Here is a 288,358-nt window from a genome sequence, read left to right on the forward strand (position 1 = left end):
CCCTCCATCAAGTGCAGCCCCATTCACCCCATCCATCATGTGCAGCCCCATTCACCCCCTCCATCATGTGCAGCCCCATTCACCCCCTCCATCATGTGCAGCCCCACTCACCCCCCTCCATCATGTACAGCCCCATTTACCCCCTCCATCATGTACAGCCCCATTTACCCCCTCCATCATGTGCAGCCCCATTCACCCCCCTCCATCATGTACAGCCCCCGCACCCCCTCCATCATATGCAGCCCCATTCACCCTCCTCCATCATGTACAGCCCCCGCACCCCCCTCCATCATGTACAGCCCCATTCACCCCTGATCCTATCCACAACAACTAACAGTAGCCGTGAGGTGTTCCTACGGTGGTCCTAGACACCTCGTTCACAGCCGGAGAACTAAATAAACCTAAAGAAAGAAAGGGGAAATCTAAACTGCCCCAGAGCAGACCCCAAAGCATTAGACAGCCCCCAACATGTATTGATGGTGAAAACAGATGAAAACATGAAAACACAAACACAGACAGAAAGACAGGCTGAGCAAACGATGGGGCCCACACTAACTAGATAGGAAAGGAAAGAAAAGCCACTGTCTGCAATCACGCAAAAACCCTGCCAAAAATAATGTCCAACACATCTGATAGAAAAGGCCCTGAAGTCACTAGACTTCAAAATCACTATATCAGCACTCAGGTATATTCTGAAAACAGCGCAAAGAGATCAACTGATCAGAGGCAAAAATGGAGTTCAGCAAGTCCCAACCAGGGCTGGCTGAACACAAACACTAAGTAAACCAGACAAAATCTCATGGAACAATAGCAGAGCAAAAACTTAGCTTTAGTAGACAGGACTAAACTGGAGGCCAGAGCTCAGAGCAGAGAGGATCACCAGCAACCCAGCAGGGCGTCGGCGGCCTTATATCCACTCAGAGATTCCGGATGTCCATTCACACTCCACCTGTTCAGATGACAGGTTTTTCCCATCCAAATCAATTTCACTACCTCCTTTCACCAGCAGAGGGAGTTCATCGGACAAAGGTGAAGGAGAAAATGAGCTCATAACAGTACCTCCCCCTTGAAGAGGGGTCACCGAACCCTCATCCACGCCACCAGGGCGATCAGGATGGGGCCGATGAAAAGCATGAACCAATCTTTCGGCATGAATATCGGATGCAGAGACCCAAGAATTATCCTCCTGGCCATAACCCTTCCACTTAACCAAATACTGGAGTCTCCGTCTAGCCAGACGAGAATCCAGTATCTTCTCAACCTCATATTCCACATTACCTTCAACCAATACAAAGTCAGGAGGTGCCACCACAGGAACTACTGGCTCAACAAACCTCTTTAACAGAGACTTATGAAACACGTTATGGATCTTGAATGTAACAGGAAGAGCCAATCGAAAAGAGACCGGATTAAGAATCTCCAAAATCTTGTAAGGTCCAATAAATCTAGGTTTAAACTTTGGAGAAGCCACCTTCATAGAGATATTCTTTGATGACAACCAAACCATATCACCCACCTTAAACTGGGGACCAATGGTCCTATGCCGGTTGGAAAACCGCTGGGCCTTTTCCTGGGAGAGAGACAACTTATCCACCACTTGGTCCCAGATCTGGTGCATTCTCTCCACCACAGTGTCAACACCTGGGCAGGCAGAAGACTCCACCTGCCCTGAATAGAATCGAGGATGAAACCCAAAGTTACAAAAAAAAGGTGACATCAAAGGGGCAGAACTAGCTCTATTATTTAAAGCAAATTCGGCCAAGGGCAAAAATGAAACCCAATCATCCTGATCAGCAGAAATAAAACATCTCAAATAAGACTCCAAAGTCTGGTTTGTTATCTCCGTCTGCCCATTGGTCTGAGGGTGAAATGCAGAGGAGAAGGACAACTGCATTCCCAGCTTGGAACTAAAAGTCCTCCAAAATCTAGAAACAAACTGAACTCCTTTGTCAGACACAATATTCCTCAGGAATCCCATGCAAGCGAACCACCTGTTGCAAAAACAAGGGCACCAACTATGAGGAAGATGGCAACTTAGGGAGTGGTACAAGATGGACCATCTTAGAGAATCTATCACAAATCACCCAAATAACAGTCATTCTCTGAGAGACAGGCATATCAAAAATAAAATCCATTGAAATATGGGTCCATGGCCTCCTGGGCACCGGCAAAGGCATCAACAACCCACTAGAGCGAGAACAAGGTTTAGACTGGGAGCAAGTCCCACAGGACTGCACAAAATTTCTGACATCACGAGACAAGGCGGGCCACCAAAAAGACCGACTCACCAAATCTCTAGTACCAAAAATACCTGAATGACCAGCCAATGCGGAGCAATGAACTTCAGACATTACTCTCTTCCTCCACTGGTCAGGAACATACAATTTTCCAATGGAACAACGCTCAGGTTTGTCCTCCTGAAACTCTTCCAGAGCACGTCTCAAATCGGGCGAGATGGCAGAAAGAACTACCCCCTCACCTAAGATGGTAGCAGGCTTGGTCACAATAGGAGAATCAGCAAAGAAACTCCTAGAGAGGGCGTCTGCCTTGACATTCTTAGTGCCCGGAAGAAAAGAGACCACAAAATCAAAACCTGTAAAAAACAAGGCCCACCTAGCCTGTCTAGGATTCAAGCGTTTGGCCGACTCAAGGTAAATCAAATTCTTGTGGTCAGTAAGGACCACGACTTGATGTTTAGCTCCCTCCAACCAATGTCTCCACTCCTCAAATGCCCATTTCATGGCTAACAGTTCCTGATTCCCCACATCATAGTTGCGTTTGGATGGGGAGAACTCTAGGGAAAAGAAAGCACAGGGATTCATTTTAGATGTTACCGGATCTTTTTGGGACAAAACAGCTCCTGCACCAATCTCAGAAGCGTCCACCTCTACCTGAAACGGGAGTGAGACATCAGGTTGCCGCAAAACCGGAGCAGAAGTGAACCTACGCTTCAGCTCCTGAAAGGAAGAAACAGCCTCTGGAGACCAATTCAGCACATCAGCACCCTTCTTAGTCAAATCAGTCAATGGTTTGGCAATACCAGAAAAATTAGCTATAAATTTACGATAAAAATTAGCAAAACCCAAAACTTCTGGAGGGCCTTCAAAGAAGTGGGCTGATCCCAATCATAAATGGCCTGTTTCTTGGCCGGGTCCATTTCAATAGTTGACGGAGACACAATAAATCCCAAAAATGAAATCCACTGTACACCAAAAAGGCATTTCGATCCCTTAACATACAGGGAATTCTCCCTCAAAATCCGGAACACAGTCCGAACATGTTCCACATGAGAGTCCCAATCCCTGGAAAAGATCAAAACATCATCCAGATTGTGGATACATTTTTGATCATCTAAGTCCCGGAAAATATCATTCATGAAGCACTGGAAGACAGAAGGGGCATTAGTGAGCCCAAAAGGCATCACCAGGTACTCAAAATGTCCCTCCGGAGTATTAAACGCCATCTTCCATTCATCCCCATGCTTAATGCGAATAAGATTATACGCCCCCCTGAGGTCAAACTTGGTAAACCAGCAAGCACCTTTAACTCTGGAGAATAGATCAGAAATCAGGGGTAACGGATACTGATATTTAACAGTAATTTTGTTGAGGGCACGATAATCAATACAAGGTCTTAATGATCCATCCTTTTTGGCTACAAAAAGAAAACCGGCACCTAAGGGTGACGAGGATGGTCTAATATGACCCTTCTCCAACGCCTCCTTAATATAGGATCGCATAGCCTCGTGCTCGGGTACAGATAGATTGAAGAGCCGACCCTTGGGAAATTTACACCCCGGGCTCAGTTCAATTGCACAGTCATAACTCCTATGAGGAGGCAGAGACGTAGACTCATTCTCACTAAATACATCATAAAAGTCCGCCAAATAATCAGGAACATCATGCGACTGAGGAGAGGTGGAAGACACCGGAGCCTCACTAAAGGCACACCGACAACCCCAACTCACCACAGACACAGATTTCCAATCCAAAACTGGATTATGAATTTGTAACCAGGGAAACCCCAGAACAATAGTATCATGCAGATTATGCAACACCAAAAACATGCAATTTTCTTGATGGTCTGGGGCGACCCGAATTACCACCTGGGTCCAAAACTGAGGTTTATTTTTAGCCAAAGGAGTAGCATCAATCCCCCTCAAAGGGATAGGCGTCTGCAGAGGTGTCATCGGAAATCCACAACTTTTAGCAAAATCCAAGTCCATTAGGTTTAGGGCTGCTCCCGAATCCACCAATGCCTTGGCGGAAAATGTGGACAGGGAGCAGATCAGAGTAATAGCCAGAAGAAACTTAGGTTGAACACCACCAACAGAAAACGTGTGTGCAAAGCGTTTCTCTCGTTTAGGACAGACAGAAACAACATGCGAGGCATCTCCACAGAAAAAACACAACTTATTACGCCTTCTGAACTCCTGACGCTGCTCTCTAGACAAAACTCTATCACATTGCATAGGTTCAGACATTTGTTCAACAGGTGGCAACACCTCTCGTGCAGCTTTGCGTTCGCGCAAACGCCGATCAACCTGAATGGCTAATGACATAGAATCGTCAAGACCAGAGGGAACAGGAAATCCCACCATAGTATCTTTTACGGCTTCTGACAACCCCTTCCGAAAGAGAGCAGCCAAGGCATTATCATTCCAGGTAGTAAGTACTGCCCACTTTCGGAATTTTTGACATTACAATTCTGCAGAATCACGACCCTAGTTCAATGCCAGCAGGGTCTTTTCAGCCTGATCAATGGCATTAGGTTCATCATACAACAACCCCAAGGCTTGAAAGAATGCGTTCACATTAGTCAGAATAGGATCATCTGGTTTCAAAGAAAACGCCCAATCCTGGGGATCGCCACGCAGCAAAGAGATGACAATTTTAACCTGCTGCGTGGAGCTCCCTGACGAGTTAGGCTTCAAGGCAAAAAATAATTTACAATTTTTTTTGAAATTCAAAAATTTAGATCGATCCCCAAAAAATACATCAGGTGTAGGAATCTTTGGTTCAGCAGCATGTGAATGAGCAAGGTAGGCGGAAATTCCCCGCACTTCCGCAGCGAGCTGCTCCACACGATCAGACAATTGCTTTATCTCCATTGAGAGAAAAAAAAAATTCCCCCTACGGCCTCAGAGATATAGAGGAAAAAATATACACAATTTTTTTTTTTTTTTACAATTCTTTCCTGCTATTGAGTACCCTAGAATCTGCGGTCTGGCGGGTGATTCTGTTATGAATGAGTCACCGTAGGAGGCAAAAGCAGAAATACAAGCTAAGTCCAGAAAACCAGAGAAGTTGGCAACTATCAGATTGCAGACCCCTGAACCTATCAACACAACTAGCAGTAGCCGTGGGGGGTTCCTACGATGCCCTAGACCCCTCGATCACAGCCGGAGAAATACATAGGCCTAAAGAAAGAAAGGGGAAATCTAAACTGCCCCAGAGCAGACCCCAAAGCAATAGGCAGCCCCCAACATATAATGACGGTGAAGCAAGATGAAAATACTAACAGACAGAAAGATAGACTGAGCAAAGACGGGACCCCAAAACTACCTAGATAGGAAAGGAAAGGAAGGCTGCTGTCTGCAATCTGCCAAAACCCTATCAAAGACATAAGCCAACCAGCTGATATGAAAAAGACCCTGAAGCAGCTAGGCTTCAAAAACTGAATCAGCACTCAGGTATTTTCAGAAGACAGAGCTAAATGAATTCAGCACACCCCAGCAGGGAATGGCAGAAATCCAGAAAAACAAAGCAAAAACAAAGTCAATGCACAAAAGCAAAAGGCCGAGCAGAAAACTTAGCTTTGGAGGAGCAGGAATTCAGACTGGTCTCCAAGGATCCCACAGAGAAATCACCCGCAGGGCAGAAGGGCGTCGGCAGCATTATATCCAGTCCGTAACTCCACTCAGCCTGTCACAATCATCAGCCTCAGGTGTTTGACAATCAGGCTCACTACCTTTCTTTACCAGAAGAGGGAGTTCCTCGGGCCTCAGTAATGAAGGGGAAAATGAACTCACAACAACAGACCCTCTCCTCTCTTGGTATCACAGACTTGGCCCTATCTTGGATTGTGTCATACCTAACAGACCAGACATTCAGCGTCTCCCACTCGCACACCACCTCCTCACCGCGCCCCCTATCTGACGGAGTCCCACAAGGTTCAGTTCTAGGGCCCCTGCTCTTCTCCATTTACACCTTCGGCCTCGAACAGCTCATAGAATCTCATGGCTTTCAGTAACACCTCTATACTGATGACACATAGATCTACATCTCTGGACCAGATATCACCTCCCTACTAAACAGAATCCCTCAATGTCTGTCTGCTATTTCATCCATCTTCTCTGCTAGATTTCTAAAACTTATTATGGACAAAACAGAATTAATCATCTTTCCCCCATCTCACGTGACCCCCCAACGGACCTATCGATTAAAGTAAATGGCTGCCCACTCTCTCCAGTCCCACAAGCTCCCTGCCTCGGGGTTATCCTTGACACTGATCTCTCTTTCAAACCACATATCCAAGCCCTTTCCACTTCCTGCTGACTTCAACTCAAAAATATTTCACGGAACTGTACATTCCTCAACCAAGAAACTGCAAAATCCCTAGTCCATTCCCTCATCTCCCGCCTTGACTACTGCAACCTCCTGCTCTGTGGCCTCCCCTCTAACACTCTTGCACACCTCCAAGCTATTCTAAACTCTGCTGCCCGACTAATCCACCTGTCCCCCTCTATTCCCTGTCCTCTTCCCCCTGTCAATCCCTGCACTGGCTCCCCATTACCCAAAGACTCCAGTTCAAAACCCTAACCATGACATACAAAGCCATCCACAACCTGAGTCCTCCATACATCTGTGACCTCGTCTCCCGATACTTACCTGCAGAAAACCTCTGATCCTCACAAGATCTCCTCCTGTAATCCACTCTTCCCACAATCGCATACAAGATTTCTCCCGTGCATCCCCCCTACTCTGGAACTCTCTACCACAACATGTCAGACCCTCGCCTATCATGGAAACCTTCAAAAAGAACCTGAAGACCTACCTCTTCCGACAAGCCTACAACCTGCAGTAACCACCAATCCACCAAACCGCTGCACGACCAGCTCTACCCTCGCCTACTGTATCCTCACCCATCCCTTGTAGATTGTGAGCCCTCGCGGGCAGGGTCCTCTCTCATCCTGTACCAGTCGTGACTTGTATTAAGATTACTGTACTTGTATTTATTATGTATACCCCTCCTCACATGTAAAGCGCCATGGAATAAATGTCGCTATAATAAATAATAATAAAATGACCACCATCCCAATAATGGTAAACATGGTCACCATCCCCATTCTGGTATACATGGCTGCCATTCACATCCTGGTATACATGGTCGCCATTGCCATCCTGGTTTACATTATTATTATTCATTTATATAGCACAAGTGATTCCATGGTGCTGTACATCAGAATGGCCCTCATCATGCTGCACACATAAAAAAAAACAATTCTACTTACCTTCATTCCGCTCCATCGCAGCAGCATCCTGTTCTGATGCCATTGGCGTGGAGAGAAGTGAATATTCATTCTCTTTAATAGTGGGCGGCACATGTGATCATCCAGGCGCTGCAGGAGCCAGCAGCTGCGGCTAACAATGTGCTATTAATGAAACGGAATATTCACTGCTACACATGCCCATAATCTCTTCCACCTCTCCACGCCGGCGTCAGTGCATAGAGGTGGGAAGGACTATGGGCGTGGGGAGCAGTGGATATTCATTTTCTTTTATCAGCGGGCACAGTGTTAGCCACAGCAGCTGGCTCCTGCCTCCTGTGACCCGTTCCTCCACCGCTGCCGCTAACCCCCTACCCAACATCAACTGCCACAGGGGATATACAGTATATATAACGTACATCTGGTCTATAAGAATCACCCCCCACAATCCTCCAAAATTTTGGAGGAAAAGGTGAGTCTTATAGTCTGAAAAATACGGTAGTCTGTACCTTCAGAATGGTCAAGTACAGCCCTGCGTTTGGGAGGCAGGACACAGCCAGCAGCTCTCTAGAGTAGTCAGCTCTTAAAGGGGATCTCCAAGAATGTGATAAATATGGTACCTTTGGTATTCAAACTGTAGCCATCTAAATTAATGTGTCAGGACAGCTGCACACAGAAGGAACAGAGTTGGATGTATCTTAACTATCAGAGGAGCTGGTGTCAAATGAACACATACCTCTCTCAGCCAAAGAGCAGCACTGACATGAGACAGAATAAATGTTTAAATTGATTGACAACAAGGGAGGAGAGGATTTTTTCAACTTCAGTGCTCAGAAGACCAGTTAAATAATGCTAGTGGATAAAAAAATTGATTCCATCTCATGTTTGTGTTGCTTTTTGGCGAAGAGAGGTATGAGTGCTTATGATGACAGCTCCTCTGACAGTTGAGATACTGTATATCTCAAGCTTTGTTTTATTAATGTGCTGCCATCCTGACAAGTGACTAGGAAGGCTGCAGTTTGAATTTTATCACAGGTTATTGTGCTATTGTGCAAAAAAACTCCAGTGCATTTCAACTTTAATACAGCTGTTGTTCACAGCATAAGTGAAAATTAACCATTTTTTAAAACATGCCAATTACCAAACTGAAAGCAGTTGATACCTCTAATCTAAATGAAAATCACTGATAAATGGAAATTTTTGCTATAGAACAAATATCGCTAGTAGTTCCAAATAGCACAGTGTGTTATATCTAAGAGGTGCAGTGTCTTAAAAAAAATTCATACCCCCATGAATGTTTACACATTTTTCATGTCACATCCACAAACTTAGATTTATTTTATTGGGATGTTACGTGATATACCAACACAAATTGGCAAGTATCTGTATAGTGTAAAGGTAATGATACATGGCTTTTTAATTATTTTAAAAATCTAAATCTGAAAATTATGACGTGCATTTGTATTCAGCCCTCTGTAGGCCGCTACGCTAAATAAAATCCCGAGTGACCATTTTCCTCCAGAAGTCACATAATTAGTAAATTGAGTCCACCTGTGTGTAAAAAAAAAGGAGATTTTTGTGTACTCACCATAAAATCTCTTTCTCTTAGCCTTTAATTGGGGGACACAGAACCTTGGGTGTTATGCTGCTGTCCACTAGGAGGCGACACTATGCATAATCTGAAAAAGATTAACTTTGGCTCCTCCTCTGCAGTATACACCCCTGGACGGCGTCAGCCTTCTCCAGTTTTGTGCCAAAGCATAAGGAGGAACGTAACCAAATAACATAACCATGCCTGTGAGAAGGCTACTATGTACGAGCTCAAAGAACAATATGAGAACTCAACAGGAAACAACGGCCCGTAAGGGCAACAGGGTGGGAGCTGTGTCCCCCAATTAAAGGCTAAGAGAAAGAGATTTTACGGTGAGTACACAAAAATCTCCTTTACTCTGTCGCCTAATTGGGGGACACAGAACCTTGGGACGTCCCAAAGCAGTCCCTGGGTGGGAAGCAGTGGACGAATATTGTGCTGACAGTCCCCTAGACTTGGGGTACTGCCGCCTGCAGAACCAGTCTACCCAGGCTCGCATCCGCTGAGGACTGGGTATGAACACTGTAGTGTTTCGTAAACGTGTGTAGGCTAGTCCAAGTGGCCGCCTTGCACACTTGTTGTGCCGAAGCCTGATGCCGAATGGCCCAGGAGGCCCCTACTGCCCGTGTAGAGTGTGCCGTGATACCGGCCGGAAGAGGGGAACTGTTAAGTCGGTTTGGCCTCATGTATGGTGGACTTGATCCACCTGGCAAGGGTAGCCTTGGAAGCCGGCAACCCCTTGCGACTACCTTCCGGAAGAATAAAGAGGGAATCAGATTTCCGGAAAGGTGCAGTCCTGGACACGTAAATCCGCAATGCTCTGACGAGGTCAAGCGTATGCAGAGCCTTCTCCACTCTATGAACCGGAACCGGGCAAAGGGAAGGCAGTGAAATCTCTTCATTAAGGTGAAAGTTGGACACAACCTTCGGAAGGAAGGATGGTACCGTGCGGAGAACCACCTTGTCCTGGTGAAAGGCTAGGAAAGGCCGTCTGCAGGAAAGTGCTGACAATTCCGACACTCTGCGTAACGAGGTGATCGCCACTAGAAAAACCACTTTCTGAGACAGAATGGAGAGTGGAACTCCTCTAAGAGGTTCGAAGGGTGGAGTTTGCAATGCTGTCAGGACCAGATTGAGGTCCCACGTATCTAGCGGACGTTTGTAGGGAGGAACCAATCGGGAAACTCCCTGGATGAAAGTCCTTACTTGCGGTTTAATAGCAATGCGCTTTTGAAAAAGGACTGAAAGCGCCGACACCTGACTCTTAAGCGAACTTAAGGATAGCTTGGCATCTAGGCCCGATTGAAGAAAACCTAGTACCTTCGGGAGGGAATAAGGGAGTGGGACTTGTCCATGAGATTCGCACCAAGAAAAGAAAGCTCTCCAGGTACGATAATAGAGCTTGGCGGAGGCAGGCTTCCTTGCCCTGATCATAGTTGCAATGACTGCCGGTGAAAAACCTACCTGGGTTAGAATCCAGGTTTCAAGGGCCATGCCGTCAAATTGAGAGCCCCTGAATTCTGGTGGAAGAACGGACCTTGAGACAGAAGGTCGTGACGGTCGGGTAGACGCCAGGGGGCGTAAGTTGGACGATGCCGTAAGTTGGACGATGTCGGCGTACCAAGTACGTCTGGGCCAGTCTGGCGCGATGAGGATGGTCGGAATTCCCTCTTGCTTGATCTTCCTCACGACCCTGGCGATTAGGGGGAGGGGTGGAAAAATGTACAGGAGTCGGAACTGGGACCAGTCCTGGACCAGGGCATCCGCTCCGAGCGACCGCGGGTCGTGTGTCCTGGCCATGAAATTGGGAACCTTGGTATTGAGATGGGATGCCATTAGGTCCACATCCGGGGTTCCCCAGTGTTGACAGATATGGTAAAAAAATCTCGGGATGGAGAGACCACTCCCCCCGATTCCATTCCTTGCCTGCTGAGGAAGTCGGCTTCCCAGTTTTCTACACCTGGAATGTGTACCGCAGAAAGTACCGACCTTGTGTCTTCCGCCCAGCGGAGGATATGAGCCACTTCTCTCATCACCTGGGCGCTGCGGGTCCCGCCTTGGTGGTTCACGTATGCCACAGCCGTGGCATTGTCCGACTGTATCCGTATGTGCGAGGCTGCAAGCAAGTGATGAAATGCTCTCAGTGCCAAGAGAATGGCCCTGATTTCCAGAACATTGATAGGCAATGTCACTTCCCTCGGTGACCACTTGCCCTGTGCCCTGTGATGTAGGTGCACCGCCCCCCAGCCTGTCAGGCTTGCATCGGTAGTCAGGATCTTCCATTGTCCTGAGAGGAATGGCTTCCCTCGTGTAAGCGAGTTTGGTTTGAGCCACCAATGCAGGGACCTCCTGGTTGATGACGTCAACCTGAACTCCCTGTCGAGGGAGAGAGGGTTCCTGTCCCAAGATCTGAGTATGGCTAGTTGAAGGACCCTGAGGTGAAACTGGGCAAATGGCACTGCCTCTATTGCTGCTGCCATCCTGCCGAGGATTCTCATGGCAAACCGGAGAGATCGAGGAGGACTGCGAAGGAGTGTGCGAACTCCCAGACGGATGGCCAGTGTCTTGTCCTTGGGAAGGAGCACCAGGCCCCTGGCGGTGTCGAATACCATTCCCAGGAATGTTAGAGTCCGAGTTGGGATGGTCGACGATTTCTGTAGGTTGACTAGCCATCCCAGGCGACTCAGAGTGTCTAGAGTGATTGAGACACTGACCTCGCAGTCTTTGAAAGTGGGAGACTTGACGAGGAGGTCGTCCAGGTATGGGACGACTAGGATGCCTCTTGAGTGCAGGACGTCCATGGTGGCCGCCATGACTTTGGTGAACGTTCTTGGAGCCGTGGCGAGTCCGAACGGAAGGGCGACAAACTGGTAGTGGTTTTGGTTGACCGCGAACCTGAGAAACCTTTGGTGGGCGGGAGCAATTGGTATGTGGAGATACGCATCCTGTATGTCTATGGAGGTGAGGTATTCTCCCTGCTCCATGGATGCAATGATGGACCGGAGGGACTCCATGCGGAAATGACGGACCCGTACGTAATTGTTGAGCTGTTTTAGGTCCAGTATGGGTCGGACGCCGCCTCCTTTCTTGGGGACTACGAACAAATTTGAGTAGAATCCTCGGAATCTCTCGTTCGCGGGAACCGGCACCACAACTCCTGCTTGAAGGAGAGAGGAAACCGCTTGGTGGAAAACACGAGCCTTTTCTGGTGGTGTTGGAGGAACAGAAAGGAAGAACTGGTTCGGTGGAACGGAAGTGAACTCTATCTTGTATCCGGAAGACACTATTTCCCTGACCCACCTGTCTTCTGTAATAGGCAGCCAGACTTGCTGAAAGAGTAAAAGTTGGCCACCTACTGGTGGGGTGTCTTCCGGAGGTCTCGAGTCATGATGAAGTGAAGTTCTGAGGTTTTCCTCCCTTGGGTTTCGCATGGCCTGCTTTCGACTGCCAAGCCCTGTCCGGTCGCTGCTGCGTCCGTGGGTTGTCTCTGCGTGGAGAACCGTTGCGGTTTTGCACTGGGCGCGAAACGGACCAGCCCGAGGAATTCCGAAAGGATCGGAATCGCGCCTGGTTTCTTTGTTTAAACGTGCGTTTCGGTTTTAGTTGAGGGAGAGAGGTACTCTTACCCCCAGTGGCATTGGCTATCATGGTGTCCAACTTTTCGCCGAAAAGTCTTCCAGTAAAATACGGAAGTCTCGTGAGGGACTTCTTTGAGGCCGCATCCGCTTTCCATTCTCGCAGCCAGAGGATGCGTCGGATCGTGATGGCGTTTGATGCTATTCCCGCTACACCTCTGGCGGAATCCAGGGCTGCATGAATTATGTAGTCTGCTACCACTGCCATCTGGACCGCTTGGTCCGAGAGTTCAGGATTTGAAGCCTGAAGACCCTCCTGTAGTTTTTTGGCCCAAGCCAGGATGGCCTTGGCTGCCCAAACTGAAGCAAACGCAGGGCCCAGAGAGGCGCCTGCCGCTTCGAAAATAGAACGAGCCATGCGTTCTACTTGCCGGTCTGCTGCGTCCCTGAGGGTTGAGCTATCCGGCAGAGAGAGTAAAGTCTGCGCTGCTAGCCTAGAAACCGGAGGGTCCACTTCAGGTGGATCTGTCCATTGTTTGGTGTCTTTCTGTGGGAAGGGGTACTTCGCTTCCAAATATTTGCGATTAGCGAATTTTTTGTCAGGCTGCGCAAACTGTTTGGTAAGTATTTTCTCAAACTCATCGTGATTAGGGAAGACCTTAGGTGGTTTTTGAACACTTTCGAAGCAAATCCTCTGTTCTGGGACTTCCGGGGGCGACTCTGGAATTTTTAGCACCCGATGAATGGCAGAAATTATGTCCTCAACTAGCGCTGTATTGCTAGGGGGAGAAGGTACCACGGACCTGACCGTTTCATTATCTGAGTCGGAGTCACAGATACCCTCCGAATCCTGTGCCTCGCTAAGATGATCCCTGGAGGGCGACCTGGGGCGGGGGTCTTCTGTGGTGGGGGATCCCTGTGCTAAATTGCACTGTCTGTCTGTGGCAGGGGACTGCCCAGGAGACCTGGAATGACGCTGTCTCTCCCTAGAGGGGGACGACCTTGGGCTATAGTGCGACTCAGGTGATCGAGACCTGTGGGTCCGCTTACGTCTGTGAGAGTAGGAAGCAGCATGTTCCTGAGACAAGCTGTCCGTTTGCTGTGTACCGTCCATAGCCGGGGCCCGACTCTGCAGAGCTTGCAGTAATGTAGCAGTTAGGTTGTCTATAGACTGTGACATAGACTGAGACATCTGAGTTGCCCATTCCGGCGTGGCCTGTGACACTGAAGCGTCAGTAGGGACTCCCTGGGGTTCTGACCCAGAGTTCTGGATGCAGTCCCGGCAGTGCGGATACGTGCTGCCACTAGGGAGAGTGGCTTTGCAGGCTGTACAGAATGCATAGAAACATTCCTGCCTGGTTCTCTTCCTTGAGCCCGGCATAGTGCACAGAGGCTGGCTATAAGGGATCGTACAGGGGTGGCTACGCAGAGGGAACCCACAGAAAGCCTTATAGGAAGTATAGATTCACAGCTGAGTAATGAGAACCCAGCTGTGAGCTTACCCCACCGGTGTGCCCCTAGGTCCAGCGCCGACAGATCCCAGTTCTGTGCCCCCCGGAGACCGCTGTGATGCTCCTCTCCTGGATCTCGTCCAGAAAAAATGGCCACCGGGGCTCTGAGGAGAGGGAGGAGGGGGCGGAGAGCTGAAAAGGGCGCGCTGGGCTGTGTAAAAACACCCCCTTTCTGCCTCAATCCGCCCCTTCTATGACACTCCAGTGTGTCATTTTGGTCATCGGGGGGGGGCGGGCCGGGGGGCGGGGAAAAGGCGGCAGCTTCAGCTAGGCCGAAGCCGCGGCCTAAATTAGAAGCCTGATGCCCAGGAGGGCTCCAGAGCGGCGTGGTAGTCCGGGGGGGGGGCGGATTTGTACCAGACCCCCCAGAATGGTCGACTGGATAGCGGTGGGGGTAGCAGGGGTAGCGGTTTTTGTATGGGGGGCCCCTGAAGCGCTATGGAGCCGCTGCTGTTGCAGAGACAGGGACGCAGAAAAGCCCTGTCTCTGCTGTGCCATCCAGTCCGCACCCTCCCCCGGCCCCAACAGGATCCCTCAGCCAGCCTGGGGTCCCTGGAAGCTGCGAAATGCTGCCTGATCTCCGACCCTACCTGAGGCGTCTCAACCTAATACCCCCTGCAGGGGATTAGGGAGGGTGCGTCTGTCATCGTCAGGGGGTCTTCATCCTCGCCTCAACCTCAACCCAGACCCCTTAAAGGGGTTGGGGAAGGAGGGGGGTCTCGACCTCGAACCAGGACCCGAGGGACTGGGGAGGGAGCGACATGGGGAAAAACCACCTCGACCTCAACCGGGTACCCCTAATAGGGGACCGAGGAGGGAGCCATGCCGGGAGTCTCGCTGGAGACCCACTTTTCTTCATCTGTATTTCCGGTGAAAAAAAGGAAAAAAACGGAAGAAAAAAGGTGTGCCTCCTTGCGACACTAAGCAAAAACTGGAGAAGGCTGACGCCGTCCAGGGGTGTATACTGCAGAGGAGGAGCCAAAGTTAATCTTTTTCAGATTATGCATAGTGTCGCCTCCTAGTGGACAGCAGCATAACACCCAAGGTTCTGTGTCCCCCAATTAGGCGACAGAGTAAATATTCTTAGCATGAATACAGCTGTTTTGTGAAGGTCTCAGGGGTGTCTTTGAGAACATTAGGGACTAAACAGCATCATGAAAATCTAGGAACACACCAGACAGGTCGGGGATAAAGTTGTGGAGAACAGTAAAGCAGGGTTAGTTAGAAAAATAATCCAAGCTCTATGGAGCACTGCAATTAATCATCAAAAAAATGGAAGCAGTGTGGCACAACCTCTCGGTTTGGTTGAATGGAGAAGATGGGAGATGTTATTAATACCTGCTTGACACCATTTTCAAAAGAGTTTATGCTCCATTCCCTGGGGAAACTTGAGGCTACACCACAATGGAAGGTGTTTAGAGGTTCTAAAAGGGAGGACAAACTTTTTCCTGTTTTCCAGGTACAGATAGTGTACCTAAATACGTTTGTTCATTTGATCATGGAAAGTAGGCAAGACAGGAATGAAGGAGTTGGTATGTAGAGTGTAAAGCAAGTAAGATTATAATTTCTAATACTTGGAAAATGAATGCATCTAATTTTGATTCCTAGATAAGTTATGTAACACCCGTGTAATGTGGACCCACTGCGCTACCTCCGGGATTAACCTGGAGGTGCGTCACTAAGCAGCTATCTGGTATTCACTGGAGCCTCTGATGGTGCGGTCAGGGTTGTGTGGCAAGTAGCTGCCAGGTGCCACCACTCCAGGGCAGTGGTGGTACACTGATACTGGCGTTTTGGTCCTGGTGGCGGGTTCACCTCTTTCCATTGATTATCATATATATGATTGTCGCTCTGTCTATGTCTGTCTGTCTCTATGTCTGTCAGTCTACCTATATATCTATTATCTATCTCTGTCTATTATCTATTTCTATAGATCAGGCAGAAAAAAAAGAGACTTTCTTCTCCAATGATTAATGTAAAAATCCTTTATTGGTACAATTAATTCAAAGGGATATCATATTAAAACCATTTAAAAAGAGAAAAAAGGGAATGTGAATGTCAATAGTAAGTAAAATTTACAATAAAATACCATCCATATATAACCTGAAGACCTCTGAATCAAGCCACTACATTGGTTGTAAATATAAGCTGGAAAGGAACACACACATACAATATAATGAACATTAAAATAATGGATGATAATATGATGCATAGGGTAAATAGAAAAACATGTATATATAAAAACAAAAGAAAGTAATCAGGATGTGTGCAAATAATCCTCCAAGGATTGACAGTATGGGAGTCTCACAAAGGGAGAATAAAGCCAGCGCAAGCAAATGAGCAGACCAAGGTGCAAAATCAAATAACAACCACACATAACCATAATATGTTTAATGTACCTGTAAATAATGAAGAATAGTTACCATATGAATGTGCCTCAGAGACACCCAGGGGGCATTTGTCTCTCATATTGACACTGAGGCCAATTAGGTTATTATTACTTCTATAGCACACACTGCTGTCTAAAAACGAATACAAAAACACTAGAAAAAAGCAGCAAATATGCAATAATTTTTAGACCTACATTTTCATAGCATTTTTGACTGACTTCCTTGAAGTCAATGGGTGAAAAAACGCTGCAAAATGCTAGAATTGACATGCTGCAGATTTGAATCTGCACAAAATCTGCAAATAAGCAACATGTGCATGAGACTTCAGGATTCTCATTCACTTTACTGGCATTAGGATTCCCTTCAGGTTTTGTCAAAAATCCAAGCGGCAAAAACACGATGTGTGCACACAGCCTAAAGGTCCAGGAGCTCTGTCAGGCGCGCCTAGCTTCTGGACTTTTGATCATGTCCCTCTATGTATGCAGTTTATTCTCTGCTGGTATATTAAGTGTGAAATGTATTCACAGCAGGTGTATATTTATGCTTACAGCTTATAGGGATATTCAAGTTAATCATTAGAAATGCAATTTTAGATTTTATTTATTGATAATAATGGAAGGTCTCACGTGGCCCTGGCAATTATATTGCATCCCAAAAATTTGGTAGAGGAAAATTATGGGAGTGATCATTAGATTAATTACATGTTACAGCAAAATCAAAGAAATGAGCCGGAGCATTAATTGGTATATGTGCAATGAGTAAGAGCACGTTCACACTGTGGCCATTTCAAAGACAAAATCCAAGAAAAATCAAATTGAGCATACACAGTATCGTAAGTAAATAATTAATAAGTAGGCACTATAATTTTTTCAAAATTTATTTTTCTAAATGCAAGGTGCATACAGTGAAACATGGTGGTGGCAGTGTCTTTGTGAGGGGCTGCATGAGTGCTGTTGGTTTACAGGAGCTACATTTTATTGATGGCATAATAAATTCACAGATGTACTTTTTTATAGTGAAAGAGAAGATGCTGCCATCACTCTGTGCCCTTGATAGACGTGCAGTTTTCCAACATGATAATGATCCCAAACACACACCTGTTACATTTCTGAAGAACAGTGAAAATTATTCAGTGGCCAAGTATCTCCTGATCTGAACCCAAACGAACAATTCTGAAGAGACAAGTTGTCATCACTCTCCATCCAGCATTCAGGATCTATAAGAGCTTGTTCTTGTGTAAGGGGGTGACAGACATGGTCACGTGTCTTCTTTCCTGAAAGACAATATTTCCAAAATGGTTGTGATGCGATTTTGTTGTATTTTTATGTCTGTCATAATATGCGAAAAGGCACAGCACTGTATATGAACTAATTGATGCAGATATTCTAATGCAACTAATGTATAATGTACAGTAAATAGGGAAAGAAGAGAGTTAGGTTTAGGACAAAAGGTATAGTGTAGACCTGAAAGGTTAGATTAAAAAAAGGAAATATGAAGTGGTGAGCATATTAGTTAAGGAAGTGAAAAGTTTTGTTTTCCCAGGAACAGACTGCCGGGGGTAGACAAAGTGGGTTAGGATACAGTTAATGTGTTTGGGACCAGCCCTGCATGGGGAAGTTTCAGTTGAAAAGAGAGTATTTCCTGATTTAGGAAGTTGGAGTCTAAGACAGTGAGAGGTTCAAGTAGGAATTTCATGTGCAATCTGCAGTGGCCACTACCAGTACATATAGATTGGGCAGTATGAGGTCTCACCAAAAGTCCCTGTGAGGTTTGAGACCTGTGGCCTGGAGTAGTCTTGTGTCGGTGCAGCACTGGCATCATAAAACATACAAAAAAACCAAAATGTTATAAATGTGGTATCGCTGTAATCGTACTGACCTGAAGAATAAAGCTGTCATATCAATTTTACGACAGGCATAAAGGCATTAAAAAAACGATTCCTGAATTGCTGATTTTTGTTCATTCTCCACCCAAAAATCAGAATAGAAAGCGATCAAAAGCATTATATGCCAAAAATGGCACCACCTAAACATCAACTCGTTCCACAAAAAAAAAAAAAATCTCACATGACTGTTGGTAGAAATATGGAAACATTATAGCTCTATGGTGATGCAAAAACTATATTTTTGCAAAAAAAAAGCTTCTTTAAGTGTGTGATAGAATCCAAACATAAAAAAAATATAAATCTGGTATCACTGTAATCACACTGACCCGCAGGTTAAAGTCATCTAATCACTTATACCGCAAGAGGAACGGCATACAAATAAAACCCATTCTTTACCTGCTGTTGATTTGTTCAATGTCTCCCAAAGATCGCAGTAAGGCTCGGCTCACATTGCTCTGTGCTGAGCGCTTACACCAGGGTTTATGTATAAATCTCTGAAATATATAATTCAGACGGAACTCCCAGCGGAAGATTCCTTATAAAGAGGCAGATGGAGTCACTGTGAACGTTGGCTGACCTGTGATCCGGCAGTGTACATCTTTTCAGGCGAACACAAAAGCGCAGTCCGCCACAGTTTTGTGCATTACTAAAAAGTAGGGCACCACTGTACAGAAGCCAGAGTCCAGAGTAACTCTGCGGCCTCATTATAGTGAATAGACCTGTCGGGCGCGCCATCTGAGCTATGTCATTCTGAGATTAAGGGCTCATACTCACATGCGAGAAACTCAGACGAGTTTCGCACGTCAATACCCGGCACTGCCGCTGGCACTCGGATCGGAGCGTTCAGCTTCATGTATTTCTATGCAGCTGAACGCTCCGCTATTGAGTGCCGACAGCAGTGCCGGGTATTGACGGGCAAGTTTCTCGCGTGAGTATGAATCCTTGGATGGAAACTCCGATGTACTGTATTTTTCGGATTATAATATGCACCTAAAATTTTGAGGCGAAAAATAGGACTTTTTTTTAATAAAATGGTTGTGCTTCTTATAATCCATGCGTCTTATTGCTTACCGGGGGTGGTGGCTGCGGTGAAGCGGGGTCCCAGGGTCGCTGCTGGAGGAGGCAGCAGTGGGTGCTGGAGGAGGCAGGAGTGGGGTGATATTGAAGGCCACAGGCTGGGATAAGGGGTGTTCCGATGTGCGCATGCGCTGCCCCGGTGGCCATTTTTCCCCACACAGAAGGAAACCAGGGAACTGCGGGGGGCTCTGGCCTTTCACAAAATGTCGGCAGAGCCCCTCGCAGCACTGGAGACACCGCAGCAGCACCGCCGGACACCCCCTCATCTCAGCCTGTGGTCTGAAGTAACTTTACCAGTAAGGTATATCCGCATTATAAGACACACCCCCATTTTCCCCCTAAATTTTGGGGAAAAAGTGTGTCTTATAATCTGAAAAATACAGTAAGTGCTCAGCGTAGATAAATGTGATCCCAAATGTTATGTAAAATGTTCCTAATAAAAGGTTCAACTCAAGCCACAAAAAAAAGCAGGCGCTAAATTTATTTTGAGGGCGAGAAGCATTTTTCCAGAGCTAAATAGGGTCAGTTGAGGTGGGAATCTGCTCTTCTAGCATATAAGGGCTCTGTATATGGAATATAAACGATTCTAGGAAAATCTGTGCTCCTGGAGGCAAATAGCACTCCGACCCCTCCTAAATCTCGCCGTGTGGCTAAGCAGTACTGTACAATCACATATGGGGTATTTCTACCTTTAGCAGAAATTGTGTGACAAATTTTGGTGCCATTTTTACCTCTTTCCCTGTATGAAAATGTAGAAAAAGATTTCCAGTTTGTCAAGGAGCGCTTCCTGCTGATTCATTAATTACTCCGAGTATTTCAAGGAATATCCAGAAAAAGAAGGGGGGGCGCAGATCTAAGTGCAGAGTATTAATTATGTCAGATAGAAATAAATAATTCTTCTCACCTTTTTGGTGTCTTGTTGCTCAGCGTGTAACCCTGTGTTTGGGTACTGGAGTAATCGTCTGGATCTGCTGGCCTGCAGCTCAAAACAGGTGGAACGAACTACCTTGTAGGAGATTCGTCAGAGAATGCAGAGAAAGATTTCCAATTTGTCAAGGAGCGCTTCCGGCTGATTCATTAATTACTCCGAATATTTCAAGGAATATCCAGTTTATTATTAAACATAAAAACACAACGCGTTTCAGCTATACATAAACTTAGCCTTCATCAGGTAAAATCATATATATCTTTAAGAGACACATTTATATAAGGGAAGAAAAAAATATCTTTTTATCTTTTTTGCACGATGCAGCTAGACCTCTTCATGTTGGCTTGGCTTTTTCTGTGTGATGCATATATACGGTGCTGAGCAGTCCGCCTGCTAATACTGTGGGCGTCATTAATAGGCTGTTCGGACACTTTGCACCACACTTATCTGTGTGACTTATGTCCTTTGCGAGCCTTATTTGTGTTAACCTTTCAACTGTTTTTTTTTTCTTTTAATTTTTGGGAATTTTTTCCTTATGTGTGTTGTTCAGAGAAAGAAAAGGGAAAGAAAAAAGGAAAGAACAGAGAGAAAGAGGGGAAAGAAAGAACAGAGAAAAAGAGAAAGAACAGAGAGAGAAAGAAAAAGGGGACAGAAAAAAAGAACAGGGAGAGCGAAAGAAAAAGAGGGGAAAGAAAGAACAGAGAGAAAGAAAGAGGGGAAGGAAGAAGGAACAGAGAGAGAAAGAAATAGAGAAAAAAAGAAAGAACAGAGAAAGAAAGAACAGAGAGAGAGAAAGAAAGACGGGAAAGAAAGAACAGAGAGAAAGAGCAGAGAGAGATAAAAAGAAAGATTTGAGAGGGAAAGAAAGAACAGAGAGAGAAACAGAGAAAGAAAGAAACAGAGAAAGAAAGAACAGAAAGAAGCAGAGAGAGAAAGAAAGATTCTATAAAAATACTATAGCACCCCGGCTCCCATTGTAGTGCCCACCTGAGCCTCCCGATGCAGGACATATCATGATCCGCTCACGCACCCCATACACACGCGGCTCCGCTCTGTACACCTCGTTCACGCATATCTCTGCTCCGTACACCTTGTACACACACGGCTCTGCTCCGCACACCCCATACACACATGGCTCTGCTCCGTACACCTTGTACACACGCGGCTCCGCTATGTACACCTCGTACACATGCAGCTTTGCTCATACACCTCGTACACACGCGGCTCCACTCCGTACACATCGTACATACGCGGCTTCGCTCCGCACACCTCGTAACACGCGGCTCCGCTCCGTACACCTCATACACACGCGGATCCGTTCCGTACACCTCGTACACATGCGGCTCCGCACACTTCATACACACACGGCTCCGCTGCACACACCTTGTACACATGCTGCTCCGCTCCGCACACCTCGTACACACGGCTCCGCTCCGCACACATTGTACACACGGCTCCGCTCTGCACACGCGGCTCCGCTCCATACACTTCGTACACACGCGGCTCCACTCAATACACCTCGTACACACGCGGCTCCGCTCTGCACACCTCGTACACTTGGCTCTGCTCCGTACACCTCGTACACACGCGGCTCTGCTATGTACATCTCGTACATACACACACGACTCCGCTCCGTACACCTCATACACACACAGCTGCTACATCCACCCTGTAAACTCCTCCTGACCCCACACAAACTTCACCTTATCCAGCACCATGACAACCAGCACAGCAGAGTCCTGCAAACACAGGCCCCTGATCATGTGACCCCTGACTCCTCCCCTCCTGTAACCTCATCACAGGTCCTATGTGCACAGAACAGCCCAACAACATCTTGCTGGCTGTGAGGGGCTTCGGTGGGTCTCTCTGGGAGGACGATGATGGGGGTCGGTGCATGGCGGCTCAGTGCAGTGCGGGAAAAATAGACTCCTGGGCGGGACGCGGGTGGGTCAAAAACGGGACTGTCCCCCGAGAATCGGGACGGCTGGGAGGTATGCTACATGTAATCAGACACTATTTTTGAGACACCGTGCTAAGCTCACAAGGGAAGGTGCACCATATTATAATGCAGATTTTACTGTTATGGTTTGCAGGTGCCATGAACCACTGGGCGAGCCCCTGGGGTGCCAGAACAGCAGAACTCCTCATAAGTGGCCCCATTTTACAAACTACACCTCTCAATTAATTCACATAGGGGTGCAATGATCTTATTGACAGGTGTGTCACAGAATTTTATACCATTAGGCAGTGAAGGAAAAAGAAACATTTTTACCACCTTAATTTTGAGTTAGCCTCAGATTTTACATTTTCTTACAAAAAAGGATTTCCAATTTGTCAAGGAGATATGGGGTATTAGTTACTATTTTGGCCAAAGTACATTAGCTCACAACCCAACATGAAGAGGTCTAGCTGCATCCTGCAAAAATGATAAAAAGTGCAAAAAGATCAGGGTTTTGGTGAGTTAACCTTTCAAGTGTGTTTTTTTTTTTAATTTTTGGGAATTTTTTCCTTATGTGCGTTGTTTAGATTTAGTGTTAGGGACTCACAATATATGGGGACCCTTGACATTGGGTTGTGAGCTAATCTACTTTGGCCAAAATAGTAACTAATACTCCATATCTTTTTGCACTTTTTATCATATTTGCAGGATGCAGCTAGACCTCTTCATGTTGGCTTGATTTTTTCTGTGTGATGCATATATATAGTGCTGAACAGCCCGCCTGCCTATCCTATGGGCGTCATTAATAGGCTGTTCAGATACTTTGCACCACACCTATCTGTGTGACTTATGTCTTATGCAAGCCTTATTTGTGTGCATTTTTTCCACTAGGCAGCCAGACCATATTAGGTTACTGGCTGTGCTCATCAGTGGATTGCACCTGTGCTGCCCCAGCCTTTATCAATGGAGGTCTGCTGCATCCTGCTAGTGCATTAGTCAGGGTTTTGGTGAGTTAACCTTTCAAATGTGTTTTTTTTTTAATTTTGGGGAATTTTTTCCTTATGTGCGCTGTTTAGATTTAGTGTTAGGGACTCACAATATCTGGGGACCCTTGATGTTGGGTTGTCAGCTAATCTACTTTGGCCAAAATAGTAACTAATACCCCATATCTTTTTATCTTTTTGCACTTTTTATCATTTTTGCAGGATGCAGCTAGACCTCTTCATGTTGGCTTGGTTTTTCTGTGTGATGCATGTATACAGTGCTGAGCAGCCCGCCTGCTAATACTATGTGCATCATTAATAGGCTGTTCGGACACTTTGCACCACACTTATCTGTGTGACTTATGTCCTATACAAGCCTTATTTGTGTGCATTTTTTCCACTAGGCAGCCAGACCATATCCCCTTTTCTCGCTCTCTCAGAAGGAAGAACAGAGAGAGAACGTAAGAGGGGACAGAAAAAAAAGAACAGGGAGAGAAAGAAAGAACATAGAAAGAAACATTCTCTGTCTGTTCTTTCTCTGTCCCCTCTTACTTTCTCTCTCTGTTCTTTCTTTTTCTCAGTTCTTTCTTTCCCCTCTTTATTTCTCTCTCTCTGTTCTTTCTTCTTTCCCCTTTTCTTTCTCTCTCAGAAGAACAGAGAGAAAGTAAAAGGGGACAGAAGAACAGAGAGAAAGAAAGAACGAAGAAAGAACATTCTCTCTCTTTATTTTTCTGTTCTTTCTTTCCCCTCTTTCTTCTCTGTTCTTTTTTTCTCAGTTCTATCTTTCTTTCCCCTCTTTCTTTCTCTCTCTGTTCTTCCTTGCACTTTCTCTCTCTCTCTCCTTTCTGTTTTCTTTTTTCTCTCTCTCTGTTCTTTCTTTCTTTCCCTCAGTACCAGTCAGTGTGCCCATAATGCCAGCCATTGTGCCCTCAGTACCACTCAGTGTGATCAGCAGTGCTAAATAGGTGCAGTTGGGCATGGATATGGGTGTGACTTGTTGTGAAATGGGTGTGGTCGGCGGCATGACCTAACATTTTCGCAGCCTTTATCCCTTTTTCCCTTCATCAAAAGTTGGGAGGTATGCATGCAGGGAATTGGCGCAATCAGGAGAAATTGCACAAGAAACTGAGATGTCCACTTTTTCCTAGTTAGCCCTTTGAAAAATTAAAAACTTGGGGATAAAACAAAATTATTCTTTCTTCACCGCTCAATGGTATATATTTCAGAGGCGCATATGGGGTATCGGTGTACTTAGGAGAAATTGCACAACTAATTTTGGGGTCCATTTTCTCCTGCTATCTTTGTGAAAATAAAAAAAAGGACTTTTTTGTGGCAAAAATATTTATTTGTATTTCCACAGTTCAACGTTGTAAAATTCTGCTGAGCATCTAAAGTTTCAAGGTGCTCACTACATGTCTAAATAAATTCCTAGAGGGCTCTAATTTCCAAAATGGGGTCACTTATTTCCACTGTTTAGACACATCAAGGGCTCTCCAAACAGGGCATGGCACCTGCAGACCATTACAACAATGTTTGCATTAAAAAATGTCACTCCTTCCTTTCCGAGCCCTGCTGTGCGATAAAAAAGTAGTTTTCCTCACAAATGGGGTATCAGCATCCTCAGAAGAAATTGCATAACACATTTTGGGATCCATTTCTCCTTTTACCCTTGTAAAAATAAAAAATTGGGGGCTAACAAAATATTTTTGTGGGAAAAATTAAATTTATTTTCCCAGCTCTACATTATAGATTTCTCTAAGCAGTTCAAAGTGCTCACCACACATCTAGATAAATTCCTTGTGGGGTCTAGTTTTACAAAATGGGGTCAGTTGTTCGGGGTTTGTACTCTTTAGGCATATCAGGGACCCTGCGATCAAAAATTAAAAAGTAGCTTCTTACCTTCCGAGCCCTGCCATGATTCCAAACAGTAATTTTCACCCACATATGGGGTATCAGCGTACGCAGGAAAAATTGCACAACAAATTTTGGGGTCCATTTTTTCCTATTACTTTTTTGAAAATAAAAAATTTGGGGTTAAAATGAAATTCTTGCGGAAAAAAGTAAAATGTTCACGTTGCTTTAATTCCTGTGAAGCACCTGAAGGGTTCATAAAGTTGTTGAATGTGGTTTTGAGGACTTTAAGCAGTGCAGTTTTTAGAATAGTGTCACTTTTGGGCATTTTTTGTCATATAGGCCCCTCAAAGGCACTTCAAATGTGATGTGGTCCCTAAAGAAAATGGTTTTGTACATTTTGTTAGAAAAATCAGAAATTGCTAGTCAACTTTTAACCCTTATGACTTCTTAAGAAAAAAATGTGTTTAAAAGTGATGCAAATGTAAAGCAGACATGTGGGAAATGTTATTTATTAACTATTTTGTATGACATAACTCTCTGTTTTAAGGGCATAAGAATTACATTTTTAAAACTGCAACATTTTCAAAACGTTTGCCAAAGTTCTGATATTTTCACTAATAAATGCAAGTCATAATGAAAAATTTTACCACTTTCATGAAGTACAATATGTTATGAGAAAACACCCTCAGAATCAGTGGGATACATTGAAGCGTTCCAGAGTTATTACCACATAAACTGACATTGGTCAGAATAGGAAAATTTGGTCAAGTCACAAAGGTGAAAACAAGCTCGGGGGGTGAAGGGGTTAAAAAATGTTCTATGAAATTCTTCTTGTATACAGTGAGATTTTGATTAAAATATTACTTTTTAAAGGGGTGTACTCATTTATATCGTGCACTATATACATATGTGTATAGATACATACACAGCTCTGATAAACCCATGGCGTGAAGGGGTTAACACGTATCATCACATCTATAAGATTACCCTTGTGACTCTTTTCTCAAAGTTAAAGGGGTTGTCCACTACTAGGACAACCCCTTATTGATCAAAATGTTTATCCCCCATAAAATAAAGCCTGTACTCGCCTCCCGTGCCAGCGCCATTCCACGGTCCTGGGGCTCTAAGGCAGTTGTTGTGACATGTGACGATGGTGCCCAATCAGCTGTGGCATCACTGTCTGCACCTTTAGACAAGCTGAACATGAAGAGGAAGGTTGGGCTGCAGCCCGGGACTGCAGGTGCAGACAAAGCGGGAACAGCGACAGAGGTGAGTATTAGCTTTATTATCTTACAGGGGCCAAGCGTAGGGTACGAGAAGTCTTCCAAGTAATGGACAACCTCTTTAACATTTTCATGACCTATGATGTATAGGGACTTCATAGGTCGTGTCCCTGCACTGCATGCGGTCTCCGACACTGAGCTTGCATGTTTTCCTGCACGACAGGTGATCCGATCATGTGCAGGATCCATTGTATACCCCCTCTCTGCCTATAGTGTACACCCCCCTCTCTGCCTCCATTGTACACCATCACCCTGCCTACAGTGTACAGCCCTCACCCTGCCTCCATTGTACACCACCCACCCTGCTTCCACTGTACACCCCCACTCTGCCTACAGTGTACACCCCCTCCCTGCCCCCACTGTACACTCCCCAACCTTCCTACAGTGTACAAACTTCACCTTGCCTCTATTGTACACCCCCACTCTGTCTCTATTGTACAACTCCCTCCCTGCCTCAGTGTACACCCCCTTTTCCTCCATTGTACACCTCACCTGGGAGAAAAAGCTAGTGCTTACCAATGGACACAGATCAGAGGGGTGCCCATCAGGTTAGATATGATAAAGGATTTGGATCCTCACATCCTATCAATGATGGTGCAAAAAAATCTGGGGGACAAAGGTCCTCCAGAACCTGTTGAAGTGGTTGTTCGTGGAGCGGGTAACGTGCTGATAGTCCTGAAACCCGGGCAAGAGAACTGGGAACACGTTCCAACTGATACATTTTTTCCTTTAGGCCGGGGTCACACTAACCGACGCAAAATACGGTCAGTATTTTACATGCGTAATACGGATGAATGACCCCTAAACAGTGCTCCGTATGTCATCCGTAATCAAGGTGTGGTCACGTATTTTGCGCATGTCAGCATCCGTATGTAATCCGTATGGCGAGATTTTCTCGCAGGCTTGCAAAATGGACATATAATGGAGCCCTATGACAGGGTTTCTAACAGAAACCAAAGAATAGATATAGACACATAGAATACATGTGTATATATATATATATATATATATATATTCTATGTGTCTATATCTATTCTTTCGTTTCTTTATTAAACCTGTCAGTTTGATTTTACTGTATAGCGCACTGAATTGCCGGCTTTGCTAAAAGACACCGGGTGCGTATTTCTCGCAAGTCACATGTGTGGTCCGTGTGTAATCCGTATTTTTTGCTCACCCATAGACTTGCATTGGCGTATTACGGGCGTAGTATGCTGACAATCGCAGCATGCTGCGATTGGCACGGACCGTAGAATACGGATGAGAAATATACGGCTGGTGCGAGGGACCCCATAGAGAATCATTGGTCCGTGTCTAATGCGTGCTTTTAGCGCCTCTCACTCTCCCGTATTCCTCGCCAGTGTGACCCCGGCCTTAGATCAAAATCTGCAAATGGCGCATCGCTGCAGCCACCGTGTGCATGGTCCTTTCAAATTCCGTCATTACCCAAGAGATCGTCAGAACAAAAACCGAAAGGCCAACCATGGAGAATGGGTCTTATTGAAAACCAAACAGAATCTATGGATTTACTTGGCTCCGCTGATGAACCCTAGCCATTTTTGTATGACAAAGACTACTACTGCTACCAGTACATTAGAAACTTGTCTGGTGGCGGCACCGACCCCTTGACAGTTATGGACAAAGCTGATAGGGGTATCTACTCAAGATGAAGGCAAACGAGAAGATGTGACTCAAAACATCACATACAATAGGAACTTTTGCTATAATTTTTGCATGCGTTGCTTTGTGTTGTTGTATCTGGTGTATTATCCTTATGTCACTCATCTGCTAAAACCACCCCCTTAGGGTATGGTACCTTGTATAAATAATGTACGGCTCATAATAGCCAAGGGTGGATTGTAGTGTGAATACAAACAAGGCTCATAATGACACAATCTGAAAACGTTTACCTAACAAATAGTTCTCTGTTTCTCTATGTTTGCTTTTTGTTACTGTAAAACATGGAGGTTTATGGAGAGAGAGGAGAGATTTTTTTCAGCCGCCAGAACTGGATTTAGGGTTAAATTTCCGGCAAAGGCAATTCTTCCGGGCATGCGCAGTGTACAAATGCGGATCAGGCCAACGTTTCATTGTCCGTTCTGTCAGCGGACACCAAAATTTTGGCGGATCCGTAAAAAAAAACGGATCCAACGGATGACCATCCGTCAAGATCCGCCGATAATGCAAATCAATGGGAAAAAAAATGGATCCGCCAAGAAAAATGGCGGATCCGCTTTTTTGTAAAACAGCGGATTTTGACTGATGGGGAAAAACGGATGTGTGAAAGAGGCCTAAGACAGAAGCAGAAAGCTGGGGACCTGTACAGTGTTGATACCTGCATAAGTGAGGACACCTGTGCAGTGTTGTGACTTTCCCAGGGGTTCTCTGTCTTGGTCTTGCTTCTCTGATATTCCAGAAGGATGATGTTTAAAAGCTCCTTGGTGTTGATGTATCTGTAATTTTGTACTTTGAATTAAAAATGCATTTTATCGCAAGCAGTAGCCTTCTTTAAAGCTGTACCCACACCTTAGTGTTAAAAACTTGGCAATAAAGTGCACTCCCCACACAATGCCTACAGTGTACTCCCCCACCCTGTCTATATTTTACACGCCCCACCCTGCCTATATACTCCCCACAATGCCTAAAGTGTACACCCACACCCTGCCTACAGTCTACATGCTCCACCTTGCCTACAGTCCTGACTAGTGCACACACCCCACCCTGCCTACAGTGTACTCCCCCCACACTGTCTACAGTGCACTCACCCCACCCTGCATGGTGTACACCACACACCCAGCCTACAGTGTACTCCCCCCATCCTGACTAGTGCACACACCCCACACTGCCTACAGTGCACTCACACCACCCTGCCTATATACTCCCCCACTCAGCCCTACAGTGCACTCACCCCACCCTGCCTATAGTGTACTCACCCCATTGTCTATGGTGTACTCCCCCACTCAGCCTACAGTGCACTCACCCCACCCTGCCTATAGTGTACTCCCCCACTCAGCCTACAGTGCACTCACCCCACCCTGCCTATAGTGTACTCCCCCACGCTGCCTGTAGTGTACACACCCCATTGTCTATGGTGTACTCCCCCACCCTGCCTACAATGTACAAAGCCCCACCCTGCTTAGAGTGTACATGCCCCACCCTGCCTACAGTGTACTCCCCTACCCTGTCTACCGCGTATAGTGTACTCCTCCATCCTGCCTACACCCCTACTCTACCTACAGTGTACTCCCCTCACAATGCCTACAGGATACATGCTCCACCCTGCCTATAGTGTACTGTACTCCCTCATTCTGCCTGTACACCCCCACCCTGTCTACAGTATACTCCACCACTCTGCCTACAGTGTGTACATGCCCCACCTGCCTATACTGTACTCCCCCAGGTTCAGCTTGTCTATAGTGTACACGCTCCACCCTGCCTAGTGTACCCCCTCGTCTATGGTGCACTTCTCCTACAGTGTCCTTCCTCACCATGCCCAGAGTACTCCCCACACCCTGCAGCTGTTCAGGAACTGCACATTAGGGAGCGTGTACCAATAGCCATTCCTACTGGAAACGCACCGCTGTCCTTCCAGCCGCACACAGCGCATCTCTTATATTGGATCCCCATGGTAACTAGCTGTCAGCCCTCCACAGAGACTCGCTACTACAGCAGCAGCTCCGTGGCACGCTCCTAACATGGCAGTGCTTCCTGTAATTTGCACACGCTCCCTTACCCGAGGTCCTTAGCACTCCAGGCCGTGGTCATGAGCAGGTTACTGGGTAAGGTTCTGTGCGCCCTGCGCGGCACAGCGTCCTACCTCCGGACGGTGAGTGGCGGGCCAGCACATGGCGGGTTAATGCAGTGCCTGTGATGTGTGTGCTGGAGGGGGGCAGCAGAGGGTCCTGCCAGCCGGGGGGGGACACGCCTAGAGGACACGGTGAGGAGGACATGCTCCGGAGAGTCGCTTCCGGGCCTGTTCTAGTACATTTATGGCGGATAACAGCTGGCGCTGGTCACAGGTCTGGGGCCACAGATGAGAAGGGCCCATCCAAGTCTGTGGGTCCGTGATAAACACCCGGCCCAGGGATGGCGGCCGTGTGGTGTGCCGTCTGTGTAGTGTACCGTCTTGTGTAGTGTAGTGTGCCGTCTTGTGTAGTGTGCCGTCTTGTGTAGTGTGCCGTCTTGTGTAGTGTGCCTGCTGTGTAGTGTACCGTCTTGTGTAGTGTAGTGTGCCGTCTTGTGTAGTGTGCCGTCTTGTGTAGTGTGCTTTCTGTGTAGTGTGCCGTCTTGTGTAGTGTGCTTTCTGTGTAGTGTGCCGTCTTGTGTAGTGTGCTTTCTGTGTAGTGTGCCGTCTTGTGTAGTGTGCCGTCTTGTGTAGTGTGCCGTCTTGTGTAGTGTGCTTTCTGTGTAGTGTGCCGTCTTGTGTAGTGTAGTGTGCCGTCTTGTGTAGTGTAGTGTGCCGTCTTGTGTAGTGTGCCGTCTTGTGTAGTGTGCCGTCTTGTGTAGTGTGCCGTCTTGTGTAGTGTGCCGTCTTGTGTAGTGTGCCGTCTTGTGTAGTGTAGTGTGCTTTCTGTGTAGTGTGCTTTCTGTGTGGTGTGCCGTCTTGTGTAGTGTGCCGTCTTGTGTAGTGTGCCGTCTTGTGTAGTGTGCCGTCTTGTGTAGTGTAGTGTGCTTTCTGTGTAGTGTGCTTTCTGTGTAGTGTGCCGTCTTGTGTAGTGTGCCGTCTTGTGTAGTGTGCCGTCTTGTGTAGTGTGCCGTCTTGTGTAGTGTGCCGTCTTGTGTAGTGTGCCGTCTTGTGTAGTGTGCCGTCTTGTGTAGTGTGCTTTCTGTGTAGTGTGCCGTCTTGTGTAGTGTAGTGTGCCGTCTTGTGTAGTGTAGTGTGCCGTCTTGTGTAGTGTAGTGTGCTTTCTGTGTAGTGTGCTTTCTGTGTGGTGTGCCGTCTTGTGTAGTGTAGTGTGCCGTCTTGTGTAGTGTGCCGTCTTGTGTAGTGTGCCGTCTTGTGTAGTGTAGTGTGCCGTCTTGTGTAGTGTGCCGTCTTGTGTAGTGTGCCGTCTTGTGTAGTGTGCCGTCTTGTGTAGTGTAGTGTGCCGTCTTGTGTAGTGTAGTGTGCTTTCTGTGTGGTGTGCCGTCTTGTGTAGTGTAGTGTGCCGTCTTGTGTAGTGTAGTGTGCTTTCTGTGTGGTGTGCCGTCTTGTGTAGTGTGCCGTCTGTGACGGCCTCTTTCACACATCAGTTTTTTGCCATCAGTCACAATCTGTCGTTTTGTCAAAAAAACGGATTCAGCCACTGATGGCGATGGATTGTTTTTTCCCCATAGGTTTGTATTTGCAATGGATGGCCGCACGTTTCATCCGTCGTTTGGCGGATCTGTCGGAAACTCCTTGTCCGGCGGCAACGGACAAAGGAACGTTTCTTGTGTACGTCGGACACCATCCGATGTTGGCTATAATGGAAGCCTATGAGCGCCGGCATGCAGCGACGGATTCCGCCTTTTAAAACTGAGCCTGGCCCAGAAGAATTTCTCTTACTTTATTTTAACCCCTGCGGCATCTTTTTCTTTTCTGGCACATAAATTCTCTCTCTAGAATCCTGTCCCTTTAAATTCCTGCAGCCGGCTACTGAGACGGGTCCGGGGCATCAGTTTTTTGCAATCTGCACCGGATCCGTTTTTTTCATACTTTGACAGATTGTTGTAACTGATGGCAAAAAACCTGTAGTGTGAAAGCGGCCTATACTGCGACATAGGGGAGAAGCTGTGGAATTGACTCTTCATCCACACTGGAAATAAACGGAGGACACTTTTCCTGTAAGGCTAAATTCACACTGGGCGTCTTTGCTGCATTTTTTATGCTAATTTTCAGCTGCAGTTTACAGTACCAGTAAAGCCTATGTGATTTCCGAAATCTCAGACACACATTGTTTTTTTGGGGGGGGGTTTGTATGGTTTTTGGACATAGAGCAGAGAGAGCATGCCACTTCTTTCAGCCATTGACTTGATTGGGTGGTGTTTTTTCAGGTATCCGGTTTTACTGCGTTTTTGTGCCAAAACCTAATTCTATGGAAGAGGACTTTTTTTTTTTTTCTTCAACACTAAACTTTATCGGCATGCACAGGAGACAAATCTAGCATGCCAAAACTGCTACAAAACAGAAAACACAAGGAAAACCTGTTTTTTTTTCTTTTCTGCAGCTTCTTTCCTGCTGAGATAAGGATTTGCTGCAGAAAAAAAAGCTGAAAAAAGTCTAGTGTGAACTGCGTCCTCACAATGAGCTTTTTGTTGCGTTTTTGACCCTGTAGAACTTCTGCACCTATTATGTAAATTAGGCTACTTGCATTTTTATCTTGTTTTTGATGCCGCGTTTATTGCCTGTTCGGTATCATGCTGTAAATAAAGCTGTTTTGTTTTTAATACTTCCTGGTATTTGGCTCTGACCATCTCATTGATACACTTAGGTGCTGATTACATGCAGGTTTTGTTGAATTTCCGCCATAGAAACGCACTAAATACGCATGTGCATTTTCCTCATCTACAGTAATACAAGTCTAAGGCTAGTTTCACACTAGCGTTATTCGGCACGGCGCCGCTAAGCCCCGCCCCCTGCCGGCTCCAGCTTTTCATCTCCCATTGAGACCATTGAAGCAAGTGAAAAGTAAAGAAAAAATTTTTTTTAAATATAAGGCCGGGGTCACACTAGCGATTAAATCGGACGAATGCAATGCGATAAAAAATTGCATTGCATTTGTCCCTATGTTATTCTATGGGGCAGCTCACATCATGCAATTTTTTTTTTTTTTTTTTATCGGATCCGATCCTTGGACCGAGACAATCGCAGCATGCTGCGATTGTCACCGATTTTCGGATCGGATTCGGCAATGTAAGTCTATGGGGGCGAGAAAAAATTGGATTGCAAACGGACCCGATGTGTGAGTTGCGGTAAAATCGCACCAAAAGCCCAATTTTTTTTTTCAAATACAGTAATATCACAGTGACCGGTTAAATAAACGAATTAATAGATCTAGACACATATATATATTTTATACATGTCATAGAGACACATTTATACATATATTTGACATTCATACAGTTCATCATAGCAGAATGGCCGCAGAAACATTTGCCGGCTTTTGTATAATCATTCTTCTGGCCGACATAAAATATACAAAAGTGTTCGCAAGTCACACTGCTTCTTTAATTTTGTACTTTGAAATAAAATTGCATTATATTGCAAGTAGCAGCCGCCTTTAAATCTGTGATGTGGGCGGGGCTATACAGAGCTCAGCAATCAAAACTGCTAGACTGCAGCAGGTAAACCTTTTCTCAATAAACAAGTCAAAAATGATAACTATGCGGCTCAGTGAATAAAACACTGACAATTTGGGTCCATAGTCAGAAAACGCCCTATATGCCTCCATCATTAAGAACCTGTGGTCAATCCTCAAAAAGCAGGACAAAGATGACCACAAAAATTGTGCTAAACGTCAAGTAGTGATGTCAAGCTGAGAGGGCGAACTGCAGAAGTGGGGGAAAAATAAGGGGCAACAGTATAACTAGCGAGTCTTTTCAGAAACTTAATGCATTTTGTTCTTAAGAGAGTAAAAATGTATGAAATGCCTAACTGCACCTCAACAACCATAGACACGTCTGGGTGCAGTCACACATCCGTGGGCGGTCCGATTTTATTTTGAGAGCGCTTGGACCGACAGTGTGGGACTAAAAACGGGACTAAAAACGGACCCGATGTGTGAGGTGCGATTAAATCGCACCCGGTGTCCTTAAGCTAAAGCCGGCAATTCTTTATTCCAATACAGTAAAATCACAGAGACTGGTTAAATAAAGAAAGAATGAATATATCTAGACACTATATATATATATATATATTTTACACATGTCATAGAGACACATTTATACATATATTTGACATTCATACAGTTCATCATAGCAGAATAGCCGCAGAAACATTTGCCGGCTTTTGTATAATTATGCTTCTGCCCGACATGAAATGACACATGGTTTACATATAGTTAACCATTTCATTTCATGGGTTTTTTTTTTTTTATGTCTATCACTATTAATTATGAGGGTTTGTGGGAAAAATTTTGGAGTTGTAGGGGTTAATTCGTTGTATTAAATTGGTGGGACTCCCGCTGACGTCACTGAGGCTGCAGGGAGTCCCCGCAATTTAATACAACGAATTAACCCCTTAAATGAACCCCTACAACTCCAAAATTTTACCCACAAACCCTCATATAATTAATAGTGATAGACATAACCATTTCATTTCATGGTTTTTTTTTAACTATATGTAAACCATGTGTCATTTCATGTCGCGCAGAAGAATGATTATACAAAAGCCGGCAAATGTTTCAGCGGCTATTCTGCTATGAAGAACTGTATGAATTAGAAATATATATATTAATGTGTCTCTATGACATGTATAATATATATATATCTCTCTAGATCTATTAATTCGTTTGTGTGGGGAAACCTGTCATTGGGCTCCATTATATGTCCATTTAGCTACCCTGCGAGAAAATCTCGGCAGGCGGATGTCAAAAGGATGCTTACATGCGATTAAAATCGCATTGATGAAGAAAAATCGCATCAAAAACGCATCACTGGTTAAGATACTTTTGTGCGATTTTGGACCGTTAAAATGGGACCGATTTTAATTTTTTTTTTTTTTTCCGTTGTGTGTGACTCCAGCCTACAAGTTTAAATCACCCCCTTTCGAAATATATATAAAAATACACATCTGGTATCGACCAATCTATCAAGATATAAAAAGAAATAATCCGATCGGTAAACGGCGTAACGAGAAAAAAGTAAAAATGCCACAGTTACGTTTTTTTTTTGGTCGCTGCAACATTGCAATAACGGGCAATCAAAAGAATGTATCACTAAAAATGGCAGCTCAGTGTGCAAAAAAATAAGCCCTCACCCAACCCCACACCACGAAAAATGGAGACGCTACGGGTCTCGGCAAATGGTGCAATTTAGTTATTTATCAAACTTTTGCATTTTTTTTTTCACCACTTAAATTAAAAGAACCTAGACATGTTTTGTGTCTGTGAGCTCGTGATGATCTGGAGAATCATAATGGCAGGTCAGATTTAGCATTTGGTGAACATGGTAAAAAAAACAGTTATTGAATGGCACTTTTTTTTTTTGCAATTTCACCGCACTTGGAATTTTGTTCCTGTTTTCCAGTACACTATATGGTAAAACCAATGGTGTAATTGAAAAGTACAACTTGTCCCGCAATAAACAAGCCCTCATGTGGCCATATTGATAGTAAAAATAAAAAAAGTTATGGCTTTGGAAAGAAGGGGAGCAAAAACAAATGTAAAAACTGGAATATGGCTTGGGGAACACTTGGGTACTTGGTGGGAGCCCCCGCTGCCCTGGAGTGACAGATTTCTGCCTATGTGTGCGCATAGGTAACTCCAGGTCAGTGGACGGGGAGAAGCCAGCAAAGACCCACTTGTGCAACCAGAGTTTATAGCACGGTGTCAGTGACTGGCAGCTTTAGGCTATGTACCCACATATGCAGAAAATTCCTGACTGAAAACTGGCCTCCTTCACAGAAAACGCGCTTTTTTTTGCGCGTTTTTTTATGCGTTTTTTTTTCCGGAGCGTCCCCAGTCTGATAGAAAATAGTTAGAAATGCGTATTTTTCTGTGAAATTAATGAGCATGCTGGCTTTTTCACCGTGACGCGGAAAAAACGCATCAATATGCACAAAAAGTGCGGAATTCATTAAAATGAATGGGATGCTTCTTGTAAGGGTTTTTTAAGCATTTTTGCCGGTAAAAATGCTTACGTGTGCACACACCCTTAAAGTTTGTTTTTCTCTCAAACGCCGCAGCACTTCAGAGTCAGACATACTTGGCTGAGATCATACAGCCAGTGCCTGATACATGCGGCCCAGGTATTTCTGCAGTGATCTCATGTGCCAGTAATGAGAAGTCTAGTGGAGAAGCCTTATGCAAAGACCTTATGAGACTGACACCAGTTGTTGGTTTTCCCAAAGTTTGCTGCTTCAGTGTTTTTAGATCTGAATGTTTGAGGACATGTTTTCAGTTTTTTGTCAGATCTGTGATTTGTGACACACTGTCGGTCCAAGCACTCTCAAAATAAAATCGGACCGCCCACGGATGTGTGACTGCACCCAGACGTGTCTATGGTTGTTGAGGTGCAGTTAGGCATTTCATACATTTTTACTCTCTTAAGAACAAAATGCATTAAGTTTCTGAAAAGACTCGCTAGTTATACTGTTGCCCCTTATTTTTCCCCACTTCTGCAGTTCGCCCTCTCAGCTTGACATCACTACTTGACGTTTAGCACAATTTTTGTGGTCGTCTTTGTCCTGCTTTTTGAGGATTGACCACAGGTTCTTAATGATGGAGGCATATAGGGCGTTTTCTGACTATGGACCCAAATTGTCAGTGTTTTATTCACTGAGCCGCATAGTTATCATTTTTGACTTGTTTATTGAGAAAAGGTTTACCTGCTGCAGTCTAGCAGTTTTGATTGCTGAGCTCTGTATAACCCCGCCCACATCACAGATTTAAAGGCGGCTGCTACTTGCAATATAATGCAATTTTATTTCAAAGTACAAAATTAAAGAAGCAGTGTGACTTGCGAACACTTTTGTATATTTTATGTCGGGCAGGAGAATAATTATACAAAAGCCGGCAAATGCGGTTAATCTGCTATGATGAACTGTATGAATTTGTAATATATATATTAATGTGTCTCTATGACATGTATAAAAAAAAATATATATATATATATATATATATATATATATATATATATATATATATATGTATATGTGTGTGTGTGTCTAGATCTATTAATTCGTTTGTGTGGGGAAACCTGTCATTGGGCTCCATTATATGTCCATTTTGCTATCCAGCGAGAAAATCTCGCCAGACGGATGTCAAAGGGATCCTTACATGCGATTAAAATCGCACCAATGAAGAAAAATCGCATAAAAAACGGATCATTGGTTAAGATACCTTTGTGCGATTTCGGACCGTTAAAATGGGACCGTTTTTTTAATGGTTGTGTGTGACTCCAGCCTTAGGCCGGGGTCACACTAACCAACGCAAAATACGGTCCGTAGTTTACAGGCGTAATACGGATGTATGACAGCTAAATAGTGCTCCGTATGTCATCCGTAAGCAAGGTGTGGTCGCGTATTTTGCGCATGTCAGCATCCGTATGTAATCTGTATGCTGAGATTTTCTCGCCGGCTTGCAAAATGGACATATAATGGAGCCCTATGACAGGTTTTATAACACAAAAGAAAGAATAGATATAGACACATAGAAAATAAATATATATATATATATACAGTGCCTACAAGTAATATTCAACCCCCTGCAGATTTAGCAGGTTTGATAAGATGCAAATATGTTAGAGCCTTCAAACTTCACACAAGAGCAGGATTTATTAACAGATGCATAAATCTTACAAACCAAAAAGTTATGTTGCTCAGTTAAATTTTAATAAATTTTAAACATAAAAGTGTGGGTCAATTATTATTCAACCCCTAGGTTTAATATTTTGTGGAATAACCCTTGTTTGCAATTACAGCTAATAATCGTCTTTTATAAGACCTGATCAGGCCGGCACAGGTCTCTGGAGTTATCTTGGCCCACTCCTCCATGCAGATCTTCTCCAAGTTATCTAGGTTCTTTGGGTGTCTCATGTGGACTTTAATCTTGAGCTCCTTCCACAAGTTTTCAATTGGGTTAAGGTCAGGAGACTGACTAGGCCACTCCAACACCTTGATTTTTTGCCTCTTGAACCAGGCCTTGGTTTTGTTGGCTGTGTGCTTTGGGTCGTTGTCTTGTTGGAAGATGAAATGACGACCCATCTTAAGATCCTTGATGGAGGAGCGGAGGTTCTTGGCCAAAATCTCCAGGTAGGCTGTGCTATCCATCTTCCCATGGATGCGGACCAGATGGCCAGGCCCCTTGGCTGAGAAACAGCCCCACAGCATGATGCTGCCACCACCATGCTTGACTGTAGGGATGGTATTCTTGGGGTCGTATGCAGTGCCATCCAGTCTCCAAACGTCACGTGTGTGGTTGGCACCAAAGATCTCGATCTTGGTCTCATCAGACCAGAGAACCTTGAACCAGTCTGTCTCAGAGTCCTCCAAGTGATCATGAGCAAACTGTAGACGAGCCTTGACATGACGCTTTGAAAGTAAAGTTACCTTACGGGCTCGTCTGGAATGGAGACCATTGCGGTGGAGTACGTTACTTATGGTATTGACTGAAACCAATGTCCCCACTGCCATGAGATCTTCCCGGAGCTCCTTCCTTGTTGTCCTTGGGTTAGCCTTGACTCTTCGGACAAGCCTGGCCTCGGCACGGGAGGAAACTTTCAAAGGCTGTCCAGGCCGTGGAAGGCTAACAGTAGTTCCGTAAGCCTTCCACTTCCGGATGATGCTCCTAACTGTGGAGACAGGTAGGCCCAACTCCTTGGAAAGGGTTTTGTACCCCTTGCCAGCCTTGTGACCCTCCACGATCTTGTCTCTGATGGCCTTGGAATGCTCCTTTGTCTTTCCCATGTTGACCATGTATGAGTGCTGTTCACAAGTTTGGGGAGGGTCTTAAATAGTCAGAAAAGGCTGGAAAAAGAGATAATTAATCCAAACATGTGAAGCTCATTGTTCATTGTGCCTGAAATACTTCTTAATACTTTAGGGGAACCAAACAGAATTCTGGTGGTTTCAGGGGTTGAATAATAAATGACCCTCTGAATAAACTTTTCACAATTTAAAAAAAAAAATAAACAAAGAAATAACATTCTTTTTTGCTGCAGTGCATTTCACACTTCCAGGCTGATCTACAGTCCAAATGTCACAATGCCAAGTTAATTCCAAATGTGTAAACCTGCTAAATCTGCAGGGGGTTGAATACTACTTGTAGGCACTGTATATATATATATATATATATATATGGTGTAGGTGTTAATTTAACCCCTTCCTGACATCCGACGTACTATCCCGTCCATGGGACCCGGGCCCCTATGCCCATGGACGGGATAGTACGTCTACCGCGATCAGCGGCGCCCACGTGGTGAGTGCCGCTGATCGCGGCCGGGTTTCAGCTGATTATCACAGCTGACATCCGGCACAATGTGTCAGGGGCGGTCACGGACCGCCCCCGACACGTTAACCCCTTGCACACCGCGATCAAACATGATTGCGGTGTACCGGGGGTTAAAGGGAAGCATCGGCAGGGAGGGGGCTCCCTCCGTGCTTCCCTGAGCCCCCCATGGCAGCGCAATGTCCAGCGCTGCTGCGGGGGCTCCTTTCCTGCAGGCCCCCGAATCCAAGATGGCGACGGGGGCCTGCAGGAAGCTGGATTCTTCAGTGCCTGCAAAGCGCAGGCATGAGGAAGTCTGCACACTGCCTGTGACAGATCGCTGATCTGTCACAGTGATCTGTGATGTGACAGATCAGCGATCTGTCACAGGACAGTGATGTCCCACCTGGGACTATTTAATAAAGTTAAAAAAAATAAAATAAAAAGTGTTAAAATTTTAAAAAAATCGCCAAATAAATTAGAAAAAAAAAAAAATATTCCCCCAAATAAATCCATTTTTTGGAAATAAAAAAACCCCAAACAATAAAAGTACCCATATTAGGTATCGCCGCGTCCGTAACGACCCGCCCTATAAAACTGTCCCATTAGTTAACCCCTTTAGCGAACCCCTTAAAAAATAAAAATAAAAAACGAAGCAAAAAATGATTTATTATCATACCGCCAAACAAAAAGTGTAATAACGCGCGATCTAAAAGACGCATATAAATATCCATGGTACCGCTGAAAACGTCATCTTGTCCCGCAAAAAACGAGCCGCCAAACAGCATCATCAGCGAAAAAATAAAAAAATGCTTGCAGAATAAAGCGATGCAAAAATAATTATTTTTTATATAAAATAGTTTTCATTGCATAAAACCGACAAAACATAAAAAAAGACCTAAATGAGGTATCGCTGTAACCGTACTGACCCGAAGAATAACACCACTTTATCAATTTTACCGCACGCGGAACGGTGTAAACTCACCCCCCCAAAAGAAATTCATGAAACGCTGGTTTTTGTTCATTCTGCGTCCCAAAAATCAGAATAAAAAGCGATCAAAAAATGTCACGTTCCCGAAAATGGTACTAATCAAAACGTCAACTCGTCCCTCAAAAAATAAGACCTCACATGACTTGGTGGGTCAAAATACGGAAAAATTATAGCTCTCAATATGTGGTGATGCAAAAACTATTTTTACAATAAAAAGCGTCTTTTAGCGTGCGACAGCTGCCAAATATAAAAACCGCCATAAATAGTAAATCAAACCCCCCGTTATCACCCCCTTAGTTAGGGAAAAATAATAAAATAAAAAAAATGTATTTATTTCCATTTTTCCATTAGGGTTAGGGGTGTGTTGGGGTTCGGGTTGGAGTTAGAATTGGGGGTTTCCACTGTTTGGGCACATCAGGGGCTCTCCAAATGCAACATTGCGTCTGATCTCAATTCCAGCCAATTCTGAGTTGAAAAAGTCAAATGGTGCTCCTTCCCTTCCAAGCTCTGCCATGCGCCCAAACAGTATTTTACCCCCACATGTAGGGTATCAGCCTACTCAGGACAAATTGCAAAACAACTTTTGGGGTCCAATTTCTCCTGTTACCCTTAGGAAAATAAAAAATTGGGGGCAAAAATATCATTTTTGTGGAAAAAAATGATTTTTTTTATTTTCACGTCCGAGCGTTATAAACTTCTGTGAAGCCCTTGGGGCTTCAAAGTGCTCACCACACATCTAGATAAGTTCCTTAGGGGGTCTCGTTTCCAAAATGGGGTCATTTGTGGGGGGTTTCCACTGTTTAGGTACATTAGGGGCTCTCCAAAGGCAACATGACACCCACAGACCATTCCATCAAAGTCTGCATTCCAAAACGTCACTACTTCCCTTCCGAGCCCTGACGTGTGTCCATACAGTAGTTTTCTCCCACATATGGGGCGTCAGCGTACTCAGGACAAATTGGACAACAACTTTTGGGGTTCAATTTCTCCTGTTACCCTTGGGAAAATAAAAAAATTGGGGACTAATTGATCATGTTTGTGGAAAAAATACGATTTTTTTTATTTTCATGCCCGGGCATTATAAACTTCTGTGAAGCCCTTGGGGGTTCAAAGTACTCACCTCACATCTAAATAAGTTCCAAAATGGTGTCATTTGTGGGGGGTTTCCACTGTTTTGGTACATCAGGGGTTTTCCAATAGCGACATGGTGTCCGATCTCAATTCCAGCAAAAAACGTCAAATGGCGCTGCTTCCCTTCCGAGCTCTGCCATGCGCCCAAATAGTGGTTTACCCCCACATGTGGGGTATCAGCGTACTCAGGACAAATTGCACAATAACTTTTAGGGTCCTGTTACCCTTGGAAAAACAAGAATTGAGGGTGAAAAGATCATTTTTGTGGAAAAAAATATGATTTTTTAATTGTACCGCTGTACGTTATAAACTTCTGTAAAGCCCTTGTGGGTTCAAAGTTCTCACCACATATCTAGATAAGTTCCTTGGGGGGTCTAGTTTCCAAAATGGGGTCACTTGTAGGGGATTTCCACTGTTTAGGTACATCAAGGACTCTCCAAACGTGACATGGCGTCCGATCTGAATTCCAGCCAATTTTGCATTGAAAAAGTCAAACGGCGCTCCTTCCATTCTGAGCTCTGCCATGCGCCGAAACAGTCGTTCCCCCCCCCACATATCAGGTATCAGCGTACTCGGGACAAATTGCACAATAAATTTTGCAGTACAATTTCTCCTGTTACCCTTGGTAAAATAAAAAAAATTGAACCTGAAGTATTTTTTTTGTGAAAAAAAGTTAGATGTTCATTTTTTTTTTAAATATTCAAAAAAATTCCTGTGACGCACCTAAAGGGTTAATAAACTTCTTGAATGTGGTTTTGAGCACCTTAAGGGGTGCAGTTTTTAGAATGGTGTCACTTTTGGGTATTTTCTATCATATAGACCCCTCAAAGTGGCTTCAAATGTGATGTGGTCCTAAAAATAAAATGGTGTTGTAAAAATGAGAAATCGCTGGTCAGCTTTTAACCCTTATAACTTCCTAACAAAAAAAAATTTTGGTTCCAAAATTGTGCTGATGTAAAGTAAACATGTGGGAAATGTTAGTTATCAAGTTTTTTGTGTGCCTTATCTCTGTGATTTAAGGGCATAAAAATTAAAAGTTGGAAAATTGCGAAATTTTCAAAATTTTCGCCAAATTTCCGTTTTTCTCACAAATAAACGCAAGTTATTTGAATGAAATTTTACCACTAACATGAAGTACAATATGTCATGAGAAAACAATGTCAGAATCACCGGGATCCATGGAAGCGTTCCAGAGTTATTACCTCATAAAGGTACATTAGTCAGAATTGTAAAAATTGGCCCGGTCATGAACGTGCAAACCACCCTTGGGGGTGAAGGGGTTAAGGGGTTAATTCGTTGTAAAAAAATGTGTGGGCTCCCGTGGTAATTTGTCAATGCGGGAGCCCACACATTTTTTTGCAACGAATTAACCCCTTAAATCAACACCTACACCTCCCAAATTTTACACATCAACCCTCATCTAGTTACTAATGAAAGACATACAGTAAACCATTTCATTTCATGTTTTGTATGTAAACCATGTGTCATTTCATGTCGGGTTGGGGAATGATATGACAAAAGCCGGCAATTGAATTAGCGGCGATTCTGCTATGAAGAACTCTGTGAAATATAAATATATATATATATATATATATATAATATGTATGTCTCAATGACTTGTATATATGTATGTATTCTATGTGTCTATAGCTATTCTTTAGTTTGTGTTATAAAACCTGTCAGTGTGATTTTACTGTATCGCGCACTGAATTGCGGGCTTTTTTAAAGGACACTGGGTGCGTATTTCTCGCAAGTCACACATCTGGTCCGTGTGTAATGTGTATTTTTAGCGCACCCATAGACTTTCATTGGCGTACTATGGGCATAGTACACTGACAATCTCAGCATGCTGCGATTGGCATGGACGAGAAATATACGGCTGATGGGAGCTGCCCCATAGAGAATCATTTGTCCTTGTGTAATGCGTGCTTTTAGCGCCTCTCACTCGTCCGTATTCCTCTCTAGTGTGACCCCGGCCTTAGAGGTAGACTATCCTGACAAGCTCAGCCTTTTCACTAACACATCGATATCCGGCCTACACGTTGCCCTAGCCCTTCTTCTCTTTTGCTGTCTCAGAATTGACCCAAACCACATCTATACCTTCCTGAGGTGCCCTCTACAGCAGAGCTCTCTTTTCTTTCTGCTCCACTTTCTAGCCATGTATGGTGTCTGAACTTCCACTTCTACGATCTATTTTTTTTCTTGCTACCTCTGTGTATCCTTGGTTCTTACACCTGGTTATTGGACTTCCTCTCAGCTCGTGCACACCACCCTATAAATCTAATGAGTGCTTTTTTTTCTTTTTAGTCTGCTAGCACACTGACCAGTGGGCTGATAGGATTATGTTTTTTCACTGACAAAATCTGTCTGTGAACAAAATGTCAACATGCTGCGGTTTCACTAGGAAATCGGATGGGTGTGAGGAAAAAAATCGGATGCCATATGGAGTCATAGTATGGTTACCGATTTTTACAAATCTGAATAAAAACCAGGAACATTGTATTTCAGATGCGCTCCTGATTCCAAGCGCAGAGGCCAAGACTGTTAGTTGAACGTCTGTCACCACATGGTACATGTGATATCATGAGGAAGGAGTCGTTACTGATCTTTTCTTCGGATCTTGTAATTGGCAGCACATCTGAAATCCACTGTTAATATTTATTTAATACAAATTGATTCCTGTGGACATTGCAGCAGCAGCTAACAGTTGCCCTATATAATGGTTGTGTCACACACCACCCTGAAAGGGGTGAGCATATCGCCCATATCTTTCTATCTCTCATATATGGATAAGACCCTATTGCGCTTTGCACATTTTTCGTTAAAATTCTGTAGCATAGGAAACTGTAAATAGTCCTTTAAATAATTAATAGCCGCTGAGCAAAAACTGATGAAAATCAGACTTTTTTTTTAATGTTAATCTATGCTGTTGTGTGTCCCCAGCCGTAAAGAGAACCTTTCATCATAGTTATGCATATTAAACTTAAGGTATGCCCTTAATGGTGCTGTTATACTGATTTAATACATACTTTCAGTGAAGAAATCCAGAGCGTGATTGCGCGTAGGGTATTCGGCTCTGCCATGGCCCCTCCGTTGCCTCTGAGGTCTTTATCCTTTTGCTTATTTAAATGTCGATCATGCGCTGTCCTACCCACTGGCAGCACTTGTTCATATTGATTTTCTGGCCTTCTTCAGGAAATTGGCGCCGGGTTATATGCGGATTAAGATCTTGGCTCAATGACTAGCAGAGACCTCAACCTGTGCATACATCGCCACCGGCGCCATTTTACTGAAGTCTGCTGCAAGATTAATCTGCCCAAGCGCCACCCATGGGTAGGATGGCACAGGTGTAAAATTGAAATAAGGAAGAGGATAAAGACTTCATAGACATCAGAGGGGCTAGGGCAAAGCCGAATACCCTACTCGCAATCCCAACCTAATGCAAGGAGACGAAAACTAATAGTGATTTCAAAACAACCAGGCTGTGGATTTTTACACTGAATGTATGTATTAAATCATTATAACAGCGTCACAGATAGAGATGAGCGAATATGTTTGGAAACGATCATGAAACAAATTCGGTACGAACAGGGTACCAATATTGCACGACTATGGAAAACTCAGATTCAGCGAAAGAGATGAGCGAAAATGTTTGGAAACTATCGCTGAATCTGAGTTTTCCATAGTCGTGCAATATTGGTACCCTGTTCTTACCGAATTTGTTCCATGATCGTTTCCAAACATATTCGCTCATCTCTACATGGCGTTTGGCTGTGTTCAGCAAATATTGCAAATACCGGATTTGCCAACAATCGCAGTCCGAACCGAATATTGAAAAATTTTATGAGGGCAAAACTGGGATATGTAGATACAGTGGGGAAAAAAAGTATTTAGTCAGTCAGCAATAGTGCAAGTTCCACCACTTAAAAAGATGAGAGGCGTCTGTAATTTACATCATAGGTAGACCTCAACTATGGGAGACAAACTGAGAAAAAAAAATCCAGAAAATCACATTGTCTGTTTTTTTTTCATTTTATTTGCATATTATGGTGGAAAATAAGTATTTGGTCAGAAACAAAATTTCATCTCAATACTTTGTGATATATCCTTTGTTGGCAATGACAGAGATCAAACGTTTTCTGTAAGTCTTCACAAGGTTGCCACACACTGTTGTTGGTATGTTGGCCCATTCCTCCATGCAGATCTCCTCTAGAGCAGTGATGTTTTTGGCTTTTCGCTTGGCAACACGGACTTTCAACTCCCTCCAAAGGTTTTCTATAGGGTTGAGATCTGGAGACTGGCTAGGCCACTCCAGGACCTTGAAATGCTTCTTACGAAGCCACTCCTTCGTTGCCCTGGCGGTGTGCTTTGGATCATTGTCATGTTGAAAGACCCAGCCACGTTTCATCTTCAATGCCCTTGCTGATGGAAGGAGGTTTGCACTCAAAATCTCACGATACATGTCCCCATTCATTCTTTCATGTACCCGGATCAGTCGTCCTGGCCCCTTTGCAGAGAAACAGCCCCAAAGCATGATGTTTCCACCACCATGCTTTACAGTAGGTATGGTGTTTGATGGATGCAACTCAGTATTCTTTTTCCTCCAAACACGACAAGTTGTGTTTCTACCAAACAGTTCCAGTTTGGTTTCATCAGACCATAGGACATTCTCCCAAAACTCCTCTGGATCATCCAAATGCTCTCTAGCAAACTTCAGACGGGCCCGGACATGTACAGGCTTAAGCAGTGGGACACGTCTGGCACTGCAGGATCTGAGTCCATGGTGGCGTAGTGTGTTACTTATGGTAGGCCTTGTTACATTGGTCCCAGCTCTCTGCAGTTCATTCACTAGGTCCCCCCGCGTGGTTCTGGGATTTTTGCTCACCGTTCTTGTGATCATTCTGACGCCACGGGGTGGGATTTTGCGTGGAGCACCAGATCGAGGGAGATTATCAGTGGTCTTGTATGTCTTCCATTTTCTAATTATTGCTCCCACAGTTGATTTCTTCACCCCAAGCTGGTTGGCTATTGCAGATTCAGTCTTCCCAGCCTGGTGCAGGGCTACAATTTTGTTTCTGGTGTCCTTTGACAGCTCTTTGGTCTTCAACATAGTGGAGTTTGGAGTCAGACTGTTTGAGGGTGTGCACAGGTGTCTTTTTATACTGATAACAAGTTTAAACAGGTGCCATTACTACAGGTAATGAGTGTCGGAAAGAGGAGACTCTTAAAGAAGAAGTTACAGGTCTGTGAGAGCCAGAAATCTTGATTGCTTGTTTCTGACCAAATACTTATTTTCCACCATAATATGCAAATAAAATGAAAAAAAAAACAGACAATGTGATTTTCTGGATTTTTTTTTCTCAGTTTGTCTCCCATAGTTGAGGTCTACCTATGATGTAAATTACAGACGCCTCTCATCTTTTTAAGTGGTGGAACTTGCACTATTGCTGACTGACTAAATACTTTTTTTCCCCACTGTAAGTGACGTCAGGCGATGGGCCACTTTTAAAGCTGTGGCTATTAAGGATTAATCAAATTGTCCTGGGTAGTGCATTCCATAGAATTGGCGCAGCACGCGAGAAGTCTTGGTGATGGGAGTGAGAGGTTCGAATTGTTGAGGATGTTAGTCTTGGGTCATTAGCAGAACAGAGAGCACAGGTAGGGAGATAGACTGAGATAATGGAGGAGATGTAGTGGAGTGCTGAACCGTAGAGCGTTTTGTGGGTGAAAGTGATAAGTTTATGTTGGACTGTTGTAATGGATAGGTAATAAGTGCAACAACTGGCACCGGGTAGAGGCAGCGACGAAACAGCTGGACAGAAATACAACCCTGGCTGCTGCATTTAGGATGGATTGGAGAGGGGAGAGTTTAGTAAATGGACACTGATTAGTAAAGAGTTACAATAGTCCAGACGAGAGTGAATAAGTGCAACAGTATGAGTTTTTGCAGAATCAAAGGTAAAGGGTTGAATTCTATAGATGTTTTTGCTACATCTCTAGATGTTCAATTTGAAGCTACTAGTTTAAAGTGACTCTTCTCATGGGCCGGTTGCCCATGCGGTTTTTTATTCCCATAGGGAATAATGGTACTGTACACCGCAGCAAAAATTGCTGCGGACCCGCAGCGGCCAAATCCGCTGCGGAACCGCAGCAGAATCCGCAGCGTGTGCAGTGTGCACACACCCTTAGGCTGCACATCCGGGTTGGTGATCCTAGCCGAGAGAAACCGACCTGCTTATTTCTCAGGTGTTATCCTAGTTGTGTCTGGTTTATTTAAATAAAAAAATAAAAATATTTTTTTTTCAAATTTATCACTAAGCAACACATCCGTGAGACATTGATGAACATCAGCATTCAGATTTGCTTCTATTTTGCATCTGTGTCTCATGAGTCCCCATAGACTTTAATGGCTGATTATAATCCGGAAAATAGGACATGCTCAGAGTCTTAACAGATCTCACTCTTGGAACCTTGATTTGTGTGTGTCTCTCTCTCTCTCTCTCTCTCTCTCTCTCTCTCTCTCTCACTGTGTGTGTGTCTCTGTGTGTCTTTCTCTCTCTCTGTGTCTCTCTCTCTTTCTCTGTGTCTGTTTCTCTCTCTGTCTCTCTCTTTCTCTGTGTGTGTCTCTCATTCTCTGTGTGTCTCTGTCTCTCATTCTCTGTGTGTGTGTGTGTGTGTCTCTCTCTCTCTGTGTGTGTGTGTGTCTCTCTGTCTTTGTCTGTGTCTCACCCTCGTCCATGTTCGGTGTTTAGCACCAGACACTCAGGGTATGTGCTCACGTTGTGGATTACATTGCGGATTTTACTAAATCCTCAGGTAAAATGACCTGCGTTTTACCTGTGGATTTAGTACAGATTTCCTGCGGATTTTCTGTAGTTTCTGTATGGATTTCACCTGCTTTTTTACACCTGCGGATTCCTATAATGGAGCAGGTGTAAAACCGCTGCAGAATCTACACAAAGAATTGACATACTGCAGATTCAAAACCGCAGCAAATCTGCGCAGAAAAATCTGTAGCATGTGCACAGCGTTTTTCATTTTACATAGACTTTAATGGTATGGTACTGTACACCGCAGGAGAATCCGCAACGTGTGCACATACCCTACCTGTGCAGTACAAACGCCAAGCGATGATCTTCAGGTTCACTCATTTCTAAGTATGACGCCTTCATAGAGCCTCTCCGTACAGTATGCAATCCCCACAGTGAGTTCTCTTTTGCATCTACAATTCCTCCTCCATTCCCTATCGCCCATATTACCACATATTTGAAAGGGCACAGTGTGTCATTCAGTCCATCTAAACTTACACTGCCAATCATATGGTGTGCTCTGTGACACTGCTGGGGTCACCCACCTTGTCATTCACCTCTACTCATCATACATGTAATGTTATTTAATTGGAAAAATAAAATTTTGTATTACTCTGTCGCCTCATTGGGGGACACAGTACCATGGGTGTTATGCTGCTGTCCACTAGGAGGCGACACTATGCATAATCTGAAAAAGATTAACTTTGGCTCCTCTGCAGTATACACCCCTGGATGGCGTCAGCCTTCTCCAGTTTTTGCTTAGTGTCGCAAGGAGGCACACCTTTTTTTCCGTTCTCTTTTTTCGTCAGGAACAGATGAAGAAAAGTGGGTCTCCAGCGAGACTCCCGACATGGCTCCTTCCTTGGCCTTGGCTTTTTAGGGGTGCCCGGTTGAAGTTGAGACGGCTATTCCCCATGTCGCTCCTTCCCCAGTCCTGCGGGTACTGGTCCGAAGTTGAGTCCCCCCCCCTCCTTCCCCAACCCCTTTGGGGTCTGGGTTGAGGTTGAGGCGAGGATGAAGACCCCCTGAAGGTGACAGACACACCCTCCCTAATCCCCCGCAGGGGGCATTAGGTTGAGACGCCTCAGGTAGGGTTGGAGAATAGGCACCATTCCGCAGCTTCCAGGGACCCCAGACCAGCTGAGGGATCCTGTTGGGGGAGGGTGCGGACTGGCATCGCACAGCAGAGACAGGGCTTTTCTGCGTCCCTGTCTCTGCAGCAGCAGCGGCTCCATAGCGCTCCAGGGGCCCCCTGTCATGATCCAGTGTTGGATCTGGCGGTATTAAAAGCACAAAGTGAACTTTTTTTTACTTTGGTTAAGTTCAAAGGTGTTTTGACTGTCCCCGGTGGTGGTTGTGGTATTGCACTTTGGGTTTTTGTGCCCTTAATTAGGTATCAGGTGTGACACCCTATAAAGGTGTGCTAGAGGTGTGCAATCACTGCCTGTGATATTGTGAGTTTGTGTTCACTCTGTTTTTGGAGAGCCTGGAGGAAGGATGGAGCTGGTGAGGAGTCCTGCGCAGCTTAGCCAGGGGGGACGTGTTGCAGCTATGGTGTCTGGACGAAGGGCTGGCATGGCGTGGTGGGGTCGCAGTGATGGAGTCAGCGGGAAGTGTCTGCTTGGTCTGGTGGAGTGGCTACTATGGAGAGTGGCACTCACCATGTGGGACTTGGCCGCTGAGCTGGACTCAAGCATGCTTGACTTCGTGGCAGAAGCTGAACACTTCCTTGGGACTCTGGTACTAAGCAGCTGCAACTGGTGTTGGACTCTGCTCCAAGGCTGCACTAAGGTGAAGGATCCTGTTATGGTGGTGGATCCAGGTGGAGGAGAAGATGCACTCAGGTGGAGGGCTCTGTTGCTAGGAGGGCACGCAACAGAGCAAAGCTAAGTGGTGTTTCCCCTGTATTGTCTCTTTCCTCATGTGTGTTATTAGTGCAGTGGTGGGATTAGTCTCCGCACCGACCCATTCCCTAGTGAGGGTTTAGGGTCAGGGCGAGCTAGGGCGTTGAGGTACGTGTGCGGCGCCCGGTGCGAAACCGGCATAGGGAACGTTAGGAGTGCAGGGACACTGGCTCAGGGGAGCTCAGGAGGTCTCCAATTCCCTTTTCCCTATTGCAGGGCCCACCATTGTTATAGTTTCCCAGGTTCCCCCTTTATTATTTGATTATTGTATGTATAAGGTGTAATACCTAAATTCGCCAGGTGGAGGCGGCGTATCCACCTGCACGTTTTTATTATTTAAATGCGCCCCACTGGAGGCGGTGTATCCAGGGTCACGTGTGTTATGGGTTCGCCTTGCGGTATCATCTGCGTCCAGAGACACGTGACCATGACACCCCCCATACAAGAACCGCTTCCCCTGCTACCCCCACCGCTATCCAGTCGACCATTCTGGGAGGGTCTGGTACAAATCCGACCCCCCCCCCCCCCCCCCGGACTACCGCGCCGCTCTGGAGCCCTCCTGGGCATCAGGCCTCTAATTTTCCCCGCCCCCCGGATGACTAAAATGACACGCTGGAGTGTCATAGAAGGGGCGGATTGAGGCAGAAAGGGCGCGTTTTTACACAGCCCAGCGCGCCCTTTTCAGCTCTCCGCCCCCTCCTCCCTCTCCTCAGCGTCCCGGTGACCATTTTTTCTTTTGGATGAGATCTAGGAGAGGAGCATCACAGCGGTCTCCGGGGGGCACAGAACTGGGATCTGTCGGCGCTGGACCTAGGGGCACACCGGTGGGATAAGCTCACAGCTGGGTTCTCATTACTCAGCTGTGAATCCATACTTCCTATAAGGCTCTCTGTGGGTTCCCTCTGCGTAGCCACCCCTGTACGATCCCTGATAGCCAGCCTCTGTGCACTATGCCGGGCTCAAGGAAGAGAACCAGGCAGGAATGTTTCTATGCATTCTGCACAGCCTGCAAAGCCACGCTCCCTAGTGGCAGCACGTATCCGCACTGCCGGGACTGCATCCAGAACTCTGGGTCAGAACCCCAGGGAGTCCCTACTGACGCTTCAGTGTCAGAGGCCACGCCGGAATGGGCAACTCAGATGTCACAGTCTATGACACAGTCCATAGACAACTTAACTGCCACATTGCTGCAAGCTCTGCCGAGTCGGGCCCCGGCTATGGACGTTACACAGCAAACGGACAGCTTGTCTCAGGAACATGCTGCTTCCGACTCTCACAGACGTAAGCGGACCCACAGGTCTTGATCACCTGAGTCTTCCTATAGCACAAGGTCGTCCCCCCCCAGGGAGAGACACAGTCATTCCAGGTCTCCTAGGCAGTCCCCTGTCACAGACAGACAGTGCAATTTACCACAGAGATCCCCCGCCCCAGGCCGCCCTCCAGGGATCACCTTAGCGAGGCACAGGATTCGGAGGGCATCTGTGACTCCGACTCAGATAACGAAATGGAGAGGTCCGTGGTACCTTCTCCCCCTAGCAATGCAGCGCTAGTTGAGGACATAATCTCTGCCATTCATCGGGTGCTAAAAATTCCAGAGTCGGCCCCGGAAGTCCCAGAACATAGGATTTGCTTCGAAAGTGTTCAGAAACCACCTAAGGTCTTCCCTAATCACCATGAGTTTGAGGAAATACTTACCAAACAGTTTGCGCAGCCTGAGCAAAAAATTTGCTATTCGCAAATATTTGGAAGCGAAGTACCCCTTCCCACAGAAAGACACCAAACAATGGACAGATCCACCTGAAGTGGACCCCCCGGTTTCTAGGCTAGCAGCGCAGACCTTACTCTCTCTGCAAGATAGCTCAACCCTCAGGAACGCAGCAGACCGGCAAGTAGAACGCATGGCTCGTTCTATTTTGAAGCGGCAGGCGCCTCTCTGGGCCCTGCGTTTGCTTCAGTTTGGGCGGCCAAGGCCATCCTGGCTTGGGCCAAAAAACTACAGGAGGGTCTTCAAGCTTCAAATCCCGAGCTCTCGGACCAAGTGGTCCAGATAGCAGTGGTAGCAGACTACATGCTTCATGCAGCCCTGGATTCCGCAAGAGGTGTAGCGGGAATAGCATCAAACGCCATCACGATCCGATGCATCCTCTGGCTGCGAGAATGGAAAGCGGATGCGGCCTCAAAGAAGTCCCTCACGCGACTCCGTATCTTACTGGAAGACTTTTCGGCGAAAAGTTGGACACAATGATAGCCAATGCCACTGGGGGTAAGAGTACCTCTCTCCCTCAACTAAAACCGAAACACACGTTTAAACGAAGAAACCAGACGCGATTCTGATCCTTTCGGAATTCCTCGGGCAGGTCCGTCTCGCGCCCAGCGCAAAACCGTAACCGCTCTCCACGCAGGGACAACCCACGGACGCGGCAGCGATCGGACAGGTCTTGGCAGTCGAAAGCAGGCCAAGCGAAACCCAAGGGAGGAAAACCTCAGAACTTCGCTTCATCATGACTCACGAACTCCGGAAGACACCCCACCAGTAGGCGGCCGACTTTTACTCTTTCAGCAAGTCTGGCTGCCTATTACAGAAGACAAGTGGGTCAGGGAAATAGTGTCTTCCGGATACAAGATAGAGTTCACTTCCGCTCCACCGAATCGGTTCTTCCTCTCTATTCCTCCAACACTACCAGACAAGGTTCGTGCTTTCCACCAAGCGGTCTCCTCTCTCCTTCAAGCAGGAGTTGTGGTGCCGGTTCCCGCGAACGAGAGATTCCGAGGGTTCTACTCAAATCTGTTCGTAGTCCCCAAGAAAGGAGGCAGCGTCCGACCCATACTGGACCTAAAACAGCTCAACAATTACGTACGGGTCCGTCATTTCCGCATGGAGTCCCTCCGGTCCATCATTGCATCCATGGAGCATGGAGAATACCTTGCCTCCATAGACATACAGGATGCGTATCTGCACATACCAATTGCTCCCGCCCACCAAAGGTTTTTCAGGTTCACGGTCAACCAAAACCACTACCAGTTTGTCGCCCTTCCGTTCGAACTCGCCACGGCTCCAAGAACGTTCACCAAAGTCATGGCGGCCACCATGGACGTTCTGCACTCAAGAGACATTCTAGTCATCCCGTACCTGGACGACCTCCTCATCAAATCTCCCACTTTCAAAGACTGCGAGGTCAGTGTCTCAATCACAATAGACACACTGAGTCGCCTGGGATGGCTAGTCAACATACAGAAATCGTCGACTATCCCAAGTCAGACTCTAACATTCCTGGGAATGTTATTCGACACCTCCAGGGGCCTGGTGCTCCTTCCCAAGGACAAGACACTGGCCATCCGTCTGGGAGTTCGTACACTCCTTCGCAGTCCTCCTCGATCTCTCCGGTTTGCCATGAGAGTCCTCGGCCGGATGGCAGCAGCAATAGAGGCAGTGCCATTTGCCCGGTTTCAACTCAGGGTCCTTCAACTAGCCATACTCAGATCTTGGGACAGGAATCCCTTCTCCCTCGACAGGGAGTTCAGGTTGACGTCGTCAACCAGGAGGTCCCTGCATTGGTGGCTCAAACCAACCTCGCTTACACGAGGGAAGCCCTTTCTCTCAGGACAATGGATGCAAGCCTGACAGGCTGGGGGACGGTGCACCTACATCACAGGGCACAAGGCAAGTGGTCACCGAGGGAAGTGACATTGCCCATCAATATTCTGGAAATCAGGTCCATCCTCTTGGCACTGAGAGCCTTTCATCACTTGCTTGCAGCCTCGCACATACGGATACAGTCGGACAATGCCACGGCTGTGGCATACGTGAACCACCAAGGCGGGACCCGCAGTGCCCAGGCGATGAGAGAAGTGGCACATATCCTCCGCTGGGCGTTAGACACGAGGTCGGTACTTTCTGCGGTCCACATTCCGGGTGTAGAAAACTGGGAAGCTGACTTCCTCAGCAGGCAAGGAATGGACTCGGGGGAGTGGTCTCTCCATCCCGAGATTTTTTACCAGATCTGTCAACGCTGGGGAACCCCGGAGGTGGACCTAATGGCATCCCATCTCAATACCAAGGTCCCCAATTTCATGGCCAGGACACCCGACCCGCGGTCGCTCGGAGCGGATGCCCTGGTCCAGGACTGGTCCCAGTTCCGACTTCTGTACATTTTTTCACCCCCTCCCCCTAATCTCCAGGGTAGTGAGGAAGATCAAGCAAGAGGGAGTTCCAACCATCCTCATCGCGCCAGACTGGCCCAGACGTACATGGTACGCCAACATCGTTCAACTTACAGCAGACTCCCCCTGGCGTCTACCCGACCGTCATGACCTTCTGTCTCAAGGTCCGTTCTTCCATCAGAATTCAGGGGCTCTCAATTTGACGGCATGGCCCTTGAAACCTGGATTCTAACCCAGGCAGGTTTTTCACCGGCAGTCATTGCAACTATGATCAGGGCAAGGAAGCCTGCCTCCGCCAAGATCTATTATCATACCTGGAGAGCTTTCTTTTCTTGGGGCGAATCTCATGGACAAGTCCCACTCCCTTATTCCCTCCCGAAGGTACTAGGTTTTCTTCAATTGGGCCTAGACGCCAAGCTATCCTTAGGCTCGCTTAAGAGTCAGGTGTCGGCGCTTTCAGTCCTTTTTCAAAAGCGCATTGCTATTAAACCGCAAGTAAGGACTTTCATCCAGGGAGTTTCCCGATTGGTTCCTCCCTACAAACGTCCGCTGGATACGTGGGACCTCAATCTGGTCCTGACAGCATTGCAAGCTCCACCCTTCGAACCTCTTAGAGGAGTTCCACTCTCCATTCTGTCTCAGAAAGTGGTTTTTCTAGTGGCGATCACCTCGTTACGCAGAGTGTTGGAATTGTCAGCACTTTCCTGCAGACGGCCTTTCCTAGCCTTTCACCAGGACAAGGTGGTTCTCTTCACGGTACCATCCTTCCTTCCGAAGGTTGTGTCCAACTTTCACCTCAATGAGGGGATTTCACTGCCATCCCTTTGCCCGGTTCCAGTTTATAGAGTGGAGAAGGCTCTGCATACGCTTGACCTCGTGAGAGCATTGCGGATTTACGTGTCCAGGACTGCACCTTTCCGGAAGTCTGATTCCCTCTTCATTCTTCCAGAAGGTAGTCGCAAGGGACTGCCGGCTTCCAAGGCTACCCTTGCCAGGTGGATCAAGTCCACCATACATGAGGCCTACCGAACTTAACAGTTCCCCTCTTCCGGCCGGTATCACGGCACACTCTACTCGGGCAGTAGGGGCCTCCTGGGCCATTCGGCATCAGGCTTCGGCACAACAAGTGTGTAAGGCGGCCACTTGGACTAGCCTACACACGTTTACGAAACTACAGTGTTCATACCCAGTCCTCAGCGGATGCGAGCCTGGGTAGACGGGTTCTGCAGGCAGCAGTGCCCCAAATTTAGGGACCTGCTAGCACAATATTCGTCCATTGCTTCCCACCCAGGGACTGCTTGGGGACGTCCCACGGTTCTGTGTCCCCCAATAAGGCGACAGAGTAAGGGAGATTTTTGTGTACTCACCGTAAAATCTCTTTCTCTTAGCCTCTAATTGGGGGACACAGCTCCCACCCTGTTGCCCTTATGGGCCGTTGTTTACGGTTGAGTTCTCATATTGTTCTTTGAGCTCGTACATAGTAGCCTTCTTACAGGCATGGTTATGTTATTTGGTTACGTTCCTCCTAATGCTTTTGCACAAAACTGGAGAAGGCTGATGCCGTCCAGGGGTGTATACTGCAGAGGAGGAGCCAAAGTTAATCTTTTTCAGATTATTCATAGTGTCGCCTCCTAGTGGACAGCAGCATAAAACACATGGTTCTGTGTCCCCCAATTAGAGGCTAAGAAAAAGAGATTTTACGGTGAGTACACAAAAATCTCCTTTTTTAAATATTCTTCTGATTTTTTTTTGGCTCTCATTGACATTATGGGGCATCATACTCCAGACTTTTTGTAGGACCATATTACGGAGGGACATTATTGCTGTGTCCCCTTTTGGGGACACTTTACACATACTGTATGTATATCCGGGATGTCGGTATTTGTCAAAACTTTTACAATGCCTGCCCCACAGTATGATTCTTTGGACAATACCTTTCAATACAGCATAGGGACCCACACTGTAACCCCCCAATACAGTATGATACCTTTTTTTTGCAGATAAATGCGCTCACAGAATTAAAAAAAAATGTCTCACCCAGCCCTGCGTGCACAGTACATTACTCCAGGCCCTGCACAGGAGGCACGATCTAGTGACATGATGGCGCCTGTGTCACCAGAACTCGGACGCACTGACTGAATGGTGGAGAAAGGAGATGACAGCTCTCTGCTCCACCATTGTATTCATCTATCTGCACCTTGTGGATGCAGATACCGTAGTAATTGGGATGCTAGGAAAGGCGCAGTGTACGTCACCAGGTCTCAGTGGTTAGCCGCCATTGACAGTATACTGCTGAATATAGCATCTGCTTTAAATCACACAAGAGGAGGTTGTACGTGTGTGTGTGTGATCATCTACCCAAAAGGATGAATTTGCACTCTGCGTATTTTGTATGAAAAATGACTATAACTGTCTAGATTTACCTAAAACATCCAATTTGGATGAATAGAATACATTTTCAGATGTGTGAGTTTGATCGAGAATTCGGCCTATGACCAGGTTCTTACAAGTGTATGAAGAATCGTAAAATATTCAGGATTGAGAGTCCTCAGTAGTTGATACCTTTTAATGGCTAACTGAAAAGATGGTAACACATTGCAAGCTTTCGAGACTACTCATAGTTCTGCTTCATCAGGCTAGACTAATACAAAATCTGAAGTCACATATTTATGCACAATACAGCCTAGAAAAAATGCAATAGATAAGACAAGTGACGTGAAGCAGAACTATCAATATGGGAGAGGGAGAAACCTAAATATAAACATTGGACCAGTTCATAGATAAGGAGTCCGGATGTTTTATGGTCCTCTGATTGGGGTCTAGTTCTGTGTTGTAATGCCCCCACAATGTTTTAAAAGGAAATTCCTTAATTGATGTAAAAAGACATAAATCCATGTGACACATTCATTCCAGCACTGAAAGTGTCAAAGTTCGTCATAAATTTGTACTCCCAAACTCGTCTCTCTCTCTGAGAATTGAAGTTACCTTTCAATACCAGTAAGGGATACAGAAATGTTTTGCCACAGGTAGATCCATTCTTTTTTCTCTTATTGTGTGACGATGAGCATTCATCCTTGTTCTAAGCTTTTGCCCTGTCTCCCCCACATACAGACCCCCAGTTGGACATTTAGTACAAATAATTAAGTACACCACATTAGATGTAATGCAGGTGAAAGTACCTGGGATCTTGTAGTCCTGATGTGAGTTGGGGATCTTTATCTTGTCCGTGGTCATTATAAATGGACAGGTTTTACATTTTTTCTGGTTGCAATGTAAAACCTGTCCATTTATAATGACCACGGACAAGATAAAGATCCCCAACTCACATCAGGACTACAAGATCCCAGGTACTTTCAGCTGCATTACATCTAATGTGGTGTACTTAATTATTTGTACTAAATGTCCAACTGGGGGTCTGTATGTGGGGGAGACAGGGCAAAAGCTTAGAACAAGGATGAATGCTCATCGTCACACAATGAGAAAAAAGAATGGATCTACCTGTGGAAAAACATTTCTGTATCCCTGATCACTGCAGCGTGGATATGAAATTACTGGTATTGAAAGGTAACTTCAATTCTCAGAGAGAGAGACGAGTTTGGGAGTACAAATTTATGACGAACTTTGACGCTTTCAGTGCTGGAATGAATGTGTCGCATGGATTTACGGTATGTCTTTTTACATCAATTAAGGAATTTCCTTTTAAAACCTTGTGGGGGCATCACAACACAGAACTAGACCCCAATCAGAGAACCATAAAACATCCAGACTCCTTATCTATGAACTGGTCCAATGTTTATATTTATGTTTCTCCCTCTCCCATATTGATAGTTCTGCTTCACGTCACTTGTCTTATCTATTGCATTTTTTCTAGGCTGTATTGTGCATAAATATGTGACTTCAGATTTTGTATTAGTCTAGCCTGATGAAGAGACCTGAGTAGTCTCGAAAGCTTGCAATGTGTTACCATCTTTTCAGTTAGCCATTAAAAGGTATCAACTACTGAGGACTCTCAATCCTGAATATTTTTTTATCTACTGGCTAACACGGTACAAAGATATACATCTTTAATATATCAAAATGAAGAATCGTAGGATTTTCAACCAGAAAACTCAGGCAATATTTACCCTTTGGGCGCAGTCAGACGTCTGTAAGTCATGGATGATGACTGCATTGTAAGGCTATGTGCACACGGTGCGGATTCTGCTGCGGATCCGCAGCGTTTATGGCCCTGCGGGTCCGCAGCAGTTTCTGCTGCGTTGTACAGAACCATTGTTTGCAATGGTAAAACCAAAAACACTGTGCACATGCTGCGAATTTTTCCGTGGGTTACAATCCGCAGCATGTCAATCCTTTGTGCGGATTCACACCTTCACCATTGTGAGCTGTGAAACTGCAATGCTAAACCGCAGGCAAACCGCAGGTCTTTTGACCTGAGATTTTACCTGCGGATTTTTACAAATCCGCGCGGAAAAATCCGCAGTACAAAAATCTACGTGTGCACATAGCCTAACGTTTGGAATAGCCGTTGACTCTGCTGACCTGAGCGGGACAGCATGTATTTCTATGCAGCTGCCATGCTTGGGTCAGGAGGGCTGCCAGCCAGCCCGATGCAATCGTTGTCCGTGTTGTACTGCCATTTGACTGCACCCTTATTGTCATTCGTGTGCAATTTGTGTGCCTGTATTTTACGTCACTTTGAAATCCGTATGTATACCTCAACGTTTAAAAATGCACATGAGCCTAATACAGTTTCCTTTGTGAAAGCCGCACCACGGGTGAGTATACGCAGCGGTAAACAGATGCACAGCGGGCATGGGATTTCTATAAATGCCATCCACTGTGCTTCTAATGTAGAACGCAGCGTTTTGGACCCAGTGCAAGTGAGCTGCATCTAAAACGCTGCTCTTCCTGATCGCGGGCACAGAGCCTTAGCATTTTTATGCCAATCTCTGCTAGCTCCAACAACTTTTTGAAAAGCGGGAAAGGCTTGACCGGGGGTCCTTCAAATTTATCATAATACTACACAATAGTGGTAAATTAAAACAGAAATGTACAAGTCACTGACTGGCGTGCATTTCTTGCAGCGGTGAATTTTGTTGCATCCTACTCCAGTGCTCCCTTCTTCAAGGCTGGCGTACAAAAAAGCAGTTTCCTGAAACAGGGCCAAATTGTATGCTTTAGATACTACAGTTGAATACAAGTAGACGTGTACTAGCAAAGCTCTAGACATTGGTCACAAGTAGTGATGTGCCAACGTGCTGGGATAAGGTGTTATCTGAGCATGCTCGTCTGCTTGTTAGACAGCCGCAACATGCAGGGATTGCCTGTTTGTTATTCAACCCTTGCATGCGTTGCTGCTGTTTAGCAGCCAAGGGGACTCAAACTCATTTTTCAGGTATGCAGAAGACACTTGGTTAGCACACGAGTATGCTCAGATAACACCTTATGGCAGCACGTTCGCTCATCACTAATCACAAGCAGTTAAGCAAAAGATTTAAAGTGCACCTGTCACCTGTTTTGGCCACTATAAGATACAGCCACTGCCTTTCAGGGCTTATCTACAGCATTCTATAATGCTGTAGTTAAGCCCCTGATCCGATCTGCAAGATAAGAAAAGTAAGTTTTGTTATAATCACCTGGGGGGTGGTCCGATACGGTTCGGTCTGATGGGTGTCGCAGGTCCGGGTCAGGCACCTCCCATCTTCTTGTGATGCTGTCCTCTTGCTTGCTTCATCGCTCCCAACATCACACTTCTGCGCAGGCGCCGGGAAAGGTCAGAGTATGCCTGCGCAGGAGCGCGATGCCAGGAGAGAGGAAGCAAGCAGGAGGGTGGCGTCGCATGAAGATGGGAGGCACCGGAACGGGATCTGCGACACCCATTGGACCGGAGTGTGCCCCCCATCATAGGGTGAGTAATGTATAATAAAACTTATTTTTCTTATCTTGCAGGTCGGATTGAGGGCTTATCTACAGCATTATAGAATGCTGTAGATAAGCTCTGTAAGCCAGTGGGCGCATGTTATAGCGGCCAAAACAGGTGACAGGTTCACTTTAAAGCCCTACAGTTGATGCTCCAGAATACAGTATATGACAGCCAGATCTGCAGTTTTTTAAAATCTTTTCGAACCTTTTTCTGTCATCTCTGGAGCAGCTCTATTCCTAAAACCACCATAAAAAAGCATTTACAAAATGCTCAAAATCTTCCCATTTACTTTATGGAGCAACTTGCTGTTCATATTTTCTGTCTTTTGAGCACCATTTAAACACTTCAAGCTTTTAAAAACCCGTGATTAAATGAAATGTCATGTCCATACTTTAAAATAAAAAATTAAAAAGTCAATAAGAAGGCTAAGAAAATGCCTGGGCGGCTTTTGAATGTTTTGTAAGCGTGTTTGCCTCATAAAGCGCTAGCATTACTTATTGGATTTAAAAAAAACGTTAAATATATTCCAACGAAAAAAAAAAAACACTGAAAAACCAACCAAAAGCACTGGCATGAAAAAACAGTTAACTAAACCCATCAGGAAACAACCAGAAGAAGCTAACAGAGAAGCGCTTTAAGGCTAGTTTCACACTAGCGTTCTCGGGCGCAGGGCCGCCGCTAAGCCCCGCCCCTGGCTGCGCCCCTTCCGGTCAGTTCCTCCTCTGATCGCATGACACTGCATGCGATCAGCGTACCCTATATTTAGCGTTGGGTACGCTGGTATGATTTTGCTGGTGCTGTGCCCTTTTGGCGCTGCGTCCAGTGCACAAAAGCGCGCTGTGTTGCATTTTTGGGCGCTGGGCGCAGCGCCAGCAAAATCATACCAGCTCATGGTCAGCGTACCCAACGCTAAATATAGGGTACGGTGATCGCATGCAGTGTCATGCGATCAGAGGAGGAACTGACTGGTGGGGGTGCGGCCGGGAGCGGGGCTTAGCGGCGGCCCTGCTCTGCGCCCGAGAGCGCTAGTGTGAAACTAGCCTTAGGAGAGCAAAACGTAGAACATATTCCATAGCCAAGAAACGATTCCTGATGCGTCTTCTACTTGAAAAAGACATTTTTGACTACTGTGAAAAGACGCAGTGTGAACATGCCATTAAGCGGCTTGGAGTAAATTGCTATATATAAAATCAGTGGAATTAAAGTTAGCAAAGTGCTAATTACGTTTTGCACAGCACATGTGGGAAACCTGCAGGACAAGCAGTTTCTGCCGCTCTTATCTGCTGTCATGTGCAAAACAAACCAGACATTCCAGGAATCCCAGCATATAGGACGGGCGTATGACTTTGACCTAAACCTTGGGAGGGGACTTACTGTACAGAACAGAGTGACGCATATTCTTACTATCATTAGAAGAAAGCTGGAGCAAAGGAGCGGAGTGGCTGACATACCGGAGGTATGCTGTGAAGAGATCAGTGTCCTTGTGGTATTCTGGTTTTGTCCTCACTTATTGTGGCACTACCAATGCCTGACATCAGGATAAATGGCAGAGCACCGCTGGTGGGCCCAGGGAAAATTAGTTCAGCATGTGTTGTTGTGTTTTTTATTTCTGCACACTACAGCCAGGGAAAGAATCCAATTTAAAAGGAACAGCCCCTTTTATGCTTTTAAAAGAAGTAACGTGTTTTACGATGAGAAGCCTTTTGCTTTATAATGTCAGTGGGAAGGATAAAAATCACCAGGAAGACACTTGGGTGGTGTTTGGTGCCTTTTTGTTAAGCATTCTGCTGAAAAACAGCATTTTCTCTATTGCTTTATGATTGCTTTGTGGAAAAAATGTTTGGAAAACGCCAGAAAAACCCAACAGCAAAAAAAATGCTCAGAAAATTACCAAATAACGTAAAAATAAGATGCTTCAGGATCTTGACGGGTATGTGCAAGTTTTTGACTTGAAGATTTTTTTTTTTTAAAACATATCCTCTCCAAAAGCCTCATAATCTCCTGGAAAACTCTGCCTATTCATTGCTATAGGAAATTCACTTTGCTTTTCATTTTCTTTTCTTTTTTTTTTTTTTTTTTTAACTTTTAGAGGCTCCGAAAAATACCTGGTGGGGGAAAAAGAGGGCCTTTCACTTAAAAAAAACTCTTCAAAATGATATCAGGCAAAGAAAAACTTCATTAAAACTCCTCAATAAAAGATTTTCCTGGAGCAGTTTCTGAGAACTCGGAGGTATTCAAAAAGGCCCCGAAAAACTGTGTGCGTCTCAAGCTGTATTCTCACATATACAACTAAGACAAAAAATACCATGCAATAATAGTTTTTAAATAATATATAAATAAATACTTAAAACAATGAAATACAAATAATTACAGCAATACAGACAAAAACTGAGATGACCTCTTGTTTATGTGTGTATTTGTATGCTTGGTATTTTCCTTTTATCCCTGTTCGTATTACCTTCTTAGTCGGGTTGGTGTATTACGGTACACTACTACTCCCCTCTTCCCTGGGTGACTGAGGGTGGATTCAGGAGGTAAGGCAAGGTACGTGGCCCCGGCATCTTCACCATCAGAAGTAACCCGGGGATCAGTGCGACCTAGGGCGTCCCTAGCGTTAGGGACAGGGAAGGAGGTCCTGGGACCCACGACAACAGTTTCTCTTTTCTTGACGCAGTTTCACAATCTAATTTCCCTAGCTCTTCCACATAAATACGCACTAGTGCCCATTTAACCCCTTAGTGACCAGGCTAAATTTTTCAGATCTGACATGTCACTTTATGTGGCAATAAATCTGGAATTCTTTAACATTCCAGTGATTTTTTTAGATTTTTTTTTTGTTACACATTATACTTTGTTAATGGTAAATTTAGATTCGTATGTTTTGTGTTTATTATACAAATAAATTTCCCCCAAATTTTAGAAAATGTGCAATTTTCAAACATTGACTGTCCCTTTTAATCCATCAAAACAAGGGGTATCCCATGCACCACTCTGTATCCAGTGCAGACTTGGTACAGCCCCTCCATTATGTTGTAAAAATTGCACGTACTCCCAGAATCCAAAAATATTTCTGTTAACACTAGTGTACATGGAGGAAAGACAAGAAAAAAAAGAAGTGCATCTTGACTTGACAAAGGCCATGCGTGTCTGAAACGTTGCACACTGGTGTCAATGAAAATATTTTTGGTGGAAAACAGATAATTGGTGCCTTGGAATCCTGGAGTACATAACCCTTTAATCCAGCTAGTTTTACCACACACAAAAAAAGTTAATAAATAACATATAACTCATGTTTACTTTACATCTGCTTTATATCAGCACAATCTGTAAATTTTTTTAATGTTTTTAGGATGTTATGAACTTTAAAATTTAGCAGTAATTTTTCACGTTTCAAATAAATGTACAAAACATAATTATTTAGGGATCTATTCAGGGTCATATTTGAACCTAGTACCCCAGGCAGTGGTGCTAACAACTAAACTTTAGTGTGACTCTTGATGTCTATATTGTCTAGCTACAATTTGAATATTTGTGTATTTGGCTGGTGCATATCCTATTTTCCACCAGTAGAAATCCTTGTATACTTAGGAGTGGTTCCTCTTCCTACATCTATGTATAAAAGTGCAGAAATTGACTTCATTCTATATCCATTTCGAATGGCACTTGAATGGTTGTCACCAGAACAAATCTGTAGCCAACACCTAAATCTTGCTGCTAGGGCCTGTGACCATGAGAAGTGCTTTCCTGTACAAAGCTGCACACATTTCTGAATTAGGCCTCTAAATGTGTTAAGTTTAATGTTGGTGGCTATTCCTCTTCTACAGGGTCGTCTTCTCCATTATCAAACAAGTGCATCCCCTGTTGACCTTACTATGAAAGCATCTTCTGAATCTGTCCTTCAGGAACAAGCTTTGACTACCTCATTGCCGCCTTGTGTGAAGAAGTATTCCAACTCTATCTCCTTGTACATCAACCCGGCAAAATCTGAAAACTGTCCATCTCCTCGTCCGCTGTTACTGTTCCTTCCTTGGCTGGGCTCAAATGCCAGATCTCATGAGAAGTATATCCAGCTGTACTTTAAACTGGGCTTTGATGTATTAGTGGTAGAAAGCTCAATGTTGCACTTTTTGTGGCCCAAGACTGGTCTGGAGTATGCAGGACGCTTGTTACATCTCCTGATCGAAGAAAAGGATCTTTCTTCCAGAAAACTTTACATCCATGCAATGTCTATTGGTGGCTACACATTTGCACAGATGTTGGTGGGGTCATCCATGGAGCAACGGGAAATTCTGGAGAAGATACACGGTCAAGTGTTTGACAGCCTTGTGATTGGCAGCATGGAAAGGATGGCAAGAGGTGAATAAAGATTTAGGTCTGATTTGATTTTTTTTTTTCTCTAGATTGCTTTCCTTTTTTGTCTTGCGGTATCAGCTGTTGTTTTTTTATACAAAATTTATTCAAAATTGCGCACGGCGCGATTCATAAACTTGGCACAGTCAAAAATTGTTGTTTTTTTTCTTTTTCTGTTTTTGGACTTCTTTTGCTAGTTTTTATTGCCAAAAGTTGCACATTTTACAAAATAGGGTAGAAATAGCAGCTTACTCAAATATAGTTAGGGGGGCTTGACTATAGTTCGACTAAATTTAGTTAAATCAATTATGACTTTAAAAAGTATCAAGAAAAAACATCTGGAATAGCTAAAAAGAGGTGAGCACATATAAAATATAGACTTCAAAAGAGGTGCAAATAGAATAATGAATTGGGTGAGAAAAAAAGGAGCAAAACACTCAACTAGACAAAAAACAGGTGCTAAGGCAATGCTAAATCAGGGCTCCAATGCCTTAAAGGGAACCTGTCAGGAGGATTGTGCTGAGTAACCTACATACATTGTCAGGTTGGCGCCGTTATACTCATTAAAGTGATAGCTTGGTAGGTGAAATCTGTCTTGTGGTTCTTGTTTAATATGTATTTTCAGCTAATGAGAATCTCGTGCTTCGGGGAGGTCTGTGGGGGGGGGTCTTTATGTGGTGCTCTGCTTATATATTCATCTGTATGGCTTATGACAGGTCACTGATCCCTCAGCGACCTGCCCCCTATTTTACATACTGAATTTAATATATTCTGAAAAAAAAAAAAATCACATTAAGCAGGCAGGCGGCAGTGGCGCCTTTGCTGTAGCATGATCACATCTGTGAAGTCCATGTAATTATTTTATTTGGTGATATTCATCTTTTAAAAAATCTCTCTCAAAATCGTGTCGGTCGCACCTGCGTATTTGCATCTATCGGCAATCCAATAGATGCTACTGCGCAGGTGCCGCTGGCGCCATCTTGGTGAAGACATTTTTTTCCCTCTAGTACAATGACTCTGGCGCCACCTGTGCAGTAGGATCTATTGAAATAAAATAATTACAGGGACATTATAGATGCGATAATGCCTGCTGCGCAGACGCCTGCCTGATGAATGTGAATTATGGTATTTTTTGTTTTTCAAAACATATTATATTCAGTATGTAAACTATGGGGCAGGTCAGTGAAGAATCAGTGACCTGTCAGATGCCATACACATGAATACCTAATCAGAACACCACATGAAGACCCCCCCCCCACACACATGCCGCCCCTGAGTACGAGAATCTCATTAGCTAAAAACTGCAAATAAAGAATAAACAACAACCAAAAGACGGATTTCATCACCCCAGGTATCATTTTAATAAGTATAACAGCGCCAACCTGACGCTGTCTGTGGGTTACTGGCCATAATCCTGCAGACATGTTCCCTTTAATTTTAGGTAATCTATTTTTATGAAATATTGTGTGCTCTTTATTGTACACATTTATTTTTTTTTCCTCAATATAACGGAAACCTTTACGGAAAAAAAATCTTTTGTATGGTATTCACATGTTTCATTGTAAAATATGTTCAATAATAGCATAATTTAAGATTATTGTTCAGTATTTATCGGCACCTTTTTAGTTTTTGCTTTTTCAGATCACTTTGGCTCAATTATACAGTTTTTCTGCAATATTTTAGGTCTTTGTTCTTTTCTGTTTTTTTTTTTTTTTTTTTAAAAATACAGAATTAAATTATTGTACATCGGAGATATAGCAATGATCTGCCTGGGTTCTTTTTATTTTTGAGACCCTGTACCTCGAATATGCTCTTACCCATACTTTATTTTTCTGCAGGTGTGGCTCGCATGGTCAGTTTCCCTCTTTTGGAGTCATTGATGGTACGCGTAACGCTACTTTACTTTTCAGTTCTCAAAGCCCATACTGCGGACTACTATGAAAAAGGAATTCAAGTATTTTGGGAAAATCCAGTCACCTGTCCTGCCCTTTTTTTCTACTGTATGAATGACCCAATGAGTGACCATACTACAGTGGATAAACTCCTGCAGTACTGGGAGAAGAAAGGAATAGAAGTGCAGGGCAAGAAATGGGAGAAATCAGTACATGCAGGACATCTACGAAGATATACACAGGAGTACACAGATATCCTGAACAACTTCATTAGTGGTCTACAGGCCAGAGTGCCAAAAAGCAAATTGTAGCTGGATTGCTGCACTGTTTATCCACTGCACTGAAGTGTATGGTCGCGGCCAGAAGTTTTAAGACTGACACAAATTTTGTTTTTCACAAAGTTTGCTGTCTTACTGTTTTCAGATTTTTTTTTTCAGTCATATGTCTCTATGATATACTAAAGTACAGTTATAAAGATTTCATAAGTTTTTAAACTTTCATTGACGAATACATCGTTTATGAAAAGACTCAACATTTACAGTGTTGACCCTTATTTTTCAAGACCTATAATTCGCCCTGGCATGCTGGATATCAGCTTCTGGGCCAAATCCCGACTGATGACAAGCCATTGCTGTCTAATTATTGCTTGGAGTTTATGAAAATTTTTGTAGTTTTTCTTTGTCTACCCACTTCGAGGATTCTCCACATGTTCTCAATGGGATTGAGATTTGGGTAGGTTCCTAACGATGGAGCCACCATTTAATTGTCTTGTTCACTGAGCCACTCAGTTATCACATTTACCTTTGTGACATGATGCTGTGAGCGAAATCCGCTGTCTTCTCTGCCCTTAGGGTATGTGCACACGCAGTGAAATCTGCTGCGCTCCTGCAGCGGTTTTGGCTCTGCGGAAACGCAACAGATTCTGCTGCGTTGTACAGTACCTTTATTTCCAATGGAAATAAAAACGCTGTGCACATGCTGCGGATTTTTCTGTGCGGTTTTGCTGCGGTTTACAATCCGCAGCATGTCAATTGTTTGGTGCAGAAATGCTGCAGTTTTACACCTCATCCATTATGAGGTGTAAAACCGCAGGCAAAACCGCAGGACTTTTGTCCTGCGGATTTACCTGCAGTTTTCGCTCCAAAATCCGCACACCCAAAAAACTACGTGTGCACATAGCCTTAGAACTCCAAATAATATTTGTTTTATGAGCGTTCAGGAAAATCACTACAGCACAACCTTGCACTGACCACAATTTGCTGTAAATATTGATGTTTTTTTTGCATAAACTTGATGTATTTGTCAGTTAAAATAGAAAAACGTATGAAATCCTTATAATTGTATTTCAGCAACCAGAGACACATGTCAGTAAAAGATCTAAAATCACTAAAACAGCAAACTTTGTGGAAAACTAAATGTGTCCGTTTCAAAACGTTTGGCCCCAACTGTACCCTGGATTGAAGTATACAACTATGACATATAATTTCCACGCTGATTCTCTGGAAACTTCTACAACATGCCACACTTTAACTGAAAACCAATCCCTTTTGATTCAGTATAGGGAGAAAACTGTATATCCAGCAATTGGTGTGCAAACAACATGTTATTTCTCACAACTGTGCATTTATGTAGCATACAGAAAGATGGAGAATCCCAGAAAAGCACTTAAACCCTTTCCCGACATCCAGCCTACATGTACAGTAAGTCACGCTCGGCAGGAGATCTAGCAGCATGACGTCCAGGTACCCAATCTAGGAATATACAGTGTCTCACTAATAAGCTATGTGACTAAATGGAGGATTCAAAGTTATACTAATGTGTAAAGTATATCCATTACTGCACTTTTGTCAGTGAAAGGTTATAGCCTCTACCTTTGCCCCATGTACCCACTGGGTAATAACATAGGAGTCCAGCAGAAGGTCCTCTCGTGGTGGCCCTGCATGTGCATATGTCTTGCTGAGCTTTGGTGTCATCTTTATTAGCCATGTTGTTCCTGTGCACACTCTCGCATAGTGGAGAATATGAGTCCTAAGTACTCAGGCGCATGGCTTTCAAGGAGTTTGGCAAGACATCTGCACATATGAGGCACAGTGGGGAACTTGGGGCAAATGTAGGGTTTATACTGAAGCAAGTATGCTATTGTATATCCATTACCCCTATGTATATCTGAATTCTCTATTTACAGAACTTACCATTTTGTTAGGATCTACTCCTGATATAAAGGTATACACCTTACTAGTATAATATTTGTATTTACTCAGACGCCTCAACCTCCAGATATCTGTGCCATTTCCGGCTTCTGCTCAACATAGAAGAGCGTTCCTGTCAGATCATCTTTGCTAAGTGTGAAGGGAGCTGGCTAAATGGCTCATTTAAGTAGCTAAGCAAGTCCCCTTTTTGTCTGTCCATCTGTCATGAAAGAGAAGTGGTTGTCTTGGCTATTAAAATGAGGCATTCAGAAAGTCCTCTACATAAAGTGCCCTAGTTACGTGCGGCAATGGGAACACTTTCCTTTATTGAACAGACGCTGTAAGTGGAGCAGCCAGGACCACTGCTGGTATCAGAAGATAGGGCACCGCTAGTTATACCATTTACTACCATATTTGTATTTTTTGGTAATAGAAATATCCCATAACCCCTGCTGTAGGACAGATTATTCCAGCTATTACCACTTCCTGTTTTCCTCAGTGTTTATTAATGAGAATCTAAAGTCGTGTGAAATCTACCTCCTGACTCATCAGAATCTTGGGCGGCACCTCTGTACCTCCGCCTTGGTGTGCGCTGCCGCTCTACCTCTCCAGATTACGCTCTGTGGATATTGTTCTCCTCTCCACTGTCCATGCACTCACCAGCACTGTGGACTTTGGTGATACAGAATGGTTCTAAACTGCAATCATTTAAAAGGTATTGTGGGAGTAAGATTTTTGGTTAATTTTCATATGTGTAGTAAGGCGAATAAGCCCCAATTAGGGCGATCTCACACTCTGTGAACTCAGAAAACTGCCGCACACATTTTTACCTGTTTCCTTATACAATATGACGATTAGGCCACACACACACACACACACACACACACACTGCTCTCCACTCACCGCTGTGTCAGGGTTCCTGCTGGACTCACCAAAAAACAGGATTCCGATAGAAGCTTTGAGAGAGAAATTGACTTTTATGAAGTTGCCAAAGAGACTTTGGGCTCTGTCCATGAAGTATTAATCTTTTTCAGACGTACAGTTCAGCCCCTTGGCACCAAATTTTGTAAAACTAAAGATTTTTTTTAATCCGATTCCAGAATTGCTTTTGTGAATGGCTGGTCTTTAATTCTTACAATTGGTTTATTGTTTTTACTCTACAGACTTGCCCTATCTAAAAATAAGAAAATGAGCTATTCTCCATTGCTGCATCTAGTCTTGGTTGATATGGTTGTAACTGTGACTTCATGACAGTATAAAGATTAAAGGGGGTTGCCAGGTTTCATTTTCTTTTACTCTCTAGTTCTACCTAAAATTAAAAAAAAGGAGTCTTACCTTATGTCACTGCGTTTGTTATTCTTCAGCTGCAGTACTAAAATCATGACTACAGCATGTGATCACCACAGCCAATCACTGGGCTCAGTGGTCTTCTGCCGTTTACCTAGACCTAACTGCTGAGCCAATTGACTAGCTGCAGTGGTCACAGGCTGTAGTCTTGATGTTAGTACTGCAGCTGAAGAACAACAAAGGCAGTGGCAGGAGGTAAGACTCATTTTTTAAAATTTTTTTTTTTAGGTAGAACAAGCTGGAGAGTAAAAGAAAATGAAACCTGACAACCCCCTTTAATCATTATACTGTCAGCTATCAGAATATTATTGCTTTATGAAGACTACCTCATACATCAAGCCTCGTTTTATCAAATACTCTGCATGCTCTGAAACACCTGTACGTTTTTGAGGGGTATTCTGGTTTTAGCTGTGCAGTTTTCTCATATAATATATCAATTGCTTATGATTTTCCAAATTTCTGTAGGTAGTCAATGAAAAAGGACCTTTTATTTATTCCGGTGGAGAAAATAGGTTCTGGTTATGTGCTGGACACACAGTTACATGGCTTACTCTGATAACTGTACCGTAACAAACCTGTACCTGTGTTTCCATCACGTGGCCAGGATATGTTTCATCCTCGTATATCCTCATTCTCTGGAAATCAATTATTACACTGATACGTAAGGTCAAAGATGAAGATTGTATAACTTTTCAGAAAGTGTAGAATGAATAACCATTATTTGCTGAAACCATTACTAACTTTAATGCTGAACTGGCGTCTTCATCAGGCAAGATCCTGATAAAGACGCTGTCTGCATTGAAACTCGTTGCATGGATTTTTTACCTGTAATTTCATTGCTGTTTATGGTGATTTTAGACTACTGAGTAATACTTCAACAATAAAATTCCCGTAGAATTTACATTCCTCTGGGTTAACTACATGTTAGTCTGGTAAATCGAAGCCTAGCCCAAATCGCATAATTTTGTGTAAGTGCGTCAACATAATGTGCGCTCAGCCAAGCTAAACTTTTGTAATCGTCCTCCCTTCTAATTCGTAATGTGTTCTCATAACATTGCAGCTTTGTCTTAGGCTAGTTTCACACTAGCGTTTGGAGGCGCAGCGGACGTTCGCCATGAAGCTCCGCCCTCTGCCGCGCCTCCTCCGGTCAGCTCCACCTATGGGCGCATGACGCTGCATGCGACCTGCGTACCCTATCTTTAGCATTGGGTACGCAGGCCGTGCGCAGGTATGCTTTTGCTGCCACATGAGTCCTTTTGACGGTGCGGCAGCCGCACCAAAATGCAACACATTGCGTTTGGCGCAGGTCGCCGCACCGTGAAAAGGACACATGCGGCAGCAAAAGCATACCTGCGCACGGCCTGCATACCCAATGCTAAATATAGGGTACGCAGGTCGCACACAGCGTCATACGCCCATAGACGGAGCTGACCAGAGGAGGCGCGGCAGAGGGTGGAGCTTCACAGCGACCATCCGCTGTGCCTCCAAACGCTAGTGTGAAACTAGCTTTAGGTCGGGATCAGACGAGTGTATGAAATATCATCCATCCATATTGTCATCTGGGTGTGTCTATTTTATGTCCTTGTTATATCCATAATTACGCAATAACATTTTAAACACAAAATACAGTTTCCTTTGTTAATGATAGCCATGTGTCCCTAAACATCAGATGCTAGATAAATAATCAATAAGGGATCTGATTTTTATTTTATTTTTTTTAAAGGTAGCCTGTCTCCAGATAAAAACTGCAGATATGGGGTTAATCTCTGTACTCAGAGCGGTGACTGAACTGAAACAGTGCCCGATGGAATAAAGTTCATTTTCTCCCAACAACGTTCAGCTACGTGCAGGCGCTGGCCAGCATAATAAAGCTATTAACTTGCAGATTAACCCCATGTCTGCAGGTAATAGTTTTTTCTGGTGACGGGTTCCCTTTAATTTTTTTTTCACACTCATAGATTTGTATAGGTAATACTCATCCAAACCTGAGAAGAGGAAGAAAACCCTTGATCTAAATAGCCAGTTTTATTTTTATAAACACGGATAAGCACTTGCTGCCTTACAAAAAGGTTGAGGAAAAATGCTGTCTACTAAAGAATCTTAAGCTGAAGGCGGCCAACATTTTATCTTGTAAGGCAAGGGTTAGACTTTAGTTGCGGATCTACATTTACGAATGAGATTTATGATGGTTGTGTTTTTTATTTTATACACAAATCCTGAACAATGTGTGGTTTTCAAATGCAAAATATGGTCATGCACACGTCAGTGCAAAAAAAGCATGCGTTGTTTTCTAATACAAAGCTGCACATTAATAAGTAAGGCAGACTTCAGACTTTGTTGTTTTAAAGGGAACCTGTCAGCAGTTTTGGCGGCTATAAGATGCGGCCACTGCCTTTCAGGGCTTATCTACAGCATCCTATAATGCTGTAGATAATCCCCCGGTCTGACCTGAAAGATAAGAAAAATAAGTTTTATTATACCCACCCGGGGGGCGGTCTGGTCTGATGGGCGTCGCAGGTCCAGGTCCAGCGCCTCCTTCTTGCAATGCCGCCCTCCTGTTTGCTTCATCGCTCACCGGAATCCCGCTCCTGCGCAGGCGTGCTTATCTGCCCTGTTGAGGGCACAGCAAATTCCTGCAGTGCGTAGGTGCTGGGTCTCTCTGACCTTTCCCGGCGCCTGCGCACTGCAGTACTTTGCTCTGCCCTCAACAGGGCAGATAAGTACACCTGCGCAGGAGCGTGATACCGGTGAGGCATGAAGCAAGCGGGAGGGCGGCGTCGCAAGAAGATGGAAGGCGCCAGACTCGGACCTGCGACACCCATTGGATGGACCGCCCCCCCCCCCGGGTGAGTATAATGAAACTTATTTTTCTTATCTTTCAGGTCAGACCGGGGACTTATCTACAGCATTATAGAACGCTGTAGATCAGCACTTAAGGGCAGTGGCTGCATCTTATAGCCACCAAAACTGCTGACAGGTTCACTTTAAAACAACAAAGTCTGAACTCTGCCTTACTTATTAATGTGCAGCTTTGTATTAGAAAACCTGGGCTCCAACCCCATATAAAGAGATGTAAGGAAATGAATCAGCAGAATGTTGGACCGCATGATGATGATGATGAACGTTTCCAAAAGGTGACTCGTTTGTTCTGCGCACACCTCTATTCTCCTGTCACTTCAAGCTATGTATTAAATAATACCTGTTTTGTAATAATGATGAAATGTGCCTTAATAAATGCTCTTCTGATCTGTGCCTCATGAAGGATTCTAGAATACTGACTTGACAGTAAGGCTATGTTCACACGTCGCGGTTTTTTCACGCCGGTTTTAAACGTGCGATTTTGCTGCGAAAAATAAGCATCCCATGCATTACTATGGGATTCCGCAATGCTGTGCTAATGCTACGTTTTTTCCGCGGCAGAATCGCTTCGCGGTAAAAAACGCAGCATGCTCATTAATTTAGCGGGATCGCGGCAATCCCGCACCCATAGGAATGCATTGTTCCGCTTACTTTCCGCATGTGGCTGTGCACACTATGCGAAAAGTAAGCAGAACATTTGTGGATGGTACCCACGGTCCCTGTAAAAATTAGAATTAAAATAAAAAATATTGTTGTTCTCACCTTCCGGCGTCCCATGCAGCCTTCCCGCCTCTCTCCACGCTCCCGGTCCCAGTAATCCTTTGCGAAAATGACCGATGACGTCGCAATCTCACGGGAGCACGACATCTCGCGGTCATTCGCGATGACGTCGCGGGAGCGCAAAGTCTCGCGGTCATTCGCGCACAGGATTACTGGGAGCGTGGAGAGAAGCGGGAAGGCTGCGCAAGACGCCGGAAGTTAAGAATAACAATATATTTTTAATAATTTTTTACATCCTATCTTTTACTACTGATGCTGCATAGGTAGCCTCAGTAGTAAAAAGCTGGTCACACTCGTCAAACACTATGTTTGACGAGTGTGACCAGCCTGTCAATCAGTTCTCCAAGCGATGCTACAGATCGCTTGGAAAACGCTAGCATTCTGCAAGCTAATTACGCTTGCAAAACGCTAGTTTTTCCACGGGAAATAGGCGGGAATTTAAATGCGGTTTTCCCGCGGAATGGAATCCGGAATTCTCGCGGTAATTTCCGCGAGAGTTCCGCTACGTGTGCACATAGCCTAGTGGTGTTATGTATACTCTGTATTTCTTGTATAACACTGTAATAATGTTCCTAAAAGAAGAGTAAAATATTAATAACTTATGTACCTCTATATAGTGGATAAATAGCTATACAAAATCCTGTGTGTTTGTCTGGTTCATTACAAAAATAAAGGTACAAATACGTTTTATGGGCAACCAGAAGAAAATGATAAAATCCATGATTGTACATAGCGGGTATGTTCCCATGATGTGTTTTGCTTTTACATTTTTTTGTAGTTTTAAATCATGGCATAAAAACACAATGTGACTACCGTACTTTGTATGAGCATACCCTAAGAATGTATAAAACAAAAAACCCTGAAATTGAATTTCATTCTTGTGAGTCAGGTTGTTTTTGCAACATTTGCATGGCTTTCTGCAGGCACCATTCTGAAGAAAAGTGTAATTTTCTGCAAAAATTTACATTATGATGGTGCCCTTTCAGAAAATAATGGGGCATATTTATTGATGCTATTGAATTCTTAGCACAGATTTATAATAGTATTTTATGCTTTTTTGATAAATCTGGTGCATGTTCAAACTATCTATTCTAAGGCCCCAATTCATCAAGACCTGCAGTTTTCTTACTGGTCCTGCTAAGTGTGCCTGCTGTAGTCAGACGCTGCTGATTCATTAACCCCTTCACCCCCAAGGGTGGTTTGCACGTTCATGACCGGGCCAATTTTTACAATTCTGACCACTGTACCTTTATGAGGTCATAACTCTGGAACGCTTCCATGGATCCCGGTGATTCTGACATTGTTTTCTCGTGACATATTGTACTTCATGTTAGTGGTAAAACTTCATTCAAATAACTTGCGTTTATTTGTGAAAAAAACGTAAATTTGCAAAAATTTTGAAAATTTCGCAATTTTCCAACTTTGAATTGTTATGCCCTTAAATCACAGAGATACGGCACACAAAAAACTTGATAACTAACATTTCCCACATGTTTACTTTACATCAGCACAATTTTGGAACCAAAATTTTTTTTTTGTTAGGAAGTTATAAGGGTTAAAAGTTGACCAGCGATTTCTCATTTTTACAGCACCATTTTATTTTTAGGACCACATCACATTTGAAGCCACTTTGAGGGGTCTATATGATAGAAAATACCCAAAAGTGACACCATTCTAAAAACTGCACCCCTTAAGGTGCTCAAAACCACATTCAAGAAGTTTATTAACCCTTTAGGTGCGTCACAGGGATTTTTTTGAATATTTAAAAAAAAAAAAAAATGAACATCTAACTTTTTTTCACAAAAAAAATACTTCAGGTTCAATTTTTTTTATTTTACCAAGGGTAACAGGAGAAATTGGACTGCAAAAATTATTGTGCAATTTGTCCTGAGTACGCTGATACCTGATTTGTGGGGGGGAACGACTGTTTCGGCGCATGGCAGAGCTCAGAATGGAAGGAGCGCCGTTTGACTTTTTCAATGCAAAATTGGCTGGAATTCAGATCAGACGCCATGTCACGTTTGGAGAGTCCCTGATGTCCCTAAACAGTGGAAACCCCCTACAAGTGACCCCATTTTGGAAACTAGACCCCCCAAGGAACTTATCTAGATATGTGGTGAGAACTTTGAACCCACAAGGGCTTTACAGAAGTTTATAACGTACAGCGGTACAATTAAAAAAATCATTTTTTCCACAAAAATGATCTTTTCACCCTCAATTCTTATTTTTCCAAGGGTAACAGGACCCTAAAAGTTATTGTGCAATTTGTCCTGAGTACGCTGATACCCCACATGTGGGGGTAAACCACTATTTGGGAGCATGGCAGAGCTCGGAAGGGAAGCAGCGCCATTTGACGTTTTTGGCTGGAATTGAGATCGGACACCATGTCGCGATTGGAAAACCCCTGATGTACCAAAACAGTGGAAACCCCCCACAAATGACATCATTTTGTAAACTAGACCCCCCAAGGAACTTATCTAGATGTGTGGTGAGCACTTTGAACCCCCCAGTGCTTCACAGAAGTTTATAATGCCAGGGCATAAAAATAAAAAAAACGTATTTTTTCCACAAACATGATCAATTAGTCCCCAATTTTTTTATTTTCCCAAGGGTAACAGGAGAAATTGAACCCCAAAAGTTGTTGTCCAATTTGTCCTGAGTACGCTGACGCCCCACATGTGGGAGAAAACTACTGTATGGACACACGTCGGGGCTCGGAAGGGAAGCAGTGACGTTTTGGAATGCAGACTTTGAGGGAATGTTCTGCGGGTGTCATGTTGCCTTTGGAGAGCCCCTAATGTACCTAAACAGTGGAAACCCCCACAAATGACCCCATTTTGGAAACGAGACCCCCTAAGGAACTTATCTAGATGTGTGGTGAGCACTTTGAACCCCCAAGTGCTTCACAGAAGTTTATAACGCTTGGACGTGAAAATAAAAAAATCATTTTTTTCCACAAAAATTATATTTTTGCCCCCAATTTTTTATTTTCCTAAGGGTAACAGGAGAAATTGAACCCCAAAAATTGTTTTGCAATTTGTCCTGAGTAGGCTGATACCCTACATGTGGGGGTAAAACACTGTTTGGGTGCATGGCAGAGCTTGGAAGGGAAGGAGCACCATTTGACTTTTTCAACTCAGAATTGGCTGGAATTGAGATCAGACGCAATGTTGCATTTGGAGAGCCCCTGATGTGCCCAAACAGTGGAAACCCCCAATTCTAACTCCAACCCGAACCCCAACACACCCCTAACCCTAATCTCAGCCCTAACCCTAGCCCTAACCCTAGTCCTAACCCTAGCCCTAATGGTAAAATGGAAATAAATACATTTTTTTTATTTTACTATTTTTCCCTAACTAAGGGGGTGATAACGGGGGGTTTGATTTACTATTTATGGCGGTTTTTATGTTTGGCAGCTGTCAGATGCTAAAAGACGCTTTTTATTGTAAAAATAGTTTTTGCATCACCACATATTGAGAGCTATAATTTTTCCGTATTTTGACCCACCGAGTCATGTGAGGTCTTATTTTTTGTGGGATGAGTTGACGTTTTTATTGGTACCATTTTCGGGCACGTGACATTTTTTGATCGCTTTTTATTCCGATTTTTGGGACGCAGAATGAACAAAAACCAGCGTTTCATGAATTTCTTTTGGGGGGGTGCGTTTACACAGTTCCGCGTGCGGTAAAATTGATAAAGCGGTTTTATTCTTCGGGTCAGTACGGTTATAGCGATACCTCATTTAGGTCTTTTTTTTATGTTTTGTCGGTTTTATGCAATGAAAACTATTTTATATAAAAAATAATTATTTTTGCATCGCTTTATTCTGCGAGCTATAACTTTTTTATTTTTTCGCTGATGATGCTGTGTGGTGGCTCGTTTTTTGCGGAACAAGATGACGTTTTCAGCGGTACCATGGATATTTATATGCGTCTTTTTGATCGCGCGTTATTACACTTTTTGTTTGGCGGTATGATAATAAATCATTATTTTTTGCTTCGTTTTTTATTTTTATTTTTTAAGGGGTTCGCTAAAGGGGTTAACTAATGGGACAGTTTTACAGGGCAGGTCGTTACGGACGCGGCGATACCTAATATGTGTACTTTTATCGTTTTTTTTTTTTTTTATTTCCAAAAAATGGATTTATTTGGGGGAATATTTTATTTTTTTTCTAATTTATTTGGCGATTTTTTTTTTAAATTATTTTAACACTTTTTTTTAATCTTTTTTTTAACTTTATTAAATAGTCCCAGGTGGGACATCACTGTCCTGTGACAGATCGCTGATCTGTCACATCACAGATCACTGTGACAGATCAGCAATCTGTCACAGGCATTGAAGAAGACTTCCTCTTGCCTGCGCTTTGCAGGCACTGAGGAAGCCAGCTTCCTGCAGGCCCCCGAAGGCCCCCGTCGCCATCTTGGATTCGGGGGCCTGCAGGAAAGGAGCCCCCCGCAGCAGCGCTGCACATTGCGCTGCCGTGGGGGGCTCAGGGAAGCACGGAGGGAGCCCCCTCCCTGCCGATGCTTCCCTTTAACCCCCGCTACACCGCGATTGTGTTTGATCGCGGTGTGCAAGGGGTTAACGTGTCGGGGGTGGTCCATGACCGCCCCTGACACATTGTGCCGGATGTCAGCTGTGATAATCAGCTGACACCCGGCCGCGATCAGCGGCGCTCACCGCGTGGGCGCCGCTGATCACGGTAGACGTACTATCCCGTCCATGGGCATAGGGGCCCGGGTCCCATGGACGGGATAGTACGTCTGATGTCAGAAAGGGGTTAAGAGGCTCACGTGTCTTAAAGGGAATCTGTCAGGATTTTGCTACCTCATCTGAGAGCAGCCTGATGTAGGGAAGAGAAGCTGAATCCAACGATGTATCACTTAGATTACTGGGTGCAGCTGTTCTGACATAATCAGAGTTTTTAGATTTCGCAATGAAGTAGAGCTGAGAAAGCTAACCCCACCCACACAAGGCTCTGTATGTATAAAGTCTATAGTCAGTGAGTTGCTTATCACAGTGGGCGAGGGTGGAGTCGGATCAGGAAGCGGTGCTAAAACAATCATTACAAGCAAACAAAACCTCAGAGCTTGATAAGACAGGCATCCCTGAAATGTGTGTTTTAAACCCCACAGCAAATTATCTTCAGATTACATGGCAAATACCTGCTGACAGATTCCCTTTACTTAATCAGGAGCATCTGACAAGTGGTGTGCGCCTGGCCAAAAATCTTACTCCAGTCAGACAGCATTCTGGCATAAAAGCTTTGATGAATTGGACCACTTGTTTCCACCACATATTTTTTGGTGCATCATATTTCCCTTTCTAATTAACGACTCTCTTTTCAGCAAGCTCACACCCCATTGATGTACAAGGCAGAGAACTCGTGTAAAATACATAATACAGTACAAGTTATAAGAGTCTTTTTAGCACAAATTATGCTAGAATACTGGAATACTGGCACTTTTAGCTTGAGAAATACACCCTCCCCAATGATGTCTGATTTGGTGACCTTTGGCCTGTGTGATCACTTCTGCTTTACAAAGCTTCTAGAAACAGTAGTCCAAAATAGTTGTAATTTAGCACAGTTATTCTGTCCATACTGATAGTAATTTACTCGCACATCACCATTAAATCCATTCCACAGCGCTTTACACATATCGTCCTCACTGTCCCCATTGGAAATCACAATCTATGATCCTTATCTTTGTGTTTTTAGCGCGTGGGAGGAAACCGGAGAACTCAGAAAACTCATGCAAACACGGGGAAGACATACAATCTCCTTGCAGATGTTGTCCTAAGTGGATTAGAACTCAGGACCACAGCTCTGCTATGTTAACCACTGAGCCACCATGCTGCCCTTTGTAGTTCATGGCATTAAAATTGAATTAATTTGTGTCAATGGTGCCACTAATAAAAGTGGGATTCAAATATTACCTCTCGGTTTAATATTTTACAATACTTCCAGATCTATTTAATGTACTAATTTGTTGTGCCTAAAACATGGCATTATGTCTTCATACTGGGGTGGATAGGACAGTAGTAACACTAAAAACGTATCTAGGTAGAGAAGGAATCCTACAGACAGTAAGCTTGGAATAGATACAATATTAGGAGAATCGGTGGTATCTCGTGCCATCTGGCTACCATGGAGTGACTAGTTCTGCATTTCTCTCTCTGACATAGGTGATCATTCTCTCACTGAGCCTTATGACCTGAACAAAGTACGAGGAGTGACGAGGCACGCTCTCCGCTCATCAGGTTATCTTACTCTTATCTAATTTAGGTGACTAGCACAAAGCAAATAGAAACTGGATGTACTGTCTAGTTATTAAATATCTTATGTAAGAGCAGGTCATGATAACACAGGCCCCACTCTCGTACATAAGAAAAAAGGACACAGGACACAGAGTTCTAAGTTTGGCATAAAATGGCCGTGGCGTTTATTTTGAGTTACTCAACAACCAGTTTTATTTAATCATAACCATTAAATCTCTCCATCACTGAATAAAATTATTACTCTCATGACCCAATCCTCCCTAAAACAGGGAGATTATCCACACGCCGTGCATATTAATTCATGGCCCCCCAAAACGCCACAGCCATTTTTCGATGATGTCCTGGAAATCCAAGTTAAAGATGTCCAGGCCAACATCTGAAAGGTGCACAAGGTCCCTTCTGTACATACCGGGAATCTGTTCTTCCAAGTCGACGTGTCTGTAAGAAAATCCGTCAATCAAAACCATAAACTTCTGCATACTCCTGTTAACCCTTTTTCTTATTTTTTCAGCAAACAACATATTGTATTCTGCCCATAACAATCTAGGGACAATTTCTGAAAATACAAAAAAATGATTTAAACAATTCCATTTTTAGTAAACTCAAATCCTCCTCTTGAAGACTAATAAATCGAGTGTGTTAACTTTACCTAAATCGTTACCCTCTAAATGCAAAATTATTAAATCAGGATATGGATGACTCTTTGACAGCTGTTGCATAAATCCAACCAAATTCTTCCATAACATTCCTCTTCTGCTAAACCAAAAAATGTGGAGGGAAGAAGTATTAAATGAGAGATTCTCAGTATAGTACCGCATCGTCGCCCTTTTTTCGGCCCAATAAATATACGAGTGTCCGATGATCCACACAATTAGCGGACCTACAAAATGAATAAGATGTTAGCATTCATATAAATTTGGCCGAATATACAATTTGAACCTTTTTGATTCCCACCTTCCAATTTTCATTATATTGTCTTGAAAACCCAACCTAGCCACTTCCGTTGCTGCTCCAATACGAAAAGAGTGCAACGTGATTTTAACATTTTTCAAACCCAATTGGACCAGACATTTTTTCAAAATAAAATTAAATTGAAAAACAGTCACCGGTGTACCATTGCGGTGAATGAAAAATGGACCTTCTAAACATGGTCTCATGCTAAGCCATCTCTTCACATTCGAGACTGGACAAATGACTGAATCCGAGACTGCAGATAAACTAACTGAAGTTCCTCTTCCTAACTGATCCGTTTTTTTACTTTTTTATAAATAAAACGACAGAGGATTCAAATACCTTTTATATCCTCCATTAACAGGCCAGAAGAAGGTGAATTTTTTGACTGAGAAACTATTTCCCCGACACGAAGAGCTGCAAAAAATGCTAATGTAAATGTTGCTGAAAACAAACAACTTTCTTCAAAATTGTCGCAAACCGATGGGAGAGACATCCTGTTTAAAATTAGCCCTTCTGAATCCTTCTAACAATTGTTTCATTAAAAAATTGTCATTCAACGGTTTCTTGACCAAAGTTTTAAGGAAAAATGAAACACCAGCAATGTGTTTTGCTAACGCTGAATAAGACAGACCATTCAAAACCAAATGCTCTGCAAATTTCAGAGCTGTTTCTTCCTTAGCTTCATTATATGAGTAACTGTTTGCTGTACAAAATCTTATCCATACATTCCAAGCGCCCGAATACTCGGACCAAGTTTTTTCAGCCAATGACTTTCCAACAAAATATTGAATTAGACCTGTACTATGTCCCATATATTCTCTGGGCAAATCGTTCCTTCTTTTTCGGCTCCGGGAACATGCTCCAAAGACTTTGACCACATGCGGTGACAAATAAGTTTAGCACAATCATTAATTAACGCATTTGAAACTGACGCTTTTAACCAGATATTACACTCCGTATAGGCAAGAACTAACGGCCTAAAGCCCCCGTTACACACTGCGATATCGCTAGCAATATCGCTGTAAAGTCACCGATTTTGTGACGTTGCAGCGATATTGCTAGCGATATCGCTGCATGTGATACTTACCTCCGACCGGCTCCCCCGCTGGTTATCGCTGATCGCGCGAGAAGGTCCTGGATCATTCCTCGTCGGTCACTTCCTGCGGCGCTTCCTGCTGTGACGATGAGCGATGCGTGGACGCGGGCGGGAGGACGCAGGATCGCCGCGTCTGACAGGTAAGTAGCGACCCCCGTCCCCAGTGATGTCGCTGGTGAGATCTGCCTGTGTGGCAGCTCACTAGCGACCACCTAGCGATGCACCAGCGATCGTGACCGCGTCATATCGCTGGTCGGGATCGCTGGTGAGTCGCTAGGTGTAACGGTACCCTAAGAATCTGGTTAGCCCATCTCTTTTTATCCAAAAATGTATTTAACATAAAAACCAAACCTTGGTTGTTAGAACGAAATAATATACGCTTATTGCAAACGCTAGGTCCCCACAATAGAATGGCTACATATATGGCGAAAAGGTCTAAAATTGCTCCCTTCGTAATAATATTACTGTAAGACCAAGAACTAGGCCATCTGTTTGATGACCAGTGCGATTTAAAAGATAAACCAAAACCTTCTGATTTGTCCGTAAAAATATATAAATCCAAATCTTCGGCAAATACAAACGGGGTCTGCCACATTGTCTTGCCATTAAATTTAGATGGGAAACGACAACCAAGTTTTCAAATCCTCCTTAAGCGCGCTACCTAATCTCAGGTGTGAATTAGGCGCAAGGTTACCTGCTGTGGCATCGTATAGCCTTCTCGAAAAAACCCTACCCATGGGTATGATATTTTTAAGGCAAAGTTCAAGGAACCTAATAACGACTGCAAATTTTTCAATAAAACTTTTTCCTTCGACAAAAACAGATTAATCATATAACAAATTTTGTCAATCTTTTCAGCAGGGAGAGAGCATGTCATAGATTCTGAATCTATCAGAATACCCAAAAATTCCAAAGAAGTACAAGGAGACACGTTTTTTTTTTTGCAATAGGTATTCCAAAATGCTCGCAAACTTTAACAAACTTATCCATCAAAGCAAAACAAACGTCAGAATCTCTGGGACCAATAAACAAGAAATCATCAAGATAATGCACTACTCCGCCGCATTTTGATTTGGACTCCACTACCCATTGAAGAAAAGTTGAAAACGTCTCAAAATAATAACAAGATAATGAAAAACCCCATAGGGAGACATTTATCAAAAAAAAAAAAAACTTTAAAACAAAAACCAAGGGAATTGAAACCTCTCGGATCATCTGGTAACAACCTGAACGCAGCTTTTATGTCAGATTTTGCTAGCAATGACTTGTGACCAAAACTTTGCAGAAACTCCACTGCAACAGTGTACTTCAATGAACAAATTTCCGTATCCACTTCATCGTTTAGGGAACTTCCTATGGGATACGATAAGTGATAAATCAATCTAAACGAACCCACCTCTTTTTTTAGGAACTAAACCCAAGGGAGAGACCCTGAAATTATCAAACGGAGGAGAGTCAAATGGGCCCTCTACTCTACCTGCTTCAATCTCTTTTAATATTTTTTCCTTGACTATCATTGGATAATGTAACGCTGATCGCAAATTGTTCCATTGTTTACAACCAGTACCTGAAAATGTTGGAACAAAAATTCCGTTACAGAAACCATTTTTTAGCATGTAACTACTCTCCGTGTCTGGGTACATTTCTAACCATGGGACCATATTTTGTAACTTCACTGGAGTCAGCGCTCTTTGAAAGTGCATCTTTATTGGGTCCTTGCTGACCATTTTGTGACTGACGTTTGAAGCATCTAAACATTGCATGTGTACCCCCGCAAAACGAGCACTCATGGCGAAAGCGACAGTTTGCAGCCCACTTACAGCTTGATTCGTTGAATGCAAAACACACCCCTTTTTTACTAGGTGTAGACATATTCTGCTTATATGATGGGAAATTCTGGGGCAACATCAAAGTTAGCCATAATCCCAGGTCTTTCTTACCCCATGATAGGTTAGGGTGCATGGCTAATTTTTGACGAAATGCTTCGTCATATTATAACCATGACATGCCCCCAAAGTTCTGATATGCATCCAAAATTGAATCTAAATGCTGAAACAGCCCCGAACAAAACGAAGGGTGTTTTTCACCCAGTACAGCAGCATAGATAGCAAATGCTTGAAGCCAATTATTAAATGACCTCTGAATAACCACCCGTTTCTTTTCTTCCGGTTCATCTTCTCTTTCATATCTATGATATTATTCTTTAATTGACGGTAAAAGGGAGAAAATATCAATGTATTCCCCGTGCCAAATTTGTTCTTTTACTGACCTATTAATATGGAAACCAAGTGGGGACATCTCACATGACAAAGATTCTTTTAACAGGACTTCTAGCAGCCCTGTTTTTACAACTACTCTGCTGCTGGCTGCAACCTCATGAGGGCGTAACACGGGCTGTTCCTGCAGACATACATTCACTTAACACTTCTTTAACCAAACACTTCAAATTAGCATACAAAGGGGTAGATAAAGGGACATTAAAAAATCTCACCCCTCTGATCCTGTGTGTCGACCGGGTCCAAGGAAGCTTCGGCACTCAAGCCTGTCACGGCAGGCGAATGCTGCTGAGGAGATGATTCCTGGCATACTTCGGTATCCATTGCCGACGAGACTGCTCTCCATGATAAAGCAGCAGCCACAGCCTCGCTGTCTTCATTTGCACAGACCGCTGCTGAACGCTGCCTGGCTTGTACTGGGGTTCCCTGGGCCGCTGCAGCTCTTTTATGGCTGCCGCGGCTAGATGTCTCCGTTAAATTCAAATTCACCGCTGTTTCCCTGGGTGCTCCTCCCCGTCGCCTCACTGACGTGCCGGCGTCTGTGTCTGATGACGTTGACCGGCTTCGCTGGAGTTCTTGCGTTGCTTCATAAGTAACTGCTGAAGTAATGAATCCATCTCCATCCTGCTTATCTTGAAATCTTCTTGAGGTAAACTGAGGTAACTGTCACAAACAGCTGATTATATACCACAAATTCTTGCCGCTCATACTCTGTCAGCCAATCAAACAGGTTAAAAAAAAGAGCAGGAAGCCAAATCTCCCTAACAACAGGGAACCTGCTCCAAACATTAACTCTTTGTAAACCAGAGCTTAAGAAACCAACTGAACACCATCAAATTAATAGTTATAGGAGCTGCGTTATCATGCGACCCCCCCTTGTATTCACTAAGGGGAGGGCGTTCATGAATAAAAGGATCTTCATGTTTAGAAAATGTGAAGTTTATTACAATTTATGTAAGATACATGTTTTTTCCAAACCTACGCTACTACCAATTTTGATGTTCTCATTGCTCGCATGCATTTAGGTACGCTTACATGTTTAATGAGCTTTAGGAACAACTACCTGAACATGACAGATCATATGAAGCCTATGAGCGAGCAGTATATACCTCTTCGGCATACTTCCTTACCAGGAGCGGGGGGAAAAATACAGTAGTGGTGATGTGTTTCTAATCTACTTTTTCCCTGATTGTTCCACTCCTAGTTTTGGCTTACAGATACTGTGGTAAAATACTGACCAAATACTCAACGTGTGCATGTGGCCTTACAAAACAGAAAGTGGAACAAACTATGTGGCAATTTTCCGCATCAACTTTTGGCTACGTGCCTATCCACACCTTTCTACCCTAGCAGGAGATGTCAGAGAGGACAGTGATTATTGCATTTTTTATGCCTTTTTCCATGTTGGGCTACGTTCTCACAATGAGCTTTTGGTATGTTGTTTTTTTTTTTTTTTTTGTTTCAAAAATGTAGCGTCTGAAAGTTCTAGCAAAGTGGCTGGGATTTGTAGAAATGGCATGCCCACAGTGCTTCTTTTTTACATTTAGGAAACGGACCTGCGGTGCAGGATTCAAATCCACAACCTGTCACTTATTCTTGCTGGTACATTGAGTTTTTTTGTGCAGATTTTACCCATAGACTTACATTAGATGCGGAAAATCTGCAGGTAAAGAACGCACATGCGTTTTTAATGCGTTTTCGCAGCAGAAAGGCATCAAAAGCAAATGTAATCTGCACTTAAATATGGTAAGAGTTTTGTCAAAGCAAAAAGAAACAGGACATATCAAAAATAAAGCAGCTTTATTTACAGCATGCCACTCAAACGGAGACAAAAAAATAATGCCGCGTCATCTCTGAGGTAATGTATTTGGTCAATATTTTACCTCAGTATTTGTAAGCCAAAACCAGGAGTGGGTGATAAATACAGAAGTGGTGATGGGTTTCTATTAGACTTTTCCTGAGGTAAAAAACTCACCAAATACTGAATGTGTCACCGTGGACTAATGATGCAGCTGAACGGTGCAGTGTTGGTGCATTTTTTCTCGATATGTTTCTATATGGAGCCTGAAAAAAAAAAAAAGTGAAAACAAATAAAACTGCAACAATAAGTGTAGAATCGAAGCTTTTCTGTTCTAATCTGCAACAAAAATATATCAAATAAAGGGGAAAAAAGCATGAAAAAATCTCAAACAATAATTAGAGAAGATTGTTATTGCATTGTGAGGTGCGGAGATCTGCAGATAAAAGCAGCAGAAAACATGCATTTACGCTGTGGCTGAATACGGCCTCAGCGTTTAGCTCCTCCATGCAGCGATACAGGTTGTGGGTTTGATTTCTGGGGAAACCAGATCTCAAGTAAAAGGTACATGCCAAGAAAACAGGTGCATTGAAGTGAGGACAAAGCCCTCAAATCAGGAACATCCCGCTGAATGCAGCTCAGTTTGAAGAGGGCCTTACCCTTACATTCTAAAGGATGGTGAGGAAGGCGATAGTAGGTCGGGTCTGGCGTTGCAGTAGCTCCGATGGTGTTGAGGTGGCTGCGTGGTCATAACAGGTTGGTGCACAGAATGCCAGAGGATGGGGGATATTCGGGAGAAATCTTGGAGGTGATTGGGTAAGGAGCGAATAAGCGTGGAGGCGAGAGGGAGGTCTTGGGAGAACCTCCTCTTATAATACACACCTCTGCTTTCTATTCACGGGGCTGTGTAGGCTGTCTCTGTCTCACTGCTGACTTGCCCATTACAGTCCCTTGTGCCAGGCTCACACTAGGCTTAGTCTTGGCACCATTAGATGACCTGGAAAAGGAGTAATAATTAATACAAGAAGTAACTTTACCACCATGCAGTTTAATCATTCAAAAATACAGGGTTTGCTATTATTTTACTGGCTTTCAGGTAGAAATACTGACTGTACCAGTAATTCACCAGCCCAGGTGTCAATCCTTAAATTTTTTTCTTGTACCGTTATATGAAAAAAAATCCATAATGACTCATAGAGGATATATCTAAGGCTAGGGCTACATCACGACATGTTGTACGACATTGAATTCACATCTACCAAATTCCTATGGCAAAAACGTAAATAATAGAACAAATGCAAGCCAATAAAATCTCCAAATCTTTATATATTTTTTCATATTTTAATAAACAGAAAAAATTAAGCACCACAGGTAGTGAAAGAATGGCAGAAATCACCCTAGTAAGATTAGAACCATAGCAAAAACCTTACTGTACTAATCCAAAAATGAGGCCACAGGGGTATATTCATTGTCATTAGATAATATAATAAAACTAAGGTAGTAGAATGTGTTTATAATATTAATATATAGAGTTAGAAATACACATAATAATACAAGTGAACAGAAGACTATATGGAAACGGAGATATTATATATCAACATAGTACAAGAGGCACAAATCACAAGGGAGATAGTGAAGTGCTGTCACACCCATCTTGCATTTAGCATAAACACACGTCAGATGTGGTGGGACTTAACCATCTCCCTTGTGATTTGTACCTCTTGTACTATGTTGATATATAATATCTCTGTTTCCATATAGTCTTTTATTTACTTATCATGTGTGTATCGAACTCTTATTATAGTGCCATTTATGCCAAGGTGCTTTACATGTGAAGATGAGTATACATAATAAAAACATGTACAATACAAGTCTCCTACTGGTACAGGAGGAGAAAGGACCATGCCCGTGGGGACTCCATGTCAACAAGGGATGGGTGAAGATACAGTACGTGGGGGTAGAACTGGTCATACAGCAATATGGAGGTGTAAGGGAGGTAGCCATGGCGAGAGACTTACATTTCCACCCTCTGGCACCCCACAAATAATACATAATGTCCTGGTAGTTGTGTTATGTGTGTACAACACCATCCACTCACTTTTGAATTAGAGTCCTCCTCAGGTTGCGGCATTCCAGTACTCTCCAACATCACACAATGCTCATCAGAGTCCAAGTTCACATTTTTAACAAAACAACTTCATCGTCCATTTTAGTCACCGACACCGTCATCTGCATGAAACAAACATTCCTTCCTCTGTGCTGTCCCTTGATTCTCCTGAAACCTTTCATTCCCGTACTGTATCCTCCGATACCGCAGCTTCCTGACTAGACGAACTAGCTTGTGCCTGGAGTTCCCCATCCATTTTCCCCTCTATGGGCGAAACAAAAGGATGCAGCTGCCAATCCTTCTCGGACCATAGGTCCTGGACGTGACAGGATTTACCAATAAGCCTAGCTGCTGTCACCTTCATGCTGCCTTAGTTCTCTCGTCGTCATGTCACTTCCCGCCCGTAGAGCCTGGGCTTCTGAGCTTCTCATATACTCGTCACCCTCACAACCTATCTGCTCTCTCATAACTCTCTCTCTAATGCCGGAGTCACACTAGCAAGAAATACGGACGAGTGCTATGCGATAAAAAATTGCATAGCACTTGTCCCAATGTTAATCTATGGGGCAGCTCGCATAATCTGTTTTTTTTCTCGCATGTTTTATACGTGCAAGAGAAATCGCAGCATGTTCTGATTGTCAGCGTTTCTCGGCCGAGACTCGCCTATGCAAGTCTATGGGTGCGAGAAAAAAGTGGATTACACACAGACCATACATGTGACTTGCGAGAAATACTCAATGGTATCCTTTAGAAAAGCCGTAAATTCAGGTCCCTATACTGTAAAATCACACTGACAGGTTAATAAAGAATAGATAGAATATATGTATACACATAATAATAAAGAATAGATAGAATATATGTATACACATAGTATAGGTGTATACATATACAGTTGTGGCCAAAAGTATTGACACCCCTGCAATTCTGTCAGATAATACTGTTTCTTCCTGAAAATGATTGCAAACATAAATTCTTTGGTATTATTATCTTCATTTAATTTGTCTTAAATGAAAAAACACAAAAGAGAATGAAGCAAAAAGCAAAACATTGATCATTTCACACACAACTCCAAAAATGGGCCAGACAAAAGTATTGGCACCCTCAGCCTAATACTTGGTTGCACAACTTTTAGCCAAAATAACTGCGACCAACCGCTTCCGGTAACCATCAATGAGTTTCTTACAATGCTCTGCTGGAATTTTAGACCATTCTTCTTTGGCAAACTGCTCCAGGTCCCTGATATTTGAAGGGTGCCTTCTCCAAACTGCCATTTTTAGATCTCTCCACAGGTGTTCTATGGGATTCAGGTCCTGACTCATTGCTGGCCACCTTAGAAGTCTCCAGTGCTTTCTCTCAAACCATTTTCTAGTGCTTTTTGAAGTGTGTTTTGGGTCATTGTCCTGCTAGAAGACCCAGCTTTCTCACACTGGGCCCTACATTATACTGCAAAATTTGTTGGTAGTCTTCAGACTTCATAATGCCATGCACACGGTTAAGCAGTCCAGTGCCAGAGGCAGCAAAGCAACCCCAAAACATCAGGGAACCTCCGCCATGTTTGACTGTAGGGACCGTGTTCTTTTCTTTGAATGCCTCTTTTTTTCTCCTGTAAACTCTGTTGATGCCTTTGCCCAAAAAGCTCTACCTTTGTCTCATCTGACCAGAGAACATTCTTCCAAAACGTTTTAGGCTTTTTCAGGTAAGTTTTGGCAAACTCCAGCCTGGCTTTTTTATGTCTCAGGGTAAGAAGTGGGGTCTTCCTGGGTCTCCTACCATACAGTCCCTTTTCATTCAGGCGCCGACGGATAGTACGGGTTGACACAGTTGTACCCTCGGACTGCAGGGCAGATTGAACTTGTTTGGATGTTAGTCGAGGTTCTTTATCCAACATCCGCACAATCTTGCGTTGAAATCTCTTGTCAATTTTTCTTTTCTGTCCACAGCTAGGGAGGTTAGCCACAGTGCCATGGGCTTTAAACTTCTTGATGTCACTGCGCACGGTAGACACAGGAACATTCAGGTCTTTGAACATGGACTTGTAGCCTTGAGATTGCTCATGCTTCCTCACAATTTGGTTTCTCAAGTCCTCAGACAGTTCTTTGGTCTTCTTTCTTTTCTCCATGCTCAATGTGGTACACACAAGGACACAGGACAGAGGTTGAGTCAACTTTAATCCATGTCAACTGGCTGCAAGTGTGATTTAGTTATTGCCAACACCTATTAGGTGCCACAGGTAAGTTACAGGTGCTGTTAATTACACAAATTAGAGAAGCATCACATGATTTTTCGAACAGTGCCAATACTTTTGTCCACCCTCTTTTTTATGTTTGGTGTGGAATTATATCCAATTTGGCTTTAGGACAATTCTTTTTGTTTTTTCATTTAAGACAAATTAAATGAAGATAATAATACCAAAGAATTTGTGTTTGCAATCATTTTCAGGAAGAAACTGAGTATTATCTGACAGAATTGCAGGGGTGTCAATACTTTTGGCCACAACTATATAGTATAGTTCACCCCTCAGGTCAGGTGGGGACTCTGCACAGCCTCCGTGTCTACCGCTGACATCACTGAGGTTGCACAGAGTCCCCGCCTGACCTGAGGTGAACCCAGGAGCGTGGGAAAATGTTCAGAAACTTTCCCACGCTAATCAGTTCATCTCTAGCCAGCCGGGGCGCCTGCGCAGACAGGTTTTCCTTCATTCCTCCGTGATTTACAGCCGGGCCGGTAGCATTTGTACCGCTCCCGGTTGTAAACTGTTTAACTCCTTCAAATGGATTGCAGCGGGGGACATGACTGAACGGAGGAAAGGTATGGATATTGTTGCTTTTTTTTTTACAGGAGAACGATGGCTTCAGTTGGATTGGCCGTGTAATAAATTTGGTCAAAAACTGTGTGTCATTATTTCATTAAAATATTTTCTAATTAATGTCTGTGTGTATTTTTTAACCCTTTCATACTATTGGATTAATAATGGATAGGTGTCTTATTGACACCTCTCCATTACTAACCCGGCTTAATGTCACCTTTCAAGTGCAAGGTAACATTAACCCCTTATTAACCCATATGTCACTGCTAAGGTCAGTGGGAATAAAGAGGCTAAGTGCCAGGAAAGGTGCATCTAACAGGTGTGCCTTTTCTGGGGTGGCTGGGGGCAGATGTTTATAGCTAGGGGGGCAATAATCATTGTCCCTTCCTAGGCTATTGATATCTGCCCTCAGTCACTGGCTTTCCCTCTCTGGCGGAGAAAATTGCGCGGGAGCCCACACAATTTTTTTTCCGGGAATATACCCATTAATTTAACACCTACATGTCCCAAATTTTGCACACATACACTAATCTAATTATTAGTCAAAGACCTATATAAATCTAAATTAAATGAAATGGTTTACTGTATGTAAACCATGTGTCATTTCATGTCGGGTTCTGTAATGATTTTACAGAAGCCGGCAATTATCTGCTATCTGTCTATGAAATATATATATATATATATTATATATAATGTATATAATATATGTCTCAATGACGTTTGTATATATCTATTCTTTCTTTGCTATTTTAACCTGTCATTGGGCTCCATTATATGTCCATTTTGCAAGCCGGGGAGAAAATCTTGCCATACGGATGTCACACGGATGCTTAGATGCGAGAAAATCGCATCCTCGCATTGCACATGGATGACATACGGATCAGTGTTCATGAAACATTTGTGCGATTCTCGGCCGTGAAAAACGAACCGATTTTTCTATACGTCGTGTGTGTCTCCGGCCTAATCCTGGGACTTTCTCTACTCATCCTACTCTTGCCCCTCCTACAAGAGATCTCCTATTCACTTAACTAGTTCTTATCTCGACTTGATCTAATCTCCTAATCTACAGTGCCCCCCACTGTTCTAACCCTATATTTCTCTTACCAATACTAAACCTTAAGGCCCCGTCACACTAAGCGATATCGCTAGCAATATCGCTGTAACGTTCCTTGTTTTTGTGACGCAGCAGCAGTGATATCGCTATGTGTGATACTTACCTCCGACCGGCTCCCCCCGCTGGTTATCGCTGATCGCGTGCGAACGTCCTGGACCGTTTTTCGTCATCAGCTTCCTGCTGGGCTTCCTGTGGCGCCGACGAGCGACGCGTGGACGCGGGCGGGAGGATGTCAGGATCGCCTCGTCTGACAGGTAAGTAGCGATCCCCGACCCTGCTATGTCGCTGGTGAGATCTGCCTGTGTTGCAGCTCACTAGCGACCACTTAGCGATGCACCAGCAATCCATATCGTTGTCAGGATCGCTGGTGCATCTCTAAGTGTGACAGTACCTTTATTTATCACTGTATCTCCCTATCTCTATCCCTAGCTCTGAGAGAGGTATAACTTACACAGTACACAAACATCAGTACATTGGTTACCATGTTAATAACCAATAAAACAGTATCACATAACACACCATTTTACCCGTAAAATGTACCCAATTTTATTAGGAAGTCACGCAAAGGGATGCAGGGCACAAGTTAGCCCCCAGCACACCCCCCTACAGAGGAAGGAGAGTTACTGCAGGTTGTAGGCTTGACGGACTAGTTGGGTCTTCAGTTTCCTTTTGATGAAGGTTTCCACCATTGGTGAGAGTCTGATATGTTGGGGTAGAGAGTTCGAGAGTAGGGGTAGAAATCTTTTATGGGAAGAGGAGATCTTGTGAGGATTGGAAGTTGCCTGCAGGTAAGTACCTTACATATTAATATAATCACTTATACTACTCCCTGGATTTTATTATATTTATTATCTAACTGCAATAGATTACCCTTGTGGCTTCACTTTTGGATTGGTACAGCAAGGTTTCCACTGTGGTTCAACTCTTGCTAAGGTGATTTCTGCCATCTTTTCATTACCTGCAGTGCCCTATTTTATATGTTTTATATATTTTTTTATTGTGTTTTAATATATTAATAGGAAAGAGTTAGTGATTTTATTAGATTTCATTAGTTTTGGCGTTTCTGATACACTGTGCATATAAGCCCCACTATATGGATCGTGAATATAGGTCAGTTTCCCATGGGGTTGTGCTGCGACCTCCTACTACAGAGTTTCCAGCTGTGCTGGATTTTCAGTCACAAGCCGGTTGTGACTCACTTTGCCACAGATCTGAATGGAAGTCCCAGATGTGTGATACTTGCTGCTGTATGACACTTCTCGCGTGTACTCCCAGACTTGGCAGCAGTCAGTGGACTCGTCATAATACACATACCCCGGAACTGCTAATATTAATGGTTGCACACTGACACTTCTCTAATTGGCCAGCACAAGTGTAGCTTCAAATCTCACAGAAAAGTGCATTTCTGATTGGTTTATGAGGTACAGTCAGCGAGAGCCGTGCTGGTTTCAAAAGTTGCACAAGGCGACGGGACGCGGGGCCGGAACCAATACACCGGCAGGGGACTGATTACGAACACGGACTTCCGGGTAATATGGCGGCGCCCTGGTGAAGCGTGGTTTAGGCTGAAGTGTGCGCAGTCATGGCAGGGCTTACGTTATTTATCCGGGGTCTCCCGGAAAATGCCACCAATGAGCGGCTAGAGCAGATCTTCAGTGAGCGCGGACCGCTGCGGCAGAGCTTCGTGGTGCGGGAGAAGGGTAATAACAGCACAGTACACGACACGTAGCCTTCGGGTGTATTGTTACCGTGTGTGGGAGGGCTACTTGTATTGCCTGTACAGGTGCTGCCTGAGAGATGTCTGTGTCCGGCCATTGTGCGACATTTGGACAGAGATCGGCCTACATATGTTAGGCTGGCCGCCGTCTCCGCTAACGCTTCCGTGGACAAGAGCTCCCTTGGTCTACGCTCTTGTGTTCTTTGTGTGAGATCTGATGTATCGGCCGGGGGCTTATCTCAGCAAAGCAAGTGGCAATCCGAATTATGACCAGCATGATCAACCTATTTCCGGACCCTCAGTTGGCTGTCGCCCGAACCTGTCGATATTGGCGGGCTCATATTAGGCCTTTACATATGGTTCAGTAGTACAGTATGATTGATTTGTGTAGCCCATTTCATCAGAGCTTTGAAAAGATGCAAAATTGTAGTGTAGCTGTGCTAAAACTGTGACTTTTGGCGTTCGCGCATCGTTTTCACCAGCTCCAACAAAGCTGTGGCTAGGTGCATGCCACTTGGCCGGTGCTCCTGATTCATGCAGAGGCTTATATGCGTCTTCATGTATCAGAGACATCCGATTCCAGCACACATAAGCAGGTGTTAATAGAAGTTTTGTTCCAATAGATGATGCGTTATATCTGCAGGATATGTGATAAATAAGATACAGGGCAAACAGTTATCCCCTACAGTCGACAGGAGATATTTTGAGTAAACCCCTTTTTTCTTTTCCTATCTATACAAGAATGACAACTTGTAATTATCACAAAATCCAGGATCATTCCCCAACATCCCTACTGCCAAGGCATGCTTCCATCTGTTGGCATTCCCAAATTGCTAATGTTGCTGAAAAATCCTTCTTTACAGCCAGACATTATATAATTGAGTTTGTGTGACAACCACTTTAAAGAGGTCTTCCAGTACATTGCAAGAATTGCCAAAGAGTAGGGAATTATCTAAAAGAAAGGCATAATTATCACCTTGAGTTAGCTGCCACTTCACATTAGGGTACCGTTACACATAGCGATGCACCAGCGATCCCGACAACGATATGGATCGCTGGTGCATCGCTAAGTGGTCGCTAGTGAGCTGCCACACAGGCAGATCTCACCAGCAACATCGCAGGGGTTGGGGGTCGCTATTTAACTGTCATACGCGGCGATCCTGACGTCCTCCCGCCCGCGTCCATGCCTCGCTCGTCGGCGCCACAGGAAGCGCAGCAGGAAGCTGACGACGAGAAACGATCCAGGACCTTCTCGCGTGACCAACAATGAGCAGTGGGGGAGCCGGTCGGAGGTAAGTATCACATGCAGCGATATCGCTAGCAATATCGCTATAACGTCACAAAAATCGGTGACTTTACAGCGATATTGCTAGCGATATCGCAGTGTGTAACGGGGGCTTAACTCTAGTGGTCCCCAACAGTTCTGCAGTGATGTCCTTTCCATCATTTATATGACTGCTGCATCCAACCACTGGAACCAGCAGTCAAGTGTCATATATGCAAATATCACCACTGTGGCCAGTGACTCACTGCAGTGGTTGTGAAAGTTGGATGGGACAGACTTTACTTCCAGGAACAGTGAGGACCACTAGAGCCATGGGGTATTGATTGGGTGCTTAGTGTCTTTTTAAAAAATCTTATAATATTATTTATCTTCAAGCAAATTTTGTAAAATCACCAAAACTCTAGATCCCCTCCTTAAAATGCTACAAAGCTCCAGCGAGTACTGCCTTTATTTTTTCCACTGCTCCATACTGCACAGTTCTGCACTTGTAAGAACTGATGTGCCTGCAATTGCAGCTCAGTGCTTTTCTCAAACAGCTGATTGCTAGTGGTGCCAAGAGTCCGACACACAAAAATCTAAAACTCACGGCCTATCCTAACAATGGTTTAGCTTAGAGTAACGGGAAATTACTTTAGGGAAACTTTTTCAACAACGTTGAAATTGTTAAAAAACAAACAAAAAAATTGTCTGGTGTTTTCAGGTTCTGTGTATGCAGGTATTTGTCAGACTGTTTCCTTTGCTCAGTAGTAGATTTGTTATCAGTTTTATCACTTGATGGCAAGAATAATGCAGAATACAGTGCTGTTTGTACCATTACAAAAGTCGTTAATGAACATCAGACTGTACCCATTTTAGCTTAGTTATTACTAGCTCCTGTGTGGCCTAATATAATCATTGAGCAGACCTGATAGAGATAGTAGACTTCCGGCACAGGAATCCTTTTTCAGTAAAAATTCTTTAAACATCTTCAGCGATAAAAAACATCATGGGGTCCCCCCATAGGCACGATATGTTTCGGACCCTGTAAAAACAGTCCTTCCTCTGAGGAAGCCACTGATCTCCAGGCACGGACGGTCTCTGGTATATTTTGGTGAGCGAAGTTTTCTCTTCCCTTTTGCTATATTGAGCAGACCCGCACTGTACAGCTGCATTCAGTGTTTAGCTGCCACTGCCAAGTACTGCAGATCATTTCATATTCTATTGAGTAGGAGGTGTTCTGTAATATTCAGAACCGCTACACATTGCACACTCCTTTCAGTGTTTACATCAGGCCAGCACTGTAGTTAATCATAGCTGATTGGTGGCGGTACTGGGTTTCAGACGCTCACGGATACAGTATTTATGAGCTAACCTGAGGATAGGCCCTCAATAAATTTGATTGGATAACCCCCCTTAGGGTCTATGTCATATGAGCCTGAGTGTTTTTCTTCACCCTTATTACAACCACAAATCCTAGCATGGCTGCATGTTTTATAATCTCACTGGACTGGCTCTCTTCACTGAGGATGGTAAAATATGTTCACTTTACTTGCAGGGGTAGAAAAATGTCGTGGTCTTGGCTATGTCACATTTTCTATGTTGGAGGATGCACAGAGAGCAATGAAGGAAATCAAGGAGTACGATGGAAAGAAAATCGAAGTGATGGTGGCCAAGAAAAAGTTACGTGATAAAGATAAAAAGGCGAAAACTAAAGGTACTACCAATGTCAGATTATGAAGTAGTAAAAGCCATATGTTTAACCATACCTGAAAAATTCTGCAAGTACAGTAAAATAAGAAATGCCCACTTTTCTGGTTGTGTGACTTGAATTTATATACATTTATATGTTTTAGAAACAACTGAGAATGCAAAACAAAGCAAGCCCAAAGATGTCAAAGTCCCACCCAAAAAAGCCAGACTGATCGTCCGCAATCTGAGCTTTAAGGTAAAGTATCAAGTAGATGGCTATGATTATAAAGAGCCATGCTATGCTAGAATTAGAAATAAGTCGTCTATACTAGATCTTCAGATGACTGTTATCAAGAACTATAGGAAGTTGTGATGACTTTTTCCTTGCAGCTTACAAAAAGTAATGTTATTGTGGGCCTCAAACACTAGGAGTTTGTCTTCTATGAGCTTTTCATCCCTTCAATAGCTGGGTATCTGAGGGAATTCAATAGACTAGCACTTTATAGATAGCATTTTACAAAACAAGACATAATTCATATAGGAGCCCCATTACATGGACATAATATGAACTGGTACAATACAATGACATTTTATAATCCTAGATAAATAATGTAAATGGCTTTTTCTTTATGTGAAAAAATAAAGGGGTTATCTGGATTTGAAAGCAAAATTTACAGTCCCTTCACATGACTGCAGACCTCTCTGCACGCTGTCTCATTTCCCACGTATTGCTGATATGAGCGACCAGTCACATGACTGCATGTATTGCTGTTTGCTTCACTTCTTGAGAGAAGCTGAATGAGACTATTTGGCACTAGTGATGAGTGCACATGCTCAGATGTTATCTAAGTATCTTGGGCATGCTCGAATAATATGTTCGAGTCTCTGCGGCAGGGATTACCTGTTAGGCAATCCCCTCATGTATTGCGGCTGAAAAATAACCGCAAAACATGCTGCCACAGGGACAGGAATATATTACACAAGCACTCCCAAAATACTAGCATAACACGTTATCAGAGCACTTTCGCTCATCACTAGTTGGCATGTGACCTCTCGCTAACTTGGACAGTGCTAGGGAATTGAGACAATGTGGATCGCATGCTGTCTCTGATCAGAAGTCTGCAGTCATGTGGAGTGACAAGACTTCGCTCCCAAAACTGGACACCCTCTTAAATTCTAATAGAAATCTACCTTGCCTATAGTTGTGGCAAAAAGTATTGACACCCCTGCAATTCTGTCAGATAATACTCAGTTTCTTCCTGAAAATGATTGCAAACACAAATTCTTTGGTATTATTATCTTCATTTAATTTGTCTTAAGTGAAAAAACACACAAGGGAGTGAAGCAAAAAGCAAAACATTGATCATTTCACACAAAACTCCAAAAATGGGCCAGACAAAAGTATTGGCACCCTCAGCCTAATACTTGGTTGCACAACCTTTAGCCAAAATAACTGCGACCAACCGCTTCCGGTAACCATCAATGCGTTTCTTACAATGCTCTGCTGGAATTTTAGACCATTCTTCTTTGGCAAACTGCTCCAGGTCCCTGATATTTGAAGGGTGCCTTCTCCAAACTGCCATTTTTAGATCTCTCCACTGGTGTTCTATGGGATTCAGGTCCTGACTCATTGCTGGCCACCTTAGAAGTCTCCAGTGCTTTCTCTCAAAAACCATTTTCCAGTGCTTTTTGAAGTGTGTTTTGGGTCATTGTCCTGCTGGAAGACCCATGACCTCTGAGGGAGACCCAGCTTTCTCACACTGAGCACTACATTATGCTGCAAAATTTGTTGGTAGTCTTCAGACTTCATAATGCCATGCACACGGTCAAGCAGTCCAGTGCCAGAGGCAGCAAAGCAACCCCAAAACATCAGGGAACCTCTGCCATGTTTGACTGTAGGGACCGTGTTCTTTTCTTTGAATGCCTCTCTTTTTCTCCTGTAAACTCTATGTTGATGCCTTTGCCCAAAAAGCTCTACTTTTGTCTCATCTGACCAGAGAACATTCTTCCAAAACGTTTTAGGCTTTTTCAGGTAAGTTTTGCCAAATTCCAGCCTGGCTTTTTTATGTCTCGGGGTAAGAGGTGGGGTCTTCCTGGGTCTTCTACCATACAGTCCCTTTTCATTCAGACGCCGACGGATAGTGCGGGTTGACACTGTTGTACCCTCTGACTGCAGGGCAGCTTGAACTTGTTTGGATGTTAGTCGAAGGTTCTTTATCCAACATCCGCACAATCTTGCTTTGAAATCTCTTGTCAATTTTTCTTTTCCGTCCACATCTAGGGAGGTTAGCCACAGTGCCATGGGCTTTAAACTTCTTGATGACACTGCGCACGGTAGACACAGGAACATTCAGGTCTTTGGAGATGGACTTGTAGCCTTGAGATTGCTCATGCTTCCTCACAATTTGGTTTCTCAAGTCCTCAGACAGTTCTTTGGACTTATTTCTTTTCGCCATGCTCAATGTGGTACACACAAGGACACAGGACAGAGGTTGAGTCAACTTTAATCCATGTCAACTGGCTGCAAGTGTGATTTAGTTATTGCCAACACCTATTAGGTGCCACAGGTAAGTTACAGGTGCTGTTAATTACACAAATTAGAGAAGTATCACATGATTTTTCGAACAGTGCAAATACTTTTGTCCATCCTCTTTTTTATGTTTGGTGTGGAATTATATCCAATTTGGCTTTAGGACAATTCTTTTTGTGTTTTTTCATTTAAGACAAATTAAATGAAGATAATACCAAAGAATTTGTGTTTGCAATCATTTTCAGGAAGAAACTGAGTATTATCTGACAAAATTGCAGGGGTGTCAATACTTTTGGCCACAACTGTACATTCCAAAATTGTATCTTAGGATACTTGTTAAAAAATGACATTATATGGCCATATTGATGTTAAAATGAAAATCATGCGAGTGTCAGATTGCAGGGAGGGAAAACAGGATCAAGTAGTGATGTTCTGTTGGATTGCCTATTGATCCTTGTGTGTATGGCCACTATGGTTGGGTGATGTCTCCTCACTCATACGTGTTTTTAAATAATATAATTTTAGAAAGGCATACCCTGGCTTGGTCCTTTAATGATTAATGGGGTTGTCCACAATCCATTTTTAACAGCGCCACTGTCCACCATAAAATAAATGGTGTACTTGATGCCTGTTCCGATCCCTTCGGTGTGTTTCACCTGTGTTAACTTATCGTGAAAAGGTAACACGTGACTGCTGCAGTGAGTATGTCCAATCCGATGAAGTAGTAAACGCTGCAGAGATCGCGTGACTTAATAATGTCATGAGACTGCAGGGTGGTCAGAAGGTGATAGCCCAGCGAGCGGAGGAATGGCACCAGTTTGAGAGGTGAGTATATTGTTTTTTTCTTTTTATGATGGACGGTGGTGTTGATACTACGAAGTTTTCCAGTAGTGGACAATCCATTTAAGAATAATTTTTAGTCTCTACTCATTTTTGTGATAAATGTCATTTTGTGCGAGCATTCAAAGTTATTGCTAACCCATTCCATGGAGATAACCATGTTCTGTCAAGTGATCTCCTGGTCACAGAACTAGAGGTTCTTACTGCACATGTTCAGACTTCAGTCCTGTTCACAATCTTGTAAAGCGTTTGTTGCCATAACAATATGGCTGCCATTTTCATATATTTACAGTGATAATTTCCCTAAAGAAAATGAGCGTCGTTTGCTAGCTAAATGTATTTAGGACTAAACAGCAATAGCACAAAAAGAGGACTTGAAAATCCTCCAAAAATTCAAAAATACAGCAAAAAAGGCAGAGATGCTTACCTGCCAAGGCCTCCAAACAAATGCACTATCAGGATCCAGTGGACCCATATAGTTAAGATGGCGGCAACACAGGTGCAAAAATACAGATGAGACAGCCGCTCACATCCTACCAATCCATGGAGGGGGTGGCTGCTTGGTATGTGAATGCACAATGAAAACTTATATGTGGCGCTATTCACACTGGCAATGCACAGCATCCAGGTTAACAGCCTATTAGTTACAAGACCAAATGGGCCCAACTATACCCCGAATAAAAAAGTGCAAAAAAACACATTGCCGCCATCTTAACTATATGGGTCCACTGCATCCTGATAGTGCATTTGTTTGGAGGCCTTGGCAGGTAAGCGTCTCTGACATTTAGCAAAAATGGGTTTAGGAATTAACTTATCATGAAACTTTTTTTTATTGATTTTTATTTCTCTATCGCTTCATTGGGGGACACAGGAACCATGGGTGTATGCTGCTGCCACTAGGAGGCTGACACTATGCAAATAAGAAAGAACACTCTTAGAAAGTGTAAACTTTAGATCTGTGCTCACTCACTACTAAATCACACGTCAAGTGGTCAATTATCATCTTGTGTGCTCTTTTTCTGTACACATATAATCTATTGTGCTGACTGTCCCTTATTATTTCCCATAACAGTGCTCTGAAGAAGATCTCAAAGCACATTTTTCCACCTTTGGGTCTGTGATGGAGGTCAACATCCCCAAAAAACCAGGTTGGATTTATTTTTTAATATGTTTTAAAAAAAAAAAAAAATAAAAATATGTTTTTGTATGGCGGGGTCTGGAGTAATATCTGTCAAAGGTGTACGGCCTCCTTAAGCTATTACTCTGTCGCCTTATTGGGGGACACAGAACCGTGGGTGTTATGCTGCTGTCCACTAGGAGGCGACATTATGCATAATCTGAAAAAGATTAACTTTGGCTCCTCCTCTGCAGTATACACCCCTGGACGGCGTCAGCCTTCTCCAGTTTTTGCTTAGTGTCGCAAGGAGGCACACCTTTTTTTCTTTTTTTCCTTTCGTCGGAACAGATGAAGAAAAGTGGGTCTCCAGCGAGACTCCCGGCATGGCTCCTTCCTTGGCCCCCTTTTTAGGGGTGCCCAGTTGAAGTAGAGATGGCGGTCCCCCATGTCGCTCCTTCCCCAGTCCCTCGGGTACTGGTCCGAAGTTGAGACCCCCCCCCTCCTTCCCCAACCCCCTTCAGGGTCTGGGTTGAGGTTGAGGCAAGGATGAAGACCCCCTGACGGTGACAGACGCACCCTCCCTAATCCCCCGCAGGGGGCATTAGGTTGAGACGCCGCAGGTAGGGTCGGAGTACAGACAGCATTCTGCACCAGGGACCCCAGCCCAGGGGCCGGGGGAGGGTGCAGGCAGACGTGGCACAGCAGAGACAGGGCTTTCTGCGCCCCTGCCTCTGCAGCAGCAGTGGCTCCATGGCGCTCCAGGGACCCCCCACACAGGAACCGCTAGCACTGCTGCCCCCACCGCTAGCCAGTCGCCCATTCTGGGGGGTCCGGTGCAAATCCGACCCCCTCCCGGACTACCGCGCCGCTCTGGAGCCCTCCTGGGCATCAGGCCTCTAATTTAGACCGCGGCTTCGGCCTAGCCGAAGCCGCCGCCTTTTCCCCGCCCCCCGGCCCGCCCCTGGCACGCCCCCCCGGATGACGAAAATGACACTGCAGTGTCATAGAAGGGGCGGATCGAGGCAGGAAGGGCGCGCTTTTACATGGCCCAGCGCGCCCTTTTCCAGCTCTCCGCCCCCTTCCCTCTCCACCTCAGAATCCGGTGGCCATCTTGCTGCACCTGGAGGAAGGCAGCACAGAGTCTCCGGGGGGCACAGGACATGGGGCTTATCAGCGCTGGACCTAAGGGGAGCACCGGTGGGGTAAGATCACAGCTGGGTCCTTGGTACTTAGCTGTGAATTCCTATAACCTATAGCGCTCTCCTACTCCTTTTTCCTCTGCGTAGATACCCCTGTAGGGTCTCTATTAATCAGCCTAGGTACTATGCCGGGCTCAAAGAAAAGAACCAGGCAAGACTGCTTTTATGCAGTCTGCACAGCCTGCAAGGCCACTCTCCCCAGCGGCAGCACGTATCCGCACTGCCGGGACTGTACCCAAAAAAAAAAACGGAGCAGAACCCCAAGAAGTCCCTACCAACGCTTCTGCGACCGCTACTGCGCTGGAATGGGCAACTCAGATGTCGCAGTCTATGACACAGTCTATAGATAACCTGACCTCCACATTACTGCAGGCTCTGCAGGGTCATGTCTCGGCTATGAACGTTACCCAGCAAAGGGACGTCCGGTCTCATGATCAGGGCGCTTCCGACAGTTCGAGGCGTAAGCGGACCCACAGGTCGCGTTCAGCTGTGTCCTCACATAGCAATAGGTCTTCCCCCTCCAGGGAAAGACACAGTGGCCTCAGGTCACCGAGGCCGTCCCCTGATAGAGAAGGACAATGCGGATCTCCACAATGATCCCAGACTACGGGAAACCTCCGCTCTAGTTCGCCCGCTAGGGAGCTCCTTAGCGATGCGCAGGACTCAGAGGGCATATGTGACTCCAATTCAGATAACGAAACAGAGAACGCTTTGCTCCCTAGTCCCCCTAGCAATACTGCGATAGTTGAGGATATCGTCTCTTCCATCCTTCGGGTGCTGGACATTTCAGATCCAACCCCGGAAGCACCAGAACACAACATTTCCTTTGAAAGTGTTCAGAAACCATCGAAGGTCTTCCCTAATCACCCGGAATTCCAAAAAATCCTTTCTAAGCATTTTTCGCAGCCTGAGAAAAAATTCGCCAATCGCAAGTATTTGGAAGCAAAATACCCCTTTCCACAGAAAGACACCAAGGATTGGACAGATCCGCCTGAAGTGGACCCTCCAGTCTCTGGGCTGGCAGCACAAACGCTTCTCTCGCTGCCGGACAGATCAACCCTCAAGGACACGACAGACAAGTCGAACGCATGGCTCGTTCAATCTTTGAAGCGGCAGGTGCCTCTTTGGCTCCCGCATTTGCTTTAGTCTGGGCAGCCAAGGCCATCATGGCTTGGGCTGCTCTATTGCAAAAGGGCCTTCAAGCTTCAAATCCTCAGATGGCGGACCAGGCGGTGCAAATTGCAGTGGTGGCAGATTTACATGGTCCTTGCAGCGTTGGACTCTGCAAGAGGAATAGCGGGAATAGCATCAAACGCCATTACAATCCGGCGTATTCTCTGGCTAAGAGAATGGAAAAGCGGATGCGGCCTCAAAAAAGTCCCTAACAAATCTCCCGTACTTCAGTGGCCGTCTTTTCGGTGAAAAGCTGGATACAATGATATCCAATGCTACCGGGGGCAAAAGTACTTCCCTCCCTCAACTAAGACCAAAACGCACGTTTAAAAGGCGTAATCAATCTCGTTTCCGATCCTTTCGGAATTCTTCGGGCTGGTCCGTCTCACGCCCAGCACAAAACCGTAATCGTTCCCCCCGCAGGGACAACACACGGCGGCACAGAGGCCGGACAGGAACTGGCAATCAAAGGCAAGCCAGGCAAAACCTAAAGGAGGAAAACCTCAGACTTTTCCCTCGTCCTGACTCATGCCCTCTCGAAGACACCCCACTTGTTGGCGGACGACTGCTACTCTTTCAGCAGGTCTGGCTGCCTATTACAGAAGACAAGTGGGTCAAGGAAATAGTGTCTTCAGGATACAAAATCGAGTTTACTACCAGCCCACCGCACAGGTTTTTTCCATCTGTCCCTCCAAAATCCCCGCTCAATGCTCAGGCCTTCCGTCAAGCGGTTTCTTCCCTCCTGCGAGCAGGAGTCATAGTGCCAGTCCCAGCAGAAGAGCGCTTCCGAGGGTTCTGCTCCAACCTGTTCGTGGTGCCCAAGAAGGGAGGCAGCGTCCGACCCATACTAGACCTCAAGCAACTCAACAAGTACGTTCGAGTTCGTCACTTCCGCATGGAATCCCTCCGGTCAATCGTTGCGTCTATGGAAAAAGGAGAATATCTTGCCTCCATAGACATACAGGACGCATACCTGCATATACCAATTGCTCCCTCCCATCAGAGGTTTCTCAGATTCGCAATCAACCAAGACCATTATCAGTTTGTGGCCCTCCCGTTCGGTCTGGCCACGGCCCCCAGAACATTTACAAAGGTCATGGCAGCTACCATGGATGTTCTGCACTCCAGAGGCATAGTAGTCGTTCCATACCTGGACGACCTTCTCATCAAGGCCTCCACCCTCAAGGACTGCGAGGTCAACGTCTCGATCACGATCGACACTCTGACGCGCCTGGGATGGTTAGTCAATTTACAGAAGTCCTCGACTACCCCGAGTCAGTCTCTGACCTTCCTGGGGATGCTATTCGACACCTCCAAGGGTCTGGTGATCCTCCCCAGGGACAAGGCACTGGCTCTCCGTCTGGGAGTTCACACACTCCTCCGCAAGTCCCCCAGATCTCTCCGGTATACCATGAGAGTACTTGGCAGGATGGCAGCAGCAATGGAGGCGGTACCATTTGCCCAGTTTCACCTCAGACCCCTTCAACTGGCCATCCTCAAGTCCTGGGACAGGAATCCGTTCTCCCTCGACAGGGAGTTCCGGTTATCAGCAAACACCAGGAGGTCCCTGCACGGGTGGCTCAAGCCAACCTCGCTTGCAAGGGGAAAATCCTTTCCGGTCAATGGAAGGTTTTGACCACCGACGCAAGCCTTATGGGTTGGGGCGCGGTGCACCTACATCACAGAGCGCAAGGCAGGTGGTCACCAAGGGAATCGACCATGCCCATCAACATCCTGGAAATTCGGGCCATCTTCCTGGCGTTGCAAGCCTTCCATCACTTGCTGGCAGACTTTCATATCAGAGTACAGTCGGACAATGCCACGGCAGTGGCATACGTGAACCATCAAGGTGGCACCCGCAGCATCCAGGCGATGACCGAAGTAAAGCGTATCCTACAGTGGGCGGAGGATGCAAGGTCGGTACTCTCCGCGGTCCACATTCCGGGCGTGGACAACTGGGAAGCCGACTATCTCAGCCGACAAGGAATGGACTCGGGGAAATGGTCTCTCCATCCCGAAGTCTTCGGTCAGATCTGTCATCGTTGGGGGACCCCGGACGTGGATCTGATGGCATCCCATCTCAATGCCAAGGTTCCCAATTTCATGGCCAGGACGCGCGATTCGCGATCGCTCGGAGCAGATACCCTGGTTCAGGACTGGACCCAGTTCCAGCTTCTGTACATTTTTCCACCCCTCCCCCTGATCTCCAGAGTCCTGAGGAAGATCAAACAAGAGGGTGTTCCCACCATTCTGATCGCTCCAGACTGGCCCAGGCGTACATGGTACGCCGACGTCGTGCAACTCACAGCAGACGCTCCCTGGCGTCTCCCCACACGTCCCGACCTCCTGTCATAAGGCCCGTTCTTCCACCAGAACTCAGGGGCTCTCAATTTGACGGAGTGGCCATTGAGACCTGGGTTTTGACCCTAGCAGGTTTTTCACCGGACGTTGTTAAAACCATGATCAGGGCTCGAAAGCCAACTTCAGCCAGGATTTACTATCGTACCTGGAAGGTTTTTCTTCACATGGTGCGACTCTCGTGGGCAGATTCCACTTCCCTATTCTCTTCCAAAGGCCCTCGGGTTCCTTCAGTCAGGCCTGGACGCCGGGCTATCCCTGGGCTCGCTGAAGAGCCAGGTCTCAGCGCTTTCAGTGCTCTTTCAGAGGCGTATTGCTAACAAGCCGCAAGTGTAGACTTTTCTCCAAGGGGTTTCCCGATTGGTGCCCCCCTACAAACGTCCGTTGGAGACGTGGGACCTCAACCTGGTCTTGACAGCACTACAGTCACCTCCTTTTGAACCCCTTAGGGTGGTCTCACTCCGCTTTCTATCGCAGAAAGTGGTTTTCCTGGTGGCAATCACCTCGCTACGCAGGGTGTCTGAACTTTCAGCTCTTTCCTGCAGACAACCCTTCCTGGTTTTTCATCAGGACAAGGTGGTTCTCCGTACAGTACCATCCTTCCTTCCGAAGGTCGGGTCCAGCTTCCACCTCAATGAGGAAATATCACTACCGTCTCTTTGCCCGGCTCCCGTTCATAGGGTAGAGAAGGCTCTGCATACGCTTGACCTTGTCAGGGCATTGCGTGTTTACGTGTCTAGGACTGCTCCTTTCCGGAAGTCTGATTCACTTTTCCTTCTTCCAGAAGGCGTTCGCAAGGGCCTACCGGCTTCCAAAGCCACCCTTGCTAGGTGGATCAAGTCCACCATTCAAGAGGCTTACCGCCTCAACAATTCTCCTCTTCCGGCCGGTATCACGGCACACTCTACGCGGGCGGTAGGGGCCTCTTGGGCCATTCGGCATCAATCCTCAGCACATCAAGTGTGTAAGGCAGCCACTTGGACTAACCTGCACACATTTACAAAACACTACAGAGTGCATACCCAGTCCTCAGCGGATGCGAGCCTGGGTAGACGGGTCCTGCAGGCGGCAGTACTCCAAGTCTAGGGGACTGTCGGCACAATATTCGTCCACTGCTTCCCACCCAGGGACTGCTTTAGGACGTCCCACGGTTCTGTGTCCCCCAATAAGGCGACAGAGTAAAGGAGATTTTTGTGTACTCACCGTAAAATCTCTTTCTCTTAGCCTTTAATTGGGGGACACAGCTCCCACCCTGTAGCCCTTGCGGGCCGTTGTTACGGTTGGGTTCTCATATTGTTGTTTGAGCCTGTTTATAGTAGCCTTTTTTTTTACAGGCATGGTTATGTTTCTGGTATATTCCTCCTAATGCTTTTGCACAAAACTGGAGAAGGCTGACGCCGTCCAGGGGTGTATACTGCAGAGGAGGAGCCAAAGTTAATCTTTTTCAGATTATGCATAGTGTCGCCTCCTAGTGGACAGCAGCATAACACCCACGGTTCTGTGTCCCCCAATTAAAGGCTAAGAGAAAGAGATTTTACGGTGAGTACACAAAAATCTCCTTTTCTCCTCATTCCATCTGTTTAGTACCAGCAGTTTCTCCTAATATCTTCTGATGTTTTATGTACAGTGGTCTGGTGATGTTGGTAACTCATTGCAATCTAAAAGTTCTCTCAGTTTTGCATATGCCATTATTCAGCCTTTGCTCTGTCAGGAACCTTTTTGACAAGCACAAAACAGGACCTAGTCAATCAACTGTGGTCAGGGTTTCTTTGTATATCTAGAAGTGCAGCAATATTCTCATTGGTTTCTTTACCAGATTACTGGTAATGAATGTTCTTTGTCCAGCAGATGGGAAGATGCGAGGATTTGCCTTTGTGCAGTTTAAGAACATGCTAGAAGCCAGCAAAGCGTTAAAAGGGACAAATATGAAGAGTATAAAAGGTGAGCAGGCTTACAAATGTAATGCATGTGCCTGTTTAAAATGCCTTTTTGGGGTGTAAATTTAAGATGTTCTGTGATCACATTTGGGAAATCAGACTTGGTGCTGCACAGTGTCATTTGTATTTCTGAGCTGTGAATGAAGTGTTGCATTATATGCAAGGGCAATGTATGGAATTAGAACCATTGTGGTCATAATGCAACAAAAAAAACAACCCCACCTCTCCCACCACAAAAAACGCATGCAGAAATTACATCAATTGAGGAGAGGATGGTGTGAAGCATTTTAAGGGTGTGTGCACACGCTGCGAATCCACAACGGTTTTGGTCCTTCGGATCCGCTGCAGTTTCTGCTGCGGTGTACAGTACCATAATATCCTATGGGAAATGGGAACCGCAGTGCAGACGGTGTGGATTTTTCTGCAGGATTTGCTGCGGTTTCTAATTCGCAGAAAGAATTGATATGTCAATTCTTTCTGCTGATTCTGCTGCGGTTTATCATCTCCTCCATTGTAGAGATGATAAACCGCAGGGCAAAGCCGCAGTCTAATCCACAGGTCTTTTGACCTGCGGATTTATCTGCGGATTTTGCTAAATCCGCGTGGATCAATCCGCAGCGTGTGCACGTACCCTTAGACCGACAAAATGTTTCAGTGATGAAATGCACTTGAACCTATTTTATATATATATATTTTTTTTTCTCCATAGGTCGAACTGTTGCTGTTGATTGGGCTGTTGCAAAGGATAAATACACTGCAACTCAGGGATCATCAGTCACGGGTGAGTAACTTTTCTATGTGTTGACGCAAACAATATGCTATCTTTAGCCAAGTAATGTGTACTATGGTCTTCTTACATTGTTTCCAGAAACCAAGGAAAGTGGCCAGAAGGAACAGGTCAAGGATTCATCAGATGATGAAGAGTCTTCTGATGATGAAGCTGCAACTCCAATAAAAGGTGGAGATGGTGAAGGAGAGGAGGATGATGGTAACGACGATGTTGAGGAAGATTCCAGTGAAAATGACACAGAGGAATCTGACGATGAGAAGGAAACATCACAACAGAAAACTAAAGGCCATAAGATGTAAGTAATTGGTCTTTGCTATGAAAAAAAGTGGCTTATCCAATTTCTTCTTAGTTTCAGTTACCCTTAAATCACCTATGCTGCTGGTTTTTCCTTCCATTTAATTTGTCCCACTGTTAAATTATTGAATTCAGTGGTAAAGTAATAAGAACCAGCATACTTAGTTTTCTGTTTAACCAGTATCTGGTCAAAATTGTGAAGGTTATGGCAGATGAGAATAGGAGTATTTCTCTATCGCTTCATTGGGGGACACAGGAACCATGGGTGTATGCTGCTGCCACTAGGAGGCTGACACTATGCAAATAAGAAAGTTAGCTCCTCCACAGTATACACCCCACCGACTGGCACTCTGTTTAGCTTTGTGTCAGTAGGAGGTGGACATGGGTCTTTCATTAGACCCTTATCTACCTCAGTGTGCGTCGTTTCTTTACAGGTTCCGGAGGGATACAGAGTGAATGGTCACATCTGTACTCCCACAAAGAGACGGAGTACGGTGTGTACTGCCACCCCGTATCCTCATATGTCTACCGGCCAGGAACACGTATGCGTGTTCGCCTTCTGTCTCTCACCCACTCGCCTACCAGAGCCTGTCGGTGGATGGAGACACGGTCTGCAACTGGAAATGGGTTAAGTCAGGACTGCAGGAGGTATCAGCAGGCTGAACCCCTCTCTCCTTCCCATGATAGTAATCCCCCTGGGCGGTGGGGAACGGGCAAGCTTCCTTAAGCGGCATTACCTGTATTTAGCGTTCTCAGCGCCAGCGCTGCGAAACTGCGGTTCTCTTTAGACCTCCGCGCCACTCCACGCTCTACGGCGGCCGCCGTTTCTAATCCAGGCCCCGGCTTCAGTTCGGGCCTAGTTCTGAGGCGAGGCCACGCCCCCCATTTTCAGGCTGGCTTTTTTCTTCTGAGGAACAGTCCCGCCCGTCTGGCGCCGCCCATCGCTTCTCTGAGGGCTAGAGGCGTCGCAGGGGCCCGCCCACTCCTCCCAGTATAGGAGGGAGTGGAGTTTTCTTATGCTCCTGACAGAGCGGTTAGCTCCGCCCCCTCTGGTGAGCTGATTCCCGCCCACAGCATTCAGGAGCGTGTTTTTTACCTCACAGTTTTGCCTCAGCCTGTGAGCTGCTTGTCTCCGCTTCAGCGTGCTGTGTACACAGGTTCCGTGAGTAGCTCTGCGCTGCAGACTGACACCCTCCTCAGCCCTCCGTCCCCTAACCGTTTGGCACTGTTAGTGGGTTAGCTCATAATGTCTAATTCTAAACCAATTCGCTCTGCTTCTTCCTCTGTGGTAGTCAGTCATTTTGCATGTTCTTCTTGCAAACGCAAGTTTCCATCAGGTCAGTCCTCTCCCCTCTGTCAGGACTGAAGCAAGCCCACTGAACCCAATGCTCAGGAGCCCCCGGTTGTTCCGAGTGAGGTTGAAGCCCCTATCCCAGGGTGGGCTTCCTCTCTGTCTCAATCTGTGGCGGATCTCACCAAGGTGTCCCAGACCTTGGTGTCCGTACTGGATAAGTTGCCACTACAGACTTCTGCAGGACCCAGCAGGTCACAGGATGCTCCGGTTGAGCCTGTTAATATTAGCCGCAAAAGAGCGAGACGGGAGCACCGGTCCGGTTCCTCTTCCCGTTCCGCATCGCCCCATAGTCCGTCCAAACAGCCTCCCTTATCAAGATCTTCCTCCCCTGAGTCAGGCGAGACTCTCGGATGGCCCCTCCGAGGATGTTTTGGAGCAGGACTTGGACCAAATCGCTGATATGAGGGATATAGTTCAGAGCCTCATTGCAGCGATTAACCAGTCCTTCAATATCAAAGATTCTCCTGCGGCACCCGCGGACCAGGAGGTTTCTTTCAGACGGTCGAAACCACCTTAAAAGGTCTTCGCTCATCATTCGGAGTTGCAGAAAATTCTTTCCAGAGAGAGAGAAAATCCAACCAGGTGTTTTCAAAGAGGAAAACACCTTGGGGTGTTATATCTTTTCTCGCCGGAACTCATTGCAGACTGGTCAGCTTCACCGACCGTGGACCCTCCGGTTTCAAGACTATCTAACAGCACGGTCCTTCCGATTTCTGGGGGAACATCTCTAGCAGACACTAATGACAGAGTCATAGAATCTTTGCTAAGTCAGCCTTCAAAGCGGCGTATTCTGTTCTAAGCCCGGCCTTCGCTTCTATTTGGGCTTCTAAGGCTGTAGCGAAATGGGCTAAGGACCTTCGCCAAGGCATTTTGGCTGGAGACCTGCCAGAGCAGCTGGCGGGTCTCGCCGACCAAATTTCGCATGCAGGCGAATATTTGGTCTCGGCCTCCCTGGATGCTGCATCCTGCGCAGCTCAGGCATCAAGCAACTTGGTGGCTATTAGGCGCACAGTTTGGCTTAATGCTTGGCAAGTGGACTTATCGTCAAAAAAGTCCCTCACCAGTTTACCGTTTCAGGGATCGCATCTTTTCGGCGATAGGCTGGACCAGATCATTAAGGATGCCACTGGGGGCACAAGCTCCCTTCTTCCCCAGTCAAAATCTCGTCACCTCCTCCGAAACGTCAGTTTTGACCCTTTTGGCCTTTTCTTCGCTTCACGACAGCAGATACGTCTTCCCACCAGCAGAGGCCTCAACCACGCCAAGATAGGAAAAGTCTTCTTTAGACCCACTCCTTCCTGGCGATCTCATTCTTCCCAGGGTAGATCTACCAGACCTAGACCTGGAAGATCTTCCTCCGCATGACTGGAATCAGAACACCGGAGCATACTCCCAGGTGGGCGGCCGACTTCTTGCCTTCAGGGACGTATGGCTTGCCTCGGTGGAAGACGCTTGGGTCACGGAAGTTGTATCTTCAGGATGCAAAATAGAATTTTGTTTCTCGTCCTCGGGATCGATTCTTCGAATCCCGACCCCCGAAAGACCTTGCCTTGGTTCCGGGTTTCTTTACAGCCATCGACTCTCTTCTCACGTCGGGAGTAATTGTTCCAGTACCAGAAAAAGAACTATTCACAGGTTTCTATTCGAACCTGTTTGTAGTGCCGAAAAAAGGAGGCACGGTTCGGCCCATTCTGGACTTAAAACTACTGAACAAAAGGGTCCATCTGCGACATTTCAGGATGGAGTCCCTTCGTTCAGTAATCGCTTCCATGGAGGCACAAGAATTCCTGTGCTCCATAGACATTCAAGATGCCTATCTACATGTCCCAATCTTCCTGGGTCATTAAAAATTCCTGCGTTTCGCGATACATCAGGATCAATTTCAGTTTGTCGCCCTGCTGTTCGGGCTCGCCACCGCCCCCAGGGTTTTTACAAAAATCATGGCAGCGTTGATGGCCATTTTGAGGATCAGAGGTCTAGTGCTCTTTCCCGTACCTCGACATCCTCATCAAAGCTCCATCCTTGCCCCAGGCTCTCGAAAGTCTGACCATTGTCTGCGACACTCTTGCTCGATTCGGGTGGATCATCAACACACGAAAGTCCTGCCTAGTTCCAACACAACGCCTTGTGTTTCTAGGCATACTTTTCAACACTCGTCAGGCAAAGGTCTTCCTTCCCGATGACAAGAGAGTAACTCTTCGGCGGGATGTTCGTTTGCTTCAGGGCCCCCGACTCATTTCCCTCCGATCAGCCATGAGAGTTCTAGGGAGGATGGTTGCAACGTCGGAGGTGATTCCCTTCGCCCAATTCCACTCAAGACCGCTTCAGCGGGCCATTCTGTCGCAGTGGAACAAGTCTGTCTCCTCACTGGATCTTCCAATTCGACTCTAATTTCAGGTCAAGCTGTCCCTCAATTGGTGGCTGACCTCTCCTCTTATCGCCCAGGGCCGATCGTTCCTTCCGGTACATTGGCAAGTGGTGACGACAGACACCAGTCTTCTGGGCTGGGGCGCAGTGTTTCGCCATCTCACCGTACAGGGCCATTGGTCAAGGCAGGAAGCGACTCTTCCGATCAACGTTCTAGAGATACGGGCTATGTTCCTGTCCCTGATTCATTGGGACAAGCTGCTCAAAGGTCTGCCAATCAGGATTCAGACGGACAATGCCACAGCGGTGGTATATATCAACCACCAGGGAGGGACTCGGAGTTCCTCGGCGGTGGCCGAGGTATCCAAGATACTTCATTGGGCAGAAATGTCAGTCCCAGCGATATCTGCCGTACACATTTCGGGTGTGGAAAACGAGGCTGCCGATTTTCTCAGCCGCAAAGGCCTCGCGGCAGGGGAATGGTCCCTGCATCAGGAAGTCTTCCAACAGATTTGCCTTCGTTGGGGTACTCCGGACGTGGATCTGATGGCGTCCCGTCTGAACAAGAAACTTCCACGGTTCGTATCCAGGGCCCGCGATCTCCCTAGCGGTGGGTGCTGATGCTCTGACCATTCCTTGGTCACAGTTCTCGCTCCCCTATCTGTTCCCTCCTCTTCTTCCCAAGCTGTTGAAGATCAAGGCAGAAGGGGTACCAGTCATCCTCATCGCACTGGATTGGCCCAGAAGGTCTTGGTTCGTGGACATCGTCAACCTCGCGGACGCTCCTTGGACACTTCCAGACAGACCAGATCTGCTGTCTCAGGGTCCGATTTACCACCCCAATTCTCGGTCGCTCAATTTGACGGCGTGGCCATGGAGACCGCGGTACTGAAAAAGTCAGGGTTTTCAGATCGAGTAATTCACACAATGATCCGGGCTAGGAAGCCTTCATCTTCCAAAATATATTATAGAACGTGGAAGGCATATTTCCGTTGGTGTGAGTTCAATCGCGTCCCGCCAATGTCTTTCTCGCTCCCTTCTTTTCTAGCATTCCTCCAGGTAGGCCTGGACGGGGGTCTGGCCCTTCGTTCTCTAAAGAGGCAAGTTTCGGCGCTTTCAATTCTTTTCCAGAAGACGCTATCTTCTTGGCCACAGGTAAAAGCCTTTTTACAAGGGGCGGCCCATGCAGTTCCTCCGTATCGGGCTCCAGTGGATCCCTGGGATCTCAATTTAGTCCTAGAGGCTCTACAAGGTTCCCCCTTTGAGCTTCTCAAGGAGGTTTCTCTATCTCTTCTCTCTTGGAAAGTGGCCTTTCTAGTGGCCATTACTTCCATCCGACGTGTCTCGGAGTCGGCAGCTCTTTCTTGTCAACCTCATTTTTTAGTGATTCACCAAGATGAAGTTGTTCTACGGCCTCCGCCGTCCTTTTCTTCCCAAGGTGGTATCTGCTTTCCACTTGAATGAAGACATCGTTCTACCTTCTTTCTGCCCGGCTTCAGTTCACCCCCGGGAACGTTCCTTGAACAGACTGGACCTGGTCAGGGCGACGAAGATCTACTTGGCTAGAACCGATGCGTTCCGGAAGACAGACACTCTCTTTTCGTCATCCCAGATGGGGCTCGAAAAGGCTTGTCGGCCTCCAAGGCGACTATTGCGCGCTGAATCAGATTGGCTATCTTAGAGGCTTACAGGATAAAGAACAGAGTGCCCCCTTCTGGGATTAAGGCTCACTCCACTCGGGCAGTGGGCGTATCCTGGGCGGCGCACCACAGGGCTTTTGCGATGCAGCTTATCAAAAGTTGCAACATGGTCGTCCGCTGACCTGATGGAAGTTTGTTTCCCACCCCAGTGACTGCTTTGGGACGTCCCATGGTTCCTGTGTCCCCCAATGAAGCGAAAGAGAAAACAGGATTTTTAGTTGCTTACCGTAAAATCTGTTTCTCGGAGCCTTCATTGGGGGGGACACAGCACCCTCTCATGTTTTCAACTTCTGTACTTTGTTCTAGTTGAATTGTTGGTTTACTTTATATTCTATTGCTTCTCCTACTGCTTTCTCACTAACTGAGTAATTGAGCACCAGTCGGTGGGGTGTATACTGCGGAGGAGGAGCTAACTTTCTTATTTGCATAGTGTCAGCCTCCTAGTGGCAGCAGCATACACCCATGGTTCCTGTGTCCCCCCCCCCCCCCCCCAATGAAGGCTCCGAGAAACAGAATTTACGGTAAGCAACTAAAAATCCTGTTTTAGCACTGTTTTTATTGTGTGCAGTTACTGGGCTAACTTCTGTATATGTGCCTGGTTCTCTGATTTGTAGGCCTAGTAGGAAACCTCAGACTATTAGAAGCAAAGTGAAGGATGACCATGATGATGACCAGGAGGAGGATAGTGATGATGAGGAGGATGATGATGAAGAGGATGATGACGTATCTGAAGACTCTGGTCAAGAGAGTGGCGTAGAAGATGAGTCAGGAGACTCTGACTCTGAGAGCGAAAAGAAAGGTACATCATGTTTACGAAGGGAGCATCCTAAAACAGTCGTTTTCAGTTTGCCAGGAGATAAAGCCACTAATTATGGCTGAATTTGTTAGCTGCACATGCTTGTATGAAGTGTGCATCTTTTTACTTATGATTTAGGCAGTCAAAGAACATATCAATTAAAGCACTGGGAATGAAGTCTAGCTATGCTACGCCATTGGCACTCACCTTTTGGTACTGTGAACGCATCTGGACTAATAAAGACATTTTATTCCATTCATGTGTATTATAATGTCCGCATTATGTGCAATAATATATACACTACCCAGAGGGGTCTAATGAGGAAAACCCTATAAAGGCGTTATATTTGTGTTTGTTGAGTTTGCTAAATTGATATGTTATGAAATCATAATTTACTAAATTAACCGGCTAAAACATGTTTTGTAATTTGTCGTTTAGTCAAAACTAAAGTGAAGAAACGATTACCGTCAGATGTTGGCGAAGGAAAAACATTGTTCATAAGGTGAAGCTTTAGCTCTCTACAACTTTCTTTGTAAGAAGCATAATCCAAAACACACAAATTCCAGCTCTGTCAGCACCGAAAAGCAGAAAAATAACCCTCAAGTAGCTCATCAATGAGATGTGCACTAGCAGAGAAGCCAGCATTTTGTGTTTGCCCATTCTAGTCCTTCATTGAGTGATGTAGTACAACAGGGCTTCGTAATTAATCCCCTTTAGGAAAACCTAGCCATGTCTTCTATTTTGACACTTGTTCATTGTTCTTGAAATATATCTGTGTGTATAGCTATATATATTACCCTTTGATATATAGAACATAACTATGAAAGTAATGGTAGATGTGTATATACATTTTTTTTTTTATTTGTGTGCTGTAGAAATCTGTCGTTTAACTCAGAAGAAGATGATATAGAAGAGTTGTTGCTGAGATATGGCGAGATTAAACATGTCCGGATAGTGTTACATCCTGATACCGAGCACTCTAAAGGTGAGCCTGACATTGTGAAAAAGGACTGCTGATAAATCCAGGAATGAGAAGCGATTCTGTTTGGTAAACTATATAAATTGTATAGTAATCACTTATAGCAAACTTGTAATTGACATTTCTCTACATTAAGGAAGAAATCTAGTATACACAATGGTTAAAGAAAATGTTTTCTATATTTTTGTATTGTGTAATTTTATTCTATAATTTGTAGTCTACATAGCAGAAATCCTATAATAAAATAAAAAGAAAAAAAGAACCCAATGCTATAAAATACAAAATGCTTTACATAGAGTTAAAATAAAAAACAAGTAAAAATCTGAGTAAGCAGCATTGCGGCAGGAGAAGAAATACAACCAAAAGGTTGCTGAAAGATTGTTAGTCTTGTATAAGATGTCAAATATCACAAACATAGTGTTAATATCTAACAATTATATGACACTCATTTTTGTAGTTACTGTAATACATGACTATGAGATGCATAGGGGGTGTATAGCTGAGACAAGAATGAATATTACACCATGCATAATGTAGTTCATATAACTTAAAGTTGCTGCTGTATTAATCAAAGATTTGGATATATGAGAAGAGAAAATAAGTTTGTTATGTAAATGAATATAGCTGTGAAAAGTGAACTCCTTCCTTACTCTCCTCTTGGAATACCGCCAGATCTGATGAGTGTTCTGCACAGCCTTCATCAGGTTACATGCCGCTTTCTCTCTCTGATTTATATTTTATGTATAAATAAAACTTTATCTATATATTTAGTGGTTTTTTTTTTAAATTTTTTTCAGACTTTTTTCCCGTTAGCAGTTGGTGTCATTACTAGTTGACTGATCTACTACAGTTTTACTGTAGTTAAAGGGATACATTTCCCTAGTGTGTATTATCAATACATAGCACTAGTGGGAGCAAGTGATGGGTTGGATATTTCTCTATTGCTGTGGTGTTCAGGCTGCTTCTGATACAGCATTTTGAAAATTCATTTTAGTTATGTTCACTTTCCTGTTGCCATTTATTTCTCCCCTTTGCCTTCATTTTTTTAAGGTTGTGCTTTTGTGCAGTTTGTGAATAAAGAGTCTGCAGAGAAATGCCTAGCAGCTGCCAAGGATGAGTCGGAGGTATGCGTTTTGTCTCCAAATTATTCTGACAAATTCATAATATGACCCTTGCTTTTTTATTACTGTTAAAAGTATCTGTAATTTTTAAAAAAAGGCATAAATTATTAGTACATAAAAATACAAGAAACCTTGCAATTTATTATCTGAAAATTCTGCTTTCTTCACTTTTGAGTTCCTTTTTGTTTCTTAGTCACCAGCTCAGCTCTTTCGCTCAAGACAAAACTGTCTTGCCAGCATAGTGGCGTGTCTTGTTACAACTCCTGTTATACCCAGTGGAGAGGAGAAACAGGCAGAGAGAGACACAGAATGATAATGCTAAGCATTGTAATTTAGTCTCGAACCTCACTTTAGAGCTGGATTCTCATCTACTCTGCTCAAAACTTCTACATGGTCTCCACTATACCGTTTCTTTCTGTATGTCCTAATTAAGGAATGAAGAGCAGGATTCCTATGTGTATGGCAATCATCTTAGGTGCTAGTCTCCTCCCAACAGCTCAGTCAATTACAATATAGAGCCTGCAGATGGGAAAATGCCAGACAAGTAGTGCTGAGCAAGCGTGCTCAGATAAAGTGTTATCTGAGCATACTCGTGTCCTAATAGAGAATCTTCAGTGTGCTCGAATACTATGCTCAAGTCACCGCGGCTGTTCGACAGCCGCAACACATGCAGGGACTGCCTGTTTGAAACATCCAGCCGTGGGGACTCGAGCATAGTATTCGAGCACGCTGAAGATACTCTATTAGGACAAGAGCGTGCTTGGATAATACCTTATCCGAGGATGCTCGCTCATCACTACAGATAAGTCATATGCCAGCCAGTAATATATTCTTCATGCATACACACGACAGCTTATTTTTGAAAAGTTAATTGAAAGTACAGCTAACCTTGAATACTATACCAGTAATTCATTACAATTCATATTCAATAATATTTAAAACATTGTGTCTTTTTTGCTATCATATTGTTGGTTATAGTAGGATACGTTTTACATGCTATAAATCTATTCCCCGTGTGTAAATGATGACTTATGAACAATATTCTAATCATATTCTTGGTTAGGCAAGCCATTCCTGCAGTTATAATCCCCTAGGTTTCACGCTCATTTAATGTTCCTTGTTACCCAACATTTTATTATTGGTTCAAATCAGAATGGAGGGTTGAAACTTGCTGGAAGGAAGCTTTTTATGGACCTGGCTGTGAGTCGTGAGGAAGCCCAAAAGCTACGCCAAAAGAAAGTAAAGAAACCTACAGGGACGAGAAACCTGTATCTAGCGAGGGAAGGATGTGAGTACAATGCTGTCTGTGCATATTAGCACACTTTCCTACAATTTAACGTCAAAGCATCTATTAATTAAATGTAATGTCTCATGCAAAAGGCAATGCCCAACACCTGTTTATAAGGCATAACGGAGATCAGATAAAGGCACATGTTATAAAGATAACTTTAATAAGAAATTCAAAAAAAGGAAGACCTAAAAACATGTATGAAAAATGACTTCACACCGCAAAGAAAGAGGAGATTCAAAGACCGTGTTCCCATGTACATGGATACAAATGCCATTCAGAAGAGTACTACATACAATTTGTTCCCTACCAGAGGCAGGCTTGCACCAGAAGACACAATGCCAATATAGAAAGACAGAATTGCGCATTATAATTTACCAAGCAATTTGATAAGTCATTCACAGACTGAAACTGTAGGAGAAATGTTGGCCATAAATCACCATGACCAGGGAATTGCAGCGTTTCACACAGTGTGCTTCATCAGGGGGTTGATGCAGATTGTCATGAGCAACTATTATGCTGATACTTTAATGCAGTCTGTCCATTGATCTGTAACACACATTGCATATGAGTCAAAACAGAAACTTTAAATTACATGATCTAAGGCACATAACTTTAAAAAGCACAAACTGAATAGAAAACTACCTACAAATGTTAGCTACGAAACATTTTTTGTAAAAAAAATACCATAAAAACTGAAAAAATGCCACAAGTTTTTAAGTTGTTTTTTCTTAAGTTACATGCTTATTGCATGTAACTTAAGAAAAAACAACTTAAAAACTTGTTTTTAAGCGTGTGTGAAAGGTTATGCTGTCCAAACCGCTGGCACTTTAATCGAAGTTCACATGAACGTATAAACATTGTGTTACTCTGTCGCCTTATTGGGGGACACAGAACCGTGGGTGTTATGCTGCTGTCCACTAGGAGGCGACACTATGCATAATCTGAAAAAGATTAACTTTGGCTCCTCCTCTGCAGTATACACCCCTGGACGGCGTCAGCCTTCTCCAGTTTTTGCTTAGTGTCGCAGGAGGCACACCTAAGAATTTTTTTTACTCCGTCTTTTTCCTGGATTTTTTTCCAAAGGACTACAGATGAAGAAAAGCGGGTCTCCAGCGAGACTCCCGGCATGGCTCCCTCCTCGGTCCCCCATTAGGGGTACCCGGTTGAGGTCGAGGTGGCTATTCCCCATGTCGCTCCCTCCCCAGTCCCTCGGGTCCTGGTTCGAGGTCGAGACCCCCCTCCTTCCCCAACCCCTTTGGGGTCTGGGTTGAGGTTGAGGAGAGGATGAAGACCCCCTGATGGTGACAGACGCACCCTCCCTAATCCCCCGCAGGGGGCATTAGGTTGAGACGCCTCAGGTAGGGTCGGAGTACAGGCAGCATTCCGCAGCTTCCAGGGACCCCAGACCAGCTGAGGGATCCTGTTAGGGCCGGGGGAGGGAGGGTGCGGACTGGATGGCACAGCAGAGACAGGGCTTTTCTGAGTCCCTGTCTCTGCAGCAGCAGCGGCTCCATAGCGCTCCGGGGGCCCCCCATACAGGAACCGCTACCCCTGCTACCCCCACCGCTATCCAGTCGACCATTCTGGGGGGGTTTGGTACAAATCCGCGCAAACACCCCCCCCCCCCCCCCTCCGGTGGCCATTTTTTTTGGATGAGATCCAGGAGAGGAGCATCACAGCAGTCTCCGGGGGGCACAGAACTGGGATCTGTCGGCGCTGGACCTAGGGGCACACCGGTGGGGTAAGCTCACAGCTGGGTTCTCATACTCAGCTGTGAATCTATACTTCCTATAAGGCTATCTGTGGGTTCCCTCTGCGTAGCCACCCCTGTACGATCCCTTATAGCCAGCCTCTGTGCACTGTGCCGGGCTCGAGGAAGGAGAACCAGGCAGGAATGTTTCTATGCATTCTGCACAGCCTGCAAAGCCACGCTCCCTAGTGGCAGCACGTATCCGCACTGCCGGGACTGCATCCAGAACTCTGGGTCAGAACCCCAGGGAGTCCCTACTGACGCTTCAGTGTCACAGGCCACGCCGGAATGGGCAACTCAGATGTCACAGTCTATGACACAGTCCATAGACAACCTAACTGCCACATTGCTGCAAGCTCTGCAGAGTCGGGCTCCGGACATTACACAGCAAACGGACAGCTTGTCTCAGGAACATGCTGCTTCCGACTCTCACAGACGTAAGCGGACCCACAGGTCTCGATCACCTGAGTCATCCTATAGCACAAGGTCGTCCCCCTCCAGGGAGAGACAGCGTCATTCCAGGTCTCCTAGGCAGTCTCCTGTCACAGACAGACAGTGCAATTTACCACAGAGATCCCCCATCGCAGAAGACCCCCGCCCCAGGTCGCCCTCCAGGGATCACCTTAGCGAGGCACAGGATTCGGAGGGCATCTGTGACTCCGACTCAGATAACGAGACGGAGAGGTCCGTGGTACCTTCTCCCCCTAGCAATACAGTGCTAGTTGAGGACATAATCTCTGCCATCCATCGGGTGCTAAAAATTCCAGAGTCGGCCCCGGAAGTCCCGGAACATAGGATTTGCTTCGAAAGTGTTCAGAAACCACCTAAGGTCTTCCCTAATCACCATGAGTTTGAGAAAATACTTACCAAACAGTTTGGCAGCCTGACAAAAAATTTGCTAATCGCAAATATTTGGAAGCGAAGTACCCCTTCCCACAGACAGACACCAAACAATGGACAGATCCACCTGAAGTGGACCCCCCCGGTTTCAAGGCTAGCAGCGCAGACCTTACTCTCTCTGCCAGATAGCTCTACTCTCAGGGACGCAGCAGACCGGCAAGTAGAACGCATGGCTCGTTCTATTTTCGAAGCTGCAGGCGCCTCTCTGGGCCCTGCGTTTGCTTCAGTGTGGGTGGCCAAGGCCATCCTGGCTTGGGCCAAAAAACTACAGGAGGGTCTTCAAGCTTCAAATCCTGAGCTCTCGGACCAAGCGGTCCAGATAGCAGTGGTAGCAGACTACATGATTCATGCAGCCCTGGATTCCGCAAGAGGTGTAGCGGGAATAGCATCAAACGCCATCACGATCCGACGCATCCTCTGGCTGCGAGAATGGAAAGCGGATGCGGCCTCAAAGAAGTCCCTCACGCGACTTCCGTATCTTACTGGAAGACTTTTCGGCGAAAAGTTGGACACAATGATAGCCAATGCCACTGGGGCTAAGAGTACCTCTCTCCCTCAACTAAAACCGAAACGCACGTTTAAACGAAGAAACCAAACACGATTCCGATCCTTTCGGAATTCCTCGGGCTGGTCCGTTTCGCGCCCAGCGCAAAACCGTAACCGCTCTCCACGCAGGGACAACCCACGGACGCAGCAGCGACCGGACAGGTCTTGACAGTCGAAAGCAGGCCAAGGGAGGAAAACCTCAGAACTTCGCTTCATCATGACTCACGAACTCCGGAAGACACCCCACCAGTAGGCGGCCGACTTTTACTCTTTCAGCAAGTCTGGCTGCCTATTACAGAAGACAAGTGGGTCAGGGAAATAGTTTCTTCCGGATACAAGATAGAGTTCACTTCCGCTCCACCGAACCGGTTCTTCTTCTCTATTCCTCCAACACTACCAGACAAGGTTCGTGCTTTCCACCAAGCGGTCTCCTCTCTCCTTCAAGCAGGAGTTGTGGTGCCAGTTCCCACGAACGAGAGATTCCGAGGGTTCTACTCAAATCTGTTCGTAGTCTCCAAGAAAGGAGGCAGCGTCCGACCCATACTGGACCTAAAACAGCTCAACAATTACGTACGGGTCCGTCATTTCCGCATGGGGTCCCTCCGGTCCATCATTGCATCCATGGAGCAGGGAGAATACCTTGCCTCCATAGACATACAGGATGCGTATCTGCACATACCAATTGCTCCCGCCCACCAAAGGTTTCTCAGGTTCGCGATCAACCAAAACCACTACCAGTTTGTCGCCCTTCCGTTCGGACTCGCCACGGCTCCAAGAATGTTCACCAAAGTCATGGCGGCCACCATGGACGCTCTGCACTCAAGAGGCATTCTAGTCATCCCGTACCTGGACGACCTCCTCATCAAGTCTCCCACTTTCAAAGACTGCGAGGTCAGTGTCTCAATCACAATAGACACACTGAGTCGCCTGGGATGGCTAGTCAACCTACAGAAATCGTCAACTATCCCAAGTCAGACTCTAACATTCCTGGGAATGTTATTCGACACCTCCAGGGGCCTGGTGCTCCTTCCCAAGGACAAGACACTGGCCATCCGTCTGGGAGTTTGTACACTCCTTCGCAGTCCTCCTCGATCTCTCCGGTTTGCCATGAGAGTCCTCGGCCGGATGGCAGCAGCAATAGAGGCAGTGCCATTTGCCCAGTTTCACCTCAGGGTCCTTCAACTAGCCTTACTCAGATCTTGGGACAGGAATCCCTTCTCCCTCGACAGGGAGTTCAGGTTGACGTCGTCAACCAGGAGGTCCCTGCATTGGTGGCTCAAACCAACCTCGCTTTCACGAGGGAAGCCCTTTCTCTCAGGACAATGGAAGATCCTGACTACAGATGCAAGCATGACAGGCTGGGGGGCGGTGCACCTACATCACAGGGCACAAGGCAAGTGGTCACCGAGGGAAGTGACATTGCCCATCAATATTCTGGAAATCAGGGCCATCCTCTTGGCACTGAGAGCCTTTCATCACTTGCTTGCAGCCTCGCACATACGGATACAGTCGGCCAATCCCACGGCTGTGGCATACGTGAACCACCAAGGCGGGACCCGCAGCGCCCAGGCGATGAGAGAAGTGGCGCATATCCTCCGCTGGGCAGAAGACACGAGGTCGGTACTTTCTGCGGTCCACATTCCGGGTGTAGAAAACTGGGAAGCCGACTTCCTTAGCAGGCAAGGAATGGACTCGGGGGAGTGGTCTCTCCATCCCGAGATTTTTTTACCAGATCTGTCAACGTTGGGGAACCCCGGAGGTGGACCTAATGGCATCCCATCTCAATACCAAGGTCCCCAATTTCATGGCCAGGACACACGACCCGCGGTCACTTGGAGCGGATGCCCTGGTCCAGGACTGGTCCCAGTTCCGACTCCTGTACAGTTTTCCACCCCTCCCCCTAATCTCCAGGGTCGTGAGGAAGATCAAGCAAGAGGGAGTTCCAACCATCCTCATCGCGCCAGACTGGCCCAGACGTACATGGTACGCCGACATCGTTCAACTTACTGCAGATGTCCCCTGGCGTCTACCCGACCGTCACGACCTTCTGTCCCAAGGTCCGTTCTTCCACCAGAATTCAGGGGCTCTCAATTTGACGGCATGGCCCTTGAAACCTGGATTCTAACCCAGGCAGGTTTTTCACCGGCAGTCATTGCAACTATGATCAGGGCAAGGAAGCCTGCCTCCGCCAAGCTCTATCGTACCTGGAGAGCTTTCTTTTCTTGGTGCGAATCTCATGGACAAGTCCCACTCCCTTATTCCCTCCCGAAGGTACTAGGTTTTCATCAATCGGGCCTAGACGCCAAGCTATCCTTAAGCTCGCTTAAGAGTCAGGTGTCGGCGCTTTCAGTCCTTTTTCAAAAGCGCATTGCTATTAAACCGCAAGTCAGGACTTTCATCCAGGGAGTTTCCCGATTGGTTCCTCCCTACAAACGTCCGCTGGATACGTGGGACCTCAATCTGGTCCTGACAGCATTGCAAGCTCCACCCTTCGAACCTCTTAGAGGAGTTCCACTTTCCATTCTGTCTCAGAAAGTGGTTTTTCTAGTGGCGATCGCCTCGTTACGCAGAGTGTCGGAATTGTCAGCACTTTCCTGCAGACGGCCTTTCCTAGCTTTTCACCAGGACAAGGTGGTTCTCCGCACTTTACCATCCTTCCTTCCGAAGGTTGTATCCAGCTTTCACCTCAATGAGGAGATTTCACTGCCATCCCTTTGCCCGGTTCCGGTTCATAGAGTGGAGAAGGCTCTGCATACGCTTGACCTCGTCAGAGCATTGCGGATTTACGTGTCCAGGACTGCACCTTTCCGGAAGTCTGATTCCCTCTTCATTCTTCCGGAAGGTAGTCGCAAGGGGCTGCCGGTTTCCAAGGCTACCCTTGCCAGGTGGATCAAGTCCACCATACATGAGGCCTACCGAACTTAACAGTTCCCCTCTTCCGGCCGGTATCACGGCACACTCTACAAGGGCAGTAGGGGCCTCCTGGGCCATTCGGCATCAGGCTTCGGCACAACAAGTGTGTAAGGCGGCCACTTGGACCAGCCTACACACGTTTACGAAACACTACAGTGTTCATACCCAGTCCTCAGCGGATGCGAGCCTGGGTAGACTGGTTCTGCAGGCGGCAGTGCCCCAAATTTAGGGATCTGCTAGCACAATATTCGTCCATTGCTTCCCACCCAGGGACTGCTTGGGGACGTCCCACGGTTCTGTGTCCCCCAATAAGGCGACAGAGTAAGGGAGATTTTTGTGTACTCACCGTAAAATCTCTTTCTCTTAGCCTTTAATTGGGGGACACAGCTCCCACCCTGTTGCCCTTATGGGCCGTTGTTTTACGGTTGAGTTTTCATATTGTTCTTTGAGCTCGTACATAGTAGCCTTCTTACAGGCATGGTTATGTTATTTGGTTACGTTCCTCCTAATGCTTTGGCACAAAACTGGAGAAGGCTGACGCCGTCCAGGGGTGTATACTGCAGAGGAGGAGCCAAAGTTAATCTTTTTCAGATTATGCATAGTGTCGCCTCCTAGTGGACAGCAGCATAACACCCACGGTTCTGTGTCCCCCAATTAAAGGCTAAGAGAAAGATTTTACGGTGAGTACACAAAAATCTCCTTTTTTTTCCAAAATATTCATATTTCTTTCTCAGTTGTCATTCTTGTGCAATCCACTCACTAATATCTATCCTATTATTTGTAAGCACTGTTTTTCGGTGATTCGTTCATACTGCACCCACACATAAATGATACACCATTTGAAAGGTAAACTTGCCCCCGTCAGCAAGAAAATAGCCAAACAAACCACACATCCACGATTTGATCACAAAATACAGTTTAAACATTAATTTTCATAAACCTGCAGTAAGGAAAAATGACCTGCAGGTGGCACCACAGTACCCCAAAGCACACTACCAACACATTTGTAAACATGCACTGCTTTTTCGCTGATTACTTCACCCCACACACACATGATACACCATTTACCGGAAAACATTTTTTGGCCTGTACTTATCAAAGCTATTTATTGTATTACCAATCTACATATATCACAGTATTTTATTGCATTTTGCATTATATTTAATAAATCATCATCTAGGTTCAGAATAAGAAAACACACAGCCAGACATGTGACGTATTGTTGAAATCTTGTGTTTTACCCCCTACCTCATGCTGTCCTCACACTACATAGCAAAAACCTCCTTACAGATTCCCTTTAGAGAACTATTCCCACTATGTTTGTTAATCTTTATACATTGACATTTGTTTTTATTAATTTGACCGGTGTACGTCTAGTGATTCGGGAAGGAACAAAAGCCGCTGAAGGAGTGAGTCCAGAAGATATGGCAAAAAGAACTCGGGTAAGTGCTAGTATGATTTGAAGCCTATCAGCTTTGTAAAATGAGGGAAACTGCAGAGCTAAAGATGCTTTTGTTTCACTGTTGCATATTATAGGTTTCCATGATTATGTAGAAGTTCCACTAAATATTTGTGCTTTATAAAATAAAGAATATTGATGTAATATACTAAGAACAGTTTTGCACTCCTCTGCTAGCTGTATGCTTCCCTATGTTCAGTAGCTTCATTGTGTGAGTTCATATTATGTCGTCTCTTCCAGTTTGAACAGATAAAACGAATCAAGTTAAAGTCTCAGAAAATTTTTGTCTCCAAGACACGTCTTTGTGTTCATAACATTCCTAAATCAGTGGACGACAAGAAATTACGTCAACTGCTTTTGACTGCAGCTGGTGGGGATCGCTCAGTAAAAATCAAAGAGGTAAGTAGAACAATGAATATTGATATACTATATTGGGCTTTGCCCAAAGAAATGAGAGCCCTAGTGATGTGCCAAGACTGCTGATATAAGGAGAGTTATCCTGATGAGTATGCTTTAGCTAATCTTGCTGATATTGTGATGTTCTGTACAGTGCCGTGTGATGAGAGACCTGAAAAGTGTGCCAGGAAATCCTAAGGGTAAGTCTCTGGGCTTTGCCTTTGTGGAGTTTGTCGACCATGAGCATGCACTGGCAGCCCTGAGACAGATGAACAACAACCCAGATCTGTTTGGACCAAAAAAGGTGAGATTTGATCCACCGTAATTTAAAACCCACATGTTATCATAAAATATTGTTTTTCGGAATACTGATATTTTCATAGTTAAGTGTCTGAGTGGCGCTGTCTACTACAGAGTGCTAGCTCATGGCATAGAATTAACAAAGGAGTTACAGACCAAGTGTTAGAATATTTTTTATTTCGTAAATCAATTGGGCACATGAAAATAAAATAAATTTCAAAGTTGCTTATCAGTTATTTTTTGCTTTTTTTCTTCCTCTGGATTGATCAATCTTTCACAATACATATGTAAAAAAATGTAACATCTGTTAATTGAAGAAAGATTTTCTTAACCCCTAAAAGATATGACGTACATTTACGTCATAGCCCTGCCTTTAATGCCGCATGCTGAGTCCGCAGTTTTCCCGGCACATGACAACTGATTTAATCAGCCATCGTGCTTTTAGCAGCCACAGATGGAGCGGAGCAGAGCCCTATGCTACTGATAAAGATTAGCAGTGTGATTTAACATGCACCAGCAGACGGAGTGCGTTGTTCCCACTCCCATCGGCGCACCAGGGACGTAATCACTGAGCGCCGATGGATTTTCATGACAGCCAGGAGTCTGCTGATGACCCCTGTGCCTGTCATTACAATCCACTTGTGAATGTCCACGTCTACTTTCGTCATGTTAAATGGCATGTTGTGTCTGTTATAGAAGTCACATGCAATATTTTAATTTTTTTTTGTTTGCAATGTTCACATTTCAGAGGCCAATTGTGGAATTCTCCTTGGAGGATATGGATAAGCTGAAGTTAAAGGAGAGGAGGGCTCAACGCAGTCTAGTAAGCAACAATCTCTTGTTTGGTGTTTTCCACTTTGGCCTGTTTGCCTATATTCTTGGTTTCAGCTCATGCTTGTATTTAATATCAATATTACGTTATGATCTATATATCCCTTCAGGACATTATGTTGATGACATCTGTTACGCTATCATTTTTCAGTTCTTTTCACTTTTAAAGTTATAAACTCTTTTCAGAAGAAATATTTAATGTGTTAATGTAGCGGCGCTATGGATCACATTTTATTTTGAAAAGGGTGTAATCCTCAGCATCTCCAGTTATAATGCAGATTTCCCCCTCTGCAATGCAAGGGAGCAACATGCAGCAAATCCACAGTATTTCCAAAATGGTCCACAATGTAAGAGTTTTGCATGTTGGAGTCTTCTCAATAGTTCTGCATCCAAAGGCTGGAGCTTGCATCCAGATGGCTGCATTGATTGGTATTCATATTCTGCCACTTTAAAAAATAGAATTTATCAGCAATATTAAGCTACGTAGATAAAATTTAGGAAAGCTTCGGTGTAAGTTACTGAAATAAAATACGTCACATAGACCAGACTACATTTATCATGCAACATTCTACCAATTGTGAGGGCGAAGAAACGGAGCGCTTTGGTGACTCTTCTTCAAGAGGTAAGGGAATTCAATCTGTAATTTTGAGATATAAGTTTGTTTAAGCACTTTCTGACAAATACATGTCAGGAAATTGCTATTTTTTGCCATTTTGCCGAAAGAATGAGAAATCAAAATATGTACCCTAAAATAGTACAGATTAGAACCAACAGCTTGTCCTCTGAAAAATAAGCCCTCACACAGCTCAACCAATGGGGAAAAAAAAAGGCTCCGGATCTCAGAATATGGGGCCACAACCTAAATTATCTTAAAACGTTTTTTCTACAGTGGTAAAATCTAAAAATCTTAATGAATTTGGGATCACTATAACTGTGCTAAATGCATAGTATAAGAAAACATGTTTTAAGCCAATTAATCACCAGCATTGTGCTAGTTAAACCAAGCCTCGCTCAGTGAAGCTCTGGGTGCTGGCTTTGGCTTTATAGGGACTGTGCATACCTGCCCAGTACTGCTGAGGAGGGGTCTGGACTTGTATAGGGTAGCCTATCGGATCCTTTACTAATGGCTAAATGCCTAGTTTTGACATGGATATTGGAATACTAAACGTCATCGGCTAACAAGATACTGGTAATTAGGAGTCACAAACCTTACAGACATTGAACAATGTGCGGGAATGGGTTAAGAAGAGTAATTCCGTATAGAAAAATGTCAATCCGTTCACGACTGGGCCTTTTCCCCGTTCCTGACCAGGCGCATTTTCCAGTGTTTTTTTCTCTTCTCGGATATTCAAGTACTTTTTTATACATGGGGCTTCATTGTTGTGTAATTGTTTAATTTATTTATTTTTTTTGCAAATATCTGATTACAGTTCCTTGCGAAAGTATTCGGCCCCCTGGAGCTTTTCAACCTTTTCCCACATATCATACTTCCAACAGAAAGATACCAAATGTAAACTTTTGGTGAAGAATCAACAACAAGTGGGACACAATTGTGAAGTTGAACGAAATTTATTGGTTATTTTAAATTTCTGTGGAAATTCAAAAACTGAAAAGTGGGGTGTGCAATATTATTCGGCCCCTTTACTTTCAGTGCAGCAAACTCACTCCAGAAGTTCATTGTGGATCTCTGAATGATCCAATGTTGTCCTAAAATGACTAATGATGATAAATATAATCCATCTGTGTGTAATCAAGTCTCCGTATAAATGTAATTGCTCTGTGATGGTCTCAGGGTTCTGTTTGATGCACAGAGAGCATCAAGAAGACCAAGGAACACAACAGGCAGGTCCGTGATACTGTTGTGGAGAAATTTAAAGCTGGATTTGGATAGAAAATGATTTCCAAAACTTTAAACATCCCAAGGAGCACTGTGAAAGCGATCATATTGAAATGGAAGGAGTATCATACCACTGCAAATCTACCAAGACCCGGCCGTCCCTCTAAACTTTCATCTCAAACAAGGAGGAAACTGATCACTCAGGATGAACTGCAGAGAACTACAGCTGAGGTGGACAGTCTGTCCATAGGACAACAATCAGTCATACACTGCACAAATCTGGCCTTTATGGAAGAGTGGCAAGAAGAAAGCCATTTCTCAAAGATATCCGTAAAAAGTGTCTTTTAAAGTTTGCAACAAGCCACCTGGGAGACACACCATACATGTGGAATAAGGTTCTCGGGTCAGATAAAACAAAAATTGAACCTTTTGGCAACAATGCTATGTTTGGCGTAAAGGAAACTCAGCTCATCACCCTGAACACACCATCCCTACTGTCAAACGTGGTGGCAGCATCATGGTTTGGGGCAGATTTTCTTCAGCAGGGACAGGGAAGATGGTTAAAACTGAGGGGAAGATGGATGGAGCCAAATACAGGACCATTCTTGAAGAAAACGTTGGAGTCTGCAAAAGACCTGAGACTGGGACGGAGATTTGTCTTCCAACAAGACAATGATCCCAAACATAAAGCAAAATCTACAATGGAATGGTTCCCAAATAAACGTATCCAGGTGTTAGAATGGCCAAGTCAAAGTCCAGACCTGAATCCAATCAAGAATCTGTGGAAAGAGCTGAAAACTGCTGTTCACAAACGATCTCCATCAAACCTCACTGAGCTCAAGCTGTTTGCCAAGGAAGAATGGGCAAGAATTTCAGTCTCTCGATGTACAAAACTGATAGAGACATACCCCAAGCGACTTGCAGCTGTAATTGCAGCAAAAGGTGGCGCAACAAAATATTAAGTTAAAGGGACCGAATAATATTGCACACTCCACTTTTCAGTTTTTCAGTGTCCACAAAAATTTAAAATAACCAATACCTTTCATTCAGCTTCACAATTGTGTCCCACTTGTTGATTCTTCACCAAAAATTTACATTTGGTATCTTTGTTTGAAGCATGATATGTGGGAAAAGGTTGAAAAGTTCCAGGGGGCCGAATACTTTCGCAAGGCACTATATATCAGTGGGAAAATGAGGGAAGAAATTGTTTCTCCCCCCCCCCCCCCCCCCCATGTTTTACATTTCATTTTTTTTTATGCCCACAAAGTACCTCTAAAATATATTTAAAAAAAGGAGTTTGTCATTATGTAACAATTTTGATATTTTGAGCCCTTTTTTTAGGGGAGTGAAACTCTTAACAGCGGTTTGGATTGACTATATTTTTTATTTTTATATTCTACCTGTTACATTTTATTTATTCATTTTATACTTATTGTGCCCATTTCAGTATGTAGATAATTTTATCTTATTTCCCTTGCAACCAGGGCTGGAATTTTATTCCCTGTTACAGGGAATGCAGCCTTCTGGCTACGTAACAAAACTGTCTGGATTTTCTATGACCGAGCAGCTCCTCCTCACGATACACAGCAATCACCTAGATGGAGGAGAAAGTGCTGTTAGTTCTTTCTACTACTACATACAGTGGATACGGAAAGTATTCAGACCCCTTTACATTTTTCACTCTTTGTTTCATTGCAGCCATTTGGTAAATTCAAAAAAGTTCATTTTTTTTTTTTTATCAAAGTACACTCTGCACCCTATCTTGAATGAAAAAAAAACAAATGTAGAAATTTTTGCAAATTTATTAAAAAAGAAAAACTGAAATATCACATGGTCATAAGTATTCAGACCCTTTGCTCAGACACTCAGATTTAAATCGCATGCTGTCCATTTCCTTGTGATCCTCCTCATTGGAGTCCAGCTGTGTTTAATTAAACTGATAGGACTTGATTTGTAAAGGCACACACCTGTCTTTATAAGACCTCACAGCGCTTGTCAGACCAAATGAGAATCATGAGGTTAAATGAACTGGCCAAGGAGCTCAGAGACAGAATTGTGGCAAGGCACACATCTGGCCAAGGCTACAAAAGAAATTCTGCAGTACTCATTGCTCCTAAGAGCACAGTGGTGTCCATAATCCTTAAATGGAATATGTTTGGGACCACCAGAAGTCTTCCTAGACCTGGCTTTTCAGCCAAACTGCGCAATCGGGAGAGAAGAGCCTTGATGAGAGAGGTAAAGAAGAACTCCAGGATCACTGTGGCTGAGCTCCACAGATGCAGTAGGGAGAAGGAGGAAAGTTCCACAAAGTCAACTATCACTGCAGCCCTCCACCAGCTAGGCCTTTATGGCAGAGTGGCCCAAAGGAAGCCTCTCATCAGTGTAAGACATATGAAAGCCCGCATAGTTTACTAAAAAACACATGAATATATTGTAAGCTTGCGAGAAGGGCCCTCTCTCCTCTTGGTATCTGTTTTGATCTATGTGTTTATTGGTATGCTGTAATGTCTATTGTCTATACAAGTCCCCTCTATAATGTAAAGTGCTGCAGGATATGTTGGTGCTATAGAAATAAAATTATTACATGAAGGACTCCCAGACTATGAGAAATAAGATTCTCTGGTCTGATGAGACGAAGATAGAATTATCACCAAAAAGTTCTAAGTGGTGTGTGTGTAGAGAACCAGGCACTGCTCATCACCTGCCCAATACAATCCCAACAGTGAAACGTGGTGGCAGCATCATGCTATGGGGGTGTTTTTCAGCTGTAGGGACAGGACGACTGGTTGCAATTGAAGAAAACATGAATGCGGCCAAATATAGAGATATCCTGGATGAAAACCTCTTCCAGAGTGCTCTGGACCTCAGACTTGGCCGAAGGTTCACCTTCCGAAAGGACGATGACCCTAAGCACACAGCTAAAATAACAAAGGAGTGGCTTCAGAACAACTCTGTGACCATTCTTGACTGGCACAGCCAGAGCCCTGACCTAAACCCAGTTGAGCATTTCTGGAGAGACCTGAAAATGGCTGTCCACCAACGTTCACCATCCAACCTGACGGCACTGGAGAGGATCTACAAGGAAGAACGGCAGAGGATCCCCAAATCCAGGTGTGGAAAAACTTGTTGCATCATTCCCAAGAAGACTCATGGCTGTAGTCGCTCAAAAGAATGCTTCTACCCAATACAGAGCAAAGGGTCTGAATACTTATGACCATGTGACATTTGTTTTTCTTTTTTAAAAAATTTACAAAAATTTCTACTTTTTTTTTTTTTTTTTTCAGTCAAGATTGGGTGCAGAGTGTACATTAATTAAAAAAAATGAACTTTTTTGAATTTACCAAATGGCTGCAATGAAACAAAGCGGGAAAATACAGCGATAAAGAATACAGAGACAGTAAAAAATAGTCTGCGTCCCCCCACTCCCTCAGCTACGGGATCGTGTGTAGCTGTTCTCCTATGCAGTGATGTTTTCGAACATCGCTAGAGTATGGGCGGGACTGCCCAAACATTTAAAGCGTGTGGGAGGTTTGGATGTGATTTAAAGGTTAAAACCATATTTATTTATTTTTTTTTACATTTATTCCTAACATATAATATAAAATTACAGTTTCTTCTTGCAGTTTAGAATGTCTGATACCTGTAACTTGGTGATTACATTCCCCATCAAAAAGGATATTTATTTCTTCTACTGTATGCTGTTGTGATGCACCTGTGAATCTATATGGCAAGTAATAGTAGCAGGGAATTAACATTACTTTACATGAATTTAAATTGCAGGAGATTCTCAGACAAAAACAGGCTAAACAAGTGGCGGATACCACCGCGGTACAGCCTGCACAGCCAAATGCAAAAAAAACCCCGAAAAACAAAAAGGGCAGCAATCCTTCAACTCAGAATCTCCAAAGAAAAGTAGAACCAAATCCTCCAAACCACACAGATGCTCACAAGGATGGCACCTCCACGCAGGGAAAATCACATAAGCCTCGACTAACCAATTTGACCACTCAGAAACCAATTAAAAGACAGCATCCAGCTAATACCGAAGGGGTAAAAACTCAGTGGTCAGGTTTCCAAACTAAAGATGTAATGGAGCAAGAAGAGCTTCCCGATGGCAAGAAGAGAAGAAAGGTTCTAGCCCTGCCCTCTCATACAGGTCCCAAGATAAGGTAAGACGACACTGGACCCGTTTCAATGCTGATTTTCCATAGCGCTATATGATCAGCTGTTTTTGGTCTTGTTTTAATGTAATAATGGTATCTGCACTGTCCTAGGTTAAGAGGATTACAATTTTGACGTAACCTTATTAAAAAAAGCGTATCCCAAGGTTCATGTTCCATTGTTTGGCATCTAGAAATTACTGTCTGAGGCTAGTTTAACACTAGCGTTCTTGGGCGCTGCGCCGCCACTAAGCCCCGCCCCCGGCCGCACCCCCTCCGGTCAGTTCCTCCTCTGATCGCATGAGGCTGCATGTGATCAGCATGTCCTATGTTTAGCGTTGGATGCGCTGACCGTGCGCTGGTCTGATTTTTGCTGGCGCTGCGCCCAGCGCACAAATACGCACTGTGTTGCATTTTTTTTTTTTTACATCTGAGACATCTTCAGGGATGAAAAGGTAGTCTTTCCACTGGTGGCCTCCATTAAGATCCCCTAGAGCGCTCCATGAACAGATTGGACCTGGTCAGGGTGATTCGCCTTTACCGTTCCAGAACCACTCCCTTCCGGATTCAATCTTTGATGCTGGAAGGCCTCTACGAGAACCTTCAGTGACAACTAAGGCCACGATTGCTTGTTTGATCCCGGCGACTATCCTTGGAGGCGTACTGGGTTAAAAACAGAGCGCCTGCCCCTGGCATTTAGGCCCATTCTACTCAAGCGGTGGGTGCCAAGTTCTACAGAGTTCATACCTACGCCTCAGCAGATGCCAGCCTAGGTAGGAGAATCTTGCAAGCATCAGTGGCTAGTTCGCTGACCTAAATGGACTTTGTACTGTTTTCCCTCCTCAAAGGACTGGTTTGGGCTGTCACATGGTTTCCTGTGTCCCCCAATGAAGCAATAGCGAAAACAGAATTTTTGGTTACTCATTGTAAAATCTTTTTCTGAGTCTTCATCGGGGGACACATCACCCTCCCATGTTTGACAAATGTATTGATTCTATCTGTTGTTACAGTTTTGGGGTATGGTTTAGGTTTCTTCCATTTGTATGTTGCTTTTCCTACTGCTTTCTCACTAACTGATTAACTTGAAAAGAAAAGATTGACCATATCTGACAGGAAATTATCTCCCAATCCCCTCATACCATGCATTTTCCTTTCTCCCCCACTGCATATAGCTCACTCTATGATTTTGAACCAGTCACATAAGAAGTAGTAAGCAGGCTCCTTGCATCTTCTCTCCCAACCACTTGCACCAGTGACCCAATTGCATCACATCTCCAGTCCCTTTCCCCTGCTGTCACCGCCCACTTGACAAAAATATTTAAACTCACTCTCTCTTCTGGTATCTTTCCCTCCTCATTTAAGCATGCCATCATACGTCCACTACTTTAAAAAAACCATCCCTCGACCAAAACTGTGCCGCTAACTATAGACCTGTCTCTAATCTTCCCTTCATCTCTAAACTCCTGGAACGCCTGGTCCACTCCCGTCTTATCCGCTATCTCTCTGATAACTTTCTTCTCGACTCTCTCCAATACGGTTTGCGCTCTTTACACTCTACTGAAACTGCCCTCACTAAAGTCTCTAATGGTCATTAATCCATGCTAATTCTCTTGGATCTCTGCAGCATTTGACACTGTGGATCATCAGCTCCTCCTCACTATGCTTCGCTTCATCGGCATCAAGGACTCTGTTCTCTTCTGGTTTTCCTCCTATCTCTCCTTTACTGTATCTTTGCTGGTTCCTCCTCCTCTCATCTTCCCCTTACTGTTGGGGTTCCTCAAGGATCAGTTCTAGGCCCCCTCCTCTTCTCTTTGTACACTGCCCCTATTGGTCAAACAATCAGTAGATTTGGTTTCCAGTACCATCTCTATGCTGATGACACCCAATTATGTTTCATCCCCTGCCATCACGCCTGCCTTTTTTTTTAGAAAACACCATCGATTGTCTAAACGCTGTTTCTAACATCATGTCCTCACTATATCTGAAACTGAACCTGTCAAAGACTGAACTCCTTGTGTTTCCTCCCTCTACCAATGCAGCTATGCACGACATTGCCATTTCTGTGTGTGGTTCCACTATTACTCCCCAGCAACATGCCTGCTATCTTGGAGTCATACTTGACTCTGAGCTTTCATTCGCCCCCCCCACATCCGATCACTGGCTCGCTCTTGTTATCTGCACCTCAAAAACGTTTCTAGAATTCGACTTTTTCTTCAAAAACTTACTGTTTCTCTTATTCATGCTCGTCTGGACTATTGTAACTCTCCTAATTGGTTGCCCTCTTACCAAACTCTCCCCCCTCCAATCTGTCTTGAATGCTGCAGCCAGGATCATATTCCTCGCCAATCGTTACACCGATGCCTCTACCTTGTGCCAGTCATTACCCTGGCTACCCATCCACTCCAGAATCCAGTACAAACTTATTACCCTCACCCACAAAGCACTCCATGGCTCAGCACCACCCTACATCTCCTCCCTCGTCTACCACCCTACCCGTGCCCTCCATTCTGCTGATGACCTGAGGCTAGTATCCTCAATAATCAGAACCTCCCATTCCCGTCTCCAAGACTATACACGTGCTGCGCCAATTCTTTGGAATGCACTTCCCAGGTCAATACGATTAGTCCCCAATCCCCACAATTTTAAGCGTGCCTTAAAAATGCATTTATTCCGACTGGCCTACCGCCTCAACACATTAACCTAACTATTCCTGTGTGGCACAGTCAAAAGTTTTACCATAACCAGGTTCCCCGTATCATGTTCCCACATGCTGTATGCATCTATTAGCCCTCTGTGTCTGTACTGTTACACACTAAAGGCCCTTTTACATTTAGCGATGCACCAGCGATCCGACCCGGTCAGGATATAATAATGATAAAATTTATTATTATTATTATTATTATTATTATTATTATTATTTTTATAGCGCCGACATATTCCGCAGCACTTTACATTTCAGAGGGGATTTGTACAGACAATAGACATTACAGCATAACAATAATCACATACAGTAGATTATAACAAATACCAAGAGGAGTGAGGGCCCTGCTCGCAAGCTTACAGTCTATGAGGAAAGAGGTAGACACGAAAGGTGGGTGGTAACAGTTGCCCTGATTGTATGGACCAGCCATAATGTTAAGTGTGTAACAGTACAGACACAGAGGGCTAATGGATGCATAAAGCATGTGGGAACATGATGCTGGGAACCTGGTTATGGTAAAACTTTTGGCTCTGCCACACAGGGATAGGTTAGGTTAATGTGTTGAGGCGATAGGCCAGTCTGAATAAATGCGTTTTCAGGACACGCTTAAAATTGTGGGGATTGGGGACTAATCGTATTGACCTGGGAAGTGCATTCCAAAGAATTGGCGCGGCACGTGTAAAGTCTTGGAGACGGGAGTGGGAGGTTCTGACTATTGAGGATACTAACCTCAGGTCATCAGCAGAACGGAGGGCGCGGGTAGGGTGGTATACTGAAACAAGGGAGGAGATGTAGGGTGGTGCTGAGCCATGGAGGGCTTTGTGGGTGAGGGTAATAAGTTTATACTGAATTCTGGAGTGGATGGGTAGCCAGTGTAATGACTGGCACAAGGTAGAGGCATCGGTGTAACGATTGGTGAGGAATATGATCCTGGCTGCAGCATTCAAGACAGATTGGAGAGGGGAGAGTTTTGTAAGAGGGAGACCGATTAGAAGAGAGTTACAATAGTCGAGACGAGAATGAATAAGAGAAACAGTAAGAGTTTTTGCAGAGTCAAAAGTAAGAAAAGGTCGAATTCTAGAAATGTTTTTGAGGTGCAGATGACAAGAGCGAGCCAGTGATCGAATGTGGGGGGCAAAGGAAAGCTCGGAATCAAGTATGACCCCAAGACAGCGGGCATGTTGCTGGGGAGTAATAGTGGAACCACAGACGGAAATGGCAATGTCGGGTGTAGGTACATTAGTAGCGGGAGGAAACACAAGGAGTTCAGTCTTTGACAGGTTCAGTTTCAGATATAGTGAGGACATGATATTAGACACAGCGTTTAGACAATCGCCAGTGTTTTCTAGAAAGGCTGGCGTGATGTCAGGAGAAGAAGCGTATAATTGGGTGTCATCAGCATAGAGATGGTACTGGAAACCAAATCTACTGATTGTTTGACCAATAGGGGCAGTGTACAAGGAGAAGAGGAGGGGGCCTAGAACCGATCCTTGAGGAACCCCAACAGTAAGGGGAAGGTGAGAGGAGGAGGAACCGGCAAAAGAAACAGTAAAGGAGCGGTCGGAGAGATAGGAGGAGAACCAGGAGAGAACGGTGTCCTTGAGGCCAATGGAATGGAGCATAGTGAGGAGGAGCTGATGATCCACAGTGTCGAATGCTGCAGAGAGATCCAAGAGAATTAGCATGGAGTAATGACCATTTGATTTAGCTGTTAGCAGATCATTAGAGACTTTAGTGAGGGCAGTTTCAGTGGAGTGTAAAGAGCGGAAACCGGATTGGAGAGGGTCGAGAACAGAGTTTTCTGAGAGATAGCGGATAAGACGGGAGTGGACCAGGCGTTCCAGGAGTTTAGAGATGAAGGGAAGATTAGAGACAGGTCTATAGTTAGCGGCACAGTTTTGGTCGAGGGATGGTTTTTTAAGTAGTGGATGTATGATGGCATGCTTAAATGAGGAGGGAAAAATACCAGAAGAGAGAGAGGGGTTAAATATTTTAGTTAGGTGAGGGGTGACAGCAGGGGAAAGGGACTGGAGGAGATGTGACGGAAATGGGTCACTGGTGCAAGTAGTTGGGCGAGAAGATGCAAGGAGCCTGCTTACTTCTTCTTCTGTGACTGGTTCAAAATCAGAGAGTGAGTTAGATGCAGTGGGGGAGGGAGGACAGTGCATGGTATGAGGGGATTTGGAGATAATTTCCTGTCGGATCTGGTCAATTTTTTCTTTTAAGTAATTGGCCAGATCGTCAGCTCGGAGCTCCGTGGTTGGGGCCTGTACTCTTGGATTGAGTAGAGAATGAAAAGTGTCAAAGAGACGTTTCGGGTTATTGGACAGTGAGATGATGAGGGTGTTGAAATAGGTTTGTTTGGAGAGGTGAAGGGCAGTGTTGTATGTTCTAAGCATAAACTTAAAATGGATGAAATCTTCGTGTAGATTGGATTTTCTCCACAGATGTTCGGCGCACCTGGAGCACCGCTGCAGGAAACGTGTTTGCACCGTGTGCCAGGGTTGTCGCCGTCTGCGTTGTGGTGTTCTATTTATAGGGGGTGCAAATTCATCCAGGGCACTTTGAAGTGTTTCATTGTAATGCTTCAATGCAGAATCAGGACATGAGAGGGAGGAGATAGGGGCCAATGAAGACTGCAAGTTCTTCAGAAGTTTCTGGGTGTTAATGGCCTGTGTGTTTCTATAAGTCTGGACAGTGGGGGTGACCTGAGCAGCCTGGCAGTTCTTTATAGAGAATGAAAGAAGATTGTGGTCAGAGAGCGGGAGAGGGGAGTTTGCAAAATCATCCACTGCACAAAGCCGAGAGAAGACCAAGTCGAGGGAGTTTCCGTCTTCATGCGTTGGAGAATTAGTAAGCTGCGAAAGGCCAAATGAGGAGGTTAGAGATAAAAGGTGAGTAGCAGATGGGGAGAGGGGAAGAGCAATGGGGATGTTGAAATCTCCCATGATGAGGGTAGGGATGTCACAGGAGAGAAAATGTGGAAGCCAAGTGGCAAAATGATCCAGGAACTGATGGGAGGGGCCGGGAGGACGATACACCACCGCCACTCGCATGGAGAAGGGGGTGTAGAGTCTGACGGCATGGACCTCAAAAGAAGGGAAGACAAGTGAGGGTACTTGAGGGATAACCTGAAAGGTACATTTTGGTGATAGGAGCAGACCAACGCCTCCACCAGCTCTATTGTCTGATCTTGGGGTATGAGAGAAGTGTAGCCCCCCGTATGAAAGAGCAGCAGCAGCGGTAGTATCTGACTGCTGGATCCAGGTTTCAGTAAGAGCCAGAAGGTTAAGAGAATTAGAAAGGAAGAAGTCATGAATGAAGGAGAGTTTGTTACACACTGAGCGAGAATTCCAAAGTGCACAATTAAGAGAGACAGATGGCATGCAGGGAATATTAATAAGATTAGAGGGGTTTCTGAGTGTAGCAGTGGGGGGGTTTGACTTTCTATAACATGGGGGACCAGGGTTGGGAGCAATGTCTCCTGCAACTAGGAGAAGGAGGATAGAAAGAGTGAGCCGATGGTTAAGTGATTTGTGAGAGCGTCTCTGGTGTTGAATGGTGGGACTGGCTGGATCTGTGCAGTTTAACAATGTGAAAAGAGCATGAGTGCTATACATAGGAGAGGAAAGGAACGAGGGGCCAATATGGATGGAGTGTGGAGAGTTAATGCCAGGGCGGTGGATGTGTGTGAATGCAGCGGCCAGGATAAAAATTACACAAATGCATATGGTATATATTTGTTGTACTCCAAATGTACAGAGAGTAGATGTATATAAATGTCTTACCTGTCTCCTGTCCTGTCTAACTGCCATGTTATAACTGCCAGAAGTACTTTGATACATGTACTTAGATTACATGTGCATAAATGCCACCCCTGCATAAATGCTCCCCCTAGCTAGGTCTGAATATATAGGAGGTTAAGGCTAAGTTTTTTTTTTTTGTTTGTTTTGTGGCTCTCTCTGCTCGTTAATCAATCACACTAAATTGAGACACCAGGACCCAATAAAATGTTGTGGTCAAATAAACACATGTCCAGCACTACATGGATCATAAAGCACTTTGAAAAGTTTCTTGACCTCACAACATAAGGGGACAAGCAGAGTAAGTTGAAAAAACTATATACCAGATATAAGCTTGCAGAGTTGAAAACACATAGATCGCTGGTGCATCGCTAAATGATCGCTAGTGAGCTTTCATACAGAAAGATCTCACAGCGATGCAGCAGCGACGCAGCGCACGATACTTACCATTCACACACAGCGATCCAGACGTCCTCCCGCCCGCCTCCACGCGTCGCTCGTCGTCTCAGCAGGAAGCGCCCGACGAGCGATGGACAGCGGGGGAGCCGGTCGGAGGTAAGTATCACACATAGCGATATTGCTAGCAATATCGCTATAACGTCACAAAACCAGTGACGTTTTAGCGATATTGCTAGCGATATCGCTTAGTGTAAAACCCCCTTTAATATTATAGCTGGTCCGTACAATGAAGGCAACTGTTACCACCCACCTTTTGTGTCTACCTTTATTTCCTCATAGATTGTAAGCTTGCAAGCAGGGCCCTCATTCCTCTTGGTATCTGTTATGATCTAAGTGATTATTGTTATGCTGTTATGTCTATCGTCTGTACGATTCCCTCTGAAATGTAGAGTACTGCGGAATATGTCGGCGCTATAGAAATAAAATTATTATTATTATTATCTTGGTGCCAGTTGGTGGGGTGTATAATGCTGGGGAGGAGCTAATATTTTTGTGCATAGTGTCAGCAGCATACTCCCATGGTTTTCTGTGTCTCCCCCCGAAATGAAGGCTCAGAGATTTTTACGGTGAGTAAATAAAATTCCTGTTTTCAGTCTGTCAGTGATTTGACTGGGATGGAAGTTCACCTTCCAACAAGACAATGACCCAAAGCATACTGCTGAACCAACACTTGAGTAGTTTTAGGGGAAACGTGTAAATGTTTTGTAGTTGCCTAGTCAAAGCTCAGACCTTAATCCAATTGAGATATTGTGGTCAGACCTGAAGATTGCTGTTGACCAGAGGAAACCAACTAACTCGAAAAAAATCCCAGTGCCAAGTTGTGGAAAGCTCAGAAACATCCAAAGCAACTTGAAGCTGTAATTGCTGCAAAAGGAGGCTCCACAAAGTAATGACTTTAAAGGGTGAATAGTTATGCGCATTGAAGTTTTCAGTTATTTTGTTCTGTGTGCTTAACAAGAAAAAAAACGTTCACAGTGGTAGGCATGTTCTTTACATGAAATTATGCAAACCCTCAAACAGTGAAATTCCAGGTTGTGAGGGAGCAAAGCACGATAATCAATAAGCATAAATGAAGATTGTAATGCTAGACATTCAACATATAAAAAGTAGTGTCTGTAATCACGCACAGCAGTGAAAATCGCCCAAAATATAATTTAATTTATACAGTGTTACAGCAAAGTACCACACAAAGTAAAGAGGAATTTCTGGTCCCCGGCCCACAAGATGCACATTTCACACGGCATGCGTCATCAAAGGACTTTTCACTGGACTAAGTGTGAATCCCAGGGAGCAGACCCTCTCTTTTGAATGTTGTCATTGCGATGACCACGTATTCTATGTCCTCATGTCCTCATTGGTCCTGAGATCACATGTCTCTTCTCTGACTGAGACTGTTCTTTTTCTCCAGGATGCTTATGAGGAAGGAAGCCTTCTTTCTGTTCTAGTACCAAGAAGTCAGTCATCTCTGCGGATCATTGTACTTTCGTTTTTACATGTGTAGGCTCTGCAATTTGTGGTTCCATGTTTGAATAGTATTCCCAGCATTCCTTTTCTGCAGCTGCTAGACATGAATAGCGATTCAAATCTAGTTGTCACCATGTCTGAATCTATGGAAAGTGTTCCAGGCAGGGAATGGTAGAAGTATGTCATTCTGCATGCTCCCACTGGTCATAGGTTTCCATGAGGTCAGTCAGAACCACTTCTCACGATCACCCTCACACAGTCCCCACTGCTCAGCCCCCGCTGGGTCTCAAACAAGAGTGGGCACACTCTATAGAATCAAAAGTATGAGACCTCACTGAGACATCTAGACCCATTGTCAGACTCTGCAAGGTCCCTCGGATGTCGGAAAAAACCCCATAAAATATCTGCTGCAGGGGAACCATTTTTCATACCTTTTAAATGGCCAAAGTCCAAATACTGCAGCCACCTTTCGGCAACCCCTGCCTCTTCACCCTCCCATACACCCAAGATACTGTTAGGAGTGGCGGAAGGCACTAAAAAAAAATAAAGTGCCTTTGCCACTCGGGGTCCACTGTGCGGTGGATGACAAAACTGCTGCTGAGAGAGGCAGAGCACTAAAGCGGTAATATGCACAGGGTTCTAACTCACCCAGGTGCAAAAAGGCAAGCTCTGTTAAATGACACAGAGCTGCAGGGAAAAATAATACCAAAAGTATCGCTGAGCCTGTTAACAGCACAGGATCTCAGCGGCACACGTGCGGTAGTCAGAAACCGGAGTGGTTAAATACAGTCACTACAACCGAGCGGACTTACCATGTACACGTGTGCTCGGTGTCGCAACTGCGCACGCCTGGACAGGCTGCAACCGCAAATATCACAAGCGCGATGCAGGATGCTAAGCTGCTGGAAAGATGGAGCTTGTGCGCGCTAGCGCAGGTGCTGACAGAATACCACTCACTCACACAGACGTAATAACCGAGGGATGGGGTTTCTTAATGAGTCAGTTACCAGTCCAAGCATCCGTCACCATACACAAAGCAGCAGTATAAAAATACTAGCGCATGGCATAACGGCCATGCGCACTTTTTATAGCGTACGGGACCTGCTGGAAATCTCCAGAGCCCTGAGCTAAGCCAATGAAATCAGGAGCAGGACCTGAGCACCTGACTCCTGGACTCCAATGGGAGCTCATCCCGTGGGCATGCTCAGAAGCTGGGAAAAAGGACTTGGCCTCTGGAGACAAATGTGTGAATCTGGATTCCCGCATAGGCATTATAGAACCCAGATTCCTAACAGATACAATGTTTAATGTTTGATCCAGAGTCGAAGATCTCTTCGAAAGAAAGATTCCCTAGTCAGACTCTGACTTGGATGTGGATTAGGTCTCCAAACTGTTTAATGGTCGACAGACTTATAACTAATATCAAGGAGACCCTTGCTGTCACCGACAATGACTACACATCTTCCTAGGAGACCATTTTTTTTTCGGCACCCAGACTTAAGAAAAATGTTCCCCTTACATCTGGACTTGAATGAACTTTCCAAAGTATTGTGCTGACAGTTTTTTCACCAAACCTAAACATTTAGACAGCACGTATCCCTATCTAGAGGATGCACTGGAAAGATAGTCTTAGGCTACTTTCACACATCAGGTTTTCGGCGTCAGGCGCGATCCGGCGTCGTGCCGGAACGCCGGATCCGGCAAATGTTTCTTAAAACCGGATGTGACGGATCCGGTTTTCTGCCGGATCCGTCTTTTTCTGGACAGACAAAACCGGATCCGTCTCATCCGGTTCATCCGTTTTTCTATCCGTTTTTTCGACGGATTACGCCGGATCCGGTTTTTAAAATTGACCCTTGTGGCCTTCCGAACAGGATTGGCTACTGGAAAACTATATATAGCGTGTTCCTACAGCCCTTCTTTGACAGGTTGTAGAGGAGAAAGTGCAGGTTGGAGAGAAGAGCAAGTTACTGGCGAAGATGGATGTTGTCATTGCAAATATTTTGAAGAATTTGGCGGATTTTACAGCGGAGGCAAATCGTTTGAGGGTGATTGTTCTGGAGAAGGAGAGAGCGAGACAGCAGCGCATCAGGCATCGTAGACGACGTTTGTGGATCCACCCCATCACAGCCAAGAGAATGACGCGTGGGGTCTATTCTACACTATGCATGGACCTTCGACGAAACCCGGATAAATTTTTTGGATATGTTAGGATGAAAATGGAGAATTTTGATTACTTGGTGGAGCGCATTGCACACCTCATAAGAAAAGCGGACACCTATTGCCGCTTCTCTGTTTCACCCGCAGAGCGTCTGATGGTGACTTTAAGGTAAGCCACATTTATTGGATATGATCGCATCAGAGCACACTTTCACTGCAATCTTGTTGGTGGTAATTTGTATCTCCAAGTGTTATAGGTCAGTTTTGGTATGTAATGCTGTGATTTAAAACTAATTTATTGTTTTTTAATTCCCCACAGATTTCTTGCAACTGGAGAATCCCTTTCGTCACTGCATTTCCAGTACAGACTCGGGATTTCCACCATATCTGGAATTGTGAAGTACACATGCCGTGCACTGTGGGACTCCTTAGCTGAAGAGTTTTTACCAGAGCCCACAACAGAGAGGTGGATTGAAATTGCTGACAAGTTTCAACAGATATGTCAGTTTCCAAACTGCTTGGGCGCTGTGGACGGGAAACATATCCGCATTGTAAAGCCAGCTGGATCGGGATCGGAATATTTCAATTACAAGAAATATTTTTCAATTGTCCTCATGGCCATCGCTGACGCGGAATACAAATTTATTGCGGTTGATATTGGGGCCTATGGCCGCTCCAATGACTCTCAAGTTTTCAAACTGTCTGCCATGGGGCGTAAACTGTATGGAAACACCTTCCAGTTCCCACCACCTAGACCGCTGCCGCAAACATCTGGTCCACCTATGCCATTTGTCTGTGTAGGGGATGAAGCCTTCCAGCTGTCAGAACACCTTTTGAAACCGTACTCTAGCAGAGGATTGACAAGACCAAAACGCATTTTTAATTACCGCCTCACAAGAGCAAGAAGAATGGTTGAATGTACCTTTGGTATTCTGACAGCCAAATGGCGGGTCCTATTGACTGCGATCAACCTCAAGACAGAAACTGTGGACGAGGTGATCAAAGCGTGCGTGGTACTCCACAATTTTGTTATCTGCAAGGAACCCATTTCCATTGAGGACACCTCTGAAGAAACCACCTTGCAAGATTACCATGACATTACCACTAGAAGTTCTGTGATGGTTTCAGTAATGAGGGACAATTTTGCACTATACTTTATGTCACCTCAAGGCAGAGTACACTGGCAGGATGACAGAGTGTGAAAGATTTGTGCCCTAACCAAACTTGTGTACCTTCTGGACCAACAGTATATACCTTTGCCAACCAAAGTTGGCTATCTTGTCATGGTCTCTATTTTTAGCTTTAGGCCACAGGTGTGTACCTGGTTGTGTTTTATGCAAAGTATTTCACCTTTTAACAAAAGTTGTGTACATTGTTAGGAAATCACCAACAATAAACACAACTTTTTAGGTGAAATACTTTGCTTCAAACACAACCAGGAACACAACTGTGGCAAAAAGCTAAAATTTACCCACAGTTATATACCTAGTTTTGAATACCATTTCACCTTTTAAATACCCTGTATTTAACCTTTTTCGCCGCAGAAAGAAATGACAGACAACCAGTGTAAAATAATTTAACTTTTATTGAAAAATGTTTTTTTTAGTAAACTTTTTTAAAATTTTAATAAACTTGTTTAATAAAACTTTGAAACTATAAAACTGAAACCATAAAACTGGTCATTTTTATTTAAATACACACATTATAATTCTGTGTAGTGTGTGGTGGAAATACTGCTGTAGGGGCTGCGGGACACTTCGACACTGGGAGTGTGGAGAGAGGACTGGGATCGTGGTGGGGAAGGAACAGTTAGAGGTGAAGGTGTGGAAAAAACTACAGAATGGGTGGACATGTGGGAAGCAGAAGAGGTGGTGGGTGGTGGAGTGGAGGGTTGGGCAGGGACTGTAGGAGCAGATGATGTTGATGGCAAGTTGTATGGGGAAGGAGTTTGGTACGGGGCAGGTTGCTGGAAGTGGGGAGATGTCTGGTACGGGGCAGGTTGCTGGAAGGGGGAAGGAGTTTGGTACGGGGCAGGTTGCTGGAAGTGGGGAGATGTCTGGTACGGGGCAGGTTGCTGGAAGTGGGGAGATGTCTGGTACGGGGCAGGTTGCTGGAAGTGGGGAGATGTCTGGTACTGGGGAGTTTGCTGGTACTGGGGAGTTTGCTGGTACTGGTGAGGTTGCTGGTGCTGGGGAGGTTGCTGGTGCTGGGGAGGTTGCTGGTGCTGGGGAGGTTGCTGGTGCTGGGGAGGTGGATGGTGCTGGGGAGGTGGATGGTATGTAATAGGAGGGGGAGGATGGAAAGTGGCTGGAGGTGGATGGCATGTAATAGGAGGGGGAGGATGGAAAGTGGCTGGAGGGGGTGTAGATGTAATAGGAGGGGGAGGATGGAAAGTGGCTGGAGGGGGTGTAGATGTAATAGGAGGGGGAGGATGGAAAGTGGCTGGAGGGGGTGCAGGTGGAGGAACTACTGTGGTGGGAGGAGGTTGGGAGGTAACTTGCTGGAGAGCAGCGTGGCATGAATGCATTACATGCATCTGCTGGGCAGGAGAGAGCGTTTCCATGCGCTCCACAACAGACCTGAAAAAGGTGTGGTTTGGCGAAGATCTTGCTTCTGAATGCATGGTTTGCAGAAGTGTCTTCACCTCCAGAATGCTGGAGTTGATCTGCTGATAGCCTGCGGATATTTGCTCTGACAAGACTTTTAGACAGTTCTGGAAAGATGCATTCAGATGCAAGAACTCTGGCGCATAAGTCTTTTCCTGACCCCTCTGCCGCTGCCGCCCAGTACCCGCAGGTGTACTAGAGGTGGCAGGGGCAGAAGGGTGGGGTAAAGGGAAAGCGATCTCCTCACCAGCAGCTTCATGTAATGTAGGCGGCCACGATGCTCCTGTGCTGGTGGATGGGACAGATGGGTCGAATGTGTGGGAAGGCTGGGAAGGTGCAGATGTACCGGGGCGGTCGAAGTGTCCCTCGGTGCCGGTCTCCTCAGGGATCGCCTCAGAAGGGTCCAATCGTGCCGGCTCCCGAGTGCTGCTCACCGTGCTGTGGAATAAAGAGAAAAAAAACCAATTAAAATACTGACATGGTATGGCCCTGGCTGAAAAAAAAAATTTACATATAACATTTTTTTTTCACATGTGGTGTGTAATATTTACCTTCTGGTGACCATTGTTTCCCGGAGGAACGACAGGGCTTCTGCGTACTTGTACTTGCTCCTGCGTCCTCCAGATCCACTCGGGGCCCGCATCTCTTTATTGAACTCCTTCTTGAAACGATCTCTCACAGACCGCCACCGATTCACAATTCTGTTCCCTGAAACGAGAAAGGAGTGGTTAGTATACAACATCAGTGTTTCCCAAACTCCAGTCCTCATGGTCCCCAGGGGTCATGTTTTCATGATTTCCATAGTAAATAGAAATCCTGAACACATGATCCGTGGGGACCACGAGGACTGGAGTTCGGGAAACACTGGTTTACATCAAGCAACCGGTACTGTATATACTTACGCTCTTTAATCTGGGCCCGAGCTTCGAGGTCCTCCCAGCGGCCAACAAGGAGCGAACAGATTTCCTCCCAGAGTCGTCGGGTAACGATCAGGTCAGCGTGGCGGCGGTCAGCCATATTCCAGAGCGGCTCCCTTTCTCTGACGAGATCGATGAGGCGGTCCACATCAATCCCTCCATCCTCACCATCAGAGTCGGGAGCACGCTGTGAAGGCTGTTAAAGAAAAAGACAAAAATAACATAATTAGCCTCCACAAAAGAAATGAAATAAAAAGTGCAAAAAAACAAAGCAAAAATATTTATACTTACACGCTGGTGACCGCCGCGTTGCTGTCGCCGACGACCCTGGGAGGCACTGCGAGGACCTCTTGGCCAAGCACCAGATTGGGAAGACTAGAGAAGAAAACAAAAAATGTTATGTCTTTGGATGTAGGCATTTGTTTGCTGTGTGTGGTCTGCAGAACATTGTTTTCTATGTGTTGTGTGTAGTGTGATGATGTGTTTCTGCGTTTGATGCAAAAAACTTACGAATTGTGAGCCCACTCCAGGTGTCTGTCCACCCCTTCCTTCTTCTTCTGGGAGCTCCTCTTCATCTTGTGATTCCTGTTTTGAAATAAAAGGCAATGAATAGACATATATTACAGAGAAGATGGATTTTGGAAATAAAAACTTACCATCAAACGCTGACGATGCGAGGGAGGGCTCCCAGAAGATGATGTGCTGTGGTGGCCACACTCCATGCCTGTGGGTGGTGTTCCAGCTGCTGCCATTGCTGCTGCTGCTGCATCTATTGGGCGGCTGTTGAATAAAGAGAAACAAAGGGCCAATGAATATCTTGATATTCAATAGCCCTAGTTTGGAGGAATGGGTTATTTGATAATTACCGTCTCTCATCTGCTGCTGGCCTCCCCTCCTCAGCATGTTCTATTTGCTGCTCCATTTGGGGTGGTGGTGGTGCGGATGGTGCTGCAGTGGTCTCCTGCCTTCTCCTGCGCCTGGTTGCTGTCTTGGGTGGCATGTTGGGTGTGGCTGTGGGTCCCACTGTCTTGCTTTTATATATGTCTTGTGGGCAGAGCTACTGAGCATGCTCAGACCAAAAAAACGGATCCGGCCGATGGATCCGGCTTTCGCCGGATCCGGCGCATTGCGGCGCTCATAGGCTTTCATTGTGTGAAAAAGCCGGACGCGCCGGATCCGGCGTGTCCGGCTTTTTCGACGGAGACAAAAAACGTTACAGTCACCGTTTTTTCCAGACGCCGGATCGCGACACATTGCCGGATCCGGCGAAAACCGGATGAAACGCATGGCCATCCGGCGCGATCCGGCGCAAATGCAAGTCAATGGGGGGGAAAACGGATCCGGCATTGCATTTCGCCAGATCCGGTTTCTGTCAAAAGCGCCGGATCGCGCCTGACGACGAAAACCTGATGTGTGAAAGAGGCCTTACTCTCTTGTTGTGAATCCTCCAATTTTCCATTTGTCGAAGCGCATGATTTTACCCATTGCAGATGCAGCTCTCTTCAAGGACCTGCTAGAGTGCAAAATTAAGTTGTTTGAAAAATTTTCCTTTTGAAGCTGTTGGTTTGGTTCTTTGTCTTTTGCCAGGTTGGAAAGGCTAGCACCAGCTTGTCCAAACTGCTACAAGACTGCAGTCTGTCTGGCTTTTCCTCAGGTATTTAGCAGGTCTCATGCAAGCATATATTTGAGGTGACCTTAAAGGAAATCTGTCACCCCATTTTTCGACTGAGCTGCTGGCTCAGCCATCAGGGGCTTATCTACAGCATTCTGTAATAATGTAGATAAGCCCCCAATGTAACCTGAAAGAGAAGAAAATGGAGTTATATTATACTCACCGGGGGGCGGTCCGGTTTTGGTCCGATGGGTGTTACAGTCCGCCGCTTCCCATCTTCTAACTGTGACGTCCTCTTTGCTGCCTGTCGCGGCTTCGGTGCAGGCGCACTGCTCTGCCCTGTTGAGGGCAGAGAAGAATACTGCAGTGCGCAAGCGACGGACCAGTCCCGGCGCCTGCGCACTGCAGGTCTCTGCTCTGCCCTGCCCTCAACAGGGCAGAGCAGTGCGCCTGCGCCGGAGCCACGACAAGCAGCAAAGAGGACGTCACCGTTAGAAGATGGGAAGCACCGGACCGCGACACCCATCGGACCAAACTGGACCTGGACTGCACCTGGGTGAGTATAATCTAAATCCTTTTTCTTCTGTTTCAGGTTACATTGGGGGCTTATCTACATCATTACAGAATACTGTAGATAAGCCCTTGATGTCAGTGCCGGTAGCTCATAGTTGAAAAATGGGGTGACAGATTCCCTTTAACACTTTTCTCCTTGTCCACTCTTTGGCTCTTTATAATTTTTTGTAGCTATCCGTCACATCCAAAGCCTCATATGCTTGTCTGTGGAGGCAGTGTCAGAAAAGACTCTTAACGGCCCTTACCATTACAGATTCTGGCCTGTTTGATGAACAACTAGATGAAATCACCTCGGCAGCGGCAGGTGTAAAGAGTACCCATCTCCGCCAGAACAAGCACACCTGTTTCAGTCCTCAGAAGAGATCCAGGACTCCTTTTTGATTCTTTCTTTTCGCTCTTCCAGCAATGATGCGGTTGTAAGAATTCGGAAGCTCAGAGTCTTAAATAAGCCCTCTTTTTAGCCATGCAACTCCTGGCATCACCACAGACATACCTCAGAATGGATAACGAAGTCCTCTTTGGCATGAAGGGCGGTTCCCCTTAACGCAGAATACGATGGAAGCACGTCTACTTCTCGTCAGAAATCCTTCAAGATTCCTGGATATGAGTCGCTTTGGGCTACAATATTTAGTTTTCTTTTAGGTCCCCAAAACTATTTTTCTTATTATCCGTCAGAATGTATGTCCTTAGCACACTTTTTTTGTGTAATCCAGACTCTTAGAACAATGGGTGTGAAGGACCTCATGCGGTACGGTCTCCCCACTTTCACCATTGTGACTTTTCCGCTCTCCTTCGGGCTACATAAGGTCAGCTTGGCCTAGGTTTACAGACACCTCTGTCCACATGGGTACAGGTAGGCACGGAGAGTGAGAGGGTGGCCCACGCTGCTGCTGGCGTGGCACAACTCTCGCTTACAACCCTAACTGGTTGAGAGAACCCCTAGCACTAGAGAAACAGAGCCTTGCCAGTCTGGTAGAACTGCCACAAGTTCCTTGTTGGATATAAGCCTGGTCCGTTAATGGGATTATATCGGGCCAGAAAACAACCTGATGGCATGTGTAGTTAAACAGCACACGGACGTGTGGATTCGTGGCTCAAGATAAAATAGCAGCCCAAGATTAAATTTGTTTATTTACTTGCCTTAAGGGCACACTAGACAAAACACTATACACAATTGATATACACTGCTCAAAAAATAAAGGGAACATTCAATGCCACATCCTAGATATCACTGAATGAAACATTCCAGTTGCAAATCTTTATTCATTACATAGTGGAATGCGATGAGAACAATAAAACATAAAAATGATCAATGTAAATCAAAATTAATATCCCATGGAAGTCTGGATTTGGAATGATGTTCAAAATCAAAGTGGAAAATCAAATTACATGCTGATCCAACTTCAGTGGAAATGCCTCAAAGGGAAAGGATGCTTAGTAGTGTCTGTGGCCTTCACATGCCTGTGTGGCCTTCACATGCCTGTATGACCTCCCTACAATGCCTGAGCATGCTCCTGATTAGGCGGCGGTTGTGGGATCTCCTCCCAGACCTGGATTGAAGCATGGGTCAACTCCTGGATAGTCTGTGGTGCAACATGGCATTGGTGGATGGAGCGAGAGATTATGTCCCCAATGTGCTCGATTTGGATTCAGGTCTGGGAAATGTGCCGACCAGTCTATAGCTTCAATTCCTTCACTTTGCAGGAATTGCTGACACATTTCAGCCACATGAGGCACAGCATTGTCATGCATGAGAAGGAACCCAGGGCCCACTGTACCTGCATATGGTTTCACAATGGGTCAGAGGATCTTATCCCGTCGCCCAATGACAGTCATGGTCATGCCGCCCTCCAAAGAAATGCCTCCCTATACCATTACTGGCCCACTGCCAAAACCGGTCAGGCTGGAGGATGTTTCTCCACTGCGTCTCCAGACACTGTCACATCTGTCACATGCTCAGTGTGAGCCTTCTCTCATCAGTGAAGAGCACAGGGCGCCAATGTCAAATCTGCCAATGATGGTGTTCTCTGACAAATGCCAGTCACCCTGTACAGTGTTGGACTGTAAGCCCTTGTGGATGTCAAGCCCTCATACTGGAAAAAGCAATTAGTTCCAGCTGCGTGTAAAAAATTTCTTCTTTATTTCAACATTAAAATTATGTCATCTTCATAGTAAATGCCATACACACGGACACGGCAACGCGTTTCGATCTGTAAGATCTTTGTCAGAGTCATGGCTCTGACAAAGATCTTACAGATCGAAACGCGTTGCCGTGTCCGTGTGTATGGCATTTACTATGAAGATGACATAATTTTAATGTTGAAATAAAGAAGAAATTTTTTACACGCAGCTGGAACTAATTGCTTTTTCCTATTGATTACACGTCAGTCCAGACGGAGCTCCGAGGTCTGCGGTGAACACTTGGTGAGCTGGCTTTTGTTTGTTTTCAAGCCCTCATACTACCTTCATGAAGTTGGTTTCTGACAGTTTGAGCAGACACATGGATGTTAGTGGGCTGGTGGAGTTCATTTTGCAGGGCTCTGGCACTGCTCCTCCTTGCAAATTGTCAAGGTGCTGAGTTTTTGTCCTCCTACGGCCCCCTCCACGTCTCCTGGTGTACTGGTCTGTCTCCTGGTATCTGCTCTGGGCACTGTGCTGACAGACACAGCTACCCTTCTTGCCACAGCTTGCATTGATGTACCATCTTGGATGAGTTGCACTTCTTGATCAACTTCTGTGGGGTGTAGACACCGCTTCATGCTACTGTAGAGTACTTTTTGGGGTGAGAGCAATGACAAAATGCAAAAATGACCAAAAGAGCCAAAAAATGATGAGAACAGAGAAATGTTCTCTGGTCACCCCCTGCAGAACCACTCCTTTATAGGGGTTGTCTTGCTAATTGTCGTTTCTACCTGTTGTCTGTTTCATTTGCATAACCGCAGGAGAAATTGATTTACAATCCCTGTTGCTTCATAACTGGACAGATTGATTTCACAGAAGTGTGATTGACTTTTTTGGAGTTACATTATGTTGTTTGTGTTCCCTTTATTAAGCAGTGTACGTATGCAATGGTCAGATACGCAAATACAGGTGGGAGTACAAAACTTATAATCAGGTGAAACATGAGTTAGTTACCGGCTTGTTGTTGGGCCTTCGAGCTGGACCACATGGGAGGTGTGATGTGCTAGCTTTTTCCGGTTTCTTCCAGCATGATGCACTTCGTACTCCCCACCCCACACCTTAGAAGTAAACAAAGGGCCTTTTCCGCCCCCAGGATGGTCCTAGATTCCCTCCCCGGGCATTGGTAGCTGAAACTCCAAAACCTATGATGGATCATAACTTCTCAACAGAAAGTCATAGGTTTGTGTTTTGGCGCCATCGGATCCAGACGGGCCCCCCGTTATTCTTGAAGACCAAACACGGCTTCACTACCTGGCTTCTACTAGCCATTCTATGTATCTCCCCACCCTGGGGTGCTGAAACGGAATGAGACCTTGGCAGGCGTTCGGCCTGTTCCCAAGATCTCGAAAATGTAACTGGTATATGGCTAGGACATTCAATAGCTCAATACACTCATGAAATTACGGATCCCATTTGACTGGGGCGTTTGTTTGAATCTGTTGCACAGCATGGAGTCCTGGCAGGTAATTTATCCTTCCAGGAAGGTCTTGGTATCAGCTAGGCTGCTGAAGCTGGACCACCTGCTAAGCCTGATGTCCGGTCTCAACTCCACACAGATATGATGCAGTCGTTTGACATAAAATTACATCTCCCCCATGTTCTTCACAATGGGTGGTCATGACCGTTCCTCATTCTAATGTTATAACAGTTTTTATTCAAAAACTTTTGTGGTTCCTATGAAGGATGGCTGTTTGCCCCTATTCGGAACTTGAAGTGGCACAACCTCCTGTGTGAAGATTAGAATCCCTTGGAACCGCTTGGAACAGGTAGAACGAATGTCACCTATAGAAATAAAGGATGTATTCCTTCGCATCCTGAATTATCTGACTCCACAGCATTTCCTTTTGATTTGCTGTTGGATCTAACCACTACCAATTAGTGGCCCTCCCTTTTGATATGATGATTACTCCATGGATGTTCACAAAGGTCTTGGTCATTCTTCTCTCCAAGGGTGTTTTACCAATACCATATCTTGACGATATCATGATAAAGACTCCATCTAAATATCAGCTCTCTTAAGCGTCAGACCTTGGCCCGCTCTGTATTATTTGGGTCTGCTGGCTTCCAATTCACCTCTTCAAACTTTCGTTCAGGCAGAGGCCCAAGTATTCCCTTCTTATCCTTTCTCGCCCTGGTACTTCAATGTAGTGCTTTTGGTGAGCCGATAAGTTCAGTAATTGGCTATCCAGTAATGTACACTGCATTTGTTTACTGGCCGCAGTAATGACAATTTCCGTCCAGCGGCTGAGAGCTGGAATTGGACCAGGGGAGGGTGAGTAACAGCTGGCTTTGTTTTATTAACATTCAAGACTCTGCCAAGGTAAATGTTTATCCTGGAAAACCCCCTTAAATGGAAACAGATGGTGCAGAAGCCTGCCAAACTTCCTGAAGATCTGATTACATCAAGCCATTGTTATTCCCTTTCTGATATGTATTGGAAATTCTCTGTCGTATGTATAGGTGCAGCGTATGAAAACCTGGACTATTGTTTAGTGGTTGTGTGTTATTCTCGCTGTATCTGAATACTTTTCTCCCTGTGGACTGCATGGCATTGCCTTCATATATTGCAGGGGAAATGTCACTGTCTCTTGAACGGCAAAGCACTTTTTTGGGGCAAAGCTTAGCAAGAAGGGCGGAGATGTGCAGCTGAACTAATTTACTAAAATTCACACCAGAAATTTTTTTTTTTTTTTTTTTTTTTTTAGTGCGAATCTACACCAGCTGATATTTTCTGGCAAGCGTATAGTAAGAAATGTGCCTGATTGTGCCTCCAGCATGATTTTTAAGACTTGCCCACCAAAGTGTTTAATGCAGAATTATTTTATGTTTTTCATGTGAACTAATGTCATTATACCACCCCTGTGACTGATGCCGAAAGCTTTACTGATCTCTTAACATCTCTCTTTTTCCAGAGCACGTGACAAGGGGAAAGTTCAACACTTACCACCCAAAAAACCCAAAGCTCATGGGCAGAGCCGAAAGCAGCAAAAGCTGGTACCAAAAGGAACCCGGGTATGTCTTTAGTCATCGTGTTGAATATTACAGAATGCAAAAAATAGTGTGTTTTGTTTTCAAACCTTTGCATTCCATAATAACCATAGTTTAACATCTTGTCCACGCATTATGTAAAAACCCCAACTTAAAGCCATACATATGCTAGAATATAAAATGGGTGGAGAACCGCTCTAATATACCAATAGTGATGTGTGCTGGCTTGGTTAACCAGTTTATGACGAATGATGGGCATGGTCAGTTCCTTTATCCTGACATGCTATGCCCATCATGGATCAGAAGTGACAGCTGAGCGGCACGTGATGTCATTGGTCCCCGCACTCAGATCGCTCAGTCAATCTTACTGACCAGTCACATGATCATGCAGGAGATGCTGACATTTCAGCACCTCACACAATCACTGCAGGAGCTCAGCTGCAATCAAGGGCAATCGCAACATTTAGGAGAGAGGGAGAGGACTCCCTTTTCCTTCATATTCGCTCCACTGTGACTGCCCGACCGTTGCCATGATAACCCGAGGCCATCATGGCAACCCCCGGGTCACCAAGGAAAGGAAAGCCCTCTTAGACCATGTTCAGAACATGTTCTAAGAGGCTTCTGTCAGTGCAGCACTGCAATGCTTTATACCAGTGATAACTGTAATGCTTTATACCAAGTGAAAACAAAATGTAAAAATATATTTTTTTTAATAAAAATCCTAAAATACATAATGTATTATAGCCATAATTACAAATTTTTGTTAAAAAAAAAACAAAAAACCATAAAAAAGTACACTTTTGGTATCGCAGTGTCCACAACGACGCCATCTATAAAATTCACACTTGTGAAAAAAAGAAACGTACGTGGCAAACTATGGTTTTTCCTCATACCACTGGGTAAAAAGTGGAATAAAAATTGATCAAAAAGACGAATGTAAATAAAAATGATATAGCTGGAACTTTATCTTGTCCCGCAAAAAAACAAACAGCCATACAAGCTCCATCAGTGGAAAAAGAAAAAAGCTATATTTCTCAGAATATAGCAATGCAAAAACAATATTTTTTCAATTAACTTGTTTTTATTATGCAGTAGCAACAAAGCATAAAAAAAATTACAAATACGATCGCTGTAATCATACTGACCCAAGTAATAAACCTGCCTTATGTTTGCCACAGGTGGAATAGCATAAAAAATAAAAACAATTTTTGAGTTACTGGTTTTTGTTCATTCTGCCTCCCAAAACCCTGAATTAAAAGCGATAAAAAAATAGTATATGCCCGAAATATAGTACCAATCAAAACATCGACTTGTCCTGCAAAAACAAGCACACTCAAATGACTGTTGGCAGAAATATGGAAAAATTATAGCTCTCAAAATATGGCAATGCAAAAACGTGCGTTTGTAACAAACAAAACAAAAACAAGTGTTTTGGTGTGACAGCAGTCGCACCGACCTGAGGAATAAAGTCGTCTAAACACTTATACTGCACTAGGAGCGGCGTAAAAAAATAAAACCCATTCTTCACCTGCTGTTGATTTGTTCATTCTGCCTTCTAAAGAATGCTGTAAGGCTCACATTTATCCTTCGCTCCTTGCTGAGCGCTTACACCAAGGTTTTCTGTGTAAATCTCTGAAATACGTGATTCAGACGAAATTCCTGGCTGAAGATCTCTTATAATAAAGCAGGAGACATTGTGCATGCCATATGGCCTATGATCTGCTTGTGTCCATCTTTTTAGGCTTGCATAAAAGCAGGTCTGCCACAGTTTTGTGCCGCTCTTAAAAGCCAGCTACCGCCAAAGAGAATTCACACAAAGTCCAGAGTAACTCTACTGCCTCATTAGGGAATGGATCTCTTGAGGGATTCATCTGAATCACATATTTTGGACATTTAGATGAAAACCATGATGTAAGTGCTCAGTGTAGAGTACATGATAATGTGATCCAAAATGTTCTGTACTACAAAATGCCACTAATAAAACCCTCTACTCAACCCACAAAATCAAATTCTTACTCAGGTTTGACATCTGTTTACAGAAATATAGGTGGTGTCCACATGACTCGTAGCACAAAAGCTCTGGAAAAGGGACGTGGCTCCCACCAAAAGAAATCCAGCAAAACCTGCGCTCCTAAATCCAAATTACAAATCCTAAGTCTCACAATGTGTCTAATACACAGTTAACATCTACATGTTTGGCATTACTGTAGTGATGAGAACCCACTTAATTTATGGAGTGCGGGTCTCTTGCAGCTTAAGCGGGGCACTCCAAACATGACATGACGTCCGCTACCAATACCAGCCAATTTGGTGTTCCAAAAGTTGAATGGCGCTCCTTCAGTTTCGAGCCCTGCTGTGCACGCAGACAGTAGTTTTCCACCACATATTGGTATCGGTATAATCAGGAGGAATTGCACAACAAATTGTGATAATGCAAAATTTGGGGCTGAAATAATTTTTTTTGCATGGAAAAATAAAATGGTTTTTTTTTTTTCCCTTCCATACTGCTTTATTTCCTGTGAAGCACCTGAGGGGTTAATAAACTTCTTGAATATGGTTTTGAGCACTTTAAGGGGTGCAGTTGTTAGAGTGGTGTCACTTTTGGATTTTTCTGTCATTTAGGCCCCCAATAGTCGCTTCAAATGTGATGTGGTCCCTAAAGAAAAATAAAAAATTGTTTTGTTATTGCTGATAAATTTAAGGCTATATGCTCATGTTGAGTAATGTCTTGCAGAAATTTCTGCAAGGTTTCTGCATCTCTGGGTAGCAAAAACTTTGCAGAAAATTCCGCTGCGTTTTTGCATGTGTTATTTTCCTGTGCATTCAATAAGTCAAAAAATGCACAATGAATGGACATGCTGCGGATTTAAATGTGCAACAAATCCTGAAAGAAAAAAATACTGATTACATGGACAGCACTTCAGGATTCTCATTGACTTTGGCATAAGGACTCCATAGCTTTTCTGGCCAATTCTGCCTGGAAAAAAAACACATGCACACAGTCTTCCCTTTCTACCTTCCTAACAAGAAAACATTGTTACAAAAAGCATTGTTTTAAAATGTAAAGTAGACATGTGGGAAATGTTATTTGTGTGGTTTAACCATCTGGTTTAAGGGCATAAAAATTCCAAGTTTTAAAATTGTGACACTTCGTTTTTGTTTTTTTTTGCCAAGTTTTTTTTTCAATCAAATCATTTTTATTGAAACTATCTTTTATCCTTTAGATTTGTTACAAACATCATTATCAACCTTCACATAAAGAACCACATACAAACATAAGAACCTAAGGGTAACAAACATACATTATTTCTTTATAGCTAACAATCTAGCTCAACGCTGTCCAGTAATTCACATCTATTATGCCTTACAATCAAAATAGTATGATCTTAACTTCCTGTTTTTGGTGTTTTCATAAATAAAGACAAATATCAACCAAAATTTACCACTAACAAAGTACAATGTCTTGAAAAAACAATCTCCAAATCAGTGGGATCCGTTAAAGCATTCGAGGGTTATTACCACATAAAGTGACAGTGTTCCGATTTAAAAAATGAAGCACTGTCATAAACCCCTTGACATATGACGTATATATGTGATATATCACGTCTTCCCCTTTGATGTGGGCAACGACGCTGAGCCTGTCTTTTACAGCACACGATTGCTGATCTGATCCATCCACGGCTGTTAACATGTTAAATGCCTCTTTCAATCTTTGACAGCGGCATTTAACATGCTTGCACCAGAAGCGGGTCACTAACTGCACCCATCGGCTCCTGTCACGTGATTGCGTGGCGGGTCCGCATGACAACAGGGTGTTTGCAGGAGACCCTGTGGTTGTCATAGCCGATCTGCAGTGAGCGTCGCCCTGAGTCTGGCATTCATAGCGGATGAGCATTTGTGCCTGCCTGAAGCCCTGCTATGTGTAGCAAGAGTGATCAGAAGATCCCAGCTTCAGGTCTCCTAAGGAGACTATTGAAGCAAGTGAAAAGAAAAAAAAAAAAGTAAAAATATGGAAGTTAAAAATGAAACAAAAGTAAAAAAACACGTTTGGTATCATCACATTCAGAAACGCCCTATCAAAATATAAAAATGAATTAAATGGCTAACGGCGTGACAACAAAAAACAAAATGCCAGAATTACGTTTTTTTGGTCGCCGCAACATTGCAATAAAATGCAATAATGGGTGATAAAAAGATCGTATCTACACTTAAATGGTATCAATATAAATGTCTTCACCCAGTCTCAGATCCCTAAAAATACAGACTCAACTTTCAGAAATTGGCGGTGTTTTTTTTTAACTTTAATGAAAAAAGAAACCTATGCATGTTTGGTATCTATTCTCATAACCTGAAGAATCATAATGGCAGGTCAGTTTTAGCATTTAGTGAAGCTGGTAAGAAAAAAAAATTGTGGAATTGCACTTTTTTTTTTTTTTTTTTTTTTGCAGTTTCAACGCATTTGGAATCCCCCCCCCCCCCCCCCCCCCCCCCGTTTTCCAATACATTATATGGTGAAACCATTGGTGTCGTTCAAAAGTACAACTCGTTCCACAAAAATCAAGCCCTCACACAATCATGTTGACGGAAAAATAAAAATGTTATGGCTCTAAGAAGACTGAGAGGAAAAAAAACAAAAAAAGGCAATGACCCAGGGGTGAAATGGTTAATGTACAATGTGGCTCTGTCCTTAAGGGGAATGTCAGCAGGTTTTTGCTGTGTAATCTGAGGGCAACATATGAGGTAGCTGAGGTTGAGACACTGATTTCAGCAATGTATCGCTTATTAGGCTGTGTGCTGTTTCAAAACAATCTATGCTTTATGAGCAGGAAATTCGCTCCCAGACTAGCTGCCTGCGCGCCTTCTGGTCCAGCCACGCCCAAGCCACTGATTCACACCTTACACTGAATATACAATTTTCATACATAGCGCCTAATCAGTGGTGTGGTAAGGGCCAGCTTTCTGAGCTCTGCTACATCTTAAGCAGCGAAAACTGTTGATTGTAACGCAACTGCTGAACCCAGTAAACTAAGTGATATATTGCTGGAGTCAGGGTCTCTTTCCTTACATTATGCTGCTATCAGATGAGGTTGAAAAACCTGGTGACAGATTCCCTTTCATGGCCATATCAAATTAGAAAAGACAGGCAGATTTGATGAAAAGGGAGGAAACCTCCTAAGGAACTGCTGATGGGAACAAGTAGGGCAATCTAGGAGCATTGACTTTAGATTCTCATGTATCTAAAATATTGTCCCTGTTCCAGGAACCATCAAAGAAAAAAAGACAACAAAGAAACCAGGAAGAGACTCGCTTCAACCAGCTGGTGGAGCAGTACAAGCGGAAGATCCTGGGGAAGCCCAATAGTGCTGTCCCAGTAAAGAAAAGCAAATGGTTTGAGGACTGAGTCTGGCTGCCAAGGCACAATCGCATCTGTACATTGTTGTCCTCCATCTACGCGAAGAATTTTATTGCAAGCCATCAAAAGATCATACATAGCGAAGTAACAGACACGGGACATCTGATCTTCCTGTACTGCTGACACAGCGAGGTTTGCCTTCTGTCAGACAGCACTGGATATGCTATGGACCGGTGGCTCCTGTCTCCTGAGGCACCCAAACAATGTCAACTGGAAGACGGAGCTCCTTGTATTATAGGTGACATGCATAAGTCTATGGGGAAGATGTATATGGAAAGATCGGTCTGTGTTTTCCGTCACCTACAATGCAGACGCTTTCCATGTCCATCTTCAGGAGACGCTAATATTTAGGATTCGTAGGACTCCTGCCAGTCCCTCCTCCACCAGTCTGACTTTTATGATGTTCACACTGTATTTGCTTTAATAGTCTGTCTCCAAATCTGTACAAAGAAACTTTGTGAAGTCATTTTTTACTGCAGTGTAAAAATAGCATTTTATTTGTTTTTATATAGATATAAATAAGAATGTTGTACTGAAACTTACGATATTTGAGCCGTGCTTTTTACATAATATGCAAAACCAGTGTTGGATATCTGCAAATCACAGATCATGGTGCACAAGACCGGTCAACGTCTCCTGACCTAAATCAACAGGACCATGATATGTGGATGTGTGAGACCAGCCTAAAATGTTGAACGTGTCAAATATATAGAAAGATGCTTGGTATTGGTATTTTACCTATCAATCCACTTGTTTTTCCTGTGGTCTTTTATTTAACTGTTTCTATCTTTCCCTTTACCAGAACCGTTCTGAATTAAAATATTTAAAAAATATAGAGCTGCATCTTTTCTCCACCTCCTATGTAAAATAAACCTGGCATCATTGCATAGGCTATAGCGGGGCAAATATACACTGATGATAGACAACAGAAACAGAATAATAAAGTATTCAAATGTGTTTCTAGTGATCTAGCAAAATGTGAGAGCAAGGTCTATAGTATATACACGTGTGCATTGTCCTGTCCTAGTCCAATAAATATATCGTCCATATAAAAACCCTATAAGGCACCGATTCTTCAGTTTCTCAACAGAATTCTGGCGTTTTAACGGTTTTGATATGTTGTAAAACAGCAAAAATTGAGGCAGGTGTAAAATTTTTGCAGTCAGCCGTTGAAATCTTTGACTCATGATCCAGTCTGGTTCCTAATAGTGGTTTCTCTCCTGTTGGAAAGTTGTAGGTAGGTGTCTGATACATACTGTATGCAGCCATACTAGTGCGCCCTTGTGAGAATGCAGCTGCACAGGTCACATACCTGTAGATCAGCTCTGACAGCTACTTTCTGAACACGTGGAAGACAGACAAGTATGTTTGTGTCCTCTGGGCGCCACTAGTTGTAAAATTAAAATGACAAATTAAAATAGTTTTTAAAACCAGCATATGCTCTTCTGTAAACTTTATATATGTAGAACTTCTCACTATAAACAAAATCAGAAGGACATCTTATAGATATAAAGGAGCTTCTCACAAAATTAGAATATCAAAAGTTTATTTCAGTTCTTCAATACAAAAAGTGAAACTCATATTATGTAGACATTACAGTGATCTATTTCAAGTGTTTATTTCTGTTAATGTTGATGATTATGGCTTGCAGCCAATGAAAACCCAAAATTCATCATCTCAGTAAATTAGAATAATAAAAAAGCAAAGGCTTCCTAAGCTCTTGAAGCAATGACTTCAGCAGCAGTCCACTCCTTGTGAATCTCCCCCAAATTTTTCAATGACCTTTTCTTTACAATCCTTTCAAGGCTGCAGTTATCTCGGTTGCTTTTCCCCCTTTTCTACCACACTTTTTCCTTCCACTCCACTTTCCATTAATATGCTTGGATACAACACTCTGTGAACAGCCAGCTTCTTTAGCAATGACCTTTTGTGGCTTATACTTCTTGTGGAGTGTGTCAATGACTGCCTTCTGGACATCTGTCAAGTCAGCAGTCTTCCCCATGATTGTGGAACCTACTGAAACCGACTAAAGGACCTTCTAAAACGCTTAGGCCGTGATCACACATGCGAGTAACAAGGCCGAGTCTTGCATGTTAATACCTGGCACTGCCGCCGGCACTCTGATCAGATCGGAGGGTGCGGCCGCAATACATGCAGTCACACGCTCCGCTCCCGATTACTAGCAGCAGTGTCGGTCATTAACATGCAAGACTCGGCCTTGTTTGTCGCATGTGTGTTCCCGGCCTTAGGAAGCCTCTGCAAGTGTTTTTTGTTAATTATTCTAATTTATTGAGATAATTACTCTTGGCTTTTCATTGGCTGTAAGCCATAATCATCAACATTAACAGAAATAAACACTTGAAATAGATCACTCTGTTTGTAATGGCTCTATATAATGAGCTTCACTTTTTGTATTGAAGAACTGAAATAAATTAACTTTTTGATATTCTAATTTTGTGAGAAGCACCTGGTATGTAATTTAATTATTTTTTTTTTTTGCTACCATTTTTGATATTGGCTTAAAAATAAATCCCTTTACATTTATGACATAAGTTTAAATGAGGTCTGAGGCCTCATTCAAACGTTTGATTTTTTTTTTTTTTTTTTTTTCTTCCTCCTCATGAGAAAATCTGACCCATTCTGTTCAGACTGATCAGATTTGGATCAGAGTATGTTATTAGCATCATCTAATTTTCTCATACGTGGTCAAATATTTTTTAAAAAATCAGTCCATGAAATTCGGATCACACTTGGATGTTTTCAGAGTGCAGTCTGATATTTTATTTTTTTCACAGATCAATTGACTTGCACTGCTGATTTTGATCCCCACCCTTCAGCTCAAAATCAGACATGACTCCAATATTTTCCACAGACCACTCAGTTCAAGGAAAAAAATCAGATATGAGAATGGCCCCACACACTATCACTGGTACTTTTGGTTTCCGTTTAACCAGTATGTGTGTGCATACAATTTTGTTTAGAGGTTGTACACTTGTTACTCTTCAAAAAAATGAAAAAAAAAATGCACCCGAATGGATCCTCACTGCTTCTCGTCCTTTCTATCTGGGCCTCGTCCCCATTCTATACTCCATTTCTTCTGGCCTGGTCGTCTCTTGACCGAAGCTGTCAGTGAACTTACTGTGGCCACGACTGATTGGCTGAGTGTGTGTTCAACAATGGCCATAAATGAAGGTGGTCGAACCCAAAGATTGTCAGCCAGTGTTATAGTATAAAGGCATACTTTTGTACTTGCAGTGCCGTGCTACTGGCTGATATTGTCATCTTGGTTATATGCACATTCTGTTTGCTTGCAATCTGGGACAGTCTTGACATTTAAAAGTGCCTGATATCGTTTGTATAACCTGATCATTCGTGTCTTTAAGAGAATGTGTTGGAAGCAGATAAATGGCCAGGTGCAAGTAAGTGACTTTGACAAGGGCAGACCTTATGTTGATTTACCCAGCATATAACTGTCAGTGTCTACTAAGAGTGGTCTTAGAGAGGACTAGTTGTGGCCTGTTAAGTCAATGGTGGTCAAGGCTTATTGATGTGCAAAGAAAAACTAACTAATGAAAGGACTATTTAGAGCAAATTGCTGAAAAAGTTACCAGTTATAATACAAAAGTTTCTTAAAGACGACAACTTGGGTGAAGACTTTCATATTCTGAACATTGTCAATGTTCTGCTTGAAAACCTTGGGTCATGATATTCATGCAGCTGTTACTGAGCCCGGTTTCTCATGTCCTGATATTTCCAGTACTGGAGATGTCCATGTGGAATACTTGCACATGTGTGGCAACTGTGTGCTGCATCAGTATCACACGCATTGGAGCCTGGGAAGCAGCGGTACAGTTAGCACTGTTCCTTGGCAGCAGGTGCTGAAGATGGCTCGCATCATTCTCCCCTGCTCAGCAGGCAATTAGCATGTTCAGAGTAGAATGATGAGTTATAGTCAAGAGATAACTGAGAGCAGGCGGCGGCTGATGGCACTGCTACTCCCATCAGCCTACACCTGCTGTCTCTAATAACCGTGAGAGCAGGCGGCAGCTGATGAGAGTATTCATCATCTGCTGCCTGCACAATAAATACAAAAATGTTGTGGGTTCCCCTGTATTTTTGATAACCAGTCAGGCAAAACTGATAGCTGCAGGCTGCAAGCCTCACCTGTCAGCATTGGCAGGGTTGGTTATCAAGAATAGAGGGGTCCTCAGGCTTTTTTTTTTTTTATGATTTAAATAAAACCGCATGGAGCCCCCCCATTTTTTGACAAACAGTATTGCTAAAGGATAAAATATACCCCTAAGCCTTCGTTTTTCCAAATTATATAACCCCAAGTGTAATAACCTGTCTTGGTATTGCAGATCCCCCCCCCAGTATTCTAATAACCTTGGTCGCTCTTCTCTGCACCCGCTCCAGTTCAGCTATGTCTTTCTTATATACCGGAGACCAGAAATGTAGACAGTATTCTAAGTGTGGTCGCACTAGTGACTTTTATAGAGGTAAAATTATGTTCTCCTCAAGAGCATCTATGCCTCTTTTAATGCATCCCATTATTTTATTAGCCCTTGCAGCAGCTGCCTGACACTGGCCACTAAATGTGAGTTTGTCGTCCACCCATACACCCAGGTTTTTTTCAGTGACAGTTTTGCCCAGTGTTTTACAATTAAGCACATAATTATACATCTTGTTTTTTTTTTTAAATTCGTTTATTAAACACCAGAGTACAAAGAATGCACATCATACACAATGAGTTGTGATAACAGAATACAAAGAAATTGCACACTCTCTCAAATAAACAAGGTAATGTGTACATTTCCATCCGAACATATTTAAAGGATAACGGTTTGTGTTTCCCCATACATATATCACTTTAATTTAAATTTCACAAACCTTGTCATGTAACAGTAAGAGCTAACTAGAACTCCTAAACTACATCTACCACTATCTCAACTAACATCCACTATTTCCGCAGCTTGGTTCCTAGATCACGTTGTGTCGTGCGTGATGTCTCAGTTTTGTAGAGTAAGGTGAGAGGAATTCCACCTCTCCCAGATCTTCTCAAACTTCCCCGGGCATCCCCTATTGTGATATAACGTGCGCTCATATGGAACAACCAAATTCACCAACTTGATCCAAAATCTAAAGGAAGGATCTGAGCCCCCCATCCACCTCAGTGCCAGCACTTTCCGCGCCATAAACAGCGTCTCGCGCAAGAAGACCCCAGTATAGCAATCCCAAATCTCCTCCCACACCCCAAACAAGCAGACCAATGGCTCTAGAGGGACAGGGGCCTGCATCAAGGAAGTCCGTAGTGTGGTGACCTCTTTCCAGTAGCGTAGGATAATGGGACATTGCCACACCATATGGATAAAATCAGCATCTGGCGTGTGACATCGCATACATTCTGATGATTGAAGCCGACCCATCCTAAAAAGTCGCAACGGAGTCAAATATGATTGATTAATTATATACATTTGTATCATTCTGTTATTGATAGATGGTGATACTCCAATCGGAGACTCCAGAATCTCCTTCCACTCCTCTCTTTGCGCATCAGGGATGAGACGTTCCCACTTCATCCTTGTAGAGCTTATGGCCGATTCTGCCCCTACTGACAGCATATATGTGTACAAGGAGGATATGAGACTCTGGGGACCCTGCGAGTTAAGAATTCCTATCAGAGGTAAAGACGAAATAGTACGGTCCACACCCCCATCCCTCATATGTGACTGAAGAGCCGATCTCAGCTGCAGATAGCGAAAAAATTGAGATCTTGGAATATCATGCGCGGCTTGTAACTGTTCAAAAGACTTTAAGGTCCCCTGGTCATACAAGTCTCCCGCTGAAGAAACGCCATGCTGAGCCCAAAAAAATGGCGGATGGGTGATTCAGTAGCTCCGAAAAATAGTTATTACTCCACAGGGGCATTTCAGCCACAACATCCCTAAACCCTATTACATTCTTGATTTGTCTCCATATTAATCGTGCCAGCCGGAGCAGGGGCAGCAGACGTGGAGCATTAGTTCTTTCCAACTCAAGGAAACCTAATGGGCAATCCGCTTGTGTAGCGTGAAGCAGGTGGCTTTCAGATTTAGGAAGGCAATTACCCGGCATCCAGTTATTTAAAGCTTTAGCCTGCCCAGCTAAGAAGTACAGGAAAAAATCTGGCAGCGCCGCCCCACCTCCCTTCTTTGGTCTTTGTAAAGTGGACAATTTAAGTTTGGGCCTAGTTTTCCCCCAAATAAAGGACGTGACCAGAGAATTAAGATTAACAAAAAAGGAGTTTGGCACCGCTACCGCACTGTGCTGAAGCGAATAGCTAAATTTAGGGAGTAATATAATTATAATTTTAATCAGATTAATGCGTCCAGCCACAGAAAATGGGAGCCTACTCCAAGACGCAAATTTAGCCTTAACCAGGTCCAGAAACAGGTGGACATTAAGTTGTAAATCAAGTGTACTATTATTAGAGATGTAGATGCCCAAATATTTAAAACTAGATACAATAGGCAATGGGGAGAGATCCTCTAGCTGGGGAATCGGAGCATGGGAAAGGGGTAACAGGGCAGATTTTTCCCAATTAATATGTAAACCTGAATATTTACTAAATTTATCTATAAGGGATATCACCTGCGGCAAAGTTTCTTCCACATTATTAAAGAATATCACCATGTCATCGGCATATAGGCCTATGGTGTCTACCCGACCTGCTATATCTATACCTCGGATATTGGGGAAGGACCTTATACGTATTGCTAGTGCCTCAATCGCAAGAGCGAAAAGAGCTGGGGAAAGAGGGCAACCCTGGCGGGTTCCTCTATGCAACATGAAAGATTCAGATATAGAATTATTTATTATAATACGGGCCTTAGGTTTCATGTATAATATTTTGATCCATGTAATTGATTGCCAAAGCCATACCTCTGCAAACATGCGGAAATGAAAGGCCATTCAAGAGAGTCAAAAGCCTTGGCAACGATGCCAGTGCCCATCTGTTGTCTGGTACCAAGGAGCTATATTGGACTATTGACTGGACTCTTCTGATGTTAATGGAAGTGCTTTTGCCCGGCATAAAGCCCGTTTGATCTGGATGTATGAGATTCAATATAATGGAATTCAGCCTAGTAGCTAGAATCTTGGTAAAAATTTTATAGTCCACATTCACTAATGAAATGGGACGATAGGATCCACATTCTAAAGGGTCCTTCCCCTCCTTCCAAAGCACTATGATATTAGCCCCGTAAAAGGACTCAGGCATAGAATTCCCCTCCCATATTCCCCAATAGACCATTACTAGGAGTGGCATCAATATATCCTGGTACTTCCTATATAATTCAATAGGTAACCCATCAGGTCCAGGGGCCTTCCCAGAAGCCATATCTGTCATAGCGTTATCTATCTCCTCTGGAGTAAACTCAGCATCCATAAGGGCCAGCTGCTCAGGATCTAATGTGGGAAATGATATATCTGACAAATAGTCTGAGCACCCTAAAGTATCAAAGTCACTTTTAGATTTATATAGTGACCTGTAGTAATCGTGAAAACAGCCAAGAATATCCTCAGTCGAAGATACCAGTGTACCGTCTACCTTGCGAATTTGCAAAATCATATTAGAGGTGTTATGTTGGCGCACCAGGTAGGCCAAAAATTTGCCCGTTTGGTTCCCCAATTCAAAATATGATTGACGAGTAAAAAACAATTTACGCTTAGATTTAGTGTCCACGTGCTGAGTATATAACCTATGGGCAGCCAGCCACTCACTCCTGTTCCCGCTGGTCTGGCTAGATATACAGTGGGGCAAAAAAGTATTTAGTCAGTCAGCAATAGTGCAAGTTCCACCACTTAAAAAGAAAGATGAGAGGCATCTGTAATTTACATCATAGGTAGACCTCAACTATGGGAGACAAACTGAGAAAAAAAAATCCAGAAAATCACATTGGCTGTTTTTTTTTTCATTTTATTTGCATATTATGGTGGAAAATAAGTATTTGGTCAGAAACAAAAAATCAAGATTTCTGGCTCTCACAGACCTGTAACTTCTTCTTTAAGAGTCTCCTCTTTCCTCCACTCATTACCTGTAGTAATGGCACCTGTTTAAACTTGTTATCAGTATAAAAAGACACCTGTGCACACCCTCAAACAGTCTGACTCCAAACTCCACTATGGTGAAGACCAAAGAGCTGTCAAAGGACACCAGAAACAATATTGTAGCCCTGCACCAGGCTGGGAAGACTGAATCTGCAATAGCCAACCAGCTTGGAGTGAAGAAATCAACTGTGGGAACAATAATTAGAAAATGGAAGACATACAAGACCACTGATAATCTCCCTCGATCTGGTGCTCCACGCAAAATCCCACCCTGTTGGGTCAGAATGATCACAAGAACGGTGAGCAAAAATCCCAGAACCATGCGGGGGGACCTAGTGAATGAACTGCAGAGAGCTGGGACCAATGTAACAAGGCCTACCATAAGTAACACACTACGCCACCATGGACTCATCCTGCAGTGCCAGACGTGTCCCACTGCTTAAGCCTGTAAATGTCCCGGCCCGTCTGAAGTTTGCTAGAGAGCATTTGGATGATCCAGAGGAGTTTTGGGAGAATGTCCTATGGTCTGATGAAACCAAACTGGAACTGTTTGGTAGAAACACAACTTGTCGTGTTTGGAGGAAAAAGAATACTGAGTTGCATCCATCAAACACCATACCTACTGTAAAGCATGGTGGTGGAAACATCATGCTTTGGGGCTGTTTCTCTGCAAAGGGGCCAGGACGACTGATCCGGGTACATGAAAGAATGAATGGGGCCATGTATCGTGAGATTTTGAGTGCAAACCTCCTTCCATCAGCAAGGGCATTGAAGATGAAACGTGGCTGGGTCTTTCAACATGACAATGATCCAAAGCACACCGCCAGGGCAACGAAGGAGTGGCTTCATAAGAAGCATTTCAAGGTCCTGGAGTGGCCTAGCCAGTCTCCAGATCTCAACCCTATAGAAAACCTTTGGAGGGAGTTGAAAGTCCGTGTTGCCAAGCGAAAAGCCAAAAACATCACTGCTCTAGAGGAGATCTGCATGGAGGAATGGGCCAACATACCAACAACAGTGTGTGGCAACCTTGTGAAGACTTACAGAAAACGTTTGACCTCTGTTATTGCCAACAAAGGATATATCACAAAGTATTGAGATGAAATTTTGTTTCTGACCAAATACTTATTTTCCACCATAATATGCAAATAAAATGAAAAAAAAACAGACAATGTGATTTTCTGGATTTTTTTTTCTCAGTTTGTCTCCCATAGTTGAGGTCTACCTATGATGTAAATTACAGACGCCTCTCATCTTTTTAAGTGGTGGAACTTGCACTATTGCTGACTGACTAAATACTTTTTTGCCCCACTGTATATGCTGCCTCCGCGTCTTTCAGTTGTTGCTCCACCTCGTCATCTTTCCCTGCGGTAACCCGATTAATATAAGAGATCGTGGAGGACAAACAGCCCCTCAGGTATGCCTTAAGGGCATCCCAGAATAAATTAATAGCCTGGGGCTCCGGGTGGGATGCAATGAAAGCAATTCAACTGATCAATCGTTCTTTCCGGAGATCCCATCAGTTTTAACCAGAATGGATTTAACTTCCAAGCTATCCTACTGTTTACTTGCCCATATTTGAGTTTAAGGACGACCGGGCTATGGTCTGAGATCCCTCTACTGCCTTGTTCTATATCAGCCACCCACATTGCTAGACCGCCAGAACCGAATATATAGTCTAGGCGTGATAGAGAGTGTTTGGTGGATGAGTGACAAGTGTACTCCCTTAACTCAGGGTGACGCATCCTCCACAAATCCAGCCACCCGCCACCCTCCATAAATGATGACAACGGGGTTGTAGACGTTGGGGAGGACCCCCCGGTCGCTACATCATCCAGCCTCAATTTATCCAGGCGGTTGTTCATAACCATATTAAAATCGCCCATACAAATAACATCTGCGTCTGGGTAGTTAAGGGCAAAACTCATTGCTTTCTGCAAGATGGATATACGAGCCGGAGGGGGGTTATAAATACATAGGACTACATATTTCCTGGTGTTCACCAATGCGTGGACAAAAACAAAACGACCCTCAGGGTCCCTCCGAGTTTCCCCCGCCTCCCATCTGACGTCTTTATGTACCAACAGAGAGACCCCTCTGGAATAGCTGGTGTGGAATGTATGGGCAGACCATTGTACCCAGGGCTTCTGCACGCACCGTACCGTATCCCTAGTCAGGTGCGTCTCCACCAAGGCCACAATGTGAGGGCAATAATGTCTGACCTGTGAAAAGACCTTGATCTTTTTTCTTTCGAGGTGTTTTTATTCCCCTCACGTTCCATGTCATACATATTAACTCCGACCCCATACTTTGCTACTCTGAACATGGTGCATGGTATTACCCGGGCAAAATTTAGAGACATCACCTGTAGACTGAAATTGTTGTCGACTGCGGTTACAACCTAAGAAAAAATACCAAAAACCTCTACGGAAAAAAAACAAAGTAAATTAACAACGAACAACATGGGAGTAGAGTCCTGTACTCCCATCACGGAACAAACAAGGGGATACCATCACTGAGCCCAGTGTCCGGTATTGTTGGTATCTTGGACGCTTCCGAGTGTAGCTCCAATCAGTCGGTTAATAGAAAAATACCAACTGACAAAAGATGCATTAGGATTCCTTTTCGGCAGACCCTCCATGGGATCGCAGCCACTCCGCCGCCTCTGCCGGATCTGTAAAAAACGAAGTAGAACCCCCGTGGACCACCCGGAGCCGGGCCGGGTAAATCATCGAGTACACAATGTTCCTCTCCCGCAGACGTCTTTTGACCTCCGTAAACTGGGCCCGTTGTTTCTGGAGTTCTGCAGATATCCAGGAAGATCGATATCGTGGCATTGTTGAAGTTGATAGGGCTCTTTTGCCGTGCCAGTCGTAAAACCACGTCTCTATCCCTGCAGTTGAGAATGCGAACCAGAAAGGGTCTAGGCAGGGCTCCTGGAGGGAGAGGCCTAGTATGGACTCTGTGGGCCCTCTCCACCGCAAAAATCGAGGAGAATTCGTCTCCCAAAGTGGTTTTAAGCCAATCTTCTAGGAATTGCTCCGGATGTTGTCCCTCTGATCGCTCCGGCAGGCCAATAATTCTGATGTTATTTCGACGCATCCTATTATCCAGGTCATCTGCTTTTTGCCTCCACGCATTCATGGAACCCGCCACCTTCGTTAGTTTAGCCTCCATGGGTGTGATGGTGTCCTCCACCTGGGATACCCGCGTCTCCACCTCCGTAATGCGGCCCTTCATGGCTTGCATATCTTGCCGGAGGCGTCCCACTTCATTATATACACTGTGTTCCAAATTATTATGCAAATGATATTTTTCTCTGATTTTCCTAAATAGTCGGTACAAATGACAGTCAGTCTAATAAAAGTCATCACTGGTTAGAGTATACATCAAATTTTATTGAAGAAACCTCCCAATAATAACAGTATAATCTCCAAAATGAATAAAAACTCAAATTGCACTGTTCCAAATTATTAGGCACAGTAGAATTTCTAAACATTTGATATGTTTTAAAGAACTGAAAATGCTCATTTGTGGAATTTGCAGCATTAGGAGGTCACATTCACTAAACAAAAAGGATATTTTGGAGTTAAATAGCTTAACAGGCCAAGTTACATGTTAACATAGGAACCCTTCTTTGATATCACCTTCACGATTCTTGCATCCATTGAAATTGTGAGTTTTTGGAGAGTTTCTGCTTGTATTTCTTTGCATGAAGTCAGAATAGCCTCCCAGAGCTTCTGTTTTGATGTGAACTGCCTCCCACCCTCATAGATCTTTTGCTTGATGGTACTCCAAAGGTTCTCTATAGGGTTGAGGTCAGGGGAAGATGGTGGCCACACCATGAGTTTATCTCCTTTATGCCTATAGCAGTCAATGACTCAGAGGTCTTCTTTGCAGCATGAGATGGTGCATTGTCATTCATGAAGATGATTTTGCTCCTGAAGGCACGTTTCTGCTTTTTATACCATGGAAGACAGCTGTCAGTCAGAAACTCTATATACTTTGCAGAGGTCATTTTCACACCTTCAGGAACCTTAAAGAGCCCTACCAGCTGTTTCCCCATGATTCCGGCCCAAAACATGACTCCTCCACCTCCTTGCTGACGTCGCAGCCTTGTTGTGACATAGTGGGCAACCACCAACCATCCACTACTACATCCATCTGGACCATCCAGGGTTGCTAGACACTCATCAGTAAACAAGACTGTTTGAAAATTAGTTTTCATGTATATCTGGGCACACTGCAACCATTTCTGCTTGTGAGCACTGTTTAGGGGTGGACGAATAGTAGGTTTATGCACCACAGCAAGCCTTTGAAGGATCCTACACCTTGAGGTTCGAGGGACTCCAGAGGCACCAGCAGCTTTAAATATCTGTTTGCTGGTTTGTAATGGCTTTTTAGCAGCCACTCTCTTAATCCAATGAACTTGCCTGGCAGAAACCTTCCTCATTCTGCCTTTACCAGCACAAACATGTCTGTGCTCAGAATCAACCACAAATCTCTTAACGGTACTATGATCACGTTTAAATTTTTGGGAAATATCTAATGTTTTCATCTCTTTATTGCACTATTTGATGCTTTTCAGCAGCAGACAGATCCTTTTTATTTCCTAAATTCCTTGAAACCTGTGCCCTGCTTAATAATGTGGAACATCATTCTTAAGTAGTTTTCCTTTAATTGAGCTCACCTGGTAAACTAATTATCACAGGCATTTGAGATTGATTTCAGTGATCCAAAGAGCCCTGATACACAATACCATCTATGAGTTTATTTGAAAAACAAAAAATAACATCTTTATGACACTTAAATCCAATTTGCATAATAATTTGGAACACAGTGTACGTCCTCTATCTTCCCAGTCAGAGACGTCCTGGTCAAGGAGATGGCCTGCATGAGTTGTTCAGACGCCTGCTTAAGGGTTAATTCCCCCTGCTCACACTCCTCTCCACCTTCAGGGGGGCGGCTCTTACGCTGAACTTATGGGGGGTTATTTTTTTGTAGATCTAGCTTTTCTGCAGCCGTTTTCCTTTAGCTTTTCTGCAGCCGTTCCGGACCCTTTGGAACGACTCATTTTAAAGGCAATAGGGCACAGCCGGATGGCAGAGACTGTGCACTTTGGGGTCTCCAAATTAATGTGGCAGACAGGGTATTATGCACAGAGGGTGATTGCAGGGACCCAGGCACAGCACAGACCCGCAGCGTCTCACAAGGAGGCAGTGTTCAGCCCCAGGCGGCAAGCAAGGGCCCCCACAGCCCAGGGAGCGACTCTCACAGGGGCCACAGCCAGGGAGGGATCCAGGCCCCAATAGTTATGGCGCAGGGCAGGCAATATGGTAAGGAGGGGGACGCGGGGCCCAATTTTCCAGGGCTCACACCGCTTGTCCCTCACAAATAGTTAAATTTTTAGCTCATCGTCCTGCTCCCTTGCGCTGCAGCGATGAAACTCGGCGCCACGTCTCTCTTCAGCAGAGCGCGCGCCTCCAAGATGGCCGCCGCTCCCTGCAGGCCCCGCCAGCCGCCCAGGTTTCCAGAGCCGCCGGCTCCCAAGAGTCCAGCCCCGCTCTCCCGCGGGGGTCCAGGAGCGACCCCGAGTCCAGAGGGGTCAGAAAATGGGTGAGTGTGCCGCGAGGTTTAGAGTCTGCCGACCGGATTTTGTCAGGATGGCAGGAGCTTCCACCGTGTGCGTCCTACTCCGTCGCTGCCATAGCCACGCCCCCTATACATCTTGTTTGTTCTACCCAAGTGCATGACCTTACATTTATCCCCATTAAAGCTCACTTGCCAGTTATCAGCCCAAGCTTCTAGTTTACATAAATTCTCCTGTAATATAAAATTGTCCTCCTGTATTGATTACCATGCAGAGTTTGTCATCTGCAAATATTGAAATTCTACTCTCTATGCCCCCTACAAGGTCATTAGTAAATATGTTAAAAAGAAGCGGGCCCAATACCCCTGTGGTACTCCACTGCTAACTGTGACCCAGTCCGAGTGTGCTCCATTAATAACCACCCTTTGTTTCCTATCCCTGAGCCAGCTCTTAACCCACTTACACATATTTTCCCCTATCCCCATTGTTCTCATTTTATGTATCAACCTTTTGTGTGGCACCGTATCAAAAGCTTTTGAGAAGTCCATGTACACCACGTCCACTGCGTTTCATTGGTCCAGTCCAGTCTTCATAAAAGCTTATCAGATTAGTCTGACAGGAACGGTCCCTTGATATTGGGTCATGAGGTTATTCTTCTTCAGATACTCCAGTATAGTATCTCTTAGAAAACCATCCAGGATTTTACCCACAGATGAGGTTAAACTTACTGGCCTATAATTTCCAAGTTCAGTTTGTGTCCCCTTTTTGAATATTGGCACCACATTTGCTAAACACCAGTCCTCTGGTACAGACCCTGTTATTATAGAATCTTTAAAGATTAAAAATAATGGTCTATCTATGACTGTGCTTAATTCCTGCAGTACTCGGGGGTGTATCCCATCCGGTCCCGGGGATTTGTCAATTTTAGTGATTTTTAGATGCCGCCGTACTTCCTGCTGGGTTAAGCAGGTGACATTTAATGGAGAATTTTTGTTATCCCTGGTCATGTTATCCGTCATGGGATTTCCTTGTGTAAATACTGTTGAAAAAAAAATCATTTAGCATATTGTCTTTTTCCTCATCCTCATCCACCATTTCACCCAGACTATTTTTAAGGGGGCCAACACTATCATTTTTTAGTTTCTTACTATTTGTGTAGTTAAAGAATATTTTGGGATTATTTTACTTTCTCTGGCAATGAGTCTCTGTCTCAATATTTGCTGCCTTGATTTGCTTTTTACAGAATTTATTTAATCTTCTGTATTTAGTTAATGCCTCATCACTACCTACTTGCTTTTATTCTCTAAATGCTTTCTTGTTGTCACTTATTGTGCCCCTTACAGCTCTATTTAGCCATAGTTGTCTCCTCCTATTTCTCACATGTTTATTCCCATACGGTATATATTGTGCACAGGTCCTATTCAGGATGCTAATAAGCGTCTCCCATTTTCTTTGTGTATTTTTATGTCTCAGGATATCGTCCCAGTTATTTGCACCAAGATCATCTCTCATCCGTTGGGAAATTTGCATTCCTGAAGTTTAGTGTCCTTGTAACCCCTCTACTGCACATCTTATTAAAGGATAAATGAAAACTTATTATTTTATGATCACTATTACCCAAGTGACCCTCAACCCTTACATTTGATATTCGGTCTGGCCTGTTGGTTAATATTTGGTCTAGCAGTGCCCCCCCTCTTGTTGGGTCCTGAACCAGTTGTGAAAGGTAATTGTCTCTCATAGTTGTCAAAAACCCATTACCTTTGCTGGAACTGCAGGTTTCTGTTCCCCAATGTATTTCAGGGTAGTTGAAGTCCCCCATAATAGTGACTTCTCCTTGAGTCGCAGCTTCATCTACCGTATATACTCGCGTATAAGCAGAGATTTTCAGCCCATTTTTTTGGGCTGAAAGTCCCCCTCTCAGCTTATACGCGAGTCATATATCAGGGGTCGGAGGGGAAGCGGGGGTGACAGATCTTACTGACCCCCCCAGCGCAGTCTCTGTAGTCCCCCGCTTCTCCCACTGTCTCAGGCACCCTCCTTCAGCGGTCACGTGGTACTGCTCATTAAAGTTATGAATATGCGCATATTCATGACTTTAATGAGCGGTACCAATTGACCGCTGAGGGAAGGAATAGCTGCTGGAGAACATGGGAGAAGCGGGGCTGCAGAGACCGCGCCAGGAGGACGTAAGTATATGCGATATTTACCTGTCCTCTGGCTGTGATGTTCAGGTCAGAGGGCGCGGTGACGTAGTTAGTGCGCGCAGCGCCCTCTGCCTGAACAGTCACTGACAGAGGGACTCGGAAGACAGAGCGGGGACAGGAAGCTGGACGCAACAATTAAAGCACAGAGGCAAAAAAGTAATTTAAGTTACAAACAACAGAAAGATATTGATGAAATTAAAAAAACAACCAAAATAACAATTAAAAAAACAGATAATGGCGGTCTGATTGTGATCATGGATACCGCTCAATATAGAGATCAAATGAATGCTTTACTAAGTGATAGCTTCACATACAGGAAATTGCCTCATGATCCCACAAAGGATTTTCAAAGGAAGGTTTTTAAGCTCATTGAGGAGGGAGCAGGATTGGTTGTTCTAACGAAAGCACAGGTAGGTTTTTTGAAAGTTGATTCCCCCATCATTCCTACAATATATGGGCTACTGAAAGTGCATAAAGGTGTATCACCACCACCCCCCATGCGCCCCATTGTATCGGCATTGGGTCTCTCACTGAACACCTCAGCCAGTGGGCAGATTCCTTACTACAGCCACTGGTCACACGAGTTCTAGGGTTCCTGAGAGACTCAAAAGATGTACTACATCAATTTTCAAATGTGGTTTGGAACGGTGAATTTCAGTGGATTAGCTGCAATGTCACTGCCCTTTATACCTCTATCCCCCAAAATGTTGCAATTAGAGCACTAGAATTTCACCTGTATAAATATAGTAATTATACTAATGAATTATGTAATTATATTGTGCAGGTTATTCATTTTCTGATGCTTCACAATTATTTCTTCTATGATGGGGATTTCTTCCTGCAATGCAGGGGAGTATCAATGGGCGGCAAACACTCGCCATCGGTGGCTAATCTTGTCATGTCGCACTGGGAGGAGGTAATTCTATATTCTGACAGCAATCCGTTTTTGTCCAGCATTTTTTGGTATGGCAGATACATCGATGATACACTCCTTATTTGGAGTGGCGATGTATCTGCCATACCAGTATTAGTGGAGTATTTTAATTCCAATGATTTCAATTTAAAATTTACATTTGCGACTGACCCACATGTGATCTCATTTTTGGACCTTACATTGAAGGGTGTTGCAGGTGCTGTCATCAGCACTGCTACATGCTGCAAACCACTTTCTGGTAATAGTATATTACATGCTTCTAGTAGCCACCCCGGGCACACTATCAAATCTATACCAGTGGGGGAGCTTACTAGAATTACCCGAAATTGTAATGATGATAATATCTTGAAAAGGGAAATTGATTCATGTTGTGACAAGCTGGGAAAAAGAGGTTACTCTAATTAGTGAACAACAAATACAGCAAAAAATGCCAATATCAGTCCAAAATGACAAATATTTCTCATCCAAATTTACAGTATATAGCAGCAAATGAGAGAAAATATAACTTTTAATACAACAAATTAAAAGTACCAAAAAATAATAATGTCACCCACAAGTGAATTTAAAATGAGATGCAAAATAAATGGGTGATCCTCAAAGGATAATTGCAAGCACCCAAACGCATCACATAGGGATATAGAATGTAACTGATAAATCAGAAAACAATCTATATAATGGATACAGCATAAATAAAAAATTAGCACAATGCTATAGCCAATTGCACATGTATGCACATATATATTTCATAGGCCAGACCACAGGTTCATAGCCTTCCATAAACGAGATTTCAAAAAAGGTACAATCTCGCCGGTTTATGCAGACGGTCAGGAGTCACCAGGGATACTCTGTATACCTACAGGAAGGTAGCGATGGGAAGACAATACCCTGTCAATTCCCTTACATGCTAACCATTAACTGATCCCCAGGCTCCTGCCCTTACAAGAGCAGTCCACAGCTAGCCCTATATTGCACATGCCCTGCACTTTCCCTATAAGGAGCGTCCCAACGCGTTTCATCCAAGTAACTCTTCAGGGGACTAACTTGTTTAAAGTGCCATAGTGCTATAGCTAAGAGACATACATCCTCCCGCTCTCTATGCTATCTGCTGTCTCAGGTAGGTATACAGAGTATCCCTGAAGGATCACCTATTTATTTTGCATCTCATTTTAAATTCACTTGTGGGTGACGTTATTAGTTTTTGGTACTTTTAATTTGTTGTATTAAAAGTTATATTTTATCTCATTTGCTGCTATATACTCTAATTGGTGCCTTGATAGAGCAAAGAAAATTGTGCACAAAAAGAAAAGACATGACATGTTGTTACCTAGAGCACATAATAATGACAAAAATCAAGACAAAATTATTTGCTCTATTCAATACAGCTCTCAGTTCAATACCATTAAAACACTTATTTTAAAGCACTTACCCATCTTATTTGAATATGATGTTCTATCTAACATTTTGTCCAAAGGTTGTCAAGTGGTTGCAAAAAAAGCCAACACTTTATCGGATATACTGTCTCCTAGTTTTTTTTTATTCAAAAACCGGATCCCGGCCATGGCTGCATTGTTGTGGTTTTTATCATTGTGGTACATCTAAATGCAGAACATGTGCACATTCCAACATTGCCCACTTTTTTTTGATAGTACTAATCGTAATGAACATAAAATAGAACAATATATCAATTGTAATAGTAAGAACGTAATATATTTGTTTGTTTGAAATGTAACTTGAGATATGTGGGCTGTACATCTCGTATGCTCAAGACCCGTATATCTGAGCCCATAACTGATATTTTATCTCCTTCCAGTATTAATCAATCTATTTCATCTGCGTCTAGACATTTCATTTATGAACATCAAAGAAGCACTGAATCTTTTCGTGTTATGGGCATTGAGCAAATAATGCCACACACAAGAGGTGGAGACTTAAAGAAACGTCTTCTAACACGAGAAGCATACTGGATTTTTTTATCTGAACACATGCTTTCCCAGTGGACTGAATGCCAGAAGAGAAATTATGTTCCACTATTGATGTTATTAATGTATTTGTATTCATATGTATGTTTTTTTTTTCGTTCTTTTTCTTTTTTAGTATTGTTAAAAATGCCTGCTTTTTCTTTTTTTACTGATTTAATAATTCCTTCCCTTTTTAGGTATATATAACTGCTTGTGCATTGCAGTTAAAATTCTCCCTTTTTTTTCTTTCTTTTTACATCATGTTTTTCAAATTTGACTCTATTGGGTGAAATGAGTATAAATTGTCAGGGGAAGTAGCTTTGAGAAAGAACAAGCTATTGTTCGAAACGCGTAATCCACTATCTGTCACTCGTGAATTTCTTTGTTCTGGACTTAATTTTTACATAATAAATTGGACTTTTTTTTTTCGTGAAGCTGGACCTTTTCTCTTCTTTTTTCTGACCATTATGTGATGACTGCACGTGGTCCGGGCTTCCCACAACACATGCCTTCAGGTGAGCTGGCTTTTTTCTTTTTACTCTAAATATCACCAGTGCCGGGATCCTGAGCCAGCGGTGACACCGGCACCGGTGAGTATGTATTTTGTTTTTTATTTACAGCAGCATGTGGGGGCATAATGTTTGCAGCATCTTATGGGGCCATAACCTTTATGGAGCAGCGTATGGGGAATATTATTCTATGGAGCATCTTATGGGGCCATTATTAACCTTTGTGCAGCATTATATGGGGCTCCTGATTAAATATGGATATTCAAAACATTTAACCTACTGATATCTCAATTAATTTTACTTTTATTGGTATCTATTTTTATTTTTGAAATTTACCAGTAGCGGCCACTGACTGCTCCAGCTGACGATTTACCTCCACTATGTCTACAAGGCAGCTCTTCCTCTTCCGGGCTGCCCTGTCAACGGGCGTGACTACTGACATGACATCATACCGGTTTCCCACAGTTGTGCAGCAGGGAGCTGGCTGTCAATTAGCATGATATCAGTAGTCACACCCCCGGTCAACAGAGCAGAAGAAAAGCTGCTGCTCTGTCGAATGGTCAGTGGAAGATGTGGGATCGGCTGTCTGTGACCGCTCTGTGCCGGTAGAGATCTGTGGTATGCAGAACAGGCAGGTACTTAGGAACCACCTGCCTGTTAGTTCTTAGGCCGACAGTAAAAAAAAAATAATTAAATCCCTGGATAACCTCTTTAAATGTGTTTTCCATGCTACAGAGTTATTTCTGCAGTCATATCAAGGTCCCAGAGTCTGGAGGAAGAGTGGAGGAGAGGCACACAATCCAAGCTGCTTGAGGTCTAGTGTGAAGTTTCCACTATCAATGATGGTTTGGGGAGCCATGTCATGTGCTGGTGTAGGTTCACTGTGTTTTATCAAGACCAAAGTCAGCGCAGCCGTCTACCAGGAAATTTTAGAGCATTTCATGCTTTCCTCTACCAACAAGCTTTTTGGAGATGGAAATTTCATTCTCCAGCAGGACTTGGCACCTGTCCACACTGCCAAAAATACCAATATCTGCTTTAAAAAAACAGTATCACTGTGCTTGATTGGCCAGCAAACTCGCCTGACCTTAACCCCTTAGAGAATCTATGGGGTATTGTCAAGAGGAAGATGAGAGCCACCAACAACAATGCAGACGAGCTCAATGCTGCTATTAAAGCGACCTGGGCTTCCATAACACCTCAGCAATGCCACAGACTGTTCGCCTCCATGCCACACCGCATTGATGCAGAAATTGATGCAAACGGAGCCCTGACCAAGTACTGAGTGCATTTACTGAACATACATTTCAGTAGGCCAACATTTCAGATTTTAAAATCATTTTCAAGCTGGTGTTATAAAGCATTCTAAATTACTGAGATAATGACTTTTGGGTTTTCATTGTCCGTAAGTCATCAACATTAACAGAAATAAGCACTTGAAATAGATCACTCTGTTTTTAATGACTCTATAATATAGGAGTTTCCCTTTTTGTATTGAACAACTAAAATAATTTTTTGATGATCTAATTTTGTGAGCTGCACTTGTATGTGTGCCTAATGTGAATATGAATGTAAAGTGTGTGTTCGCCCAGGTGGGCTTGATGAAAGAGGGTGGCCTGGGGGGGGGGGGGGGGAGGTAGCAAAGGGGCCCTTCACTGTCAGCTTCCGCCCCTGATTCCCATTGATTTTAGTCACTGATGCTCCATGTCTTTGCCACAAGGTGGCACTCTAAGCTCATTCTAACGTTAGAGCGCGCAGCCACTTTGCCGTTTTAATTTATTTATGTGTAAAGGCAAAATAGCTTGTAGAAAATTAACATATAAAGTGATACAATGCATAAAGATAAGTACACTCTGTGCTAAGCAAACACACCGCAGAAATCCCTGTTCTAAATAGCTGTGCTGCATTTGTGTTTCTTATGTGATACAGAGGAACAAGAAAATACGCCTTGTTTCAATTATGCATATAATATGCTTCTGAGGCTGCGGTGGTGTAAAATTACTCAATGTTAATATTAGTCTTATTATATTAAAAGTTTGTAAATGCTTTCAGCCTGCTGGTATGTGGGGCCTCAATAAGGAAGGAATTGGAAAGAATCCTACTGTATGTGTATCTTGCGAGGACGTGCTTAGCATGGCGACAAAAGTAAGGGAATCATTTGGATAGTTACAGAGGTTGAAAAAAGACCTAGGTCCTTCAAGTTCAACTTTTATCTACCAATTATACATTCTTTGTCACTAATATATCTATAACCCATAGTATGCAAATTGCCTCTTCAGAGAGGAAGAGGACTTGAGCTCTATAGCGCCACCTGTTGGAAGTAGCATTCCTACAAGTCACTATTGACCCTTTAACAGGCCTTGAAATGTGACTTAGGGCCCCTTCACACATAGCAATCTCACTAGCGAGATCGCTGCTGAGTCACAGCTTTTGTGACAACAGCGATCTCACCAGCGAGATCGCTGTGTGTGACAGCGATCAGCGACCGGCCCCCTTGCTGATCGCTGCAAGAAACCTTTGGACATTTTTTTTTCGTCGCTGATCTCCCGCTGGCCAGCACGCATCGCTGTGTGTGACAGGCGGGAGACAGCTCACCAGCGATCACATAGCGACTTACCAGCGATCCTGACACATTGATATCGTTGTCGGGATCGGTGGTAAGTCGCTATGTGTGACTCCAGCTTTAAGGTAAAAGCCAAATCAGAATCTCAGTTTGCAGACACGGCGTTTTGGGGTATTGCCCCTCGTTAGTGCTGAGTATGAGAACTGATTTGGCTAAGTGAGAGGCTGTGGACTGAGGTCTAAAGGGTCTACTACCAACAGGTGGCGCTATAGAGTTCAAGTCCTCTTCCTCTCTGAAGAGGCAATTTACATCTTAAATTTCCTAGCGGCGCATTGGACGGCAAATAATCCCCCTAACCTTCGCATGCCAGAGCTGGTATGTCATTCTCCACAAGGAGAAACCTTACCCCTATAATTCATAGTGACATTTTTCCTGGGAAAACATCCATTTTGTCCTTCGTTACTAGCTCTTGTGGTCGGCATTCTACAGTCTGACTGCTCTAACTGTAAAGAATTATTTAGCTGCCAGAATCGCCTTTATTCTGTCCAGTTGTGCAACTGTTTCACTTTGCCCTTACTAGTACAGCTGAGGCCTTCTTAGATTCTTAATTTGGTTGGAATTGTTAACCCTTGCATTTGTGACAGACTCTTTGTCATTGGTGCATGAGTAACTGGCACCATGAATGAAATTATTACAAGAACTTTGGGTGCGAGAGCCCTTTCTGGTTTTGATATTTATCTGTAATAAAAAATTTTTTCAGCAAATCTGTCAACTAAATCTGCTGCAGTATGAACGAGTGGCATAATCTGGGTCAATTCTCCTACGAGCTAAAATTGAAGTGATCAGAGAATATTGAGGAGGGTACAATGCCTCTCCCTGCCTCCCCTGAGGGGACCTTTTACACATTATACCAATACAACACACTGATATTATATTTTATTCTGTTAGGAGGTGCTGACTAGGTGCTTTCTTTAGGCCTAGAGAAGCCATGGAGACCTATCTTCTCCTCTCAGTCACATTACTGGGCACTCTCTGTGTGACAGATGAAGCCTCCTTCCTCTGTCTAAGCTGCTTACATGGCACCAATGGTGACTACTGCATCTGAAGGGCTCAAAAACATCGGTACAAATATGTCATTACCTGAAACATTAAAGGGTAACCGTTCTTCTTATTTCTTAAAAAAAACAATAGTACACATGAAAATATTTGTATTTTGTCTTATTAAAGAAATCTGCTTCTTTGCCTTCCTGAACTGATCTTTCATTCTCAAAATGTTCAATTCTCTGGTAAGATCTGCGTTCAGTGAATACAGGCTTTCCCAATACTGAGATAAGAGGACAGCTGGTGCTCAGAAAGTTATATGGAGAACTAGCTATTGAACCCGTTCTATGTCCGGGTCTCAAGCATTTTTATTGGTCCATTTATACAATGTCTTCAATAAAATGGCACCGGAGATCACGGTATGCGCACACGCTGACTCCTGCGCCATTCTCTTGCGTAGGATTTTCAAAAACGCCAACTGCCATCTCCTATCTCAGTAATGGGGAACATGTGTCTTCACTAAATACAGATTTTACCCATGAACTGAGAGTGAAAGATCAGTCCAGCAGAACAAAGAAGCAGATCTCTGATATATTACATTGTTTCTTATTTCCTTGTGTACTATTGATTTATGAAAAAGAATTAAAATTGGTGTTACTTTTGAAAATTTCACCTAAGCTAGTTTGACACTTCAGAATTATCATTGGTTGCAATTGAATAGGAACTGAGCAGCAAATCTCAGCAATGGCCGCTAAGCAATGTACAGAGATGTGCTGTTCCTGCTCCATTTATAATTTACATCCATCTGCCTGATGGGGGGTGACGGGTGTTGGACCCTCACTTATCTGATATCAATAAACTATCCCATGGATGGATCATCAGCATGGAGGTAGTGGACAATCTCCTTTAGTCTTGACACTAAGCCGTCCTGAATGAATTGAAGCAGTAGTGGAACTGTAATGGCACACCAGCTTGAGATTATTATACACTTTAATAATAATCTTTATTTTTATATAGCGCTAACATATTCCGCAGTGCTATACAGTTTGCACACATTATCATCGCTGTCCCCATTGGGGATCACAATCTAAATTCCTTATCAGTATGTCTTTGGAATGTGGGAGGAAACCGGAGAACCCGGAGGAAACCCACGCAAACACGGGGAGAACATACAAACTCCTTGCAGATGTTGTCCTTGGTGGGATTTGAACCCAGGACCCCAGCGCTGCAAGGATTTTTTTTGGATAAAGATTTTCTTGACAGAGACTCATATATGCATAAAATAACAGACACAGCTGCTACTCCCCCTTCCTAGGACACCCCATCTCTAGGTCCAGCATTGGCTCTCTGCCACTACATAGACCAAGGCGCTGAGCTCAGTGATTGACGGCAGCGGTGGTGTGCACTGTGTTTGTCTCCCCTGCAGTTGGTAAACAATCGTATTAGTGCAGAAAGTCAGCAATTGACCCAGGGAGGATGAGGAACATCCTATTTTATGTGTATATATAAGCCACGGCCAAAGAAAACATTTATTCTGTAAAAAAAAACAAAAAACCCTTTAAGGTCTCCTTGCTTAATGAAGAGTACTAAAAACATTTCCAGAAATGCCTTCCCTAGATAGGACCATCCTTCCAGACTCCATGCCATGAGATGCAATTTGATGACATTTTGCTGATACAAGTTGAGCTGAGACATTAGTGTCTGACAAATAAATGAAAAGTTGGCCCTACCAAATAGTTGAAAAAAAATTTCTACCAGGTTTTTAAAGGTCAAAAAGGTGCAATCAAAATGGTTTGAACTTTCTTCTCCCTAATCTTCTGGATCAATCGCCTAATTAAAAAGGTGGACCACTATTAGACATATTCTTTTAAATACTCCCAGTGTGACAGAACTGTGAAGACTGTAACCTCTAATAGGCTCCAGCGCTCCAAGACATAAGCAATGTTACCCGATTGCCGGGGAAGAGTCCAAGAGTTAAGTATGTTTAACAGGCTGTTCGTTAGTGGACAAATCTCTAACTATTCTTTGTGACCCGAGAAATCATACAAACAGATGTAAATGACCAAGCAACTCAAATTGAGATAATAGGCACCCTGGCTTTTGAATGGTCTGTTTTGTACAGAAAAAAATTAAGAAACAAGCTCAACATTGCTTCTTCTGGCCAAGAGAGTGATATCTCCGCATCCACATCTGTGGAATGACTGCAGCCATTTGTGAGAATTGAAACTTCTATGTCCCTCATGGGTGTGGATTCAGGCAGGTACGGACTGGGGCTGAAATTCAGCCCTGGCATTTGAAATCACACAGGCCCATGCTGTCCCCGCTGCCAAGCCCCAGATGGGATATATTACTAATATTACCCTGCATGGAGGAAAGCAAGATTTACTACAAGGCCAATGTTTCTAATGATAACCATGGCCTGGTGGGGTAAGTGATGGAGTCAGCGACTTTGTGCTCCGTCACAACTCTTAACAGTATGGGTGTCTTGAGAACACCGATTATGTTAACGTAGCAGACAAGATGGCCCACAACCAGACAGGCCCTTCTGGCATTTGCCAGGTGGGCAGTCCGGCCCTGGATCCAGGCGTGGACTGGTCCACAGGAGAATCCTCCGGTGGGCCCCTGTGCAGTGGGTCACCACCCTCCTATATGAGCAGCACTTGGCACCATATATTCGTATTTGAATCACTATGTACAGACACAGGCGGCATCTTATTCATTTAACAACCTCATTGTTATATAAATTTGTGAATGAGGATAATGTTACATTTGTAGTTGGTAACTGTGGGCCTTGGCATCCCAATCCGACACTGTGTGGCTTGCTGATATATCCAAGAGATGCTTGGCCACCCGGCACAATACCTTCTCACCATGACTCTGGAAGGCTGGGATCAGTTCCAAAAATCTGTAGGGCCAAAAACTGTCCTCCAGTTATCTAAGAATAAAACTAACTGCTTTCCTATGGCAATCTACAACTGAGGGACCAAAAAATGGTTGTGGGTGAGAATTCTACAGCAGGATCTATCCATTCCCCAATTTTCCTTTAAATCTGGGGACCACCAATCATGAAGGAACATCTGCCTAGTCTGAAATAAAAGAAACCAAATGTACTTTTTTTTAAAATCATTATTATTAATTGATGTCTGCTTAACCATTTGTATGCTGCTCATGTTCTGTCCAAGCAAATTGGGTCAGAAGTTCCTTGGGTGCTGCCAAGGACAAATAGGAGATGGCACATTTCATATTTTAATCTTTTTTCTTTATATACTGGCAACCAGATGTAGTTCAGTTCAGCACTGTAAGTAACGTGTAAATATTTTATGTGAAAACTAAAGCATAAACTCTTTGCTGGCTTTCTAAAATTATTCTGTCAGCAGTTTTGGCTTCTGCTTTATGCTTTGTATAGTGATTTGCTTTCATCATCTTATGTCAAGTGAGCTGCTTCACTGTCACAAAATAGAGACAGATAGTCAACAGGACAATTACGTAAAAAGAACAATCCCATATTTTATATATAGGTTGCTCTTGAAGCTGCGCAAAAACGGCAAATATTGAAAGAACTAAGGGCATCTAGGAGGCACACAAGCAGATTATACGAGTGATCTGTCCTTTATTATATACAAATGCACTTATGGCCAAACAATGTCAAACATAATTACATCAGGATACTCCCTACCATGGGTGAAACTGCAAACTTAAAAATGGGCATTAGATATATGGGCAAAAGTATTGGGACCCCAACACATTCCAACATCCTAAAACCAACAGCCCACCACACCTGGAGTGGCTTCATCCAGATGCTCGGCAGCTTGAGCAGAGCTTGTCATATAATCCAGTAAGGGAAATCCCAGCACTTTGACATTCTTGAGAAACTTTGTGTTTATTGTAACTTTATTTCATAAGTGCTAAATCCACTGAACACTAATCATCATCAAACATCTGATGTTCATTGGTCTTAACACGTATGGAAAAAAGTTACAAAAAACACAGTTTCATGAGAATGACAAAGTGCTGGCTTTTCTCTTACCCAACACATTATACTTATGGAAGCTTTTATGGCATCCCATTCAAAATCCGTCTGCAATGGAGCTGGTTCTTCCTTTGTAGCTATGATAGCTTACTTTCTTTTGGGAAGGTTTTCTACAAATATTGGAAGGTGTTTTTTTTGGAATTTTTGCCCATTCCTCCAGAAGAACATTTATGAGGTCAGACACTGATGTTGAATGACAGGGCCTAGCTGGCAATTTCAATTCTAGTGCTTCCCAAGGGTGTTCAATGAGGTTGAGGTCAGGCTCTGCGCAGGCAGTATAGCTGAACTTCACTAAGCTCACACATCCATGCCTTTATGGACCTCTCTTTGTTCACTGGAGCACACTCATGCTGGAACAAAGGGGCCTTTCCCTAACTGTTCCCACAAAGTTGGAGGCTTCACTTGACCAATATATCCTGTTGTGCTGAAGAACTAAGATTTAATTTCACTGGAAGTAAAAAGCCTAAGCCAACCCCTGAAAAACAACCCCACAGCATTATTCCTCATCCACCAAACATTACGTTTTCCTGGTGCTTGGCCAACTCAGACTCATCCTTTAGATTGCTAGATATCCAAGAGTGATTTGTCACACCACAAAGCACATTTCCACTGCTCCAGAGTGTTTTACACCATTCTGTCTTACACTTGGCATTGTGCTTGTTGATGTAACATTTTCATGAGACTGCACAGTCATGGAGAACCATGTCATGACTCTCCCGGAGCAAAGTTTTTGCTTACGGTAATGCCAGAAGAGGTTTGGACTCTGTAATTTTTGTGTCAGCAGAGTTTTGGTGACTTTTATGCACTTTACGCCTCAGCACTCTGCGACCCCGGTCTGTAACGTCTGTAGTTCCTAAATGCTTCCACTTTTCAATAATACCAAAGTTTATCGTGGAACATTTAGGAGGGAAGAAATTCACAAATTGACTTTTTGCATTGATGGCTCCTATTACAGGACCACACTCAAATTCAGTGAGCTTTTTAGAATAAGTCATTCTTTCACATATGTAAGGATGGGCAGACGGCATTGTTAGACGTTGGATTTTATACTCATGAGGCAACTGGACTGAAAGAAAAATCTGAGTTCAGTGATTAAGGGGAATTTCCCAATACTTTTGTGCACATAAAGTATATGGATAGAAGCAAAACCCTAAACCCGAGAGTGGAACACAAGTGCATGTACTGGGTTGCGGCTCACCCTACCGGAGCGTGACTGTTTCATGTATTTTTATGCAGCTGTCGTGCTTGGGTCAGAGAGCCGTTGGCCAGTCAGTGCACTGCATTCCGATCTCAGTCCGATTTATACGGCTAGCTGACCGCTGACAAAACTTCTCCAGTCCATTACAATGATAATCACCGACGCTACTGGCATCTGCGTGCTGTCTGTGAATCTCATGCATTCTCAGACTTGTAGGGGTAATTTTGATCTATGACTCGAATCAAAAACAGACATGTCTCAAAAAATCACATACATGTGAACATCCCCAGAGAAAATACTATGCATGTGTTCTATAAAGAAAAACACTGAACGAACACGTTTGTGACTCATGAACATCTGCATGAGACCGAAAAGATAGATCATACAGTGGAATTCAATGTTAAACTGTACAAACCAGATCGTAACTTTTACTCTAATGAACAGATAACTCAGCTAAGAGCTTGTGATTATATTTTTCTTCACTTCTAAAGAGCATGCAACATTTCATTGCTTAATGAAGACGTGTCAATAACGGTAAATACTGTTATGTTTCATTTGTTCTAACATAAGAGCATTTTTAGGGACCTTTCCTAACAATTTAAATTCTAAAATTACAACACTCAGGATTGCCAAAATCTGTGACTTCCAGGAAGAAAATATGATGACCCATTCTTATGTTTTTCTTTTTTATCCCCTTTCATATTTCTTATTTCTACTTCTGTTTCATTTTATCTTAATATTTTTGCTACATATATAGAAATTGCATATGCATCATAGTTTCTGAAATGGGTATACAGGCAATTATGTGACCTTGTTTTATCATCTTTCACATTGCTGTGCTTGATCTCTGTACCACAGTGTTCAGACTCATAAATCATACCTCTGGATTGTGTGCTGCTGTGCAAGTATCCATCTGGTGAGCGCAGATTTTGTGGATCTAACATTGTTGGTGGTCAAGGGACATTTTCCCTCGCTAGCTGATAATGATAATAAAGAATGTGTTAACTAACTGGAGCTGACAATCTGAAGGTCAGAAACACTGGATGAAGTCATCGGAGTTGATATATTTTAAAAAATCATACTGATAAAGGGACTTCTTTGCTTTTGCATTGTAATTCATGTAAAATATATATTTTTTTGATTGGAAATGTATCTTGATATATTTGTTCTTCACCAAGCCAATTCATATTATGGAAATTTCTGTAGCTGTATTAAAGGGCAAATCTGTAGGAGGAAATAATTTAATGTGCATCTAATTCCATTATCCTTTTCATTTTAGTGACACTCAAACTATGAGACGGATGATGTGACATGAGCTGTGCACTTGTTCTACACTTAGTCTTTTTAGATCTAGGACAAAATGTTTTCAAAGTCAAAAGTTCTGTTCCTTAGAGGTTTGAAGAAAGTTTATCATATAGAGATGATGCTTCAGCCAATGATTTTTAAATGTGCCTTCCTCTATTCACAGAATTTTCCGTATTATTCTAAATGATGAATAGGGGCAGTAAAATATTAACAGTTTTCAATAAGGACACGGATTCTTATTTCTTTTTTCAGACCTATGTAAGGTTTGTCACTTGCTCCTCATTAGCCATTCACCTAGATAAGGAATGATGTAAATGTCTTTACATCTAAAGGCCCCGCTACACATAGCGATGTCCCAGCGATCCCACCAATGATCCGACATGGATGGGATCGCTGGGACATCGTTAGGCTGATCGCTGGTGAGCTGTCACATAAACAGCCCCTCCAGCGATCAGGACCAGCGAGCAAGCTGGTTTCCAAGGTAAACATCGGGTATCTAAGAGCCGCGCGGCTCCTGGATACCCGCTGTTTACCTTGGAAACCAGCTTGTACGCCGGTTTCAAAGGTAAGCAGCAGGTATCCGAGAGCTGCGGCTCCTGGATACCCGATGTTTACATTAGAAACCAGCGTCCAGGGTCGCTGATCGCTGGTCTCCCGCTGCCACACGATGCGTGCTGGCCAGTGGGAGACCAGCGATCAAAAAATGGTCCAGGCCGATAGAGCACGATCAGCGATACCTGGCAGGGGGCCCGGTCGCTGATCCACATCACAGCGATCTCGCTGTGGCATCACAAAATCAGCTATCTCGCTAGCGAGATCACTGTGTGTGACGGGGCCTTAAGAGTTTTAGACACAACTGAAACAACAAATGGCACAAGAAAACCCCATTGGAAATGATGGGTTCAATAAAGGTCTTCCACCTGGTAAACTATGCAGGGAACTTTGAGCACTGCATCACAAAAATGGAGATCCGACCTCAATAAAGATAAGAAATCAAAGCCAAATGTTACAAATAAATATCTACGTTCCATCACTTCCATACAACTTTTGTTTTTATTTATATTCCTTAAGACCATACAATATGTCATCAGCTATGTTCATTGTATTCAAGTTGCAAACTTTAATTTTATACTGGTGTCACAGCATTGACAAGTCAAATGGTGTTACTGCATTTAGTACCATCACTAATATTCCCTTTATGCTGAGATATAGTCATGGACAAAAGTGTTGGCACTCTTGAAAGTGCTCCAGAAAATGAAGTACCGTATTTTTTGGACTTTAAGGTGCACTTTTTTCCCCAAAATTTTGGGAGAAAATGGGAGTGTGTCTTATAGTCCGAATTGTAGCTGCGGTGGAGCTTACCGGCTGCGGTGAAGCGGGGTCGCAGGGTCGCCACTGCTGAAAGCTTCTGGCAGCAGTAGGAGAAGGGTGATGGCTGTGGGCCCCAGGTTGGTATGACAAGATGTTCGGCGGTGTGGGGACTCCGCTGACATTTTGTTAGAGCCCAGAACTCCGCACATTCCATACTCTTCTATGCGGTGGACTCTGGGAAAATGGCCGCCAGAGGCGGCGCATGCGCAAATTGAGATCTTGGCACCAAGATCTCATCTCCTGAGATCTCGGCTCCCTTGATTTCAATTGTGTATGCGCTGCCTACTGTGGCCATTTTCCCAAAGTCCACCGCATTAGAAACTATGGAAGATGCGGGGCTCCAAGCTTTCACAAAATGTCGGTGGAGCCCCCGCACCACTGAACACCTCGTTGTACCAGCCTGGGACCCACAGTCATGGCCCAATTCCTGACTCCACCAAACAACTATTAGCCTAGAGCCTGCAGCATCTCCTGCCTCTGCCAGCAGCGATCCTGCCACCTGGGACCCCACTCCACCACCGTTGCCCACAAGGTATGCTACTGCAAAAGCAAATTATAACACGCACCATTTTATAAAAAAAAACATTTTTTCCTCTCAAAAAATTTGGGGTGTGTCTTATAAACTGGTGTGTCTTATAATCTACAAAACACGGTATTTCTCCCAGAAAATTATTGCAATTACAAATGTTTTATTATACACAGGTTTATTTCCTTTATTTGCATTGGAATAACACAAAAAACTGAGAAAAAAAATTGCAAATTGTAAATAATATTATACAAAACCCCAAAAATGGACAGAACAAAAATTGTTGGCACCCTTAACTTACTATTTGGTTGCACACCCTTAAAAATAAATAACTGCAATCAATCGCTTCCTATAACCATTAACAAGCTTCTTAGAACTCTCAACTGGAATTTTGGACTATTCTTCTTTTCTAAACAGCTCTAGGTTGCTCACATTTGAAGGGTGTCTTCTCCCAACAGCAATTTTAATATCTCTCCACAGGTGTTCAATGAGATTTAAATTAGGAATCATTGCTGGTCGCTTCAGAACTCTCCAGCTCTTTGTTTCCATCCATTTCTGGGTGCTTTTTGAAGTATGTTTGGGGTCATTGTCCTGTTGGAAGACCCATGACCTAGGACGCAATCCCAGCATTCTGACAGTGGGCACTATATTGTGACCCAAAATCCTTTGGTAATCTGCAGATTTCATGATGCCTTGCACACAGTCAAGGTACCCAGTTCCAGAGGCAGCAAAACAACCCCAAAATATGTTTGAACCTCCACCAAATTTTGGCTGAAGGTACTGTGAGCTTTTCTTTGTAGGTCTCATTCCGTTTTCAGTAAACAGTAAAAGATGGGCTTTACCAAAAATCTCTATCTTGGTCTCATCTGTCCTCAAGATGCTCTCCCACCAATATTTTGGCTTACTCGCATATGTTTTCGCAAACTGTAGTCTAGCTTTTTTTCCTCTATGTCAACAGTGGGGTCCTCCTGGATCTCTTGCCATATGGTTTAATTTCATTGAAATGTCGACGGATAGTTTGTGAAACCGGGTGTGTGTGTCCAAATTTGCGCTGCTGATAAAGATGGATGACGGACAATATTCTTCAAAGCTTTATTTCAAGCAGGTTAATAGTCAACGTGTTTTGAAGTCATGCAGGGGCTCTTCTTCAGCACAAAACCTGATAGTTTGCGCTCACACTGATGTAACCTTAGCCTGCAGGACAACTTGAATTTATGTGGAACTTGATTGGTACTGCATAACCACCATTCAGACTATCATTCATTACAACCTTTCATTAAATTTTTATTCTGCTGTCCATGTACAGTGAGATTGGCTACAGCGCCATGGGTTGTAAAGTTCTTGATTACGTTGTGCACCGTGTACACAGAAACACCAAGATCTCTGGCGATGGACTTTAATCTTGAGATTGTTGATATTTTTTGCCAATTTTGACTTTCAAGTCGTCAGACAGTTCTTCTCTTTCTATTCTCCATACTTACTATGCCACAAACAGACACACAATGCAAAGACTGAGTCAACTACACCTCTTTTTATCTGGTTTCTGGTGTGATTTTCATATTGCCCGCACCTGTTACTTGCCACAGGTGAGTTGGACCGAGCATCACATGCTTAAAACAAAGTTGCTAACCCACAGTTTTGAAAAAGTGGCATCAATTTGGGGAGTTTGTGTGAAATTATGTCCAATTTGCCTTTTTTTCATTTTTTTGTGTTCATTACACACAATGGAAATAAACGTGTATAACAAAACATGTGTAATTACAATATTTTTTTCTGTGAGAAATACTTCATTTTCTGGAACAGTTTCAAGGGTGCCAGCACTTTCGCTCCAGACTGTAAATAAGTAACCAAATTTTAAAAACATATTAATGCAATCTCTTTGACATATTTTGCTTGCTAACATGCAGTAGTTACTGGGAGCTATGATATGAATCTGACAACTCTCATTTGATTGACAGGCAAGATGTCAGAGAAATCCATGCTTTCTTAAATGTAAATGAGGTTTCCAGGTTATGGGGCGAACACTGATCTGTAGGAGATGTAGGGATTCGCTCTGGTAGGTAATGGCAGGGCTGCAGTAACGAGGCAACACACAGGCTTAAAGTCTAATTTCAGTGGTTTAATGTCACTTTGCAAACAGCAGATTAACAGAAAGTAAGGAAAAACATAAATATACTCCAGCTTGGAGAACCACTGGTCCCAGACTCACCCCTTGCACGGGATGGGCTTAACTAAGCGGCTGCCAGGTCCTGCGGCATCCGCCAGGTCCCATTCCCAGGGTTGTTGCAGCACGGGAATCCTGTATACAAGTTCAGGCTAAGTCCAGCCAAGTTCCTGTAACTTCCAGACACACACTCACCATGTGCCAAATACCAACCTTCATTACATAGCCCATAACCCCTCCCACCGGTGAGGTAGACATGACTTGGGCTGATCACGTGACCATGACATCATCGCAGGTCCTGTCTTTAGGGAAAAACCCGGGCAAACATTAATCTGCCGGGAAAAATGTATCTCCCATCTAGTAAAACACCCTTTACTGTACCTCAGAGAATATATCTCCAGAGTTTATTTTAAATAAAAGGCTGAGTTACCAGTGTGAGACAAGTAACTAGCACAGAACAGTAAAACTGAATTTTGCATTCCTCCAAACACATTTTTGCAAATCTCTGAGCTCTGCTGAATTGTAACAATATTGCAACCCTGTCTGCCTGTGAGATGGAAGCTGAAGCTGAGAAGAACTTGAAGATGTGTCAGGTATAATCACACACAGCTCTGCAGTGAGAGCAGAGAACAGCCATTACATATCACACTGGTAATGCCCCATTCATGTAAAAAAAAGACTTGGAGAAAGCTCATCTACATGTAAGAAAAATATGGATTTCTCTGGAATAAGACATTGGATTGCAGATATCAAGGTATCATTTTATTCAGCTTTGTATGACCCACATGCCCATATAGGCAGCTTAGGAGGGACAATCCTACTGACAGATTCCCTTTAAATGACATGTATCCTGCATGCATTGTCATCAGTTTTCCTCTCCTGAGGATCGACTTCCAATTTTCAGTTGGATTTGAGAAAAGAAATGAAATATAACTGCTGCGATATCTCGTATACATATCACACACATATATGAGGGAATCCTGCTCACTTGCCTCTATGTAGCACATGGTTGAAAGTAGCAGTAGTATGGAGAATATATACTGATCAGTGTAGCTGTGAACCAAATCGCCTCCTGTTGTGAGTTCATTTTCCCCTTCACCATTGAGGTCTGATGAACTCCCTCTTCTGGTGAAGGAAGGTAGTGAGGCTGATTACCAAGCACCTGAGCAGAATGATGATGACTGGGTGACTGGAATTGCTGACTGGATATAAGGCAGCCGACGCCCTTCTGCCTTGTGGGTGATTTCTCTGAGGGATTCTAGGAGACCAGTCTGATTCCTGCTCCTCAAAAGCTAAGTTTTCTGCTCTGCTTTTGGCATTTGTGTTTTGGTTTTGTTTTGCCTTGTTTTTCTGGATTTCTGCCATTCCCTGCTGAGGTGAGCTGAATTCCTTTTTGCTCTGTCTTCAGAAAATACCTGAGTACTGATATAGTCTTTTTGAAGCCTATCGTCTTCAGGGCTTTTTTCCCTATCAGTCTGTTGGCTCTTGTTTTGATAGGGTTTTTGGCGGATTGCAGACAGCAGCTTTTCTATCCTGTCCTATTTAGTTAGCTTGGGCCCCATCATTTGCTCAGCCTATCTTTCTATCTCTGTGAGTGTTTTTTCTTCTTGCTTCACCGTCATTATATGTTGGGGGCTGCCTATTGCTTTGGGGTCTGCTCTGGGGCAGTTTAGATTTCCCTTTCTGTCTTTAGGCTATTTAGTTCTCCGGCTGTGATCGAGGGGTCTAGGGCACCGTAGGAACCCCCCACGGCTACTGCTAGTTGTTGTTGATAGGTTTAGGGGTCTGCAATCCGATAGCTGCCAACTTCTCTGGTTTTCTGGACTTAGCTAGTATTTCTGTTTTTGCCTCCTACGGTGACTCATTCATAACAGCTTCCCGAGGAAGCTGTGCGAAATGCGCGTCGGGGCAGAGGGACGTCCACGCAGCTCCACTAGCACACACAGGTATGGATTTGTCCAGCGTTTACTATACGTATCTCTATCTTTGATGGCTTACTCAAAGTCTAGTTACATTAGTCTGCAGCTATTAATAGGGTAATTTTCTGGCTATTTACATATGCGGGGCATTTAGATATAGGTACACCCGTTGTGGGTACATGCTTTACTAAGCAACTTTGCTGTTGCGTTTCTTACTTGTTGCTATGTGATTTCCCTTGTTAGGTGATTCATTGAGAGTAGTATGTGTAATGGTCTTATAAATTATTACATTTGTGCTATGATGTGAGATTTTATGGACATGCAGTCCCTCATTTTTACTTTCCAGCATTTTTCTTGCGTACTGTGTTTTTATGTTTCAATAAAGTACATTTTTATAAAGTATACATCATTGTGTGGTATCAATCTTCTACTGTATTATTTTGCTACCACAAAAGTAGTGATAGCTGTGAATCAAGCAGTAAGGAGAAATAAGCACTTAATAGAAAGCAAAAGCACCATCTGTTTCTCTTGTGTGTCTCCCTCCCTCTCAATCACTCTGCTCCTGCTGCCTCCTCCTCTGCTGCAAGTAGTTGTAACTTGATCCCTCAGTGAGTCGACAGTTCAATTTATTTGGAGCAGGACAGAGTTCAGCTGTATTTCTGAGTTAATGACCAGTTTGTGAGCCATGGTGAGGAAAGGTGACTCAGAAGTGAAAATTATCTGATAAAAAAAATACATAGTTTACGAGATTTGCTTGTACTATTAATTTATGGAAAGTTTTTTGAAACCTAAGTGACCATTTAAGCTCACATCCCATTAGCAAAAAAACCCTCAAAAAATGTGTTTATACTTAAAGGCCATGTTGTCAAAAAGTGTTTTGTGTGTGCTTTGACTGCTTATGGCTATACGAACAATAAAAGTAGACTGCATTTTTTAAACTATGCCTGGAAAAATCTCACCTACCGTAAGAGACAGCAATCTTGACATTTGTACATGAAATATCCCTTAGGCCAGTTTCACGTGGGTGTAAAATGAACAGATGTTAGCGTTCATATTCTGGCTGTAACACCACCTCTGGTTATTCTTTTGAACCATGATCTAAGATTGGCGCTATAGAAATGGCAGGGGTGCAGAAGTTGTGGCCCTGTGAGAGCAGCCTTACAATGTGATAATTGGCCCTTTGCTTTCCATGGTGATATATACTCCTATTTTGTTGCCATCAGATGGATCAGCATTTGCATAATTATGTCATTATCCTGACGCATGTGTACTTGTACATTGTACAATGTGCGATGCATACATAGGCTTTACTAATAGCAGACAGATGCAAAGCATTTGCATAGCACTTAGGCTGCGAAGGCAAGTAAATACTTCCTAATTTAATTCCTAATTGGGGATTTGCATTGACGTTCCTCAGAAAAAGCAGGTCAGGGAGGGTGCAGTAATCTACAAGCATGGTCATGTATCACAAGTTGTGGTTGCGGCCTGAACAGTAGAAGCTATGCCTGAGGAATTTGATGAACTGAAGAGCTGTTTCCTTTACGCAATAAAAACTAATATGGAAACTGCATCTTCTCACATCTCAGGACAGTTCAAAGTTATGTTGTCTGTCATTGCCCTGTAATACTGGACAGTGGTGCCTTGTGGAGCAGGACACTAGTACTAGTGGTAAATGGGACTGATTAAAAGTATGTGTTCCAGCAATGAAGTCAAAGAGGTGAAGATATATTAAAATACTTTCTTAATAAAGTGACACCATATCCTGTATATAGCAAAAATTTACATCCGTTCTTCTCCTAACAGACTTTGCAGTGCAAAGCAATGGTGGATCTATCTAGCCAGGACATGGCATATACAGTGAAGGAAGCTGCTTAGGCTGGTTTCACATTTGCGTTTTTTAGCGCTGGAAAAAAACGCTAACCTGCGCATGCGTTTTTTCCCCTATATTTAACATGGGTGCGCATACCTGCGCGCTTGTAAGCGCATGTATGCGATTTTCATGCGCTGCGTTTTTTTGGGGTGTGCGATTGGATTTTCCAGACGCATCATGTTGCATTTTTTGGCCCTGCAAAAAAGCGCATGCGCACATATGCGCACGTTTTGCGCTAAAAATGGCCATTATAGCCTATGGATGCGCATATGTGCGCACTGGCATGCTCATGTAAGCGTTTTTTTGCATATGCGTTTTTTTTTTTAACCATGGAATTTAGGGGTTTGAGTTAGAGTTAGGGTTAGTTAAGGGGGTTTAGGGTTAGGGTCAGGGTCAGGGTCAGGGTTAGGGTTGGGTTTTGGGTCAGGGTTAGGGTTTAGTATGGTTTGGTTAAGGGTTAGGGTCAGGGTTAGGGTCAGGATTAGGGTTAAGTATGGTTTTGTTAAGGGTTAGGGTCAGGGTTAGGGTTAGGGTTAGGGTCAGGGTTAGGGTTAGGGTTAGGGTTAGGGTTAGGGTTAGGGTCAGGGTTAGGGTTAAGTATGGTTTTGTTAAGGATTAGGGTCAGGGTTAGGGTCAGGATTAGGGTTAAGTATGGTTTGGTTAAGGGTTAGGGTCAGGGTTAGGGTTAGGGTTAGGGTCAGGGTTAGGGTTAGGGTTAGGGTCAGGGTTAGGGTTAGGGTCAGGGTTAGGGTTAAGTATGGTTTTGTTAAGGATTAGGGTCAGGGTTAGGGTCAGGATTAGGGTTAAGTATGGTTTGGTTAAGGGTTAGGGTCAGGGTTAGGGTTAGGGTTAGGGTCAGGGTTAGGGTTAGGGTTAGGGTCAGGGTTAGGGTCAGGGTTAGGGTTAAGTATGGTTTTGTTAAGGATTAGGGTCAGGGTTAGGGTCAGGATTAGGGTTAAGTATGGTTTGGTTAAGGGTTAGGGTCAGGGTTAGGGTTAGGGTTAGGGTTAGGGTCAGGGTTAGGGTTAGGGTCAGGGTTAGGGTTAGGGTTAGGGTTAGGGTCAGGGTTAGGGTCAGGGTTAGGGTTAGGGTTAGGGTCAGGGTTAGGGTTAGGGTTAGGGTTAGTTAGGGTTTAGGGTTTGGGTTAGGGTTAAGTATGATTTGGTTAAGGGTTAGGGTCAGGGTTAGGGTTAGGGTTAGGGTCAGGGTTAGGGTTAGTAAAGTCATGGTTTGGGTAGTGTGAGGGGCCACCTAAAAATGTTGGAAAAAAACGCAAACGCGGTAAAAACGCGCTAAAAACGCATACAAACGCATAAAAACGCTGCGTTTTTTTCATGCATGCTCATAAAAATGCTTGAAAAAAACGCAGCAGTTGTATGCTTATGTATGCGTTTTTTCAATGCGTTTTTTTGCGGGAAAAACGCGCTGCAAAAAAAAGCAAGTGTGAAACTAGCCTTAGGATGGCACTTCATGGCTCTAACTGCAACACTGGCTTCAAGACATGGCATGACACCTAACTGCAAATGTAGTCTTTCTTAGCCATAAACCCATTATTTATTCCACACTTATATATCATTATTTTAACAGTACTTTACAGACATTATCATCACTGTCCCCATTGGGACTCACAAGCTAGATTCCCTATCAGTATGTCTTTAAAGTATTGGGAGGAAACCATAGAACCCCGAGGAAACCCACAAACACGGAGAGAAAATACAAACTCCTTGCAGATGTTGTCCTTGGTGAGATTTAAACCCAGGACTTCAGCGCTGCAAAACAACAGTGCTAGCCACTGAGCCACTATACTACCCTTAATCCCTATTTCCTACAGATGTAATTCATAACAGAAAGAAATAATAAATGCGATACTGTCAGCATTCTACAAGAAGTGGCTACACATCAGCTTTAGCAATGTAATGGGATAATGCTTCATATTAGCCGTTGTTCATAGTCAGTGCAAAGTTAAAGCTTTGTCAGTGACAGGGGTTCAAGGTTCAGTAATTTAAAAAAAAAAAAAATTAATGTCTTATACACTCACTGGCCACTTTATTAGGTACACCTGTCCAACTGTGTGTTAAGACTTAATTTCTAATCAGCCAATCACATGGCGGCAACTCAGTGCATTTAGGCATGTAGACATGGTCAAGACAATCTCCTGCAGTTCAAACCGAGCATCAGTATGGGGAAGAAAGGTGATTTGAGTGCCTTTGAACGTGGCATGATTGTTGGTGCCAGAAGGGCTGGTCTGAGAATTTCAGAAACTGCTGATCTACTGGGATTTTCACGCACAACCATCTCTAGGGTTTACAGAGAATGGTCCGAAAAAGAAAAAAAATCCAGTGAGCGGCAGTTCTGTGGCCGGAAATGCCATGTTGATGCCAGAGGTCAGAGGAGAATGGGCAGACTGGTTCGAGCTGATAGAAAGGCAACAGTGACTCAAATTGCCACCCGTTACAACCAAGGTAGGCAGAAGAGCATCTCTGAACGCACAGTGCGTCGAACTTTGAGGCAGATGGGCTACAGCAGCAGAAGACCACACTGGGTACCACTCCTCTCAGCTAAGAACAGGAAACTGAGGCTACAATTTGCACAAGCTCATCGAAATTGGACAGTAGAAGATTGGAAAAACGTTGCCTGGTCTGATGAGTCTCGATTTCTGCTGCGACATTCGGATGGTAGGGTCAGAATTTGGCGTAAACAACATGAAAGCATGGATCCATCCTGCCTTGTATCAACGGTTCAGGCTGGTGGTGGTGGTGTCATGGTGTGGGGAATTTTTTCTGGGCACTCTTTGGGCCCCTTGGTACCAATTGATCATCGTTGCAACGCCACAGCCTACCTGAGTATTGTTGCTGACCATGTCCATCCCTTTATGACCACAATGTACCCAACATCTGATGGCTACTTTCAGCAGGATAATGCGCCATGTCATAAAGCTCGAATCATCTCAGATTGGTTTCTTGAACATGACAATGAGTTTACTGTACTCAAATGGCCTCCTCAGTCACCAGATCTCAATCCAATAGAGCATCTTTGGGATGTGGTGGAACGGGAGATTCGCATCAGGGATGTGCAGCCGACAAATCTGCGCCAACTGTGTGATGCCATCATGTCAATATGGTCCAAAATCTCTGAGGAATGCTTCCAGCACCTTGTTGAATCTCTGCCACGAAGAATTGAGGCAGTTCTGAAGGCAAAAGGGGGTCCAACCCCTTACTAGCATGGTGTACCTAATAAAGTGGCCAGTGAGTGTATATGTCTCAATCTACTAAATTCAAACTCCAGATTGATGGTCATCTGCAGTGTTGCATTTACCCTATTACTGTATATACTTGTATATAAGCCGACCCCCCTATATTTGCCACTAAAAACTGGGAAAACTTATTGACTCACGTATAAGCCTAGTATGGGAAATTCAGTAGCTACTGGCAAATTTCATAAGATATTCCATAGATTATACCCCATAAGATGCTCCATAGATTATACCCCATATGCTGCCCCATAAAATGCTCCATAGATTATGCCCCATAAAATGCTCCATAGATTATGCTCCATAAAATGCTCCATAGCTTATGCCCCATAGATTATACCCCCATAAAATGCTCCATAAATTATGCCCCCCATATGTTGCCCCATAAGATGCTCCATAGATTATACTCCATAAAATGCTCCATAGATTAAGCCCCATAAGATGCTCCATAGATTATGCCCCATAAAATGTTCCATAGATTATGCCCCATATGCTGCTCCATAGATTATGCCCCCATATGCTGTCCCATAAGATGCTCCATAGTTTATGCCCCCATAAGATACTCCATAGATTATGCCCCCATATGTTGCTTCATAGATTATGCACCCATATGCTGCTCCATACATTATGCCTGTTAGCGTGGGTGGTCAGGAGCCGGAATCTCCAGGAGTGGACCCTCTGGACCGTGGCACCGAGGGGCCCCAGGCGAGTTGCCAGGGGGAACCGACCCCTATACAGGGATCGTTAGGAGCAGGCCCAGGGGTTCAAGTACCACGGTAGCCGGTACCGAGAGGGGCGGCTCAGGATGGACTGGAGTAGGAGTGCAGGACTGAAGTGTAGACTGTAAGGCTGGAATGTGGAGAGATGGCTGGAGCGGGACAACGGAGGCAGGGCTGGAGTAGGATGGAACAGGAACACAGGAACAGGACTGGAGTAGGACTGTAGGAACGCTGGAACAGAGCAAGAGCAGGAGGGAATAGGAACACGGGAACAGGACTGGAGTAGGACTGTAGGAACGCTGGAGCAGAGCAGGAGCAGGAGGGAACAGGATCACTGGAGCAGGACGGAGAAGACTGCAGGGAACACAGATGACAAGGCTGCGAGGCTGCTGCAGGAAACACCGAGGATGGAACCAAGAGGCTGCAGAAAGCACAGGAGGAAGCAGGGCCCAGTGTGCAAGGTAACACAACGATCAGGCACCTCCCTCAGGGGGAAGCGGCCTAATATGGCCCCGTCTGGTCTGCCATTGGTCCAAAGGTGCTTCCGGGTCAGGGCACAGCCGGAGCACAAGAAGCAGAAGGGAGGCACGGCCGCGGCCTATGGCACATGAGCATTGCATGCAGAGATGGCGTCTGCCGCGAGCCTGTCAGAGGTGACTGCCGTGGCCGTCGGGTGGCGAGAGGCTGCGCCGTGGGAGCGGAGACCGGGTGAGTATGCAGAGACGGCGTGGGATTGGAGGCCGGGTGAGTATGTCGGAGCGGTGTAACAGTACCCCAAAGCCGCCCTCTCCGGAGATTAGCAAGAAATCTCTTGAGGATACGGGGAGCATTGATATTCTCCCGAGGTTCCCAGGAGCTCTCCTCAGGACCAAAGCCCTTCCAATCAATAAGAAAGAATGTCCTACTTCTAACCCTCTTCATAGCGAGAATGTCCTGCACTTCAAAGACATCATCGGCACCCACCGGCTGAGGACCAGGATCAGGCAAGGAATGGAAGCGATTCAGCACCACAGGTTTCAGGAGAGAGATGTGGAAGGTGTTCGGGACCCGGAGCGAAGCAGGCAACCTTAATTTGTAGGCGACCTCGTTGATACATCCAAGAATTTCAAACGGACCGATGTAGCGTGGTCCCAACTTTTAGGAGGGCAGTTTCAACCGGATGAATTTGGAGGAGAGCCAGACTTTGTCCCCGACACGATACGGTGGAGGATCCAATCTCCTTTTGTCAGCATAATTCTTCATCTGATCAGCGGACCTCTTGAGTGACGTATTGGTCTCGGCCCAAATTTTGGAAAATTCAGAGGACAAGGCGTTGGCCGCAGGTACCTCGGAGGCAGGGGTTATCGGAAGGGGAACACCAGGATGTCTGCCAAAGACAATGAAGAACGGAGACTTGGCCGAGGACTCGCCAGCGTGGTTGTTATAAGCGAACTCTGCCCAGGGGAGTAAGTCGACCCAATCATTCTAGTGGGCGTTGGAGAAATGACGTCTGGTTGGTATGCTCTACCTGTCCATTGGACTGTGGATGGTACGCCGATGAGAAGTCGAGGGAAACATTCATGAGCTTACAAAGTGATCGCCAGAACTTGGAGGTAAACTGAAGCCCTCGGTCAGACACGATGCGTTGAGTTAGTCCATGGAGTCTGAAGATCTGGCGAATGAAAACTTTGGCCAGCTCCGGTGCCGAGGGAAGTACGGGCAGAGGGACGAAGTTAGCCATCTTGGAAAAACGATCCACCACCACCAAAATGACTGCAGCCCGAAGAGCAGGGTAGGTCAGTGATGAAATCCATGGCGATGTTTTCCCAAGGGACCGCAGGGATGGGCAACGGAAGCAACAAGCCGGACGGTGGTCTTCGTGGCACTTTGTTTTTAGCACAGGATGGACAAGAAGCCATAATGTCGAGTACATCTTGGCGAAGCGTGGGCCACCAGTAGTGACGCATGATAAGGTCAAGGGTCTTCTTAGTTCCGGCATGGCCAGCCAGTTTGGAGGAGTGCCCCCATAGGAGGACTTTTCGCTTGAGGTTCTCAGGCACAAGCATCTTGCCTGGAGAAGGAGCAAGCCAGTTCCCTGAAGCCACTGTGATGATCCTAGTGGGATCAGTGATATGCGAAGGTTCCTTCGTGGTTTCGTGTGGCTGGAAGACCCTGGACAGGGTGTTGGCTTTGGTATTCTTGTTGACAGGATGGAAACGGAGCTCAAAGTCAAATCGGGTGAAAAATAAGGACCATCTGGCTTGACGAGGGTTGAGTCTCTGGGCAGACTGGAGATGGACCAAATGAATCTGGCCTGAGAAGATGACAAAGGGATGGACAGCTCCTTCCAGGAGGTGACGCCATTCCTCCAGGGCCAACTTGATGGCCAGGAGTTCCCGGTCGCCGATCGAGTAGTTACACTCAGATGGAGAAAAGGCCTTTGAGAAGAAGCCACAAGGGTGCAGGCGACCAGAGGCGGATCTCTGGGACAATACTGCCCTGGCACCTGTCGGGGGAGCATCCACCTCGAGTACAAAAGGTCGATTGCTCTCAGGGCAATGCAGGATCGGAGCCATGGAGAAAGCCTGTTTTAGGGACAGAAAGGCCTCTTCCGCCTCAGGAGTCCAATCTTTGGGGGTAGTCCCTTTATGGGTGAGAGCAGAAATAGGTCTTGTGATCGCGGAGAAGTGGGAGACGAATTGCCGGTAATAATTGGCGAATCCGAGAAAGCGTTGTATTGCCCTTACTCCGACGGGGCGAGGCCATTTGAGAATGGCAGACAACTTCCCAGGATCCATCCTTAGTCCAGCGTCGGAGATAATGTATCCCAGAAACGGCAGAGAGGTCTGTTCGAAGAGACATTTCTCTATCTTCGCATACAGGCGTATCTCCCGAAGACGCTGTAGCACCAGGCAGACACTCTTTCTGTGGGATGAGAGGTCCGACGAGAAGACGAGGATGTTGTCGAAGTACACGACCACACAGCAGTACAAGAGATCCTGGAAGATCTCATTGACAAACTCTTTAAACACCGCAGGAGCATTGCAGAGACGAAAGGGCATGACCAGGTACTCATAATGGCCGTCTCGAGTGTTGAAAGCGGTCTTCCACTCGTCACCTGCACGGATACGGACCAGATTATAGGCTCCTCTGAGGTCCAGCTTGGAGAAGACCCGAGCCCCTCCGAGACGGTCAAACAGCTCCGGAATGAGTGGAAGAGGGTACCTGTTCTTGATGGTAATCTCATTCAAGCCCCTATAGTCAATGCACGGCCGTAGAGTTCCGTCCTTCTTTTTGACGAAGAAGAACCTGGCTCCCGTGGGTGAAGAGGATTTCCGTATAAAGCCTTTGGCGAGGTTCTCTCGGATGTTCTCGGACATGGCGGTGGTCTCTGCGGGAGACAGGGGGTAGATTCTGCCCCTTGGAGGGGTTGAACAGGGAACAAGTTCAATTGGGCAATCAAACGTCTGGTGTGGAGGAAGGACCTCCACTTCCTTCTTATCAAAAACATTGGCGTAGGAGCTGTAGGAAGACCCGGAAGGTCTGGAGGCGACCGAGGAGCAGCCGCCAGGCGGACAGGAGTCAGACAGCGAGCTTGGCATGGGTGCCCCCAGCGGAGTATCTCCCCAGAAGACCAGGCTGATGAGTCCTTAACCATGGAAGACCAAGTAGAATGGCGTGAGAAAGCTTAGGCAAAATGTAAAAGGCTATCTTCTCTCGGTGTAAGGCTCCAACTTGCAACTCCACTTCTTCAGTGACCAAGGTGACGGTCACCAGTAGTGGTTTGCCATCCACTGCGGCAATCTGGATAGGGCTAGATAGATTAACCACGGGAATTTGGTATTTGTCCACCTCTTCAGGTCGAATGAAGTTACCTGCCGAGCCCGAATCCACGTAGGCCACCTCGAAACCACGTCTCTCCTCTGAAACCAAAAGCACAGAAATCGTAAGAGGTTGAGAGGGATCATCATCACCTAGGGAGGCCTCTCTTACCTGACCTAGGTGGAGAAGTTTCCCTGTCTCTTAGGACAGGTGCGGACATAGTATGACGAATCATCGCAATAGAGGCACAGACCTTGTGCCCGCCTCTCTCTCTGACGCAACTCGGCCAACTTTAGGCGATCTACAGTTGTGGCCAAAAGTATTGACACCCCTGCAGTTCTGTCAGATAATACTCCGTTTCTTCCTGAAAATGATTGCAAACACAAATTCTTTGGTATTATTATCTTCATTTAATTTGTCTTAAATGAAAAAACACAAAAGAGAATGAAGCAAAAAGCAAAACATTGATCATTTCACACAAAACTCCAAAAATGGGCCAGACAAGAGTATTGGCACCCTCAGCCTAATACTTGGTTGCACAACCTTTAGCCAAAATGACTGCGACCAACCACTTCCGGCATCCATCAATGACTTTCTTACAATGCTCTGCTGGAATTTTAGACCATTCTTCTTTGGCAAACTGCTCCAGGTCCCTGATATTTGAAGGGTGCCTTCTCCAAACTGCCATTTTTAGATCTCTGCACAGGTGTTCTATGGGATTCAGGTCTGGACTCATTGCTGTCCACCTTAGAAGTCTCCAGTGCTTTCTCTCAAACCATTTTCTAGTGCTTTTTGAAGTGTGTTTTGGGTCATTGTCCTGCTGGAAGACCCATTACCTCTGAGGGAGACCCAGCTTTCTTACACTGGGCCCTACATTATGCTGCAAAATTTGTTGGTAGTCTTCTGACTTCATAATGCCATGCGCGCGGTCAAGCAGTCCAGTGCCAGAGGCAGCAAAGCAACCCCAAAACATCAGGGAACCTCCACCATGTTTGACTGTAGGGACCGTCTTCTTTTCTTTTAATGCCTCTTTTTTTCTCCTGTAAACTCTATGTTGATGCCTTTGCCCAAAAAGCTCTACTTTTGTCTCATCTGACCAGAGAACATTCTTCCAAAACGTTTTAGGCTTTTTCAGGTAAGTTTTGGCAAACTCCAGCCTGGCTTTTTTATGTCTCGGGGTAAGAAGTGGGGTCTTCCTGGGTCTCCTACCATACAGTCCCTTTTCATTCAGACGCCGATGGATAGTAGGGGTTGACACTGTTGTACCCTCGGACTGCAGGGCAGCTTGAACTTGTTTGGATGTTAGTCGAGGTTCTTTATCCAACATCCGCACAATCTTGCGTTGAAATCTCTTGTCAATTTTTCTTTTCCGTCCACATCTAGGCAGGTTAGCCACAGTGCCATGGGCTTTAAACTTCTTGATGACACTGCGCACGGTAGACACAGGAACATTCAGGTCTTTGGAGATGGACTTGTAGCCTTGAGATTGCTCATGCTTCCTCACAATTTGGTTTCTCATGTCCTCAGACAGTTCTTTGGTCTTCTTTCTTTTCTCCATGCTCAATGTGGTACACACAAGGACACAGGACAGAGGTTGAGTCAACTTTAATCCATGTCAACTGGCTGCAAGTGTGATTTAGTTATTGCCAACACCTGTTAGGTGCCACAGGTAAGTTACAGGTGCTGTTAATTACACAAATTAGAGAAGCATCACATTTTCGAACAGTGCCAATACTTTTGTCCACTCTCTTTTTTATGTTTGGTTTGGAATTATATCCAATTTGGCTTTAGGACAATTCTTTTTGTGTTTTTTCCATTTAAGACAAATGAAATGAAGATAATAATACCAAAGAATTTGTGTTTGAAACCATTTTCAGGAAAAACTGAGCATTATCTGACAGAATTGCAGGGTTGTCAATACTTTTGGCCACAACTGTACACTAGTAATATTATCAGATAGACAATCAAAGATTATGAATTAAATGTCGGAGACAGAACACCTTACCTACAGCTACCCCCCTGGGTCCAGTGCACCGTTACACCTTCACACAGTGACTTTGAATCCGATTCTCTAAATCAGTGGGGTATTTAGTATGTAAAACAATAACAGCAACTGGTATGGAACAAACGATAACCGCATGGTGCACACTAACGACTTCAACAACTAAGTACCTCTGTGTGCAAATTACCATTTTTTTGGATTAAGCAGCTAATATGTTAAAACTCCGATTTGTGCTCATTGCTCTAATAATCAGCCCATTTAAACCTTTACGTTTTTCAGTGTCATTATGCAACTAAAATTACTTGTCACAGATTTGTGATAATCCTCAGTTATTTCTGTAAGGGATCGTGGTGAATAATGATTTAGTCATCTAATAATTGCGTTTTGTACACATCATGTTAATGAAGAGGTTAACCCAGCTGTGGCTAGAACAAAGAGGATACAGATACATTGCCAGGAATAGCACCCAGTTAGTCCCTTAGCCCTTTGTGTGAAGGGAATTAGTTATGACAGCTGATAGATGCAGACACTGTTGGAATACCAAAAGTCATGGACATTCCAGGAAATCACAGCTACATTAGCCATGTCTGTTCTTTATTTAGCCAACTTACTCCTATTGCGGTTTACCTGCTCCAGCGGAAGCTAATGCAAAGGAAAAATCTTGTGACTACCCTGTACACAAAAACTGAAAGCAAAACTGTACAGGGGGCAACATCTCAGGGAACCTAAAATTGGTGTCTCTTAAAATTGTACTCTACTATAGGCAGAGGTCTAAGATTAAAAAACTGAGCTGTTCCCTTCACCTGTGCTGCTTCTCGGTCATTTCTCCAGTCCTTGATAATTGGTTGCAGTGGTGATATTACGTCTATGATGCTCTTAGCCACTGCTGTCAATCACTAGGATCAGCGGCTTGTGATGTCTATATGAAGTATACAGATGTAATGCCGCCATTGCAGCTGATCAACAAAGACGGGAGCGATGGAGCAGAGACAACGCTAGAGCTGGGGAAGGTGAGGAGTAGGTCTGCTTTTTATTTTAGACTTCTGAAACTCCATGGTACAATAACATTTTTATATAAAACTGTAAATGTTACTAAATAGACCTGAAGAGGCTGGCGTACATGTTTCGAAAATCCATGTCAGAATGGATGTATAATAGTGATATTAAGCAGAGCAGTTGATGATATAACTATCTTTATATCAGGGGAGTAAACTTTAAAAAATGATTACACAGCAACTCTCATTAGGCCGAAGAGATCAATATAATATTGCATGCAGTTTATATCGTGAAATTTGATGAAAGATCGATTTACAGTGAAACCATCCTATAGACATTTCAGAAGTTTTGTTCACAGAGGACCAGGGTGCTTTGCGCTACTTCAAGGCTGAACACAGACTTCGTCGACTGTTGGACTCACCTTTGGTGCTATTGGAGGACAGGGCTTAGCTTGGCGTCATGCATTTTAATAATCGTTGATAATTCAATCACCTGATCTTCCATTGATCATAATTTATCACGTCTCTATGATATATCCAAAGTTTTTTAAAATGACGCTTTAATTTTATTTTCCAAGCAATCAATTAGACCTTTCTCATATTGCCTTTAATTTATGATGACACCAGTTAAATGCTTTTTGTGTATAAAGTACAGATAAAGTAAGGAGCCGCGGCAGAAGTAAGAAGGAGGACATCATCACTAGAAGATGGGAGGCGTCTGACCGGACCGCAACACCCACCGCACCAGACCACGCCCCCCCGGTGAGTATAATATAACTTGTTTTTCTTATCTTTCAGGTTACATCGGGGGCTTATCTACAGCATTACAGAATGCTGTAGATAAGCCCCTGATGGCTGTGGCATCTTATAGGCCAAAAATGAGGAGACAGATTCCCTTTAAGTGATACAATTAACATTGATTTAAGTAATAATCATAATATGTTAATATTAATATCAATCAAAATTAATTTCAGCCTCCAAAACAGTCACTGTCTCTCATGTGGCCCCTCAGGAAAATTTATTGCCCACCACTGCACTAAGATTATATTTTTAGTCGTTGCTGGGAACTGAAGGGAGGACACAGTCTATTCACTACTGCTTGTCTTTTTCTTCATACCTTCATTGTGACACGCCCCCCAGGGCCGGGGGGTACTCAGAATCGGGCCGGACAGTTCTTTGGGGGAGGTCACGGGGCCATGATCCGTTTCCATGGCCCTGGCCATGTCATAAAATGGGGAATAGTTATATGGTATTGAGCCATGACGCCACCCGCGGTGTTCGGCAAAGGTGGCCAATGCTGCCGTTCCGGTCCACTAGGGCCAATGGTGACGCAGTAAAGATGGTACAGCTCCCCACGGGTAAAGCAGGGCCCCAGGGCAAATATTTTTGGCTGTTCAGGTGGTGGTGAATGTTGGGGTGCAGAGAATAAGTAAGGAATATAGAAAAGTGCAGTTTTCTTTACCTTTTACTTCTTGGTAGATGAAAATGCAATACGGGGTACCAGTTACAGATGACAGAAGGAGTCCGGCTAGCCTGGAGGCATTCGGAGGGTCCACCCTGCCAGGTGGGGTTGGGGACCTTCCTGCTACACTCTCTTTTCGGGTCCCTGCTGCCTGTAGCTAAGCTGCGGCCCTCTCCTGCGTGTAGGTTTTAACCTGTATGGCAGACAGTGTGAGCCTATCATGGGCACTGCCTTTTCACTGTCTGCCCCGGGCTCTTGGTCTGCTGCAGTGCCTCCGGGTGTTCGGTGTGGCCAGGGAGCTTGCAGTCCTCTGCCCTCCAGATTTGGCTGTCGGGGTGTACAGCACCGCCCAGCCAAGGACTCTGGCATCCTTTTGTCAGAGCTCTGCTCCATGCAGCTTTAATTCCCCAGAGCCCTTGACTCTGCTCCTGTTCCTTCCCTCTCCACTGACCAACTGCCAAACAGACTTAACTGATTCCTCCTCCTGACCAGAGAGAACAGCTCCCCTGAAGTCAGGTCTAGAGCTCTCCCCTCTGGCCTGGAGCAGGAATTGCGATGCATGCTGTGTATTACCTGGCATGGAGACCCCCCTGCCTCCAGGCATGACATCACCCCTAAGAGGGAGGCAATGTCACCGTGGAAACTGGACTCTGGGGTGCCACATTTGCATAATACCAAACCAATACCAAACCTCTGACAATTGTCTCCTACACATTCTGTAACCATTAATTGGCACAAGCAAAGTGGGCAGCATTTCTATAACTAGTGCACAGCAGACTGTGACACTGCCCTTGGCAATCAGTCAGAATCAATTATGTGTCAGTAACAGAATTGCGTGTTTTCTCTTTGCAATCATAATAGCACTATTCCATTAGCTGCCTGCAGAGATTATCAGCAAGGTAGCTTTTCATGAGTTTTTCAGAAACATTTTTCACAAAATTGTCCTCCTATTATTTGACCAATTAATTTAGTATAATAGTGTACTTTTATGAAAAGACTGGGGAAAAGCATTGATGACTGTGATCCCATTTTGTCTCACCGTGAGTTAAAATAGTCACTTGTGAGATAAAAGCTGCAATAACTACCAGAACAAAGCTGGATCCAGGCTAACTAATGTATTCTATATGGCAGAAAGGGAGCTGCGAAGAGCGCAGGAGGGGAGCAAGAATTTGGAAGAACCAAATTTGAAGACGTAAGAAACCCTTGGTAGAACATAGGAGCTCTGGCTGACAACCTGGAGGAGAGCAGAAGAAGAGTTAAAATACATACATCCATACATACATCCATATACTGAACATTTCAAACAGCTTTAAAGGGGTATTGAAAATGGGATAAAAGTCACCTAAACTCTATATTTAACACATTTTATAGAATCACTTGAAAATCCCATAGATTACACATCAATACAGACAGTATTGATATACAGTACATGAGACAGGACCGGTGTACGTATATGTGATCGCTAAAAAGACTTAATTTCGGTTTTCAAGGTTATTTCATTGAAGGTTTCTACTTAATCAATTAAAGCTTTTATGAAATGAATTTTTGGTTCACTCTTCTATAAAGGCTTTTAAAGTAGTAAAATGATGACATCAGCCATAAGTAGTCCTTGTTCAAAATGGATCATCTATGGTATTAAAACACTTGTCAGAAAGTTCATTGTTCCTGTCCGTAATGGGAACTGACAGCTGATACAAGCTGCCCGGCCCACAAGCAGGATTCATCGGGCACTGCCTGTATGATTGCAGCCAGGTATGTTTATCTCTGAAGTGCCACAGCATTTTCTCTAAAAGCTGTCAAGGACCAAGCCACACAGTGACAAGTCGAGAAAACCAGTACCCTGTGTGCATGTACAGACAGACCAGTCACTCAGGGGGAGAAGGCGGGGATAAGCTGCTGGGACCCGCCTTTCTGACTAGTCACATGTACAGCTCAGTCACCGGCGGCTTTTAAAGTATGTTTTTCTCTGAAAACGCTGCAGTGTTTCAGGTCAAACTTATCTGCTTCTCTCAGTGTTCTATTGTGAGTAATAGGAAAATAAACTAGTTGGCATGTGACCTGGGGATACAAATTGATAACTTGTGGTCAAGTGACTGTTCAAACTGGCAAGCAGATTCAAATCCTAATTCTATATTCATACAGAGCTTTTATAGGAGTTTTTTTTTTTTTAAAGAGTTTTGCTCTCCAAAATTCCCCTCAAAAACATTTGGAAAACTCTTCCTATTCATTTCTATGGGAAATCCACTTTGATGTTATGGGTCGCCCTCCCAGGGCTGTGGGGTACTCGGTACCGGGCCGGTGTCAGGGGGATGTGTTACAGCAGCGGTGACCCGGTCCGTGGCCCTGGGCGCCCAAGTAATAGGGTGGTGGAATGTAGTTAATGGAATAGTTTGTGACGCCACCTGTGGTGTTCGGCAAGGGAGATGTTAAGCCGACGCTGTATGCAGATCCGCTGGGACTGATGGTATGGTGCAGCAAAGATGTAAAATCTCCCCACAGGTGAAGCTATAGTCCCAGGGCAGTGTAGAGGTGGTTGGCACGGGGATGTAGCAGTGCCGGGAGGGTAGAAAGCAGACAAGACACAGCGGGGTGCAATTTCTGTACCTTTACTTGATAACTACAGTCCAGGGTCCTGATAACAGATGGTATTGGAGCAGGTTAGCCTGGAAGCAACTCAGGGATTCTCTCTCAGCAGAAGGGCTGTGCAGTCTCCTTCCTAGCGCCTCTATATGTGAAGATCTCCTAGTATTCAGTTTACTGGAGTTCCTCCTGTCAGATGTTCCCAAGAACCTTACTTGCACGGCAGACAGCTGTAGCCTATCTCGGGGACTCCTCTCTTCTGAGTCCCGGCTCTCTATCCAAGCTGCTGTTGTGCCCTCAAGTCTTAGATGGGAGCAGGGCATGTCTCCTACTCCTCTGGCATCTGTTGCAGGACCGTTAGTATTCGTACAACTCTGGAGACCAGGCTCCAGCTCATGCGCTCTCACCGTGAAGGAGCTCTCCAGTGGCCACCTTAAATACCTTAAAGTAGTTCACCTTAAAGTAGGAGAACTACTTGCAAGTGGCCACCTTAAATACCTTTTCTCATGATTTGATACACCTGGCTATGAAGTTCAAAGCTCAATGAGGTTACAAAACCAATTTAGTGCTTCAGGAAGTCAGATAAAAGTAATTAGGAGTGTTCAAATCAAGAAAATGATAAGGGTGCCCATACTTTTGCACCGGTCAAATTTTGTTTAAATGCAGATTGCACATTTTCTGTTAGTACAATAAACCTCTTTTGAATCCAGAAATATAACTGAGTCCATCAGTTATTAGATATATGAAACTGAAATAGCTGTTGCAAAAACCAAAATTGTTATAAAGAAAAAAGGTTAACATTAACCAAACTTTAACATATGACTGTATATTACATGCTAAAAATTGCACTACGCTGGCCAAACCCATTAAGGTACAATCTTAACGAGGTTGTTCGATATTAGAAAAAACATTTTTAACCCATGGATGGACCTAATATAAGAAATAGCATTAAACTCCCCTTTCAGTGCCCACATTGACCTAGTGCAGGTCGCTACAGAGGTCTCTGCTGGCTCTGACAGAATCACTTCAACCTGTGATGGTTTGCAGCAGTCAAGTGACTAAAAGCCCCCATCATTAGAAAAGCATGTGATGACGTGATCTTCTAGTCACCTTACCACTGCAGCCAATCACAGGTTGCTGCATTCCTGTTACTTACAAATAGAGCAAGCATCGTTTTCAGAGCTGGCACAGACCTCCATATTGGTCTGCACAGGATCCACAGGGATGCTAGAAGATGAGTACAGTAGGGGAAAAAAAAGTATTTAGTCAGCCACCAATTGTGCAAGTTCTCCCACTTAAAAAGATGAGGGAGGCCTGTAATTGACATCATAGGTAGACCACAACTATGAGAGTCAAAATGAGAAATCAAATTCAGAAAATCACCTTGTCTGATTTGGCAACAATTATTTTGCAAATTTTGGTGGAAAATAAGTACGGTATTTTGTCACCTAAAAACATGCAAGATTTCTGGCTCTCGCAGACATGTAACTTCTTCTTTAAGAGGCTCCTTTGTCCTCCGCTCATTACCTGTAGTAATGGCACCTGTTTGAACTTGTTATCAGTATAAAAGACACCTGTGCACACCCTCAAACAGTCACACTCCAAACTCCACTATGGTGAAGACCAAAGAGCTGTAGAACGACACCAGAAACAAACTTGTAGCCCTGCACCAGGCTGGGAAGACTGAGTCTGCAATAGGAAAGCAGCTTGGTGTGATGAAATCAACTGTGGGAGCAATAATAAGAAAATGGAAGACATACAAGACCACTGATAATCTCCCTCGATCTGTGGCTCCACAGATATCACCCCCTGGGGTCAAAATGATCACAAGAACGGTGAGCAAATATCCCAGAACCATGCAGGGGACCTAGTGAATAAACTGCATAGAACTGGGACCACAGTAACAAAGGCTGCCATCAGTAACACACTATGCCGCCAGGGACTCAGATCCTGCAGTGCCAGACATGTCCCCCTGCTTAAACCCGTCTGAAGTTTGCTAGAGAACATTTGGATTATCCAGAAGAGTATTGGGAGAATGTCATATAGTCTGATGAAACCAAAGTAGAACGGTTTGGTAGAAACAAAACTCGTCGTGTTTGGAGGAGACAGAATGCTGAGTTGCATCCAAAGAACATCATAGCAATTGTGAAGCATGGGGGTGGCAACATCATGCTTTGGGGCAGTTTCTCTGCAAAGGGATCAGGACGACTGATCTGTGTACATGACAGAATGAATGGGGCCATGTATGGTGAGATTTTGAGTGCAAACCTACTTCCATCAGCAAGAGCATTGAAGATGAAACGTGGATGGGTCTTTCAGCAAGATAATGATCCCAAACACACCACCAGGGCAACGGAGTGGCTTCGTAAGACGCATATGAAGGTCCTGGAGTGGCCTAGCCAGTCTCCAGATCTCAACCCCATAGAAAACCTTTGGAAGGATTTAAAAGTCCATGTTGCCCAGCGACAGGCCCAAAACATCACTGCTCTAGAGGAGATCTGTATGGAGGAATGGGCCAGCATACCACCAACAGTGTGTGCCAACCTTGTGAAGACTTACAGAAAACGTTTGACCTCGGCCATTGCCAACAAAGGATATATCACAAAGTATTGAGATGAAATTTTGTTCTTGACCAAATACTTATCTTCCACTACAATTTGAAAAATAAATCGTGCCAAATCAGACAAGGGGATTTTCTGGATTTGTTTTCTCATTTGACTCTCATAGTTGAGGTCTACCTATGATGTGAATTACTGGCCTCTCTCATCTTTTTAAGTGGGAGAACTTGCACAATTGGTGGCTGACTAAATACTTTTTTCCCCACTGTATATTGCCATCCAAGCCTTTTTTTTTACATTATAGAATCTATGCTGGCCTACTGGCTAATTCCTAAAACCACACCACTCAGCAAAACAAATACATTTTAGCTAGGCAGCATGCCCATTGACGCCAACTCCTCCATCATCAGCGCTTCCCTCAGAGTACAGATAGACGTCACTGGAGCAGGGTTAGGCAAGTTACAGTGGTGATCCGATGTGTGCTGTTGCTTCTTGGTCTTCATTTGACACATATGTAAAGTATTTCTGTCTAGATGTCTTTGCATTCTACAATTTTGCATATATATATTGAGGACTTAAATCTTTTGTTCCATTTATTTCTACTAGGTTATTACATATATTGTAGTAATATTTTAAGTCTGGCATAATAGTTTATTTCATACATTGAAATTTAGGTTTCATAATTAAATGGAATCTGTCAGCAGATTTCTGTTATAATCTGAGAGCATCATGAAGAAGGGGCAGAGACTCTGATTCCAGCGATGTGTCACTTACTGTGCTGTTTGGTGCAGTTTTGATAAAATCCTTGTTTTTACTGTTGTAGATGTAGCTGTGGTCACAACACTGAGCTTCCTGTGTACACTGTACATTGTCAGCAAGCTGCCAATCCGTGGTTGGGGCGAGGTTACACAGAATAGCTGGACTGGACGGCACATGAGACCTAGTTTTGTAGTGATAATCTCCTTTAATATTTATTGTTTTAGAATTACAACACACAACCTAATAAATGGCACATCACTGTAAATCAGGCTTTTTTGCTCTATATTATCTTACTCTCAAATTAAATAGCAAAAACCTACTGACAGATTCCCTTTAAAAGGCCCAATTCATTAAGACTGGCATTTTGCGCTCTAATTTATTTAGACTGCCATTATACACGCAAGTTTTAATAAATCCGCATTTTAGATGCATTAAATTCCTTAAGAGGCGCACATCACTTCAGGAATTTGTCGCATTTGATCAGTTGTGTGCGCCTCGTTGCAGCTTTAGTCAGGGACTGAAATAACATTTCTGGAGTAGCCACGCCCTCTCCCATCTTGGCTCCTCACCAGCTCTGCCCATTTTAAGGGAGCGTTTCCAAATTGGGGTCAAAAGTCACAAAATTGTTGCGCAACTTCTCATTGTACAAAAAAAAATGTGACTTTTCAAAGTGTTTTATGCCAGTAAGGCTGGTTTCACACTAGCATTTTTTTGGCGCTGTGCCTCGTGCGCTATTGTGGCGCCCCTTACGCTCAGTCGCCACAGAGGTACTGCACCTTCTCCTAAGGTGTAATGCCCCACCATCCAGGTAAGGTGGGAACTCCTTTCCACGCTCCAACACCCGCACCCCACACACACAGGGTAGTTCTGCACAGCAACAAGCGGCTCTGTACTTAGAGAGTAGCAGAGAACCTTTGGTGGTTCCCTGCTTGGAACACTGGATGTGCTGGGAGGTGGGTGGAGTTAGAATACATAAAAGACTGGGAAGGTTTAGAATTTCAGGTCAGTCTGACGGGAAGTCAGTCTGCAGAGTGCAGTCTGCGGGGGGCAGTCTGCGAGAGCAGTCCCCTAGGAAAGTAGGAGAAGGAAGCCACTCAGAGAGGAGTGGGGATCCCTGGAAGAAGGGATGGAGGAAGGAGTGCTGCAGCTGCCTTAGTGACCTGAGCCAGCTGGCACGGGAAAGGAGAGAAAGGAGAAAGACGTAGAACTGTAACCTAAGCATCCATAAGAAAGAGAGTCAAGTACGGAATGGAGGAGTAGAGAACAGAGAGGAGAAGTGGGTTGGAAGAGAAACCCTGCCTATAGGTTCTCAGTGCAAGGCCGGGGCCCGGTCCCCGAGGTTGTATGGACATTTATGGTTCTGCGGCAGACACCGGTGGAGTAGTTGGCTGTAAATGCACTACTCCCATCTTAGACTTGGGGCACAACAGCATCTGTATAGAGAGCCGGGACTCAGGAGACGGGAGTCCCCAAAGCAGGCTACAGCTGTCTGCCATACGAGTAGAGAACATAGGAACATCTGTAAGGAGGAACTCCAGCGTAACTTAGTGCTAGGAGATCTTCACACTTAAAGGTGCAATAGAGGAGACGTTCAGAAAGGTACATGTTGGCGGAGTGTTGGAGAGGAGCCTTCCATCTTGCCTGGGGGTTGATTGAGTCCCTGACCCGGAGGACACAGCACGGAGGCAGGCACCTGTGTGCCCTACTGACTGTGAGTAAAGTGTTGGAACTACAGACCCTGGTGTCCTCCATTCATTATCACGCCAACACCCTCAGTGCCACTACACCTGGGTACCAGCTCCTACACCGCCTGTGCCTCTCCTCATCCAATTACATCAACACTGCTCTGGGGCTACAGCGTCACCTGTGGGTCATGGAATGCGCATGAGGTGCAGCGCAAAAAGACGCTAGTGTGAAAGTAGCCTTATATGGCGTAAACACTTTAATGTATCGGGACTAAAGTTCTGTCCTCTAATAAAGGTTTTTCTTACTTGCTAAAAATATTTGGGCATCAGTGATGAACGAGCATGCTTGAGTGCTAACAAAGTGACTTTGGCGTGCTGGAAAAAAATGTTTGCGTCCCCGCGAATGCATGTCTCATGGCTGTTCGACAGCCGCAACACATGCAGGGATCGCCTGTTTGTTAGACAATCCCTGCATGTGTTGCAGCTGTCGACCAGCCATGAGACATGCAGCCGCGGGGACTAGAACATATTATTTAATCACGCCGAAGATACTCGATTACCATGCTCGGATAACTTATCTGAGCACATTCGCTCATCACTAATGGGCACCCATAAATTACAATATTTCTGGCAGATACTTAGGTTTCAGTGATACAGAGCCACAAGTACAGATGCTTCTTCTCTTGTGGTATCCCCTTATCAGTGTCTACCTTTTCCATGTCATTAGAGTTGAAGAGCAATTACTGGCTGAACAGCAAGGACAATGGCAATATCTGTCTCCAACTTATGTACTGGGTTGCCGCATTAGTATTTCCCCCATTCAGTTTTTAATTTTTTTTTTCAATATTCTTAATGGGTTGACATATATCGTCTGGACACCCACATGATTGAAAATCTCTGTACTGTCAGGAAATTGTTTATGCCGAGAGCAGATTATATAAAAAGGTTTCCAAATGGCTTCCTGCCAATAACTGCCTGACTGTGCCATATTGAAGGGTATGTTCATTTGATCAGGTATCTCCAATAGAAGCTAAAACTTTTTTTTTCCCCAAGGTAACAATGTGTCCTTCGCAATAATCACTGAGACTGCAGTGACATTGCAGAACAAACGTTTCTCAAATACATTTATTTTATCAAGATAATTGCTTCTCCCCAAAATTGTACTTATTAAGAATATTAATTGCATAGAAAGTTGAAGACAGATCCGCTCGCCTACCTCTGCTGTGGTGAAAATACAATGGAGAGATAGCCAATCTTCATTGTAATCCAGCATCTCTGGGAGAATGAACCATATCACATGCAAAGATGAAAAAAGCATACTAACTCCATGCACATTCCGTTATTGGCTGCACTAATTTCAGGACGGCAGTGCAGTAAGGCAGCACTGCTAACCACTGAGCCATCCTGTTGTCATTGAGCTATGGCAAGTACAACTTTACTTGTGCTGCTAATTATTTTAAAAATAATAAATTATTTTAGTAATTAAAACCATGGCATGCTAGGTGTCAGTCCACTACTGATCACTACATCCTCATTGCTTGTATCTATTTTATGTCTCTGGCCGGAAAAGAAGTTTCTACAGTATTAATGAGCAAAATGAATAAATGTAGAGACTTATATTTTCACTGTCATTTCTACAGACTTTGCATAAATCAATAGTACAAGTGAATATGACAAACTTTGTAATATATTGTATCGTATCAGATACATTTCCTTCTCCACTTATTAACCACTTCTTCTCGCCCTTTCCTCCTGAACTCATTCAATCAATCAAAACAGCTAAAATCTGATAGGGATCTTAGATTGTGAGCCCCAATGGGGACAGTGATGACGATGTCTGTATAGTGCTACGGAATATGATGGTGCTCTGTAAGCAAGCATAATAAATACATTTAATAGTAGAAAGGGATATATGGATAAGGCTGGAGTCACACTAGCGTAAAATACAGACAAGTGCTATGCGCAAAAAACCCCCATTGCACTCATCCCAATGTTAATCTATGGGGCAGCTCCCATCATCCGATTTTTATCTTGGCCATATTATACGTGCTGAGAAAATCGCAGCATGCTGCGATTGTCAGTGTATTACACCCATAAAACGCCAATGCAAGTATATGGGGGCGAGAAAAATACGGATTACACACGGACCACATGTGTGACTTGCGAGAAATACACAAGACTGGAAATGGAATCATCCATTATCAGGAAGCTTTGACATGCTAATTAGAAAGCGCTCCAGACATCCCTGAAGAACGCCTCCACGGAGTCCACCATCTTGTCTACCTACATAAACGTTGAAATGCTGATCATTCTGGTCCAAGAGAGGCCAGAACTGTGGGATCAGAGGGACGTCCATTATGCAGACTGGGCCCAAAAGCGGCGGCATGGAGGAGGATGTGTCCATATTTTTCATGACTATGAGGACAGACCACATGAGAGCCAGCAACAAATTAGTAAGTTCTATCCTTTATTAAGTATAATTAATATAATTAATGAGCAAACTAACACGTTTTTCCATTAGACCAGTGTTCCCCAACTCCAGTCCTCAAGGCCCACCAACAGTTCATGTTTTCAGGATTTTCTTTGTATTGCACAGGTGATGCAATTATCACCTTGGTAATAGTGTTGAGCATTCCGATACCGCAAGTATCGGGTATCGGCCGATATTAGCGGTATCGAAATTCCGATACTTAATTCCGATACTTTTTTCATATCGGATTCCGGGATCGGAATCGGAATAGGAAGTTCCCATCATGCTATGAGCCTGCTTGCTTTGATTAAGCCAATGGGAATCCTCCGAAGTGTGGGCACATCCTGTTAGGCATGTAGGCATGTTAACTATTGGCATGGCTGTGATTGGCTGCCGAAATGATGTCATGATGCACTATAAAAGCCACCGCAGCCGCCATTTCTGGTCACTCTGCTGTGAATTCAGTTAGGGACAGGCTGCTGTAGAAGACTGTGAGGGACAGTTAGAAATAGCGATTCCACCAAACAACTAGTGCTTTACCCAGGCTACATAAACCACCACTGTAGCGTTCTTTGCCCTAGCAGCAGTGTTCACAGCTGTCTGCAAGGGCTGTGTGAGTACAGCTCACGCTGTGGAGTGGGTCCTGCAGCCACGTCAGGCTGTAGGCCACCCAGTGTGATCACTGCTGCCTCATACATCTTTTATTTTTTGAGCTGCATTTTTTAAATAATTTCAATCTAGTGTGCTTCCATCCGTATCCATATACGTTGGTTGCAAACACTAGTAGTAGACAGCGGAGCCTTTCTGCAGCCTTTCAGTGCTAGTGTCCACTTTGCTGCACTGTTCACGGCTGTCTGAGAGGTCTCTGACTGTGTGTGAGTGCAGCTCACGCTGAGTAGTGTGTCCTGCAGCTACGTCTGGCTGTAGGACGCTCAGCGTGCGTCACTGCCTCACACATATTTTTATTTGAGTGCAGCTCATTTTTTCTTCTATTAGTGTGCATCCATCCGTCTCCATCTACGGTGGTTGCAAACACTATATAGGAGTACACAGCGGAGCCTTTCTGCAGCCTGTCAGTGCCAGTGCCCACTTAGCTGCACTGTTGACGGCTGTCTGAGAGGTCTCTGACTGTGTGTGAGTGAAGCTCACGCTGAGTAGAGTGTCCTGCAGCTACGTCTGGTTGTAGGACGCTCAACGTGCGTCACTGCCTCACACATATTTGTCTTTGAGTGCAGCTCATTTTTTCTTCTCCTATTAGTGTGCATCCATCCGTATCCATCAACATTGGTTGGTTGCAAACACTATATAGGAGTAGATAGAGGAGCCTTTTTTTCTGGCTTGTGCCCTGCCGGCGCAGCCAGATTAGTATTACCCAATTTTTTGGGAGCCTCATCTTTTGCATTGTAGGTTACCTGCCTGCATTGTAATAGCTCCAAAAAGTTGGTGATACTATCAGTTTCAATTCTTTGTTCTCATACTTTGAGTTTGTTTCAAACAAAGAAACCACATAAAAAGTTCACCAAACACTACATTTTGAACTTGTGTAGGCCACATCAGCTCCTATTAAAGTCTAGTCCACACACACACACTTCATAAAATTAGTGTTTCTTGTACCTGTAACCAGCTGTTCAGGAATAAGCACACTAAGGCCCCCCTTTGTACTTTTTTGCCTATCTTAAGCAGTCTTGCAAGATGAAGAAGGCAGGGAGTAAGGCGCGGGGGCGTGGGCGTGGGCGTGGAGTTTCAGCAGGGAGAGGACGTGGGGATTCTGCAGGGAGAGGACGTGGGGATTCTACAGGTAGAGGACGTGGGGATTCTGGGCCTGCTGCGGGCACCAGTGGATCAGCATCCCCCAGTTTTAGCAGGCAACAGTCCTTTATGCGCAGGTTTGTAGGACCTCAACGTACCCCACTGCTGCGGGAGGAACAAATTGAAGCCGTTGTCGGATGGATGGCAGCTAACGCATCGACTTCAATTACTTCCGCATCCTCTCAGGGTCAGAGCACCGAAGAGCAACCATCTGTCTCTTCACCACCTGCCAAAGTGCCCAGGCAGTCAGAGAGACATGGACAGGAGCCATCACAGTCTCTACTTCTGTTCTCGGAATCTGTTGGCTTGGAAAGAGGGGGCCAGCCAAGCAGCATTCCTGAATGTGAAGAAGAGGGAGTATGCAGTGATGCGCAACTTCTTTGTCCCTCTGAATCTGAAGAGGCGAGTGGGCCAGTGCCTATGGTCAGCACACCTCAGTACGCATCAGATGATGACGAGACTCAGTTGCCACTTTCTGGTGCGTACGGTGCTGGCGAGACAACCCCGGAGAAGCAGCTGTTTGAAGAGGGGAGGGAAGATGATGAGGTCCTTGACCCATCATGGCGTGAGCAACAGGAAGGTGGTGGTAGCAGCTCTGAGGAAGAGATTCCCCTACCGGCCAAAACAGGAGGCAGAGGGAGGGGGAAGACTTGGTTGCCTGTACCCTCCACTTCGGCACCCGTTAGGAGCATTCCTCCTTCCAAAGGCAAACCGGGCGCTCACAAGAGTTGCAGTGCGTGGTCCTTTTTTGACACAGTTGCAGATGACATTTGCTTTGTCAAATGCAAGCTGTGTCATCAGAGAGTCAAAAGAGGGAGAAATGTCAGCAACCTCAATACCACAAATATGTGGAAACATGTGCGCACCAAGCACGAGTTGGAGTTGCAGAGACACCCTGAAGACGTAGGCCAACGTACAGCACCACCTACCACCTCTTCAGTTCGTGTTGGGCCCTCTTCCTCCAGCTCACACACTGCTGGTTCGGCTTCCTCACAGGATCGCCAAGGAAGAACCTCTGCCACTGTTGTCCGGAGACCCTGTCAGATTCCACCCATAACAGCACGTTCCCATCCATCACAGCCATCGGTAGCACAGGCATGGGATAAAAGGCGCCCTTACTCGGCAAACCATCCCCGAGCACAGTCTCTGAATGCTGGCATTGCCAAACTTCTGGCAGTTGAAATGCTGTCATTCAGGCTGGTGGACACTGACACCTTCCGGGACTTAATGGCATTGGCAGTCCCCCAATACAACGTGCCCAGCCACTTTTATTTCAGCAGGCGAGCCGTCCCTGCCCTGCAGAAACATGTTGAGGGCAAAATAAAACATGCGCTACTAAACGCCGTTAGTAGCAAGGTCCACCTGACCACCGATGCGTGGACCAGTAACCATGGACAGGGACGATACCTTTCCCTCACTGCCCACTGGGTCAATGTTGTGGAGCCGGGTACGGATCTGGAGAGTGGCGCTGTACGTGTTCTTCCAACGCCACGGATTGCAGGACTCCAGTCTGTACACATAGACTCCTCCTCCTACTCAAGTTCCTCAGAAACAGCAGAGCAGGAGCCTGTTACGACCGATATGAGCACAGCCGTGGCCAAACGTCAACAGGCTGTACTCAAATTAATTTCTTTGGGGAATCGAAGCCACACAGCGCAGGAGCTCTGGAATGCTATCAAGCTGGAGAGCGATGTGTGGTTTGGGCCAGCGAATCTCCAGCCGGGCTTGGTAGTGTGTGACAATGGCCGAAATCTGGTGGCAGCTCTTGGCCTAGGCAACCTCACACACATCCCATGTCTGGCACATGTTCTTAACTTGGTCGTGCAGAGCTTTCTGAGGGACTATCCGGATCTTGATGCACTGTTACACAAGGTCCGCATAGAGTGCGCTCACTTGCGACGTTCCAGCACGGCAAGATCGCGCCTCGCTGCTCTGCAGCGACGATTTGGCCTTCCGGAACATCGCATCATATGTGACCTACCCACCCGGTGGAATTCAACGTTACATATGTTGGAGCGGTTGTGTGAGCAGCAGGCAGCAGTCATGGAGTACCAGCTGCATCAGGCGCAAACAAGTCGCACTGTGCGCCGTTCACACTTCAGCACCATTGAGTGGGCCTCTATGAAGGACATCTGCCTCGTTTTGCGTGCCTTCGATGAATCCACGCGGATGGCGAGTGCAGATGATGCACTAGTCAGCATGACTGTCCCCCTTATCTGCCTGCTTCAACAAACACTGCAAGCACTAAGGGATGAGGTTTCAGAAGAGGTGGAGGATGAGGAGTCCCAAATGCCATCTGCTTCTGGACAGTCTGCGCTACGTGTTTCCTCACAAAGGCCTAGGCAGGGGACACTTTGTGAGGAGGATGAGGAGGAGTCGATGGAGGAGGAAGACATCTCTCCAGAGGAGGGAGGTACACAAACCTCTACTCAGTATGTACAGCGAGGGTGGGGTGATGCAGAGCAGGTCGAGGTCACGCCTCAAACAGGGGACAGCGGTTCTTTGGCAGTTGGGAGTCTGCAGCACATGGTTGATTTCATGCTGCAGTGCCTGAGAAACGACCGCCGCATCGCCCACATTCTCGTCTCGGCTGATTATTGGGTGTACACCCTCCTAGATCCTCGCTACCGGGACAGCGTACAAAGGCTCATACCAACGTTGAACCGGGAGCGTAAAATGCGGGAGTACGAAGAGTCACTGGTGCAGTCCATAATGTTTTCCATTCCACCCGACAGCATTGTTGCTAGTGCTTTACAAAGCAGCTCTGTGCGTCGAGGCAGTGGAGGAAACTCTGCACAAAGAGGGAGCAGAGGCAGTGCCGCAGCACAAGGCAAGACCACTATGGCCCAAATGTGGCAAAGTTTTGTGTGTCCACCACAATTGTCTACACCATCAGCGACGCCTCGAGTCAGCAGGAGGCAACGCTTCCGTCAGATGGTGTCAGACTACATGTCTTGCCCTGTCGCTGTACTCCCAGATGGCTCTTCCCCCTTCAAGTTTTGGGTCTCTAAGCTGGATACATGGCCAGAGCTTAGCCAGTATGCATTGGAGGTGCTGGCTTGCCCTGCTGCCAGTGTATTATCGGAACGTGTCTTTAGTGCCGCAGGTGGTGTACTAACAGACCGTCGCACGCGACTATCTTCCGATAATGTTGACCGGCTGACTTTTCTGAAAATGAACAAGGCCTGGATCTCCAAAGACTTTGCCATTCCTCTTACAGACTAAATTAGTGGTTGGCAACTGTATCCAGGTCTGCTGGTGTGTTCATTTTTCTACCACCTGAACTATAATCCCTGTGCTTCAACACAGCCAGTTGTCGCTCAGATGTGTCGTCTGCACAGAGAAACACACTAGCTCCTGTGTTACTGGGGTTCAGTAATGCCAGCTGATCCCCTGCTGTGTGGACGGCAGAGTCACCAGCTCCATCAACATTCAAACCACTACTGATTTTTAACCGTGTCCAACTTAGGTCTCTGGCTCCACTGTCTCTACTATTTCCCCTGACCTCCAACCCCGCCATCTACATCTCTGAAGTGGCGTCAGCACAATCTACACTTGTTCCTGTGTTCCTGTGGCTCAGTCCCATCAGTTTATCCCCTGATGTGTGTCCGGCAAGGTCTCCTGCTCTGTCCACATTCCCATAACCAGTAGTGGGAATGAGGACAGAGCTGGCGAACTTGCCGGACAAACATCAGGGGATCAACTGATGGGACTGAGCACCAGTAACACAGGAACAAGTGTAGATTGTGCTGACGCCACTTCAGAGATGTAGCTGGCGGGGTTGGAGGCCAGGGTAAATAGTAGAGACAGTGGAGCCAGAGGCCTAAGTGGAGCATGGTTAGAATCAGTAGTAGTCCACAACCTCCATAAAAACCGATGCCCATTGGCCTCTGCATGCGGCATGCGTAATCCTGGGCTCCAACAGCGTCAGTTGGTGTTCAGAAGTGTCGTCTCCACAGAGCCAAACACATTCGTTCAAGTGTTAGTGGGGTTCAGCACTGCCAGCTGTTCCCCTGCTGTGGAGATGGCAAGTCTCCTGCTGCCTTCACCTGCCAAAATCCAGTAGGCCCCAGCCTGCTCCTCGCCTAATCCTGGGCTCCAACAGCGTCAGTTGGTGTTCAGAAGTGTCGTCTCCACAGAGCCAAACACATTCGTTCAAGTGTTAGTGGGGTTCAGCACTGTCAGCTGTTCCCCTGCTGTGGAGATGGCAAGTCTCCTGCTGCCTTCACCTGCCAAAATCCAGTAGGCCCCAGCCTGCTCCTCGCCTAATCCTGGGCTCCAACAGCGTCAGTTGGTGTTCAGAAGTGTCGTCTCCACAGAGCCAAACACATTCGTTCAAGTGTTAGTGGGGTTCAGCACTGTCAGCTGTTCCCCTGCTGTGGAGATGGCAAGTCTCCTGCTGCCTTCACCTGCCAAAATCCAGTAGGCCCCAGCCTGCTCCTCGCCTAATCCTGGGCTCCAACAGCGTCAGTTGGTGTTCAGAAGTGTCGTCTCCACAGAGCCAAACACATTCGTTCAAGTGTTAGTGGGGTTCAGCACTGTCAGCTGTTCCCCTGCTGTGGAGATGGCAAGTCTCCTGCTGCATTCACCTGCCAAAATCCAGTAGGCCCCAGCCTGCTCCTCGCCTAATCCTGGGCTCCAACAGCGTCAGTTGGTGTTCAGAAGTGTCGTCTCCACAGAGCCAAACACATTCGTTCAAGTGTTAGTGGGGTTCAGCACTGTCAGCTGATCCCCTGCTGTGGAGATGGCAAGTCTCCTGCTGCATTCACCTGCCAAAATCCAGTAGGCCCCAGCCTGCTCCTCGCCTAATCCTGGGCTCCAACAGCGTCAGTTGGTGTTCAGAAGTGTCGTCTCCACAGAGCCAAACACATTCGTTCAAGTGTTAGTGGGGTTCAGCACTGTCAGCTGTTCCCCTGCTGTGGAGATGGCAAGTCTCCTGCTGCCTTCACCTGCCAAAATCCAGTAGGCCCCAGCCTGCTCCTCGCCTAATCCTGGGCTCCAACAGCGTCAGTTGGTGTTCAGAAGTGTCGTCTCCACAGAGCCAAACACATTCGTTCAAGTGTTAGTGGGGTTCAGCACTGTCAGCTGTTCCCCTGCTGTGGAGATGGCAAGTCTCCTGCTGCCTTCACCTGCCAAAATCCAGTAGGCCCCAGCCTGCTCCTCGCCTAATCCTGGGCTCCAACAGCGTCAGTTGGTGTTCAGAAGTGTCGTCTCCACAGAGCCAAACACATTCGTTCAAGTGTTAGTGGGGTTCAGCACTGTCAGCTGTTCCCCTGCTGTGGAGATGGCAAGTCTCCTGCTGCATTCACCTGCCAAAATCCAGTAGGCCCCAGCCTGCTCCTCGCCTAATCCTGGGCTCCAACAGCGTCAGTTGGTGTTCAGAAGTGTCGTCTCCACAGAGCCAAACACATTCGTTCAAGTGTTAGTGGGGTTCAGCACTGTCAGCTGTTCCCCTGCTGTGGAGATGGCAAGTCTCCTGCTGCCTTCACCTGCCAAAATCCAGTAGGCCCCAGCCTGCTCCTCGCCTAATCCTGGGCTCCAACAGCGTCAGTTGGTGTTCAGAAGTGTCGTCTCCACAGAGCCAAACACATTCGTTCAAGTGTTAGTGGGGTTCAGCACTGTCAGCTGTTCCCCTGCTGTGGAGATGGCAAGTCTCCTGCTGCCTTCACCTGCCAAAATCCAGTAGGCCCCAGCCTGCTCCTCGCCTAATCCTGGGCTCCAACAGCGTCAGTTGGTGTTCAGAAGTGTCGTCTCCACAGAGCCAAACACATTCGTTCAAGTGTTAGTGGGGTTCAGCACTGTCAGCTGATCCCCTGCTGTGGAGATGGCAAGTCTCCTGCTGCATTCACCTGCCAAAATCCAGTAGGCCCCAGCCTGCTCCTCGCCTAATCCTGGGCTCCAACAGCGTCAGTTGGTGTTCAGAAGTGTCGTCTCCACAGAGCCAAACACATTCGTTCAAGTGTTAGTGGGGTTCAGCACTGTCAGCTGTTCCCCTGCTGTGGAGATGGCAAGTCTCCTGCTGCCTTCACCTGCCAAAATCCAGTAGGCCCCAGCCTGCTCCTCGCCTAATCCTGGGCTCCAACAGCGTCAGTTGGTGTTCAGAAGTGTCGTCTCCACAGAGCCAAACACATTCGTTCAAGTGTTAGTGGGGTTCAGCACTGTCAGCTGTTCCCCTGCTGTGGAGATGGCAAGTCTCCTGCTGCCTTCACCTGCCAAAATCCAGTAGGCCCCAGCCTGCTCCTCGCCTAATCCTGGGCTCCAACAGCGTCAGTTGGTGTTCAGAAGTGTCGTCTCCACAGAGCCAAACACATTCGTTCAAGTGTTAGTGGGGTTCAGCACTGTCAGCTGTTCCCCTGCTGTGGAGATGGCAAGTCTCCTGCTGCATTCACCTGCCAAAATCCAGTAGGCCCCAGCCTGCTCCTCGCCTAATCCTGGGCTCCAACAGCATCAGTTGGTGTTCAGAAGTGTCGTCTCCACAGAGCCAAACACATTCGTTCAAGTGTTAGTGGGGTTCAGCACTGCCAGCTGTTCCCCTGCTGTGGAGATGGCAGTCTCTCCTGCTGTCTCCGCATTACAAAGACAGTAGGCCTCTGCCTACACCCTCCTATTTCCTGGGCTTCAACACAGCCAGTTGTAGCTCGGAAGTGCCGTCCACACGGAAAGAGACACTTGCTCCCGTGTCTCAGTGGGGTTCAGTAACGTCAGCTGATCCCCTGCTGTGTGGATGGCAGTCTCTCCTGCTGTCACCTCATTCAAAATACAGTAGGCCTCTGCCTACACCCTCCTATTTCCTGGGCTTCAACACAGCCAGTTGTAGCTCGGAAGTGCCGTCCACACGGAAAGAGACACTTGCTCCCGTGTCTCAGTGGGGTTCAGTAACGTCAGCTGATCCCCTGCTGTGTGGATGGCAGTCTCTCCTGCTGTCACCTCATTCAAAATACAGTAGGCCTCTGCCTACACCCTCCTATTTCCTGGGCTTCAACACAGCCAGTTGTAGTTCGGAAGTGCCGTCCACACGGAAAGAGACACTTGCTCCCGTGTCTCAGTGGGGTTCAGTAACGTCAGCTGATCCCCTGCTGTGTGGATGGCAGTCTCTCCTGCTGTCACCTCTTTCAAAATACAGTAGGCCTCTGCCTACACCCTCCTATTTCCTGGGCTTCAACACAGCCAGTTGTAGTTCGGAAGTGCCGTCCACACGGAAAGAGACACTTGCTCCCGTGTCTCAGTGGGGTTCAGTAACGTCAGCTGATCCCCTGCTGTGTGGATGGCAGTCTCTCCTGCTGTCACCTCATTCAAAATACAGTAGGCCTCTGCCTACACCCTCCTATTTCCTGGGCTTCAACACAGCCAGTTGTAGTTCGGAAGTGCCGTCCACACGGAAAGAGACACTTGCTCCCGTGTCTCAGTGGGGTTCAGTAACGTCAGCTGATCCCCTGCTGTGTGGATGGCAGTCTCTCCTGCTGTCACCTCATTCAAAATACAGTAGGCCTCTGCCTACACCCTCCTATTTCCTGGGCTTCAACACAGCCAGTTGTAGTTCGGAAGTGCCGTCCACACGGAAAGAGACACTTGCTCCCGTGTCTCAGTGGGGTTCAGTAACGTCAGCTGATCCCCTGCTGTGTGGATGGCAGTCTCTCCTGCTGTCACCTCATTCAAAATACAGTAGGCCTCTGCCTACACCCTCCTATTTCCTGGGCTTCAACACAGCCAGTTGTAGTTCGGAAGCGCCGTCCACACGGAAAGAGACACTTGCTCCCGTGTCTCAGTGGGGTTCAGTAACGTCAGCTGATCCCCTGCTGTGTGGATGGCAGTCTCTCCTGCTGTCACCTCTTTCAAAATACAGTAGGCCTCTGCCTACACCATCCTATTTCCTGGGCTTCAACACAGCCAGTTGTAGTTTGGAAGTGCCGTCCACACGGAAAGAGACACTTGCTCCCGTGTCTCAGTGGGGTTCAGTAACGTCAGCTGATCCCCTGCTGTGTGGATGGCAGTCTCTCCTGCTGTCACCTCATTCAAAATACAGTAGGCCTCTGCCTACACCATCCTATTTCCTGGGCTTCAACACAGCCAGTTGTAGTTCGGAAGTGCCGTCCACACGGAAAGAGACACTTGCTCCCGTGTCTCAGTGGGGTTCAGTAACGTCAGCTGATCCCCTGCTGTGTGGATGGCAGTCTCTCCTGCTGTCACCTCTTTCAAAATACAGTAGGCCTCTGCCTACACCCTCCTATTTCCTGGGCTTCAACACAGCCAGTTGTAGTTCGGAAGTGCCGTCCACACGGAAAGAGACACTTGCTCCCGTGTCTCAGTGGGGTTCAGTAACATCAGCTGATCCCCTGCTGTGTGGATGGCAGTCTCTCCTGCTGTCACCTCATTCAAAATACAGTAGGCCTCTGCCTACACCCTCCTATTTCCTGGGCTTCAACACAGCCAGTTGTAGTTCGGAAGTGCCGTCCACACGGAAAGAGACACTTGCTCCCGTGTCTCAGTGGGGTTCAGTAACGTCAGCTGATCCCCTGCTTTGTGGATGGCAGTCTCTCCTGCTGTCACCTCATTCAAAATACAGTAGGCCTCTGCCTACACCCTCCTATTTCCTGGGCTTCAACACAGCCAGTTGTAGTTCGGAAGTGCCGTCCACACGGAAAGAGACACTTGCTCCCGTGTCTCAGTGGGGTTCAGTAACTTCAGCTGATCCCCTGCTTTGTGGATGGCAGTCTCTCCTGCTGTCACCTCATTCAAAATACAGTAGGCCTCTGCCTACACCCTCCTATTTCCTGGGCTTCAACACAGCCAGTTGTAGTTCGGAAGTGCCGTCCACACGGAAAGAGACACTTGCTCCCGTGTCTCAGTGGGGTTCAGTAACGTCAGCTGATCCCCTGCTGTGTAGATGGCAAAGTCTCCTGCTGCCTACACAGTCATACCACTACTGATTTTTAACCGTGCTCCAATTAGGCCTGTGGCTCCACTGTCTCTCGTATTTCCCCTGTCCTCCAACCCCGCCAGTTACAGCTCCGAAGTGGCGTCTGCACAATCCACACTTGTTCCTGTGTTACAGGTGTTCAGTCCGGTCAGTTAATCCCCTGATGTGTGTCCGGCAATGTCGCCTGCTCTGTCCACATTCCCATTATGGGAATGTGGACAGAGCAGGCGACATTGCCGGACACACATCAGGGGATTAACTGACCGGACTGAACACCTGTAACACAGGAACAAGTGTGGATTGTGCAGACGCCACTTCGGAGCTGTAACTGGCGGGGTTGGAGGACAGGGGAAATACGAAAATCAGTGAAGCCACAGGCCTAAGTGGAGCTTGGTTCAAATTAGTAGTCTACAACCGATCTTAAAATTTCTTCAATGCAGCCTCAGCCTGCTCCGTGCTTGTCCCTGGGCTTCAACACAGCCAGTTGTTGCTCGGAAGTGCCGTCTTCACAGAGTAAAACACTAGCTCCTGTGTTTGTGGGGTTCAGTAACGTCAGCTGTTCCCCTGCTGTTTTGATGGCAATCTGTCCTGCTGCCTCCCAATTGACAGCACATCAGGCCTCAGCCTGCTAAGTGCTTGTCCTGGGCTCCAACATCGCCAGTTGCTGCTCATAACTGACTTTGGCACGGGTACTCCCTCCTGCCCAGCTTGGTTCCAGCCCTGCCTGCTGTTTCCGGGAAGTGTCAATGTCAGTTTGCCACCCCAAGTTGCCATGTCGTGTTGCGGTTGGGTTAGCCGAGGCTAGGGTGCCAGCAGTTTAGGTGCTTCCTATGTGGACTGCGGGTTCTGGTAAGAAAGGCTTGTTCCATAGTGCCAGTAGGACAAGCACCCCCTGTAGGACTGTGTGATTCGGTAACTGCGGCCAGCTTGCGGCATGCCAACTTTGCTTTTCAGGGGTAACTTCTGATACCCCTCCGTGTTCCAGCACCGTCAGCTGGTTCTCGTCAGAGCCTTTGGCCTAGGTGCCTCCATCTCGGTATCCGAGTTCCGGCAACGTCTGCTGGTCCTTGGTAGTGCTTTGTAGCACAGGTACCTCCTGCTTAGTAACCGGGTTCCAGCACCGTCAGCTGGTCCTCGGTTGTGCCATTGGCTCTTATTCCTTCTGCTGCCCCTCCGGGTGCCAGCACTGTCAGCTGGTCCTCGCTATTTCCATTTGCTCTTGCAGCTTATGCTACCCCTCCGGGTTCCTGCACCGTCAGCTGGTTCTCGGCAGAGCCTTTGGCCTAGGTGCCTCCATCTCGGTATCCGAGTTCCGGCAACGTCTGCTGGTCCTTGGTAGTGCTTTGTAGCACAGGTACCTCCTGCTTAGTAACCGGGTTCCAGCACCGTCAGCTGGTCCTTGGTTGTGCCATTGGCTCTTATTCCTTCTGCTGCCCCTCCGGGTGCCAGCACTGTCAGCTGGTCCTCGCTATTTCCATTTGCTCTTGCAGCTTATGCTACCCCTCCGGGTTCCAGCACCGTCAGCTGGTTCTCGTCAGAGCCTTTGGCCTAGGTGCCTCCATCTCGGTATCCGAGTTCCGGCAACGTCTGCTGGTCCTTGGTAGTGCTTTGTAGCACAGGTACCTCCTGCTTAGTAACCGGGTTCCAGCACCGTCAGCTGGTCCTTGGTTGTGCCATTGGCTCTTATTCCTTCTGCTGCCCCTCCGGGTGCCAGCACTGTCAGCTGGTCCTCGCTATTTCCATTTGCTCTTGCAGCTTATGCTACCCCTCCGGGTTCCAGCACCGTCAGCTGGTTCTCGTCAGAGCCTTTGGCCTAGGTGCCTCCATCTCGGTATCCGAGTTCCGGCAACGTCTGCTGGTCCTTGGTAGTGCTTTGTAGCACAGGTACCTCCTGCTTAGTAACCGGGTTCCAGCACCGTCAGCTGGTCCTCGGTAGTGCCATTGGCTCTTGTTCCTTCTGCTGCCCCTCCCGGTGCCAGTACCGTCAGCTGGTTCAAGAGGACAAAGAACAGGAAGACAACCACCAAGATGCAGAACAACAAGAGAGAGAAGACCAAGAAGCATAAAAAAAACAAAGCAGAAGAACATTAAGCATAAGACTAATACTCTGAGCAAATGATATTATCTTATTTATAAGCAGAAGAAGACTAAGCAGTGTATGGGGGTGAGTCCGTTCCTCCTCGTGGTGCCCCTGGAAAAGGCCTGCTGCTGCAGGCCAAACTGAACGCGGACAAATCCTGTTGTAAATCTTTTGTGACAGGCAGAACGGAAGGTGTAAACTTCTAACTTTTCCAGATAACAACTACAGGAATGCCTGACACAAACAAGAATATGATGAAGAAGAATAGGAAGAAGATGAAGAAGTTGAATATGTAGAATAATAATTGTTGAATAAGAAGAATATGAAGAATGTAAGAAAAGGAAGAAGAAGAAGAAGAATGTAAAAAAAGGAAGTAGAAGAATTTAAAAAAGGAATAAGAAGAAGAATGTAAAAAAAGGAATAAGAAGAAGAATGTAAAAAAAGGAAGAAGAAGAATGTAAAAAAAGGAAGTAGAAGAATGTAAAAAAAGGAGGAAGAAGAAGAAGAAGAATGTAAAAAAAGGAATAAGAAGAAGAAGAAGGTAAAAAAAAGGAAGAAGAATAAGAAAGAAGAAGAAAGAAGAAGAAGACATACATGTCTGGCAAAATATAAATGAGGCTAACATAGTCAATATCTTTGTAACTCCTAACATCTTTAAAAAAAAAGTTTAATTCCTGCTATTCCATTTGATTGGGCTAAACCTCTATGGCTTTAATGTCTCCTCCACCTCCCACAATACATTCTACATTATTCTTAGTTGTTTTTCTTCATGTAGAATTAACCTACAAGGAAAGAAAGGTTTTTTTTTAATTCCGATATTTTGGCCCCATTGACTTGCATTGGTTCCCGATATCGGAATCGGCGATACCGATATTTTTTTTTAAGATCGGCCGATCCATTCCGATCCGATATTTTCAAGTATCGGCTGGTATCGCTCAACTCTACTTGGTAATACTAAGGAAATCCTGAAAACATGACCTGTTGGTGGGCCTTGAGGACTGGAGTAGGGGAACACTGCATTAGAGAAAAAAATCAAAATATGTGTTGGTTTTGGCCCATACTGTGTAATATATCTGATGTTAAATTGATAACTTACTAGGCCACATGACACTATAAAATATATGTTAAAGTGTTCAGAAATATTTGCAATGTCCTAATTAATTATTGTATGACGTTGCAGTGGAAGATGTCTTGAGATGCTGGCACAGCATCTGAGGCCAGTACAGGCAGGAACGTCAGCAGCGGGCCAGGAGTTTGGATGCAGCACTGACAAAGCAGAAATATATTTATTATGACCGCCTGTCTTTTCTGGCTCCCATTCTGGATCTCAGACCGTAAGTACATACATCACACCACATTTCACATGTGCTTTTTTTACCCCCAGAAAAACATCATTTAGTCCAACATCACTGAGAGGGTGACAGGCCCGGATTCTGAGGCCATTATTGACCCAGTCGGGGGAGGTGAAGAGGTGGCTGGACCACCACCAGCACCAGCCCCAGCACCAGTATTGGTGGGTCGCCCTCCCAGGGCTGTGGGGTACTCGGTACCGGGCCAGTCTCTCAGAGGGAGGTGTCACAGCAGCGGTGACCCGGTCCGTGCCCCTGGGCACCCATGTAAAAGGGGTTGAGTGATGGAATAAAGCTTATGAGTGATTCGTGACGCCACCTGTGGTGTTCGGCAAGAGAGGTGTTAAGCCGACGCTGCAGACAGATCCTCTGGGACAGATGGTGGGGTGCAGCAGTGATGTTATGGCCCTCCACAGGTAGGGCTGTAGTCCCAGGTGTTGTGAGTTCATTTTCCCCTTCGTCACTGAGGTCTGGTGAACTCCCTATTCTGGTAAAGGAAGGTAATGAGCCTGATTATCAGGCACCTGAGTCTAATGAGGATGACTGGCTGAGTGGAGTCATGGACTGGATATAAGGCTGCCGACGCCCTTCTGCCCTGCGGGTGATTTCTCTGTGGACATCTAGGACACCAGTCTGATTCCTGCTCCTCTAAAGCTAAGTTTTTTGCTTTGCCTGTTGCATTTGTGTTTTGTTTTTGCTTTCCTTGCTTTTCTGGATTCTTCCATTCCCTGCTGGGGTGAGCTGAATCTCCTTTTGCCTGTTGCTCTGTCTTCAGAATATTCCTGAGTACTGACATAGCTTTTTGAAGCCTAGCGTCTTCAGGGCCTTTTTCACTGTCAGTCTGTTGGCTCTTATTTTCATAGGGTTTTTCACGGATTGCAGACAGCAGCCTTCCTGTCCTTTTCTATCTAGTTAGCTTGGGCCCCGTCTTTGCTCAGTCTATCTTTCTGTCTGTGTTAGTGTTTTCATCTTGCTTCACCGTCATTATATGTTGGGGGCTGCCTATTGCTTTGGGGTCTGCTCTGGGGCAGTTTAGATTTCCCCTTTCTTTCTTTAGGCCTATTTAATTCTCCGGCTGTGATCGAGGGGTCTAGGGCATCGTAGGAACCCCCCACGGCTACTGCTAGTTGTGTTGATAGGTTCAGGGGTCTGCAATCCGATAGCTGCCAACTTCTCTGGTTTTCTGGACTTAGCTAGCATTTCTGTTTTTGCCTCCTACGGTGACTCAATCATAACAGAATCACCCGCCATACCGCAGATCCTAGGGTACTCAATAGCAGGAAAGAATTGTGCTTAAAAAAAAAAAAAAAAAAAAAAAAAAAGGTGTGTGTATATTCTTTCCTCTATATCTCTGAGGGCGTAGGGGGAATTTTTTTTTCTCTCAATGGAGATAAAGCAATTGTCTGATCGTGTGGAGCAGCTCGCTGCGGAAGTGCGGGGAATTTCCGCCTACCTTGCTCATTCGCATGCTGTTGAACCAAAGATCCCTACACCTGATGTATTTTTTGGGGATCGATCTAAATTTTTGAGTTTCAAAAGTAATTGTAAATTATTTTTTGCCTTGAAGCCTAACTCGTCAGGGAGCTCCGCGCAGCAGGTTAAAATTGTCATCTCTTTGCTGCGTGGCGATCCCCAGGATTGGGCGTTTTTGTTGAAACCAGATGATCCTATTCTGACTAATGTGAACGCATTCTTTCAAGCTTTGGGGTTGTTGTATGACGAACCTAATGCTATTGATCAGGCTGAAAAGACCCTGTTGGCATTGAACCAGGGTCGAGATTCTGCAGAGTTGTACTGTCAAAAGTTCCGAAAGTGGGCGGTCCTTACTACCTGGAATGATAATGCCTTGGCTGCTCTCTTTCGGAAGGGTTTGTCAGAAGCCGTAAAAGATACTATGGTGGGATTTCCTGTTCCCTCTGGTCTGGACGATTCTATGTCATTAGCCATTCAGGTTGGTCGGCGTTTGCGTGAACGCAGGATTGCACGAGAGGTGTTGCCACCGGTTGAACAGACGTCTGAACCTATGCAATGTGATAGAGTTTTGTCTAAGGCGCAACGTCAGGAGTTCAGAAGGCGTAATAAGCTGTGTTTTTTCTGTGGAGATGCCTCGCATATTATTTCTGTTTGTGCTAAACGAGAGAAACCCTTTGCACACACGTTTTCTGTTGGTGGTGTTCAACCTAAGTTTCTTCTGGCAATTACTCTGATCTGCTCCCTGTCCACATTTTCCGCCAAGGCTTTTGTGGATTCGGGAGCAGCGCTAAACCTAATGGACTTGGATTTTGCTAAACGTTGTGGATTTCCGATGACACTTCTGCAGACGCCTATCCCTTTGAGGGGGATTGATGCTACTCCTTTGGCTAAAAATAAACCTCAGTTTTGGACCCAGGTGGTCATGCGGGTCGCCCCAGACCATCAAGAAAATTGCAGATTTTTGGTGTTGCATGGTCTGCATGATGCCGTTGTTCTGGGGTTTCCCTGGTTGCAAATTCATAATCCAGTTTTGGATTGGAAATCTGTGTCTGTGGTGAATTGGGGTTGTCGGTGTGCCTTTAGTGAGGCTCCGGTTTTTTCCACCTCTACTCAGTCGCATGATGTTCCTGACTATTTGGCGGACTTTTATGATGTATTTAGTGAGAATGAGTCTGCGTCCTTGCCTCCTCATAGGAGTTATGACTGTGCAATTGAACTAAGCCCGGGGTGTAAATTTCCCAAGGGTCGGCTCTTCAATTTATCTGTACCCGAGCACGAGGCTATGCGGTCCTATATTAAGGAGGCGTTGGAGAAGGGTCATATTAGACCATCCTCTTCACCCTCAGGTGCCGGGTTTTTTTTTGTGGCCAAAAAGGATGGTTCTTTAAGGCCTTGTATTGATTATCGTGCCCTCAATAAAATTACTATTAAATATCAATATCCGTTACCCCTGATTTCGGATCTATTCTCTAGAGTTAGAGGTGCTTGCTGGTTTACCAAGCTTGACCTTAGGGGGGCGTATAATCTTATCCGCATTAAACAGGGGGATGAATGGAAGACGGCGTTTAATACTCCGGAGGGACATTTTGAGTACCTGGTGATGCCTTTTGGGCTCACTAATGCCCCTTCTGTCTTCCAGTGCTTCATGAACGATATTTTCCGAGACTTTGTCGATAAATTTTTGATTATCTATCTGGATGATATTTTGATCTTCTCCAAGGATTGGGATTCTCATGTGGAACATATTCGGACTGTGTTCCGGATCTTGAGGGAGAATTCCCTGTATGTCAAAGGATCGAAATGCCTTTTTGGAGTACAGAGGATTTCATTTTTGGGATTTATTTTGTCCCCGTCAACTATTGAAATGGACCCGGCCAAGGTACAGGCCATTTATGATTGGATTCAGCCCACTTCTTTGAAGGCCCTCCAGAAGTTTTTGGGTTTTGCTAATTTTTATCGGAAATTTATAGCAACATTTTCTAGTATTGCCAAGCCATTGACTGATCTGACTAAGAAGGGTGCTGATGTGTTGAATTGGTCTCCGGAGGCTGTTGCTTCCTTTCAGGAGCTGAAGCGAAGATTTACCTCCGCCCCGGTTTTGCGGCAACCTGATGTCTCACTCCCGTTCCAGGTAGAGGTGGATGCTTCTGAGATTGGTGCAGGAGCTGTTTTGTCCCAAAAGGATCCTGTAACATCTAAAATGAATCCCTGTGCTTTCTTTTCCCGAAAGTTCTCTCCATCTGAACGTAACTATGATGTGGGGAATCGGGAACTGTTGGCCATGAAATGGGCATTTGAGGAGTGGAGACATTGGTTGGAGGGAGCTAAACATCAAGTTGTGGTCCTCACTGACCACAAGAATTTGATTTACCTAGAGTCGGCTAAACGCTTGAACCCTAGACAGGCTAGGTGGGCCTTGTTCTTTACACGTTTTGATTTTGTGGTCTCTTTTCTTCCTGGAACTAAGAATGTCAAGGCAGACGCCCTCTCTAGGAGTTTCTTTGCTGATTCTTCTGTGGTGACCAAGCCTGCTACCATCTTAGGCGAAGGGGTAGTTCTTTCTGCCATCTTGCCCGATTTGAGACTTGCGCTGCAAGAGTTCCAGGAGGAAAAACCTGAGCGTTGTCCCAGTGGAAAGTTGTATGTTCCTGACCAGTGGAAGAAGAGAGTGATGTCTGAAGTTCATTGCTCTGCATTGTCTGGTCATCCAGGTATTTTTGGTACTAGAGATCTGGTGAGTCGCTCTTTTTGGTGGCCCACCTTGTCTCATGATGTCAGGAATTTTGTGCAGTCCTGTGGGACTTGCTCCCGGTCTAAATCTTGTTCTCGCTCTAGTGGGTTGTTGATGCCTTTGCCGGTCCCCAGGAGGCCATGGACCCATATTTCAATGGATTTCATCTCGGATATGCCGGTCTCTCAAAGAATGACTGTTATTTGGGTGATTTGTGATAGGTTCTCTAAGATGGTTCATCTTGTACCACTCCCTAAGTTGCCATCTTCCTCTGAGTTGGTGCCCCTGTTTTTGCAACAGGTGGTTCGCTTATACGGGATTCCTGAGAACATTGTATCTGACAGAGGAGTTCAGTTTGTGTCTAGATTTTGGAGGACTTTCTGTTCCAAGCTGGGAATTCAGTTGTCCTTCTCCTCTGCTTTTCACCCCCAGACCAATGGGCAGACAGAGAGAACAAACCAGACCTTGGAGTCGTATTTGAGATGTTTTATTTCCGCTGATCAGGATGATTGGGTTTCATTTTTGCCCTTGGCCGAATTTGCTTTAAATAATAGAGCTAGTTCTGCCACTTTGATGTCACCTTTTTTTTGTAACTTTGGGTTTCATCCTCGATTTTCTTCAGGGCAGGTGGAGCCTTCTGCCTGCCCAGGTGTTGACACTGTGGTGGAGAGAATGCACCAGATCTGGGACCAAGTGGTGGATAAGTTATCTCTCTCCCAGGAAAAGGCCCAGCGGTTTTCCAATCGACATAGGACCATTGGTCCCCAGTTTAAGATTGGTGATATGGTGTGGTTATCATCAAAAAATATTGCTATGAAGGTGGCTTCTCCTAAGTTTAAGCCTAGATTTATTGGACCTTACAAGATTTTGGAGATTATTAATCCGGTCTCTTTTCGTTTGGCTCTTCCTGTCACATTTAAAATCCATAATGTGTTCCATAAGTCCTTGTTGAAGAGGTTTGTTGAACCAGTTGTTCCTGGGGTGGCACCTCCAGACCCTGTATTGGTTGAAGGTAACATGGAATATGAGGTAGAGAAAATACTGGATTCCCGTTTGGCTAGACGGAGACTCCAGTATTTGGTTAAGTGGAAGGGTTATGGTCAGGAGGATAATTCCTGGGTCTCTGCCTCTGATATTCATGCCAAAAGATTGGTGCGTGCCTTTCCTCGGGCTCACCCTGATCGCCCTGGTGGCGTGGTTGAGGGTTCGGTGACCCCTCCTCAAGGGGGAGGTACTGTTGTGAGTTAATTTTCCCCTTCGTCACTGAGGTCTGGTGAACTCCCTATTCTGGTAAAGGAAGGTAATGAGCCTGATTATCAGGCACCTGAGTCTAATGAGGATGACTGGCTGAGTGGAGTCACGGACTGGATATAAGGCTGCCGACGTCCTTCTGCCCTGCGGGTGATTTCTCTGTGGACTTCTAGGACACCAGTCTGATTCCTGCTCCTCTAAAGCTAAGTTTTTTGCTTTGCCTGTTGCATTTGTGCTTTGTTTTTGTTTTCCTTGCTTTTCTGGATTCTGCCATTCCCTGCTGGGGTGAGCTGAATCTCCTTTTGCCTGTTGCTCTGTCTTCAGAATATTCCTGAGTACTGACATAGCTTTTTGAAGCCTAGCGTCTTCAGGGCCTTTTTCACTGTCAGTCTGTTGGCTCTTATTTTCATAGGGTTTTTCACGGATTGCAGACAGCAGCCTTCCTGTCCTTTTCTATCTAGTTAGCTTGGGCCCCGTCTTTGCTCAGTCTATCTTTCTGTCTGTGTTAGTGTTTTCATCTTGCTTCACCGTCATTATATGTTGGGGGCTGCCTATTGCTTTGGGGTCTGCTCTGGGGCAGTTTAGATTTCCCCTGTCTTTCTTTAGGCCTATTTAATTCTCTGGCTGTGATCGAGGGGTCTAGGGCATCGTAGGAACCCCCCACGGCTACTGCTAGTTGTGTTGATAGGTTCAGGGGTCTGCAATCCGATAGCTGCCAACTTCTCTGGTTTTCTGGACTTAGCTAGCATTTCTGTTTTTGCCTCCTACGGTGACTCAATCATAACACCCAGGGTAGAGTAGATGAAGAGAATAGGTGTTGAGGAAGAGGGTGCAGTGTCTGGCACAGAGATGTAGCAGTGCTGAAGAAGTTGCAGAAAGAAGGCAAGGACACAGCAGAATGTAGTTTCTTTACCTTTACTTTGTAAGTGCAGTCCAGGGTCCAGATAACAGATGGCACAGGAGCCGATTAGCCTGGAAGCAACTTAGGAATCTCTCTGTCAGACTGGTTGTGTGGTCTCCTCTCTAGCGCTTATATTTCGGTACTTGCAGTACGGTGTTACACTGAAGTTCCACTTGCTTATTCTCTTTATAACTCCCTCGTATGGCAGACAGCTGTAGCCTTCTATTTCCTTTGGCTCACACGTCGCTGTGGTGCCTCCGAGTCTTAGATGGGAATAGAGCATTTACAGTTCCCTATTCCTCTGGTTTTTGTTGTAGGACCGTCAGTATCCATACAACCTTGGAGACCAGGCTCCAGATCATGCGCTCTAGCTGGGAATGAGCCTCAACTCTCTGCTCAATCTCCCCACGTCCAACACTTCGCCCTCCTCACAGAACTGACTACTTTTTCCCCTTCCTGGCCCCCAGAGAGCAGCTCTTCCCCCAGTTTTGGTTCAGAGCTCCCTCTGCTGGCCTAGAGTGGGAACTGTGTTGTGTGTATTGATTAACTGCTAGAGAGACCCTTCATTGCTTCCAGGCATGACATCACACTCCCTAGGTGGAAGGTAATGCCACTGTGGCGACCATACTCCTGGGGGCACCACATTGGCATCATGCAGCCTGGAGGAACAGCAACCAGAGGACCAGGGAAACAGCAGCAGCCCTACTGTGCCTCTTGAGACCTCACCCCAGCCTGCCGTCATACCCCGCCGTGGCCGACGAAGGAGAGACATCCCTGCCTCTGACACAAGGAGGCATGTCAATACAGGGGTGTAAAATTATTTGTCCAGGGCTGCCCATGATGATGGTGAGGAAGCCTATGCCTGCAGCCTGGCCCGGTACCTCCGTCCACTACCCCGGGAGATCAGACTGCGTGTGAGAGGATCGATTCAAATCCTGATTGATGCTTGCACCCTCCCAATAGCCCATATCAGGTATTTGAGTATTTGGCGCGCTGGCAGCTGTCACCCAATAACCAGCTCAGAATGTCCACAATACCAGAAGTGCAGGCACAATCAGGATCTGAGTCACCTTCTCCACAGGTGCCTATACCACATCTCAATCCACCACCAACCAAACAATGGCCTACACAGGCCCAAATGACAGCCTACAATCCAGCTGCCCAATATGGCCACTTAATCAGACCAAGTGTTGGAGGCTGATCCCACCCTGGGTTTGGTCAACAAGGTCATATTGGGGGGTATGAGCCACGTGAATACCCAAATCCACAGGAGTTTCCACTCCAATATCCCTCATCCCACTTCTATCCTCAGCAACAGGATCCTGGCCACATCAACCATCCTGGGCCAGAATATGTCCCCACACAGGGTGAGGTCCAAGTTGCGCCTCAAACCCAGCATCCATCTCAAGCTGGACTCCCGCCATCCCCACCACCAACATACCAGAATTTATAATGTGTTTTTTTTTTTGTATTTTGCTTACGCAAAGTTGTTTACTTGTTATGAATTTTGTTTTTCAAAATGGGATACCTATTTCTTGCCCAAATTTGTATGGGTACAAAAGCCATACGACAAAAATATGGTTTATTTGTTTCCAAAGTTATATTTTGGCATTATAAAAAGTTAAAACCATATGAATTTTTTGTGTTTTTTAATTCAGATATTGGTCATTTTAATATTTACATTTTTCCCACAATGTAAGGGAAACCTGACACAAACTTCGGAACAAACAGGCTTTTTAATTAACAAAATAAATGATAATTACAACATAGATATAGCATTATCTTGCCATGGAGTAGCCCCCTGAGGTGAAACAAAATAATTAGTGAACACATCACGTACTTTGAGTCTAGAAGGCGGACGACGGGGATGTATCACATGTGGAATAGGCATCCCCACATTTCCTAACACAACATTAGCAGCATCAGATGAGGAGCAATCATGTATTCGGGTGAAGTTATGTAAGATCGCACATGCTTTAAAGACCTCATTAACGTTAGCTTCACTCAGCTGAATGGCTGACTGGAGGATACGCCATTTGGCACAAAGAATGCCAAAGGCGCACTCCACCAGTCGTCGTGCGCGGGATAGGAGCAAGTTAAAGATTCTGCGCCGGTGATCCAGGATTCTACGGGGATAGGGCCTCATTACATGACGGGTCAATTGAAAGGCCTCATCTGCAACAAGGACATAAGGCACAGGATCAATATTGGTGCCTGGAAGCTGACGTGGTGGTGGTAGGTCCAACTGATTATTGAGCAGCCGCTGACCCACAATGGAAGAATTGAAGACTCTAGAGTGTCCAGTAAATCCATAGGCACCAATATCTACAATTATAAACCTGTAGTGACTGTCGACCAGGGCCAACAAAACTACAGAAAAATATTGTTTATAATTATAGAATTGGGACCCTGAGTTTGGCGGCTTATGCACATGGATGTGCTTCCCATCCAGGGCTCCAATACATTGTGGAAACTGGCATGTGTCCTCAAATCCACAGGAAAGCCGCAACCAGTCTTCCTTCTTTGGCTCAGGCATGACCACTTGATGAAGTCGTGACCATATTTCTGAACAGGTAGAGCGGACTATGCCTGATATTGTGGTTTTCCGAATTAAAAATTCATAATGCAGTGCCGCATATGAAAGATCAGTTGTGAGGAAGCTAAAAGAAAAGAAAAAAAAATTAGATAACATTTGCAAGGTTAAAACAAAATCACATTACTCAAAGTTACAGTGTGTACCTAACAAGCCATGCCATAACAACATTAAAAGAGTTCCAATGGCTATGTGATTTTAAAACCAACTAAATATTATGATTAATGAGAGTTTGGAATTTTGAATTTAAATCAGACAAAATACACAATACATTTTGTGCAGATATATATACTATAATAATAATAATAGTCTCCAGTGCTGCAAGGCTTCATATCCACTGAGCCACCGTGCTGCCCATACTACATTTAGAGACATCATCAACATATGAGTATGAGGAGGAGGAATACATACCGCAACGTAAGGAGAAGGCGCTCCTCAGCAGAAATACATTTGCGTATCCTGGTCTCCTGAAAGGTGATCCCTGGGCGCACTGTCTCCAACAAAATATTAAAGGTGGCAAGGCTCATGCGACAATATTGGTAAAACTTGTTGGGATGGGTCTGCAGAGATGCATAGAGACGGTGAAAATGGCCTTTAGTGAGGCGCTGCCTCAAAAGCGGATGGACCCACATTCGTCTCCTCCTCCTCCTCGGATCCACAATCACTGGGTATGGCTGGCCAAAGCGGCATGACAAAACCCAGTTGTAAAGCACCCGCTCAGTTTTTTACTTTTTAGTTCAGGATATTTGAGGTTTTTGCTTTTTGTTTTCTCTGGTTAATGGTCATGTGTTAATATGCACTTACTTTGTGCATGCACATTAACTTACATTCTCAGTTCAGACTCCAGTTTTTTATTCATTTTATTGTGCATTCTGTGCATATATGGGTGTGACCACCCTCTTTCTGAGCTGGGAAAACCATGCTGTCTGGCCTAAGCTTTTACTAGTGGTTCAGTTGCTCGATCCTTGTTCACTAGAGTTGAGCGATACCGTCCGATACTTCAAAGTATCGTATCGGATGGTATCGGCCGATCTTTAAAAAAAGTATCGGTATCGCCGATTCCGATACCGGAAGTCCCATTCAAGTCTATGGGACTTCCGGTATCGGAATAAGAAAAACCCTTTCCTGCCCTTGTACAGCCTCTCTGGGGTCTGTACGGGCCTTTCGGGGGGCTGTGCCGGCCTGCCAGGGGGTCTGTGCAGGCTCCGGTGGTCTGTGCCGGCCTGCCGGTGGTCTGTGCAGGCTCCGGGGGGCTGTGCCGGCCTGCCGGGGGGCTGTGCCGGCCTGCCGGGGGGCTGTGCAGGCTCCGGGGGGCTGTGCCGGCCTGCCGGGGGGCTGTGCCGGCCTGCCGGTGGTCTGTGCAGGCTCCGGGGGTCTGTGCAGGCATCGTCCGATGGGACTACAAGTCCCATCGGGCGATGCCTGCTACCATGACAGTGATTGACACATTAGCCAATGATGGGACAGTAGTAGTCCCATCATCCGGCTAATGTGTTAAATGTAAAAAAAAAAAAAAATTACATGCTACATACATACTACATACATGCTACATTCATACTACATACTACATACATGCTACATTCATACTACATAAATACTACATGCAACATACATACTACATGCATGCTACATACATACTGCATGCTACATACATACCACATATATACTACATACATACTACATGCATGCTACATGCATGCTACATGCTACATACATAACACATATACTACATGCATGCTACATACATACTACATGCTACATACTACATGCATGCTACATACATACTACATGCTACATACTACATATATACTACATGCATGCTACATACATACTACATACATACTACATATATACTACATGCATGCTACATACATACTACATGCTACATACTACATGCATGCTACATACATACTACATGCTACATACTACATATATACTACATGCATGCTACATACATACTACATGCTACATACATACTACATATATACTACATGCATGCTACATACATACTACATGCTACATACATACTACATATATACTACATGCATGCTACATACATACTACATGCTACATACATACTACATATATACTACATGCATGCTACATACTACATGCTACATACATACTACATATATACTACATTCATACTACATACTACATATATACTACATACATACTACATACATACTACATACATACTACATACATACTACATGCATGCTACATACATACTACATGCATGCTACATACATACTACATGCATGCTACATACATACTACATACATACTACATGCATACCACATATATACTACATACATACAATACATTCATACAATACATACATAGACATACAGTACATATAACATAGAGTAACATACTTACCAATACTTGTCACATTGTTCCCCGAAGCCATTGTCTATTCCGGGATAAATATTAACATAACAAACCACAAAAATACTCACCCACGATCCGAAGCAGTCCACGAGTGTGTCCCACGACGATCTTGGGTAGAGAACTGCAGCATCAGATGATGCTGCCGTTCTCTACGGGCTGCAGGAATCCAATGACGGAAGGTAGGTATCCTTCCGCACTGTATTCCTCCGCCACTTAAAAAAAAAAAGTCCCTAGTCTCACTTTATGCCATTGCTGTGTGGGAAATTCCCACACAGCAATGGCATAAAGTGAGACTAGGGACTTTTTTTTTTTAAGTGGCGGAGGAATACAGTGCGGAAGGATACCTACCTTCCGTCATTGGATTCCTGCAGCCCGTAGAGAACGGCAGCATCATCTGATGCTGCAGTTCTCTACCCAAGATCGTCGTGGGACACACTCGTGGACTGCTTCGGATCGTGGGTGAGTATTTTTGTGGTTTGTTATGTTAATATTTATCCCGGAATAGACAATGGCTTCGGGGAACAATGTGACAAGTATTGGTAAGTATGTTACTCTATGTTATATGTACTGTATGTCTATGTATGTATTGTATGAATGTATTGTATGTATGTAGTATATATGTGGTATGCATGTAGTATGTATGTAGTATGTATGTAGCATGCATGTAGTATGTATGTAGCATGCATGTAGTATGTATGTAGTATATATGTAGTATGTATGTAGCATGTATGTAGTATGTATGTAGCATGCAGTATGTATGTAGCATGTATGTAGTATGTATGTAGTATATATGTAGTATGTATGTAGTATGTATGTAGTATGTATGTATGTAGTATGTATGTAGCATGCAGTATGTATGTAGCATGTATGTAGTATATATGTAGTATGTATGTAGTATGTATGTAGTATGTATGTAGCATGCAGTATGTATGTAGCATGTATGTAGTATGTATGTAGTATATATGTAGTATGTATGTAGCATGCATGTAGTATGTATGTAGCATGCATGTAGTATTTTTTTTTTTTTTTTTTAACATTTAACACATTAGCCGGATGATGGGACTACTACTGTCCCATCATTGGCTAATGTGTCAATCACTGTCATGGTAGCAGGCATCGCCCGATGGGACTTGTAGTCCCATCGGACGATGCTTGCACAGACCCCCGGACATCAGCACAGCCCCCCGGCAGGCCGGCACAGCCCCCCGGCAGGCCGGTACAGACCTCCACAGGGTGCACAGACCACCGGCAGGCCGGCACAGCCCCCCGGCAGGCCGGTACAGACCCCGGGCAGTCCACACAGCCCCCCGGCAGGCCGGCACAGCCCCCCGGCAGGCCGGCAGAGACCCCCGGAAGGCCCGAAATGACGGCGCATCATGATGCGCACACAGCGCGCATCATGATGACGTCAGGCCGTCAATCAACTGAACTTCCGATTCCGATGCCGAATTCCGATATTGAAAAAATATCGGAAGTCGGTATCGGAATTCCGATACAGCAAGTATCGGCCGATACCCGATACTTGCGGTATCGGAATGCTCAACACTATTGTTCACATTTACATCACTTGGCAAGTGAAAAGGTTTTAAATACTAGAGTAGGGACTGTCCCACAAGGGTTGCCGTGACGTGGAGGGATGGCTTGTACATTATTTTGATCAAAATTATGTTTACTAAATACCCTTATTATTATTATTACCTTTATGCATTATTTGCAGTTTATTTTTTACTTTAGTTCAGGATATTTGTGGTTTTTGCTTTTTGTTGAAACTAAGTCTGTCTGACATTTTCCATCAAACCACAAATACACCAACACAAGCACAGCACCAAAATGGCCAGATTAGAGGCCGCCACCTGTTGTAGAGGCAATAAATAGGGTTGCTGATGATGATTTAAATTATTTTCAGGCTTCAAAACTGTTAAATGTCTATTTCGCAAGGTTTCGAGAATAAAACGATATACGGATGCCATACGGATGCTTACATGCGCAAAAATCGCACCCTCGCATTGCCAACGAATGACATACAGATCACTGTTCAGGGAACATTTCTGCGTATTTCGACCGTAAAATACGGAGCGTATTTTTATACGTCGTGTGTGACTCCGGCCTAATGGATAATTCTGCTGTGCAATGATTGTGTTTTTTTCCCAGATGAAGGAGTTTGTTCAACTCTGAAGCACACAGATTAATAGTGATGAGTGAGCATTCTCATGTGTTAATAGAGTGTCTTTGGCGTGCTCGAATACTATGGATGATCAACAGCTGCGAGACATGCAACCGCTGGGAATCGAACCGAACATAGTATTCGAGCACTCCGAAGACACTCTGTTAGCACTCGGGCATGCTCGTATAACGCTCATCACTACAGATGAATAAAACTGCTCTTTGTTCAGCACCATCATCTCCATTGGCTATCTTCTTGACCAGCAGCGCAGCAGAATTATCCGATTATCCCTTGCTACTATTGCAGTTACTAATGGTTTTATTCCAGCATAAGAAGTAGTAGCAGCTAGTATCTATATTAGCATAGGTGTTGTGCCCCACACAGCCAAGGGACCAATACCATACTATGTACAATGTTTATTGCCTAGGTGATGCCTTAATGTGCATTTTTTTGTCACTTTTAGCCTATAATAAATGCATTTGGCATATGAGGACAATTTATACTGTGGGACCTAATGCAATATTTTCTAGTCAATACTTTAATGTAGCTGTGATATGTCTAGCACTATAGTCCATAATATACTGTGCATTTTATTTAAATAAATTATCATATTTATTTGCATAACTGTCATGTTTTTATTGTGTTTCAACTATGAAAGAATCCTAAGACATCAATTTTGTATCTACAAGGTAGATTTCAATCCAGATTTATCAGTCATTAAAGGTTTCGATTCTCGTATGTACCAAACAATGTCAGTTTCTTCACTTTCAGTACGATGACAAAGCAAACAAAGAGAAAGGAGAATAACAAGCTTCTACCGGAAATTTTCCTCACTGCTCTGGTGTTCTGCCAATTTTCTGCATGCGAAAGGAAATCCTTAAACTCATGCTATGACATACTCGTGACTTGGCTAAAAAGGACAAGCAGCTACACAACGTTTATAGAATAGCGTCATTGCAGCCAGTCATTGCTTATGTGCCTTATATCAGAGTCTCAAAGGAGCACTATGAACAATGAGACATTTTAGGGTTGCAAATATTTAATTAAATGAACCCTAGCATAATAAAGCCCCTATGGCTATTTTGGCTGACATTGGAAACAAGAATACAACTTTTATTACGCACTGCATACAACTGATTTATTGCAGTTTCCTGGCACTTTTCACCTTGAGGTCACATTCACATGTTCATTACTTGGTCAGTATTTTACATCAGTATCTGTAAGCCAAAACTAGAAGTGAGTGAAAAATGCAGACGTGTCCAAAAGTTTCTATTATACTTTTCCTACGATTGTTCCACTCCTGATTTGGCTTACTAATACTAATGTAAAATACTGCCTATATACTGAATTTGTGAACGTGACCTAAGGGTTACTCACACTTGTGTATAAATAATCGGTCCCATTCTCATCCAGGAGAGTGGAATGATTATTTTCTCACTTGTCATTCATGTTCTGTCCATATGCAATTCCTATGCAATCTATTTATTTTACACCAAAGCTATTAATCTTTTACAGGACCATTTACAACAGAGAAGGAGGTCTTGTGAGGATCAGAGGTTTTATGCACGTAAGTACCGGGAGACTAGGTCACAGATGTATGGAGGAGACAGGTTGTGGATGGCTTTGTATGCCATGGTTAGGGTTTTGAACTGAAGTCTCTGGGTAATGGGGACCCAGTGAAATGATCAACAGAGAGGAGAGGCCGGGAAATAGTGAAGGGATAGGTGGATTAGCCGAGCAGTGGAGTTTAGGATAGATTGGATGGGTGCGAGAGTGTTAGAACGCAGGCTATAAGCAGGAGGTTGCAGTAGTCAAAATGGGAGATGATGAGGACATGCACTAGTGTTTTTGCAGATTCTTGGTTAAGGAATGTAAGTATCAGGGTAATATTTTTGAGTTTGAGTCAGCAGAAATGGGAAAGGGCTTGACTATGTGGTTTGAAGGAGAGATTGGAGTTAAGGGTTTCCTCAAGGCAGTGAGCTTGCGGGACTAGGGAGAGTGAGCAGCCATTGACTTTGATTGATAGGTCTGTTGGTGGGGAGGTTGAGTGAGATGGGTGAAATATGAGAATTCTGTTTTAGAAATCAAGCAGAGAAGAAAGATGAAATAGTCGTCACATTGTGGGATTCTGGTTAGTAAGGAGGTGATGTCAGGTCCAAAGAGGTAGATCTGTGTGTCATCAGTATAGAGGGGATAGTCAAAGCTGTGGGACTATGAGCTGTCCCAGGCCGAAGGTGTAGATGGAGAAAAGCAGGAGTCCTAAAACTGAACCTTAGGCGACAGATAGGAGGCAAGATGAGGAGATGCTGAATATCTGGTCTGCTGTGTATGAGGAGGTCGAAAATAGGACCAAGTCTGTGATGCCAAGAGATCAGAGAATCTGTAGTTAAAAGTAATGGTCCACTGTTTTGAAGGCAGACAACAGGTTCAGGAGAAAGAGGACCAAGTAGTGTTGCTTGGATTTGGCAGTTGGTAGGTTATTGGTGACTTTAGTCAGGGCAGTTTCAGTGGAATGATGAGGTCGGAAGCCAGATTAAAAGTGGATAAAGATGGAGTCGGAGGAGAGGTAGGAATACAGTTCAAAAAGGATGTGTTGTTGCAGTAGTTTTGAGGCATAGGTTAGAAGTGATATTAGGCGACTGCTAGACAGAATGGATGGGTCAATGATGGGCTTTTTGAGGATGGATGTGATTGAGGCATGTTTGTGTGGCGCCCCCAGGAGTATGGTCGCCATAGTGGCATTGCCTTCCTCCAGGGAGGGTGATGTCAGGTTGGAAGCAAGGAAGGGTCTCTCTAACAGTTAATCATTTACATGCAACACGTTCCCACTCCAGGCCAGCAGAGGGAGCTCTGAACCAGGATTGGGGCAGGAGCGCGCTCTGAGGGCCAGGAGGGGAAATAGTCAGTCAGTGTGAGGAGGGCAACGTGTGTAGACGCGTGGAGAGAAGCTGGAGGTTGAGCTGAGGACAGAGAGCTCCCTCCCAGTGATAGCGCATGATGATCTGGAGCCTGGTCTCCACGGTTGTATGGATATTGAAGGTCCTGCAACAGAAACCAGAGGAATAGGAAGCTGTAAATGCTCTATTCCCACCTAAGACTCGGAGGCACAACAGCGACCGGTGAGCCAAGAGAGATAGAGGGCTACAGCTGTCTGCCATACGAGGTAGTTCTAAGATAAGATAAGAAGGAGGAACTTCAGTTTAACACTGTACTGCTTGTACCTCAAGCCAGCGCTAGGAAGGAGACTACACAACCCATCTGATAGAGAGATCCGTGAGTTTCTTCCAGGCTAGCCTGCTCCTGTGCCATCTGTAATCAGGACCCTGGACTGCGTTTGCCAAGTAAAGGTAAAGAAACTGCACCCCATTGTGTCCTTGCCTCCTTCCTGCAACATCCTCAGCACTGCTACATCTCTGTGTCAAACACTGCACCTTCTTCCTAACCCTTTATTTACACTGCCCTGGGACTACAGCCCTGCTTGTGGAGGGCTACAACATTATAGCTGCACTACACCATCAGTCCCAGAGGGTCTGCATGTAGCGTCGGCTTAACATCTTCCTTCCCGAGCATCACAGGTGGCGTCACGAATCACTTATAAACTTTATTCCCAACTCAATCCCCTTTTACATGGGCGCCCAGGGCCATGGACCCGGTCACCACTGCTGTGACAATCCCCTCTGAGAGACCGGCCGGTACCGAGTACCCCACAGCCCTGGGAGGGCGACCCATTTGAAGCATAAGAGAAAGACAACAGTTGTTAGTGACAGGTTGAAGAGATGTGTTAAGGTTGGGATGAAGACTGTGGTGAGGTTTGGGATGAGGTGGGAAGAGATCGGGTGAAGCGCACAGGTGGTGAGATGTGATCTGGAGAGTAGAGAGGAAAGTTGATGTTTCGTAATGGTGGAGAAGCTGGTTTGGAGGAGGAGGGCTGAGTATTTATGAGGAGGGACTGTGGGGACTTTAGGCAAAGCTTTGTCTGATGTTATCAATCTTCTGCTTGAAGAATGAAACAAAGTCTTCAGCTGAGATGAGAGGAGAGGGAGGGATTGCTGGGGACTGAAGAGAGAATTGAAAGTGTTGAATAGCTGTTTAGAGTTGTGAGACAGGGAGGATATGAGAAATGAGATGTAGGCGGGTGAAGATGAGATCCAGTGTGTGGCACTCTTTGTGAGTTGAAGCAGAAGACCATTGAGCGGGGCCAAATTTGGAAGTGAGAGATAGATGCTTAGTGTTAGGAACGGTGGAACGCACTAAATAAAAATAAATAATAAAGTGCGTTCGCCGCTCAGGGTCCACCGTGCAGTAGGTGAAGCAACCGCTGCTGAGTGATGACAGAGGAGCAATATGGCGGTATGATGCACACGGGTTCAACTTCACCAGGAGTGTGCAGAGCGGGCTCTGTTCACACACAGAGGTGCCACAACAAAAACATACAAAACACTGAGCCTGTTAGTGACACAGGCTTCAGGTAGCATACAAAACGCTGAACCTGTTAGTGACGCAGTCTTCAGGTAAATGCACACACGGTATCTGGTCACAGGAGCAGGACCCAAGACAGAGGAGTTGCGTCCCTCTAGACCTACCGTGTGTGCGGCGTCGCTGCTGCGAACACCAATAAGGGCTGCAACTGCAGCGTGGCGTAGGACACTGCCGCTCGACGACAAAGCCAGATAGCAAGCACGATGTCGGATGCTAGCGTAGCGGTGCGGTGTGCACAGTGGCTTAAGACTTGTCACTGACTGGCACTGACTGCTAAACTAATACCCTATCACCATGCGTAAAATCAGAGGGAAGGGGTTTCAAATGAGTCAGTCACCAGAATCATACATCCGTCACCATTCACACATAGCAAGTATAGTCTATACTAGCGCATGGTGGAACAGCCATGCGCGCCTTTTAGAGCAGCCGGGACCTTCTGCACGCTTCCAGATCTCTGAGATGGACCAATGAGAACTGGAGCGGGACCTGAGCACATGACGTCCCATGAGCATGCCCAGTAAGAGGACAGAAGGACTTAGCCTCAGTAGAGATTTGCTGCAAGGGCAATCTCCTCTGCAATCTCCTCTGCAGTGGATAAATAGGAGGAGAGTGCAGAATGTGAGGATCTGGATCCCTGCTGAGTAAACGCAGAAATCCGACTCCTAACACTTAGAGACAGCTGAATGGGAAGAGTCAATGGGAATGTTGAAATCACCCATGACTATAGCGGGGATGTCAGCGGAAAGGAAATTAAGTAGCCAGGTGATGAAGTAGTAGAAGAAGATGGTGGCTGGCCCTGAAGAGCGGTAGATGACAATCAGTTGGAGGTTGAATGGGGAGTAGATGCACACAGAGTGCTCCACAAAAGAAGGGAGAGTATCAGAGGGTGGTAGTGGAATTTGGGTGATTGTCTGAAAGGAGAAAACCAACTCCTTCACCATACTTGCTACTGGGGTGAGGGGTGTAGGAAAGGTGGAATCCACCATAAAAAAGTGCAGCTGGAAAGGCTGTGCCAGAGGGGATGAGCCAAGGTTCGATGAGGCTGAGGAAGCAAAGTTTACTAGTAATGAAAAGATCATGGATGAATGAAAGCTTGATGCAGACAGAGCAAGCGTTCAATAGAGCTCCTGTTACTGCGGCTGGGGAAGTGGGGGCTGAATGAATGGGTATAAGGTTTGAAAGGTTCCAGACATTTGTGATAGATCATGGATGAGAGGTAGAAGTGACTGTGGGTGTATGGTGAAGAGGATCAGGATTTGGAGAGATATTGCCAGCAGTGAGGAGCAGAGAAAGTGTTAGTAGGTGGGAGCAGTAGAGGGCATGAGGTGGCTGTCTGTATGGGGGACTATTGGGGGTGCAGTATACTGTATGGAGGACGATGGGGTACATTATACTGTATGGAGGACTAAGAGGAGTGTGTTATACTATATGGAGGACTGTGGGGTGCATTATACTGCATGGAGGACTACGGGAAGTGCATTATGCAGTATGGAAGACTATGGGGAGGGCATTATACTGTATGGAGGACTATGGAGAGTGCATCATACTATATCAACAACTATGGTGTGTGCATTATAGAATATGGAGAACTATGGGGTGCATTATATTTGGAGACTATGAGTAGTGCATTATACTGTATGGAGGAATATGGGGAAAGCATTATACTATATGGAGAACTGTGAGATGTGCATTATAATGTATGGAGAACTGTTGTGAGTTCATTTTCCCCTTCACTACTGAGGCCCGAGGAACTCCCTCTTCTGGTAAAGAAAGGTAGTGAGCCTGATTATCAAACACCTGGGGCTGATGATGATGACTGGCTGAGTGGAGTTAATGACTGGATATAAGGCTGCCGACGCCCTTCTGGCTTGCGGGTGATTTCTCTGTGGACTTCTAGGAAACCAGTCTGATTCCTGCTCATCTAAAGCTAAGATTTCTGCTTTGCCTTTTTGCATTAGTGTTTTGTTTTCCTTGCTTTTCTGGATTCTGCCATTCCCTGCTGGGGTGAGCTGAATCTCCTTTTGCCTGTTGCTCTGTCTTCAGAATATTCCTGAGTACTGACATAGCTTTTTTGAAGCCTAGCGTCTTCAGGGCCTTTTTTACTGTCAGTTGGTTGGCTCTTATTTTCATAGGGTTTTTCACGGATTGCAGACAGCAGCCTTCCTGTCCTTTCCTATCTAAGCTAGCGTGGGCCCCATCTTTGCTCAGTCTATCTTTCTGTCTGTGTTTTGTTCTTTCTTCTTGCTTCACTGTCATTATATGTGGGGGGCTGCCTTTTGCTTTGGGGTCTGCTCTGGGGCAGTTTAGATTTCCCTTTCTGTCTTTAGGCTATGTAGTCCTCCGGCTGTGATCGAGGGGCCTAGGGCATCGTAGGAGCCCCCACGGCTACTGCTAGTTGTGTTGATAGGTTCAGGGGTCTGCAATCCGATAGCTGCCAACTTCTCTGGTTTTCTGGACTTAGCTAGCATTTCTATTTTTGCCTCCTACGGTGACTCAATCATAACAGAATCACCCGCCCTACCGCAGATTCTAGGGTACTCAATAGCAGGAGAGAATTGTATAAAAAAAAAAAAAGGTGTGTATATTTTTTCCTCTATATTTCTGAGGCCGTAGGGGGAATTTTTTTTTCTCTCAATGGAGATAAAGCAATTGTCTGATTGTGTGGAGCAGCTCGCTGCGGAAGTGCGGGGAATTTCCGCCTACCTTGCTCATTCACATGCTGCTGAACCAAAGATTCCTACACCTGATGTATTTTTTGGGGATCGGTCTAAATTTTTGAATTTCAAAAATAATTGTAAATTATTTTTTGCCTTGAAGCCTAACTCGTCAGAGAGCTCCGCGCAGCAGGTTAAAATTGTCATCTCTTTGCTGCGTGGCGATCCCCAGGATTGGGCGTTTTCTTTGAAACCAGATTATCCTATTCTGACTAATGTGAACGCATTTTTTCAGGCCTTGGGGTTGTTGTATGACGAACCTAATGCCATTGATCAGGCTGAAAAGACCCTGCTGGCATTGAACCAGGGTCGTGATTCTGCAGAATTGTACTGTCAAAAATTCCGAAAGTGGGCAGTACTTACTACCTGGAATGATAATGCCTTGGCTGCTCTCTTTCGGAAGGGGTTGTCAGAAGCCATAAAGGATACTATGGTGGGATTTCCTGTTCCCTCTGGTCTTGACGATTCTATGTCTTTAGCCATTCAGGTTGATCGGCGTTTACGCGAACGCAGAGCTGCACGAGAGGTGTTGCCACCTGTTGAACAGATGTCTGAACCTATGCAATGTGATAGAGTTTTTTCCAGAGAGCAGCGTCAGGAGTTCAGAAGGCGTAATAAGGTGTGTTTTTTCTGTGGAGATGCCTCGCATGTTATTTCTGTCTGTCCTAAACGCGAGAAACGCTTTGCACACACGTTTTCTGTTGGTGGTGTTCAACCTAAGTTTCTTTTGGCTATTACTCTGATCTGCTCCCTGTCTACATTTTCCGCCAAGGCTTTTGTGGATTCGGGAGCAGCTCTAAACCTAATGGACTTGGATTTTGCTAAACGTTGTGGATTTCCGATGACACCTCTGCAGACGCCTATCCCTTTGAGGGGGATTGATGCTACTCCTTTGGCTAAAAATAAACCTCAGTTTTGGACCCAGGTGGTAATGCGGGTCGCCCCAGACCATCAAGAAAATTGCAGGTTTTTGGTGTTACATAATCTGCATGATACTATTGTTCTGGGGTTTCCCTGGTTACAAATTCATAATCCAGTTTTGGATTGGAAATCTGTGTCTGTGGTGAGTTGGGGTTGTCGGTGTGCCTTTAGTGAGGCTCCGGTGTTTTCCACCTCTCCTCAGTCGCATGATGTTCCTGATTATTTGGCGGACTTTTATGATGTATTTAGTGAGAATGAGTTTGCGTCTCTGCCTCCTCATAGGAGTTATGACTGTGCTATTGAACTGAGCCCGGGGTGTAAATTTCCCAAGGGTCGGCTCTTCAATTTATCTGTACCCGAGCACGAGGCTATGCGATCCTATATTAAGGAGGCGTTGGAGAAGGGTCATATTAGACCATCCTCGTCACCCTTAGGTGCCGTTTTTTTTTTTGTAGCCAAAAAGGATGGATCATTAAGACCTTGTATTGATTATCGTGCTCTCAACAAAATTACTGTTAAATATCAGTATCCGTTACCCCTGATTTCTGATCTATTCTCCAGAGTTAAAGGTGATTGCTGGTTTAGCAAGCTTGACCTTAGGGGGGCGTATAATCTTATTCGCATTAAGCAGGGGGATGAATGGAAGACGGCGTTTAATACTCCGAAGGGACATTTTGAGTACCTGGTGATGCCTTTTGGGCTCACTAATGCCCCTTCTGTCTTCCAGTGCTTCATGAACGATATTTTCCGAGATTTTGTCGATAAATTTTTGATTATCTATCTGGATGATATTTTGATCTTCTCCAAGGATTGGGATTCTCATGTGGAACATATTCGGACTGTGTTCCGGATCTTGAGGGAGAATTCCCTGTATGTCAAAGGATCTAAATGCCTTTTTGGAGTACAGAGGATTTCTTTTTTGGGATTTATTTTGTCCCCGTCAACTATTGAAATGGACCCGGCCAAGGTACAGGCCATTTACGATTGGGTTCAGCCCACTTCTTTGAAGGCCCTCCAGAAGTTTTTGGGTTTTGCTAATTTTTATCGGAAATTTATAGCAAAATTTTCTAGTATTGCCAAGCCATTGACTGATTTGACTAAGAAGGGTGCTGATGTGTTAAATTGGTCTCCGGAGGCTGTTTCTTCCTTTCAGGAGCTGAAGCGAAGATTCACCTCCGCCCCGGTTTTGCGGCAACCTGATGTCTCACTTCCGTTCCAGGTAGAGGTGGATGCTTCTGAGATTGGTGCAGGAGCTGTTTTGTCCCAAAAGGATCCTGTAACATCTAAAATGAATCCCTGTGCTTTCTTTTCCCGAAAGTTCTCTCCATCTGAACGTAACTATGATTTGGGGAATCGGGAACTGTTAGCCATGAAATGGGCATTTGAGGAGTGGAGACATTGGTTGGAGGGAGCTAAGCATCAAGTCGTGGTCCTCACTGACCACAAGAATTTGATTTACCTAGAGTCGGCTAAGCGCTTGAACCCTAGACAGTCTAGATGGGCCTTGTTTTTTACACGTTTTGATTTTGTGGTTTCTTTTCTTCCTGGAACTAAGAATGTCAAGGCTGACGCCCTCTCTAGGAGCTTATTTGCTGATTCTCCTGTGGTGACCAAGCCTGCTACCATCTTAGGCGAAGGGGTAGTTCTTTCTGCCATCTCGCCCGATTTGAGACGTGCTCTGGAAGAGTTCCAGGAGGACAAACCTGAGCGTTGTCCCAGTGGAAAGTTGTATGTTCCTGACCAGTGGAAGAAGAGAGTGATGTCTGAAGTTCATTGCTCTGCTTTGGCTGGTCATCCAGGTATTTTTGGTACTAGAGATCTGGTGAGTCGGTCTTTTTGGTGGCCCACCTTGTCTCGTGATGTCAGGAATTTTGTGCAGTCCTGTGGGACGTGCTCCCGGTCTAAATCGTGTTATCGCTCTAGTGGGTTGTTGATGCCTTTTTTGGCTGTCCCCAAGAGACCATGGACCCATATTTCAATGGATTTCATCTCTGATATGCCTGTCTCTCAAAGGATGACTGTTATTTGGGTGATTTGTGATAGGTTCTCTAAGATGGTTCATCTTGTACCACTCCCTAAGTTGCCGTCTTCCTCTGAATTGGTGCCCCTGTTTTTACAACAGGTGGTTCGCTTGCATGGGATTCCTGAGAACATTGTATCTGACAGAGGAGTCCAGTTTGTGTCTAGATTTTGGAGAACTTTCTGTTCCAAGCTGGGAATTCAGTTGTCCTTCTCCTCTGCTTTTCACCCTCAGACCAATGGGCAGACAGAGAGAACAAACCAGACCTTGGAGTCATATTTGAGATGTTTTATTTCTGCTGATCAGGATGATTGGGTTTCATTTTTGCCCTTGGCCGAATTTGCTTTAAATAATAGAGCTAGTTCTGCCACTTTGATGTCTCGTTTTTTTTGTAACTTTGGGTTTCATCCTCGATTTTCTTCAGGGCAGGTGGAGCCCTCTGCCTGCCCAGGGGTTGACACTGTGGTGGAGAGAATGCACCAGATCTGGGACCAAGTGGTGGATAAGTTATCTCTCTCCCAGGAAAAGGCCCAGCGGTTTTCCAACCGACATAGGACCATTGGTCCCCAATTTAAGGTTGGTGATATGGTGTGATTATCATCAAAAAATATTGCTATGAAGGTGGCTTCTCCTAAGTTTAAGCCTAGATTTATTGGACCTTACAGGATTTTGGAGATTATTAATCCGGTCTCTTTTCGTTTGGCTCTTCCTGTTACATTTAAAATCCATAATGTGTTCCATAAATCTTTGTTGAAGAGGTTTGTTGAACCTGTTGTTCCGGGGATTGCACCTCCAGACCCTGTATTGGTTGAAGGTAACATGGAATATGAGGTAGAGAAAGTACTGGATTCCCGTCTGGCTAGACGGAGACTCCAGTATTTGGTTAAGTGGAAGGGTTATGGTCAGGAGGATAATTCCGGGGTCTCTGCCTCTGATATTCATGCCAAAAGATTGGTGTGTGCCTTTCATCGGGCTCACCCTGATCGCCCTGGTGGCGTGGTTGAGGGTTCGGTGACCCCTCCTCAAGGGGGAGGTACTGTTGTGAGTTCATTTTCCCCTTCACTACTGAGGCCCGAGGAACTCCCTCTTCTGGTAAAGAAAGGTAGTGAGCCTGATTATCAAACACCTGGGGCTGATGATGATGACTGGCTGAGTGGAGTTAATGACTGGATATAAGGCTGCCGACGCCCTTCTGGCTTGCGGGTGATTTCTCTGTGGACTTCTAGGAAACCAGTCTGATTCCTGCTCATCTAAAGCTAAGATTTCTGCTTTGCCTTTTTGCATTAGTGTTTTGTTTTCCTTGCTTTTCTGGATTCTGCCATTCCCTGCTGGGGTGAGCTGAATCTCCTTTTGCCTGTTGCTCTGTCTTCAGAATATTCCTGAGTACTGACATAGCTTTTTTGAAGCCTAGCGTCTTCAGGGCCTTTTTTTACTGTCAGTTGGTTGGCTCTTATTTTCATAGGGTTTTTCACGGATTGCAGACAGCAGCCTTCCTGTCCTTTCCTATCTAAGCTAGCGTGGGCCCCATCTTTGCTCAGTCTATCTTTCTGTCTGTGTTTTGTTTTTGTTCTTTCTTCTTGCTTCACCGTCATTATATGTGGGGGGCTGCCTTTTGCTTTGGGGTCTGCTCTGGGGCAGTTTAGATTTCCCTTTCTGTCTTTAGGCTATGTAGTCCTCCGGCTGTGATCGAGGGGCCTAGGGCATCGTAGGAGCCCCCACGGCTACTGCTAGTTGTGTTGATAGGTTCAGGGGTCTGCAATCCGATAGCTGCCAACTTCTCTGGTTTTCTGGACTTAGCTAGCATTTCTATTTTTGCCTCCTACGGTGACTCAATCATAACAGAGAACTATGAGGTTCAATATACTATATGGGACTATTGGGAGTGTATTATACTATATGCAGGATTATAAGGTGCATTATACTATATGGAGGATTATGGGGCCCATTATACTATGTGGAGGGCTATTATAATATATGGAGGTCTATGTAGGGCCATTATAATATTTAGAGGGCTATGTGGGAACCTTTATACTTTGTAGAGGACTATGTCAGGGCCATTATACAGTATACCAGCAATTATATAGTGTGAAGGTTTGTGTGGGGTCCATCATGCTTTGTGGAGGGCTTTGCTGGAACCATTTATAAGACTAGTGAGGGCCATTAAACAGTGTGGCGCGGTGTGGGGCCATTATACTATATGTAGTCCCATTATACTGCATGGAAGGCTGTCTAGGGGTCACAGTTGGGGGATTATACTTTGCTTGATTCACCATACTTAGCCATGGGAGTTGAGGTGGAGTACAGTAGGGTCATCATACTGTGTGTGTAGAGGGTACTGTGAACAGGTTGTGGGATGCAGTGACGGACAGGAGGCAGAGCAAGGGTTAACAAGTTTAATAACAGGGGAATACTCCACGCAGGGAGGTAAAGGGTTAAATAGGGGATTAAACAGTTCAAATGACAAAGGATATTGTGGGTTGAAGAACAACGGTTCAGGTAACGGCAGCTCTGATGAAAGTCAGTGGTTCCTAATTCCATGAAGTATATAGCGCCGACAACATCTGGCGCGGTATCTTTTCCAATGGGGTCCTGTGGGCAACAATGCCCCGTCTTCTGGCGGCAGTGGTCGGTCTCTAGTACCTTCTGCTGAGCCCCTAGTCCATATACTGCATTGGCTGACAAGGGTACGGGCTACAGTCCTGTATGACCACAGCGTGGCTCTGCAAATATACACTGGCAAAGTCAGAGCGCAAGTGTCTGGGCAAATATTTGCTGGCAACGTCAGGGCGCAAGTGTCTGTCCCGTTCCCGGTCACTCTTATGTGGCCCATGTGCTGAACTCATGGACATGGACTGTATGGCGCCTTGATCTCTGGTAGTCACTGGGCTCACACTGTACGTCTCCTTCTCTCTGATCCCCATTTCTGGCGGCGGGAGACGACGGACGTTGACCTACGCGTGGCGGGTGCTCCCAGGATGGAGCACTTCTCTCCCTGGCTGCTACTGAACAGAAGGCTTCCCTGAGCGCAGCAGTCCCTCTCTCTCTGGATTGCTGCAGCACTGCAAGCTTCTCTTTTTCTATGGTGCGGTCCCTTTGCAGTAGGTGGGGGCTGCCGCAGTGCTGGTACTCGGTGGGGGAAGGGGAAGCAGAGCATGGCGCTCACCTCTCTGTACGCTGCCCTGGGTTCTTGCCAAGCTGTCCTGCTGCACACGCTTTTCCTTTTTATCTCCCTGTCCCCCACTGTCAGGAGGTTGGTCTGGCATGCTATTGCTTCTCCCAGGGGACAGGGGATGCAGCCCTAACAGTTCTGGATCTGGTGTAATACCATGGCCGCCGGGAGGTAGCTTGTGCGGCCGCTCCAGTACTCACTGTGCTGGAGGCTGTTTCATCACCCATATGCTGTTCACTTTGGGGACCCAATTGACTGCAGACAGAGGCTGGAAACAACTTCAACAATTCAGCTTTATTCTCTTCAGGGCACAGCATGTCCAATACAGCAACAGGACTCTTTACTTGGCAACAGCAATACATCTTCATCTACAGCAGTACGTCACTTCTTCCTTCACTTCACACATATGCACCACACAGGCAAGCTGACACATCACATGGAGCACGATGAACACGGAACACTTCCCTTCTTCCAGAGCCCGACTTCAGCCCACAAAGGTATGCAACTTTTCCGTTAAAGCTCACCCCCTAAAGGCACTGTTGCTCCTGTTTGTGTCCTAGTTTCACAGCTCACTGAACTCTCCACAAAGCTCCTGTACTCCAGCTGCTACTCCCACAGGGACTCTTCCACGGACCTCCCTGGCTCACAATTCTCCAGACACGGGTTGGACTCAATGGACTGACTTGGGTTGTCACTTCAGCTTTTCCTTGCTACCTGACTTGACTGACGAGACTCCTTCTTCTGTCTTGCTAGCCTTACAGTCCCCAGTCTCTGACTGCAAGGCCTCCAGCACCACTATGTGTTGGCTACTGCTGTAGGCACTCCACTGTTCTGCACTCTGGTCCTGTCCTGTTCGCTACCCCCAGCTCAACTAACTTGGAGGGAAATCTATCTCCTTTCCTCCTGTCTAGCCACTCCTCTAAGATAACCCCTAAGCAGTCTTCTCACTAGTTGAGCTCAGTGCCCCCATCTAGTGGCCCTTTTCTAATACTGCACCTGACTTATCTAAATTAATGTTGTGTGGACACAAACACACACACACAACATGCATACTGCACACAACAACATCAACATTCGCAGGGCAAAGCCCTTGCCCCCCCTTACATTCCCCCTTCCTGAAACCATTGCCGTCCTCGGCAATACGGGTGTGTACCAAAACAGTTCACACCTTTTAAACTATACAGTAGGTATAACTCAACATGTTTTACATATTAGCATTATTGTTGCGTTACTTTTTTACTTTGTTTTTTGAAAAATGCTCTAAATTTTCTCTTCTTCAAACATATAAAATTCTTACTCAATAAAACCTGTATATACTGTACACAATTTCAAAATGCTTATCACTTCTACAAAAATGGCACACAAGGAAAACAATAGTGTTCATTTTCTTAATTTGACAGCGCTCAAGCCCACATATAAAACCTCTTCAAGGAAAAGCAAAAAGTGTCCTGTCCCCCCCTTCCTGTGAGTTGAGCACCACTTATTTTTATACCACACACTGGTGCACTGAAACAGTCCTCCCAGGCACACCATCAGTCCATCTTTGTAACATAACCACATTTTAGCAGTTCTTAAAGGGGTACACCCCCTTCCTGAGTGTACTGCACAGTCCGGTGCTACACGTGCGGGCTGCCTGGTAGTCATATGCAGTCTGTTGCTGCAGCCGCACTTGGTCCAAAAGTCCATGGACCTATGGCCCCACGCAAGGGAAGTCTCAAAATTCAGGAGAAGGGCCATCACTACAATATATATATACAAGATAACGCTCTCCATAGGCCGTACCAGCCGTATTGCTCTCAAACTTGAGAGCGCATCAGTGTTTTTTTTAGAAAAACTCAAGACAAAGGGAGAAAAAGAGAAAAAAAACATTTTTACAAAAAGGTCCCGTAGACCATCATAGGCTCTCATCAGAAGAGCATTGCAGGGTTCCCTTTACCCTGAGGGGACGCGGAACAGTCCCAAATGATGCAACAGGCACTTAAAGGGTTAAACACAGTACATTCAGCAGTGCGCACTCTGTACAATTTTTCCACTTATTGCCCGGCCCCTGGCGCGGGCTAAAAAGGACTCCGCAGTAGCAGAATCTCCATACTGAGGGGAAAAATCAAGGGCAGAGGGGCCCTCAGTTGCCTCTGCACGCGGATCCACATCAGCTCCAGGGGATACAGTGGTTTCAGGGGACACCTGGCTGAAGAGCTGCTGTTCAGGGGCTTTGGGGGACGCCTGGTGGGAGCGCAGGTGCACAGAGCGCAGACCTTGGGCCGCATGTCCCTGCAGTGGGACAGCATTGGGGCAGCGCGGTCCACCACCGGGTGAGGCTGAGTAGCACTCACCTCCTTTATTTGCACAGCTCCGCTCCATCCGGCTCTTAGCTCCTCCTCACGGACATCAGCAGCACTTTCAGACATGTCAGCGGCGTCCTCCTCCAGTCGGGTGAGCTCCGTCAGCTCACGGTCACTGTCGGTACTGGTTTCCAGGGTGCACTCGTGTTTCATCTCCAGCGGTCCGACGGAAACAGCTTTCGGGCACTTTGGTTCCGGCACGGCCTGTTATTTCGGTCTCGGCCCCGCTGACGTGATCACGGATGCCTGTGAAGGGGAGAGACGCTCTGGCTCCTGACATTGTGGCCCAGATCCCGGTGGTCTCCTCTGTACCTCCGCCAGGCGCCGTCACTACCCGAACAGACGTCTGGGGTACGCTGGGGTTCTTCCTCCTGAGGTCCGGCAGGAACAATTTCCGGGCTTGTTGGTTCCTCCGGGTGAAAAGCGGGCTCCGCTTCTCGTGAGATTTCCGGTATCGCGGCCTATGGTGAGTGCGGGCATCTCCCTGGTGCAGCAGAGCCAGGTGTTGATGGCTCCGTGGGCAGTGAGACTCTGGTCCGGGTAAGAGCTCGGCACTCCTGCACTGCTGCTCCCAGCTCTGGGTGACACGTCCGGCCTCCTCCTCCCGTCGCCATCGCCACTCCGCACCTTCTGCACGGCCACTCCCGTTCCAGGGTGGTGCTCTGTCCGGCCTCTCCACCCACTTTTCAGCATTCAGGGGGAGAGGGTGCTGCACATACTACTCCTTCCAGGGGCGGACCCAACATTGCTGACAGCTCACATTTAGCACCATCCAGACGCTGCCACGCCCACGAAGTGCTCCTTGCTGACAAGGACAGTTAATTTTGGCACCAGAATTCTCCATCTTGGTAGTTCCCATCTTGGGGTCCACAGAGTCACTTTGCAGATCTTCTTCTTGGATCACAATCAGTCTCTTGATCTCATTTTTCAGCATCTTATAGGGCGCTGCAGTCACTGTCACCCTTTCTTCTCTCTTCTCCGCTGTGGTCTCGCCGCCATTTTGGGCAGCGGGGATCCTCCTGACTACGCCAAATGTAGTACCATGGCCGCCGGAGGGTAGCTTGTGCGACCGCTCCAGTACTCACTGTGCTGGAGGCTGTTTCATCACCCATATGCTGTTCACTTTGGGGACCCAATTGACTGCAGACAGAGGCTGGAAACAACTTCAACAACTCAGCTTTATTCTCTTCAGGGCACAGCATGTCCAATACAGCAACAGGACTCTTTACTTGGCAACAGCAATACATCTTCATCTACAGCAGTACGTCACTTCATCCTTCACTTCACACATGTGCACCACACAGTAGAGATGAGCGACTTTGCCTTTTTTCGGGTCGAGTCGGGTTTCATGAAACCCGACTTTCTCAAAAGTCAGGTCGAACGAAATCGGCCGATTATCGTGAAAAGTCGAAGGCCGACTGAAACACGAAACCCAATACAAGTCAATGGGGAAGAAAAGTCGGCAGTGAGTGGAGGACAGGAAACACACCTACAGTGCCCATTTTAATGCCAAAAACATCAATTCTTATTACTTAAGCTTGTCAACCTTAATTTACTTTACAATAATAGTTAGGCATTGAAAACTGGGGGTTATTTGGCTAAAGTTGTGGAGGGGGTAGGGCTGGCTCAAGATTTTCGTGGGCCCTGGGCCAAAGGGTGTCACTGGGCTCTTTGAACACATGCCACAATTCATGATCCTCTGATACGGCAGAGAAATTGCGGTATAGTACAATGAAAAATACTTCACTTCTTACATCTCATGACTGATATCCATTTTAAATTCTCCAATAGCTCCAAAAACAGACAGTATATTACTCCATACAGTATTAGGGCCACCGCATAGTGCGCTATACAGAGTAATGAGGCCCATATATTTCTCCATACAGAATCATTGGTCCCATATAATGTTTGAAACAGTATACGATGAGCTCCACATAATGCTACAGTATATGATGGGCCCCATGGATGAAGCTCCACTGTCTTATGGGCCCAAATAATGCTCCATATATAATGGGCCACATTTCTAATGCTCCAGTGCATAATGGGCCCTGTAAATGCTGCTCCAGTGTCTGATGTCCACCTTTGGAATTCTCCAGCATACGGTGGGCCTCATATATCATTCTCCAGAGTATAGTGCTCCCCAAAAATAGCTGTCCCAACATTGAGAACAATTAAATAAGTCTCCTCACTAGGGAATCCCTGTACTAGTCTTGGCTCCTCATCGTCCCCATCTTCCATCTCACTGCACTTGGACTGTTTAGGCAGAGGGCGCACAGACGTGATGTCATCGCGCTCTCTGACCAGAATGTCACTGTCAGGAAACGCGGAAGACGTCACGGCGGTGGAGCAGGGAGAGGTAAGTATTTCAACTTTGCAAGTGCTGTGATCCTGAGCAAACAGGGGGGGCCCACTAGTTGGCGACAGCTCTGGCACAGGGCCCCTCATAGTACGGCGGTGTGTCTGACGGCGGGTGGGCCCTCCCACCGGCAGAGACACTTTTGCGTACTATGAGGGGCCCTGTGCCAGTGCCGTCGCCCATGAGTATGCCCACCCACCTGCTCAAGGAACCTGCACTTTCATCTGCACCTTCCTCTTTGTCACCGTGTAAGGTGGTATAGTATGCGGGAAGGGGAACCTGAGTTTCATCAGGGTCAGATTCTGGCTGTGTAGAGTGCGAGGGGAATGTAGTGGTCGGGGTCAATGTACCAGCAGAATCATCTAGCAGTGGCTGGGCATCAGTGCACTTGTGGTGCCCCCATGAGTACGGTCGCCACAGTGGCATTACCTTCCTCCTAGGGAGTGTGATGTCATGCTTGGGAGCAATGAAGGATCTCTCTAGCAGTTAAACCAACACACAACACAGTTCCCACTCCAGGCCAGCAGGGAGACCTCTGAACCTGACTGCTGAGGAGCTGCTCTCTGTGGTCGGGAGGAGGTAAGTTAGGGCAGTCTGTGAAGGGAAGGGGAAGTGTGTGGACTTGAGAAGGGGAGCTGGAGGATGAGCAGAGTTAAGGCTCACTCCTAGCTGGAGCGCATGGTTGGGATTCCGGTCTCCGAGTTTGTAGAGACACTGACGGTCCTGCAGCAGAAACCGGAGGAAGTAGCAGCTGTAAATGCTCTGTTCCCAACTAAGGCTTGGAGGCCCCAGCAGCGACGTGTGTGAGCCAGAAGGAAAAGGCTACGGCTGCCTGCCATACGAGAAAGTTCCAAAAGAGAGTCAACAGGGGGAACTTCAGTGAACTCAGTACTGCGAGTACCTCAGATAAGCGCTAGAACGGAGGCCACACTACCTATCTGCAGAGAGAGAATTCCTAATTTACTTCCAGGCTGACCAACTCCTTCTCCATCTGTACTCTGGGTCCTGGACGGCACTTACCAAGTACAGGCAAAGGAACTGCACGACTGTGTCTGTCATCTTTCTCCTGCGCCTGGCGCACGGCTCTGCTACATCCTGCACTGCACACCATCTACCAACTCTTTCATCTGTGCTGCGACTATGGCCCTACCTGTGCAGGGATTCTACATCTTAGCTGCACCACAACATCTGTCCCAGAGAAGCGACACTGCAGTGCGGTTCAATCTGATCAGAAACCACAGGTGGCGTCACTTATCAATCACCTATAAACGTTATTCACCCCTTTGCATGGACGCCCAGGGCCACGGAATGGGTCATCACCACCAACGTGACACATCCCTCTGAGACACCGGCCCGATACCGATTAACCCCACTGCCCTGGCTGGCGACCCACACTCCATGTCAGATTCATCTTGGACTGGGGAATTCATGATTTGACTTGATAACCCAGGCATGGTATGATAGAAAGAGCTACATGGACTAATGTGAAGTGTGGCCTGCTGCATCATTCTCTTTTGGTGGGGGTGAAGGACACAAGGAAAGGGGCTCTTCCTGACCAGGAGCCAGCACTTGACGACTCAGTGCTTGCATTTTTTGAAACTTCAGAAGAGGAGGGCATATTTGCTGGAGTCTGTTTCGGCAATGTAAGCCAAAACCAGTTCCTGATGCTCCGGCTTTAAAAGCGGTTAACCTACTCCCAGAAAAGGTAGCCTTCCAGGCGTTCCAGAGCCAGAAAATGACGCAGGCTCAACACCTCCTGCCTTAGCTGCTATTGTGCTTTTGCCACTACCAGCAGATGCACCACCACCATCAGCACCAGCTGGCCCCCTCACGCCCATGGCCTCTTCCACCAAACTTCAAAATGTTGCAGAAAATGAACCCAAAATAGCATCATATATTATGGTACTGTATCAGAAGCGTACAGCTCTATACAGTCAAAGGATGATTGTCAATCTCCCTATATATACCATCAGTCACACAGAGATGCTCACAGGCTCAGTATGGATTAGACAAGAATATAAAAAGTAGAAAAAGTGTACAGTATCATCAGATAGCAGGTATATATAGTATAGTTTAAACATTCTAAATCTCCATAGATATTTCAGGAGGCAGACACAGACGCTCTCAGGCTCAGTATGGATTACAAAATATTATAAAAAGCCCTAAAACGGTAATGGATCTGAAGCGTACAGCTGTACACAGTGTAGGGGGTCATTGTTGTCAATCTCAGTATTTATTTCCACAGTCAGAAAATAACTCTCACTTGGTCAGTTTGGATTAGACCAGAATATAAAAAGCAGTAAATGGGTAATGTATCACAAGCGTAGAGCTGTATACACTATTGTTGGGGTAATTTTTAAATGTACATCTAAATTGCAGGAGTAACCCACAGACTGTCACAGGCTCAGGATGGATCACACCACAATATAACAAGAAGATCCGCAAGAAATAATCACACATGTGGGACAATGTTCCAGGTGTCAATGATACACTTAGAGTGGTGGGTGGAGGAGGACTTCCTGGCAGAAAGGGTACAGTATCACCAGATTCCAGGTATATATATCATAGTTTAAACATTAAAAATGTACGCCTACATATTCAAGAGTAGTGTTGAGCCACCCCGCTAGTGTTCCAATTCGTTTTGGTTCGTCGAACACGATGCAAGTTCGTCAAATGTTTGTCGATTGTTCGACGAACAACGTCGAACACCATTGAAAACAATGGCAGGCAAACACAAACACATACTAACACATAGAAAACAATTACAAAACACCTTAAAAAGTGTCCCAAAGCAGACAAAATGCTCAGAATACAAAAATAACATATGGAAAACGGCAACTACATACAGAAAAGAGGTGGAGGCGTAAAAGGAGGAGGAGGAGACACAGATATAGGCATGTCAGGCCCTTATGAAGTCAAGAAAGGCTGGAATAAAAATGTAAAATACCAAAAAACAGTAAAAATCTGAAATCGAAGACGATCATATACCGTCGGACTTCCCACCATAAATTAGGCCAACTGCTGATCAGGCGGCGTTATTCCCACGAACCTCCGAACAGCGTCCATGAAGGCAAAGTATTGGAGCCTGCGGCTTAATTCGACTCCAACTGGGAAACCTCAACCATGCCAGCTACAGAAAAGATTGACAGATTGCAAGCTTTGTTGATTCTGTGGGTGGTGGTGGATGTCTGTTTTTAGTTGTGCTAGCGATTTGTCAGCTTAATTCCATTAACGAACGAGACTCCGGCATGCCCCCCGCGGTACTCGTCAAGCTTACAAGAGGGACACGCGAGGCTCTGGCACGCGAGATCGATCAATAACACGTCTGTCATGCCCTTACATGTCCGGGGCTGCATGCGCGCTACACTGAAAGGTCCAGCGTGTGTCGCTTACAGGTGCAGATAACCCGCTGAACCCCATTTGTGATGGGGATCTGGGATAACAATTCTTCCCCGTGAACGAGGATTTCCCAGTAAGTGCAGGTCAACCGGAATTCCGGAATTAGGCGTAACCGGCATTCCAGCAAAAATGAAAAAATAAGTGTCCAAACCACAGGTGCTGTAGCTTGCTTAACAGCTGGGCTCCTATGCTGAGTAGCACGCAGTTCTTACATAAACAGGCGGCATAGCTTGGTTCACTAGTGGGCTCCTCTGCTGAGTAGCAGACAGTGCTACAAGACCCAAAAGGATTTTCTGGACAAGATGCGGTAAAAAATTAATAGAAACACACACGGTGTAGCTCCTTGATAGGTCTACTACACCGCTTGCTACCATACACCGCTACTATGCCATGAAACAGTCTATTAACATTGAAAACCATTATTAATGTGAAAATGAAGTTACGCTTTTGGTGAACGAACCGTTCTCGAACGGAACCTCGAACAGCCGAATTTTTCAGCAAAGTGTTCGAGTTCGACGAACGGCTCAAACACCGCCCAAAACAGCTGGAATTATAACTTGGCGAACAGGTCGACTCGAACACCGCTCAGCTCTAATCAGGAGGCAGAATCAGACGTTCTTAGGCCCAGTATGGATTCAACAAGATTGTAGAAAGTTGAGAAAGGGTACAGTATCACTGGATAACAGGTATATATGTAGCATAGTGTACACCTGAAAAACCTATGTCTATATATCAGGAGGCAGACTCAGAGGGTCTCAGGCCCAGTATGGATTTGAAGCGATTGTACAAAGTTGAGAAAGGGTACAGTATCACCGGATAACAGGTATATATAGCATAGTTTAAACATTAAAAACCTATGTCTATATATCAGGAGGCAGACTCAGACGGTCTCAGGCCCAGTATGGATTCGACGTGATTGTAGAAAGTTGAGAAAGGGTACAGTATCACTGGATAGCAGGTATATATAGCTTAGTTTAAACTTTAAAAATCTGTGTGTATATTTCCGGAGTCCGACAAAGACACTCACAGCCTCAGTATGGATTAGACAAGAATCTAAAAAGAAGAAAAAGGGTTATGTATTCGAAGCGTACACCAGTATACACTGTTGGGGTATTTTTCAATCTTCATATATATTTCAGTCTCAGTAAGACAGTCCAGACTCTCCGCAAGAGGAAACGAGATGGATACACGTACAGACGGAAAGTCGAGTGATTGCAGAAATTTTGGAATTACTAATCATGGTAAAAACTCCCGGGAGAATTCTCAGAGGCGATGCTGACCCTCAATTACCTTGTCTGTGGAGACAGCGAAAACAGTTCTTGTGAAGAAAGGTTTGCTGTATCGCAGTACCATGGAACCCATCACCGTTACTCATCTCCATCAAATTGTGATCACAGGGACGGATGTAGACATTGTCCTCACTGCCTATCATTATTTGTCAGGTAACTTTGGCGTGCAAAAGACGCAAGCCACAGGCCATAGGCGATTCTATTGGATTGGCATGAGAGGACACATTTAATAATGTGGGCAGGAATGTCACACGTCTGAGTCGGAAAACCGTGAAAGCTGATGATAAACCACCACTGCATCTCATTGTGAGTCGACGTCCATAACAAATGGAAGACATTGATCATCTGAAGAGAGAGCCCAGCAGGACAGGGCATAGCTACGTCTTAACCATCATCTATCATTTCACCAAATTTGTATTGGCAGTCCCAGTGAAGTATTTAACAGGCCAGACTACATAGTGGTGGAGCAGGGAGAGGTAAGTATTGCAAGTGCTGGTGCCAAGAGCAAGCAGGGGGGCCCACTCGTGGGCGGCGGTACTGGCACAGGGCCCCTCATAGTACGCCGGTGTGTCTGACGGCGGTTGTGCACCCCCACCATCAGAGACACTTGATTCTACTATGAGGGACCTTGTGCCAGTGCCGTTGCCAAAGATTGTGCCCACCCACCTGTCCAGGGCAACGGCACACGCACGGGTGTGTGCGCCAGGTGGTGACCCCGGCCCTGTGGGGGGAGGCAGCCCAGTTAGGGAGGTGGAAAAAATGGCATATGTTTATGTTGGACATTCAGCAGCTGCAAATGGAGTAATTGGAGAAGTCCGCGGAAGAGGAGGACAAAAGCAAGCCATTTTTCTGGCAACCTACGTGTCAGCAGGGGAGGGTGGGACAAAATCCTTTGAAACCCATGCATGGTTCATTTTAATGAAGGTTAGATCATCAACATTTTGGGTCGACAGACAGGTCCTTTTTTCTGTCAGGATTGATCCAGCAGCACTGAAGACTCCTTCAGATAACACACTAGCAGCAGGGCAAGCGAGCTCCTGTAAGGCATATTGTGCCAATTCAGGCCATGTGTCACGTTTACTGGCCCAATAGTCAGGGGAATGACCGGTGAGGGAGAACATCGATATGGGAGGAGAAGTAGTTTGTAACCATAGTTGACAACTGCTGTCTCCTGTCACTTTCGATCGATGCAGTATTACCAGTCGTGTGAGCGGTACTTGAAAAATCAGTCCACAACATGGTCATAAAACCCCTGTGTCCAACGCCACTTCGGCTGTGTGCACCACGAACACCTCTTCCATGTTGCCCCCTACGACTCGTTGGAAAAACATCACCACCGCTGTGTGCTGGGAATGCCTCAAACAAACGGTTTACCAGAGTTGCTTGTTTGTTAGCCAATATTATCTCTAGGTTCTCCTGTGGCGTGATGTTTTGGAATTTGCCTTTATAGCATGGATCCAGGATGCTGGCCAACCAGTAGTCATCATCGTTCATCATTTTGGCAATGCGGGGGTCCCTTTTTAGGATCTGCAAGGCATAATCAGACATGTGGGCCAATGTTCCAGGTGTCAATGATGCACTGCGAGTGCTGGGTGGAGGAGCACTTTCTGGCAAATCAACATCCCTCCAGTCACGCACAAACCTTGTACCTGACCTTGCCACTCCAACATTTTTTCTTGACCCCTGAGAAGCATCCTCCCCAAAATAATCATCCCCATCATCCTCCTCCTCCTCTTCCTCTTCTCCCTCAACATCGTCCATGAGACTTTCCTGAGCAGACAATGGCTGACTGTCATCAAGGCTTCCCTCCTCATTTTCCTCCTCGGCTGCAGACGCCTGCTCCTTAATGTGCATCAAAGTTTGCATGAGCAGACGCATAAGTGGGATGCTCATGCTTATGATGGCGTCGTCTGCGCTTACCAGCCGTGTGCATTCCTCAAAACACTGAAGGACTTTACAGAGGTCTTTCAGCTTCGACCACTGCACACCAGACAACTCCATGTCTGCCTGCAAACTGCCTGCCCGTGTATCCTCCCACAAATGAATTACAGCCTGCCTTTGTTCGCACAGCCTCTGAACCATGTGCAGGGTGGAGTTCCACCTTGTTGCAACGTCAATAATTAGGCGGTGCTTGGGAAGGTGGAGCAATCGCTGCAGCTTCTGCATAAGACTGGAGTGTACGGGCGACCGGCGGATGTGCGAGCACAGTCTTCGCACCTTATGTAGCAGGGGTGTTAACTCCGGATAATTATTGAGGAAGCACTGCACCACCAGGTTCAAGTTGTGAGCCAGGCAAGGTATGTGTCTGAGTTTTGAAAGGGCTATGACTGCCACAAAATTCCGGCCGTTATCACTAACTACCTTGCCTGCCTCAAGATGTAGACTGATCAGCCATGACTCAGTTTGTCGCTGCAAGTAGTCGGCCAGTACCTCCGTGGTGTGTCTGTTGTCGCCCAAACACATCATCTTCAACACAGCCTGCTGACGCTTACCACTAGCTGTTCGATAATGGGACACCTCGTGTGCAACACTGGCAGCTGCGGATGGAGTGCTTGTGCAACTGCGCTCTGTGGACGAGCTTTCTCTTCTGGAGGAGGAGGGTCGAACGCCTACAGCCAACTGTTTCCTATACCGTGGGCTAGGCAGCACTGTCCCACCGCCGCTGTCCCCTGTGGACCCTGCATCCACCACATTAACCCAGTGCGCAGTGATGGACACATAACGGCCCTGGCCATGCCTACTGGACCATGCATCTGTTGTGAGGTGCACCTTTCCACTCTCTGATTGCTTGAGTGCATGGACAATGCGGTCTTTCACATGCACGTGGAGGGCTGGGATGGCTTTTCGCGAAAAGAAGTGCCGACTGGGTAGGTCATAGCGTGGTACTGCGTAGGCTATGAGCTCGCGGAAAGCTTTGCTTTCAATCAACCGGTAGGGCATCATCTCTAACGAGATTAGGTTGGCAATGTGGGCGTTCAAAGCCAGTGTACGCAGACGAGAGTATGAGTACTTTCTTGTCCTACTCAGAGTCTCTGGTAGGGTGAGCTGGACTTGAGAGCTGCATATGGTGGAACTAGCGGTGGACATGGCGGACTGAGAGAGGGTTGGTGATGGTGATGGTGTTGGTGGTGTTGGTGATGGCTTAGATTCAGTCTTTCATAGCAATAACATTGTGATTCCATGACTGCCTTGCCCTTGCGACGACACCTCGACATTTGCTGCTGGTGGTATGCTAACCGGTGGGCTTACAGTGGCGGAAGCGATGTAGCGTTGCTGACTACCTTCATTCGGAGCAGGTGCAAATGTGGTACGTGAAATTTGTTAGTCCGTCCACGCTTGCAAGTGCATGGTGGTTAAATGTCTAAGCATGCAACTGGTATTCAAATTTCTCAGATTTTTCCCTCGGCTAAAGGTCTTTGCACTTCTTACAGATAACCTTTGCCTGATCATTAGAATTTTGTTCAAAAAAGTGCCACACTGCACTCTTCCTACTATGGAAGACATTTTGAGACCTTACACGCTGTGCTAATTTGACCGTCTGGCTAAGCTGTCCTGCAACTCTTTGGTTTTTGTAACACGTTTTTGGACTGCTATGGTCCTGCCAGATAACAGCTGTTGCGATGTCGTTGCCTGCTGCGGATCCTCCTCCTCCTCTTCTGAGCTATTGGCAGCGGCACCCTCTTCCCCCAATGGATGCCAATCTGGGTCAACAACTGGGTTATCCATCACCTCCTCTTCAATTTCATGTGCACCTTCCTCTGTGTCACCGTGTAAGGTGGTATAGTATGCGGGAAGGGACACCTGAGTTTCATCAGGGTCTGATTCTGCCTCAGTACACTGCAAGGACAATGTAGTGCGCTGAGTGAATGTACCAGCAGAAAAATCTAGCAGTGGCTGTGCATCAGTGCACTCCATGTCAGATTCATCTTGGACTGGGGAATTCACAATTTGACTTGCTAACCCAGGCATGGTATGTGAAAAGAGCTCCATGGAGTAATTGGTAGTGTGGCCTGCCACATCCTTCACTTTTGGTAGGGGTGAAGGACACAAGGAAAGATGTTGTTCCTGACCAGGAGCCTCCATTGACGACTCAGTGCTTTTATTTTTTGAAACTTCAGAAGAGGAGGCGAGAGAGCTGTAGGCTGTGTCAGCTATGTAGCCAAAACTTGTTCCTGAAGCTCCGGCTTTAAAAGTGGTTTACTTACTCCCAGAAAAGAGAGCCTTTGAGGCCTTGTGGAGCCAGACGATGACGCAGGCTCAACACCTCCTGCCTTAGGTGCTATTGTGCTTTTGCCACTACCAACAGATGCAACACCACCACCATCGGGACCAGCTGGCAACCCCCGCCCACTTCCATGGCGTCTTCCACCATACTTTTTGTGAAAATGTACCCAAAATACTACCAGCTATATGGTACTGTAAAACAAGGTAGAAGGTGTATCTACTATTGGTGAGAATTTGAATCTCACTATAGATTTGAGGACGCTGAACTATTGTCTCAGGCCCAGTAGAGATTACACCTCAATGTAACAGGCTGAAATTGGATGGTGTATGACAAGGTGGAGGGTGTCTATAGTATTGATGAGAATTTGGATCTCACTAGAGATTTGAGGACGCTGACAATGATGCTCTCAGTCCAAGTATGGACGCAGGCAGCCTAATAAGCAGGACTGCTGCACAGTGCACACACAAAAGGGTGGAAAAATGAACGCTTGGTAACTGTGCAGAAATGAGGAAGAAAAGTATTTTTGCTTTTAAAAAAGCAGTTTGCTCAGCAGTGTGCAAACATTAATGCAGCTATCAGGGAGCCTTATAAGGCAGCCTAATAATCAACAGAGCTGAAGCACCAAAATATAGCCTCCCCTTGCACTGCACACTTACTGGTGTGTTGTACAGGCAAAATCGCTAGCAGTAGAAGCAGTTTTTTGTATCTTCTTCCCTGCCTATCAGCAGCAGCAGCTCTAGCTATTCTGAGATCAGCAGAAGTAAGATGGCGGTCGGCGTTCACGCCCTTTTATAGCCCCTGTGATGCCACACAAAGCCAGTCAATCACTTGCATGCCCTTCTCAAAGATGGTGGTGACTGATGCCTATGTCATCGCGTTGCCCACAGTGTGCGTCCTCCATCATTGGCTGAAAAAGGGCGCTGGAAGCATCTTTTGAAACGCGACTTTGGCGCTCTGGTCGCCGACCTCGTGACCCACCTCACACTATGGTTGGGTTTCGTTTCATGAAACCCGACTTCAGCGAGAGTCGCCGACTTTTGAATATGACCAACCCGTTTCGCTCAACTCTACCACACAGGCAAGCTGACACGTCACATGGAGCACAATCAACACGGAACACTTCCCTTCTTCCAGAGCCCGACTTCAGCCCACGAAAGTACCCGACTTTTCCGTTAAAGCTCACCCCCTAAAGGCACTGTTGCTCCTGTTCGTGTCCTAGTTTCACAGCTCACTGAACTCTCCACAAAGCTCCTGTACTCCAGCTGCTACTCCCACAGGGACTCTTCCACGGACCTCCCTGGCTCGCAATTCTCCAGACACGGGCTGGACTCAATGGACTGGCTTGGGTTGTCACCTCAGCTTTTCCTTGCTATCTGACTTGACTGACGAGACTCCTTCTTCTGTCTCGCTAGTCTTACAGTCCCCAGTCTCTGACTGCAAGGCCTCCAGCACCACTACGTGCTGGCTACTGCTGTAGGCACTCCGCTGTTCTGCACTCTGGTCCTGTCCTGTTCACTACCCCCTGCTCAACTAACTCGGAGGGAAATCTATTTCCTTTCCTCCTGTCTAGCCACTCCTCTAAGTTAACCCCTAAGCAGTCTTCTCACTAGTTGAGCTCAGTGCCCCCATCTAGTGGCCCTTTTCTAATACTACTCCTGACTTATCTTAACTAATGTTGTGTGGACACAAACATACAACATGCATACTGCACACAACAACATCAACATTCGCAGGGCAAAGCCCTTGCCCCACTTACACCGGCAAGCAGGTACCCGCGGTCTGGTCATCACCCTTACACTCCCCCTCTCCTTTAGCTCTCCATTTCATGGGCGAGAGTTCTTCGTGCTCCTTTATGTTCTTCAGAGGTGGGACCGACAATTTTCACATCCATTCCTGCCTCTCTTGCACCACATTCTGCCAAAAGAAATTGTCCTGTGCATTCCGCAGGGGTGAATCACCAGCATGGTCACACGGAGCACCTTGAAACTCTTCTTGACTTTGCTCATTAGGAGTACTCGGAATTTCAGGTTGAGTGGTAGAGTCAGGTTGGGTCACAGGGGATGGGAGTATGTACAGGTTCGATGGAGCAGCTACCTCTGGAGTTTCCGGCCTATGTACTTCCCTTTGACTAGCAGGCAGCGTACTATTCACTTCAGAGAACAAGGAGAGGGATTCTTCCTTATCACCATCAGGAACCATGGGGGTGAGCATTTCAGGGACACTTGACACTTTCTCCTCTCCTTCGGGATCTTGTGGCAGGCAAGGTCGCAATATACCTTGGTGAACTACTCGGGTCAGCATCCCTTCTTCCCCTTCAAGTTGAATCTCACAGATGGGTTCCTTGGATCCAATTTATCGTTCTGTAAGGGTCTTTATTGCCGATCGAAGGTGTGGGGTGGACCCTGGCAGTTGCTGCGGGGCCCAAAGTGAAGCCATCCTGAGAGTGGAATGGGCGGATCATCCTTGACCAAATGAAAGTCGATGTGAAGGCTCTTGGCCCTGAGCGTGTGTGGGTGATAGAAGCTATGCTGTGGGAAAATCAGGCCTCATTCTCCCATCACGCCGAAGATTTTGGCTGTACCGAAGCAATCACACACGAGATACCGACCGGGGACGCTTATCCAATTCGAGAATGATACCGGCAAATCCCACCCAAGATGTACCAAGAGGTGAAGACATTATTGAGGCAGATGCTGGATTCAGGAGTCGTGTAGAGTAGTCATAGCCCTTGGGCGGCACTGGCTGTGCTCTTCAAGAAGAAGGATGGGACCATCCAGTTCTGTGTACATTACAGGAAACTCAATGCCTGCACTGTGCGAGACCCTGCATCGAGGAATCCTTGACAGCGTTGGGGAAAGCCAAGTACTTTTCCACCTTGGATCTAGCAAGTGGATACTGGCAAGTGGCCGAGGAAGACAAGGAAAAAACTGCATTCATCCTCCCTATGGGATTGTTCGAGTTTAACTGGATGCCCTTCGGGCTCTCCCATGCTCCAGGCATGTTTCAACGGCTGATGGAGAAGTGTTTGGGAGACTTAAACTTTGAGGCTACCCTGATCTACCTGGATGACATCATTGTGTTCTTTGCCTCGTTCGAAGACCATCTTGCCCGGCTTGGACAAGTACTCGAAAGACTGTGGGCTCATAACCTGAAGGTGAAGCCAAAGAAGTGCCACCTCTTCAAGAGAGAGATCGAGTACCTGAGCCACATAGTGTCACAAGACGGAGTTCTGCCTTCACCAGAAAAAGTGGCTGCTATCCAGAAGTGACCAGTTCCTCGAACCATGCGGGAACTCCAGGCCTTCCTTGGACTCGCCGGGTACTACCAACGGTTTGTCAAAGATTTCGCAAAGGTGGCGGGTCCTCTGAATGAACTGCTGAGGGGGACCGCCGGAGTGCCAAAGACCCAGTGCATCCCCTGGGACCAGAGGCGAGAGGAGGTCTTCCAGGCTATAAAGAATGCTCTTACTTCAGCCCCGATTTTGGCCTACGCAGATTTGATCAACCATTCCTGTTGTACACAGACGGTAGCCTTCATGGACTCGGTGTAGTACTTTCCCAAATACAGGATGGACATAAGAGAGTCATCGGGTACGCCAGTAGGTCCCTGCGAGACATTGAAAGAAGCCCCCATAATTACAGCTCTTTCCCATTAGAGCTCCTGGCCCTCGTGTGGGCCTTGACAGAGAAGTTTGCGGGCTTCCTGGCAGGGACCAAGATTCAAGTTCGAACGGACAATAATCCCCTGGCCCACCTTGAGAATGCTAAATTGGGGGCCTTAGAACAACGGTGGATGGTTCGCCTGGCCAAGTTTGACTTTACCATCCGTTATCGCTCTGCTACTGAAAATGCAAATGCTGATAGCCTGTCACGAGTGACGGTGGAAACTCCAGTGGGGGATCTCGATGAACAACTTGAAGAGGAAGAAACCCCAGACTTCCGTAAGTTCAAGACCCCAGTGGTTGTGGTCCAGTCAAGTAGGGAGCCCTGTGCACTACCCCGATCTCTGGGGAAAACCAATGACGAGTGGGGAAATGTTCAAGATGAAGACGGAGGGCTGAGACAGATGAAATGCTGGGTAGCGCAGAAGCGGAAGCCAGGCAAACAAGAGAGAGATAGTCTGGACGCTGAGATGAAGAGTGTCTTATACCAGTGGGATAGGCTGGAGGTGCGAAAATTGGTGCTATATCGCAAGTGGCAACAGCCGAAAGATACTGAAGTAAGGTGGCAGGTGGTCATCCCAGGAGGAATGGCCCAAGAAGTGGTTAAAGATACCAATGAATTCGGAACCCACTTCAGGTCCACTAAGACCTACCAGTGGTTACAGCGGCACGTGCCCTCGGTTGGAGTCCGTGGTAGAAGAGGTTTGCCGGCAATGTCGGGTATGCAACCTCATTAAGAGCTCTGAACAAAGGGCACCCATCCAGACCATACATACCAAGGAACTGCTAGAAGTCTTGATGATCGACTATCTACTCATGGGACCCTCAGCCCGGGGTCCACAGTACTGTTTGGTGATGACTGACCATTTCTCCAAGTTCGCCTTAGTCACCCCGACTAGAGATCAGACTGCCGAGTCGGTGGCACGGGCCATCTGTCAAGACTTCATCAGAGTGTATGGGTGCCCAAAGCGCATACACTCTGACCAAGGTGCATGTTTCCAAGGCAAGGTGATGGAAGAACTGTATCGTTTGTATGGCATCGAGCAGTCCCGGACCACCCCTTACCATCCACAAGGCAGCAGAGCATGTGAACGCTTCAACCGAACCTTACTTCAAATGCTGAGGACGTTGGAAGAGGACAAGAAGACATGCTGGCCAGATTTCCTGCCAGAGTTGGTGTGGACCTACAACAATCGTGTCCATTCCACCACAGGTTACACCCCCTATCTGCTGCTGTTTGGAAGAGCTGGACGAGAGATCATTGAATTGAAGTTGGAACAGCCAGAGGAGCTGATGGAGCGAAGTGTCACTTCATGGGTGAAAGAACATAGGAAACGACTGCAAACAATTCGGCGGTTGGTAAGTCAGCAGCTACAGGACAAAGAACATAGAATCATAGAATCATAGAATCGTAGAGTTGGAAGGGACCTCCTGGGCCATCTGGTCCAACATATGGGCCGTAAACCGATTCAAGAGATACCACTCCAGCCCGGGGACCGAGTATTAGTCAGGGAGAAACGCCCCAAGGGTAAACTAAGCGAGAGATGGGAAGTACAGGCTTACAAAGTCATCGAGCGAGTGTATGCTGACGGTAAGGTCTGCAAGGTGCAGGTTGAGAATGGGGCGCCCCCCCCTCGAGTGCGCCACAGAAACATGCTGTGGCCATGCCGGTCTGAGGCCCATTCTGTACCATTGCCACCTGAAGGCGCTGCCCCACTTCCTGAACCTGTCTTGCCGGCTAATGAAATCAATGATGAATGGTGGACCGGCCCTGACACTGTGGGGGGTCCTCAGGCACACAAAGAAGGTAATCTTCTGGATGTACCACTACCGCCACGTGACGACGAATCCCGAAAAGAACCTACTACAACTCCTGCAGCAAGTGTTCCTCTGGAAGATAGTCAAGAGCTCCGGAGATCCCAGAGGTCTACTGCAGGGGTTCCACCGGTCCGATATGTAGAACAGTGCTCTCTGTCTGTTTTACTGATTTTGTTGCCTCCCCTATAGGTGCTGTTTCCGCTTTGCAAGTTTCTTCATTTCACTGCAACCTTGATGCTGTGATGGCCAAGGACGACCATCTTTAAGTAGGGTGGCATGTAAGGGGCTGACATTGCTATGGACAGCAGAGACACGCTACCCCTTTAAGAGACAGCACCCCCTTGACTGATGCGATGGTACATTCGATTCTACCCTTCAAAAAACTGCTTTGGTTTGCTCTTCCAGCTGTGGAGAGGGGAGGGGCTGTTTTCCCAGTGAGTGTTTGAAGCTGGGAGTCTGCAGGAGACTGACGTAAGAAGAAAAATGTGCAGCTTAGAACTGACTGAACCTGTGGGATTGTGTATACCCTTCTGGGGATAACGAAGGTGGTTTTCCTGTGTTACTGCGAGGAGCCACGAAGATCTACAAGGAAGGAATTCAGAAGAGGGAGTTCATCACACAAGGACAAGACCATGTTGCACAGAGCTTCCAGGGAGGACATCGCATCATCTTGCAGAGAACTGCAGGGGGCCCCCAGGAAGGAACTGAGACACCAACTTTACCGTGAGTGTTAACCTCATGTGCGAACATGTTTAGGGCTTAGGATAGGCTGCAATAGACAAAGCACGGTAGCCGTGAGGCTGAAGTAGCAGCGGCCAGTCAGGCTACAGTTAGAGTAGAAGCATACTGTACTTTATTGTATTGTTTTGCCTTTTGAAAAATACACTGAACTGTAATAGTTGGTGCACCATGCCATTTGTACGGCCAAGCTAGAGAATATCACTTTTGTAAATTGTTTTATGTCATTGCATACCCCTGTTTACACTTTCCTAACACTGCATTCCTTGCCTGTAAATAAATTAACCCTTTGTTGTTTGCACCTCATCTTGTGTACCGTAGTCTCCCTGCATTGTGGTGGTCCCACGGCCATCGCTTCAGTTCCACCCGACTCGCCTCCACGCGACGGGAGCAGCGCAGACATTTCACCATAGACTGTCGACATCTTCTCCCTCTCTTCTTGGCGTCTGACATCATGGCTCTGTCTGGCTCTGGGTGCGGCTCCCCTCTGCTCACCGCACCATTTCCCCCAGGGGCAGCGCTCTCTCAAGTTGGCATGACCTTCGGAAGAGTGAGCGAATCTTCGCTGTTGGCTCTCTGTTGTAGGGCAACTTCTTGACAGATGTCCCATTCTTCTACATGTCCAGCACTCACTTCTGCGCCTATTTGATGGGTGCTTCCGTTTGCATCACCGTCCTCCTGGGGAAAATACCCCCTCTGCAATCGCTCTTCACCCCACGATATGGGATTAAGTCTTGATGCTGCTGCTGAAGTTTTTCAGATACTCCGCATCTCTCCTCTAGCTTCTTTCATTCCTTGCCATAAGTTACCCCAGTGTATGGGGTTGGACCAAGGCATCAGCAAGGGCTTCCTTCAGCCTCTCGATTTCTGCCCTTATTTTCAGTATTCCCTGCCATAATTTGCGGGTACACTCCGGCTCTTCCTTGTTGGGGTGGGTACTTCACGGCTCCGGACCATCCCTGCAAAGGTTGCGGTCCCCTGCTCCTGCTCCCTTATGCGCACCTCCGCGGCCATCACTTTAGCCACCATGATTGTCTCTCAGGGCCCCATTCAGCTATCTATGTTGGGCAGGCTAGAGCAAGGGAAACCCTGGTGTAAGAGGGGCCCTGAGAAAATGCGGGCCAGAAAAAAAAAAAGGCTAGTTGTGTCTGTTACACTAAAAAGAGGAACCACTGATAAACTAATCCGTGTTCCAGAAGGGCCAGAGGGCCAGAGGAATAACCTGGAGCCCCCAAATGTTCGCCAAGATGGGCAAAGTTTTTTTGCCCCTTCCATGTTTGTTTTATGCATGCTGCATACCCCTCTGGTTTTACGAGGCTGTTTCAAACCCTTTCTGCCTTATGGATTGTGTAACTTGAAGGGACTTTGTTTACAAAGGGGGAGAGGATGAAAAGGATAACTCAAAGATTCGAACTGGGGCAGAACTGTATGCACTGTTCCCCAGAACTGTTGGAGCTGCTAATATGTTGACCAATGGGCTTGTGATTAGAAGGAACGTAGACACACAGTGTCAGAGTTTCAAAACTGGTGAGAGCGGGGTCATGTGGACCCATGATGGAACTAGAATATGCTAATTGACTGTCGGGCAACTATTAATGTGTGGCCTAAGGGCCATTGTTTTTCTGGAACATGGATTTGGTTTAACATTGATCTATGGTTCTGACCGAGAGGACTGCCTATTTAATAAGGTTGTACCCCGAACAAAAGTACATTTTAATTAATAGATCTTAGAATAATAATTACTTCCGCAATTGGATGTGTTTAAATAAAATGTTCCTGTTCTGAGATAATCTTATAAATGTGCCCTGACACGGCCATTACACAGTACACAGCAGGGCATATTTATAAAATTATCTCAGCACAGGAATGATTTATTTAAACAGATCCATTGGTGGAAGTTATTATTATTCCAAAATCGATTGATTAAAATTAAGCCACATTACAGTTTTGTGCAGGAGAAGGACATGGAATGCGCCCAAGGACTATTGGGTGATTATGTTGCCCTAAGGGCCCAGAAACCTGTGCTCTTTGATGTTGGGGTCAGTGTACTCACCGGCAATGGACACTCTATACCCCAGAAGAGAATAGACTAATGGTTTAGATGTTTTATGTGATTGTTGAGTGCTGTGTGTTGTCTTCCAGGTCCCAGAATGGTTCAAGGATGACCATGTTTAAAGAGGGGAGGGATAAGGACTGTCTTACCCTATTCCTGTCCGTGAAGTGAATACAGTTGTGTGGTTATTTGGTGGTAATCCAGAATGAACGGGTGGCAGGATTGAAGAGGACTTGTACTAAGGAGGACAGAGGAGCGAATTGCTGTTCCCTATCCCACCTGATGAACTTGGACTGTACAGTAAATGTTTGACTGTTACAAATAACTTGATGTCTCATGCATTGGGTACAGTTGCTCCTGAGGACGGAAGCCTAGAGGCAGCGGAGGCCTGCGGCCTACAAGTGAGTATGAGGCAACCCACACCCTCCAGCACACTTGATCTGGGACACCCCTTGTCTGTAAATTGACAGAAGCTCGGTAGCGGCTACCGCTCTCGGACACCTTACACCTACACCACAGTTTTTCGTCTCTTTTCTTCTCAGTGAAATCACCGCTCTGCAGGCTCTCTGGGTCACTCTGCTCTCTGCCTAACCTGGAAGTGACTTTTACAATGAAAGCCTAGAGAGCATGAGAACGAGGCTACATAGACGATCATTGTAAAAGAGACTTACGGCTCACGCATAGAGCATCAATAGTAACTGCTGTCTCCTATCTCAGTAAGAAAATCTGTATTCACTTGAATACAGATTTTATCTCAGAATTGAGAGTTTTAATAATGAGTGATCAGTTCTGAAAGAGAAAGAAGCAGATTTCTCTGATAAGATATATTACAAAGTTGCTAATTGTCATGTGTACTATTGATTTATTACTTAAAAAATAAAATGACGGTTACTCTTTAAAAATTAGATGATTCAGTATATTTTAATGAGAAATATTTCTTGAATACTTGTGTGATTTATAACCATAACTGTCCAATAGTGTTGAAGGGAATGTCGCCCTGTCTATGCTGCCATATCTGAGGACAGCATAAAATAGTGACAGAGACTCTGACTCCAGTGGCCCATCACTGGATGTCTTGCAGTACTTGTCATAAAATAAGTCTTCATAAGGCGCAGAATACCGAGTCTTCATATTAATGAACAGTCGGCTGCCCCCTCTCTCCCACGGTCGACTGGCAGTTTTATCCCCATTACATCTTTAGTGCGAAACCTGACAATCAGTGGTGGATGGGCACGGAAGCGCAAGCATCACATGCTTATTTTGGATAGATCAGTATTTTATCAACCTAGAAATGTAAAAGTCTTTAATACCACAATAACCGAGACAGAAAAAGTGACCGTTGTGCGAAGATGGTGTCAAGACTTAGGTTGCCATTGTGGCATTCTTTAATAAAACATGACATAGACAAGCCATAAGGGATACGTTTCCCATTCTCTATTATAAAGTTTGTCCTACATTCAGAATGTAACATATGTCGTACCCCAGCATACAATCAATAAAACCATTACTATTCTCAGCACATTGAGGACTTGCGCCGAAAGAGATAACAGATGTTGAGCAATGTTTTGTAATGAGATGTCTGATTCATCTGCAGTTCACAGTGAGAGCAGAAATGCACTTTTTATCTATCATTTTCATGAATGGAGAGTGTGATGTAAGAATTAAACCCCTTATATAATCTTCAGATAAATGATCACAGGAGCTATTTGCTATCATTATCCTACTAGAAAGCCATTCCGCTTCATTCGAAGAGCCAAGTACAGGGCTGCGAAAAACAGTGTGACATTATTGGCGGACCAAATGGCATGTTCTGTTATTGAAAATGTAGTAAGTGCAACGTATTTTCATCATTGATTCCATTTTTACTTTAATATCATGATCTGGAAATAATAGTGATCCGACACCAGTTAAATAAAGGTCTTATCTTCTAAACACTTAGCCAAAGCCCTGTTTCTATAGGGTAATGTCCTCAGCTAAACTTTTCCTTCAGTTTTGCTGAATAATGCATTACGCTCGCAGTAATGGGCACTTTAGCTGAAAAAACTGCACCATTTTTATTTTTTTTCACATTAAACATCATCCATCAGACAGATTTTCTATTTGATCATCTAACATCTCTGAAAATAAACACAGAATAAAATGACATACTCCCAAATGGTCAAATTATAGTTATAAAATTGCAAATTGGTGTTCCATAAGCCAGAGATTTGCAAACCGCAAGGTTATGATCCTGAATTTCCAGCAGAGAATGGGAACGAGAACATTCACGTCAGTCACATCAGCGCACTTGGCAGACAAATGGTTTGGAATTATTCAGAAGAGTATTGCTAACATTAAAGAGGCAAGAGTAGAAAAATTCAGTATGATACAGTACAGCGGCTTTACAGGGTGCAGCACAGAGAGTTGCCGTATATCTTCATATTCAAGCAGAGTGCATATTATTTCTACTACAAATGTCTACCTAACGGTGCTTAATTAACAAGAATTTAATATTCCGAAGCAAAGCAAAATTGTATTCTATACGGCTTTATAAATGCAGGCAAGCAAGCACTGGTTTATGGCATTAATAAACTTTGCCACATAAGGGAATGCATGTTTTGCAATTAAAATCGAAAAGGTTTATCAATGGGTTCTGCATAAGCTGGCTAATATCTGTGACCTGCATAATATTTTACCAGATATAAAAGGAAACCTGGACAGTGATAAAAGAGATCTTCCGTGGTAGGCTTTGCTGGAACAGGAAAAATTGCTGGTACCCAAGGCAGTGGCTTCAGAGAGCAACCCAGCACATATGATCCCTGAGGTTCAACATGAAAACTGTTGAACAGACATTAACCCCTTCAGCCCCAAGGGTGGTTTGCACGTTCATGACCGGGCCAATTTTTACAATTCTGACCACTGTACCTTTATGAGGTCATAACTCTGGAACGCTTCCATGGATCCCGGTGATTATGACATTGTTTTCTCATGACATATTGTACTTCATGTTAGTGGTAAAATTTCATTCAAATAACTTGTGTTTATTTGTGAAAAAAACGGAAATTTGGCAAAAATTTTGAAAATTTCGCAATTTTCCAACTTTGAATTTTTATGCCCTTAAATCACAGTGATACGGCAGACAAAAAACTTGATAACTAATATTTCCCACATGTTTACTTTACATCAGTACAATTTTGGAGCCAAAATTTTTTTTTGTTAGGAAGTTATAAGGGTTAAAAGTTGACCAGCGATTTCTCATTTTTACAGCACCATTTTATTTTTAGGACCACATCACATTTGAAGCCACTTTGAGGGGTCTATATGATAGAAAATATCCAAAAGTGACACCATTCTAAAAACTGCACCCCTTAAGGTGCTCAAAACCACATTCAAGAAGTTTATTAACCCTTTAGGTGCGTCACAGGAATTTTTTTGAATACTTAAAAAAAATGAACATCTAACTTTTTTTCACAAAAAAAATACTTCAGGTTCAATTTTTTTTATTTTACCAAGGGTAACAGGAGAAATTGGACTCCAAAAGTTATTGTGCAATTTGTCCTGAGTACGCTGATACCTGATTTGTGGGGGGGAATGACTGTTTCGGCGCATGGCAGAGCTCAGAATGGAAGGAGCGCCGTTTGACTTTTTCAATGCAAAATTGGCTGGAATTCAGATCAGACGCCATGTCACGTTTGGAGAGTCCCTGATGTACCTAAACAGTGGAAACCTCCTACAAGTGACCCCATTTTGGAAACTAGACCCCCCAAGGAACTTATCTAGATATGTGGTGAGAACTTTGAACCCACAAGGGCTTTACAGAAGTTTATAACGTACAGCGGTACAATTAAAAAATCATATTTTTTCCACAAAAATGATCTTTTCACCCCAATTTTTATTTTCCCAAGGGTAACAGGACCATAAAAGTTATTGTGCAATTTGTCCTGAGTACGCTGATACTCCACATGTGGGGGTAAACCACTATTTGGGCGCATGGCAGAGCTTGGAAGGGAAGCAGCGCCATTTGACGTTTTTGGCTGGAATTGAGATCAGACACGATGTCGCGATTGGAAAACCCCTGATGTGCCTAAACAGTGGAAACCCCCCACAAATGACACCATTTTGGAAACTAGACCCCCTAAGGAACTTATCTAGATGTGTGGTGAGAACTTTGAACCCCCAAGGGCTTCACAGAAGTTTATAACATACAGCCGTACAATTAAAAAATCATATTTTTTCCACAAAAATGATCTTTTCACCCCCAGTGCTTCACAGAAGTTTATAACGCCCGGGCGTGAAAATAAAAAATTCGTATTTTTTCCACAAACATGATCTTATAGTCACCATTTTTTTATTTTCCCAAGGGTAACAGGAGAAATTGGACCCCAAAGGTTGTTGTCCAATTTGTCCTGAGTATGCTGATACCTCATATGTGGGAGAAAACTACTGTATGGGCACACGTCGTGGCTCGGAAGGGAAGTAGTGACGTTTTGGAATGCAGACATTGATGGAATGGTCTGCGGGTGTCATGTTGCCTTTGGAGAGCCCCTAATGTACCTAAACAAATGACCCCATTTTGAAAACTAGACCCCCTAAGGAACTTATCTAGATGTGAGGTGAGCACTTTAAACCCCCAAGGGCTTCACAGAAGTTTATAATGCCAGGGCATGAAAATAAAAAAATCGTATTTTTTCCACAAACATGATCAATTAGTCCCCAATTTTTTTATTTTCCCAAGGGTAACAGGAGAAATTGAACCCCAAAAGTTGTTGTCCAATTTGTCCTGAGTACGCTGACACCCCATATGTGGGAGAAAACTACTGTATGGACACACGTCAGGGCTCGGAAGGGAAGTAGTGACGTTTTGGAATGCAGACATTGATGGAATGTTCTGCGGGTGTCATGTTGCCTTTGGAGAGCCCCTAATGTACCTAAACAGTGGAAACCCCCCACAAATTACCCCATTTTGGAAACGAGACCCCCTAAGGAACTTATCTAGATGTGAGGTGAGCACTTTGAACCCCCAAGGGCTTCACAGAAGTTTATAATGCCCGGGCATGAAAATAAAAAAATCGTATTTTTTCCACAAACATGATCAATTAGTCCCCAATTTTTTCATTTTCCCAAGG

The 288,358-nt window shown here is 45.1% G+C and overlaps 3 protein-coding genes and 1 long non-coding RNA gene across 8 annotated transcripts; 2 read left to right on the top strand and 2 right to left on the bottom strand.

Moving 5' to 3' along the window:
- Positions 1-17,417: 17,417 nt before the first annotated feature.
- LOC141092904 (uncharacterized) lies at positions 17,418-26,788 on the bottom strand. Of its 2 annotated transcripts, XR_012232951.1 has the most exons (3): positions 20,250-26,788; positions 18,309-18,367; positions 17,418-17,829 (listed from the first exon to the last, which is right to left on the bottom strand). It is a non-coding gene; the product is annotated as an uncharacterized lncRNA (long non-coding RNA). The 2 variants fall into 2 exon arrangements; XR_012232950.1 differs by having other exon boundaries at positions 18,309-26,788.
- Positions 26,789-30,196: 3,408 nt separating this feature from the next.
- On the top strand, positions 30,197-70,052 carry LOC141092902 (transmembrane protein 53-like). Of its 2 annotated transcripts, none has more exons than XM_073579239.1 (3): positions 30,197-30,328; positions 64,352-64,883; positions 66,716-70,052. In XM_073579239.1, the coding sequence occupies exons 1-3, from the start codon at positions 30,266-30,268 to the stop codon at positions 67,078-67,080; spliced, it is 960 nt and encodes a 319-aa protein (XP_073435340.1). In that variant the 5' UTR covers positions 30,197-30,265; the 3' UTR covers positions 67,081-70,052. The 2 variants fall into 2 exon arrangements, with proteins under 2 accessions (XP_073435340.1, XP_073435339.1); XM_073579238.1 differs by lacking the exon at positions 30,197-30,328 and adding an exon at positions 61,731-61,983.
- Positions 68,211-161,692, top strand: RBM28 (RNA binding motif protein 28). 3 transcript variants are annotated; one of them, XM_073579237.1, is made up of 19 exons: positions 68,211-69,673; positions 96,911-97,069; positions 97,209-97,300; positions 101,487-101,562; positions 108,107-108,202; positions 108,908-108,979; positions 109,067-109,283; positions 115,318-115,502; positions 115,938-116,001; positions 116,375-116,484; positions 117,529-117,602; positions 118,752-118,887; positions 126,377-126,441; positions 126,699-126,857; positions 127,009-127,158; positions 127,903-127,977; positions 133,603-133,991; positions 155,371-155,470; positions 160,707-161,692. In XM_073579237.1, the coding sequence occupies exons 1-19, from the start codon at positions 69,646-69,648 to the stop codon at positions 160,845-160,847; spliced, it is 2,388 nt and encodes a 795-aa protein (XP_073435338.1). In that variant the 5' UTR covers positions 68,211-69,645; the 3' UTR covers positions 160,848-161,692. The 3 variants fall into 3 exon arrangements, with proteins under 3 accessions (XP_073435338.1, XP_073435336.1, XP_073435337.1); XM_073579235.1 differs by lacking the exon at positions 68,211-69,673 and adding an exon at positions 93,910-94,074; XM_073579236.1 differs by lacking the exon at positions 68,211-69,673 and adding an exon at positions 93,910-94,074 and having other exon boundaries at positions 108,110-108,202.
- Positions 161,693-242,696: 81,004 nt separating this feature from the next.
- LOC141092858 (uncharacterized) lies at positions 242,697-263,867 on the bottom strand. Its single transcript, XM_073579173.1, has 4 exons — positions 263,706-263,867; positions 243,923-244,227; positions 242,890-243,578; positions 242,697-242,719 (listed from the first exon to the last, which is right to left on the bottom strand). Exons 1-4 carry the CDS (start codon positions 263,865-263,867, stop codon positions 242,697-242,699), a joined length of 1,179 nt encoding a protein of 392 aa, XP_073435274.1.
- Positions 263,868-288,358: the final 24,491 nt, after the last annotated feature.

Source organism: Dendrobates tinctorius, unplaced genomic scaffold (genome assembly GCF_039654945.1).
Source record: "Dendrobates tinctorius isolate UK_male_01 unplaced genomic scaffold, ASM3965494v1 ptg000062l, whole genome shotgun sequence".
NCBI lineage: Eukaryota > Metazoa > Chordata > Amphibia > Anura > Dendrobatidae > Dendrobates > Dendrobates tinctorius.

Excerpts from the sequence above, each read along its gene's own strand:
- LOC141092902 (XM_073579238.1), top strand. The coding sequence starts at position 61,816 with ATGTGCAAAACAAACCAGACATTCCAGGAATCCCAGCATATAGGACGG. Across the intron at positions 61,984-64,351 it reads GAGTGGCTGACATACCGGAG|GGTCGTCTTCTCCATTATCA; the intron begins GTATGCTGTGAA and ends CCTCTTCTACAG. Across the intron at positions 64,884-66,715 it reads CATGGAAAGGATGGCAAGAG|GTGTGGCTCGCATGGTCAGT; the intron begins GTGAATAAAGAT and ends ATTTTTCTGCAG.
- RBM28 (XM_073579235.1), top strand. The coding sequence starts at position 93,957 with ATGGCAGGGCTTACGTTATTTATCCGGGGTCTCCCGGAAAATGCCACC. Across the intron at positions 117,603-118,751 it reads CTGCCAAGGATGAGTCGGAG|AATGGAGGGTTGAAACTTGC; the intron begins GTATGCGTTTTG and ends GGTTCAAATCAG. Across the intron at positions 127,159-127,902 it reads ATCTGTTTGGACCAAAAAAG|AGGCCAATTGTGGAATTCTC; the intron begins GTGAGATTTGAT and ends TTCACATTTCAG.
- LOC141092858 (XM_073579173.1), bottom strand. The coding sequence starts at position 263,867 with ATGAAACACGAGTGCACCCTGGAAACCAGTACCGACAGTGACCGTGAG. Across the intron at positions 244,228-263,705 it reads GAGCTGTGCAAATAAAGGAG|CGGGTGCTTTACAACTGGGT; the intron begins GTGAGTGCTACT and ends TAAAAAACTGAG. Across the intron at positions 242,720-242,889 it reads TAATGAGGTCTTTAAAGCAT|GGGGCTACTCCATGGCAAGA; the intron begins GTGCGATCTTAC and ends GTTTCACCTCAG.